Source organism: Leuresthes tenuis, unplaced genomic scaffold, assembly GCF_036924035.1.
Source record: "Leuresthes tenuis unplaced genomic scaffold, fLeuTen1.0.hap1 SCAF_20, whole genome shotgun sequence".
NCBI classification, from domain to species: domain Eukaryota; kingdom Metazoa; phylum Chordata; class Actinopteri; order Atheriniformes; family Atherinopsidae; genus Leuresthes; species Leuresthes tenuis.
In genome coordinates, this window is record NW_027325374.1 from 16,700,390 (window position 1) to 16,944,182 (window position 243,793).

At 41.9% G+C, this 243,793-nt stretch overlaps 17 protein-coding genes, 1 non-coding gene and 1 pseudogene across 26 annotated transcripts; 9 read left to right on the forward strand and 10 right to left on the reverse strand.

The window, feature by feature from the left end:
• Nucleotides 1-20,907: 20,907 nt before the first annotated feature.
• Nucleotides 20,908-23,561, reverse strand: LOC140278865 (putative nuclease HARBI1; annotated as a pseudogene).
• A 15,910-nt stretch (nucleotides 23,562-39,471) lies between these two features.
• LOC140278286 (palmitoyltransferase ZDHHC4-like) lies at nucleotides 39,472-40,206 on the reverse strand. Its single transcript, XM_072373263.1, has 2 exons — nucleotides 39,960-40,206; nucleotides 39,472-39,853 (listed from the first exon to the last, which is right to left on the reverse strand). Exons 1-2 carry the CDS (start codon nucleotides 40,089-40,091, stop codon nucleotides 39,554-39,556), a joined length of 432 nt encoding a protein of 143 aa, XP_072229364.1. The 5' UTR covers nucleotides 40,092-40,206; the 3' UTR covers nucleotides 39,472-39,553.
• An 8,256-nt stretch (nucleotides 40,207-48,462) lies between these two features.
• Nucleotides 48,463-76,327, reverse strand: ep300a (E1A binding protein p300 a). Of its 2 annotated transcripts, none has more exons than XM_072373884.1 (31): nucleotides 75,823-76,327; nucleotides 73,164-73,846; nucleotides 69,700-69,879; nucleotides 69,150-69,480; nucleotides 68,705-68,818; nucleotides 67,247-67,477; nucleotides 66,933-67,038; nucleotides 66,664-66,789; nucleotides 66,222-66,339; nucleotides 65,864-66,005; nucleotides 64,187-64,261; nucleotides 63,869-63,954; nucleotides 63,453-63,608; nucleotides 61,642-62,184; nucleotides 59,882-60,302; nucleotides 59,555-59,673; nucleotides 59,354-59,417; nucleotides 58,909-59,084; nucleotides 57,559-57,647; nucleotides 56,065-56,145; nucleotides 55,648-55,704; nucleotides 55,469-55,546; nucleotides 55,290-55,357; nucleotides 54,976-55,126; nucleotides 54,549-54,695; nucleotides 54,324-54,437; nucleotides 54,043-54,208; nucleotides 53,705-53,872; nucleotides 53,432-53,593; nucleotides 52,350-52,631; nucleotides 48,463-52,211 (listed from the first exon to the last, which is right to left on the reverse strand). In XM_072373884.1, the coding sequence occupies exons 1-31, from the start codon at nucleotides 75,914-75,916 to the stop codon at nucleotides 49,020-49,022; spliced, it is 8,520 nt and encodes a 2,839-aa protein (XP_072229985.1). In that variant the 5' UTR covers nucleotides 75,917-76,327; the 3' UTR covers nucleotides 48,463-49,019. The 2 variants fall into 2 exon arrangements, with proteins under 2 accessions (XP_072229985.1, XP_072229984.1); XM_072373883.1 differs by having other exon boundaries at nucleotides 68,699-68,818.
• Nucleotides 76,328-84,487: 8,160 nt separating this feature from the next.
• l3mbtl2 (L3MBTL histone methyl-lysine binding protein 2) lies at nucleotides 84,488-92,774 on the forward strand. The gene is made up of 18 exons (XM_072373468.1): nucleotides 84,488-84,591; nucleotides 85,027-85,460; nucleotides 85,592-85,688; nucleotides 85,868-86,001; nucleotides 87,586-87,661; nucleotides 87,921-87,997; nucleotides 88,241-88,358; nucleotides 88,631-88,765; nucleotides 88,907-88,992; nucleotides 89,125-89,371; nucleotides 89,790-89,854; nucleotides 90,134-90,235; nucleotides 90,409-90,556; nucleotides 90,710-90,792; nucleotides 90,902-91,136; nucleotides 91,234-91,299; nucleotides 91,390-91,533; nucleotides 91,862-92,774. The coding sequence occupies exons 2-18, from the start codon at nucleotides 85,110-85,112 to the stop codon at nucleotides 92,248-92,250; spliced, it is 2,553 nt and encodes an 850-aa protein (XP_072229569.1). The 5' UTR covers nucleotides 84,488-84,591; nucleotides 85,027-85,109; the 3' UTR covers nucleotides 92,251-92,774.
• A 393-nt stretch (nucleotides 92,775-93,167) lies between these two features.
• chadlb (chondroadherin-like b) lies at nucleotides 93,168-99,124 on the reverse strand. Its single transcript, XM_072373280.1, has 10 exons — nucleotides 98,945-99,124; nucleotides 98,586-98,780; nucleotides 98,252-98,407; nucleotides 98,014-98,159; nucleotides 95,957-96,238; nucleotides 95,650-95,869; nucleotides 94,648-94,921; nucleotides 94,143-94,555; nucleotides 93,885-94,051; nucleotides 93,168-93,643 (listed from the first exon to the last, which is right to left on the reverse strand). Exons 1-10 carry the CDS (start codon nucleotides 99,122-99,124, stop codon nucleotides 93,376-93,378), a joined length of 2,301 nt encoding a protein of 766 aa, XP_072229381.1. The 3' UTR covers nucleotides 93,168-93,375.
• Nucleotides 99,125-101,924: 2,800 nt separating this feature from the next.
• Nucleotides 101,925-107,633, reverse strand: rangap1b (Ran GTPase activating protein 1b). Its single transcript, XM_072373612.1, has 16 exons — nucleotides 107,566-107,633; nucleotides 107,082-107,214; nucleotides 106,861-106,988; nucleotides 106,372-106,431; nucleotides 106,020-106,199; nucleotides 105,803-105,937; nucleotides 105,090-105,248; nucleotides 104,891-105,004; nucleotides 104,698-104,797; nucleotides 104,463-104,547; nucleotides 104,218-104,374; nucleotides 103,916-103,999; nucleotides 103,733-103,835; nucleotides 103,496-103,584; nucleotides 102,926-103,047; nucleotides 101,925-102,722 (listed from the first exon to the last, which is right to left on the reverse strand). Exons 2-16 carry the CDS (start codon nucleotides 107,191-107,193, stop codon nucleotides 102,638-102,640), a joined length of 1,713 nt encoding a protein of 570 aa, XP_072229713.1. The 5' UTR covers nucleotides 107,194-107,214; nucleotides 107,566-107,633; the 3' UTR covers nucleotides 101,925-102,637.
• Nucleotides 107,634-109,720: 2,087 nt separating this feature from the next.
• Nucleotides 109,721-125,032, forward strand: zc3h7bb (zinc finger CCCH-type containing 7Bb). Of its 2 annotated transcripts, none has more exons than XM_072373013.1 (21): nucleotides 109,721-109,953; nucleotides 110,748-110,809; nucleotides 110,904-110,940; nucleotides 111,228-111,425; nucleotides 113,848-114,006; nucleotides 114,150-114,290; nucleotides 114,381-114,423; nucleotides 114,503-114,744; nucleotides 114,862-115,147; nucleotides 116,595-116,653; nucleotides 116,792-116,891; nucleotides 117,144-117,305; nucleotides 117,452-117,657; nucleotides 117,751-117,851; nucleotides 118,078-118,259; nucleotides 118,427-118,506; nucleotides 119,037-119,293; nucleotides 119,422-119,527; nucleotides 119,791-119,899; nucleotides 120,278-120,411; nucleotides 120,723-125,032. In XM_072373013.1, the coding sequence occupies exons 2-21, from the start codon at nucleotides 110,751-110,753 to the stop codon at nucleotides 120,756-120,758; spliced, it is 2,697 nt and encodes an 898-aa protein (XP_072229114.1). In that variant the 5' UTR covers nucleotides 109,721-109,953; nucleotides 110,748-110,750; the 3' UTR covers nucleotides 120,759-125,032. The 2 variants fall into 2 exon arrangements, with proteins under 2 accessions (XP_072229114.1, XP_072229115.1); XM_072373014.1 differs by having other exon boundaries at nucleotides 114,503-114,735.
• Nucleotides 125,033-125,923: 891 nt separating this feature from the next.
• On the forward strand, nucleotides 125,924-136,282 carry tefa (TEF transcription factor, PAR bZIP family member a). 2 transcript variants are annotated; one of them, XM_072372740.1, is made up of 5 exons: nucleotides 125,924-126,163; nucleotides 132,335-132,727; nucleotides 133,295-133,509; nucleotides 134,181-134,392; nucleotides 135,655-136,282. In XM_072372740.1, the coding sequence occupies exons 1-5, from the start codon at nucleotides 126,091-126,093 to the stop codon at nucleotides 135,674-135,676; spliced, it is 915 nt and encodes a 304-aa protein (XP_072228841.1). In that variant the 5' UTR covers nucleotides 125,924-126,090; the 3' UTR covers nucleotides 135,677-136,282. The 2 variants fall into 2 exon arrangements, with proteins under 2 accessions (XP_072228841.1, XP_072228840.1); XM_072372739.1 differs by lacking the exon at nucleotides 125,924-126,163 and adding an exon at nucleotides 130,972-131,316.
• Nucleotides 136,283-138,129: 1,847 nt separating this feature from the next.
• phf5a (PHD finger protein 5A) lies at nucleotides 138,130-140,116 on the reverse strand. The gene is made up of 4 exons (XM_072373101.1): nucleotides 140,002-140,116; nucleotides 139,681-139,704; nucleotides 138,518-138,684; nucleotides 138,130-138,321 (listed from the first exon to the last, which is right to left on the reverse strand). Exons 1-4 carry the CDS (start codon nucleotides 140,051-140,053, stop codon nucleotides 138,232-138,234), a joined length of 333 nt encoding a protein of 110 aa, XP_072229202.1. The 5' UTR covers nucleotides 140,054-140,116; the 3' UTR covers nucleotides 138,130-138,231.
• Nucleotides 140,117-140,573: 457 nt separating this feature from the next.
• Nucleotides 140,574-148,580, forward strand: aco2 (aconitase 2, mitochondrial). The gene is made up of 17 exons (XM_072372715.1): nucleotides 140,574-140,678; nucleotides 142,091-142,233; nucleotides 142,553-142,811; nucleotides 142,905-142,997; nucleotides 143,095-143,253; nucleotides 143,393-143,543; nucleotides 143,648-143,752; nucleotides 143,941-144,032; nucleotides 144,657-144,762; nucleotides 144,857-145,014; nucleotides 145,111-145,184; nucleotides 145,294-145,405; nucleotides 145,503-145,781; nucleotides 145,877-146,068; nucleotides 146,170-146,302; nucleotides 146,523-146,644; nucleotides 146,741-148,580. The coding sequence occupies exons 1-17, from the start codon at nucleotides 140,643-140,645 to the stop codon at nucleotides 146,870-146,872; spliced, it is 2,346 nt and encodes a 781-aa protein (XP_072228816.1). The 5' UTR covers nucleotides 140,574-140,642; the 3' UTR covers nucleotides 146,873-148,580.
• A 963-nt stretch (nucleotides 148,581-149,543) lies between these two features.
• On the forward strand, nucleotides 149,544-160,419 carry csdc2a (cold shock domain containing C2, RNA binding a). Its single transcript, XM_072373909.1, has 4 exons — nucleotides 149,544-149,925; nucleotides 155,461-155,828; nucleotides 155,945-156,067; nucleotides 156,855-160,419. Exons 2-4 carry the CDS (start codon nucleotides 155,641-155,643, stop codon nucleotides 157,015-157,017), a joined length of 474 nt encoding a protein of 157 aa, XP_072230010.1. The 5' UTR covers nucleotides 149,544-149,925; nucleotides 155,461-155,640; the 3' UTR covers nucleotides 157,018-160,419.
• Nucleotides 160,420-165,036: 4,617 nt separating this feature from the next.
• Nucleotides 165,037-182,171, forward strand: gucy2cb (guanylate cyclase 2Cb). Its single transcript, XM_072373126.1, has 27 exons — nucleotides 165,037-165,452; nucleotides 166,176-166,288; nucleotides 166,702-166,769; nucleotides 166,931-167,146; nucleotides 167,362-167,480; nucleotides 169,071-169,173; nucleotides 170,099-170,207; nucleotides 171,465-171,606; nucleotides 172,232-172,314; nucleotides 173,134-173,242; nucleotides 174,378-174,459; nucleotides 175,718-175,820; nucleotides 176,042-176,098; nucleotides 176,193-176,264; nucleotides 176,421-176,525; nucleotides 176,645-176,731; nucleotides 177,962-178,094; nucleotides 178,182-178,319; nucleotides 178,510-178,586; nucleotides 178,677-178,768; nucleotides 178,900-179,058; nucleotides 179,459-179,651; nucleotides 179,741-179,915; nucleotides 180,015-180,113; nucleotides 180,321-180,415; nucleotides 180,546-180,622; nucleotides 181,345-182,171. The coding sequence occupies exons 1-27, from the start codon at nucleotides 165,140-165,142 to the stop codon at nucleotides 181,556-181,558; spliced, it is 3,333 nt and encodes a 1,110-aa protein (XP_072229227.1). The 5' UTR covers nucleotides 165,037-165,139; the 3' UTR covers nucleotides 181,559-182,171.
• Nucleotides 182,172-184,293: 2,122 nt separating this feature from the next.
• Nucleotides 184,294-199,128, reverse strand: kctd17 (potassium channel tetramerization domain containing 17). Of its 5 annotated transcripts, none has more exons than XM_072373229.1 (7): nucleotides 198,684-199,128; nucleotides 190,141-190,249; nucleotides 189,809-189,900; nucleotides 189,121-189,216; nucleotides 187,519-187,644; nucleotides 186,883-187,018; nucleotides 184,294-185,662 (listed from the first exon to the last, which is right to left on the reverse strand). In XM_072373229.1, exons 1-6 carry the CDS (start codon nucleotides 199,038-199,040, stop codon nucleotides 186,923-186,925), a joined length of 876 nt encoding a protein of 291 aa, XP_072229330.1. In that variant the 5' UTR covers nucleotides 199,041-199,128; the 3' UTR covers nucleotides 184,294-185,662; nucleotides 186,883-186,922. The 5 variants fall into 5 exon arrangements, with proteins under 5 accessions (XP_072229330.1, XP_072229328.1, XP_072229329.1 ...); XM_072373227.1 differs by having other exon boundaries at nucleotides 189,073-189,216; XM_072373228.1 differs by having other exon boundaries at nucleotides 189,121-189,219.
• A 1,453-nt stretch (nucleotides 199,129-200,581) lies between these two features.
• Nucleotides 200,582-207,701, reverse strand: plbd1b (phospholipase B domain containing 1b). The gene is made up of 11 exons (XM_072373355.1): nucleotides 207,490-207,701; nucleotides 206,662-206,884; nucleotides 206,359-206,442; nucleotides 206,066-206,207; nucleotides 205,837-205,974; nucleotides 205,367-205,511; nucleotides 204,120-204,320; nucleotides 202,389-202,529; nucleotides 202,056-202,241; nucleotides 201,805-201,911; nucleotides 200,582-201,336 (listed from the first exon to the last, which is right to left on the reverse strand). Exons 1-11 carry the CDS (start codon nucleotides 207,620-207,622, stop codon nucleotides 201,160-201,162), a joined length of 1,677 nt encoding a protein of 558 aa, XP_072229456.1. The 5' UTR covers nucleotides 207,623-207,701; the 3' UTR covers nucleotides 200,582-201,159.
• Nucleotides 207,702-207,805: 104 nt separating this feature from the next.
• trnar-ccu (transfer RNA arginine (anticodon CCU)) lies at nucleotides 207,806-207,878 on the reverse strand. The gene has a single exon. It is a non-coding gene; the product is annotated as a tRNA-Arg (tRNA).
• Nucleotides 207,879-208,310: 432 nt separating this feature from the next.
• cby1 (chibby 1, beta catenin antagonist) lies at nucleotides 208,311-210,097 on the forward strand. Of its 2 annotated transcripts, none has more exons than XM_072373119.1 (5): nucleotides 208,311-208,471; nucleotides 208,613-208,711; nucleotides 208,950-209,055; nucleotides 209,170-209,282; nucleotides 209,619-210,097. In XM_072373119.1, the coding sequence occupies exons 2-5, from the start codon at nucleotides 208,634-208,636 to the stop codon at nucleotides 209,697-209,699; spliced, it is 378 nt and encodes a 125-aa protein (XP_072229220.1). In that variant the 5' UTR covers nucleotides 208,311-208,471; nucleotides 208,613-208,633; the 3' UTR covers nucleotides 209,700-210,097. The 2 variants fall into 2 exon arrangements, with proteins under 2 accessions (XP_072229220.1, XP_072229219.1); XM_072373118.1 differs by having other exon boundaries at nucleotides 208,311-208,386.
• Nucleotides 210,098-210,673: 576 nt separating this feature from the next.
• pdap1a (pdgfa associated protein 1a) lies at nucleotides 210,674-214,055 on the forward strand. The gene is made up of 6 exons (XM_072372891.1): nucleotides 210,674-210,857; nucleotides 211,635-211,717; nucleotides 211,795-211,869; nucleotides 212,907-213,031; nucleotides 213,167-213,318; nucleotides 213,509-214,055. Exons 1-6 carry the CDS (start codon nucleotides 210,845-210,847, stop codon nucleotides 213,541-213,543), a joined length of 483 nt encoding a protein of 160 aa, XP_072228992.1. The 5' UTR covers nucleotides 210,674-210,844; the 3' UTR covers nucleotides 213,544-214,055.
• Nucleotides 214,056-216,094: 2,039 nt separating this feature from the next.
• On the forward strand, nucleotides 216,095-229,973 carry sh3bp1 (SH3-domain binding protein 1). The gene is made up of 18 exons (XM_072372888.1): nucleotides 216,095-216,348; nucleotides 219,065-219,107; nucleotides 219,545-219,649; nucleotides 219,743-219,819; nucleotides 220,166-220,277; nucleotides 220,729-220,805; nucleotides 221,491-221,578; nucleotides 221,709-221,777; nucleotides 221,880-221,970; nucleotides 222,062-222,198; nucleotides 222,308-222,419; nucleotides 222,740-222,821; nucleotides 222,905-222,985; nucleotides 225,112-225,225; nucleotides 225,809-225,906; nucleotides 226,651-226,825; nucleotides 227,617-227,969; nucleotides 229,017-229,973. Exons 1-18 carry the CDS (start codon nucleotides 216,299-216,301, stop codon nucleotides 229,289-229,291), a joined length of 2,139 nt encoding a protein of 712 aa, XP_072228989.1. The 5' UTR covers nucleotides 216,095-216,298; the 3' UTR covers nucleotides 229,292-229,973.
• cdc42ep1a (CDC42 effector protein (Rho GTPase binding) 1a) lies at nucleotides 229,783-243,023 on the reverse strand. The gene is made up of 3 exons (XM_072372890.1): nucleotides 242,778-243,023; nucleotides 233,658-234,617; nucleotides 229,783-231,533 (listed from the first exon to the last, which is right to left on the reverse strand). The coding sequence occupies exons 2-3, from the start codon at nucleotides 234,127-234,129 to the stop codon at nucleotides 230,821-230,823; spliced, it is 1,185 nt and encodes a 394-aa protein (XP_072228991.1). The 5' UTR covers nucleotides 234,130-234,617; nucleotides 242,778-243,023; the 3' UTR covers nucleotides 229,783-230,820.
• Between the last annotated feature and the right edge of the window lie 770 nt (nucleotides 243,024-243,793).

Below are 243,793 nucleotides of genomic sequence, written 5' to 3' on the forward strand. Positions count from 1 at the left end.
AATTGAAAAACCCCACGCCCCCTTTTGATAACAACAGGATGATCACACAATCTCCGACATTCTGATGATATCATCTTCATTTGTATCAGGATCGGGAGGGTTCAGCAGTGACATTACCAAAGGGGAGGGAGCCTTCCCCTCTATAGTGGTAGTTATAAGTCTAATGGCAAGTGAACGGATACATGGGATACAGCAGCAACCACAAGTCACCAAAATAGCGACGAATGTAGCAAGAGATACAAAAAGTGACATTATCAGAGTCTTCCATTTCCCAAACACCTTGGTCAGCCATTCATCCAGCGGATTGTCAATCCCAGAGTGTTCATGCATTGTTTTAGAGACTGGGTTCACATAACCAGAAGATCAGGGGTACAACCACGCACGTGATGGCTGCACAACATGTGAGAATTTTCCAACTCCCAAACAATAACATTCTAATATGTTTCACTGTGTCTCAAGTATGATAAAAATAGCAAGCAAAACTTTCTTGGTAAGTCAGACCTTATCTATCAGGGTGCTCTAGGCGGGGTTACCCCTAGAGGAGCTTAAAACCTTATAGTTTGTCAACATTACCCAACTCCTTAGCAAATAGCAAACCTTAACATGATTATAATTTGGTATGACCTGTAAGAGCAAGTTTAAGCAAAGCCCAAGCAAACACGATTATGATTAAAACAAATCCAAAAATAACACAATTCAACTGAGATGCCGTCATCTGGAGTCGTTCTTCGGAGGAGATTTCACTTTCTCCCGATGAGGGTTGAGTTGGAGCCCGGGTCTGACACCCGTCCTGCTCGTCAATGATGTCGTTGCAAGGAGGCAGAAGTGTACTACTTCTGCCTGCAAAATGCCACCAGGGGATTATTCTGCCCCTTGTTGGTTGGTGGTCTTTTCCTCTGTACCAGCCGGTACAGTGTGCAAATCTTTCAGCGCCTGGTGAGTCGCTGCTAGGGAGCGTTGAGGTTCCTCGGCTGCCGCACACTGGCTCCAATGGAACCACGTATCACCTTTCCCTTTGACTCGGACTGCGTGGGAGGTCCTCTCGGTCACCTGATAGGGCCCTGTCCACCTTGGCTCCGACCACTTTCTTTTGATGACCCTCAGCAATACCCACTCAGCCTCTGGAGCCGGCGCTGGTTGGCCCTCTCCTCTGCTACTCGCCACCTGCTTTGAAAATTCTGCAACGAGACTTTGGAGTTCATGGAAATACATTTTGTGGGTTAGGTGTTGTTCAATATGTCCTGTTCCTGGCAACTTAGATTGAGGTCCAGGAAAAGCTCTCCCTGTCTGGAGCTCATGTGGTGTAAACCTTGTGGACTGATTAACAGAGCTCCTGATGGACATTAAGGCTAAGGGCAACGCATCTAGCCAATTCATTTTGGTCTGTGCACAGATTTTAGCTTTACTTCCTGCCCTTCCCCTAGCCTCAGTGCTGCTATTACTGCCAATACTTCTGCTCTTTGTGCTGACTGCTGTCCTTCCAGTCTCTCTGTTTGTCGTGTGATCAGTTCCCCTTGGACGTCCTCTACAACTGCATATGCTGCTTTCAGTCCTTCTCGTTCATCCCTGAAGCAACAGCCGTCTGTGTACAGTTCTCTGGCCCCTGGTATCGGTTCTGTTTGTAGGTCCAGTCGTACTTTCTCCTCTTTCTGCACTCTGTCCGTACACTCATGTGGCTCACCTGTTCCTAGCTGATCTGCCATGTTTATGCCTTCATGAGTGAAAGTCAGGTTTGGTGCCTCGAGAATTTTGCTCAGTCGTCTTTGTCTCAGAGCAGTCAGCGTAAAAGTCTGTGAGTTCACATAGGCCACAACGCTATGTGTGGTCAGAATGTGCAGTTGATGTCCCATGACAATGTGTGCAGTTTTTTGAATGAGCTTTGCTATCCCTGCTGCCTGTTGTGTACACATAGGATGGCGCTTTTCCATATTGTCTAGCATCACACTGATATACATTAGTACTACTCTCTCACCCCCTTTTCTCTGGAACAGGACGCCATTAGTGCAAAGTTCTGTTCCAGAGACATCCAAGTAGAATGGTAAGCTATAATCGGGTATAGCTAGGTCTGCTGCTGTGGAGAGGGCCTGTTTTAGTGCAATAAAGGCTTCCTCCGCCTCCTGAGTCCAATTCAGGGTCGCTGACAGGTTGCGCATGCCTTGTTCTTTCACTAGGGCCCGCAGAGGTCTAGTTAAGCCGGTGTAATTGGCTATGTAAGTCCTACTATAGCCCGTCAACCCTAAGAAAGACAACATGTCCTTTACCTTCACTGGCTTAGAGTGATGGAGAATAGTAGACCTGTGCTGAGGGGAGAGCCCTGCTCCTTTTTGGGAAATTTGCCTGCCCAAAAACGCTACCTGCTGCCGTGCAACCTGAAGTTTGGCTTTGCTGACCTTGAACCCTGTTCTTGCAAGATGTAAAAGGACATTTTTAGTTGCTTCCAAACACAGAGCCGCAGTGGGCGCTGCCAACAACAAATCATCTACATACTGAACGAGAGTCACCTGCTCTGGTAGTGGGCAATCACTCAGGATATCTTTTAGAACCTGGTTAAAAATCCCTGGGGACAAAGCGAACCCTTGTGGCAGCCTGGTGTACTGTAGCTGCTTGTGCTGATACGAAAACGAGAAAATGTGCCTGCAGTCTTCCGCCAAGGGAAGACAAAAGAATGCATTAGCCAAGTCAATGCAGGTAAACCACTAAATTTTCCTGATACCAATCTGTCTGTAACCCATCATAAAATAGAGTAACATGGGGGGAATCTGGAGGTGAGACATAGGGTTCGAGTTGGGAAATCCAGGGTTTCCACTGGAGGTAAGCCGAGAGGATACCACGCCGCTCAGATGTTTCCGGCTGTAATAGACCCCAGTATATGTCCGCGTATTGTTCATTCACTGGCTGCACAAGATATTGACCAGTGATGTTCTCCATCGGTCCAGAGCACGGCAAATGAGATCCATCAGGCATGACAACAACCAGGCCATCGGCGCTGCAGAGTATCGTGGCCCCCAGTTTTATCAGGAGATCTCTTCCCAGCAAGTTCATCGGTACAGAAGGTGAATGTACAAATGGATGTGTCACAGTCTGTTTTCCCACCTGGGTGAGTAGCGGCTTAGTGAACGGCAGTGTCTTTTTCTCCCCAGAGAAGCCCATAAGCGTGATGGTATGCGATGACAGGGAACCAGCTGGTACAACTTTCAATGTGGAACATGTGGCTCCAGTGTCAACCAAGAAAGGCAGATCTTTTTTCTCAATCTGAACTGACAGCATCGGTTCTGCCGTAGTGATGCTGTCTGAGAGTCTCTGTGGGGTGTGTCAATATTGACCGGACTGGTCAGAGTTCTCCCCATTGTCCCACAATGGGAACTGACCAGCAGCAGCTGCTCCCCAAGGCTGCTGAGGATACATAGGTGCAGTAACAGGAGGTCCGGAGCCGCGACCCCTGCCTCTCCCAGGAGGACCACTATCCACACCTTTCTGTGCTCTTGGATTATGTGGGCAGTTTCTTATCCAGTGATTAGGATCTCCGCAGAGATAACAACAACGAGTCTCCCCCGACTGTCCTCTTCCTGTACCGCCCCTTAGTCCCCGACCTCTTCCCCCAAAGCCTCCACCCCGCATTGGTCTTCCCCCATGTCTTCTCCCGCCTGATGGGGGCTGCGGTACCCATGGTGGGACCGGAAATAAATCAGGAACCTGTGGTGGCTCGGCAGCTAACATGACCTTCGCAGCTTCCCCTTTTTGTTTTTTATTTTTATCATTACATTTCTGTCTAGCTTCCGTTAACTGTAATTTTAACAGCTGAACCTGCAATTCTTTTAAGTCATCCTGTTCCTTCTGCGTATTATCTTGAGCACGGGTGAGATGGTGAATTAAGTGTTTCTCCCAGACATGTGATTCAGCACCGAGCATGTCCGGGTTATTAACCATGGCTATTTTGACATTCTCCGGCACTCCATCCAGTATAGCCTGTCTAAACCACTCTCTCTGAGCTCCAGCTTTCCCTGGGTGGCATCCTGTGTGTTTCAACCATAAATCCTTGCTCTGATCCACATACTCCCTTGGATTCTGTTTGGGGTCCCATCTCATCTTTGGCATTACGGTGGCGTTAGGTAGTGGATATTTTTCTCTCATTGCTTTCCCTATTTCAGTGCTATGATGCGTGAAGGGGGTGCCATCTGTCACCCTGTCTGTATGAGCGATAGTCTCAATTTCTCTCATGTCCCCACCCGTCATGCATCGTCCTGCAATAGCTCTAAAGTCCCCTAATGCCAATTTCTGTCCTGCCGTCAGAGAATCCAATTTGCTGAGCCACAAATTTCCACCCTCGGCTACAGGTGGTAATTTCTCCACTATGGCCTGTATGTCCCCTATAGTAAATGGTCGGTACTGGTCACCTTGTCCTGGTACTGCTGTTAGTGGGTACATTGTGACCGGAAGGATTGTCCCACCACGTCGGCGCTGGCTAACTCTTCTGCCTATCGTATCTGTCAGTTCCTCTGCCACCTTCATTCCTTTCTCTACACTTCTCACCAGTCCGTCCCTTTTTTGACAGAGCTCTTCTATCTCTCTCCGACATAACTCATCTAGCTCTCTCTTTCCTGACGGCTGAATCTTCCTCCTCTTCCCTCCATGATCCTGCCAAGCTAAAACTTACTGGTACTTCTTGTCTTTCACCTTCCCACTGTCCCTTTCCTTGAAAAGAAGCTGTCCCTGCTGCTTCTGCTTCCTCCTCACAATCTGAAATCTCACTTCCCCTCATGACCTGCCTCCGTGGCTGTGGTGTGACTTTTCGTTTTACCGTGTGCTGTGGAGCCTGTTCTCTTGCCTGTCTCTGCGAGAATGGGTCTGGGGGCGCCGAAAGGTTATCACCTGTGAAGGGGTTATATGAGGATTTGGACGTCGTCCCTGTCCTTACGGACGTCTCAGAGATTGATGCTGTAGGAGTGGCTGCACCTGCTTCAGTCACACTGTCACTTACAAGTGTCTCTTCTGAGGATCCAACCTGAAGTGTACCACTAGTCACATATAGTGTGGGATATAACCCTGGTGTCGGTGCGGCAGGAGGTGCATATGGAGGTGGGCATGTAGGAGTGTCAGGTGCAGTTACCATTTGTTTGCCTCCTGGTTTTCCTGCGTTCTCATGGAGATGTCTCACACTTTGCCAGAAGACCGCCAGCTCAGACCAGCCCCGTCGTCGCTCCTCCTGCTCTTTCGCCTCCTTTTTTAATTTCGAACGTTGCAGCACACCTGCCTTTTGTCCCTGCTCTGCCAGCTCTTCTTTCCTCCCCTTTCATTCTTTCTCCTTTTCCCACAACCAGGCCCCTAACGGACCGGGGTCTGACATTTTCTTGCCCTTATATCTCACCAATTGTTCCACTTGTCCCTTCATGTCGGCTAATTTCCTGTCCCTACCCTTTTTAGGTAACACTGCCCCTGCTGCTTTTAACGTATTCTCTAACTGCAGCTCGAGGGGCCTCCAGGCACCCGTACCTGGGCCCCATCCCCCATCATCTATTTCCCTGTCAAACTCTCCCTCCATTTTACTTCTCTTTTTCTAAATTCTGAGGCCAGCCGGTTTGTATGACGTACGTCCGAGCAACAGGCCTTGTAAGGTGATGATTTATTAACGGCCAGTCAGTTTGTATGGCATAACACCTGAGCAACTGACCCTTTTGACAAACCAAGCCACTTGTGTTAACACCGCTAGGTTTCAATGGCTCAGACAGATTACGTTATCACCGTTAGGTTTCCTCTGTCTGATTGTCGAGTTTGTCAAGACACCGTTTTATGTACCCATTCACCTTTAGACACCTCAGAATTTTATTCTTCCCACAGCCCGCTTCTCCTTATTTCTCTCAAACAAATACAAAACACACAAAGCACGTTAAAATCTTCACAAACTTTTTCAAAATGCACTTATAGAAAAATACCTCAGGAACCCTGTTCCTGTACTCTAGTATAGGGGACTCTAGCCCCAAACAGACTTCAAGAATTTATGAGGAGTATAACCTCAAGGGACTCTAACCCAACTCCGTAGAGTATACTACTTTAGGGGACTCTAACCCCAAACAGACTTCAAGAATTTATGAGGAGTATAACCTCAAGGGACTCTAACCCAACTCCGTAGAGTATACTACTTTAGGGGACTCTAACCCCAGGGACTCAAACCCAGTAGAATTCGGGGTGTCTTCACCTCCCCGGGACTCTAACCCAGCAGCCTCTCAGGCTTCCGGTTCCTCGTCAGGCAACCGGTGGGGTCCGCCACGACCAAAGACAGTCTGTTTTATCCTCTTTTATATTCACTTTTCTCTTATAATTTCACGCAGTTATCAACATTAACTCTTATCGTCTTTTGCTGATTCAATCACCAGTTTCAGGACAGGACACGTTGTTTTAAAATATTCAATGTGCAGAGTTTGATAAAACAGGTTCTGCTTACCTCTGTGTTAACGTGCCGGCTCGTGTCCCGTCTCTGTCACCGTGAAGGAATCTTTTATCCGAATGAACTCCGTCCTCTCCTCACCACATCCCGAACGAGCCCCCAAAATTGTTGAGGTAAACCTGTGCCTCTTTCCGAGTCCGTTGATGCAGTGAAGGAGGAAGACAGATGCGACGATATAAAAATCAACAAAGTTTTATTTGCGCAGTTTGCAAAGTGCGGAGAGCAGTTCAGTACACCACATGCGAACAGCACAAAGTACGGAAAAGCTCTGTCTTTGTCTAGGAGTGTGATGTTATATACACTTGTATTCAGTCTCCTCCTTATGAGATGTGTGTGCGTCAATATCTTGTCTCTTCCTCTATGTGTGTGCGTGTGTGTGCCTGTATAAGGCGTTACTTTCAGAAGACCGTTGTGTGTGCGGTCCTAGTTTCAGCACATGTCTTTCTCAGAGATATCTCCTTATAAAGCTGCTGTTCAAGCACAGAAATGAGCAAGCCGGTTATACATGATATCACCTTATACAGCTATCCTCACTCACACTCTGCAAGTAACTATCATTATATAAATAAAATCTGGTTATTGATTCTACCCTGCATCTGCGTCCAGTGCTTCACGGTTTGTGACAATCTCAATAAACTGATCCTCCTCAGCAGACCTAAAATCAGCAGGTGCTGCAGGTAGAATATAAATAAATGAGCTTACTTGTCATTGCATAATAAACACAAAGAAATCTGTTTGACAACAATCCATTCCAGTTAGTTGGTAGCAAACATCATAAATAAAATGTCAAAATACCAACCTGCTGCATTGAATGGATCCATAACCCAGGCATACTGAGCACTGTTGTTTGGGAAGTATTTTTGAAACAATCCTCTCAGGGAAGAGATGTGCCGCTTAATACATGGGATCACTGTGGTGGCTCCAGAATCAGTGGTTTCAGCAACTTCACTCAGGTTCTCAAAGACATCTATGTTTTGCTGATCTAGGCGCCTGCCCCATACCTCGAGCTTTCGGGAGAATGCAGTGATCTTGTCTGCCAGGTGAAGTAGGTGCTCATCTTTGCCTTGAAGCTGGAGATTTAATTCATTCAGCTTGCCAAACACATCGCTGAGGTAGGCCAGTTTAAACAGAAATTGTTCATCACTGAACTTGCTTGCAGCCTCATACATGTGCTCCTCCTCCAAGAACATCCGAATCTCTACCCTGAGCTCAAAGACGCGCGACTTTGCCCCGGGAGAGCCACCTTGCTTCACTGTGAAACAACACAGATGTGTGATCAGCTCCCATTTCCTCACAAAGTGCGGAGAACAGTCGCACTTTTGATAAAATTCACCATGCTCACAACTTCTGTCAAAACCTCATTTAGTTCAGGGCTGAGCTGTCTTGACGCAAGCGCCTCCCTGTGAATAACACAGTGCGTCCAGTGCGCATCTGGCGCAACCCTCTTTATTAGCGCCTGCAGCCCGTTTCTTGACCCTGCCATGGTCTGTGCGCCATCAGAGCAAAAGCCCACACAGTTTTCCCATTTAAGATGGTGTTCTTTGAGGTAACTGTCCATGATCTTAAACAGCTCATCAGCTGTGGCTTTATTTTTTATGTATTTGCAAAAGAGCAACTCCTCGCACAGTGACTCGCAATTCACAAAGCGCACGTACGAGATGAACAGGCAGTCTTTATTGCTGTCAGTAGCTTCGTCCACTTGTAATGCAAAACGACTTTCTTTTAATTTTTCTATGAGTTGTTCCTCAAGATCACTTGAAATGTCCCCTATACGTCTCGTAATTGTGTCGTTTGACAGTGGGACAGCTTTTAATTTTGCTGCGCTTGTCTCGTCAAGCATAACTGACACCATGTCTAAAGCAGCAGGGAGAATGAGCTGCTCAGCAATTATGTGTGGTTTTTTGTATTGTGCAATTCTGTATGCAACTCTATATGAAGCCATCTGTGCTTTACCGTTTACTGATGCAGCTTTTACCATGCGATTCTCCTGTTGACGGTATTCTGCCAGTTTTCTTTTAAATAAATCAATGGGCTTATTGACGTGACTGGGGTGTGTGGTCTCCAGGTGTCTTCTTAATTTGGTGGGTCTCATGCTGTCTGCTGCTAGCGGTTTAAGACACAGAACACACATGGGTCTCTCCTCTGCCCCCACCGCCGTTGCCGTGAATCCAAGAGCAAGATGCCCTTCATCATATTTCCTTTTCAGTTGACTTTTTGGTTGATGAGGCCCGTCTGGTTTGTGTCTCTCTGCTGGCGCTGGTTCGACAACTTTTGTGGTCTGTGTCACAAATTTATCCATGTTGTTATTGCCTCCGCTCGTCTGCTACCCATCGGCGAGAAAGTTTCCCTCCCACAAACGCCTTCTGTCCAATCCTACGTTAGCAACCGTAACTATGCACAAGAGTCCAGTCAAGCTTTTGGCAAATTTTGAGTTCCTCTTCGTTTGAACTTCGCCAACATTTAATCTGGTGAATGTATCTTTCAAAAAGCTTATTGGAGACCTTTTTTCTGCTTCTATGTGACACCTCTGAAGAATTTTTCCAGAAAATTTCTGAGGATATATGACTTAATGGTACCGGTAAAAACTCCATGTTTCTTGCCTTATGAAGGAAAGCTTGACTGGCCTGGCAACAGTAACCAAGGGGGGCGGGGCTTAGTGAAGGGTAAAATTGACGACTGTGGGGCGGGGTGGGGGGCATCTATCATCACACAAACACACTCTGCGAGCGTCGGGGAGTCGCTATCAATATGCGGGAGAGTTGGAGTGTCTGGATAAAGATAGGCATAAAAGGGAAATATTTCCTCCCGTTTGGTGCGCCCCACCTGTCACGTCTCTATTCCCCACCAGCGACTTTGAGAACCGTGGGTTTAACCGCTCCAGCAGTTTCCTTCATGAAGTCTGGAGAATTAGAAAGTCTGGCTGCTTGGAAGTAAAATATGAAGTTGGATTGGATTTGGACTAATTCCATATCTTTTACTTTTTTCAATTTTAATATATTTATTTTAATTTTTTAAAATTGAATTTTTTGATGAACTAAAATCAAAACTTTTCAAATATTTATTCAGGGAAACAAAGTAGTCATGGTCAAAACCTGTTGTCACAAATACAAAAGTACATTCCAATGAAGTTGAGAAAAGCACAAGTCTTGTCAAAACTACCATTCATCAACCATTGTCTTGCAGTGAAGCTCTGAAGAATAGATGAAAAGGAAGAAGTGCCATGAGGCTTATTTAAATCTGAACTAACACAGGGTTCCTACAGGTTTCTTCAAATCAAATTCAAGTCTTTTTAAAACCTTTTTAAGACCATTCATATAAAAATTTAGTACCTATTTCACAGACCTACCGGCAAAGAATTCTTTTTTTAATTTGTTTATTTATTTCTCAAACAAATGTTAAAATGTGGACAAAAAAAAGTTTCAGCGGGCCACACAAAAGTTTGACTAACACAGTTCAGTTCTTTTTTTAACATTGGTTACATCAGCTAGCTACTTATTCCATGCTGGCAATATGGGGAGTAGAGAGAGTCTTGAACAATTGAATTGAAACCCAAAAGCTGCGCACAGATCCACTCTAGTTGCGGTCATAGCTGGGGGGACTGTAGCGCTAGCAGCTAGCTGGTTTACGTTAGCTGCTTCAGGCACATGAACAGCTAGCTGGCTAACGTTAGCGGGTTGAAATACTCTGGTGATGAAAGGAGTTTGATACTTCACTTTGGTTGACTTGATGTGCTTGGACGACTTGGCATGAGACTCTAAAGCCTTCATGCCCATGGAACCAAGCTGAATGTTTTTTTTTGCATACAGTGTTAAAAGCCTGGAATACATTGTTGTCCACCGGTTTTAACCAGTGACAAAATGCTTGCATTTCTCACTAAGCGTCATTAAAGGTACATTTCCCCACAAAACATGAAATGGGTAAACTAACGTTAAAAACAAACTTCTTGAGTTGCGCTTCTGCTTGGCTTGTTGTCCGTGTCTGCGTGGTGGCCCGTGCTGTCACAAAGTGACGTGTTCAGACCCGGAGCAGTTGCATTCTCAACTAGAAAATTTCTGAAGAAATTTTGATGGGTGCCAAGCTGCTGCCCGTCCAGACAGAGAGACAGAGAGGCTGCTAGTGGACAGTCAGGCATTATATGATCATAATCCAGTCTGAAATATGAGATTCTGGCTTGTTCTGGTGAAATCTACCTGCTTTAGACACATAAGGCCCGGTTGATGTGTTCAGAATAATGGAAACATATGAGTGAGTGCGCGCTATTGTGCGCATTTGTCTCATGAGCAGCTGGCATGAAGCTGTTATAACACTTTAACCATGTTGGCTGCCCTGCTGCTGCCCTGCTGCTGCGTTTACTCTGCCTTCATCAGCCATCTTGCCTCTGCCCTCATCCGCCATCTTGGCTCTGGCTTCATCAGCTGTGATAGAACAGGGCAGCCATCTTGAGTGAGGTCATCATTAGTTGCTATGGGCAACAGCTGTGACTGCCAACTGTCAACTGTCAAATCTGCACCTCACTTTGTCCCCTTAAAATCATGGGGTTTTCATATTGAGGCACAAGTCTGGAACAAACGGTCGCTGTTCGAAAAGTAGAAGTCGTATCCGAATAATTCTTTCACTGTGAGCGCCAGAAGGGATGGGGGAAGACAGTGGTGTAATTTTTATTATTCTACTGTCTGTGGCTCCTTTATTATGGCAGTTTTAAAATGAGTTCTCTGACTGATTTCACGGCGTTTTATAATGGGACAGAATGTTCCCTCTCTGCGCTCAGAGGTGATTTGTGAGAAATCTGTGAAGCCAAGCTCAATGACAGTCACATTGGGTGAAAGAGAACTAAAATACCTACGTTTTGATGTAAAATTTGTCCAGATCAGGCAGATATTTTGGACGTGAGAGGCATTTGTTCGAGAAATTTATTTTTAAGATTTTTAGAGTGGGAGTGTGAGAGGCATGAGATGACCTCCTCTGGCCACCTAAAACGTAAACTGCCATTGTGTCAAAGCTGTATAAGCTATTAACAAGCACATTACCACAGTTAAAGCTGAGTCTGTCACATACAAACTTTGAATGATGTGTGTGTGACGCTGTATGGCTGAGTTAGGAGGCCTCCAAGGGGCCTTCTCAATGCATTTTCCCATTGACAATTTGGCCGCTTTTTCCCAATTTTCCGCTATTCCGGTCGAGTAATGAGAAAGAAAAGTCATAGCACACTTCTGCCCATCGGCGCGCACGCAGCCATGTGTTTTTTATTCCGGTCGGACCTTCGCTGCGGGAGGAGTAGCGCGCCGAAAAACGGGCGGGAGAATAATAATAGTCCAACACAATAGCAATATGTGTGCCTTGCCTTTGGAATTGGCACCCATAATAAGCGTCCAACACAATAGTAATATGTGTGCCTTGCCTTTGGCATTGGCACCCATAATTACTGGTTCCACCACTCTTTATTAAGGCTACATTATTTAATCAAAAATAATAGTGGTTGACAAATGAAACTTTTGAGGAGAATGTGATACGGAGAAGTACATATTGCACAGGTTTTAAGACGCATATATATAAATTCGATGCTTTTTAGACTTTTTAAGACCCCGCGGGAACCCTGCTAACATAAAAACGCAATACATGGCAAAATAGCAAGCCCAAAAAAGCACAAATGCTGAAAACAGTTTTGTTTCAAATACAACAATACAACAAATATCGTTAGATAAATTCAACAATTTTATGAAGCAGCCATCTCTACAGTATGTGAGAACTCGGTGGTTGCTGCTGCATGGGAACTGGAGTCGAAAAAACACCCATTTCCGCTGTGTCATATCTGAACGACATACACAAATAAAGCATGGGTAAACAAATTTCTGACAACAAATCTCTCATTATCTGCTGGTTACAAATAACCTAAAGACAAAAGGATTTAAATCCGTCTCTGGCGGATCCTCCATCATCCATCAGAGCAAGTTCCTCTTGTGACAGATGGCCAACGAGTGCCACACCAATGCAGTCTCTGAGGACGTTAACAACAGAATTAAAGCAGTCTCTGTCCGAAACACAAAACACTCTTTCTCATAATGTGTTGTTCCATATCAGGTGTAGTAACTTGGGCTACACTCACAGCAGCCATTCTACAGCCAACAAAAAGGAGGCGTCCTTCACAGGAATCCCACAGATTGTCAACATGAACAGAGTGCTGACTGTTCCTGTGATTGGGATTCCTGCTTCTCCCACAGCACACACAGCCACAGTCACACTGCAAAGCAACAATAAAGCTGTGTTGAAGACACATTCAGTATAGATAAATACTCACAAGGATAAATAACACTTTTAAGTTGGATTAAAAAAGGTTCCAGTGTCCAAAATTTGGACTAAATCCATATATTTACAAACCCTTTCGATGAACTCAAATCAAAATTTTTATAAAATGTATTTAGGGAAACAAAATAGTCATATACATTAGATCCATTTGACCATTTTCTACAGCAGCCATCTGTAGCGTGACTCGGCTGCATGGGGAACACCCATTTCTACTGCCTCATATCTGAACGGCATACCACAAAGCACGGGTAAACATGGGTTCTTGACTTTAACATTGTCCTGACATCTCTATAACAAATGTCAAACAAATGACGCTTTAACTGGGCCTGGTTTTACGTAGGGTTCCATAACTTCTTCAACGAAACTGTCAATGAACCAGCGCTCTACTCTTACGTAGTGTAAATGCATTAAATACAACACATGTTCCTCTGGTGCTCCAGCTGTCCAGGCAAAGTGTGTGAAAATGCTTTTATGGAGTCTAATAATTTTTTCTGGGGTCTTGTCAAAATCCTTTCCCTCAATGAGAGGCCAGATTTGATCAAATAGACTATTAATGCTGTCGAATAATTGAGGAAGTATATTCTGTTCTCCTTTTAAACCCGCTCGATTTATCGCTGCTTTCAGTATTTCCTCAATAATTGTTTTATTATCTTCTGGCAGCTGTTCATCGGATAAGATATCTTCCTCAGGTGTAGCCTCAGAGGGGGGCAGGTGTGGGCTGATTAAATATAGTCACACTTTACCTCCTCAGGGGAATGTTGTTGTTTTCTTATAAAAGCATCAACAGCTTCTTGTTGGGAGAAGAAGCGGTTGAAGTGCTTGGGTCCTTCAAAATGACTTCCAGATGATATCTTTCTTGGAAGTCCAAAATAAGTGAGAATAAATTGCATGGCACTAAACACTGGTTTGTGACAGCTTTCAAATTAAACATTACAAGGGATGTTCCAATACATTTTCCTGAGTATTGAATATCTCATTCAAGATTTCTCATATTACATATAACTCAGCACCACAAATACACTGAAGTCAGTAAAACAAATCCAGTTCAGCCGCAGTAGGATACTGTATGCCTCATAATTGAACAGCTGCCTGAAAGTTTTTTGTTCATTGTAAATGCTATGTTATGTAATTTCTTTAATCCAAACCAGGCTCCACTGATCTTTCACATATTTGTATAGTGGTGTTTGTTGTTTGTTTAATGTATTACTATGAATTATGTTGACCAAGAAAATACGTCCATGTGCACGCCCAGGAATTTGAAGCTGAGAAATGAGATTCAGTTCTCTATAAATGCAAAGAACCTGGCAGCTGATGATGAATTTAAGTATTATTTTCTGGTGGCTCTCATGAATGGAGTCATTTTTAGTGCTGTACACACAAAAAAATCCTGGGTTATTTCATCTACCCAACCGCTGAGTTATGAAATGTTCTACCCATTATGGATTATTTATAGGGGATTTGGGTTATTTTTGTGCAACTCATACGCTGAGTCAGACTCCATCAACCCAACATATAGCTGGGTTGTTTCGAACTCCATCCACCCAACACATATTGCTTGACCCAGCAACTGGGTTGTGTCGAACTCTATAAGTCTGTGTTCGAACTCCTGCCATCATTTCAATGCTCCTTCACACACCAGGCCCAGTGCACCCAGCCAACATCTGACTGATCATCCTTGAGTGAGCATCAAATCAATAATAAAAGGTTTGTGGACACTACATGTCTAATTTATATTGTCTGTGTTGCATTACCTATTAACGTAACTGTGTCTTTATAGTTGAGGCTAGTTGGTTGGTTTGGCTAACGATGTAACATTAGTTAGCCATTTAGCTGTTACAATGGAAGCATACACAGATACAGCTTTTCTGTTTAGTTTCAGCCATTTACCGAATTAATTAATGAATTAGTTGAAAACGTAAATGGGTGAGTGATCATGTTTATTTTCAGTTAGCTGGTTAACACCACTAAACTTTAACGGTTTACAACTAAGGGCACGAAACAAAGTGTCGCGCAAGAAGAAGCGCGAAACAAAGTCTCGAAACAAAATCTCTCCTATTTGGGACAGAATCACGTAAACAAACACGAGATTAGACATGATGTCACACGCGAGATCAGGACAACGTTTGTTGACGGAAGAGACTGCCTGTAATGTTATGCAGCCTGTTGTAAAGTACACATCACAGAAGAGACAACACGGCTGAATTTATGCAGTTTCATAAAAAAGACGACTGGTTTAGTTTCGATGGGCGCCTCTATCAGTTTGAGACCCATGCATTGGGTTAAACACGGTTGGGTTATATACAGTCAATGGTTAAAATACATTAGCCCAACAAAAATCAGTTGACCCAGCACCTTGGTTGTTTTTGAAAATCAACACATCAGTACCCGTCCTCCTATCCATCACGAAGCTCGGGGCGGCAACCAGAGCAGATCATCATCGTCGCGGCACGCGCTATGGTTTGTGCAAACTACATATGAACTTTGGCTTGATGGCTAAAAACGTGCAATTACCACGGCAAAAGTTATGAGCATATTTTATGCGATGGAAATGATGAGTATAGCACAGGGCTTTTTATCCTTTAACGTTTGATACTTGCTCGTTAAATGTGTTTGATGTCTGAGGTTTATATTCACAAATCTATACAGATTATGTTCTTGGGTGTGTTTGTTGCAAAGCTGGATATGGTGCAGGTGCTTCACTTGCTGTTAAATTTACAATAGTAATCTGGCATTGAAATAATTTATTGACAGAATCATAAAGTTATGTTGTTTAGCTCATTAATACAAGAGTCTTGTTAAGTCTTGAACCTTTTGATGAGTGCTGAGAGAAAAGCACTGGATTGTTGGCTTATAGTTTTGTGTTAATGGTGGTTAAATATAAATTTGATTTGAATTTGAAATAGTTTAACACAATTGAATAGGCCCCTTAGATGTCTTACGGCGCTTTTCCACTAGTACCTACTCGGCTTTATTAATCTTAAAATTGGCCTTGTTTATTTACCATTACAATCCAGTACCCAGAGCAAAAGTGGGCGGGGTTGGAGCGAAGCTGCTGTGACGTACTTGATTGTGTGACACAAACGGAGAAGAAGAAAACGACACTAAAGATGTGTGTCCCGGCCCTAACATGTTTGTTAAAAATTCATTATAATTTATTTTAAAGCTTGGTTTTGTCTTTTATTTAAGTTATTCATCTGTTATTTTTGCAGCTCAATGGACAGCTTTGTTATAGACAAACTGACCGAGTGGCCGCTGACAGATCTTATAGATAGTTTTAAAGGTAAGAGCATGATTGTTCATATTCACAGCCAGCAGATGGCCTGCATAGCTAGGTAAAGATATTATTTGAAAAGTCATGTAATTGACTGCCTTGTATTTTAGTGTTCACTTAGTGTTTCTTGTATTGTAAATTAATGATTCCTACTGAAAATGTATTTTTAATCTAATAGTTTCATATAATTAGTCCCATAATCCTTGTGTTTTACTTTTGTCTTAAGATGAGGGGATCGACGAGGGGACCATCAAAGAGTTGATTCCCAGAACGTTGGTAACTTACTTTCAATGTAGTGAAACTGGTTGTGGCAGAACATTTTCTTTCTTACGGTCTTATAGAAGACACCTCGTAAAGGAGCATGAAAACCAAAGAGAACATGCTCTTGATGATCCCCTTGAAGTACCAGTCCCTCATGTTGACAATTTGAAGACACAGAGCCAGTGCAGGGAGATGAAGTTGAGGACGAATGGGATGAACTTGGACAAGAGGACATGATCAACCGGGTGGCCCTATTTTTAGCTCATGTAAGGTCTAAATCCAACTTGACATACTCCGACTTAAACTTTATGGTTAAGCACACCTCTAGTTCAATTGGGATTATTGTGAGCAACCTTCAATCAAAGACTATGACTGTATTTTGTCATTTTGGTCTTGATCAGAGCCCAGAGGTAGAAGAGCTTGGGCTGGAGTTCTTGGAGTTAGCCGAGTCTTTCAAAAGACTAGATACAGATTACAAACAGGTGCAGTATTTTGCTAAATCAGGAAACTTCATTAAGCCAGGGCCTCTGCTACTGGTACTGTCCGGCAAGTCTTGGTTTCTGATTCATATAAGCGTATTCTGCTCAAGCTTCTCCTAACCAAGATACTGGAAATTCCTGGGGTTTTACAGGCTATTGTAATGGAAATTGAATTCTTATATGCATTGTATTGAGTGTTACTGTGTATGACCTGCAAATGACCGAGCTGCAAGGTGCCACCCGGCCCTGTTTTCTTCAATTCCTCTTTACAATGGTGGGCTTGTTATAATGAGATAGCTGCACTTTAAGGGGGACAGGGTTAGGCTGGTATTTACGACTGTGTCTGGGTAACCTCAACTGATGGTTGGGGAGGAAAGTTAGAAGAACAATCAACTATACCCAAAGACAGATGACGTGATGAGCGGGCAATAATGTGTTTTTGCTTCAGTGGTCAGAGCAACTCTGTATTCTGTACTGTGTTGTTCTCTCTTGCAAGATATTATTATTAAAGCCTCTTATCTCCTCAGAAGAAAATAACTGACTCTGTGCGTTACTATATTTCCACCACACTATGCAAGAATGGCAGCAGAGAGAGATTCACTTAAGGATGTTTTTGATGGTGAGTTTTGTAAAACACACCCACTGTTTTTAAAAGACGTTTCGATCCCTCTTGTGCTTTACCAAGATGACAGTGAGACAGTCAATCCACTTGGGTCTAACACTGAGGTGCACAGGTTGCGATTTATATATTTCAGCTTAAAAAGCTTGCCACCAGACTTGCTATCCAGTTTGCAGTCGCATTTCCTTTTGTCAGTGTATAAATTGGATAATGTTAAGACCTATGGCCTTGATGCAGTGCTGCGCCCAATTGTTGGAGAGATCAGATGTCTTGAGAGGGATGGCATCACTGTAGCTACCCCAAACTTTCAAGGTGTTGTGAAGTTTACTGTTGTCCAGGTTGTGGGAGATCATTTGGACTTGAATGCCATGCTTGGCTATATTGAAGGCTTCTCTGGAAACTATGTTTGTCGTTTTTGCAGAGCAGATAAGGAGGTCCTGAGGTCTCTGACTCTGGCAGACCCTGCTTTATTGCATGATGTCCAAAGTCATGAGGCAGATATGAGTACAGCCAACCCCTCCCAGACAGGCTTGAAAAGAGACAGTGGCTGTGTCCGAAATCACTCCCTAACCACTATATAGTGACCATGCCATTTTGTAGTGGTGTCCGAATGTTTCCCACAATGTATCCCACAATTCACTGCGAAATGTAGTGAGCATCCGATGGTCACTAACCGGAGCAAGATATCCCATAATGCATTGCCAACAATTCTCTGGGCTGTAAGGGATGGCGGACGAACGGAGAGAAAATTTAATGCACAAATGTAAGTATTTTTCCATTTAACGTTTTATTCCGTAGTTCAAAAGAGGTTGTTAATATGAAATACTATTTAAAAACTTACCGGGGGGTACGCATTAATCCATTACAACACCAACCATGCTATTTTTCATGTTAAGCTAGAGTAAAAATGTACTACAGTCTATAATGAATAAGTAACGTTAGCGAAATTGCATTCAAGTGTCAAAAAAGCACGGGAGAAGCTTGTTCATCATTTATTTTAATCTCGCAGTGACCGACGACGATGTGGCAGCTTTGATACGGCTGAGAAAGGACAATGATCGCCTTTTTTCAGGCAACCGTTATACTGCCTATGACCATTTTCTTTTATGCACAGCAGGTGACACTGACGGCATTTGTTTTTTTCCACCGTGCAGGTGTAAGCTCTCCGGGTTAGTGGAGGTGAGGGCAGGGAACCAGATGGTACAATCTGTTTGTTTCCATTTGGAATGACAAACACAACTGGCCCAATGAAGGGGCTGGAGTTTAAAAGTACAGGAGATGGAGATGGAGGAAGAGACAGAGGAGAAACGATCTGCAGAAACTTCTTGGGACTGCAGCCAGGTGGTGATACTTTTCTTTTGGTGGGGCTTGTGATAAGGTTGGATAATTCAGAGGTCTGAGAGAATAAAGGCGCAGTTCACAATATAGGATAACCATAGATGATAATGAATTAATCTATCTATCATTATGGGTATAGCAGTCAATAAAACCAGATCATTTCAACATGAAATGCATGAAAGTGCCACTATAGTTACTGCTACATGAAAACGATAACAATGTACATTTTTTAAAATCAAAGTCAATCTATGTATCATTTTCTTTACGTTACCTTAGATGAATGCTTATCAGCCAAACTTAAGTTTGTCTTCAGCATGGCACCATGACAGCCACCAAACCATGGCTTTGTAAACTGACAAAAAGAAAAACATAACCTTAACTGGGGCTTTGTACATTTTATACAGTTGAGTATATTAATAATATTAATATAAATATCAGCATAAGTAAATCCTCATTAGTTACTGATGCCAAAGTCACAATGGGTCTTCTCGGTTCACAGCCAGCTAAGGAGGCGTCCTTTGGTGGTGGTGAATCTGCAGGTGAGGGCCCTGGCTGCTCTGCAGTGGCATGAGGGTCCTGAATGCACTGAGACAGGGAACAAACTGGGAGGCTACAGGTTCACAGACGAGATGAAAAAATTGTAATACTACAGAATTCAGCACCAGCACGTCATAATTGTATGAGAGCCTTCTGATACCTTCTCTGCATGGAAACCACAGTTACAGCTCTGTGCACCTCCAAAAAGTGACATTTGTTCCCTCATCTGCATTGGGCATTTCTCAATCTGTATTAATGTTTGACAGCAAATAAGAAGGTGTTCCCTTTAAATATGTCCCAGCTTTACATTTAATATGATACACATATCACTCTGTGCAGGTTTACCTTCAGATATAGATCATGCCACTTTTTCTGCCGAGGTGCTGGTCTGTGGGGGTTGGGGGTACAATAGCATTAGCATGTTTGAGAAAAAAATCGCCACGTAGAAAAAACGATATATTTACCTTCTGTTGTTAAAGTCACCTGAAGTCCTGCGGGCAGAATTCTGGAGAAGTGCCATCTGATAAGCTAGCACCGCATATGGAAATGGGGCAACGTGATTGGCTGTTGGGCTGAATTCTGGAGAAGTGCCATCGTGATTGGCTATCACCACATATGGAAATGGGGCAACGTGATTGGCTGTTGGGCTGAATTCTGGAGAAGTGCCATCGTGATTGGCTATCACCACATATGGAAATGGGGCAACGTGATTGGAGGAGAATTATACAGACGCTTGGTCCCCCGCTACAATCTGCAGCCACTCGGCCCTCTGTGGAATAGATTGGACATGCCCGACATAGATGAAAGTACAGTGCCTTTTACCATTGTATATTTTCTTTGCTGTGTTTAGCATTATAAACGAACACTACATTAATCGCACACATGTGTGTATTGCAATGTGTGCAGGAACTGAGGAAGCCACCAACTGGGAGTGGCACTGAATCAGGGGAGTCCACTTCCGGAAATTGGAAGTGGTTCTCCTTCATGGATGAGGCGATAGGTGGGAGGCCTTCTATTCAGCCTCCTTGCCTTATTGCCTCAGCCTGGGGGGAGAAACCACCAGTCTCAGTATCAGCCTCCCCTGATGCCACCAGAGGGTCAGAGTGCAGAGCAGGACTCGGAGTCTGAGGAGCTAGCTCCACTGAAGCAACAGCGGCGTGACCCAGTTTTAGAACTGTTGGAGAGGCAGGAGAAGAGGGCATAGGAGAGGGAGAAAAGAGAGGAGGACAGGGAGGAGAGGCTTTTGAACCTCCTCTAAAAAATAGCTGATAAAATGTGAATTAAATGAATACATTAAAAAAATTAAATACATGTCTCACTTTGATTTCAATTGAAATACAGTTTTTTATTGAACAATAATTAGAATTACATGTAAATTATAACATATGAACATTTCTTTCCACGGGGTTAAACAAAATTACAGAAAGCATATAAAACAGAGAACATATAAAACAGAGTATACAAAACAGTTTAAAGGCTACGTTGTTAACTAATAGCTACTGAAACTATTTACATTAATTGAAACTTGAACCAATAGAAGGTAAGAGGGCAGAGGAGAGTGACAGGTGAATTTAGGTTAGAGAGAAGACAATTAAATTTGTGAGAAGAGAGAACATCTAAAATTTTCTAAGCTTAATAATTAATAATAATAATCTCTTTAACAATCATGATCCTGCAGAGCTGGAGGATTCTGAATTGGCGCAGAAACTGCAGCAGCAATGCGACCACATAGGCGTTCTCCACATTCCAAATCTTGGTGGACCTGATCGCCGCCTTCATCTGGCCCCAGTGCCTCCTCCACAGGCTCCTGAACATCACCATCATGATGGCAGAGATTATGGAGGATGGCACAACAAGCAATGGTCTTCACAGCAAACTGGGGCTTAACTTCCAAGGCCTTGAAAAAAACTGAGCGCCACCTGGCCTTCATGATATCAAATGCCCTCTGAATCGTGGAACGGGTCTTAGCGTGGTGCCTGTTAAATCTGACCTCAACAGAGTTTCTGACAGGCTCCCTGTAAGGGGTGATGAGGGCAATGGGTTGGGAGGTGCAGGGATACCCACCGTCCCCGAGAATCTGGAAGCCTTCAGGTGGGTATGACTGCTCAACAAAAAGGGGGCTATTTTTGGAAACTCTGGCGTCATGGACAGAGCCAGGGTAGCCAACAAATATGTCCAGAAACTGGCACTGGTGGTCACACACAGCTTGAAGCTGAATGGAATAAAATAATTTTCTATTAAAATAACACTGGACATTAACACTTGGTGGCTAAATGTGGATGTGGCAGCAGTCAATACTGCCCACAACCCTATTAAACGCTGCAGATCCAGCCAACCGTTCAAAGCCGGCACCGATTGTTGGAAGCTGATCAGCTGAGGGGAAAAAGATAACCCTTTTCTTCAGCCTGAGAACTTGTTCAGTGACCCTGTGAATTATGTCATGGACCGTGGATCACGGGATGGCAAATGCTCTTGATATGACATGGTAAGATGTTGCACTTGCCATCCAGAAGAGGAAGACCAAAACCTCAAGGTCATGACCCCAGCCATGGTCTAGTGGAGAGCGAAGGAGCTGGATAAGGTGGGCAACAGTTTGTCGGAAGTCTGGGCAAAGGTCACGCTCACCATCAAAGTAGATGATCAAGACAGGGACGTGGCGGTTCAGTTGACAATACTGAGATGGGTGACCACGCTGTAAAGAGTAATTAAAACTGATAACATGGTGTCATGAAACTAAGTGTATTAAAGCTATATGACAAAACAATCACTCTGTTGGGTAACTGTTTATAATAACCATTAAAAATTATATTGATAAAAGTGATGACAAAAGGCTTTCTTGTTTATCAATGATAATTATTTTGAAAATCATCTATAAACATTATTTGGCTGTAGAAAGATGCATCTATCGATGATAAATGGTAAATTAATATTTAAACTTTAGTAAAAGAGATGGTTGCAGCTTTATCTAAAAATGTACATGGATCATTTAAAAAGTAAAGCTTAATTCGCCATTTATTAATGATGGCTAGTACAGTGTGTGACTAAAAGCTGAGTGAATCTGACCATTGTGACTACTCAGACACAACTGGATTAATCAGTTTGTCCAATATTGTGAGACAGGAAATGAAGGAGCTGCCTAAGGCTTAGGAAGTTTCGCCAGTCGGGGTTGTAGTTTGACGGTGGGTAGTTTATTGTTCAGAGAATTAAAAAAACTGATATTACTCTAATTAAAAAGGCAGTAAAAGATAGGCTAACACTCACAATTTGACGACGTCTTGCTAGTCTTATAAGAGCAGCACGTCTTCTCCTTTCACTCTCTCTTGCAATTCGAATTCTCCTCGAATTAATCATCAATTGTTAGAAGAAACACGGCCAGAATAACAGAAGACGGCATTTCGATGGAGCTACGGGAGTTTCTAGATATCGGCAAGTTCTTGGGCTTTTTTACCGGTAAATTTCCGTTGGGCGCGAGTTGTGGAGCAGTACAATAGTCACGAAGCCAGTTTATTTCAGTGTTTATTTTATTAAAGCAATTTTTTTTAAAAGGCAATTTAAATGGCTTCCTATATTCATTGAAAAAAAGTGTAAAACGAACATAATTAAACATTCCAGTAGGGTACACTTGTGACTTGCTGTTACTAAAGAGCCAAGAGAACAAAATATGAAAATATGCTTAAATAGAAAACAAAATACGTAAACAAAAATTACAGGACAGTAATCAAAAGCCTCTAATTTAATAAAAATGCAGTAGTAAACAGACAAGATTGTGTGAGACAACATTAATGTCATACGTTTTAATTGTGCGACAGCGATGACGTAATTACTAGCGCCGAGAGTAGTGTCGGAAAGATTTTTCAATTGAGCTCACTATATAGTGCACTACATTCATTTCCCTTTATTGGGAGTAGGGAATTAGTGAGTGATTTCGGACACAGCCAGTGTCTTAAATGACCTCTCTTTCTATCATATTACTGACAATGTAACACCTGACATCATGCATGATGTTCTGGAAGATGTAGTGCCATTTGAAGTCAAGCTTGTGTTGAATTCGCTAATTGAGCAAAAACACCAGTTTTGACTATGGCTTTTGTGACAAGGGTAACAAACCCTCTGTAATCAATAAAACCGATCTAAAAAACGTGGAAGGTGCCATGCGACAGTCAGCAGCTCAAATGTGGTGCCTACTTAGGTTGTCGCCAGCAATGGTTGGTGACCTGATCCCCATGCGTTACAGTTGAAGTAACACTGTACTAAGCCAAAATCATTGAAGAGCCTCACTCTCTGTTCCTGCAAGTCTATCCTCACCGACATTTGCGGCCAAAACACCACTTCATGCTTCATTACCCAAGAGCCATTCAAAAACTCGGACCCTTGGTTCAGTTCTGGGCAAAGAGATTTGAAGCCAAACACAATTTCTTTAAAAGGGTTAGCCATGTAACTTGTAACTTCCGAAACATTTGCAAAACCATGGCCTTTTGCCATCAGATAGCACAGTGCTACAATTTACTGTGTGGAACGGTGTTGAGCCACAATACAGATGTTGGTCCAGGGCACACTACCTTTCTTGCAAACATTGATGGGTTCAAAGACATCCAAAGTGGTCTAGCAGGCATTCCCCTTTTTAGCGAATTGTATGAACCGGCCTCAGTTACCTTCAAGGGAACTACATATATAGCAGGCATGACTGTATTCCTGTCTCATGACCCAGAAGGGGAGCCCCAGTTTGGTATCATAAAGTCCATTTTAGTACTAGACCAAACATCACGCACACCAACAATGAAACTTGTTTTACGGAAGTGGGAAACAAAATGGTTTGATAGGCATTTCTTTGCATACAATGTGATTCCTACTCATGTTTTGGCAGCTGTTGATGTGAGAGAGCTGCTTGACCACCATCCCCTAAATGCAGTCAAGTCGTACACTGAGCACGATGACAGTTTATACATTTCACTGCACTATAGACTTTTTTAGAAAATCAGCTTACTGACATCAGGTGTGTGTACAGTAGGTATAACATTTTGTGAATAGAATTTCATATCACTCTTAAGTCCCGACAAGTCACTTTTCCCCTTCCCATTTGCTTAGCTATAAATGCTGCCTAAAAGCTGCCTCTGCCTTGAGGATGATTTATAAATGATCGGTATGGGATGAGCCTCTGGACAACGGGGATGCAATGGGAAAACTTGGATGTTTCTGTAAATAACTGCTGGGATGTGATAAATTGTACAGTAAGTTTTTTTTGTTTATTCTACATTCTACATATCATTACTGTTGGGCAGTAAATACTGTGATTTTCCATATTTGTTTGTGAATTAAGACTTTTACAGTGTTGTTCAAAATTGGGTTCCTCGAAGATAGACTTCGGAACAGCGGAAAGAGGCTGAGATCACAGAAGAGATCACAGGGAGCGCAGCAGAGACTGCCACAAGGCGATGAAGAAGGCGCCCATAGGACGCACATACCAGGTAATTGTTGGAACTGAATAATTAGTTAAAGCAATATTTGTATAATTTAGTGATTGGTAATATGCTTATGTGTACTTTTTATAGACTCTACCATATTAGAAGAAAAAGCCATCCAGTTCAAAGAATGGCTGAGACTCATTTCCCAGCCCCTCAGCAAGGTGGAGCAATACATGCTAGATACAGCAGTTTACAGGTCAGCAGGAACACGCAGAGGACTATAGCTGCAGCACTCATTCCCATTTTTCCTATGCACGAGACTCATGGTACTCTAGCACCTCAAAGTCTTTAAAATACAAACTTCAGTCAAACTTATTGGACTACTCCTAGAACTCACACCTATGACCCTAAGACCTGCTCATCATGCTAGGGTGGGCTGGCCCAGGGTAAAGGGCAGAGCACAGTAACTTGCCATTGGCCTGCTTTTCAAGATACTCAAGGGACTATGTAACTGTCAAACTACTTCAGAAGACAAAAACAGATGGTGGGGGGGGTCTACACAAACAAAATAATTTAAAAATCAGCACAAACTTGTAAATTTTATATTTATATCCCTTTAACATTCTAGTACAATTGTACTACTGTTCTTTCTGCAACCGCAAATAAAGTATTCAATCAAACAGGTCCCAGACGATCAGGGGAAACAAGTGGTACATCCAGGATACCTGCCAAGAGTTTCCTCATCTACTCACTCCAGCCATGGTAAGTTAGAAAGGAGTATATGTTGAGGATTCATTCTTAATTACAATCTTTTATTTGCATGTTAGCTACCACATTTTATTTGTTTACCTCAATTTGTATCAGATTGCACAAGACTTTGAAGTCTTACATGGAGAGGCTGCACCAAAACCTTTTGAAACCTGGCTGCCATTGTATGCCGAAAAGATTCTGCACCTTGCAAGACGGGAAGACAGATTAACACCCGGTGATACAATATTATATTGTACAGGAGACGAAGCAAATGTCAATTTCAGCAGGTGTTTTATTTTGCTAATAAATGGCCAAATCCCAGATATGCCATTCTACGTATTGATACTTATAAAATTGTCTTCCTACAGATTGTTTGGGGGAACTGGCCCTGGCCCAGCTACCTACACTCCTTCCACCAACCTTATACAAAGTTGTAATCATTGAGGAGTCCAAATTGGCATTTATCGAGCATAAGCCTGTAAGTCCCTCTGCATATCTAATGAGAAATGTTTTTCCTTTTAACCACTTGAACCCAGCATCCACAGTTTTGATGAGGTGTTAGCCAAAATGGCAGATCAGCAGGCTCCCAAAGCTTTGCAATTTGACACGCGAGCTGGCAGATTGGTGATTTTTGGGAAAGACATTTTGTGTAAATGGAAAACAGTGGTCCAAGTACAGAGCCAGACCCAGGTCCAGTTTAATTGGTTAAGAATGTGCCTGACTGCTTGTGGAATAATTCAGAAATGTATTTCTGAACAGCCACTGTAAACACCATTATCTTTCTTACTCTCTGCTTTTGGAGAAGATTTCACTCCTGTAGTGTTTCTCAAACTTTTCATTTTTAAGGTCTCCCTTTCACTGACAGTAAACAAATGGTCAATTTGTATATTGTTTGAATTACAGACTTGTATGGGGGTTTAGATCCCCCTCAATGAAACTACAGCGTTCACGGAAGTGGAATTCACTTGGAGAACAGGTGTGTGGTATTAGTCTTTATTACTTTCTCAGGTTGGAACAAACTTGGTGGAATATCTGGATGACGCGAAGGCATCGCGAGCATACCCATATGTCCTGTCGCTGGGGAACAACATATGCCGCTCATATCAGGCCTTTGTCATCGTCGCTGGGGAGGCTTTGGAGCAAAAGACACTGCTTCAGGCAGTCGATGTCTGCTTTAAGGTATTTTATATCTTTGACATCGAGTACCCAAAGCAGTGTGCACCAGTTTGGCAGTTCCTCCAAAAATGGAGTGTACAGGATGGAAATAGATGAATCAAAGCTTGTTAAGTTTTTGCGTGCAGCAATACTTGCTTGCAAGTAAACTGTGGATGTGTTTTTTTATTTGTTTATTCTGTTTTTCTCCTGCTGAGAGTCGAGATGTATGTTTTTAAATCATAAGTTTTAAGTGTGTTAATGTTCAAAATAGAATGTTACATGAGATGTACATTGTTAGTTCATGCTTAGGAGTTATTTATGACCAAGTTGTATGCTTATTGAGGCAAAGGCCATGTTTAAAGATTTGTCCATGGAAAATTGTTTTGCACTTTAATGCTCTGTGGTAAAAATAGAATAAAAAATGTCCAAGATTCTAACATTGTTTAAAAGTGTTTATTGTCCTTTAATGTAACTGTTTAGGAGACATGGGTATTCTCTTAATGGAAAATGCATCACGATAATCACTATTTTTGAGGTAGAGTTATCCAATTGCAGTTTATATGAGTCACCATTTGAGTTGAATACAAAGTATAATTTGCATGATATTTTATTCATATGTTAAAATGCACCCTGCGTTTTAATTAATTTGACCGATTATCTGAGTATAATATTTAACTAATTCATAGGTTAGAATTTACCCAGGGTTGAAATTAATTTGACCCATTATTTGAATTAAATATGTAACCCATGTAGTTGGGTTGAAATACACAACCCATGTAGTTGGGTCAAATGAACTACTGTTGGGTTGGTCCAATAGTTACCCAGGCGTTAAAAACAACCCAAGTTCAGTTGTTTTTAACCCAGGATTTTTTTAGTGTGCAAAAGCCACAAACACGGAAGCTTAGACATCATAGCTATACTAAATGATTTCAGAAACAGTGCTTCAGAGAAATATACAGTAGGTTAAAGACAGCACACAATACATAAAACACGATTCATTGAGGTGACATTTAATGTTTGCTCCTTCTTTTTACAAAACATTGCATTCTTAATATACGGTCATTCTTGATGTTTAACGTGAAGTTTTACCATTTGCAAGTGGATTTACAGTAAAAAACAAAACACATTTCTTACAAGTCCTGTCTGTGTTGTGTGAAGAGGTTTTTATTTGTGACCCAGGAACTAAATATTGAACTTCATATTCTATCATCCACGAATGCTGCTGTATTTTATTGTTTTTGTTTGATTTTAAAAGTGTTTTTAATTGCTTTTGTTTTTTGTTTTCACCTTTTAATATTGATTTTTTAATTCTGTTTGAGAGTGAACTGCTCATCTTCCACCGTAGATGTCAGTCTGAACTCATTTTACCAACATATGGGAACATATTCATTCCATTGTTATTTGTTCATCTGCAGTGGTTGCTTTCTCTTTTTGATCTTTTTTTAATTTTTAGACAAGTTTAAGTATATATAATGAAGTGTATTACACAAAGAGCCTTTTTTTCTACTAAAACATCAAACCTAATATTATTCATTTTTTTTACCCAGTGTTTATTGATGTGATTGATGTACAAAACATCTGCAACTAGTTTGAACCAAAGTAACAGCAGATAACAGCTGCATGGAGACATGGTGCCCTCAGAAGTTGGAGGACACTTAAGATGTTTCAAAGGGAATTGAGTTTTTCACAAACATTCATAAGAAGACCAGAAACACAACTCATTAGTTTTTATGGATTTGAGTTTTTGTTTATTTACTCATTTATGGTTATTTACTTTGAATATTCTTTTTTATATTTTGTATTCTGAAGTTGAATAGAAAATCTTCCTCAGGTGCGGGCTGTCGATCAGGTGCAAAGTCTTCCTCAGTTATAACTTGCTTCACATCTTCTCTGTGCTCAGGGTTTTAATCCAGGACGGGAGTGGCAGTGTTTTCCTTGGTAGCTTAGAGCGATATCATGCTTGAAGACAATTATGTACTACAGAACTTTTAAATTCTGTAGTACATAACTTATAGATGATGACTTTTATATTCTCAAGCAATATATTTGCGATCTTTCTTATAAATCGTCAATAAACTTGCTGACTGAAACTACGATAGACCTGAAAAACGCTTTTACTGGGCCTGGTTTTACGTAGGGTTCCATTACTTCTTTAATGAAACTGTCGATGAACCAGCGGTCTACTCTTACATAGTTTAAATGTATCAAATACAAAACATGCTCCTCTGGTGCTCCAGCTGTCCAGGCAAAGCGTGTGAAAATGCTTTTATGGAGTCTAATACTTTTTTCTGGGGTCATGTCGAAATCCTTTCCTTCAATGAGGGGCCAGATTTGATCAAAATAATGACTATAAATGTTGTCGAATAATTGAGGAGGTATATTCATTTCTGCTTTTAAACCCGCTCGATTTATCACTGCTTTCAGTGTTTCCTCAATAATCTTTTTATTATCTTTTGGCAGCTGTTCAATGGATAAAGCATCTTTCTCAGGTGTGGCCTGTCCATCGGGTACAAAATCTTCCACGGGTGTTGCCTCTGAGGGCTGCTCATTGGGTTCAAAGTCTTCTTCAGCTGTGGGCTGCTCATCGGGTACAAAATCTTCCACAGGTGTTTCCTCTGAGGGCTGCTCATCGGGTACAAAATCTTCCACAGGTGTTTCCTCTGAGGGCTGCTCATCGGGTAGAAAATCTTCCACAGGTGTTTCCTCTGAGGGCTGCTCATCGGGTAGAAAATCTTCCACAGGTGTTTCCTCTGAGGGCTGCTCATCGGGTACAAAATCTTCCACAGGTGTTTCCTCATAGGGCTGCTCATCGGGTACAAAATCTTCCACAGGTGTTTCCTCATAGGGCTGCTCATCGGGTAGAAAGTCTTCCACAGACGTTGCCACTGAAAGCTTGTTACTGGATACAAATTCTATTTTAAGTTTCACCTCTGGTGTCTGGTTGCAATTTTTTCTTTTTCTTTTCATTTTCAGAACCACAGCTTCTTCTGAAGCTGTATCTTGGGACACCAGACAGGTAGGTTTTATTAAACGGCAAAAAGCGTTTGAAAAGAAACCTTTCAAATCGTTAGGCGTCCTTGGCAATTTCAAAAGGTTTCTTTTAAGACAGGAGATAAGCAGGTAGTCTAGTTCTCCATGTTCTGAATATATTAATTTCAGAACATCTCTTTTTTTACAGCCCTTTTTGGAGCAAAACTTCTCGAAAGTTTTTATGCCAAGTTGTAGCATCCTTTCACGGGACGTATCAAAATCATGCTCCTTCACTTCAGCCAAAACGCTTTGCACCAAAAGTTTCTGGATATAGTGAACTTCTTCCACAGGTGTTTCCTTATTTGATTTTGCGTAGGCTTGCATAAGAAAAAAATCAACAACTTGGTTCACAGCTAGTCTGTGCTTGGGGTTTTCATCCAGGACGGGAGTGGTAGTGTTTTCCATGGTTGCTTAGTGATATTCTCTTGAAGACAATTTTCCAAAATCCTCTTGTAATAGATCTCTTCTGAAATGTGAATAATTTCGTTCTGCTGCAATGTAAAAAATTTGGAGCATCCAAAAAGACCTAAACCATGAAGTTATGTAAGCTACACGTTAGTTTGTCTGTGTGACGTTAATTCTCTGATCTTTGTGACGCAGATTTGACGTCACACAAAACGTAACCCGTTGATGGAATGGTTCACACGTTTATCGAATTCACGTCCTTTACGTGTTACGTCACTGGAAGTTGACCGGACTTATTTTTTGTGGCTCCTGTCGCTTTAACCCGGTGCGGAGGTGGTCTGGGGAAGGTCAGGTTTGCTCAGAGAGTTTCAACACCACCCATACCCTCCCCAAAGTGTTGTCTGAGCAGGTCGTCTCTTCGCAGTACGCTAACCGTAACATTTGGGCGCTGAAAGCAGCGCCGTAACGACAGCTAACGGTGCATTATTGGGTTTGTTTTTAACTCAAACAGCGCTCAACATTGCTTTTGTAACTCCCCGAAGCCCGGGTCAAAATGCACAAGGCTGAGCGGGGCGCTGGTGAAACAGCTGCTGGAGTCGGTGGACAGAAACCTGTTTGACTGCGCCGGAGTCATCTGGGGTCATGTGTTCTTTGCCACCAACAACAGCAGTAAGACGAGGAAGATGTATGCGGATGAAATGTCCGCGTTGGGGAAAAAGGAACACATTTTTACGCCACATGACGCAGTCAAACAGGATGCTGTCCACTGAGTCCAGCAGCTGTTTCACCAGCAACCACTGCAGATGAACAAATAACAATGGAATGAATGTTATGTTGGTAAAATGAGTTCAGACTGACATCTACGGTGGAAGGTGAGCAGTTCACTCTCAAACAGAATTAAAAATTCAATATTAAAAGGTGAAAACAAAAAAAACAAAACACAAAAGCAATTAAAACACTTTTAAAATGACACAAAAACAATAAAATACAGCAGCATCCGTGGATGAAATATAATAATAACACATAACAAATAAAAAACTCCTACCTGACTTTAGCATGACGTCCTCTGCAGATCTCAGGATTGATCTGTTCACGTTGTGCGTTGAGATGCTCTGGCGTTACAGTAATGTTATTGAAATGAACCGATTTAACATCCTTTAGTGTACCGAATTGTTCTGCCACAAGATGGACTCAAAAGCCATCAACAGGCGCCAACTGTGAGAAGAGGAGAGCCAGCGGTGATGCTCCAACAGCGTAGGAATGAGTTTAACATGGGGGGGGGGGGGCATATTGGAAACCTGACATATGTCAGAAATGAATGGGCCTGTCTCCAATAATGGGGGGGACACATCCCCCCTCAGTTCCTACACCTATGGTGAACTCACAGGAAAAAGCCTTTGTGCTGGAATAGAGAAGCCTTTTAAAACTAGATGCTTGACTTTTGCAGCAAACATTAGATGCAATAAATCAAAAAGATATAGGTTTTAAGCAGTAGCTTGATTCACCACTTTTGCTAAACAGCTGACACATGCTGAGAGACAGAATGCTGCAGCAGTTCAACTGCATCGTTTAGTTTTCTGACCGTTTTTGTACATGTGAGACATTTTGAGGAGCCCTGAACCTGACGCAGTCATTCAGAAACACACTGAAAACAGACGCGGACGTTTCATAATCTCTCCTTCCAGCCCGTCTCCTCTGCGTGACTGTTCTGTCAGATCAGCTCGCTCAATATACTGTACATACTGTCAGGGGCCACTTTTTTAAGCTACTCCTGTGAAAACTGGTGCAAACGAGCTACGCATGTGGCATTCAGGATTCAGATGGTGTCAGAGAGTTGTTTGGTTTTAGCTGGTGAGGGCTACAGGAACCCCCTCCATGTTGAGAAAACCTCAGTAGAAATAGTTCCATGTTGTTATTGATATGTTGAAGAAATTTCAGGTAAAAATCCTGCTCTCCAAGGCATTTAGCTGTCAGCTACCAGATGATTTAAAAATAAACTGGATGGAGTGGGTTAAGCTTGCAGCTCCAAGTCGGTGACCAGAAACTAAGTGGACCCTTGAATGGAAAGTAACAGTAGGAGGAGATGTGACACTAAAAGCAGTGGGGGCACGTACAATAACGGTGTGATCAAGCTTCTGAGCAGTACTCACTGCAGTGCTTGGAGCGAGCTGGTTTGACAAGCTGGCAGGTTGGACAGGAGACCCCAGGGTGAAACAGTCTCCTGTCGTACGGATAGATGTGCAGCTGCCCAGAGACTTTATTCTTTGTCACGGTACCTGACAAGTTAACGAGTCAAAGAGAGAAAGTTGAGAAAATATGACAGCACAAACTATGACTACATGTAATTAGTTTTTTTTCTTGTTCGGAATCAACTTAAAAGGGACTTTCTCCTGCTATTCGTGTTAAAATCAGTTCAACTATCTGCTGCATATTACTTAAAAATCTATACAACTTAGCCCTAAAAAACAATGCAATGGTAGAGTATTCAGTTATTGTTAATACCACTGGCAATAGAATGAACTGTGTATGATCCTTGGGAAAATAATAAGGTAATAAGGTCATAAGGTATACTGTAAAACAATCAGTCCCACAAACAGCGTAAACTAAACAAAAAACACAATAATTGGACAAAACGGCTCAATTTCTGGTTAAAGAAGTCCTAATTACTGTATCTCCCATCTCACCGATTCACTTCTTAATGTGTTAATGATACGCTAAACCAGAGTCAAATTAATCTGGATCTGTCTTTATGCAGAGGTAGAAGAAGGTCTTGATCACCAGCAGGTAGATGAACACGTTGTTCCTGCAATGAAAACGATTCAGGTTGAATAACACAACGGGACTGCTAAATTCCCAGGACCGGGAATTCTGGGAGGTTTTTAAATTACAAACCTTTGATGAAACAGCCTGTGCATAACCCAGTGTGAAAACTTTTGGAGCCACTGTGGCGTAAACGGTGCGACCACCTGAGAAGAGAAAAACTCGACTTGTCGTGCCTCTGCTGATTTTTTTATTGTGAAAAAGCGGCGCAATAGCGACACTCGGTGTTGCTTTGAGGAAGTGCAGTCAATCTTACCTTTGTGACATGGCTGAGCAGTACATTGAAGGGGCTTTGCTGCTGGCCTGAGTATTTACAGACTAGGAATATGCAGGTTAGCACCACAGCGAACAACCTTTGGAGCAAAGATAGGCCGAATCTCCAACGCTCGAAGGAAAATGGATCTCCAGCGTGTTTCAGCATCTCAAACATATCCAAAAAAATGTTTTGATTTTTTTTGTTGAAATCACGGGCATCGAGCAGTGTTGCTGCAATGAAGAAAAAAATAAAAAATAAACAATCGTAAACGTTTTTTTTTAGTTTTGGGTCCAACGTCTTTTGAAGAAATCAAGTATGCTTCTGTTCCAAATGCACATGAGCGTATGCCAAGTACGTACTTCCGACAACTACATACTAGTAAGTACACAAGTACATACTTAGCGTACTTGGTATTGAGAAGCCATAGACATATAAAGAATGTCTTCATAATAATACTCTTTATAAAGTCTATGTCGAGAAAAGGCCAGTATGCGCCATGTTGTGTGCAGGTGAGCCCAACCAACCCAGAAGAAGAGCGGCCACTGACGTCACTCTCCTGCACCGTTTGGGATTACGAATTGAAATTGAATTATGATAAATTTTTCGGGGTGGGCATGAAAAAACGAACAGGCAATATCCTTTTCTTTATCATTTTCTGGACTCATCCTAGCCTTTGCAACTGGAAGCAGCAAAGTTCTCGGAGTTGGATTTATTCCTAGTTCAAGACACTTTTTTTCATGATGACACAAAACCCCTTCCCATCGCTCACATTCTCAAATTATTTAAGATTTAAGATACTTTATTGTCATTGCACAGTTGTATAGTGTACACAAACACAACGAAATCGGGGCACAGTTCTCCCCCGGTGCAAACATGTCAGATAAACAATAAAATAAACACTATATAAGAGTCGACAGACAGGGCTATAAACAGAAACGTGTGGCATATTCAGGGCTCTCAAGTCTTTCGCATTGAGTGTGACAGTCACGCTTTTCGGTATTTTGTCACGCTAAAAACAAATTATAATGTAATTTCTCTGCCGTTTGCACACCGCTATCGCTTTTCAAACGGCAGGAAACAGGCACGTCTCCCATGACTCTGAGCAGAGCAGTTATTAATAACAACAACACTAATAATAATTGTATTATTAATGAAAGATCCCCATTCCTGCGACCCGCCAATCAGACTGCCCAACGGGGGTGGGGGGAGATGTCACTCTTGCCCGCATTCAAAACTTGAGAGCCCTGTATATTATAAATGTGAGCACTGCTCGTATATACAATGTGAGAAATTAGAAGTATTGCACATATGTTTATTGCACCTGGCCCGTGGCTAGGGTTGCCAACCGTCCCTATGGCCCTGTTGTAAAAACTGTCCCTCAGTCTATTGGTTCGTGTTTTAAGCACCGACTTCTGCCAGAGTGCAGCAGCCGAAACACCCGGTGTCCTGTGTGTCTGCTGTCTCTCAGAATGCTGCGTCTCTTCCATGACAGCGGGTGCTGCAGCGGTCTTTGAGGGACGGGAGAGGACGGCCAATGATATTTTGGGCGGTGTTAATAACCCTCTGTAGTGCCTTTTTGTGTGCTATGGTGCAGCTGGAGAACCACACACAGATGCAGTACGTCAGTACGCTCTAAATGGAGCAGCGGTAGAAGACGGTCAGCAGCTCCCTCTTCAGGGTGATCCTCCTGAGGATCCTCAGAAAGTGGAGCCGCTGTCGGGCCCTCTTCACAACCGCCGAGGTGTTGGAGCTCCATTGGAGGTCTGCGTCCGTGTGCACGCCCAGGAACTTGAAGTTGATAAATGAGATTCAGATCTTTGTAAATGCAAAGAACCTGGCAGATGATGGTGGATTTAAGTATTTTTTTCTGGTGGCTGTCATGAATGGAGCCATTTTTAGTGCCGTATAAGCCACAAACACGGAAGCTTAGACACCATAGCTATACTAAATGATTTCAGATACAGTGCTTCAGAGAAATATACAGTGGGTTAAAGACAGCACACAATACAAAGAACATGCTTCATTGAAGTGACATTTAATGTTTGCTCCTTCTTTTTACAAAACATTGCATTCTTAATATACGGTCATTCTTGATGTTTAACGTGAAGTTTTACCATTTGCAAGTGGATTTACAGTAAAAAAAAATTTAAAAAAGACGGTTTTTACAAGTCCTGTCTGTGTTGTGTGAAGAGGTTTTTATTTGTGACCCAGGAACTAAATATTGAACTTCATATTCTATCATCCACGAATGCTGCTGTATTTTATTGTTTTTGTGTGATTTTAAAAGTGTTTTTGATTGCTTTTGTTTTTTTGTTTTCACCTTTTAATATTGATTTTTTAATTCTGTTTGAGAGTGAACTGCTCACCTTCCACCGTAGATGTCAGTCTGAACTCATTTTACCAACATATGGGAACATATTCATTCCATTGTTATTTGTTCATCTGCAGTGGTTGCTTTCTCTTTTTGATCTTTTTTATTTTTACACAAGTTTAAGTATATATAATGAAGTGTATTACACAAAGAGCCTTTTTTTCTACTAAAACATCAAAACTAATATTATTCATTTTTTTTACCCAGTGTTTATTGATGTGATTGATGTACAAAACATCTGCAACTAGTTTGAACCAAAATAACAGCAGATAACAGCTGCATAGAGACATGGTGCCCTCAGAAGTTGGAGGACACTTAAGATGTTTCAAAGGGAATTGAGTTTTTCACAAACATTCATAAGAAGACCAGAAACACAACTCATTAGTTTTTATGGATTTGAGTTTTTGTTTATTTATTCATTTATGGTTATTTACTTTGAATATTCTTTTGTATATTTTGTATTCTGAAGTTGAATAGAAAATCTTCCTCAGGAGCGGGCTGTCGATCAGGTGCAAAGTCTTCCTCAGTTATAACTTGGTTCACATCTTCTCTGTGCTCAGGGTTTTAATCCAGGACGGGAGTGGCAGTGTTTTCCTTGGTAGCTTAGAGCGATATCATGCTTGAAGACAATTATGTACTACAGAACTTTTAAATTATGTAGTACATAACTTATAGATGATGACTTTTATATTCTCAAGCAATGTATTTGCGATCTTTCTTATAAATCGTCAATAAACTTGCTGACTGAAACTACGATAGACCTGAAAAACGCTCTAACTGGGCCTGGTTTTACGTAGGGTTCCATAACTTCTTTAATGAAACTGTCGATGAACCAGCGGTCTACTCTTACATAGTTTAAATGTATCAAATACAACACATGTTCCTCTGGTGCTCCAGCTGTCCAGGCAAAGCGTGTGAAAATGCTTTTATGGAGTCTAATACTTTTTTCTGGGGTCATGTCGAAATCCTTTCCTTCAATGAGGGGCCAGATTTGATCAAAATAATGATTATAAATGTTGTCGAATAATTGAGGAGGTATATTCATTTCTGCTTTTAAACCCGCTCGATTTATCACTGCTTTCAGTGTTTCCTCAATAATCTTTTTATTATCTTTTGGCAGCTGTTCAATGGATAAAGCATCTTTCTCAGGTGTGGCCTGTCCATCGGGTACAAAATCTTCCACGGGTGTTTCCTCATAGGGCTGCTCATTGGGTTCAAAGTCTTCTTCAGCTGTGGGCTGAACATCTGGTACAAAATCTTCCACAGGTGTTTCCTCTGAGGGCTGCTCATCGGGTAGAAAATCTTCCACAGGTGTTTCCTCTGAGGGCTGCTCATCGGGTACAAAATCTTCCACAGGTGTTTCCTCTGAGGGCTGCTCATCGGGTACAAAATCTTCCACAGGTGTTTCCTCTGAGGGCTGCTCATCGGGTACAAAATCTTCCACAGGTGTTACCTCATAGGGCTGCTCATCGGGTAGAAAGTCTTCCACAGACGTTGCCACTGAAAGCTTGTTACTGGATACAAATTCTATTTCAAGTTTCACCTCTGGTGTCTGGTTGCAATTTTTTCTTTTTCTTTTCATTTTCAGAACCACAGCTTCTTCTGAAGCTGTATCTTCGGACACCAGACAGGTAGGTTTTTTTAAACAGCAAAAAGCGTTTGAAAAGAAACCTTTCAAATCGTTAGGCGTCCTTGGCAATTTCAAAAGGTTTCTTTTAAGACAGGAGATAAGCAGGTAGTCTAGTTCTCCATGTTCTGAATATATTAATTTCAGAACATCTTTTTTTTTACAGCCCTTTTTGGAGCAAAACTTCTCGAAAGTTTTTATGCCAAGTTGTAGCATCCTTTCACGGGACGTATCAAAATCATGATCCTTCACTTCAGCCAAAACGCTTTGCACCAAAAGTTTCTGGATATAGCGAACTTCTTTCACAGGTGTTTCCTTATTTGATTTTGCGTAGGCTTGCATAAGAAAAAAATCAACAACTTGGTTCACAGCTAGTCTGTGCTCTGGGTTTTCATCCAGGACGGGAGTGGTAGTGTTTTCCATGGTTGCTTAGTGATATTCTCTTGAAGACAATTTTCCAAAATCCTCTTGTAATAGATCTCTTCTTAAATGTGAATAATTTCGTGCTGCTGCAATGTAAAAATTTGGAGCATCCAAAAAGACCTAAACCATGAAGTTATGTAAGCTACACGTTAGTTTGTCTGTGTGACGTTAATTCTCTGATCTTTGTGACGCAGATTTGACGTCACACAAAACGTAACCCGTTGATGGAATGGTTCACACGTTTATCGAATTCACGTCCTTTACGTGTTACGTCACTGGAAGTTGACCGGACTTATTTTTTTGTGGCTCCTGTCGCTTTAACCCGGTACGGAGGTGGTCTGGGGAAGGTCAGGTTTGCTCTCCAGAGAGTTTCAACACCACCCATACCCACCCCAAAGTGTTGTCTGAGCAGGTCGTCTCTTCGCAGTACGCTAACCGTAACATTTGGGCGCTGAAAGCAGCGCCGTAACGACAGCTAACGGTGCATTATTGGGTTTGTTTTTAACTCAAACAGCGCTCAACATTGCTTTTGTAACTCCCCGAAGCCCGGGTCAAAATGCACAAGGCTGAGCGGGGCGCTGGTGAAACAGCTGCTGGAGTCGGTGGACAGCAACCTGTTTGACTGCGCCGGGGTCATCTGGGGTCATGTGTTCTTTGCCACCAACAACAGCAGTAAGACGAGGAAGATGTATGCGGATGAAATGTCCGCGTTGGGGAAAAAGGAACACATTTTTACGCCACATGACGCAGTCAAACAGGATGCTGTCCACTGAGTCCAGCAGCTGTTTCACCAGCAACCACTGCAGATGAACAAATAACAATGGAATGAATGTTATGTTGGTAAAATGAGTTCACACTGACATCTACGGTGGAAGGTGAGCAGTTCACTCTCAAACAGAATTAAAAATTCAATATTAAAAGGTGAAAACAAAAAAACCCAAAAGCAATTAAAAACACTTTTAAAATGACACAAAAACAATAAAATACAGCAGCATTCGTGGATGAAATATAATAATAACACATAACAAATAAAAAAACTCCTACCTGACTTTAGCATGACGTCCTCTGCAGATCTCAGGATTGATCTGTTCACGTTGTGCGTTGAGATGCTCTGGCGTTACAATAATGTTATTGAAATTAACCGATTTAACATCCTTTAGTGTACCGAATTGTTCTGCCACAAGATGGACTCAAAAGCCATCAACAGGCGCCAACTGTGAGAAGAGGAGAGCCAGCGGTGATGCTCTCCGGTGGTGAACTCAACGGCGTAGGAAAACGACGGAGAAGCATTTTAAAACTAGATGCTTGACTTTTGCAGCAAACATTAGATGCAATAAATCAAAAAGATATAGGTTTTAAGCAGTAGCTTGATTCACCACTTTTGCTAAACAGCTGACACATGCTGAGAGACAGAATGCTGCAGCAGTTCAATTGCATCGTTTAGTTTTCTGACCGTTTTTGTACATGTGAGACATTTTGAGGAGTCCTGAACCTGACGCAGTCATTCAGAAACACACTGAAAACAGACGCGGACGTTTCATAATCTCTCCTTCCAGCCCGTCTCCTCTGCGTGACTGTTCTGTCAGATCAGCTCACTCAATATACATTACATACTGTCAGGGGCCACTTTTTTAAGCTACTCCTGTGAAAACTGGTGCAAACGAGCTACGCATGTGGCATTCAGGATTCAGATGGTGTCAGAGAGTTGTTTGGTTTTAGCTGGTGAGGGCTACAGGAACCCCCTCCATGTTGAGAAAACCTCAATAGAAATAGTTCCATGTTGTTATTGATATGTTGAAGAAATTTCAGGTAAAAATCCTGCTCTCCAAGGCATTTAGCTGTCAGCTACCAGATGATTTAAAAATAAACTGGATGGAGTGGGTTAAGCTTGCAGCTCCAAGTCGGTGACCAGAAACTAAGTGGACAGCTTGAACAGCCTTTGGACGTCACGTTTCCTTACAAGATACAATAACAACACCCCATAAAGAAATCACAAGCCTTTATTTTCCCAGTAGTGGTGTATGGATGAATGTAACGGGTTGATAAAGAAAGTGGCAGCTGTTTTCAGTTGTCCTTCTTCCGAACAGTCCGTGGAGGGAAGAAAATCTCTCCCAGGTTTGGGAGTAGCCCTCGGCTGTAGTAGTGTCTTTTTGAGTGATCTGGGACGGGGCTGCAAAGGTGATCAGCCGTAGCAGTTGGGTGGCAGTGCTGACAAAAATAACCTCGACTTTTGTACCACTTGTTGGAAGTCTGGTTGACGAGTGCCAAGTAGGAATGAAACAGGGCGTAACCCGCCAGGAGGAAGAAGACGAAGATCAGGAAGCCCAGCATGAAGACAATTCGGGGAAATGTCAGAAACAGATGCTGGAGAGACATGGAGAGCGGAGAGAAAAAAGATTTAAAATTATATCAATTTGGAAGGCATTACAGATGTACAATATATATATGAGATATGGTATGTCAAGAGTACCTGTACAACAAAAAGAGGCCCCGCTGTCTGCTGCTGGCCGTACTCATCTATATAACTGGCTCTTAAGAGGCCCGAGCGCAGCACAGCATGAAGCAGCATGTCCCCTGTCAGCAGGGCCATGTCGCCTGCCATGGAGCACACGCTGAAGAGGTACAGCAGGAAGTAACGCGTGTTCTGAGCGCCGATGCAGTTGTTCACCCAGACGCAGTGGTGGTCGAAACGCTGGACGCACCTGTTGCAGACCCCTGAAGTGAGAGACGGTGTTTACAATGAGAACACAGATATTTCTCATCCGTTTTGTGTGTAAATTGTCCACGAAAAAAGAGCGCAGTTATTTTTCAAATCTCAAAAAACAATATTTCATTCAATTCAATTCAATTCAATTTTATTTATATAGCGCCAGATTACAACAATTGTCATCTCAAGACACTTAAGTAATATAGTCCAATTCAAGCCAATTGGAATTCAATTCATTGTAATCATAATCCAATTAATTCATATAGAGCCAATTAAAAAAAATAATATCCTAGCTAAGGAAACCAACAGATTGCACCGAAACGTGTCTTCAGTCCAATCTCCCGTCCTGAGCGTGCCTGTGGCGACTGTGGAAAGGAACGACTCCCTTTTAACAGGAAGAAACCTCTGGCAGAACCAGACTCAGGAAGGGTGGCCATCCGCCTCGACCATCTGGGGTTTGAGAAGACAGAAAAGAGGGAAAAGAGGGGGGAAAAACACCATAACGCCATTCAAAGGATATCTGTTGGAACAGGGAAACATAGGTTAATAATCACAATAATGTCACATGTACATAAAATCAATTGTGAAATTAAACAGGGGGAAAAAGCAGCTTAACTATGGGATGTTTCAGGATCACTTGAGCCATCCCTAACTATAAGCTTTATCGAAAAGGAAAGTTTTAAGCCTAATCTTAAAAGTGGAAAGGGTGTCTGCTTCCCGGACATTTACTGGCAGCTTATTCCACAAGAGAGGGGCCTAATAACTGAAGGCTCTACCTCCCATTCTACTTTTAGAAACTCTGGGAACAACAAGTAAACCTGCAGTTTGGGAGCGAAGTGCTCTGTTAGGAAAATATCTTACAATTAAATCTTTAAGATATGATGGAGCTCGGTCATTAAGAACTTTATATGTGAGAAGAAGAATCTTAAATTCTATTCTGAATTTAACAGGGAGCCAATGAAGAGAAGCTAAAACTGGAGAAACATGATCTCTCCTGTTAGTTCTCATCAGAACTCTGGCTGCAGCATTTTGGATCAGCTGGAGGCTTTTCAGAGAATATGTGGGACAGCCCAATAATAAGGAATTACAGTAGTCCAATCTTGAAGTAACAAATGCATGGACTAGTTTCTCTGCATCACCCTGAAACAGGATGTTCCTGATTTTAGCAATATTAAAAGGTGAAAGAAGGCAGTCCTAGAAACCAGTTTTATATGTGTGTCAAATGATAAATTCTGGTCAAAAATAACTCCAAGGTTCCTCACTGTAGAACTAGAAGCCAAGGAAATACCATCTAGAGTAACTATATAACTAGACAATTTCTCCCTGAAGCGCTCAGGTCCAAAGAGAACAACTTCAGTTTTGTCTGAATTTAAAAGCAGACAGTTCTGAGTCATCCAGGTCTTTATGTCTTTAAGACAGGCTTGTAGCCTGACCAACCTGTAGGTTTCATCTGGTTTCATAGATAAGTACAGCTGAGTATCATCAGCATAACAATGGAAATTTATGCCATGCTGTCTGATAATGTTACCTAATGGAAGCATGTATAAAGTAAAAAGAATCGGTCCAAGCACAGAACCCTGAGGAACTCCATGACTTACTCCAACGTGTGAGGAAGATTCCTCATTTACAAGAACAAACTGGAATCTATCAGATAAATATGACTTAAACCAGCCTAATGCAGTTCCTTTAATCCCAATAACATGTTCAAGTCTCTGTAACAGAATGCTGTGATCGATCGTATCAAATGCAGCACTGAGATCCAACAGGACAAGCACAGAAACAAGTCCGCTATCAGAAGCTAACAGGAGATAATTGGTAACTTTCACCAGTGCCGTTTCTGTGCTATGATGCACTCTGAATCCTGACTGAAACTCTTCAAACAGATTATTTCTCTCTAATAGAAACAATTTTATTGATGAAGAATCTCATGAAATCATCACTGCTGAGAGTTAAAGGAATAAATGGCTCAACAGAGCTCGGACTCTTTGTCAGCCTGGCAACAGTGCTGAAAAGAGACCTGGGATTATTCTTATTCTCTTCTATCAATGATGAATAATAAGCAGTTCTTGCTTTATGAAGGGCTTTCTTATACGTTATTAAACTATCTTTCCAGACTAATTGAGACTCTTCTAAATTAGAGGAACGCCACTGTCTCTCCAGCTTTCTTGCAGTCTGCTTTAACGCACGCAGCTGTGAATTATACCAAGGAGCCAACCTCTTCTGACTGATTACCTTCCTTTTCAGAGGGGCAACATTGTCCAGTGTTGTACGCATTGAAGCTGTAGTGCTGTCAACAAGAGAGTCAAGTTCTACTGGAGTAAAATGTAGGTAGCCGTCCTCTGTCATATCAGCACATGGCAGTGAAGAAAAGGATGATGAAATCAACTCTTTAAATCTGGTTACAGCAGTCTCTGACTTCTATATGTAGAATTCTTCTCAGAAACCGTGGAGTCAAGTAATGTAAATTCAAAAGTTATTAAAAAATGGTCAGACAAGACAGGGTTATGAGGGAACACTATTAACTGTTCACTCTCAATGCCATAAGTCAGCACAAGGTCAAGGGTATGATTAAGGCAGTGAGTAGGTCTGTGAACACTTTGAGAAAATCCAATAGAGTCTAATATAGAATTGATCTTTTTCAACATCTACATGAATATTAAAGTCACCCACTACAATGACTTTATCTGTACTCAGCACTATCTGGGATAAAAACTCTGAGAATTCAGAGAGAAACTCAGAATAAGGGCCAGGTGGACGATATACACAACAACAAACACAAGAGGTTTTTGTGATTTCCACTTTGGGTGGGAAAAACTGAGAATCAGAGATTCAAAAGAGCTAAAACTAATCTTGGGTCTAGGACTGATTAGTAACCCTGATCTGAAGATAGCTGCCACTCCTCCTCCTCTGCCTGTGGTTCTAGGAAAATGAACATTTAAATAGTCAGAGGGAGTTGATTCATTAATGCTAACATGATCCTCCTGCTGCAGCCAGGACAAAATATATCAAAATGATGATCACAGATCAAATCATTCACTAACAGAGACTTCGAAGGGAGAGATCTAATATTCAGCAAACCACATTTAATAGTTAGATGTTTTTGTTCAGTTAAAGTTTTAGTTTTAAATTTTTGACTAATAAATTCGTCCATATTTCTAGAAATGAGAGCCGCTCCTTCCAAAGTGGGATGGATGCCGTCTCTCCTCATCAGACCAGGTTTTCTCCAGAAAGAAGAATATGTTCCCATATGTTGGTAAAATGAGTTCAGACGGACATCTACGGTGGAAGGTGAGCAGTTCACTCTCAAACAGAATTATAAAGTCAATATTAAAAGGTGAAAACAAAAAAACAAAAACAATTAAAAACACTTTTAAAATGACACAAAAACAATAAAATACAACAGCATTCGTGGATGATAGAATATGAAGTTCAATATTTAGTTCCTGGGTCACAAATAAAAAAACTCCTTCCCTGACATTAGCATGACGTCCTCTGTAGATCTCAGGATTGATCTGTTCACGTTGTGCGTTGAGATGCTCTGGCGCTACAATAATGTTATTGAAATGAACCGATTTAACATTGTCAGAAAAATTCTCTCAAAATTAGGTCCAGAGTCGCTGGATACGATTAACACAAAACATTTATTTCTTGCAAGAAAGAGACAAGTCCGCACAACCTGTCAGGAAGCTGGCTCAGAGTTGTCTGACTAACAAAATGGTACTATTGCTATTTATATTGTTTTTGCTTGCTGGCCACACAATGTTATGGGAAATGGACATTACTAGCCATATAATGTTATGGGAAGACGAGTTCAGACAGTCAAAACACTTTTGCTTGCTACATAGTATTATGAGAACCAAAAGACAGGAGGAGGCCTCCCCCATCACAGAAACTCTTAGAAATTTGAAATTTGGAACTGTTTTGGGAATCATGGACGCCTCGTCATCTGGACTAAAGAGGAGAGGGACCACTGAACTTGTTATCAGCACTCAGTTCAAAAGCCTACATCTCTGATGGTATGGTGGTGCATTAGTGCCTCTGGGACTGGAAACGTCCCCATCTGGAAAGGTTCCATCAGTGCTGAAGGGTATATACAGATTTTAGGTCTTTTTCACGGAAGGCCTTGCACATATCTCAGTAAGACAATGCTAAACTGCATACTGCATCTATTACAACAGCACGGCTTCATGGTAGAAGAGTCCGGGTGCTGGTCTGACCTGCCTGCAGTCCAGCTCTTTCACAAGCTGAAAACATATTACAAAGAGGACCCAAGACTGTCGAGCTGCTGGAGTCCAATATCTGACAAGAATGGGACAACATTCCTCTCCCAAGAGTTTAGCAGCTGGTCTCCTCAGTTCCCAGATATTTAAAAGAAGAGGTGACGCTACACAGTGGGAAACAGGGACCTTTCCCAGCTTTCTTGAAATGCATTGCTGCCATCAAACCCTTTTTATAATCTCTATGGGATGAATATACATATTCTTTTATTCAATTCAATGGAAACAAACATCTCATCGTCTGTAAAAAATCTTCCACAAAAGGATAATAATCCACACCAGCCCACGTTGAAGGTTCCGCCGTGATCTGATGAAAACAAAAATCTGTGAAAAAAAGCGGTGCACGATGGATGGCCCAAGAATCATCCAATTAGAAAGCTGCAGCAGGCAGACAAAAATCTGTAAACTCTCTGAATTTTTTATTTTTTTCCAAATTAAAAAAAAATGTGGGTTGCTACAATTTTGTCATATTTTATTCACTTTGGATGCATCTGCTCATTCAAAGCTAAAACAATTTTTACCCAAATTGTTTTAGAGATGTGAGCAATCCTTAAGATCTTACAATTGGTATGTGTCCTCTAGTGAATAATTGTAATATCGTACTGAATATCAAAAGAAGACGGTCTAAATAGCCTTTCTACTGGTTTGTCGTTTTCATGTTGCAAGTTTTGAACCTTTCATCTGAAAATCCCTCTGATGATGATATCAGCGTCTCCATCAGCCTGGTGGTTCTTTTTTTCAAACCCTTTTCATAATTTTGAAATTGTGACAGTCCTGCATCTCACTGGTAACCAGTGCAGCTCAGCCAGAACTGGAGTGAAGTGATCCCTAACCCACCCAGATAGCTAAATAGTACGGTTAGTGAACTGTCTTCAAATGACTGGGACATAAAGAGTGGCAGGAACACAACAGTGGAAGTAAATACTGTGTTTTTCAAAGACTGAACCAAAGGGCACCGTGCGCAACGACTACCAAAAGTGACCTAAAATGGAGCCTTGTGGGATTCCACATTTAAAGAAACAGTATAAGCTTCTCCCTATTCTGACAGAGACCATTTTATTTGAAAGCAAGGCTGAGAAATGGAAAAAGTAAACCATTTTAATACGTTTAAGCAGAATGTTGTCTGCTGTATCAAAAGCTTGAGATCAAGAACTTAAAACAACAAAGGAGCCAACATCAACAGGTAAGTCATGAACAGTCATTGGAGACCATCAGTAGAGCAAACTGCAGTGGAATGTTCAAAAACCAGACAGGATCTTACCGAGGATATTACGTGAATTCACGAGACGTCAGTAAAAACAACTTTTTCCAAGAGGTTACAGATGGCTGGCAATTTTAAAATGGGCCTGAAATTTGAGGTCATCAAGGTGGCAAAAGATGTAAGCGGTTCCCAGTCAGCTGTGCAAAGAAGTTGGAGCAAGCACCAACAAAACTGGAAGGTTGTAAAGGGGAAACATACAGGTCGATCGAGGAAGACGGTGGAGCGTTGTGACAAAAAACTCACAGCAATATGCCCGAAATAAAATTTAAAAAAAAGAGGAAAAACTTAAGAGAAGTCAAGACAACTTAAGAGAAGGAAATGGGATTTACCGTGGGGTAAACCATCACTAACCCCTAAACAATAGAAAAACAAAGTGGGTCAAAGAGGAGCAGTCATTGACTGTGGATGAAAGTGATATTCAGTAATGATTTACCAGTCACCACTGGACAAAGCGATGATCCAATAAAACGCTGCCGGAAGAAAACGAGCTAACTTACACCATCCTCAATGACTTGTGGCTGATGTCAGAGCAAAGTGCGTCCCAACTTTTCCTCAGGAAACACACGCACACTCAATGACGTGCCCCACAACCAGATCTCAGTCCGACTGTGGATTTATGGTGGAAGTTAAAAATAAAAAAGGGTCTGTGACCATTCTCTACAGGATGTGGCCGATCCGTTAGCCTCTACAGAAGAAAGTTGGAACCTGATTGATGACGAGTAGTTTTTCATTAGAAAAGAAAAGCCAGAGGAGCTGCGAGAGCCAATTGTGTTCATCGTTCTTCAATTTTGAGGAATGTTTTTTGGTTTTTTTTGGACAGGAGTTGTACTTTACTCTCAAAAAAGCTACTGTGTTTGTTTTGTGAAAAAAAAAAGGAAAAAAAATAAACTTTTTTTTTTTTTCCCCAATGGTACAAACATACTTTATTGTACAATTAATTTATTGGCAAAAAAAAACAAAACAATCAGGCCACCAAAATAACTTAAAAAAAAGAAGAAACTAATGAAAATGGAGCAACAGTTATTTTTGCTTTCTCTCAGCAAGCACCGAAAATGTTAACAAGAAAAAGAAAAATAAGTAAAGAAAAATAAGAGTGGTCAGAGATTCCATTTGAACGCTAAACAAATATTTAAATAGTCTTATTTCCAGTCTTTTTAGGAAAAGAAATGAAAAAAAAAAAGGAAATATTTGTTCAGTTTGCCATCAGTTTGTACAGTGATTCAGTATGTTTACAACTATATTCATGTACATAAAACATTTCATCAAAAGGATGGTGTCATGGACTCCACAGCCTCCCCAGGGCAAACCGAATGAATGACTGTCTGCAGTGTCTTTTTGCATCACCATAAAATCTTTAATACAAAACAAAACGTTTTATCTAATAATTCCTGTAGCTTCAAGTTTTATTTCCAAAAAATAAAATTAAATAATATATCTATATATAAAAGACAAGTTTTATCATTTTTTTCTTATAAAATAAGTCTCAAGATATATTGCAACCTGGTTCTGATGTGTTCCCCTCCCCCATTACCCAGCAGGCCCAACCTTTTGAGAAAGGAAAAAAAAAAAGTAGCGAGCACGTGAATGTCGGGTCGTCGGTCCAAACGACCTCGCTTCCGCTCCGTTTCATGCAGGCTTCACGTCCCAAGTTTTCCCAGATTTGTAAGGTGGGTGACATGTTGCAATACCCCCCCCCCCCTCTCTAAAACCTGGTCAAAAATACACGGAAAAAGGCGCATTGGTGCTTGTGACCGACTACACCCCATAACTGTACATATTCGAGAAAAAAAGGAAAAGAAAAACAAAAAAAACCTCAATACTGTACAGTAGCTCAGGAGCACTTCTGTTTTACACATACAAATATCCAATCAAAGCATGGGGGGACAAAAAAGAGCAGAAGATAACCTCCCTGCTCGTGAGGTTCTTAATATGTACACTTTTTCAAGATCTTTAACTTTCCTCAAGAAAACAAACAAAGAAAAAAAAAATAGTATCCAAGTCCACCGTTTCTTAATTTGTACAGTACTAACGTTGAATTAAACCTTGTGGCTGAGAGGCAGTCATGAGGATGAGGAACAAAAGCATTGAATGGAAAACCGTTGATAGGGGGGGGGTAGAGGGTACAGGCAGGATTTTCGTAAACCTCTGCGGCACAAGACAACTTTACCAGTCTTTGCTCCACGTCACAGTTCATAAACACAGCTGCAATATATGTACAACGTTTGTGAAAACAGACCAGCTCAAAAGGGGCTGCATCCCACCCGACAGCTACGCGGCTAAGCGTCAACAATCCCTCCGCATTTTTAAACGTGCTGGAGTGGGGGGGGGGGGGGTTGGGGTACGGAAAGTGTGCTCGTTCACAGGAGGGTGGACAGGTGGGGCGCGAGGATTTCTGTGTTCCGATGACGTGGCCGCCGCGTGCCCCCCCCCCCCAAAAACACTGTTGAGGTTCAATTCAAAACCTATAAGCCCTGACGCACTGACAAAAAAAACGAGGACAGCTGTCGAAATCAAACTGCATTTAACACACCCTTCTCCCCCACCTAATCAAACAAAATATATATATATATATATATATATATATATATATATATATATATATATATATATATATATATATATATATATATATATATATATATGGAAACTGCTGCAGTCACTGTAAAATGTACATTTCTGTGAAAAGTGTTCAGAAGGAAAACTTCTGTAACGGAAGATATGCTGATGCTTGTTTTTTTCTTTTTAACGATCCATAAAGGGAACAAAATATAGAAGTAAAATAAACGTACTCTGCAAAATAGATACAATCATGACAGGGTTTTTGAGGAGGAAGAAAACAATATATATATATATAAAAAAAAAATTAAAAAAAATGTCAACTCACTCTCATTTTTAGCCACATTTGAAGTCTTAAAAATCTTCATAAAAAGGCAAAAATCTGCAGTCCCCAAAAATATTGTGTCATATACTTAAGGAAGAAATATCTTCACCTGAAACACTGCCTTTCTGCCTTTTTTTGTACACAATTGGCAAAAAATATAGATATATATATTAACAGCAATAACTTACCATTGTTTTAATTTATTCATTTATTGACTTCTAAGATTAATGTCGCATCTCCCATAGGAAGGAAGCTTCAGTTCATATTTATACATCACAAAAATATTTAAATAAAAAATAAAAACTTCTAAAACCCCAAAGAGTCCCGTCTCGCTGTCCGTTCCTGGCAGTTTTTCATTTGGGGCGACAGATCAGAGCATCCAGACAGACAGTATGGAACCAAGGCTACATAAGGTTGTGGTTAATGTTCGTCCCCAGCTCCTGATTGTTGTTGTTGTTGTTGCTGCTGTTATTATTCCCTCCCAACATGTCCGACTGCCCGCCCTGTCCTCCGTGCATTCCCGTCATCCCACTCAGTTGAGACATGATAGAGTTCTGTTCTGAGCTGAACTGACTGGGATCTACAGAACTGCCCGGCTGCTGCTGGGGCAACCCTTGCTGTTGGGCTTGCGGAGGTTGGGGTGGTGCCATACTTGGGTGATGTTGACTTAAGTGGGCCGGGTGCGGTGACCCAGTCTGGGTATGTGGGGAAATTCGATGAGGTGACGGCTGCGGTTGGGAGGAGGGCTGCATGCGTGGGGATGGGCTGGAGTGTGGAGGCTGCGACTGCGGCCGAGGTGAGGGCTGGGGTGACCTGACCTGACTGCCAAGTGATCCAGCTGGACCATGTCCTCCTTGTCCTTGAAGATGGGGGTGGGGTGACTGGGCCATCTGCTGTTGGGGACTCATAGGGCTGCTATGATGGGCAGGAGAGCCCCCTCCGAGATGCTGCTGCTGCTGCTGCAGAAGTCTCTGGTGAATGTTCTGGTGAAGCATTCCTTGGGACGCCTGTGGCAGCACAGGCCCACCACCGACACCTCCAACTCCGCTTTGTTGTTGCCCCGGCCCTGATCCACCTTGTCCAGGCTGGTGCGGTGGTCCTCCAGCAGCCCCGCTGGGCCCCACATCTTGTCCTTGATGACCACCCATTGAATTCTGCTTCTGCTGCTGCTGCATCTGCATCTGATGCTGGAGCCTTTGGTGAAGTGCAGCTTGCGCTTGTGTCATGGAGTTAGAGTATCCTTGCTGCTGGCTAAGCTGTCCTGGCCCAGTCTGTGGTCCTCCTTGCTGCTGCTGCTGCTGGGGAACCCCTCCACCTGCAGGCTGAGGCTGAGATGAAGGCTGTCCCTGGCCAGGCTGCATGAAACTTTGCTGGCCTTGCTGCTGCTGCTGGAACTGCCCGTGGTTTCCCATTTGTTGTTGTTGCTGCTGCTGCTGCTGCTGTTGCTGCAGCTGTTGCTGCTGCTGTTGCTGCTGCTGTTGCTGCAGCTGTTGCTGCTGCAGTATGTGTCTTCTCATCAACTCTCTGTACTGGGGATTCATATTTGTCATGTTTCCTTGTTGCCCTGCTTGCATTGCTCCCTGCTGCTGTAATGCAGCCATTTGCTGTTGCTGTAGATTCCCTGGCAACATTGGGCGCTGCTGCTGCTGTTGTTGTTGTTGTTGCTGTTGTTGCTGTTGTAACTGCTGGAGCTGAGCCATAGTGGGCATATTTCCTCCCCCTGCTCCACCTTGAGCGATATTCATCCCTGGCTGGCCTGTCTGGTTTACATTAACCTGCTGTGGTCCATCCAAATTAGCAAGCTGGTTGGCTCCAGGCCCACCTACACCAGGCAACCCTCCAGCAGATCCTGGGAACCTCACACCTGCTGGACCTCCTTGTGTGGGTCCTCCTGCTCCTCCAGGACCTCCCTGACCTTGATACCTGGCTGCTCTCTGCCGAATAAAAGCAGCCATAAGGGTTGGGTTGGAACGGAGGATGTTGAGGACTTGTTGTTGTTGCAAGGGTGAGCTTGGGGAGCGCAGTGTTCGCAGGAGCTCTTGTAATGCTGCCTGGGGTAAGTTTCCTGATGCAGCTGCCCCTGCTATTGAAGCAGATGCTCCCGTTGCTGCTCCCGATACACCGATCACTTGCATCAACCCACGGTTTCCTGGTTGAGGCTGTTGCTGATTCATTTGTTGCTGCTGTTGTTGAGGAAGTCCTGGCTGCTGCTGTGGTGTCATGTGACCCATCATGCCTTGCCTTTGTTGTGGGTTCATAGGTGGTCCCCCACCAACCCACTGCTGGTTTGTGGGCTGAAGCTGTCCACCACTTATCTGCTGGGCCTGCTGCAGCTGCTGCTGAACTTGAGGTGGCAACTGGGACTGAGGGCTACCATGCTGCATTCCAGCGAGCATTCCCTGTTGCTGTGGGTCCAAAATAGTTCTTCCAACAACACCCTGAGCCTGGGGAGGCATGCCTTGGGCCCCAATGTGGGGCATTCCCATCTGGCCCTGGCTGTTCTGGGGGTGAGGATGCGAGGGAATCATGCCCCCCTGTCCCAAGCCCCGGATCTGTGCTTGGGCTTGCTGTCTTTGGGTCTCTGCAAGGCGCTGGATTTTTAGAGCCGTCTCTACAGCGGCCAGAGGGGGACGGACATGGACCGGCATGGACCCTTGTCCCTGGTTTGCTTGTTGCTGCTGCTGCTGAGGTGGAGTGGCTGGACCCAGTCCAGGTTTTCCCAGCGACTGGTGGAGAGGAGATGCTCCGGCTGGTCTGGGGTTGTATGAAGGCAACCCTCCAGAATGTTGTTGCTGGAGCTGCTGGACATTGGGCGCTTGCTGCTGCAGCTGAGGCACCATCTGCTGTTGAGGAGAACTCATCATCCCACCTGCACCCACTGTCTGAAACTGATGGAGATGGTGTTGAGGAGGAATGGCACCACTTTGCTGCTGAACCTGCAGTTGTTGGCCTGGAGTTCCCATCCCACTCATCCCAACTCCCTGCGGCTGAGGAAGTGCAGGCATGTTACCCTGGGTGGGTGTCTGTGGAGTTGGAGGCTGCGTGCCAACTGATGTAGGGGTAGCAGGACCAGTTGCTCCATTATTGCCTCCTGGAGAGGGCAGGCCATTTCCCCCAGGTGCACCTCCTGCCGTGGGCTGGCCTACCCTCTGCATGCTGGCCATTCTCCTTCTTAGCATCTGGGCTTGCTGCAGCCTGTGTTGCAGCTGCTGCTGGCGAAGCTTGTGCTTGATATTTAGACAGAATGGAACAGGACACTTGTTCTCCTGACAGTGCTTAGCATGGTAGCAACACAATGCAATAAGCTGCTTGCAGATGGGACAGCCACCGTTGGTTTTTCTCTTGCACCCTTTTGTGTGCTGAACGACGCGTTTCATCTTCTGGCAGGACGGCAGTGAACAGTTTGCGTTTCGACACTGGCATGCATGGACGAGGGACTGGATGCAACGCTGGATGCTGAGACGACGCGAGTCTCCGGGGCTCTGTGTGGTTGCAGCAGCCTGGTTGCTGTTCTCATCATCCAAGCCGAGGCCAAGCTTCTCCATCTTGTGCTCGTGGCCCTTAGTGTTGTAACACGTGATGCAGAGGTCATAATCCTGGAACAAATGGCAAAACATGGCAGTTAAGCATGTAAGACAATGCAGGTTTTACTGTAGCAAAACAAACTATAAAACCTGAATATATTAATTGCAACTCATCAGTCCCACTCAAACAACTTCAATTCCCAAACTTACCTCACAAACAGTACAGTGGAAGCGAGTCTCCACGTGGTGCTTGCACTCATTGCACGTGTAAACAAAGCGGTCCTGGCTTTGGTTATGCAACTCCACCAGCATGCACATGGAGCTCCACATGGACCTCCTGAGTGAGCTGAACTCAAGGTGTTTGTCCCGTGCTAGCGTCAGGAAAGCATCACGGCCATCCATGAGGTCGCATGCCATGAGGGGATCTGGATCTACGATGGGGGGCAAGGCATTCGCCATGGGGGCCGCAATCAGCCGGATCACAAAGAACACCTGGGACAGGAGAAAGAACGGACAGCAGATGAGAGAGAAGAAAAATGCAATGATTTCTGATCTGTGCCAAGAGAAGAAAATCCAGTAAATAGTTGAACCATTTTCACATTTTCTAATTCATTCCACTCCTTCACCAAGTCTCCCAAACATATTCAGCATGAGCAAGTAGCCCAGAATCATCTACTTTTGCCATCTCTGCAGGTTTCAACAAGTCAAATTTAAGACTTTTTTAAGACCATAATGAATACAATTTTAGACCAATTTCAAAACCATACGGGCAAAAAAGTACAAAAGGCATGAAGGAAACTCAGAGGCCCAGAATTACTTGCAAAGTATAGGTTGTTTTTTTTTTATTTACAGCTCTTTCACATTGGAATACAAAATGCTTAAGCTAACTAAAAACACCAGAAGCCTCTACATTTTAAGACCTTTCAAAGTCGTATTTAAGACATTTTATGAAATTTTAAGAAAATTTTAAACATTTTAAGGCCTTAAGTTCAAATTATTGGATTTTAGATGTTTTAAGACTTTTTAATACCCCACGGACTAGTTCATTTAACAGGGAAAGAACAGAAGAAATAACATTTCTTTAAAAGCACTAAAATTAACCAAAAGGCTGGTGTTGACACACACAAGCACTACAGCTTCACATGTGGGGTAATTGTAGTCCTCGGAAACATGACTGACCACAACTGGGTTTAGGAAATACTGCTTCAAATTAATGGCAATGGTGAACTGCTGTGACAATTCAATTAAAAGTAAATGCAGAGAGTGTCTGCCATGTTTTTTCCTCCTCATACCTCCTTGTGTTTTTCCATAGTGGCATAGAGTTTCTGTGAAAGGTCATTGGAGACATTTGGCATCCCTGGCTTCTTCTTATTGGCTCGGCTCAAGCTGCTCTTGTTCTTACTCGTCTTTTTGTTGTTCTTCTTCTTTGCGTTTTTGCTGTCACTTTTTGTGTCCTGTGCACAACAACAACAACAACAAAAGGTCAATTAAAAAACAAATCGATTCTTGTGCCGACCCACAAAGCAGAATATTTGTAGGTTCAGTAAAGAGGGATTCGCTCTTACATCAATACTCTCATTGGAAGTGCTGTTCTCCTCCCTTTTCCTCTCCTCCTCCTCCTGCTCCAGCTCTTTGATGCTCTCCTCCAGCACATTGGGCCAAAAGTCACCCTCAAAATAAGGCAGTTCCTTGGCACTTGTTAAGCGATCCTCTGTCGCCTGCTTGAAGATATCCTTTAGAGGTTAAAGCACAAAAGAAATTTAGGCATTTGCTCAAATATACAATGTGTCATTGCAAACATTGTACATGAGCACTAACACGAGGCAAGAGAAGCACACTTGTCGCAATCCTAAAAAACAGAACTACATCTTCAAAATATAATATCTTTTATAATTATGTGTACCTTGTAGTCGTGTACTATTCGCTCTGCCACAGCTTTGTCTAGCATTTTCTTGTACCACTCCTGAAGCCGTTTGGGTTTCGGGATCTTCTGATCGACAGGGTGGCAGTGGAAGATATAGTCATCACCTTCACTGGGTGGGCAAGCCCAGATGTGGCCAGTGGTGTAGCTAAGGAGGACACAGAAGAGAAAAGAGACAATGACCACAAAGCATGAATGAAAAGAGCAATCATTCATTTACCGCGATGAAAATACAACTTCCCACTTTGTGCAGCAGAACTCACCCCAACCTCTTGACATACTCCAAGTAGCCAATGAGGACTTCGTGGTAAACTGCTGTTCTAAGACTGCGCGGTCGAAAAAAGTGTACGCTGTCCAGGTAGGAAATGTACACTCGCCTGAGAGAGTAACAAAAAAAAAAGAAAACATTAGTTTTGTGTTAACAACTTTTAAAACAAACGTCACAAAAACAAATAAGGTTAACAAAGTGCTTATTTTAGAATCCTTACCTCTGGTTGGGCTGAGGGCAGTCGGACCCATACTCCTGGACATGCATGCCAAAGAAGCAGACGTCTGCACCGTCAATGTCCTCAAACGCAAAAAGGGCTTTTGTCCTGTATGGGAAAGACTCCGACATCTCGCCGCTGTCCACAAATCTGGAGACAAAATACGGAATAATCGTACAGACCGTTAAACATTAATCTGCAGCAACAAAATATGAGCAAACAGAGAGACAAACTCAACTAAATTAAAGTCAAAAAGGCTAATCAATTCAACACAATGCTTTCACTTTTAAACAGAAACTTCAATAATTCAGACAAAACTATATCATTTGAGCCTAGAGACCAAAATTTTGCTCTTTTACCCGTACATTAAGCTCCTACAGGAATCTCTTCCTCTACTTGGTACTGGTGTTCACGTGGCTTGTTATTTTACCTGGACTTCATGCCTGGTTTGACCTCCACCACTTTGTCAGAGACGTGGACGACGCGAATGAAAACCTCTCCAGCCTCGATTTGGGACTGACGCTTCAAGAAGTCATTCACCCTCGACTCCAGAAAGCATCCCAACTTAGTCTGGGGCAACCCTGTTTGTGCGAGAGTTAGTGAACAATTGAAAAAAAAAAAAAAAAAAAAAAACAGCTAAGAGGAACATACAGCGATACCAATGAAGAAAATCCTAAAGTATTCCAAACATAAATGGGTCAAAAGTGGGATAAATTACATTGGGATCAAAGCATTGTCACTTACTTTTGGCAGAGTACTTGTTCTCTTTCCTTGTCTTATTTGTCTTTTTTAAGCAGCCATCACATACAAAACTGGTAAAGCAGACAGAAAAAAGAACAGCGGAATTGAGTTTAAAAGAAAAACCAAAACAGCATTTGGCTAATAGGCAGAAAACCCACACAAACCTTAAGAAAGTTACTCACCCCGATGGCCAGATTGTGTCATTGTGCAAAACACAGATCTGATGCATCCTGCGCCCGCAGTCCATACATTCAACAAGCCTAAAACCAGGGACACACATGAGGACACAAACGACACTGAAAGCCCCTGAGACTAATTTCTCTCCAATTCTATGATATGACATGGCCAGCAGTAGACTCACAGTTCAGGGTCCAGTGTGTCATTCTTCTTCTTCTCAAACTGATCCTTGTTAATTGACCTGAAATCATAACAGACGTAGTAAAAAAAAATTAATTCAAACATGTTGGCAGGGAAAAAAGACAATGGTCAGGCTACAGTAAGCAATATATATCGTAAAGCTAAAAAACAGGTGATGGCACCAATTTATTTTATTCATACATAAAGTGACTGAAATAATCATTTTGCAACGCAACCTTTTACAAAGATGTAATGTTTGTTCCATCATCATTTAGTTTAATGTACTTTGCTACAGCGACACTTGACAGGACTTATAATAGGACAGGACAACAAAACCAAAAATCATGTGGTATATGCTTGCTGTGTAGCTGATACGGTTAAGAATGAAGAAGAGGTGATCATCATATAGACTAACACTCACGTCTGTGGCTGAGTAGGGTCATCACCCAGGGATACGCTTTCCCCCTGGATCTCGTAGAAGCACTTCTCACAGTAGTGGTACCTGTTAGCAATAAGCCCAAATTTTGGTGAACTACACCGTTCCCCCACAGCACAGTCAATCACAGACAGCGCATGGAAGGGCAGTCACCAAATGGTACGGGACATGGGCAAGGCAGGGTGCCACAAGCGAAGCAAGCAGGGAGTGCAGGAAGTAGGAGCGCAGGACAGCAGGGAGTCGTCATCGCAACAGCCAGTCATGATTTTGAGAGGTGAGGAAATGGGGGATGGGTTTGCAGGTGAAGGCAAAAGCAAGCCAAAGTTGACATCACAACAAGTGGAAGGGAGGACAAACGGGTCACACAGAACAAGACAAACATCCAAGACAACAAGCAGCAGAGAGCCGAGGCAAAGGTACAGATTAGCAATTTGAACATGAGAGGGCGAGCAACAGCGACCAGCATCAGAGCAGAGTCGACAGAAGCTAAACAGGAGAACTTGAGCAGGGAGTTGGAGCACAGGACGTCATACATGTAACACTGGACAAATATGAAGCACAGACAACTGCTCAGCTGTTCGTACAAGCAGCTCATTTTAAAGTCGGTCCTTTTAGATTGCGGTAAGGTTTTCATGGGTGTACAAAAAGTCTAAAGACAGGCAGGGTGAAGAAAGATGGAGGCCATCATGCTGAAAGAGCACTGATAAAAACCTAAGTCTTATTCATGTTTACTGTACCAAGTTCACATGGTGTTATGTAAACTCCTCTAACACCAGGAAAAAAAAGATTTCCTCCACTTTGCCTGTTCAGCCTTTTCAGTAAACACTGGCCCTGTTCACAGGCAGCATCAACATCTTGGGTGAACCTATCACAGGAAGACAGCTCAAAGTACAGAGCATGTCATAGATGCCATGACATCCGGTCCCTCATACCACATTAGGGACCAACGTGGGCTTAAGGCCAAATGTGGTCTAGTCGAACTGAAATGTTCTACACATTTATTTGAGCAAGGGCGTGAGATCCATTCTTGAGTAGCCAATCCAAACGCATGCAGACAGAGCGGTCCATCTGCGATCAGATGACCTCAGATGAACATGAATGCCTGGCGCTGGGAGGGAACCGGCCCACTGACGGACACTATTTCGCAAACTCAGTACCGAGCTGATTCAAGTTAAATTGTGTGAAAAGAGGACTGACTGTTAAAATGTCTGTATTAAGCATCACACTGAGGTTTAAAAAAAAAAAAAAAAAAAAAAAACCAACAATGTGGGGAACATGAAGTGAAGGGAATCGTTTAGGGAAACAATATTAATCACATCAATATGTTGATAAAACACTTGGTATCTTCCAAATACACTCTAAATATTGTTTAAATAAGCCTTTACATATTTAAATAATCCATCCCACAATCTCTTCCTCCTTTAACGCATCTAGACTTTTCCCCTTCATTACTGGACTTTGCGTCCCCTCCATCCGTACCTGTTCTGGTAGCTGAAGTAAACAGCATCTCTGGGAATAGTGCAGAGCTGCTTCCCATAGCAGCACAGTGTCTGAGGAGAGAACTCCAGCTGATGGACAGAAGCAAAAACAGGACACAGAACATATGAATGTCATGACTATCAAGAACGGTATACAGCTCTTCAGACTTCTGCTGGTCAAACAAAACACACATTTGACGGAAAAATCCCAGGGCTGCGGTACCCCAATTCAGAAAAACATACAAAGTCGAGGTGGCTTTTGAGTGAAGCAGCTAGCTCAAACGCTAATCGTGGGATTGTATCAAAATGATACAAATTGGGCTGCTTTTTATGGTCTTTGAGAACAATTTAAGTGGTCACTAATAGTGACTTGCATACTGTAACGTGTGGGGAAAAGGAAAAAGAAAAAGAAACATACGGCCACCACAGGAGTTGGCCCATGGCGATTTGTTTGCTTAGTTGTACATTTTTTTCTTTAACAAAACGAAGGTCAAGTGCTACTTTGCCTTAAGTCAAGCCTTTATCCAGGCTTTCGTATCACAAGCCAATCAGTTTTGTTATTTGTCTGCAAATACAAAAATAGCACTCTAATGAGAGCTGAAATGTGATATGTTGATGCCCTGGACAAATTTAGCCATTAACCCAATTCTCCGCTTCCATTTTCAGACACAAATAAGCAAAGTTAGAGTCTGCATCTGAAACACGATTAAAACTTTCAGCAACACCAGCTCTTTTAGACAGAATCTTGATACAGGCACATTGCCAGCATAAACATTTGGAAATGGGAGGAGTTTACAGTGCTGTGTAAGACAGATGGGTTCAACGGTTTTTTCTTGTTAGCAGTAAGAAGAAAATCCAGTAATTCTCCCAGACTTTCAGGAATGCATGATGGTTGTTGCTAAATGATGAGCTTGTTGAGGCACGGCTAGCTCATCGCAGCTGGCACCGCTACTGTAAAGTTGAAGTTTATTTGAGTTTATGGCTGACTGCATTAATCTGGATACTCTGCCCAGAAAATGAAGAACATCCTAAACACATACTACATATCATCTCACTCGTGTCCAGTTCTTTTACTGTTGCCTGTATCTTCATGCAGAATCAATTTTGAGTTTCTTTCATATTTCTTACATTTATTCACTTATTATTTTGACATACACAGCTAAAAATCTTTTCTTTTTTTTTTTTTTACTCCTTTCTGACAAGTTCTGTCAAAATGACATCATCAGGACCAACATCTCCTTCTAAGTTAATCTTTTCTACAGTTAAGGAACCATTACTAAATCATGACCAATTCTTGTCAATCATCCAAAAAAAAGAGCCCTTGTGTCACTCATGCAGCACTTTGTCTCACCTTCCTTCCACAACAGTAGCCGAGGCTTTGCATCACAGGGTCAATCTCCTGCTCGAAAACTTCGGCCAGCTTGGAGCAGTACTTGTAGACTCGCGATGTTTTGCGATTGTACAGCCAGGCATTATTGAACATCAGCCAGATGTCATCCACATACTGCCAGGGATCCTGGTACTGGCCTTAAATCAAACCACAAAAAGCAGTGATGAAGTAAAGAGACAGTGGTCACAGTACGATATCTCCTAAGAGAAATAAAAACAGTAGGAAGCACTGTTTATAAAAAAAAACTAAAAAAAAATTAAATCTGCACAACATATTAAATAAAAGAACTGAAGAAGGAATTATACATAACAAAACTATACAAATCTGATTTATTTACCGTTTAACATAGTTCACCAAGTTTCTTAGCAATGAACATACACTGGATTACAGAGCAACCAACACATACCTGTGTCTAACTTTCGTTTGATAGTTGATAGGTCCATGGGGTTCTTTACAATGTCAAAGTAGTCCTGGAACAACACAATTTGTTTGTTAATTAATTAATAACACACAGTAAGTCCAGAAAAGCTGATTAAGTCAAGAGATGGAAACTTTCTCATTGCGCTCATAAAGCATGCAAGACTTCAACATCAGGAGTGATACATACAGGTATGCATAGCAGTTGTGGGTCAACGGGCATTCTGAAGGGCAGAGACTCTGGGTCCTGTCTGTAGAGGGATTCTAGTGTGGGCATCAGCGCCTGACGGAGCTCCTCCGGCTTAAAGACTAAGAAAAAGATGGAGATCAGAGACGAGAATGAGGTGACTGAAGCTAAAATGAGCCGTACTGAATCAGCAAATAAATTCTCACACCTTTGTTTAGTCTTTGGGATTTCATAACAAATTCTCTAATTTGGACCAACATCAATTGTTTGAAATGTCAAAAAACAAACAACAACAAAATAAAACGTTGCAAAAACTAAAGCTCGTCATACTCTTCTTTTTCACTGGGGTCTGTGGCGCAACTGCCTCCGAGGTATCCTCTTCCGCCTTCACCTCTTTCTTCACCTCTTTCTTCACCTCCGGTTTCCTGTCTTCCATCTTTATTCCTGTTGTCTGTGATGTTGTGGACGTATCCATAGGAACTCCTTTACCTCCCTCTCCAGAACAGTCCTCCTTCTTCAGTTCTGATTTCATAGGCTTTTCCTCCGTTTTGTGATTGCTGAGTTTGCCTCCTTTGGAACAGTTGCCCCCGTCACCCTCTTCCTCCTCATCCTGATGCTTGACTTCCGTCTTGGGTTCGAGGTTGGTGGCTGAAGTGTTTGACTGTGGCTGCTGGGACGAAGTGTCCAGACTGTTGACAGAGGCTGGAGTCAGGGCCTGACTGTCTGCTGGGAACGAGCCCTTCTGGGACAACTACAGATGAAACAAAGAAAAACAAAGTCAGGTGCAAGAAAATGATCGATGTGACACAGTGAAGCACACTGGAGAACAAAGGGACTAAATAAATAGGATGTAAAACAGAAGGACAAAGAAATAAATCAACAGGTAATCATAACTGAGGGAACGGTAAGAATGTTTAGTCTTATTATTATCAAGTAAACTACAGTACTGCTACACACAGCAACGTGTGTCGGTTGGATCCAACTTTGTGGAATCAAGTACTTAAGGTTGAAGAGGCGACAGCATTAAATTTAAACACTGAAGCACATCAGAACAACACAAGATGGTCATAATACATCAGCAAGGTTCCTGAAAGGGGGACATTTAGCACAAATGGATCTCCAGGTGTCTTGTGCGAGCTTTTCGAAGGAAACAAAGAACAGGCCGGTTTGACAACAGGAAGTCCAGCCTTGGAAACCCAAAAGACTTTCGAAAAGGACTTCTCCATCAAAACTGTACTAGCTTAAGCAAAGCCGTCTCAACACACTCAGCATCCAGTGGGATGCTTGTACACTAGTAAACATGCTCATTTTTAGGTTAAACTAAAATGAGAATAAACTAAAACACTGACTTTAAAAATTCGATTAGGTCGTCCAGAACTGAGAAATGATTTGAGATGTTTCCCCCCCCCCCACATTTTTAAACCATCTTTGGATAGTAACACCGCTTGAGTTGAATCTTCTCTTAAAATGAAAAACATCGAATACGCGATATGGTTTATGTGTTGCAGGCTAATATACCCGACAATCTTATCGGCCCACTGATACATCGTTCGGGCTCCTGTGCTCACAGCAGATAGCTCGCTGCAGGGTAATGGCAGCAGCTGTGGAGCTACATTTCTGCAAATGGAACTTGAAAATTTGTTACAACTGCTCATAGAAATGTTGTGAACTGTAGTCAGATTCTAAACAATTACACTGCACCATTTCATTCTGTAGCGTGACAAAGACCAAAAACGTACAGTCGGAGAAAAAAAGACATGCCCCCATATCATAGAGCCAGTATGGGGTTAGCTGCTCTGAGGAGAAAATCTGAGACACAGAAGCCACAGAAAAGCTATTTCTTCAAGATGCTTCACAATCTGCTCATCAAGAGTATTTATAAACTGCACAAATGTACCTAGGAGGATTGGTGTCAATTTTTAGAGCAAGGTGGCCATACCCAATGCTAATTTGGTTGAAAGGTTTATAGTATTAATTAAACAGTATTGCATATATTATAAATAAAGGGATAAAACATGATCAGCTTGCTACAGAATTAATATAAATTGTTCTTAATGAAAATTAAGCCTTCAAGTCGATGCAATACTGACCGGAGTGCGTGGTAACTGTCCACTATGTGGTGTTGTGCTGGAAGCCAGTCCAGGGTGAGATGGAGTGGTCGAACCAGTGGGCCCTATGTGCTGCTGCTGCTGCTGCTGCTGTTGCTGCTGTTGTTGTTGTTGTTGCTGCTGCTGCTGCTGCTGCTGCTGGAGTGGCTTGTTGGAGCCAGGGCCCTGACCGTGCTGATTCTGTTGAAGGGCTGAAGGCGGTGCCAACTGCGGTGCACTAGGGGTGTGTGGTTGTGGAGTCTGGGATCCAGCTAGTCTGGGAGGTGTTTGGTGGGGTGTAGGTGATCGACTGTGTGCAGGAGAGGGAGAGCTGCCACGCATTGCTCCCAAATGGGGGATGGAGTTGGGTTGCTGGTTTGTGTTAGATGGAGTCCCAGAGGAAGCAGGACCTCCTACAGATGAGTTGGGACCTCCACCACCCACGCTCTGGGGACCCATTGGCCCCACTGTGGAGACTCCACCGACTGAGCCTGGCTGCGCTAGAGGACTAGGAACTGAGAGAGAGGGAGGAGTTCCCATCTGTGTCTGAGAATAGAAAAGACAAGACAGTAGTTTAAAAACAGCAGGCACACAAAAGGGGTGCACAGAGGTGAGAAGCGTAAAAAGGTACAGTTAAAGAACACTAAACATGTATGAAAATCTTTAAAATGACAGTGTTTCATAGCCATTGTCTCACATGCATCAGAAGTAGCAAAACAGCTTCTACATTAATCAGTCAGTTTGTCCACAGCACCCAGGTTTGTGGTGTGCTAGCTTTAAATGAATATTTCCATGTTTTGTTTTTTTTAAGGTCTGGTTGTCTCAAGTATTTGTTGCATAGTCAGTGTCTTAGCTGCAGACAACAATCAGAGTTCTCTTGATGAAAAGTATGACACACAACCCCATCGCCACAACAAAAGTAAATATTTAGCCCTTAACCAGAGCAATCGTTTTAGTCAATTTTTCTCAAATTTAAGCCCACTAGTACAATCATTAGCAACATTTATTAAGCTGGTGATTGAGTTTGTGTCAAAGCTAATAGCTTTTCCACACTTACTTCCAGGGCTCAGGCAGGACTTGATTTGGCCCCTTTGGGGCTAAGAGTCAGGGCTTTTGGCCTGGGAAATACCCTTGGGCCAGACAGGGCTATTGCGGTATTAGATGGTGTCAAAGGCAGCGTTTACAGGGAAATCTGGGGCTTTAAAATAAGAAAGTTTGGTAGCTCAGCAACTTGCCTTTACTTTCACTTACAACACATCTCTCGGTGAAGTGTAATGCTGTCTGATGATAATGTACAAAAAAAACAAAACAGATCTAGGTACGATAACTGTACAGCTTTGTGTACATCTTAGAACTACAATAAGTTACAAAGTTATAAGGCTATAAAAGGAAGGCATTTTGTATCTTATTCAGCAGCACGTCTTCATATTGGCTATGTGGCAGGGTTATTTTAGCACACCTTTACATTCCTCTACCTAAAGGCAACTGTATTTAAACAGCTTGTGATGGGAATTTATATGGACATTTGACTTGAGTACTTTCTTTTTCTACATATGTGCACTTTCTGCAGTGATGCAATCATTTACTACTGCTGTGCATTGTTGAGGTGACCAACACTGTACCTGACCACCACCTGTGCGGCTGGGCAGAACTAGTTGCAGCTGCTCATGCAACTTTTTTCTGTTTAGACCCGTTGTAAGACCAAATGAATACTCGGGATCAACTCTGCTCTTGGTAAAGACTATTGTAAATGGTCACAGATCTACAATTAAAATATCCAAGACAAGGGGGGGAAGAATTGTGGGTCTGCTTACCTGTGTCATGTTTCCCTGCGCTCCAGGCTGGGCCATCCCAGACTGAGCTGCTCCGACTCCAGGTCCTGAACCAGGAAACTGTCCCTGGGACAGATACTGGTTCTGCAGCTGGTTGACATTGGGCTGCCCCACTCTGGGTCCAACCATTCCGATCATCTAGAAGTATAAAAAGGAACATTTGCTGAAGTCTTCAACGCAGCTTTAAAGAACACTTTGTTGTAAGCTGCTAACAACCAAATGTGCATTTCTTTACCAAAAAGTATTTGAAAAATACTGTAATAGCCCATGCACAAGGATTCTCTTCAGTGAACCCGATTTGTGTGGATTAAAAAACAATGTATTACATGATTTTGAATTTCCCAACACTGGGGGATGATTTTTTCTATTCTATTCTACATTGTGTGTTCCAGACTGACCTGGTTGCCAGATGGTCCAATGGGGAGAGGGGGTGTGGACCTCTGGGTCATAGACTGCATCCCTATCTGGTTGAACTGAGTCATACCTGACAAAACAAAAAGGGAGTTACCATTTACCAGAGATATTTTATGTGGAATCTACACAAGCCTCGTATACATGTGCTGAAATGAAGGCCTAATATCACACAAGAAGGGTTTAACACAATGCAGCGTCTACAGCATCTTCGATCTGTGATCAAATATTTGGGCTTTGAAATTTCCCTATTACACATCAAAATGTTGAAGTAAAATAATGTCTCCTGGTTTGGAGTTCCCTACCTGGGCCTTGCATTCTGTTAACCATCTGATTTGGTCCAGGTGGTCGCACCATTGAAGGGTCAGGGAGTGGACCATCTGTAAAAATGAGATGGAGACCGTCAATAACTGATGAATGTAGTTATGGTGAGGTTTGCTTTATTGATGCAAATGCTGCCAAGTCCACAATTTCCTTCGGTATTTATCCATCTATCCATCCATCCATCCATCTATGTTAAAAAAGAAAGTTCCTCCTATTTGAATTCTAAGGTTCAAAGAAAAAAAAAGATCACGTGGTTTGGCATTGAAATTAGGAGTACAGAACATCAGATGAACCGCACCACATGACAAATTAAACTGTCATTTATTTAACAAGAACTCATTCAGAATGCCGAAGCAGTGTGCAATGCTCAGTCCACCCTTACTGCTTCCATAGGCATTAGCGCTGCTAATCAGTCCACTCAATCAAGTGATCATCAGCCAGTGTGAGCGCCTCTATAATTGCAGGAGTTTTGGTAGTTTGCCGGTGCGGAGCGTTCAGGTGTGTGTTAACACAACGCCAAGGAGGAAAGACATCAGTCAAAAGTAAAAAACATTGAAGACCGGTTGTCAATCTTCCCAGGAGAGGATGTCCCAGCAAGTTCACCGCAAGGTCAGACTCAGAGAAACTGTAGTTGTTTTCTGTATGACATTATCAAGTATGTCTTTCGCTGGGGAGGAATTTTGGCTCACTCTTCTTTACAATGTGGCTCAAGCTAATAAAAATTTGCAGCATTCGTTGATACACAACTCTTCTAAGGTCCTGCCACAGCATGTCAATTGCTTTACGGTCTGGACTTTGACTGGATCATTGCAACACCTTCTTCTTCAGACATTCAGTTTGATTTGCGGCTGTGCTTGGGATCACTGTCCTGTTGCATGACTCCGTATCAGCGAAGCTTAAAAACTGTCGGGCTGATGGCCTCTTCAGAATTTTGGTACACAATGAATTTGTGGTCAGCTTAATGAATGCCAAGATGTCCAGCGATCCTCTGGCTGCTTGACAGTTGGTATGAGGTATTGATGCTCATAAACTGAGTTAGGTTCTTAACCAAAGCTGGTGCTGTGCATTATCACATCAGATCTCCATTTAGGTCTCGTCTGTCAAAGGAACAATGTTTCTGGTTTTGTGGTTCATTCAATGCAACTTTACAAGCCTAAGCGCTGTTTCTTTTTAGAGATAAGAGCCGTGTGTCTTTTTGAATTGTACTGACATGAACTTTTACATGTAGATTGCAACCTGTAGAGTCTGAGATGTAGCTCTTGAGTATTCCGTAGTTTTTCTAGGCCTGAGCTGGTAGGAGCTTAAGTTGAACTTGCTGGGAACTCTACTCTGGGGCAGATTGACGACTGTCTGTTTTCTACTTGAGAATAATCTTTCTTACTGCACTGTTCATTATCTTAGGCTGTATTTACCTAATTATAAGACTGGATAAGGACCACATGATTTTCTTTAATACTAGAACTGAACATGTTCTTTTTTTTACATAACTAAATGTGCATTCACAAACTGAAACCAATGTTAAAGGTTAACATGAAAGGTGCAAGATACAAAACAGTTCTCTCAGCATGTCATAATATACCAGATAAATTCTCACTCGCACATGCAACCCAGTTTGACATCGGTTGATACCAGTCTACGTATGCTACATATCTACTCACTTGGAGGGAGCCCAGTTTGGGGCTGACCCATGCCAGCAGGCCCCAGGCCCAGACCCTGCTTCTGCAGCCGGGTCCTCCTCTTCTCCTCCAGTTCTTTCTGAATCTTATAGATCTTCTCTGCCAGCAAGTGGTAATACTCAGCCTGCAAAAAAAAAAAAAAAAGAGGGTAAGACAATAAGGGAACACAAAGCATTAATAGTATCATCATCAGCATTTCATAAATCTTATGTTCTAGGTTTTCAGTCTCATTCTGCAATAGCAAACGGACTCATTTTCTTAAACTAATGATTCAAAATTACTTGAAGTTTTCTCATAGTTTGTTGAGAAATTTGGTGAACTAAAGAAGAGAGAAACTTACTCTGCTGTTGGCTGACTCGTACATGTCACCCTCAACTTTTCGAGCATAGGCCACAAGGTTCTCCATTCGACGGTCCTTGAGGGCAGCAGGATCTGGAGTTGGAAAGATGGCCTGGACACTGTGGGTTGGCAAGCAAACAGAGGGGAAGCAATGGGATGAGGGACAGGTTGAAACAAAGTCCTTATAGTGCTGGGCAAGTAGCTCTGTTAGGAAAAGCTTTCGCATTGTGTGTGCATGTGTCTTTGAGAAGTGCCTAAACAAATACATGCTTATTGTAGTAAACATTTAGTTTTGTCTTGTTCATAAAAGACAAATTCTGCATCAGTGCGTGTGTAGGCTACAAGCTGCTGTATGCATCAGGCACAAACTGGGGCTGCATTAAACCACCATACAGCTACAAAACAAAACTTAATTCAGCATGGAGTTTCGAATTAATACTCACAGCTTGTGCACCAAGTGGTTTCGAAGGTCCTGCGTGATGTCCTCATGCCAGCCTTTCCTTATGCCTGTGGCAGAGGGGGGGGCTGCTGTGGGCATGGAACCTACCCCACCAGCATCATTCAGCAGACTGTCAGAGACAGGGAGGACAACACTTAAACAACTTCTTTAAAAAAAAGAAAAGAAAAAGAAAAAAGGAAGCACTTGCCAGTGATAGATGGAATTCATGGAATTGGCCATGTGTGTGTTTTGTGGCGTTTACTTCCTTCTTACCTTTGGCTGTTCACATTGAGATGCATCATGGTATCCTGCAGCAGACTTGCTTGTTGGCTCTGAGTGGAGGCACCAACACCTCCATTGACACCCATAGGATTGACGCCTATGCATGGAAATGATAAAAAAATAAAAAAATTAATATTTAAACATTATCCACAGTGAACAAGGTTTCCTCCTCAACATGTACACTTACATGTCATCAGTCTCCAAAGTAGGAGACATTTACTTTTCAGATGCTCTAAACTTTCTAGCGCTTTCAACAGAGCTCACCACAAGAGGCAAGCAAGGAACCTAATTCCAGTTTGACTTACCCATTGGATTCAGAGGCCTCATGCCAGCCTGTCCCTGGTTGGGCATGTTGGGCTGAGCAGTCTGAACCTGAATCTGGTTCCCCTGGTAGGTGAGGCCCAGGGCAGCATAGGCTCTTTCTATAGAGCTTGGGTCAATCTGGCTGGGTGGGTTGAGGTTGGGATTACTTGGTTGGTTACCAGGAACTGCCCCAAGAGAGGTGCCCAGTCCTGCAGCAGCCGCGCCAAGTAGAGCTGCAAAGGCAAGAGAGGAGTTGGTCAATAAATCATCCAACATATGCATCAGGTTCTAAAAAAAATAAACACTTGTTCTTAAGAATAGAATATTAATACTTGTGCAAATGTTTGCAAAATTGTACAATGACGCTTCACACTGCAAATCAGATCACAAAAAGTTGTTGGTTCCAATCCAGCCCAAAGTAAAGCTGGACAAGACTGTTTTTGTGCAAATTGACAAAGGTGCAGCAACTAAGGTGCAGAAAGCAGAACTCAACCCTGTTTGTTTGGCTAAACAGAGAAGACAAGGCAATAAACTCAAAATTGCAAGGAAATCACAGCCCTTTGCCACAAGAAGAAGGAGGATCCGTGCTAGTTAAAGAGCTGACTCAGATCCCGCGAGTCCCAAAACCAGCAAAGTCTCTTTAGATCTCAAAATGCAGAACTTTTATCCCTCGAATCATCTTAAAAAACTACACAGAGAACATAATTCTGAGCAGGATTTGTCGGCACGCAGATTTTCCTCAGCAAAAAAAAAAAAAAAAAAAAAAAAAACGCTCGATGACATTCTCGATAATGTGCATCAATCCGTGCTATTACTCATTTAGAAATATGACAGCTAACTTAGTCTGGGACAGCGGCTAGAAATGATTAAATCGTTAGCTTAGAACACGTCATTTATATAAATAAATCTGTCATTGCTGACTGCTTCAAAATTTCACTGCACTTAGTCTACCGACGGAAAATTGAGATCGCAACACTATTTCTGACAAAGGATCGGATTGAGGTGTCTTGTATTGCGAGTGTCATTTCTGTTAAATGTGGAAGATTGCAAAGTAAAAACTTGTTGTGAAGCTGTGAACCCAGAGAAACTAACCTTAGTACCATGCTGCTGTCGGCAGTAAATCAACCAACACCATTCAGATATATCGTCTATACAGAAACTCTGAACAGTGAAATGGTGCTTTATGATTGAGTTTTTCCAACTTATGAGTCAAAAAGAATTAATAAATGATCCCAAATGCACATACAGAAAAGTTTATTACAATCTTATGACTGCCAGTCATGGTTTTTGCCCCCCAGATTCGCATGCATCCATTAACATTTGTAAGCATAGTTTACACCCATTTATACCCACCCATATATTTGCAAAATAACCTAAAAAACACAATCAGATAACACTGTATACTTTAAACCAAAAAAATATGTGTAGGTACAACGTTTTGGTCAGATACAGACACTCACACTGCGGATTCCTCTTGTCTCCAGCATTCTTCAGTGGCAGGCAGACAGGACAGTCGTGCCGCGTGCAGTTCTTCCAATGAGAGATGATCTGCCTTGAGGATGCACAGTGAGCCACTGAGAATGAAAGAGAGCAAAGTGTCAGGGAAAGTTGGAAAACACAACGTAAATGCATAACAAAAGATTACAGAGTGAGACCAAAGGAGGAAAAATAAACTGAAATCAGAAGTGCCAGACTTTAACTAAAAAGATCTGCTGAATCAACAAACGGTTGCAATGCGCTGTCTGCACAACCAAAACATGGAGTTTAATCCTTATGTGTCCAAGAACCTTACAGTTCCAGTGTGGTCCAATGTCATTTTTCATTGGAAGATAAGGCCTGTATAATAAAAACTAGGCTGTTTTGCAGATACAACAATGAGTTGAGGATCATGCATCACTCACTCACCTTGACAGGATTTGCCAGCTTGGCAGTGAGTCATGTGGTTAAGCACATTCTTCATGGTGCGACAGTGGGGCAGGTTGCACTGTCGGACTTCTCCGTTGGCTTGCTCCCGCCGCTGGCACTTGTGTGCGTGAAGAAGGAGCACCAGTTGCTGCTGGATTAGCTTTCGCTTCTCGGGGTCAGCTGTTGGTGGTGCTCCAGCCGCAGCAGACGCTGCAGAGGTCGGACCACCGGGCCCTACCAGACCTGCCTGAGTGCCAGGCAAAATCCCCTGGGCTCCTCCTACGGGTCCACCTGATGGACCACCCACTCCTGCCTGTGACTGCTGGGTGCCCTGGAAGCAAAGTGGGAGGGAATTACCAAAAACTGCAATGTATGTGACAAGTTAAGAAGAAGATGACAGGATTGTTGAAAAAAAAAGAAAAAAAGGTTTAATATGATTAAATTAAGTTAAATACTGTCTCTTTGGTAATCAACTGAAATCTGCCAACTCATAACAAGAATGACAAAACAACACCAGCTGCACTATCAGTGTCAAACTGTATGAACTTACCATGGCACCCATTCCTTGCATGGGCTGGCTTTTCTTGTCCACACCAAACTGGGCCAGGCTGTTGGCCATGGGACCTTTGGTCTGGAGTTGAGGGCCCAGCCCCGCAGCTCCCACACCTTGATTTCCTTGACTTCCATACGGACCTCCAAAAGGGCCCCCTGCATTCCCCATCATCCCCATCTGGCAAAACGCAATAAAAACAAGGAAAGACACACAAAAAAGTCTTAATGAAGGCGCAAAATAAAGTCATACTGTATGAAAAAGGAAAAGCGGACCTAAAATTACAGTCTTCTTACAAAGAACACCTTTCGTGTAAAGCATTCAAGTAAAACATGGACCTACATTTTATAATATAGCACCATAATCTTGCAATTTGTACCAGAGATTAGAAATCTAAGCAGAACACCTTGTAACCATATTTGTTAGACATAACAAAACAGAGATGAGACTTATTTCAGCAAGTCCAAAAATGATTTTACTGCATTCCGATAAAGCACAGCGGGGAAATCTTAAGATGCAGTCTGAAGAGGTCAGAAAATGTAGCCATTTCTCAAAGTCTGAAAAAAACCCCGGCAGCTGTGGTGAGCCATACAGGCACATTATTGACACATTTGGTATTACCGGCCCAGGGAGGTACTGTTGAATCATAACAGCGACTCAACAACATTTATCCAAAAAGGTGTCACTAATGTACATTTCCACATGGATAGAAATTTATTGAAGATTCCTACCCCTGGTAAACACAAACTAAATACGAAGTTTTAGCTGATGATCAAGTGTTTGACAAACAATTGCATTAATGATTCAATTGCCTCATTGTTTATCTTTAAAGCAGTAATAGCTTAATAATAAACATAAACCTTTGTCTCCACTAAATTGCTGTTTACCTTTTAGGCATTCGAAACAGAAATTGAATAAGGCAGATAAAAAACAAGTCCACAACAGAGGACATGAGCGACATCATTAAAAGAGTGTAAACAGGCTGTCAGTTAGCTATATCAAATGGTGAAAAACAATGTAGAAATAACACATTTCTGTTAGTTTCACCCAGTTGTTTTCATACAGGTCTTTGAGATCTTGATTATCTTAAACATTTGCATTCATCGATTTTTTTTTTTACTTTAAACATAATTTGTCCTTCTTTTTAGCGTGTGCCGTTGTCTGTAAATAATCTGGGATCTTGTGAACTCTTGTGGTTTCACTTTAAGGACCGCATTAAACGGCCGTTTCTCTGATTGTGCTCGTCATCAGTTTGCTCCCTTCTCTCTTTCACGCCATCAAATCAAGTCTGCCACTAACGAAAGCCTCCGGCGTATTTTCTCAGTTGTCACCAATGACGACAGTGAACACAACCGCGACGAAAGGGGCTGCATTCGGCGTCTGATTCAAAGCACTCCGCCTTTTTTTGAGCGACCCCTTTAAGAGCTTTCTGATGAATGTTTCGGAACTTTTCAGAAAGGCGCTGATGATGACGCTTTTTGTCAGCAGAGCTCACGCAGACTCTGTGGGGCTCATCGTCTCCCTGAATGTTGAGGGATACGAATGATGTCAGACAGTAGCTTTCTTTGGAGAAATGGAAAAGAAAAACAAACCTGACCATTTTCACTGGAGTAATGAAGCATGATCTGCTGCGTTTGCAATACAAAACACCTAATGTGTGAACAAACATTGGGGCTCCTAAGGAGAGGACATGTTGGACTGTACGTCCAGTATGACTGTAGGCAACTGAAACATTCAAAGCGCTGCAATGCCAAATGCCATTTTCCCTTTAAAGAGGTAAAGTTTTGTATCAGTAATGTATAAAAGCATGCTATCGTTCGCATTGGAAACATGGGCAGAACATTTTTGTGTAGATTAATTGAAGCATGGAAGCAAAAAATTTGCATCGAGGATTTTTTGCAATCAAGTTACTCGAGGAATCGTGTATTTCTTGCGGTTTACCAGAATATTCACCCTTTTCCTCTACTCATAGTATAGTTTCAAACCCTTTTGCCATGGTAAATTTAAATCAGAACATTCAATGCTATGGTTCGTAAGTCGTGAAGCTGTGCGGCTCTCCTGTGACATATTCAGATAATCTAATATGTGCTTCTCTGTGGTCTCAGAAAATCTGGACACGTTAGCTCCTCATAGGGCACGAGTTTGTCATTTTTATACAGATTCTATTGTGAATGCCACTATGAACAAAACACATACATTTTCCCCAATATAAATGCATTTTTGCACCTACAGTGCGTAATGGTCCATATTTCCCTCGAGTGAAAAAGACTTGGATTGATGGGATGTCTTGCAGAGACAAGATATCACCCCCATTGGGATTAAATGATGAGAACAACTTCATTCCATCATTTACTCAGCCTGTGGTGTCTTCGGTCAATTTGTAATGTTTTGGAAATTTAGACATTTCAAATGACAAAACCATAAAAAGTTTGCTCTGGTATATGTAGACAGCATTTGAGTCGGGTGAATTAGATCCTGGCTGTTTCACATAGAAGCTGTTCCATAGAACTCTTGCGTCTGTACTTGTGGCAGCAGCATCGCCACCACTTAAGTGAATTACAAGGCTAGCATCATTTTCAGGATTTTATTTTTTCTAACCCCCAGTCAATATTTTAACCGCTTTTTGTGATGCTGGGTTAAAAATCTTTTTTTTTTTTTTTTTTTAAAGGGCGACTGAGTCCTAATCAAAGCCTCGGTGAATACAGTGTTTTCACCTCCAAAAGGCATAACATTGTATTATGCTAGCTGTTATCACTCAAACTTTTAATTTGCTTAGGACCAATGAACCCCCCCCCCCCCCCCCCCCCCCCCACAAGTGACAATTTTCTCTCCTTAAAACCGATGATCTATTCCTCCTGCCGTCTCCTTCTTCACCCCCTTGTCATCATCACCATTGCTCCACTGCATAATTCTCTTTTTCCTGATCTGGTAACCTTCTCACTGCTCATCTCGGACTAAATCAAACATTAGTGTCTCTACCACATTCAGTCAGCAGCGGCCTACCACGTCAACATTTTGCTGTGACTTCCATGGAACTGTCAGTCACGCAAAAAGTCTTTTTCTGCCACTTCAACAAGAAACTAACAAACAGGTGTTATGCTCATGCCTTTAACAGTTTAGTCATACACCCAAAGTAATCATTTTGTGGCGCTATATAACAGAAAGCTAAAAAGCCTCTCGCTTTAAAGTGTATTAGTATTAGTATAAGTTTGAAGGAGGAAACTAACTGCACATGAAAGAAACATGAGTACAAACACCTTTTGTAATAATTACACATTTACCTATTGTCTAAATAAGTTATTTTTCGTTGTTGTTTGGCCAGTTTTAAAGAATGAACTTGATAATCTTGAGGCAAACGTCAATGAGCATATAAAGGATAAATCAATAAAGTTAATCAAATTAATCAGCGGGAATGTTACATAGTTTCTGCGATTAATGAACCAGATCTTTTAAGGAGTCCCTACCTTGCTCATTGCTCCAGGTGGCTGGCCTCTCATCCCGGCTTGCCCAGCTCCTTGCTGCTGTAGGGTCTCAGCCAACAGGTTGCTGCTGCCAGCCATTCCCTGATTACCAAAGCCCATCCTGGGGGAGCCATTCATCACCTGGTTCCCAATCATGCCTGGCTGCTGCTGTCCATTATTGGCTTTCTGCTGCGCTCCAATCATGGCCCTGTTCATGCCACTCATCATTCCAGCAGCGGCATTCTGTTGCTGCTGCATCATGCTGGCCTGTTGCTGAGGGGAAAGGTGCTGCTGCTGCTGCCCCATCATCTGCTGAGGCCCTTGACCCGGGGATGCCTTTATGTTCGCCAAGTGTTGCCCCATGGCTGTGGAGCCTCCCGGGCTTCCCATTGCTCCTTGATGCCCTTGCTGATTTGAGGCAGTTGCCCCTGCACGCAAAAGCTCTGACAATTGTTTGTGCTTGGCCACTGCATCCTGGCCTCCACCCACACCCCCAGGAACTCCAGAGCCAAGCCCGAGACCCATTCCTCCTGCCCCTCCATTTCCCCCTGTAGGACCCAACCCTGCAGGTCCTCCCAGACTGGTGTGCAGCTGGCTAAGGTCCCCACCATTGATCAACCCTTGTTCATTAGAGCTGATAAGCTCATCTGGGAGGTCATGCTCCAAGTCAAACGGTGAACCAAAATCTGAAACGAAGAAATGCAAAGTTTAGGAGGGAGGAGTATGAGACGGGAGACAAAGCTTGGAAAGGGCGAGGAGAGGACAAAGAGCCACAGCCATGTTAAGCTGGTATAATCCTTCATTTTTCAGCATGATTGGGTGAAAATGCAATTGCGTGCTTGACATAAAAGCTGTTAAGCACTCTATGACCAATTGTCTCATCAGAAATGAATAAAATGCCACCAAGCATACCACAACAAAGCACAAAAGTGGAGGTGAATTTCAAAACTCAAATGTACGTTTTGTATGAAAGTATATGCATAGACACATATGCAAATACGCACACAAATGTGGCCTGCTGAGAGAGTTTCTAATAAAGAAAATGCAACATGTTGCAAAGACCATTTTGTGCAGTCGGGGCGACAAGTGGGGCATTTCATAGAAGTAACCTAAAGCCACAAAACAAAGTTGATAAAGACGCACTCACTGTGTCAGTTTCTCTCCAGTGAGTTCAACTGTACACAACTTAGGCATCATAAGAAGGCATCACAATGGAGAACAACCCCTCGTATCGCTCACATAGCTGTTGGGTCCACTCAACATTTAGAAATAAATGAGTTGTAAAAGTAAATTCTTGACTTGACATAAACTGAATACTCTGTGGTGGCAGGTACTTCTGTTGGGTGATGATTGGCAGAAAAACCCAAAAAATAAATCTTAAAGCCATATTTAGAGCAGCAGGTTCAGTGTCATCACATAACAAAACTGTGGCTTTCGTTTGATCTGATTATTTACCCCCCCATTCAAAGACTTCATTGAACCAATTAAACATTAGGATTTTCACAATTTCCTGATGTTTAAAAAATAATTATACTGTAAATCACATGACCGACCTGCCATAAAAATAATCACGTAGCTGCACTACTCACCTTTTATGAATTTATAACGAGAGATTGTGTGAAAATTAATTGTTCTAGATCACCGTTGTATGCTTTTATTTTTTTCCAAATCAACTCTGGCACTGAACATGCAGCACAACAATAACCTCTGAGAACAATAAAGCTGGGAGCAATAAATTGCATCCTCGCACGCTAGTGATTCTCTTGACAGCACTGCAGTGATCCTCAAAACATGTAATGCAACGTAACAAAAATGTGCAACGACTGGATGATTTCGCCGTCAACCTAATGGCAGCCCAGTGCTTAACAGACAGCCTAACGCGCAGCTGATCGTCGCAGAAAGGTTGATTTTTAAAAAAATGACGAAGTGATGAAGAAGTATTTGCACGTTAACTTGACTCCCTGGTTTGCATCTCAGTGGTTAGGCATGTCGCTATCCACGCTCCAGTTTTCCTCCTAGGCCATAATTCCAGCTGCTGCCATACGCCGTCAATCGAAAGAAAAACTACCAACAATGCTAATTTAAGCTTTACAATCACTCGGACCCTTGGGCCTTAATTTCTCTCCCAAACGGTTAGCAACACCACTATCAGCAGCCTCTGCTGTCGGTAACGTTAACGATATCAACGACAACTCACTTTAGTTCGGTCAGGGGCCAAAACATGGTGCTTAAAGACGTTGGTAGCATTAAAAACTAATAGACATGATTTCAGTATCTGTAGGTGGTTGTCATTTTTGTGAAGCTATAAGACAACAGAAACTTTATACTAAGTTGTCTTGGGATTGAGTTTATAATCAACCCGGCTGAAGTAGCCATTAAGCACGGGACCGTCAGTTGTGGACTCGCAGACAGTCGGCTAGCCTACCGTTAGCCCCGTGGGTAACAGCTACCTCCGGCTAAAATGGCTGTTAGCATGTGAGCTAGCTGGTGAGCCCTTCGTCACGTCCGACACACACACTCCTAGCATGCTAACGTTAGCAAGCTACGACAAAAACAGAAGATTAATCCAGCGTCTTCGCCCCCTTACAAGCAAACAAGCCGCCGAAAATGGCAAAGTTAACGTATAACATCGTAACAAATTCTATCATAACACAAAACTTACCATTTCCATCGCTGGCGGAGGCGGAAAGTGCCGGAGAGGAGAGTTTAGGCCTTTTGGCTGAAGGCGGGCCAGAGTCCAGAACGTTCTCGGCCATATTTTTTCGAAATAAAAATATATAAAGTATCCACAATTGCAGACGTTTTCACGCCCTCAGAAGCTCATTCCTCTTCGTTTCCAATACTGCGACTTTTCCCCCTCCTTTTGGGGTACTAAGAGGGGGAAAGTCCCGAGTACAAATTACTCCTCTTTCCCTGGGTTCGCCTCTCGATTTCAGCCTCGGCGTATATCAACCCCCCTCCTCCCTCCCTCGTCGGATTTTTTGTTCTTTATAAATTTCTGCCAGCGGAGGAGGAGGGGGTCGGTAAAAGTGAAGAGGGAGACACTCGCATCGGCTTCCCTCTAAACTTAAAGTGCCGCTTCGGATGTAAATAAACTGTTCCCGGGTATCACCTCCATGGTTGCATCCGTCGTTTCAGCCTCCTTTCCAGCGGAGTCCGGGTGAATATAATGTCGGCAGAAAAGGCTTGTTTGCCTGCGAAGTGACGGTGGTGGTGCTGCGGGTGGCAGCGGGTGAGGATGAGGGGATGCAAATAAAAAAAATACAACTGACAAATGTGCAGCCGCAATGGTGGACAAAGTATGTTTATTGACTTGGATATGCGTATTACAGGGAGAAAAAAAAACATTTTATGAAGATTATTTTATGCAAAAAATCCAAAGTTGTATCTCCTCCAGTTTCTGAAGTTCAGCTTCAAGAACTGAATTTGTGATATATTCAACAGTTACCTTTGATGCTAGCTGGCTGTTTTATTTTTATTTTTCAATCAGTTTAGCAGCTGGAGTTCTTAAGAAAAGCAAAAAATAAAAAAAATTGTCACTTCTCTCAAAAAGATTACTGGTTGCTCTCTTTTTTTTTTTAAGTGAATCAATCCTTACATTAAATTGGGTTTTAACAGGCTCAGAATGGTGTGTCTTTGAGGAAAGACAAAAAGCTGTCTGAGAAGTCAGTGTTTTTCTTCCAAATCTAACTTTGAGAACATACTGTTCAACAGCCAATCATTATATCTTATCTTTTTTTAATATTACTGAACCATTGCATTATTTGGCTATAATGCACAGCACCATGTTTGGTGAAAACCAAATACAGCACATCGGCACACGGCTCGTCAATAGGCACCACCAAGCTAATGACTCCATGAAGACCAAGGAGCTCAGTTGTGGAGAGGTCTAAATCAGGTTTGGGCAATAGAAAATATCAGAAACTTTTAAAATCCTGTGGAGCACCATTGAGGGATGGTGATGCTGCATGGTGGTTACCGTCTCCTCATACTAAGAGGGTTCGAATCAGGGCTGGAGGCCTTTCTGTGGCCCCCTTCCTCCCACCGTCCAAAAACATGCATGTCAGTTTAATTGGTGACTCTAAATTGTCCCTAGGAGTGAGTGTAAGTGTGGATTGTTGTTTTTCTCGTTCGTCTCTGTGTAACCTGCCTCTCACTCAATGACAGCTGGGATAGGCTCCAGCCCCCCGAACCTGAGTTGGATTAAGTGGGAATAGAAAATGGACGGATGGAGCACTGTAGAATCCATCAACAAAGGTGCCTAATAAGGATCATCCACTAAAACTCACGTACTGTCAAGGAGGGCATTAATCAGAGAGGCAACAAAGAGACCAAAGGTAACCCTGAAGAAGCTGGAAAGCTTTACAGTGGAGACTGGTGTATCTGTCCATAGGACCACTATAGTTGTACACTCCACAGAGCTGGGTTGAGTGACAGAGTGGCCAGAAAAAGTCATTGCTTACAGAAAGGTTCACCAAAAGGCATGTGGGAGAGTCAGCAAGCATATGGAATCTAACTGAGAATCTGTGATGTTACTTAAATAGTACACCAGCAGAACCCATCCAACTTGAAGTTGGTGGAGCAATTTTGCTTTGAAGAATGGGCAAAAAACTTAAATAAATAAAGGTTATATTGACATACCTTTGGAGAATTGCTGCTATAATTGCTGCACAATGAGGCTTTAGAAAATAATGGTTTTGGAAGAGGGAATAGATATCCCCACACTACTTTAGATTAACCTTTTTTTTATATTCATTGCTTTTTCTTTCATTTTACCTCACTATTTTTTGTAGATTTTTACACAAGTCCCCTAATTCTTATTGCATCTTAGTACATAAATTCTTAGAAATAAGGAGGATGTACTTTTTTCTTTTCACATTTCAGTTTCACTGTATTTAGGGGTGGCAATCGTGTACATTGCACTCAGTTTGATGATATGATTCCACACTAATACTAACTGTTAATTTATGTTTTAATTCCATGTATGATCAGAAGAAATGCACAATATGTTGTGAAAATACTTGCACAAAATAGTTGCTGTTTTACAGAGCAAGTATGTTTTAGAACTGAGTACTGAGGCCTCTTGGGATGTTAGTGATGTGAAAAGAGTATGGCACCACATAAAGAGAGCAAAACCACAGGGGCTATGCAAGAAGGGAATTGATCACAGAGGCCAAAAGTTAACTTAAGGTGCCGCAAAGCTCCACAGCAGACTGGAGAACCCCATAGGGAAGCGTGTTGGTGGCAGCATCATGCTGTGGCTAAATTTGTCCACAGTATCACCTTCTTGGGGAAAATCTGTTGCAGTCTTCCAAATAATTCAGATTGGGACAGTGGTTTGCCTTTCAGCATGATAAAACCCTTAGCAAACTACTAAAAGCAACACTCAAGTGGTTTTTGGGAACACATTTGAATGTATTGGAATGGTCTGGTAACAGCACAGATGCCAGTCCCATTGAGAATGTGTGATGGGAATTACCCAACAACCCTCAGAACATTTGATCACTTTTGTCATGTGTTTATAACATGAGTATAGGACTAATATATCGCATTGAGTTTTTCTCAATTTCAGTAAATAACACCATTTGTTTTATCATCACCACTCTGGTGGATGCCATGTTGTGGTGGTTAAATGTAAATTCAACATGTTACAATTAAATTGTGTTGATCCCTGACTGGTTGTAATGACTAATTTCACTTGGTTAGGTCTAGAAATCCAAACTACTTGTTAAAAATGATAATGGTTTGGAGTAAATGCATTCTGTTTTACCATGCAGCCATCACCTTCATGGAAGCAATATTTACAATTTACATGCAGTCGCTTCATGACCAAGTAGCATATTCTACAAATGCAATTATCGGTATTTCAGTCTGCATGCATAAATTCCCCATGGGGCCTAATTTGGGAAAAGGTCAGTCTCGTGATGATATAAATGCTGCAAAATTCATTTTAATTCCAGGGCAGAGGAGAAAAAAGGGGATGAATACTTTTACAAGGAACTGTATGCTGAGCACTTGTTGGCTACCTTTCATTCACTCTACTGTCGAACCCATCCTAAACCATCTCAAGTGTGTTTAGGCTGGCTGACGGCAGAAGCTAGGTCAAATGATGCACCGCTTCGTCACTCAGCCTCATGGTCAAATAGCGCCACCTTTTTCTACTGCAAATGGTCCTGATAGGTGCAAGTAAGATGGGATTCTGCTGCTGCAAAATGCTGCAGTAGCCATGTTGGTTATATGCTGGTTTGACTTTTAAAACTGCACACACAGTTTGACCCTGAAGGCCAGGTTCACAAAGTCTCCTCTGATGTCACCATGTGTCTACAACCCACCAAGGGGTTGACTTGTGAGGCTGGTGACTCCAGGAAACTTATCTTCAGTTACTGAGATAATTACTTGATTGATCTTTAATTGCGCGAGTCTTCCTCATAAGTGCTGGCTTCATCAAATAAGTGGGATGGTTTTTGCCATTATATCTGAAGAATTTCTCAAAGTTCCTGAAAATTTCCAGCCGAACCGCCGACCTTCTTGTCTTACAGTAATGATCAACTGTTTCTTGTAACAATAACAATAAGAGGAATCCAGGCAGATAACAAGCCTTTGTTGACCTTAAGAAACACTTAAGAAACGTGACTTCACATGACTATACTTCTGTGAAGCTGGTGTTGGCCACCAGATGATTTGAATACTGGACTTTTGGTTCCCTGAAACAGTGACCCACTGACCGCACCACAGGAGAAACATTGCTTAACTTACACATCATTGTCATTGAATGCAATGGTGTCACTCATCGTCTGAGCATGATTCATAACATCCTCATAATTTGTATCCTTTTTTTAAGTGTTTAAGCCAACACTACGCTGGTAGATATGAGAGGGGTTTATGACTTAAGAACTGACAGTAGACTGTTACTGAGGTAAACTGTTGTCACCAGTCATCAGTGGATGTGCTGAAAAACCCTCTGTTCTGCTGGGTGTAAAGGTCATTGCTCTGCAGTGCGGATGGTAATGAGAAAAAGAGAATCGGTCTCGAATGAGTTAGTATACGAGTTGTGTCGTGGCTGTTCCCCGCCTCCTTCTCCCAGTTTGAGTGCATCTTCTTCCAGTGCTCCACTTCCCTCGTTGTTAGATGGTTTTCACCTGTGGTAAATCTCTCTTCCTCGGCCAAAACTGTTTGTCCCGTCTTTCTGAATTTACTCATTTCGTTTCCAATGAACTCAACCATCTTTATTGTCCTTGGATAAATTATTTGCCTTCATCTGCCATCAAGATGCTTTCCACCTTTCTGAAGACACTTACCTTCAGTTCTGTTCATAAATCTCAGCATCAGCTTATCCAGTCACTGTCTTTACATTTGGATCCATCCATTGGTCTCAACAATATCTACTCTTTTAAGTGGATATGCTCTTACACAACAGGAACCAAGGGGCTAAACATATAGGACATAGAAAATATAGCAGAGGTTGAGAATGATACGTTTTACTGTTTTATGAAAAATGTTAGCTCATTTTAAAAAATATGATGACAGTGACACATCCCAAAAAAAGTTTGGACAGGGCTATGTTTAGCACCTCTTCAACCTCAGCATTAATCAGGACAACGGAAGACAAAGTGGAAGACATCCTGCCCTGTTCCAGTACTAAAAAAAAATAAAAAAAATAAAAAAATATATATATATATATATATATATATATATATATATATAATGCATCTGCCATCAGTGACTACAGACCGGTTGTTCCAACATCCCACATTATGAAAGTCCAGGAGAGACCATTATTAGCTCACCCGAATAAACAAGTGAAAACATTTCAGGATCCACTACAGTTTGCTTTTTGCCCCGGGTGGGTGTTTAAAATGTCGTCATCAACCTGTGTCAGTGAGCCCACTCTCATGTGGACAATGGTCAACGGTCAATCAATGAGCAGTGGGGATCCTATTCTGTGATTTCTCAGGGGTTTTCAATACAATTTAGCCTGCGATGTTGTGTAAAAAGCTGCAAATAATACAGGTTGATGCCTCCACAACCACCTGGATTATTGACTACCTGACAAACAGAACACAAATTGTGAAACTGAAAGGTTGGTGTGTCTGAGAAGGTGGTCAGCAGCGCCACAGAGGACTGTACGCTCAGTCCGCCTCAGACTTCCGGTACAATTCAGAGTCCTGTCATCTCCAGAAATACTCAGATGGCTCTACAGTTGTTGGGTGTATCAGTAATGGACGAGAGGCTGAGTACAGGGAACTGGTCAATCCCTTTGCGGCCTGGTGTGATTGACCATTGTGATGAATACAAACAAAACAAAAGAAGATGATTTTAGGAGGATCAGGAATAAGGCAAACACTGTCCATCCAAAGAGAAGAAGTTAAATGGACTTGTATAGTGCTTTTCTAGTCTAACTGACAACTCAAAGTGCTTCACTACGTGCCACATTCATACAGCACGTCTTAGGATACATAACTACATGCTTTTCTAATCATTCATACACACATTCATTCCCCAATGATACACTGGGAGGCAACGTGGGGTTCAGGGTCTTGCCCAAGGACGCTTCGACATGTGGCCTGGGGAAGCCAGAGTCGAGCCACTGACCTTCCGATTGGTGGGCGACTGCTCTTCCTCCTGAGCTACAGCCGCTACAGCTGCCCTGAGTTGAAGAGTGCAGTTACCTGGGAGTTTACCTGGACACCAGACCAGACTGGAAAGGCAACACTGAGGCTGTCTACAAGAAAGGACATAACAGACTGTACTTCTTCAGGAAGCTTAGGCCCTTCGATGTCTGCACCAAGATGTTAAATAAATTCTACAAGTCTGTGGTGGAGAGTGCAATCTGCTCGGCAGTTGTCATAATGATGCAGCATGGTTGTGTGAAGAGAGGACCCGGATGCAGATATTCCAAATAATAATAGATTTATTTAAAACAATCCAAACAAAAGGCACGGCTGAGCCGGAATACAAAAAAACGTAACTATGACATAAACCTGACATGGACAACACGGACAAACCTGATAACATGAGTGACAATGGCATGGATGAGGGTGAGTGAAGGCAGCTGAGGGGAAAAACAAAGCATGCGGGTGAAGCTGATGACCAGGGCAAGAGTGACTGAGGAAAACATGGCGAAACTAAAAACTAACCAGGAGAAGCAGGATTAGAGCCAGTGACTCAAAGAAACTGAACATACTGAAAAAGAAGACTGGCCTTGAGCTGGGGACGGCTGTGCATCCCCTGGACATAAAAAGATGAATGCTGCACAAGTTAATGGAGCTAAAGAACAACACTAGATACTGGATTGACATAAATGGTTTGTCATAAAATCATGATGGTATTACTGATGATTACAAATTGAAAAAGGTTTAACAGGATACATTCCATTGGGAGAGGTGGACAAGAATGAAGAAGCAGGCAAGATGAAGAGGGTCTGTTTGCAAGTCAAAGCAGTAAAAGGAGCTTGAATGAGAGGTTGTCAGGGTGGAATTAAAAGATCTCCATTCAAAAAAGGACGATAAACATGTAAATATAAGCTTGAGAGCATAGGGCCTAAGGAACTAGAAAATCTGCAATAGGAGGTGGTCATGGCTTAAATTTGAGAGAGGGAGACTTGTTAAAGAACTTGGCAAACTAAGTCTTGGCATTCTGAAGTTTAACTATTCAAAAGAAAATGGTGAGTATGAGGATTCTTGGTGACAATGGAGTTAGCAAATTTAATAGAAAATAAGAGTTTAAAGGATTCATTTAACATCTCAAAATGAAATGATGAATAATGTATGCCAGAGTTAGACTTTCTAATGAAAGCTGTGATGGCGCTCAAAGTGCGAGGTAGGAAGGCAGCATGGGTAATCTTTTTAAAACCATGTATAGGAAATAGAGTTTGGGGACAAAGGAGCAGAGTTGTGGAAATGTGTACAAGAGAAGGAGATGTCTTAGTTGTTAAGTTTAACAATGCCTGGAAGAGGCTGTGCATACTGCATGAATTAGCAGTGCAGCTAGGAGAGAAAGTGATATGGAGTGGAAACCCTAATGCCTTCTGTATATGACGGGGTAACAATGATGGCGAAAAGGTGATTGAAGAGTTCTTGTGTGTTAGAGATTTATTGTGTGCAAATGATAGAGCTGGCACAAGAGTACATATGAGATCAGAGGCAGAATTATCTATTGCTCTTACAGCGGTGAGCTATATTGTTTGTGGTTTGTTCATGTAAAGGAGTTATAGTAGCAGGAAATTATCATCAACTTAAAGCAGCTGAAATAGGTTAGAGTTGGGAGGAAATTTTGAGAGGAATTCCTGATTCACTGGGATACAGATCTGGTTGCTTCATCATACTCACTGAGAATTATATTAACTTATTAGTCAATTTTCTATATAATTTTATTCTAAACCCAGCAAATCAGTGTATTCAGAGGACAATAGTGAAGGACAAAAAGAAGATTGTACCATGGTGGGAAAAAGAAGGTAATGAAATCAGATCTGCAAATAAACTTTGAAAATGTTTAAAATGTTTTTTTTTAAAGGGATCACAGTTTTCAGAATATTTTCAATATGAAAAATATTATGGTAAAAAGTTACGGTTGAGACAATGTTATTGAAGATGAGAAAAGAAGAAGAGAAACTCACAATGAAGACAGAAAAGCCAAGTGAACATGCCACATACAAAAAAAATGTCAGCAGTACAACAAGGTCAGATTAGCTAGATCAACAAACAAATATTGATCCATTCAAGTTTGGGAAGGTGGTAAATCCCCCTGCCGTCCCAAACCAGGAAACTAGACAGACAAAGAAGCAACACAATGTTTGCCACATCCAACTTCTGTAAAGTAATTGAGAAAAATGTTAAACCAAAGGACTAAACTAAAGGTTCACTACAATACTGAAAACAAAAAATTGAGGTGAGATGTACAGAACAGAATGAGGCCATTATGCTGGGAACATAAGTAAGTCAATACAAAGAGAGAAATGCTAGATGCTATCTTTTTCATATTGAAAATTCATCATATAATGTGGAATGAGGTAATTTGGATTCATCCCAACAACAGTGTAGTGCAGTGCATTGAGGTTCATTGAAGGCAATTGTTTCAGATTTTAGCTCATATTGATATTAGCCAGTTTATAAAAAAAATCATTCAGACAGCAGGTGTGGTTCTTGTGGTCATACCACAAGAATTATCTTCAGCATGAGAAAAATCAAGATTACTGTTGAGCCGCAACTGAAAGAAATGTGGTAAAAGGCTATTTGAGGTGAAATGGGAGTGACGGAATTCGAAGGTATTCAATGGAAATTACCGCCACCTACCGGTTTGGAAACATGGATTCAATTAGTAGAAGAAGAATGTTTATGACGTCAAAATGAGGCGACCAAACAACACTTTACAGTACGGGTGCTACGAAAATGTTGGCTCTTCTCTTCGAAGTGCCTTGACATTATTGCATTCGGTAAGTTGGCATTTACACTAATAATTAGCAAATTTCTGCTTTGTAATTGGACAAGTGGACTTTAAGCACTCAGCAATTACCCTGCATGTACAGTAGCTTCTGGTTAGACACCCTCGTTTGTGTTTTTGGTTGGGTTGCTCTCGAAAAATAAACTGGATTTATTAGTGTCTACTAATTCTGTTATCTCAGGTTCGCTAACGACTTTTATTCTGTGTTTACTCGGTTAACAAATGCTTTTTTCCTCGGTAGCCCTTGTTTGTCTTCAGGAGATGTTATATTGTTGACAAATACAATTTCAACAATTGCAGCTAATGTTAGCGAGCAAAGAAGCAGTAAACGTGAATCAGTAATGTCACCAGAAATAGATGTTGAAAATGTTGTGATAGAGAATAGTGTGCTAATTTTAACATGAAATTCTCCTTTTCCTTTGTTGAGCTCCCTGAGAGACACCTTTCAACTCAAGGCATAAAGGACCTACTGCAAGTAGACTTTGAGGAATTAACAGTCCTTTTGTCAGAATGCCATACCACTGTGTGGCCTACGGATGTGGCAAAACTACTGAAGATGGTGTAACGCTGTTTAAATTCCCAAAGGAACCAGATGAATTTCGCAAGTGGGAGAAGCAGGTCCAGCGGAGCCGTGCCCAGTGGGTCGCCACACCATACTCTCACCTTTGTAGTGACCATTTTGGCAAGGAGTACTTCGAGGCTAGGTCGCCTACAGGGGGTCTGAAGCTGAGGACAGGGGCTGCTCCCACAGTGTTTGTCCGTCCTCACTGCTCCTCCTGCAGTGGAGTGGGCTGTAAAAACTGCCTGCCCGTCATCCAACGCCGGAGATTTTCAGCTGAAACAACAGAGCAGATTATCAATGTGAGTAGCCAAAGATGTCAGTTGATGCAGGGAGAAAGGAAGAGCTTCTTTTAACCTCTTAGTTGTGTACAGTTGTGACTTTAAGAAAAGAAAAAAAAGGTAGGTTTACTTGAGATTTTCTTTCTTGACAGGGAGGAAAACATAAAATGGCACCCACAGAGTCTGATGAAGAACATCTGACACGAAGAGGACTGAAACCTGGAGGAAAAGGCAAAGGTGAGCGACCAGGTGGGGAACAAATAGTGAGAACACAACATATACACAAGTTACTGTTATTTTTATACTAAAGTCAGTCAAAAACAGCTTTTACTATAAAGAAAAAGATATACGATACACGTCTTACTAACAGAGTTTGTTGACACCTGAAAGTATAACTGTTCGGATTACGTTCTACATTTTGCTTACAGCGGTTTGTGAGATGTGTGGAACGACTGGCAATTTTAACACCTTCTTTTCAAAGACGAAGCGTTTCTGCAGCATATCCTGCTCACGCTCCTATTCATCAAATTCCAAGAGGACTTCCATACTGGCACGCCTGCAGGTTAGAAAAACAGATCTCCTCAGTTCACTTGATTGCCCCCCTGCTGTCTGAAAGTGCTTAGCAGTGTTACTAAACTACCGTGAGGTGTCCTGAACGTATTCTTTACCTATGTTAGGGTATGATGCAGAGGAGGAGCAGCTCTACTCTGAGCCAAATCTCCATCAGTGTTCACCTCGCCCCAGAAAACGTTCGTTTGACAGCAATACCCTGATAGACCTTTTAAATATAATTATTAAAAACCTTTTTATTAGCTTGTGTTTTTTCTGTATTGTTAGTAATAGCGAATAGACGGTGGCAGTATACGGGGAAATATAACGAGGGACCACCACTGCAGAAATTTGGGGGCGGTGGGCAATGAAAAAAAGTAGTAGAAGAAGAAGAAGATGCCCGCGCTCGGCTTGAAATCTCGACTTGAAATATCGCCAGAGGCTGCCTGTGGACTTATCTGACCCTTGCCTTAACTTCAGCTCAGCCTCCTGTTTATGATAAACGTCCCAAATGGTTCACACGTGTTGCGTCGACACGTGCCACAGCGCGAAGCGGCCGAACATAGTCTTTCATCGATTTCCCCTCGGCGACACTGAGCGCTTGAGGCAGTGGCTGCGCACTTTAAATATGGACATAAATACCCCACTCCACGTTCTCAACAAGCTATTCGTCTGCCAGAAGCATTTCCAGCCTGAAGACTACAAGGAGGCGCAGCATCAGCTCAGCCGCCGCGCGCGGCTCCTCAAAGCCACCGCCCTCCCGACCAAGTCGGTCCACAAGCGCGTTTATCTGGGTCAGCCAGTAAGTTGGTGAGGTCAAGACAGAATGGCGAAACATTTCTTGTCCTGTGAGGCCTCTATTCTTGACCTGCAAAGCGATTAAAGGCATTGAATTTAAAGAATCCTGTTGCAGTAAACACTGTTGTAAAGCAACAATATGGTACTTACATTTCTTCGAAATGTTTTTTTTTTTATATGTTTTTTATGTTTATTGTTACTTGGATAAGGTTATTGGACAGTGGACATTTTTTTAAAAACAATTTTGAACAATAATAACTCGGTTTTCTGCCCACAATGATTGTAAGTAGGAACATGGCCACAAGAAGCACTTTGACAAGATCAGCTTTTCATCTGTTTTCTGACATGTCAGTAATGGAAAGATTATCTGCTCAGGTAAATCGGTCCTCAGTTTGTTGTGATTCTATGCGACTGTAGTTTTTCCCCGTGTGCACACTGTTGAGGTGATTCAAAGAATTAAAACCAATCAGCAAAGTTACCTTCTCAAAATGCCACGTGTGCATCATGGACATTCTCTGTACTAGCTAAAGGAGTCCATTTTCAAAGTGATGGGCTAATAACTGTTTTGTGTACGTTAATACAGGATAACATGAGATTTTGTGTAATAGAATTTCTGGTTTAAAACCGAACGTTGCAATAAAGGCTAAAGATCTCTGTGTGAGCTTTAGCAGGAACATGGGCCGCCAGGCAAGGAAAGCAAACCCAGAGATTTTGAGTTTTGATACGTTTTAAATCAGTTTTGGGTTGATGAATTTTCATGTGCAGAGGATAGGATCTGATCACCATCTCCTCTTTTCAGGGAAAGCCTCCCTCAAAAAAAGCTACTGTGCTGACTAAGGTGAACAAAGCCTCCGCAGGCCCAGCAGGAGTGGATGGTAAAGGCTTTTACCACACACACACACGCACACACAAACACACACATATGCTCCTTCCTCGAGCAGAAGTCAAAATGACCTGCAGTATACAAATCAGTCCACAGTGAAATACAAAATGAATATCTTATTCATAGGTTTGCTCCTCTTGCAAGAACCTCACATTAAAACAAATACATAGGAAACTGGATAAATGTGCATTATCTCTGATAATGAGCTCCTGTTGACATGTAAGATTCCTCTGATGCGTCCCATTTTGCAGCATCCTCTGGTTTCGACTGGGGCACCTACTTGGAAAAGGAAGCCTCTCTGGCTGCGTCCGTCTCCTGCTTCTCACATGTGAGTCCCACATGTGCAATCAGCAAATTGTGTTCTCGCACCTTTCAAACAGCAGGAGCATCAGCTGTTTATTCCAGCTTATGAATGTTTAAATATTAACAGAAAATGCTGGAAAAAATTAACAAAGGTGTGAAAGTGCTGTCTTATGTAGCTATATCAGGATAAATAAAATGGTTAGAAATACGCCTTGAGCCTTGCTCAGAATTCCATGTCATGATGATGAAAACCTGTGTCCTTCTGCAGGCTCCACTCTACACCTATTGGGATGACATCACAGTAGGGATGAAGGTGGAGGTCCTGAACACAAATGCAGTCCTTCCCAGTAAAGTCTACTGGATTGCCACAGTCATCCAGATTGCTGGTGTGTACATTTTATTAGTTTTCTAATGTTTTTGTCTGTCTTGTTGGTTACAATGCTAAATTACGGAAAACTGTCATTATTAAGCAAGCGACACTGTCACCCAAAGGCCAGGCTGCAGGCAATAATGAGAGTGTCACAGCTGGACTTAAACGAAAAATACATAACACAACATTGATAGTTGATACTGTTTATGATGCTGAAGATTTAGAAAGCACAGCTGGTTGTTAACCCAACCCAACTCTTCTCCCTTCACCTTCTTGTCTGGTTTGCAGGATACAAAGCTCTGCTGAGATACGAGGGCTTTGAGCACGACAGCAGCCACGATTTCTGGGGCAGCCTCGTTTCAGGAGAGCTGAACCCCATCGGGTGGTGCGCCATGACAAGCAAGCTGCTGGTGCCACCGCAAGGTGAGGTACACCACTGAAAGCCTAACTCTACTAAAGCCTGGAGCAGAGTGGACTTTATTCAGGGTTAATACAATAGACAGGGATTGATTTAAATGGGTGTGATTTGCTATATTCTGATGTTTTAGTATTGTGTGTCCGTAGATGTGCAGAACATCCCAGACTGGAAAGATTACCTGATGAAAAAGCTGGTGGGGGCCACCACTCGACCTGTTGACTTCTACCTGAAGGTAACTTTTGTGTTGATTGACAGCACCCTCTGTCATGTGAAACGACTACCAAATTAAACTAAATGAGCTGATAACATGCTGTATAACCACTATCTCTGTCACTTTGCCACCCTCCCTGTTTCCTCTTCCCAGCTGGCAGATAGCATGAAGATCCCTTTCAGAGTCGGCATGCGTGTGGAGGTGGTAGATCCCAAACACGTGAGCCGGACCCGCGTGGCCATCATAGACTCCATTATTGGCGGCCGTCTACGGCTGGTGTACACGGACCAAAGCGATGCCCCAGAGAACGTAGTCGCTGACTTCTGGTGCCACATGTGGAGTCCCCTTCTACACCCCATAGGCTGGTCTGACAAAGTGGGTCATGCCATCAAAGCATGTGGTAAGTTTAAAAACAGGGTCTGGGTTGTTGAATGGAGAAAATGAAAGAGGACAGTCTGGGCTTGATTTTTAAAATTTTAATTAAATGAATTATATTTTTTCGTTCCCCACTTGTATGGCCTCTTAAGTCTATTTGCAGTGTTTTATGGAAGAACTGCCGGAATCTGGAAAACATACTGATTCACTTTGTCAGTTTTTACAAAGTCTGTATGTTTCCACATCCTCATGGTTTGGTGTCATGTATATAAAGTTGGCACAAAAAAAACAAAAAAAAAAAATTGCAGCTACTGTTATGAAATGATTAGAATCTGCTCTTGCTGGTCGATAATAATCCCGTCAGTAGTGGAATATTGTGCTTTTTCGCTGTTAGATGTGTTGTGTACAGCAATTAAAACAAAGGTTTTGCTTATTTTCCACAGCAAACGTGGAAGCCTACAGTTGTTTTAGGGGCAACTCTGACAGCACAGTCATGCTCTTTAAAAAGGTAAGAAGCGATCGTACTAAATACGATTTATCACCTGAAAAAGGAATGGATGCACCAAACAACTCTTTTTTTTTTTGTTGTTGTTGCTGAGGTGTTAGCATACTTTCAATGCCACAATGGACAGCGGTGCATTCATTCTAATAAAGGAATTACTGATGTTCTTGATTGTAGCATCACTACTCATGGACCCTTGTCTGATTTAAACTTATTTTCAAAGTATTGGAAAGACTGTAATCCATGATATTGAATGTTAAAGCATTTATCTTGTGCCACCCACAGCCCAGGATCACCTATATGGGGAGTTTCTTTGAAGAAGGAATGAAGCTGGAGGCCATTGATCCCCTCAACCTGGGAAATATCTGTGTGGCCACGGTACACAAGGTAAGGCAACTATTTTTGTATTTTTGGTTTTGTGTGTTTGTTTAATCTGCCTTCATCTGACACTGAGGTGGTCCTCTGCTTTAAGTAGCCATCGTTTCTGGATTACACATCATATTACACAACCTCCTGACCCCTGCAGAGCGGTGATTTTATCCCTGTTCTTCTATCTCAAGGTGCTGTTAGATGGCTACCTAATGGTGGGTATTGATGGTACCATATCGAACAATGGCTCCGACTGGTTTTGTTACCATGCTTCCTCTCATGCCATTCTACCAGTTCATTTCTGCAAAAAGAACAACATCCTTCTCACTGTCCCTCAAGGTAAATATCAACCTTCCTGATTTGTTTGCTTTTCTTTAATTCGGATCACAGTTGGTGATGATTTGCTTCATCATATTTGTGCTTGATTGATACTTCACTTGATCCAGAGAAAAACAACACAATGAGCTTTGTATGACATCTGTGTCCTGGCAGGTTACGATCCTCAGACCTTCACCTGGGAGAAATACTTGAAGGAATCCAAAGCCAAAGCGGCACCTGCAAGACTGTTTAACGCTGTAAGTCCAAACCTAGTATGAAGTCTTGCTGTGTGAGGCAGTGGCTTTGAATGGTGTGACCACACTCTGTTAGAGATTCTCAGTAAATAATATAGCTCTTTTTTTTCAGGATTACCGCGGTCACAGCTTCTCCCCAAACATGAAGCTAGAGGCTGTGGACCTGATGGAGCCACGACTGGTGTGCGTGGCCACTGTTAAACGCTGCGTCGGCCGCCTGCTGCTTATCCACTTTGACGGATGGGATGACGAGTTTGACCAGTGGATCGACCACCAGTCTCCAGACATCTACCCCGTTGGCTGGTGTGAACTCGTGGGCTACCAGCTCCAGCCACCTCCTGGACTCGGTAAAGCACGTGATAGAAATACTCAAAGTGCTGTGAGCGTCATTAACTCCATGTGAATGCAATAATAAAATGTCATGTGTTTGATTTGATTCTCCAGTTGATTTAAATGAAAACCAGCTGGCGCGAAACAAGAAACCCAAGCCCTTTACGTACGGAAGAAAGAGTACGTTTTGATTCAGCAATCTGCGTTGAGTCTTGTCACAACACATTAAGGTGTTTTTTGTGTAAAATTGTCTTGTTTTGCTTTCTGTAGAAAAGAGGGGCGCCAAGAGGGGGCTGTCCATGAGCCAAGCAAGAGGCGATGCTGATCATCAGGCTGAGGTTATTAACACTTCGCAAAGTCGTCCCCCAGATGTGCCACTCATCCAGCCCAAAACCGAGCCACAGGAGGAGGAGAGTAAGTGAACGATTCTCGCACTCTCAATGAAGGCAAGATGCAGGCAAAAAACGCCGTTTAGCACATTTAGATAGAGGACATGCTGTGTTTTCAACCTTTCAGCTTTGATGCGTTTTAGATGCTCCTCATTGTTGTTTCTATCAATCGGACCAGATAAGATTGTTGTAAATGGGGCTTTAACAAAAAGGTGTCGAATTATTTTTACAGTCCATATCTTTAGAGGCTGTTTTTTCAAAATGAGTTGTTGTCAAACAGTCTCCACTTGGCAACGGTCTTAATATAATGTATAAACTGTGAATTGTTGGTTGACTGAATTGTGTGTCTGTAGTCTTTGCAGTGCAGGTGAAAGTAGAGGAGATGGAGACCCCCATCGAGCCCCCAGAAACGCTGCAAAAAGTCTGTGTGAGCACAGTCAAACAGGAGGAGGCAGGGCACCAGATCAAACCGGGACCACACCAGGTACCAGAGGAGAGCGGCTTGAATGACGTAACGCATAAAAAGACAACGGAAGGTAAAGCAGCAGAGGATGGAGGCGAAGCGCGAGGCTCTCAGGAGGACAGCTTCCCTGGGGAAAGCGACATGGAGCAGAGTGAAAGTGAAACACAAAACCTGGACCTAGAGGAGGGGAGCCAAGACCACGACGGTACCATGGATGAGACGTGGGAGAGCAACACAGAGCAAGACACTACAGGGGAAGCTGAAGAACTGGTGATGTGAGACGAGTTCATCTGCTTCAAGATTATTGTGGAAATAAGAAAAAGTAAAGACGTGGTTCAGAGTTAAAGGCAGTATATTACAGTTGAATCAGCCATGGTTGGTATCTAAAACAGTTTAATCTAAAAGAAATCCATTTAAAGCCCATTTTTCTATGCCTAAAAGCTGATTGTATGCGTTTCATAAGGACCAGCCTTGAGAGTTTACTACCTCACTGTCTCCATGTTAGAAATGTCACTGTGTAGTGGAACCTAACACCAGACAAGTTCTTTTTTTTCTAAAGTTTTATTTTCTGGTCCGTTTCATATTTGGAGGTTTCCTTTTTGTAAAAATCCAGTCAATAATAAATGATTTCCTACATTTACTGACTTGCTGGTGTTTTCTTTACGACCAGGACATTGGGTACGAGTGAAGGATAACGACCACGAGGCCCAACACTGACTTAATTTTTTTAATAATGCCACATCTTCAACGAGAGCTGCCTCTAGCTAAAAGTCTATGCTCTTAACAGCATGATGTACAATAAAGTCTAGAAATATCAGGAAACTGAAAGTTTATTTCAGCTGTAGACCAACACAAGTTGTATAAATATAATGATGGACTTACGGTGAAGACTCAACTTTAATTTAAGGTTATTCACATCAAACACAAAGAGAGCACTGAGGGTTCATCTCAAGGTGCAAATCCCTTAAAAAAAAAAACAACTCAAAAACAAACTTTACCAAAGACACCTTTAAAAAGTCAGAAAACAGGAACATCCTCTACCAGAATGATGGGAATGGCTGAATATCCAAAGAGTACATATAAACAGATGATTGTATTTTAAATTGTTGCGCTGCTTAAAGGTGTCACTTAAATATTTCCATACTTAGCTGTCGCTGGGAATGTAATTTAAGGTTTGTTTCCTAATCTTTGCCAGTACTGTGTCGATGTGACAGCGAGAGGAAAGTTTCAGCAAATAACAATCTGATAAATGGGGCGAATTAAAAACTGCCAGGCAGGAGGTTCTATGAGGTGCGTTTACGACCGGAGAATTCAGCTGAATGTTTATCCTAAACACATTTTTGTCTGAGCCACTTTACTAGATTTCAATACGTCAGTGCAGATGACACAACGAAGGCAACGCATTTAAGCCATGCTGCGTTTCTTTGTGGTTTTGATGGCTTTCTTTGTGGCGCCCTGTTTTGTGTTCAGACTCTTGCGAACTTTGGATTTGGGTTTGGGTTTGGTGGCCCTAGGTTCCTTGGCTGGCTTCGGGGTGCCTGTGGGTGGGGCAGGGAGACTCTCTCCGCCAGGGCAGGCCTTGAAGACGTGTACATCCTTGACCCTTCGACCCCTCACTTCAGGAGGATTGGCACAGGTGGCTCGTACCTTAAGGTTAACTTTCTCAATCCACCTAGATGAAGAGGAAGGATCCAATTATTTTATTAAATGCCTATTTATTAACTAAACTTATTATTTGTGAGTGTTTTATCAAAATCTGAGCCTTAAAACTAACGGTCACAGATAAAAGAATATCTATGTAAACTGTTTTTATCTTTGTGAAGATGTCCATACTTGGCCTAAAGAACATTTCCCAGCTTTAGAAACTGGTCAAAGCAGGTAAGGTGTCATTGCATTAAATGTAGCAGTCTTACAGGCGTAGAGGCAGTAGAGGGCAGTCACACATGAGAGGGTTGTCAGCCAGATTGATGACCTCCAGAGAAGTGAACGGGTGGAAGTCAGGTACCTCCTCCAGCTGGTTACCCTCTAAGAACAGACTCCTCAACCCTGGACCCAGACCTGCCAGGGAGTTCTGTGACATCTGGAGAGTGACACATTACAGTGGTAAAAGGATAGGATTTAAAAAAAAAAAAAAAAGTTGATTATAAAAGGTATGTAGCTACTCTACTCACCTTCTCCAGTCCCACGTTATCCAGATATAACTCCTTTAGTGACCTTTCTAGAGAATGAAAAGCATTTGGCCCCACCCAGCGAATGGTATTACCAGACAGCCTGAGATCCCTGATGTTCCTTGCCTTGCTCAGCGCTTCTGTGGGCACCTCTTTCAGCTTGTTTCCCCCCAAGTGGAGCGTATCAAGATCATTCGCTTGATCCAGAGCTTTGGATGAAATGTGGTCGATGGCATTCCCTGTTAGGTAAAGGGCTCTGAGACCCTTGGCCTCGGTCATGATACCGGGTTCCAGCTTGGTGATTGTGTTGTTCTCCAAGTGAAGTGCCAACAGACTGGGCACAAGTTTGAAGGCTTCTTTGGGGAAATCGACAAAGCGGTTCTTCTCCAGGTGGAGATAAGTCAACTGAGGGAGACCTGCAGGTTTAGATGACAGAAATGAACATATGAGAGCATAGAAAAGTAAGAGATGAAGAAACATTCCTTATAAAGCTTTAATTATAAAAGACCTTTAAAGGCATCAGGGCTCAGGGAAGTGAGCTCATTCTCAGACAGGTACAGGTATATCAGTCCCTTCATCCCACTGAAAGCACCTCCTTCCACCTCCACAATCTTGCAGCGCTGCAGGTGCAGGGACACAACTTGGGCGACACCGGGGAAGCTGTTGCTAGGGATGTAATGGAAGTGGTTGCCACGCAGGTCAAGGAGACGGGTGTCTGGAGAGAAACCTCGAGGCACTTTTGTGTGGCCACGGTTTTCACAGGATGAGTGGTGCGTGTCTGCCTGTGGACAAAGAACAGGGCACACGAGTATATTTTAAACTCGTCTGTATTCAGACTCTCACCCTTCCCATAACTGTGAAATTGATTACTTTTCTGTGACACATTTTCCTACTACAGACAAAAGTATGACACACCACTGGTTTCCATCTGTGTTGAACCCACATCTCAACACATGATGTCTAAGGGTTGTTTTTATAAACCGTTAGGAAGACCTACAAATGCAGCAATAGGTAGCTCGATTGATTAAGCAGGCACCTCATGCATAGGCTGAAAATCCAAGTGTAAACCACTAAATAAAGTAAAACCAGACATCCATCCATCCATTTTCTATACCGACAGTCCGTTAATCGGGTAGCGGGTGGGCTGGAGCCTATCCCAGCAGTCATCGGGCGAAAGGCGGGGTACACCCTGGACAGGTCGCCAGTCCATCACAGGGCCACATAGAGACAAACGAGACAAACAACCATGCACGCTCACATTCACTCCTACGGACAATTTGGAGTCACCAATTAACCTGACATGCACGTTTTTGGATGGTGGGAGGAAGCCGGAGTACCCGGAGAGAACCCACGCATACACAGGGAGAACATGCAAACTCCACACAGAAAGGCCCCAGGCAGGGATTAAAACCAGACATATGAAAATAAATAAATAAATGTGAATACACTTAAAAAAAAACTAAAAAAAAACTTTTTACTCTAACAAGTCCATTTCGTACAACCCGCGCACCTCACAGACACAGTTGGCAGGACACTTGATCTTGTTCTGTGGCTCTTCGGTGGGCGGTGGCACGATCCTGGTGGCTTCCTCATACTCTGCCTCCAGCATGGCCTGCTGGCTCTGGCAGCGCAGCTCTGCAGGGTAAACAGCCTCCAGAGTTTCTCCCGAGAGATGGGCCGGTCCTCCACATGTCCCTATCAGCTTCACCTTTCGACGGATCGTCCACTCTCTGTAGCGCAGCAGAAAAAAAAGGGGTAAAAAATGTGAAGATGACAGAAAGCCAGTCATAGAGTATTTCATAAATGTCTGCTGGAACCTGAGCGGACGCAGGTAGCAGTTGCAGTAAATGGGGTTCCCAGCCAGGTTGAGGCGAGCCAGCTTGGGTGAGCCTTCAGAGAAGGGCTGAATGACACGCAGCTGGTTATGGCTGATGTCCAGGTGGATCAGGTTGGGGCATTTAGATACAGATGTCTTAGACAGATCCTGCAGGGACATGTGGTCCAAGAACAGGTGGGTCAGTTTGGCCATGGACACTACCTCTTCTCCCAGGAATGTCATGGGGTTGTAGCTCAGATCGAGACGAATCACTTCTGGCAGTCTGAATACAGCAATGGAGACGTGTGGAGTAAAAAGGATTCATCACTCGTGTATTACTATAAGGAAAGTTGTTAATTAACAAATAAAATTAAATCGGTACACAAAGTTTCAGACTAAATTACCTAATGTTTGGAACCCACCTTTAGAATTGATCTGAGGCTTTTTATTCACCACAAGGGCAAAAGCAAATTTCAGAGAAATTTATCAGAAGAAATGAAACAAAAACTCAAATCATCCAATTTACAAATATTTTCAGAGCCTTTGGTCAGTATGTGGTTAAAACACATCAAGCAGCAATGACAGCTGCAAGGCCTCTTGGGTGGGATCCTACAAGCTTAGCACATATTTACTTCCCAAGTTTCCTCTTGGTAGAAATGTTCAAGCTCAACCAGGTTGGATTGGAAGGAGTGCACAGCCATATTCAGTTCTATTAAGAGATTCTCCACTGAGCTTCAGTCCAGAATTTCTCTTAATCGCTCCAGGAATTACACAGAGTTTTCCTAAATGGTGCCACTTGACTTCTCTTCTTTTTTTTTTCTGGCAATATCTTTTGGGTGGATATATTGTTGAAATGGAAAGCACTGCCCCAGCCAAGAGATTTCAAGCACTCAAAGGATTGCTCTATAGTTTTGCATTAATTATTCCCTTTATCCTTACCCCTGGTCATTGTCACAGGAAAGAAAAACATCCCACAGAATGCTGCCACCATAGTGTTTCACTGCAGGGATGGAGGAAGGATTAATGAGCTTATGCTAAGCACCTGCTTTCCTCAACATCTGATGTTGGGAACTGACATCAAATGGTTAAATCACAGTTTCATCAAAAAAAGGGGATCTTACTTTAATGGTCTGAGACTTGTTCAGGAGCCTTTTGGCAAAAACTCTCCACAGGGCATCATGTGCCTTTTAGCAAGGAATGACTTCTCTCTTGCAACTCTACCACTAAAGCCTGGTTACTGGATAGCTGCGATGATGGTTGTCAAAAAAAGAAGAAGACATGAGTCTGGGTCTCATTTTATGGTGGCTACTGGCTCGACAGTTATGTCTGTCCAAGGCCCTTCGTCGCCTTTTACTCCTGATCAAGATTGTTTGGGGCTCCAAACTTCTTCAATGTAAGAATGATCGAGGCTATTGCATTTTAATCAAGTCTCACAAGTCAGCTAAATATTTTCTAGACCTCATGCTTGGTTCTCATTCTGATATAAGCCATCAAATATAATCCTGCCAAGTTGTAAAAGCCTTGAATGACTGCTGTTATTAGTAGGATAAACCAGAGCTCAAAATCCATAAAGGGTCTGATATCTTTCTATGTACAGTATACATGTACTGAAGATTATTTTGATCAGAGACCAAAGGGATCTGAATTTGACTAATTACTTGATTTTTGATAATGATTTCGATTTTTTTTTACTTGACTTGTTTTAAAATCAAACCCCTTTAAAGTTATTTTTCCATTTGTTCTTTGGACAGCCTGATATCACACACAGCTTGTTAAATTATCAACAACTGGAAGAGATGAAGTTATATTCAAAGTTAAAGCAAATATGAGAAAATGATGTTTTTCTCTCCAGTCATTCTCTTTTTGAGACTTACGAGACATTGTTAGCTGTTCGAGATAACGGTTAATGACCAGTACAGGGGAAAAAAAACAAACAAAAAAAGTTGTTCCAGAAGTTAGATGACTGATAGAAAACAACATGTAAAGTCTTTTTAAATTTGATTTTTTTTTTTGAAAATGCAGCTTTAACATCAGTTACATTTTGCCAAGCAGCCTCACCTTGTCATAGTTTCAGTGGGGAAGAACTGCAACTCATTGTGGTCCAGACTGAGTCTGGTGAGCGTAAACAGCCCGGCAAAGGACTCGATGTCCAGGTAGTTGAGAGAGTTGTGACTGAGTCGAAGCCACTTGATGTTCTGCAAGCCCTGAAAGGAGGAAAGTTTACCCATTTCATGGACAACAGAATTTCGCTGAGCTGTCTTCTGGCGTTTTCGTTCAGGTTGTTGAGTTTGTTTACCTGGAAGGCCATGTTGGGGATGTAGACCAGCTGGTTGTGTGTGATAGAGAGGAGGTTGAGGAAGCCCAGCTGAGAGAACGCCCCAGGTTGGATCTCTTCCACACGGTTGCGGTCAATAATAAGCTGCTTCAGCGAGGACAGGCCATCGAATGACTCCTGGGTTTACAAAACGCAAAAGAAAAAACAAGTTTTTACTCTGCCACATTGAAAATGTGGACATGGGTAGCTGCAGATTTTGCTATAAGACGGAATGGAAGCTATGCAGAGGTGACAGGAAGATCTATGGGGAGATCTTTAATTGTTGCGGTAACTGGATCTGCAAGTTTGTGATCACCTGGTAGAGGATGTCAATGTTGTTGTTGGCCAAGTTGAGGAAGACCAGGCGACCAAGGGCGCGGAAAGCCCCCTCCTTCACTCTGCGGATGTTAGACCTCTGCAGCGACAGGTGAGTCAGGTAGGGAGTGTGTCTGAAAGCCCCGGTGGGAAGTTCTTGAATGTCATTACCTCGAAGATCCAACTTCACTGTGATCTATAAAGTAAGAAGATTAAATATTAGACTGAATACAATGACTAATATCAATAGGGAAGTTAGCCAAGAGCTTGTAATTGTATATATCAATGAAATAATCACTAAAGCTTGCATTTAGTGGAGAGGATAGTACTGAAATGCTGGTATGTGTGTGAACAAGACACCTCATCAACAGTAGGAGGAACCTGAGTCAGGTTCTTGTTGATACAGGCCACTGTAAGCTGGATCTGGTCGCAGACGCACTGCTGTGGACACTTTGCTGTGTGAGCTGCAGGCACACAGAGGAGCAGCATGCTGAGCAGTAGAGGCCAGTAAGGTGTGTAAGGAAGGAGCTGGGAGCACATCTGAAGTGGAAAAAATAACAACATTTACGTCATTCAGTAGTCAACATTTAACTTAAAAACTCCAAAAATGGCTGCCATTTGGATGTTTTGGGGATAAAAAGCACCAAAAGAGATTCTTTGCACACTGCTTCAGATCTATGATGCTGTGTGCTTTTTTTTAAAAAGTGGACTGATTTAGATGTTATTGCTCTTTTCTAATTTCCCTCACAATTTTTTTCCATAACAAACTCTTGTAAACCCTTTAAATCTAAAGCCTGTCGTATAAGACTACAGTCCATAGCTAATAAATATCATCTGCAAATTAAGTGCAAATTCTCAACTTAAAAGCATTCTCATTCAAATTGGAGGAAAAGTTTCAGCTTGTTTCTGCAGTGATATCTTCATCAGTTCAACAGGCTAGAGGTCTGAAAAGAAAAGTGTGTCAACTGCATTTAGAATCTGGTGATGTACACCTACAACATGCGGAACTCTAAAGGGAAGCCCAACAGGCCTGTTTTAGACGACAAAACCAAACAAATCCATAAGACGGATCTCATGGATAGGAGAGGGAAATTGCAACAGCTTGCTACATTCTGAAGAAAAAAAGGACACACTGGTGAAGAAGAGGCAGATTAAACTCTGCAAAAAAAACATCTTAAAAAGAGAGCAGCTATGGAACAGCACTCTTTGGAAACATAAAACAAAGACCAACCTGCATCAAAATTACCCGGAGGACCAAAAAGGTAGAATAAAATAAAAGTGTGGGTCAGTCTTAGAACAGCTCATGATCAGAAGTAGGCAGCATTACCCTAAAACCCATTGAGAACATGTGATCGTGTGGGAGTGGGTGGCTTCGAATGTCATTGGGTCAAAACTGTTCACTGATGAAGGGAGAACAGAAGCAGCAAGAACAATTCAAAGTGTTGATGAATATTCTATCTGTTCTGATTCAACCAGAGCTGACTGGATGGTGTTTCACAGCACACGCATTATGCCACTCACCTGATCTCAACCTGACTGAGCTGCCTTTCATTAGCTGACTTACAAACGTCGGCGCAAGACAGCAAAGCACCATAACAGAGAAAGTCCATTCAGGAAAGGACTCACTGCCTTCTGAACAAATTACAGAATGAATGTTATATTTCGGATCATATTAATTGGGCCTGCTACCACAAACAAATGTCACTAACGCACTAATGGATTAGTGCTAAGAATCTATTCATTTCAGGATAATATTTCACTTACAGGGTCTGTTTCCTGCACTTGTACTTGAGCTATTTTAGTCACATAAAACTGATATGACGTTAATACTTTTTCCTCAGCACACCGTTAAATGAATTTGTAATGCAACACTTTTACAGGTCACTCTTGTACTTAATTGTTTACTAAATAAAAAGATGCAAGTGCTTATTATGTTTCTGCAAATAATTCCTACTAGTTTTAAGGGAAAATAGTAGTCCATCACATCGAGAATCCAATCAAATCCCGTTTTTAGATAGGGCCTTCGTTTGCAAAACCATACAGGCCCTGCAATGTTCGGTGAATATGTGGAGAGGCAAACGGGATGCTTTATATTCTGTACAATCAACGCTGAGGTCTAACTCATGTATGTCAGATTCACTTAATTTTCAAGAGCTTAATTTGACAATAAAAAGTCATCAAGCCCTCATTCAGAAATTAATGTCATTTGGTCAGACTGGTCTGCACTAGTCTTCACTGGAATCCCTTAAAACCACATTCCCATGTTGGATCAACAGTCTTGATCCTCAGGAATGGACGTGAAAAGCTCAGCAGCTCAACACTTTGAAATTTGGGGTCTCAAAGTGTTGCTTTGTGCTGCTATGCCATGCCTGAACCTTTCTGTTGAATGTGCCACTTCGAATCCTGTCACAGCTGGACCTTAAAGAAGCCCAGACTGAAATTAAAATTTCAGTTTGTTGATTTAAAGGACCGAGGTAACGAATGCACTGATCCTGACCAGCATAAAATGTCTAGGACCCCTTGTTAAAAGAAACCAAGAAACTAGAGACCGAGGAATTTCCTCCATCCAGACTGTTTGTGTGAGTCCTCTTGAGGATCAACTATCCAAACCGCAGAGGAGCAGCCGCGCACAAAGACGCACAGTGTCTTTCCCTGCCGGTGTCGTGCCAAAATGCGTTCCCTCTGAAAGTGTGCCCTCACGGCAGGGAAGGTGCAAAAGCTGTATTCGGCTTGAACGCAGTAATAATTTCACAAAAATCAAAGTTTATGTCGCACTTTCACCATTGGGCAAATCCCGTTGCGTAAGCAGAGATGACCTGTACATACCGGCAACATATTAGCTGGGGGAGCGCAAAATACGATAAAGGACGCGCCGCAACTGGATAGCTGAGCACCAGTGTGACATGATCATTTCCGATGAGTAAACGCATTAGGTTGAAATCCAAACACTCGGTTGTTTCTTTGATGGAACTGATTTTACGCGCAGACTCACCGTGGTTCAGCTGTGGTTCCGTCCAGCTGCAGGCCGTTACTGGTGCTCTTCCCCCGACCGTCCCCCATCCAAAACAAACTGCGTCTCCAGAACTGCTCCCCCACCCCGAGGCACTCACCTCCACCTCCTACCTCCTCAGCCTGCGCTCTGCCCGTTAAAGGAATACCTCTCACCCCGAGGTGAAAACTCATTTCCACCTCACCGCCATGCTTGTGAACTTGTCGACTTTCTTTTTCTGTTCTAAACTCCTTCAAACAACAAGTAGAGACCCCATTACTGGCAGTTTTTCTTCATCAGGTAGTTATGCATGGACAGTCAGTGACTGTAGTAATACACGCAGACTGTGTGTGTTATATTGGTTATATTTAAGACAAAACATTCAGTCCAAACGAACATGATCCTGACTGAATAAGTGCAGCTTTTGAAAAATATATTCCATTTTCACCTTTAAAATGCTCCATCACATAAAAAATATGAGGTAATATAAGGTAATTGCAGCACAAAGTCATAACAGAGCATAGTTTGATTGTGGATCGAATAAATGCATGAATACAAGTGAACCTCATAAGCAGCAGTATGGTGACCGTGTCTTTTCATAAGACTTTCGGTCCCTCTTCTGTATCAGCACTACTAAACCAAAGATTTAGAGCAATAAAAGTTGCCACTTCCTGTATGTGTTGTTTATGTGATTGTATGCTTCCAAAGCAGCCTGATTGACATCATCTAAAGTTAGTTTTTTTATTTATTTTTTTTAAAAACACATAAAACTTTTGGCTAAATTGGATTTGTAGCTCTACAACTTTATCAATTGCATCTATTCTTGATAAAAAAATATAAGTCACAAGCAAAAGTAGAAAAATAAAAATTAAGAAATTCTCTGATAGAAAAGAAAAAAAATAAAAAATTAGAAGAAGACACAGTGGCAGTAACATGTCCTTTGTTTAAGTGGGAAGCATCCCTGTTGGTTTCAGTGGTGAAAAAGAAAGTCAGTCCAGTGAGTGTCTGTGTCCTTGCGTTGGTACTGGCAGTGATTGGTTGGTTGGTTGGTTGGTTGTTGGGGGTCAGTGCTGTTTGTGGCATCTCTTTTCCAGAGCAAAGCTCAGCCTCTCTGTGGCACTACCGCAGGACTTCAGAGTTTCGCCGTTCCTGAAGTATCCATTCCACAAATGCACAGACAACATGTTCAACACCACGTGTGTTTACTTTAATTTTCAACAGAGCAGCTCAGATCTGAATTCAATTGACAAAAATAAACTGAAAGATGAAAATATTTTGTTACTGTGTTTAGCTGGTTTAGCCTAGTTAAAAGGTTTATTCAAGTGTCTGATGGAGAAGACAGACTGGCCTACCTGGACAGGAAGATGTAAAGCAGCGAGGCGTGGTGCTGAGGGAAGTATTCCTGTTGGACGGCATGTTCCAAACATAGCAGCTGACCTGGCACCAGCGAGACCTTTTTCACTTTCCCCTCCCCCTGAAAAAAAAGAAACAACGGATACATCAGCACTAAATCAAACAGCGAGAGCAACGAGCAAAAAAACCGACAAACTGAAAACTATGGTTTCACATCTGCATTTCCCCCCTTTCTGTCACTCCAAAGAAAGACTTTACACAAACAACAACAACAACAAAAAAGTGGTATAAAAATGTCATTATCAATATCATTGTGGAGCAAAAAGAAAAAGAAAAAAAAAAACATGACATGGACGTGAGGTGGTGCATCATGAACTAAGGAGGGAAATGATTCAATTTGAAAGCCGATCTGCTTTAAAAGAGGCTGGGAATAATAGAATCTGTGCTCAGCTTTCCTGTGATTTGCACTTCTCCTCTAAGACGACCCACAAACAAACTGGTGCAGGTTATATGCTGTCTTAGTCAGTAGGCTCTGTGCAATATCAGGGGGTTCTGTAGCATGGCCGTACCTTAAGGAGTCCCATCATAACCAGCAGTGAAGTAAGCAAGCCGTATGACTGGAGGGCAGAACCGGAGAGGAGCTTCTCCAAAACGGCATCTGTGGATCACAGGGACACAGGCAAAGACGTGACTCTGACGAAAAGAGGAGCGTGGTCCTCACTCTGCTGTTGTTCCTCACAGTGTATGCTGCCTTCTCAGACATACTGAGTTAATTGGCTGACAACTTCAAAGCTCATTTTATTCACCGAATGCTTCTAAAACAGCCGTCTTGGCCTCTGGGTTGTCGTTGTACAGGGAGCTGATCTTCAAAAGGACATCAGCCGCCTCGTTTGGCTCGGATGCATCAACCTAGTGAGAACAGAGAGGAATCTTAGCAGCAGGTTGTATCCATTTCAGTAAAACACTTTTTTTTTTTTTAAAAAACTCACCTGTTGCTGAAGGTTTGTCCTCATCTCTCTCAGCTGAAGAAGCTTTTCTACTGAGGGGCATCGAAGGAAAGTCATGATCTCTGCCTGAGGGTGGAAACAAAGACAATCTGAACCGCTTAGAAACCTGTTTTTTCTGGCTTGTGCAAAAAGAATCAAGTGTGGGTTTTATACTGAGCCATTTCTTATTAAAAATATAGCTTTGGCAGGTACTTAGTGCCAAAGCAATGATCTACAGTAACCTAAAATGGAGTTGTTTGAAGATGAAAAAATGGAATTGCCATGCAGATTTTGTGTCATCTTACAGGGGTTTGAGGTTTTTCAGGACTGTCCTCTCTTGTCATTCCATTTCCCTTCACAGTTTCGCAGTACTCCTCCTCGTTGTCTTCATCACATTCGTCACTGGCATCGTCATCATTTTCACTGTCATTTTCCTCGTCATCAGGTTCTCCCTCATCATCACTGCAGTGAAGTCAAATAAACTAAGTTTTAGGTCTCCTGTTCGCATGTTTGAGTAATTAAAGCTGGAGTGGAACTTTGATGCCTGTACCTGAGCGATGCCAGAATGTCTCCTTTGTCCATGTTCTCCAGAACCTCTCTCAAAGCATCACAGCCCTCCTCACCCAGACAATTACCTGTCAGAGTCGCCCACAACAGCACTTTCAACTATCGCTCACATTTCTTTCTATATAAAAAATGTCACATTTATTTATTCTATGACTCAAGCAGGACTTTAGCAATTTTAACAATAAAGAAACACCAGTTTCTACAGTGTGTAAGTGTACCGTTCAGATCCACTTTCTCCATGTGAGGTTTGTCCGTGACAGCCTGAGCCACCACCAGTGCTGCTGCCTCTGTGATCTCACCGAATGACAGGTTGATCTCCTGAAGAGGTGACCCATAAGAGAGCAAAGTAAAACACTGTTAACTGGAGCAGAGAGAGAGGCCCAACTACCTGAGCTTTAAAGGGAAACTGACCTTAAGGATCGGGAGCCCTTCTCTCAGGACTGCGGCGAGAGCGATGGCTCCCTCAGACCGGACCAGACAATCCCCAAAGTTGATCACCTGGACGTTCCTGAGGTGCCTTAGAGCCTGCAAAACCAAAAAGATGAGTAAAACATACAGAATACAGATGCTCTCTGATTGGAGGGAATTTCGGAAAATGAAAGGGCCTCACCTGTGCCATGGCCAGCGTTCCTCTCTTGGTGAATGTGTTGTCATTGAAGTTGAGGATTCGTAGCTCTGGGTTTTGTCGCATGGCTGAAGCCAACGCCACCACACCTACATAGTTTATTCCATTCTGGGGCATGTGAACCTCCTCCAGGCTTCCAATCAGCTTGAACAGAAAAGAAAAGACGGAACTTTGATGGTTTCCTAAATGAGGGGTCAGCTTATATAAAAGCAAAACAAAAAAAGCCCTGGATTCTGAAGGTAGAAGACGATTGAATTCAGTCACACTAAACTCTGCGATGAGATAAGGAGGCAGATTAATTCAACACTGGAGATGAAACATTTCAGATTCACTGCTTATATCTTCTTCACACATTTTCATTGTTATATCTTATTTATGACGTGTTTTTTTTCCAGAGTTGGGGTCATTTAATGTTGAATTAAGTCAGCAGGGTAAATGAGCAGAACACAGTATCCGATAGAAAACCCACAACTTTTATATCAAAGAAAAGGGAAAGAGCAGCCTCTTAGAGGTGAGAACGTGCTAAAAGAGCAAGCTGAACAATTTTGAGGTGTGGGTGCAGGAGTTGTGGTTTCCACGTCAAACCAGTTTCGCACAACAAAATTATTAAAATCTTCAAAAGAACAACTTGGGAAGAGCCAGAAAACTCAAAGATATCATCAGAAAAAAAAAATCCTTTTGGCTTGACTGTTTTCTACCTGAAAGGCCTTAGCTAGGGCACTTGCTCCTTCATTTTCCAGGCGATTCCTCCCTGCGATGAACACTCTCAGTCTCAGTGGAGCTCCGACGTCTGCTGACTGTCTGTGGCACTCCATCAGAGCTTCAGCCAGGATCTGTTCACATCGGACAAGTTAAAAATGTTTAAGTTTGGGATTAATCGGCAGATTGAGGGAGCGCGGCTGTGCGTGAGCTCACCTTTCCCCCACCAATTCCCATGCCGCAATTATTCAGCCGAAGTTCCCTCAAAGTGTGGCAGGAGGGGCTCTTCAACAGCTGTTCGATTCCCTTGACGCCATCCGGCCCAAAGGCATTATCGCTCAGGTCCAGCTCAGTCAGCCTGGCACCTGCGCTCATCAACGCTCTGCCCAGGGACCTCTGATGAAAGCACAGAACAAGGACACGTAAAGCATGAAATTATGCATGTATGAGGACATTAAAGACATATGAAAACTCTATCACAAATCTCATCTTTCAAAACATCTAATGGGCTGATCCTAATATCTAAGGTTGGATCCTTTTCTGCAGTGACTGTGGGTGCTGTTCTCACCAGAGCTGTGGGGATTTCAGAGCGAAGCCTCCCGGTGAACATGTCACTCCAATAACACCTCTGGAACACAGAAATATATTAATTGTCTGTCCTGGTAAAACAGATGATATTAAAATGGAGTTAAGCCCTTGTGCTTTACGCACACTCAGCTGCTGTCAGATTAATGGAAAGCGGTGCATGTCTGAGAGGGGCTTGAGGAAATGTATGAGTGAGAAATGGTCCATAAACTATGATGTGAAATTTCATCAAAGAAAACCTTGTGTTGCCGTTTATTAACACTCGAAACAGATCAATTAGAGAGATTAGTTAAATAAGACAAGAAAGCATACATGTGAAATGGGTCTTTTAAGGAAAACATGACTACATTATAACTAATACTGAAGTCTCAGTGCTAGCAAAACATTTCCTGGTTTTATACCAACTAGCAGATCAAAGACAAGCTTAACCCATCTCGTTTCTGTTTCACTGTAACCATAACCTGAGCAGCACCTGAAGCAGGTCTTTGCTCTCGAGAGCTTTCGCGATGGCTTGGGCTGCCTCCACTCCCACGGTGTTTCCCTCCAGGCGCAGAGCTCTCAGACCCTGGTACTGCTCTATGTCACGGACCAGCTCCTCCACTGAAAGCACAGAATTTAGGTTATCAGATCCGACGAAAATACAGTGGTCAGAGCACGAATAAACAGACGAAACGAGGTCTAACCCTCTCTGACCTGATTCTGCGCCGTCAAGCTTTAGACCCAAGCCTTTATAGCTTAATTCTCCATCTCCAACATGGGTTTTGGAGAGAGCATCAGCCAGCTGGGCGATGTCATCTGAGGCCATGTTGACAATGTGGTAACAAGCCTGACAATAGAAAGAAGGGGCGCCTATTAGTCACCCATCAAGCAGAATATGCACAGGGTTACAATGGTATTTACGAAAACTGGAAATAACATTCAGTGACAGCTCATATGTTAAATACATATTTTGTAGCATCACAAAGGAACGAGATGTAAAACTATCGACTCAAGTTAGCTGTGTAGCTTTAACGGTGCTAATTATTCATAGTGCGCAACAATAAAAACTGCTGAAATCACTTAATAAAAGTCTAAGTGAGACCGACTTGTTGAGTCAAATCATCGGGTTTCTCAACTTTTCGTAAACAACACAACTTTAAATAGAAGACAGATGACCATTAACAGTGGTCAGGTTTACCTTAAAGAAAAGTTCCGGCCAAGCGAACACTCCGTTTCTTCCGCGCGGCGCGCCGGTTGCTAAATTCAGTGACGTCACGGAGTCAGGGCTTCTAATTCGTCGATTCTAGAAACTCATCATCAGGAGCGTTATCGCCATCTAACGTTGCGCTCTTTTAAAATCGATCATCCTGTGAAACGGCTGAATGTTTTCCTTTTTTTGCCTTTTTTTTTATGAAAGGCCCGTTTAGTTAAAGAATAAAGCGGATGACCCACTGACAAATTAAATCGGTCTTGACGACTGGGGCAAGCAACCGGAAACACGTAGGTCACTGGTCAATGAGCATTTCCGTAGAACAGAAAGGACCACCACGAGGTTTTTGGAGAGAATTATTTTTACTCCTTATTCAGCATGGACACTCAGCTAGTTATTTTTAATGCGCTTTCAAAGTGTCGGTTGCTACTTAAATTCACATTTGCCAGCCTAGTTGTTTTCTTTTCTGGAAAGATGTGGCTTAAGTATAAAAATCCTCCTCAAAAGAGTTCCCCAAAGGAGGCCAACACACATGACAAGATTCACCATTCATTTAGCCCCTCTTCGGAAACAATTGTTTCTGATTCCCAGGAATCAGACTGCAGTATTGCAGACCCCATAGGTCCACCCATGAAGAGGGAGACAGATCTAATAAGTCCACCTGTGAAGATGAGGACAGTAAGGTGCCACTCCGACCAAGATAACAGTGAATGTGACCTACACTTTTGTGTTAAATCATGTGAGAAGTTGGAGCCCAGGACTTACCCCAATCTCTGGGCAAACCTAAAGGTGATGTCTGCAGACACAAACAAGACCCTCCTGCTGAACCATCCAGCTGAGAGAGGAGCACAGAGACCTTTACTTGAGGCATGGCTTTTTATTTGTTTATTACATACACTAAACACTCATGTCTATTAATATGGAGGTATTTAGTTATTATTAGTTATTTGGATGCACACTAATTTGACTGCCTGGTCAAGATCTGGTCTCCTTCGTGTGATCTTAGTGTAAGCATCCTGTATCACAAACTACTTACGTGCTCATTATCATTGAATTTGCTCTTTGACTACAATATGTGATCATTAGAAAAAAAAAAAACTACACATATATTCAACTCTACTTTCGATGTCTGACATAACACCTGCTGGAATGAACATTTCCAGTAACAACAAGGACAAGGAATTTTGCTCATTTATCGATTCAAAACAGCTCATTCTCTGGGATTTTGGTGGGTTTCCACTTGAGAGCTCCTCACATCAGAGCCTTTCATAAAAGGTCTATTAGATTAACGTGAGGCGATGCCAAAACATTAATTAACTATATTCTTCTTTCACCACAATTTGTATGCTTAGGGTCAATGTCGTGCTGCATGACCCACCCTGTCTTCAGTTAACAAACCTTTTTTTCTGTAGAATTTGCTAATTTCAGTCATTCATAGTTCCATCAATGATAACAAGCCATCTTGGCCCACATGCAGCAAAACAGGCCCAAACTGTGATACTATGATAGAAGAGAATGATAGAGGATGGTTTTGGGGGAAACTGGAAAGTCATTCTGAATGGTTCATGCAATATTTGACGAACTGCAGATTCACAGAGATGTCCTTTTTGGTTTGAAAGAGGTGGCTTTCTCCTTGCAAAGCTGCACAAGGTCTTGACTGTCAAACACCTTGCTCTTAGAGTGAACTTTGCTTGTTGTCATGTTGTGAATTGTGGGGTTTTGTACTCTTTTCCATTTCAGTAAAACTTAACTCAGAGGCCTTTGCAAATCACCTTTGCTCATGCGTAAGCGCTTCTCACAAACTAATGTTGTGATGACCTATGTTCTTTAAACAAAACTGAGCGTCTGCTTATACCAAAGTCTCACCACACATATCGAAAACGCCCAACTCTAATTTGGCAATTAGACAGACCACCAATCTTAGAGGTTTACGTTGGTTTTGCCATTAACAGTAATACTTGATCATTTTGGTCAATGCTGTGGGGACCAGGTGTAACATTTTGAGTTGTATGAAATTCTGACATTAAAATATTAGAAATATGACGAATATGAAGATGGTATTTAGTGTAGGACTAATTTAAAAAACTTTGACAGAGTCTTTGCTGCCATCTAGTGGCCGCACTTGTCTTAGAAACTTGTTGCAGTACAGTGCTGGCTGAAATAGCTAGCAGAAAGCTACGTTAGCTTTAGCCAGTCAGTAGTATATCTGTAGCAGAGAATCTCGTGCTCCGTCCATTCACCAATGACACGGACACTTAACATACAAACATGCACCTGGTTATTCACTGATATTTGGCTGGCTATTTTTTCTATTATTTATCACCAACGCTCCGTGAAGCTTTCCCTGATCTGAATCGCGCAGTAACTTAAGTCTGGGTGAGTTGCAGTGCTAAGTGAGGGTTTGGCTATTAGCTAGGCTTGCACTTGTGAATTGAGTCAACTAACTTGTCAAGTACCAAGTGTAATTTGGCTTCACATGCAAAATAGCTCGATATCTCAGCTCATCTAGTTAACCGAGAATATTAAGGGGGAGTGATTTTAATAAGAATGCCAGCTGAACGCTATAATTGCCTTTATTGTTTTCTGCAGTAAAGCGGAGTTAGAGTTATTAGCATTTAGCCCGAGTTAGCAAGTAGCGGTAGCTGACTAACCTCTTGCAGGTAAACTCAGGTAGCGTTCTTTATATTAACGCGATTAGCAGCTTACCCGGCGCATGAACTCTCTTTTATTTTCGAGTCTGTAAGTGTTTTTAGTTTGGGATAACAGTATTTACCTGTCCACAGCACATGCTAACATTAGCTAATGTTGCCAACACTTCAACGTTATAGTTTGGGTACCATTTGAAATATAAAGGCATAACCTCATTTCTCGCCATTCAGTGTCGTTATCTGCTTTGCCAAAGTGTTACGTAGCTGAAATTCATCCTTCATTAGTTTGTCGCCGCTGTTGATCTTAAACAAGTCGGAAGAATGCTAAGCTTGTGTTTTTTGTGGCAGGCCTTAGCTTGTCTGAAACTAGTGCAACTAGTTTTTACCCAGGAGAAAACAATTGTAGAGCATTTTATTTTTCAAGCAGAATGTTTTATAGTAAGCGCGTAAAAACCGACAATAGTGACTGTGCAGTCGGCAGAGTTTTCAGCTATTGCATGTCGGGTTTGTCTCCATCTTCAGGCTATGGATCCTGAACGACAGAAACGAAGAGAGGAGATTCAGAAGGCAATGGGCTTTATTCAGTAAGAGAAATAATTGATCCAGAACACCACGCCTGAAGCTCATACCAGTTGTATAAATAGAATCCCTAAATTGTTCCAATTTCCTGTTCGCCAGGTCATCATTGCCTTTCCCGGAACCAGAAAGTTATGAGGTTTGTTTTAATCCTAAACCACCTTTAGATATATGTATTTATCCCTTATTAACAGTATGCTTGTATATCATATATTTCCCCAAAACCACACTCACATTTTCTTCTACTGTAGCCAAGCAACAAATTAAACAAGACATAATTTTATCTGGACTTTTTGTTCCTTTACATTTCTTTCTGTTTCTCTGTCTGTCTGATATTACCCGCCCATTATTTGTTTATGCCACCCTCTCTCATTCTAACCTATTCACTCCTTTTCCTTTATTTTTTCTTCTTCCTGTACCTTTCAGGCATTTCTGACTCAGTTGGTGTGTAACCTGCTGGACGAGGGGAATTCGTGTTTTCGAGATGGAGACTGGCGTCAAGCGACTCACCAGTACGGAGAGGGGATCAGCGTTGCTCGCTATGCGCAGGCCGAAGCCCTCATCATCCCCCACGAGCTGCTGGAGAGCCTCTACGTTAACAGGGCTGCTGCCTACTACCAGATGGTGAGAGAGACGTCAATTCTGTGGGGAAAAAAAAGAAAACTGTAGGGAAAGGATGTCTGACTTTTAAAGCTCGGATGGAGGCAAAGTGGTGTGAGAACAATGTTAGATTGCTGATGCCAGAAAACCTGCATATTGGCAGAATTATGACTAAATTATTTTGACCGCCACTCCACCATGATTAATTCTCTCTTGTTTTGGTGTTGGGAGTTCCCTGATGAGTTGCTCCCTTCTACATCTGTGCACACATTAAATGTCTCCCCTACAGAAAAAATATAGAGAATTTTTAATCATAGCCAAATGCTCCCCGCTGCAGTGCAATAAAATGAAATAAAATAATTAAACAAAGCAAAGAAAGTGCTCGCAAGGCCAAATAACAAGCTCAGACGATGGTAAAATGTTTGACCGCATCATGGAGCGGATCTCTACTGAAGTCTTGTTGAAGAAAAAGACTCGAGGCGGTACAGAAAGGGTCATGTGTGAACACGAATGACAGCAGGGGCAGCAGCCCTGGAAATAAATGTGTGTAACGTCACACATTTGGAGTGTGAGGGACAAAAAACAAACGGCGGCTTGTGTGTTTGCGTTTTTTTTTCCAAATTGTGATTGTGAAACACTGGGACACGCCGAAGTTCTAGCTAGTTATGTTGCCAATGAGTTGCTCTCCTTCTCCTTGCACTGCTCCCTGTTTGCAGTTGCCATTTGAATGGGAGAAAATTGCAGTTCCAATAGCTGAGGCACTTCATGGTTACTTTATCATCTACGGTTCTCCCTCTTTAGCATGTTTAGCACTCATGTTTTCTTCAGTTTCTAGATTCCGTACTTCTGTAGGAATAAGTAGGGATGACTCATCAACTCAAAATTCCTCACCCAGATAGTTGAAAACGGGTTAAATATTTGGCCTGGTGACTGGAAATATATGGATGCTCGCAGTTGTACACTGAGGCTGTTGCTATAATAAGTTGTGATTGAAAACCAGTGTGAGTTTTTTCTTTGTAAACACGATAAGCCACATTTGAAAAATACCAACATCTGTCTTTTATCTAAAAACAGCATTTAGTCCCTCAACTATTTATTGGCTTATCCTCTGATGGGCTGTGATGTAAACAAAACTCCTGGGTGGGCATGTTACTTTGTGCTAACCGCTGTGCTCAGAGCGACAAGAGTGAACGAGTTGACCTTCTGTTTTAAAGCACAATTTACTGATTAAGTGGCCCTGAAAGTCACCAGACGGCAACCTTTGCACATAAAGGGATGCAAAGCATATATTTTGCCAGTCGTCATGGTCAGCTGCAAGTTCAAACTCGCACCCTGGTTACAACAAGGTTGTGTTCAGTAGCTCAGAGTTTATTGTCCGCTCAATTCTAAATGTTGCGTTTAATCAAGAATACCTACTTTTGTCGCAATTAATGCGGTTGTTACTCTTATAGCTTTTCTTTCTAACCCCAAAATGTCAGCAGTTAATTTCAAGACCTTGTCCTTCCTGGTGTTATTTATAAAAGAAAAAAGTTTACTTGAGGTTTCCTGTGGATGGCTTTCTGGGTTGAGTCACCACAGATGTGCATTTGTTTGGCAGAGCCAAGTTCTTAGCCTGCAAAATCTCTGCAGTGCTCACTTTTAGCCTCAAAGTGCTAAACTCTCATGTGTCATGATGCTCATATCTTGCATGATTATATGCATCAAAGGATTTGTTTGCATGTAGATTTTCCTGCGCTTCTCATAGTGTTAATGTGGCCATTCGGTTACTCTCTAAGAGATGTGGAAGTATTTCTCGTCTGGAATACGGTCGAGATCTCTCAGGAGATTTGATAACAAAGTTATTGAGATGCCTGACACTTTGATCACCTCCAGCCACTGTCTCAGGCAGGAAGGTTTAGATTACTCAAAAGTGTCATCATTTTACATGCTCCACATTTTTTTACACTGCAGTTTTGAGATGAATAATCAGAATATTTGACCTGTCAGAGCACTGAGGATAACCATGCTGCTGATGGAGTCAGTTGCCTTTATTTAGTGGTTGCACCCACAATCATTTGGGTCTATGTAGAATATTGTAACGGCTCTCTGATCCTGTCACTTGCATTTGGAGACGCGTACAGCTGGCCGTACACGACCACCGACTGTTATTACATTTTAGTTGGTTGCTGGTCCTGCTTAGCAGGGGTCTGACTGCAGAGATGCTTTTGTGCCTATTTATAACTTATTATAGATGGAAAGATGGATAAATAGATCAATACTATTTATCTTTACCCACTGTATAAAGGGAAATGGAGCCCAGCTAGCTTAAAAGAATTTGATTTTTCTTTGCATAGCCTACATTTATTTGGTAATTATATTTTTTTATATATACTGTATATATTAGAAATGTGAAAAATGACATTCATAACATGGGTTTCTATTACCTGTAACCCTCTATTTTTTTCAGAGAGAGTATGAGCGTGGTGTTCAGGACTGTGACAGTGCACTGTGTGTGTCAGAGGGCAGCCGCAGGGCTCTGTACCGCAAAGCACTCTGTCTCAGGGAGTTGGGACGACTCCGAGAGGCTTACGAGTGTGGAACCAAATGTCTCCTCACAGCACCACATGTATGTGATCACCAGTTATGAGTTTGTTAACATTGATTTGATTTTGTTTGACTTTCTAAACTGTGCTGAGTGCGTTGTGGTCACCTCATAAGAAATGAGACTTCTCCTGAGATATGGTGTGTTGTGTGTCGTTGATCTTGCAGGACAGGCAGGTCAGTGACCTGGCCCAAGATCTTGCGAACAAACTGGGTTTGAAGGGGCGAAAGGCCTACGTCAGCCCACAGACTGAGTCAACGTCCACAGAAGGGGAGAGTCACGGCGAGACTTCCCCTCCCACCGGAGAAGTAGGTGCTAAAGTCTCAGAAAACACATGTAATGGAATGTGGCGTCTGTGCTAAAGAGAGCTAATGTTCCTTTTTTTTTTTTTCCTTTAGATGTCTTCCAATGGGCTGGAGTCTCTGGGTGACATTGGTCCAGGTATCCCATACTTGCAAACCTTGTCGCCGTCTGCTTCCACCCACATTTCTCGCCTAATTATCTCATTCTCCCACATCAGCTGACCTGTCCAACGCACAGTGCATCCCTGCTCCTCTGGCCACGCCCATCCCAGTCAGCGACGACCCAGCAACCACTGTGGTGACCTCATGCTCTGACCTGTCAGAGAGCCCCAGCAGCCAGGCCCTGCCTCCCATGCCGTACTCTGTTCCTGTGTCGGAGCACATGGACGAATGCAAAAGTAGTGTTATTAAGGACGAGCTGGACAGCATTTTGGAATGCATCCCAAAGAAAGTCAGTGAGGTGAAAGAGGGACAAGTATATGAATAAATCAGCTGCTTAGCCCACCTTACTGAGTGACCTTTTCACCAGTAAAGGTGATGTTGAGTACGTATTTAAATGTCTGTCTCCTCCCAACAGAGTCCAGTTCAGGGTGCTATCCCAACTAACCTTCCCAACACAGCTGTTGGTCTCCGGCCTCCTTATTCGCCCAACCTTCCAGCTCCATCACCTCAGCTTCCCCCAGCTTTCTTCAGCTCCTCCATCAGTGACATGCCCCCTCTGGAGCCTTACTCGCCGCTGCGTGACCAGGGCTCCACCCAGGCGCAGGACGCACTGGGAAGTTTTTCTACAGGGGACGCAGATGGAGAGGGGAAAGGAGTCGCTGCTGGCGGGCTTGACTCATTATCTGAGTACACTCTCCCTGGTGAGCACAGGGTGCCATGTTGTTGTTTTTTTTCTTTACCTGATTGAAAGATTACATTAACTGATTTGAGAAAAGTTTGTTCAAGGAGAGACCATGTCAGACATTTTAATCATCTGCACTTAGAAATATTAGGAAAGCGATGAGTAAACTCTTAAGTGGCATCATAACCTGTCATATCTGACCTTTCTGATGGTCAGATACAGCAGCCAGAAGTATAAAAGCAGAAGATAAACTTACCTTACTTCTCAGATTACTTGGTGCACTGTATGCATCTGTTTACAATATGTGCAGTGCACTGTTCGCACATGTAGGGCAGATTCACGGGGCAAAGTTGGTGTCGACTTCACCCCACGCAGATTTAGGAATTTTTGGTATTCCGTCAATGCAGACGGTCTAAAGGCACATAGCACAAAGCGCTACAGTTGAATGTTGGTTGAAATAGGCTTGAATCAAAAGAGGGACCTTCACAACAGATTTCAACACAAAGAGAATAAAATCCCCCCCTCCCAACAAAAAGGGGAGAGTTGGATAGTTTTTAACCTTTCTTTGTAAAAGGAACGGATATAATTCCTTTCCACAGGGAGATCATTTCTTTTCTCAATTCCTTGTGGCTGCAACATTTGAAGCAATGCTCTTTTTTATTTTCTTTAAGCATTGTGACCTTCCTGTGCCATTTGTCTTTGTTTGATTATCCACCTTGATGAAGAAGCGATCAATCTTATGTCATTATACTACTATAATAGATCTAATTTGGACTCATGGAAACAGTTGGAAGTATACAACGTACCCTATGTCCTTTTTGTGTGATATTTTATCGAACAGCTGTAGCTTTACTGCTGCAGTTCCACATCACTCCACAGTGTAGGTGTGGTCAGAATGTTGTTGCAGTGCAGCTGTCTTTATCTGAGTTCTTACACATTTTTTTCCTCCATCTTTTTGTAATCTCATGACATTTTTTTTCTAGGTCAAGGACAAGTGCTTTGGAATCTGCATAAGAAGGGTTTCTTTTGGACTATTTGAGTTCTGTCTATAGGAGCTTTTGATTGTTTCACAAATTTTCAAGATATTTTAGAACAGATGTGTGTGTGTGTGTGTGTGTGTGTGTTGTTGTGTAAAGCACTGAGTACATATGGACGCTTGCTGGAGCCACGAGTCAGAAGACTGTAACAGAAATTCTAGTATTTCATGCATGTTTTTGGCATGCACGTCACCCTAGATCTAAAAGACTCATGTTGTTGAATAGATATTACAGTATAGAAATTGTAATCCTGTTTCTTATGCCAAGTCATTCTGACCTATTGCAATGTCTTTGAAAGCTTAGCTATCAGAGCACAGCTCTTAGGGAGTTGGGTGTAATCTTAGATGTGTATCAGCAGAAAGACTGACTGTGACTCAGCACCGTTTCAACATGGTGTCTGACATCAGTGTCCTTGTCTGTTGTGTTTAGGGGGACGAGTGTGTCACAGCTTCATCCCTGGAATGCGTAACCACAGTAATGCACATGCAGTGAGTAGCACAGCCATTACGTGCTTTCTGTACCTAATCTGTTGCTGGCAAAATTGTTTCTTATTTTTTGTTAACTGCTTTGAGACATTTGTGTTGGTAAATCTAAGCATCCATTATTCTTTGTCATCTCTTCTTCAGAATGGACCAGCAGGAACCAACCTCTCTCTGCTCTCCAGAAATCCTCTGGCAGCCACACACGAGTTTCGACAGGCTTGTCATGCCTGTTACAGCAGAATAGGTTGGATAAAGTCACATTGAGCTATTATTTTAAATCCCCACTGAAATGTTGGAGTGTTGCTGTACCTCTCAGCTTACCTTTTAAGGGGTTTATGTGAAATATCCTGACTTAATTTAGACATTGGCATTTATCAGCCTTAGCTGCTAACGAGTAGAACTTGTAGCATTACTGTCAGATGTGCTCTTGCAAAAGTTAAAAAGGAGGAAGTCATTTCTGATTTTGAATAATTGGTGATCCTCTTCTTGCTTTCAGGTCCACGAGTGATGGACTACAAGTATCAGCCAGAGGCAGCTCACCGCTGTAAGAGAGATGTGCTGCTGTGTCGTCTCAAAAACACAGATGACCCCACCTGGAAGAGGATTCGTCCCAGGCCTGCGCGGAATAACTTCCTCGGGGCATTTGTACTCTGTAAAGGTGCGTTGGCTTTTTTAAATGAACTCGAATGTTTGTTTTAGGTGTTTAAAAAAAAAAAAAAATATCAAGAAATTGCAACAGCCAGATTTCTAAACTGTCCTGTATTGTGTTTATATGCTAACATTCTGCCCCTCTTTATCCCACAGAGGTACAGGAGCGTCAGGAGTGCCAGTACGGGGAGAACTGTACGTTTGCGTACTGCCAGGAGGAGATTGATGTGTGGACGCAGGAGAGAAAGGGCGCGCTGAGCCGAGAGCTGCTGTTTGATCCTCTGGGCAGCACGGAGAGACGGGCGCTCAGCGTCACCAGACTGCTGCAGCTCCACATGGGCATGTTCATGTTCCTCTGTGAGGTGGGACCACAGTCTAACAGACACGTCCACGTTGAACCTTCTATTTGGAATTTGACCCAAACCTGTGTCTGCATCCCCTTGGTTTTTCCGTAGGAATGTTTTGACAGTAAGCCTCGCATCATCAGCAAACGCAGCAAAGAAAATTTAGCAGTCTGCTCAAACCTCACAGCGCGACATCCATTCGATGATAACAAGTGAGTGTAGTAGGGTTTCTGTGTCTTTGTTCTGCTTATGAAGTCTTATGTGGGGTTCACAAACATTGTCATAAAACAGAATGGAAAGAGGGGGTCAAATAGATCTATATTTTGAGCATTGGGCCATAAAAGGCTGCCCTATTGCCCTATTGCCCTGTGCAGATTAGATAGTTGGTGATTAGATAAGTATGGCATTGTGCACCTTAACCCCAACTCTCACCTGCAGGTGCCTGGTTCATGTGGTGAGGTCAGCCAATGTGCGTTACAGTAAGATACGCCCCCTGCACCCCCTCTGCCAGTTCGACGTTTGTCGCCATGAGGTTCGGTACGGCTGCCAGAGGGAGGACAGCTGCTCCTTCGCTCACTCTGTCATAGAGCTCAAATGTTGGGTTCTGCAGCAGGACACTGGTGGGTAGAGCACAAATGTATAGTGTATTATTGCATTACAGCCGTCAGCAGTGTCGGTTATGGTGAAACGCGCGTTATGGAAGTGATGATAAACTGTTAACTCAGTATCTCAAACGGAGAGTAAAAAGAAGTGTTTTTCATTGCAGTGCGTCTCATTTTTCTTTCAGGCATCACTCATGAAGAGATGGTCCAGGAGTCCAAGAGACACTGGCAAAGGCTGGAGCAGAATTCCCAGAAGCAGCAGAAGGTGAGCCTGCAAAGTAGGTCTGGTACTTGGAGCCTGCTTGAATCTAGTAGACCTGCGATTCCATCAGTTTGGTGTGCAGCCGATGGAAAATCAAGGTCATCAAAAGGAGGGTGCCTTCTTTCGTTTTCTTCTGAGTTCAGAACAAAGGTGTCTTAATGTTATGGAAGCTTCAAAGATTAGGTGCGTAAAGCTGAATGGAACTCATTCCATGTGAAACAATAAGAGATCTTTTAAATGGCATCAGTGAGCTTCTGTTACAGCATCATGAGGCTCAGAAGTACAAGCTGTCCCAGCAAACGCATAGCACTTGTTGTACTGTTAGATTTGATGTCCCGTGCACTAACAATGGCACAGTATTGGTTTTCAGCCAAACTTAGACTATTGCCATTGTAGTAAAAATCCATAAAAATACTGAACATCTTCTCTTTCATAGTAATTGATGGCATTCTGGTTAAAAAATAAAAAATACATATATATATATTTGTTCCTCAGTTGTATTTTAATCCACGATTGATAATTTCTTATTTCAGCCTATCCACATACCCCATCCGAGCAGCAGCATACCTGCCGTGGGGCTCGGGGGAATCGGGGGTATGGTTGGTGGAGCAGGTGGAGATGGCGTAGGAGCAGGTGGTGTGAGTCCTGTGGGAGGGTTTGGAGGGGGGGCGGGAAGGGGGCGCCCCCTCAACCTGAAAATGAAGTTTGTCTGCGGCCAGTGCTGGAGAGAAGGTCAGGTCAACGAGCCCGATAAAAACCTCAAATACTGCACCGCCAAGGCACGGCATAGGTAGGGCCTGACTCATCTGTGTTCATCTTATTTTCGCTCTTAGTTAAGCAGCTAAACGAATGTAATCTTTTTGGCTTGTCCACCATTTGTGTGTCATTGACTGGAATTCGTCTTTTTGTGTTCCTCAGTTGGACAAAGGAGCGCAGGGTCCTGCTAGTGAAATCATTTGAAAAGAAGAAGTGGGTTGTTGTCCGGCCTCTTCCCTTCTCCCGCTCCTATCCGCAGCAATATGATGCGAGTACTTCTCTTTTATTCTAATTTGTTTAGGTTTTTTTGTCTGTTTTCTCCCTATGGAACAAGTGATGTTGGAACAATTGTAGGATTTTCATATTCTAGTGAAAGGTGTATTCATTTTGAATATTTTTGAGCAACTTTAATGACAGACATGTTGATAATGCAAAGGAATAGGCTTTATGATTTCATCAGAGATATTTATCAAAGAAATCCCCATCACTTTGTAGTTGCTGTTAAAGTAAAACCGTACGTGTCTCTGGCAGATGTGTGTGCATGTGATGAAGCAGAAGAAGTGCCACTATATTGGGAACTGCTCCTTCGCCCACAGTCTTGAGGAGCGGGACGTCTGGACGTACATGAAGAACAATAACTGTAAGCTCCTGGTTCTTATGGAAAGCATGAGATGGTGCATGATGTGTGCTCAAGTGTTGAAGTCGATTAGATCATTAACATTGCTGCTCAAATTTAGGAGCTGGGTTTTAGTTTGTCGCTTTTACTGCCTTTACTGAATAAAGGCTGAGAAACAGAAGAGGGACCCTTATTGCATTGTTGTTATGTATTTTTTGTGCACAAAAATGTTAAACACATGAGTACCGCTGGGTATGAGTTACTCAAAAGCTTAAAGTTTTTCTTTTAACATGTTTTAAGATGTTTTATTAACATCACTTTGCTGCTCTGCATGCCTTCTTCAGGGTTACTGATGTTGTGCCCCTTTTCTATGTAAATGTTTTTTTCTTCTTCTCTCCTTAGTGAGAGACATGCAACAGATGTACGAACTCTGGCTGCAGCTGACCAATCAGAGCAGACGGACGGATAACTCCGCTGTAACCCCGCCCCCAGACGATAAGCAGGTCACCATAACGGCAGATTACACAGAAGGCCTGGTAAGTGGTAAATACCACTGACATTAGAGGTCATACACTGGCCTGAAGGTCAATGTTTCCCATTAGATATTCTACACCGATGCTACCTGCTAAGTATGATGAATGCAATTGATTTTTTTTTTCTTTATTAATATCACAGATGAGGTCATAGCTACAGGCTGATAACTGATCAGAAAAATCATTTTAGGAAAAAACTAGGGTTGGAGACTTCTGATATGTGATATGTTTTATCCAACTGCATCTCTCTTTACTCGTGTTGCCCGGGTTGTTGGTTTGTGAGTCATCAAATGTGCTGATGTCATTCATTCCAGGGAGGCCGGCATTTGTCAGACGGGGACGACCTCTGAGCGTAGCCGCGTTGACTGAAAAGCAGCCGATGGCTGCAGACGGAGACGGGCCTGAAAAACCAGCTACAACTGAAGTCTGTCGTCCTGCAAGTCCGACGACCTCTAGCATCTAGCCAGTGAGAGAGCAGATGGACACAAAAGATGTTCGATCCCACCCTCACATGTGTATGCACACATACATTTACACACAACACCCAAACCGCAGGCACCAGTTATCACTAAGACAAAACCCAACACTTTGGCTTTAGCATTTTGTTTGCTTTGTTTTTCTCATGCTACATGTGGCACCTTTTAGGTTGACCTTCGGCAGATTTTGCCAGAATAGTTCTATCTCTGAATTAAACAGTCTACTTGTGTTCCCTAATTTTGAGAACGTGTGCCCACCAGGAACTTTTTTTTTCCCCCTTTCTCTTCCTACAAAAAACCCCAACTCAATTTCACACGGACACTGTTCTTGGGAGGGCGCGCTGGTCGCAGCCCACAGATTTGCTGAGCGATAGTTAAACACAAAGGATGCCAAGCTCTCAGTGCTTTTTACAGCCGTCAGAACTGAAGAAACTATGACGCAGAAGAGGTTCTTGGTGGATACACCTCACTGAGCTCACAACCAAATCCTACTCTCTTTCCTTTGCAGGAATATAGTAAGAGGGTTGATATAACTTTATGGAGATTGATTTTGAGCATATTTTCATTTTTCCAAGGGGAGTTGCGCTTCCTTGTGATATTGTCTGCCATATTGGTAGAACGTTATGAATGTAACGCCTGCACGGGCCTTCACAACAAGGAATTTTGTCATTTCAAATGTTGCTGTTGTGGAATGTATGTAAGTATACTTACATGTCCCCCAAAAAACTGCGTGACATTTCTGTTCCTCCTCTTCGGTTATTTAGTCATAGCGACTGTACCTGCACACACACACACACACACACACACACACGCATACTAATTTAACAGTTGCAGCCAGTCACAAATGGACACTTTCTTTAACGTCAGTTGACAGAAAGAGGGGGCTTACAATGATTAAAGACCGGGGGCTAACTTGCACAAGGCTATTTGCTTAGAGCTGTTGTTGCTAAAGCAATCAAGGAGATATTTGCAATAAAACTTTAAACTGTACTGGTATGCAGCCGGCAGAAAATTTGATTTAGGAGAGCTCCAGGAATTCATGCAGGCTCCAGACAATATGATAAGTTCAGACTGATGGTACCCTCTAAAAGAAATAAAATAAATAATTCTGACCTTGCTTGACTCGAAGCTCACACTTTGCAGAAAGAGAGATTATTTCTAATAATTTAAAAAGAAAAGATGTCCACCTGAAAGATAATTTAAAAGCTGGTGATAGAAGCGTTAAAAGATTGATAAAGAAGATTAAGTATCTGTTTTCCTAGTTTAATGAGTGGAAAATTTAGAATTGAAGGCTTAAGTTGACACGTCTTCAGTCAAACGGAGGTCAGTACTTCAGAAAAACAAACCCCATTAATCTCTGGCAGCCTTCAGAAGGACACTTGGTTCCTCGTGCAGCCAGATGTTTTGTTCCCGACGGGAGAAGGCGGCCCCAACACGACCAACCTTTACGTGATGGGCAACCTGCAAGCACGAGAGCGCCGAAAGGATTCGCACCGTATATTGTGCCTATAAAAACCACATCGTCATTTGACGTAAATGCCCATTTAAAAAAAATAAATAAATACGCACGTGCACACACGCAAAAACAGGCAGGATTTGTGGCCATTTTATTCCTGCCTTTAATGTGGACAGATGTGATAAAAGTATGTCTATGTTCAAATACACACATATTATTCATACATACGTACATGCATATAATATACATACAACTAATGATAAATGATAACTTAGCAGTTAAGCTTAATAAATATATAACCTGAAAACCTGTATTGATTACATAGAAGAACTTCTTGTTATTGAGGTATTGCTATATGACATGTATCGCTGAACTAGATGACTATAGTGAATTTTTTATTTTATTTTTTCCTTCTCAAAAGTTTCTCTTTATTTTGAAATCTTGCTTCTGTGTGGGTTGTTCCAGACGGGGCTGTTTGCCAGGATTTCTGCAGATGATGTAACGAGCGTCAGGTCGGGGGTTAATGGTTCCCACTGTGGGCGCAGAGCCCGAGGTGTTTTTTCTTTTTTCGTTTTTTTATGTATAAATATATACAGCAGCAGCAGCTAAACTGACTGTACAGATTATAATAGATTTCCCTGCTCTGTTGAACGAAATCAAACTGGAAAGAAGCTGCAATTTATGTTGAAGGAAAAGAGCATCGGGCGGCAGGATACACTCCCATCATCTGCACTCCCTCTGAACCCAACAGCCTAAGCTGTTTTAAGACAGACTACCTGGCTAAGATGAGCCTAAAATGCAGATTGCAAGTCTGCTTTGTTAGTCACGTGCAACTGATTGGCTGTTTCGCCCCTTGTCTGGAACAGCCCAGGTATTAGCTTCTTTGAGGGATTGTATTACTACTACTCCTAGTATTATGATGAATATGATGACTATAATGATTGCTATCTATTGACTATTCCTATTTCTCTTCTATATGCTATTGATATATGTATGTTAATTGCAATGTATAACTCTCTCTTTATATATGTATCCATGTACGAATATGATAATTGACAGTAAATATGCGTCTATGTATGCAGCAGTGCGCAGCTCCGCCTGTACACTGTCTTTCAATTAATTCACCAGGCAAGGACAGATCTGGAAATGAGGGCATACGTAGAGGCCTATATACTCCCGTATAGCGCCTTATTCGATACTTATACTACACCTATAAGATGATACATACCCTCATTGTATAATCCTGCTTACTATATACAGTATATGATATTGATACCTATTATAATACTTAGACATCCTTATAAGATTAATTAGATAAGAGATGGTGGCCTGTCTTCTTTTTTTTTTCTTTCTTTTTTTTTCCTGTGGCTGTGGGAAAGTGTGCTGTGGTCAGAAATGTTTGTTTTGGGGTTAAATAGAACAAGCTAATAGGAGCGACTCAAACGCAAATGCTCTTTGTCATTTGTTCCAGTTTAAATACAGGAGCAAATGGATAGCCGCGGCTGGATAAGTTTGACCAGATAAATCGCAGATTATGGCGAGTGTTTTGGATGCATTATCAGTGCAACAAGTGCACAAAAAAATGATGTGGCTGCTTGCCAAGCCCCTGAGTACATGCTGAGGCAAGTTGCTAAAGAAAAGAAAAGGCATTTGAGGTGACTTTTCGTTTCGGTGTTGAAGAAAGGCCAGAAGTAATTATGTAATGGCCACACACAAGAGCGGGAAAAAGGCAAAAAAAAACCAACAACAGAAACTGGATGCCTGTGCTGGGTGTGTTGTTGAAGGCTTGTGAATCATGACAAAACCTATTGGGGAGGCATGTGGCTGCAACGGCGTCCTACAGAAAACCGACTGAAACACACTTTGGATGCAGTAACATGCATACTTTGTCAGCCCGCTTCATTAAGTGTGATTGAAGCCTTGCTGAGAAGGTGGTGGGGTGGGGGGGGGACCTTTTAAGGAAACCTGAAGTCTGCTGAGCGAAAAAAACCCAACCTAGTACAAAAATAACTGTAGGACTCTTACAATGATAAAAACAACTGTCATTGATGTCTTAATTGTCTGTTACTATCATCCTCAATGTGAGTATTCTATGCTGCACGCCTTGAAACATGCTCAGCAGATGTATTTACATTACGAGAAGCATTGAACTTTCAGGTTGCTCGTTGTCTGTGATATTGCGGTAACGGCACATGCGAGCAGCTGTTTATTTCTCCCTTCTTTTTTCTCAAATGTACAATACGGACTGTGGGTTATTTATTTATTTTCTTTCCCATAGTAGACGTAGACGCCCAAGTTTGTGATTCAGTTCTGGTTCAGTTCTCATCCCACTGCGGTTAAATTAAACCACATAGTTGAGTTTGCCGCCCTTGATTCACAGCACCAACGCACACCCACAGGGCAAGTTCTGAACGAGTCGGTTATCAATGAGTTAAAAAGGAATTATTGATCATTTCAGTTTATAATAACTTCATTAAAGAAACCAGGGTTGTTAGAAGTGGAAAAAACAAGGCCTCTTTTTGTACTGTTTTTTTTTTTTTTTTTTTTTTTTACATTTTGTTGTTTTAGGTTTTTGTTTTTTCCTCTTGACTTTGTTTTTCTCTTTTCTCCTCCCTGGTTTGGAAGTTCATGATCACACAAGTGGACCAAATCTCTTGAAAGCATTTAATAAACTGTTTTAGAAAAAAGAAAAGTGTGTGTTTTCCATTAATTTAAGCACACAGTTAATGTATGAGGGCCTGTGCAGTAGTTAATAAAGAATAAAAAGCGGTTGTTGCATGACTAGATCAACACAAACCAGTTTGACTGTCTGATGTCTGACTGTCTGGTATTTATTTATTTATTTTTTCTCACGGGTCTACCTTAATCTTGTGATTATTGCAAGTGTCAGCATTGACCTCCAGAGCGAGGTCAGAGGGGTATAGGTGTACTTTGGACCCATAGGCGTCCACTCACACCTTTTCGTGGCATGTTTTTTTCCCTTCAGTCTATATAATCATTCTGACCTCATATACACAGATTAATTAATTTTTTTTTTTCCCATTTTCCGACTCTCTCTGTTAACAGCTTTCACCTGTGTTCCCCTTGAGACAACGAGCTGTCCTCTTTATACACATGCACTGTCTCTACCTGGAAAAAATAATTATTTATTGTGTGTCAAGATTATTTTTTGACAAATGACTTCCCATGGGATTAAACATTAAAGTTGACATCTGAAAGCCTAGGTTGAGGGTTTTATATATCTTGGCGTCACTTAGTAAATGTAGTTTTTGATGATTTATATACCTATTTTGAAACCTATCGAGCTTCTTTTAGTGTATTTTGAACAGGCATGCGATTCGGAATGTGCTACAGGTGTTGTATCCTATTTTGTGGTTTGGGTCTAATGGGCTGCCTCGTTATATCACAGTTAGCCCCATTTGGCGTTCACGCTTCTTGTTTTTTTTAACCTTAGGTAATGCAAACGCGCCTTGGGATTGGTCGTCAACGGTTTGATAGACACATGAACAACCAATGAGCGCTCTTTCCGTCGACTTCAGGCTCTCGATTGGCTGCGAGGATCTGTCGAGGGGTTGGGCTGCGTTGAGTAACTTGAGCAAAGTCTACATTGAAACAACCGTCGAAGTTTCAGTACTTCAATCATTTCATGGTTCCTGCAAAGCCCGTGTAACCACGGTGCATTGAGCGGTTGTTTTACGTATTTTTTGCGTTAAAACATTTGTTTTCCAATTAGGACTTTTAAGGGGAAAAATGACTTCAGAAATCCCGGAGATTTTCAGGACTCTCCTTGAGCACCCATTCACTCTTCCTAACTTTGATAATGGTAAGTCACCACCAGAATCGGCTTAAGTTTTTATGGAAGTGAACTGTAGCACAGTTAGTGTTAGTTCTTAATGCAGAATTGACATAACAATTTCGAACAAATCCCAACATTTCTGTAAACAGCTGCGCCCCTGTTGTGTAATTCCTGTCAGCTGAGAAGCACGTGAGCTTACCGCTGGATGTCGGGGATCTGCCCCCCTGGTCTCAGAATGAGTCCAAAGGTTTACAGGTTTCAGCTTAAACCCTGCTGCACCATCAGCAAATACCGTAGAACAAACGAAGGTGGTACTGATATCCTTAAACACCCCAGAGGGAGTGGGTTGTGGCATATAAACTGGTGACAGTCTTGCCCTCTATAAACGTGAAGAACCCCTGGTCTCAGTGTTGTTTTCTGATGATGAGGACCATGATGGTGCCTGATAAATGTGTGCCTATCTGTCGTAGTGTGTATGGATCTGTGCTTTTAACCTGCTGGGACTTGACACCATTAAGTGGATGTGTGTGGGTGAGGTGGACAGGGGGTGGGAGGTCACTATTCAGTAGATAATCAATAGACTCTTTTAATGTCTACATTATCCTATCTGTGTTAATCCAGAGTGTTTGTCATCGTTATTTTTGAGCTGTGTGCTGTTACTGGTGTCTCCATTTAACTGGATTTCATACAGACTCTCAGTCTGGTGGGTTTTCCCATTATTTTTGCAAAACTATGCGAAATCACCTCTCTTAGGCTTATCTAATGACATGTCAATCATAATATATTACCCTTCAAATTGCTGAGATGTCTTTCAGTTATTTTCCGCTTGCCAGTTTTTGACAGATTGTACAACTGATGAAATGATAAGAATCCAATCTGATTCGTTGTAGAGGGTTTATTTTTCTTTTATTTAGATGATCTCAGTTGTGGTGTTGGGACTAAATATAGTTCTAGATGTGTGGGAGGAGTCAGAGACAGAGTGATGGGGGCTATCATAAAGTGCTTTTGACAGTCACACAAACATGCAAGGTAAGCAAAATTAGAGTGAGCTGCTCCTTTGTTCAGTTTGTCCAATTATACACTTTACTGGCCACGATTAAAGGCGTCAAGGCCTGCACAGACCATGTACCAGAAAACAGCGAGTCCAGGCCTGCATACTGACTGTTAACAGAGCTCAGTTGTGGAAGTGGACACACTGACACACATACACATAAAATGATAGAGTGGATGCCTTTTTCACATCTGTGTTTGTCCTGCTGCTAGACACACTAATTTGAACCTTCTTTCTTTGCTTCCTGGTTGTTGCCTCTACGTCTTTGACAGAGGTATGTGTGGAAAAGTAAGGGGAGAGAATCTACTTGAAACACATGATTTGAAGACTAACTCGAGGCTGAAAATGCACTTGCTGTTTCAGCTCGCGTTCACCTAAGCAACCGTGTCCGTTCTCAACGTAATTGCCTGTGTTGTACGCTCGTTACTGGAAAATTCCACAAGAAGGCACACCTGGTCACTCGGACCAGAAGGTGCCGCTGGAATTACGGGTTGTAAAACGGAAACGCTGATAAACTCTAAACCTGGTGTCAATGAGCATTTTGTTGATTTTTCACAAGAACACGACAGAAAAAGACACAGCGGTGGCATCGTAGATGGTATGTGAGGGGCCCCAAACAAGCACAGCGTAAAAGAAATGATGATTTAAAAACATCTAAAGTAAGCCTTACACACTACCGAACCTACTGGTCACCCACATATTGCAGTTTGCATAGGTGCAACTTTAATTTCTGACGATGCGCACAACCGGCACAACAAACGAATGCAGGATACACGAGGCAGCCATGATAAACACGCATAGTAAACTGCAAATGCATTTTCATATGTCATATGTACTGTGACGAACTGGCCTCTGGCTCAATGACGGCAGGGATAGCGCAGCAACCCACCCCCCCACACCTCTGACCTTGAGTTGGTTTAGAAAATGGATGGATGAAGTAAAGTGTAGGATTTGGGGACATCTGCTGGCTAAAATGTGGATTTACAAATGAACACCTCCCACTCTAAGCATGAAGGAGAAACAATAGTGATGATTCACTAAGTTTTCAAATTCAAATCACTGATTGACTCTCGTGGTTTATGGATCTGGACATACTGGAGCTGATCACTTCCATCAAGACAGAAATATTCCATCACAAGGTAAAGGTGACCATTAACAACTACCGTTTGTTGATTTGAAATGACCTTGACAAGTAAGCCCAACCCATGTCAGCAAAATGTGCTCGCCTGCAATAGTCAGGCTTTTCCAGCCCTATTTAGGTATATTTGAACTGCATATATGGAAACAGGACTTAATGTGCTGTCCTTATTGAAATAATAGTCAGTCAAACAGTCGTAGCCCTTTCAAAACAGGGTCTACATCATTTAAACACCTTCACCTTCACGTGTGCTGTAGTTGTGATATCACTTTTTCTACATGTGACTTTTTTAAAAAGGTGACATGATGAAAGTATTCTGAATGGCTTCTTACTTGGAAGCTGTTATTGCACTCACAGTAACAAGTTGACGACTCTAGAAAAATGTTATCATTAATTTCATTCTCATGCACTATCGAAACAAATCTAAATCAGTGTTTTGCAAAGCTGCCAGAAAGTGAGAATCAAATGTTTCCATTGGCCGGTTTGAATTAACTAAACTAAGCTGCATAGGGCTGTCGGAGAATGACAGCAAAGTAGCCTATGCAAAAGTAGCATGTGCCACGGTGGCCACAGTTGTCCCAGTGGGGGAAGGAACCACTGTTAAGAAAATACAACAAATACTGCAGTCGATATCAGCTAGGAAAATAGAGAGAACTCTTCTTAAGGAATTTCTTTTAATCTTTCTCCAATTATCTGGGATGATAGCTGAGGAGGGCCAGGTCAGTCACGAGTTTGTTGTTTGCCGTTCAGACCAAAAACAGCAAAGTTTGCAAATTATTGCCATTCTCCCTAATGCGCATCAAGTTGGGTTTTAAATCATCTTTTTTGCGTTGTTTTTTTTCCACTCTAATTTAAACCAGTCACATTTTTTTTTTTTTTTAAAGAAAGAAAAAAATCATTATTTTATTTGTTTGTGCAGATGTTGTGAATAAATGAGTGGGATAAGATGGTTAGGACAATGCTGTTATTTATTCACTGACTTAATAAAGCCATCTGTTGGAGACTTATGAAAAGCAGCTCATTAGCAGAATCAATATAGTCCAGCCCTACACGTGAGCCTCTTGATGCATATGTAAGTATCAAACTCAGCAAGATTGCTGCTGCAACCCTTATACAGTGACCAGATGTTCATCAACATATATTTGGAAATGGTTGATAGCCTGTTAAATTAATGTAAAGAGTGTAATGCCAAGTGTTTTTGTAGCTTAAGCCTTTGCCATCGGTGCCCTTCTTTCAGAGTCTCTTAAGGTATTTGTTCTCCAGCTATTCTCATCACAATAAAGTGAGCCCCGCTACATGCCAGAGCTGGAGAGAAAACTTAGATTTGAGTCACATTTCAGGAATGTTCAGGGGGATAATCTTAGGCGAGCTGTGCACGCCATAGTCCCTGACATTGAAGGTTTGACTTTACACATGGTGTTGTGCCTACAACATGTGACACGTGATTTCTGAGACATGAGAGGAAAGGACCCCTCCCCCCACTACCACCATAACATACTACGTTGTAGCAGGTGGATGCATGCCCTTTGCAATTCATCATACAGTTGTTAATGTATGAACATGGGAACAACTTGTGCTTACACATGACAAAGGTGTCCTAAATTGAACAGAATGTGCATCATGGCCAAGATCAAATGTTACATCCTTTTTTGTGCACATCTTTGCGTTTATTCGTTATAATAAACTAATGTGGGACGTTTTTGGATGTAATTTACCTCACGTTAGTTTAAAGGTGGGGATTACAGCATCTAGATGATTCACTCGTATTAGTTGAAATCTTATTTTCTGGCTCAGAAAAAGATGAAGTTCACTCTAACTCGCAAGTGATGTGGCACAGATATCACCCACCATGATCAACATCAAAGCGTTGTGTGATGATGGATATTGTGCCAGAGGTGTTGTGCTGTTGTGGCAGCTTCACATTGGGACATACAGATCTTTGCCCTTGCGATGCCTGTTCGGCTGCAGGAACGTGTCAAAAAGTAACTGAAACCCGGATGACCAATTACACTTTGACACTGCAGCGCCGCCCTTCTTGCACATCCCTGAATGTGAGCAGCACAGACATCGAGCTTCGTCATTGGATGGTGTCCGGAGATATGTAAGCGCGGCTGCCGCACATGTTTGTGCATGTGAGCCGAGCATTCGTTGGTGCAGCAGGAATAAAATACAGAGGTTCATGTGCTGCACATACATCCAGATTGGTGTTTTTGTCGAAACACAAAATAAGCCAGTCACTTTTGTTATGGATTGATTTCTGCTGACGATGCAAAAGCGCTGGCATTAATCCATAGACGCCCATCATACCTCAACAAAAGTTGAACCGAATCGTCTATCGGTGCTTACTTGCTCAAATAACAAAAGCTTAGAGCTAAGTTAAAAAAATACAGTGTCAAATAACGAAGACAACCACTAGCGTATGCGTAAGATGTCCTGTTTTGCCTCGTGACACGTTTTTCTCTAATGTAGTCTGTGAAACATATAACTCGGTCAACCAATGAGAGCACAGCTAGTTGCGCTAAGCCCCGCCCTCCTCCCCGAAAATATTCATATTTATGAGTTGAGGCCAAAAACGCCTATCAAAACAGAGCACAGTTGCCATTTTTTATCAGGGGGTGCGGTTTGTTCTGAACACCAAAACCTCTCGACTACCCACTTTTGCGAGGAAGTGGGTCAACGAAGCGAGCTGCTCCAGAAACGCCGATAGTTTAAGTGGTATTCCACAGCGTATTTTTCTGACATTTCATCAGTGTGTGACGGTGGTGAAATAGAGCGGACAGCTGACGTTATCGAGCGAACAGGACATCCACTGAGTTTGCTTCTTTAGCCGTTTCTTCTAGGCTTGGTGTTAACAACAAGGGGGGAAAAACATGTCGGTCGAGCCAATTGTCATCACGCTGGAAACGGCCGCGGGGGCTCCGAGCTCTTTCCCGGTGGTTTTAAAGAAAATAATGGAAATGCCTCCGCCGAATATACTGGACGGCGATGACGGTAAGAGGAGTAAATTTATGGAGTACAAGTATTTAAAATTGTGGGTTTAATCGTGAAAATGTGAAAACTTGTGGAGAGATTCAACTTTAACTACGTCTCTGTCGAGGGTGGTCGTTTTACCATATATGCAAAGACATTGTTGGCCATCTCCGGCGATGATGGGGCCCCATGGCTCTAAGCCTTTTTTCTCCGGACTCGATGTACAAACTCGCAGTCTAGACTTTTCTAGACACGCCCCGGGTTTTAAATGCATTGTTGCTGAACAAAACACCGGTGCTGAAACTGCTAAGAACTAATATTTCGACGAGGCACTTTTTATGTGTATATTTTAAAACGTGCACAAAGGGTACACGTCGTCAATGGCCCCTTATGTCAATGTTTTTACTTTTGCTGGTTGTGTTTTCTAAGAGGCAAATTACAGTAACGACGAATTAATAAACTTCCCTTTTGTTTTTCTTAAAATGCTGCAATGGTGGAGTCGGAGGCAACCCATCTAATATTCGCTGTTGCTGCTAAACCAATTTAGACTGCGCAGTACATCCCAGTCAACCACAACATCAAACCGCCTGTCGGCCCGGCTCGGCTCGGCTCGGCCCGGCTTGGCAGCGGTGACATTTGGGTCCCGGTGGTTGCCGGGTGTGGCCTCCGCTCGATCTGTGTTTTTGGGGTCTTTTTTTCGCATCGTGTCAGCTCTTCTGACTCGGTTCCTTGCAGTTTTTCAGTTGGAGCGGCACGCGCAGACTCAACGTTCTCTCAACCTGAGTTTATAGGATGCAAACTTTCCCCGAGTTGGTTTGCGACGACATTATCGATGTTATTTACTGCACCTGTTTACTTGCTTCTGTAAAGTTTAGGTTTTTGTTAGTTGTGGTTCTTGGGTTTGCGTTGAGAGAGTGATGTGTGGCAAACAGACATCCTTCCTCTTTTGCTTAGTTTTAACGACAGATAAGAGACAATTGTCTTTTCAGCCTACCTATGTGAACACTTTTTGTATACTGGTATATCTTTCTCATTTCAGACACAGAGAAGGAGAAGCTGGGTCTTGGAGATAATGTTGACCTTGGCGGAGGGGGTAGTGACATGGGCCCTTCAGCCGCCCTGACCCCTGCTATCTGGGAAAAAACCATTCCCTATGATGGCGAGAGCTTCCACTTGGAGTATATGGACTTGGAAGAGTTCCTTATGGAGAACGGCATCCCCACCTCACCCGATGAGGACGCCCTAAAGGAAAACGCAGAAAATGCCGACAAACCAGAAAAAGTGAAGGCCACTCCCTCAGCGACCAAGGTTAGCAGGGCAGCAAATGTGTCTCCAGTGGCCCTAATGCCCATCCAGGAATTGGACACGTGTGAGGAGGAAGTGGTGATCCTCTCCAAGGGTGACTGTGACGTTACCTGTGATGTTACTACAGGTGAGTGGGCAGCACCGAACTGCATCAGCACTTCATAAAAAGCAGGAAATCTGTTGTTCCAGTTCAGCCAGGCCTCGAATTTTTAAGTATGTTTTTTTTTTTAATTTTTTTTTTTTATGCAGACCAATAATTTGAGAGAAAGTAAAAAAAAAAAAAAAAGCCAAAGATCTACATCGGTACAGATGTTTATCTTCCTACTTTCTGGCTTTTACTTGCTTTTTTTTTTTTTTTTTTTATATCTCCGCAGCTTTCATGAAAGCAGACATTCTTATCTAGTCTAAGATTAAAATTGCCAGCAGCTTCCCTAAGTCTACTTGATATTCATCTGGGCTGGTCACAGATGTCAGTCAAACATGATATGCGTGGTAAGAGATGGCAGAAATAGAAGTGGTTGCTGCTTCCTTATGGAGATTTTTGACAACAGGGCTGTAAGCAGGCTGTATACGATGCTGTTTGGAAGCATTTAACATGACTTGTTTAAGCTAGTTTGTGCTGATTGTTGCAGAGTTTTTCCATCTGCAAGCTCCCCAATTTTTAAATTTGTGTGTTGCTTGCCTGTCTGCTCAGAGGTGACCACCGGCAAAGTGACGCCCGAGCCCATCGACCCCGATGAGATAGAGGTCGACATGAACTACGAGCCAGATCCCACAGACTTGGTCCTGTCGAGCGTGCCCGGAGGCAAACTGTTCGACCCACGCAAACACAAGTTCAGTGAGGAGGAGCTCAAGCCGCAGCCTATGATTAAAAAGGCCAAGAAGGTGTTCGTGCCTGATGAACAGAAGGTAAGCTGGAAGGGGAGTGACGAGAGAGAGAAAAAGCACAGTTTGTCCTGTCACATGTTTTTGAGGCGTCACTAAAACACAACGGCATGCGTGAGCGTAAATCTGAGCTTCTGCCGTCTGAGTTTTGAACCCTCACTTCCTGTTGTGGTTTTTCAGTTTGATGCAGCAGGAGTTACTTTTTAGACTGCTGTAAAGCAGCATGATGGAAGAAATGAGGACATATCAAAGTATATGTAGTTGAGTAAATGAACAAAAAGCTCTTTATTAACCGGATGCTGCAAATGTTACAAAGTTTCTTTGGTGAAAAGGGTTTTGTTATGAGTGACGTGTTCATAGATGGGGTTTACGACCAAAGCATATTGAAATAAAGCTTTGAAATCTAAATTTGATCACAGATAATGCTTCCTTAAACAAATGCTTCTTTGAAGCTTTTTAATCTCATCAGCTCAGTGTCTGATGCAACAGAGCCTCTGGCAGCACACAGTGACTCTGCAGTCTAATCTGAAAAGTGACTTTGCTTCCAGTCTAACAGATGACTGCTTTTTGTTTACATCCACAAAGGAGCCTGGCTGTCCGCCGTGCCACTTAGCAGACATCTGATTTGGGCTGATTTGTATCGATCAAAATTCTTTGGATTCACTCCAACGTCTTTCTTTCCTGTCTGTCTCCAGGACGACAAATACTGGCAGAGGAGGAAGAAGAACAACCTGGCAGCCAAACGCTCACGAGACGCCCGCAGATTAAAGGAGAACCAGATCACGGTCCGAGCGGCTTTCCTTGAGCGCGAGAACGCAGCGTTGCGGTCCGAGGTCGCGGATCTACGGAAGGAGTGCGGCCGATACAATAACGTCGTGGGTCGCTACGAGGCCAAATTTGGACCACTGTAAGGGACCCAAAAAAAAAAGTTGTGAAGTGTAAATGGGCATTCACGTAGTAGAGAAAGCAGTAAAGTCATTTGTCCCTAAGACTCCTGACTGTCAGTCATGTTGGCAGACTCCAGATCAACTATACCGCAGAAAAGATGTTGTCAGAGTGTTTAGACAGAGGGGGAGAAGGGATGGTCATAGTACTGTGGGATGAACAGTGACAGGCCCCAGCAGAACATATTTGTCATGACTAACACAGATTTAAACGACCTGTGGCAATATTATAATGCTTAAAGTCTTCAAAAAGCACCCGGCTCATCCAGTATGTTTTAGGAGTCACTGCAACCCAGTCGAGTCTCTAAATTAAAGCTGTTTTCACACACTAACACTGCCTCCAGCTGCCCTTTAGGAGAGTGAGCTACAGACAATGGCTTTTTTTTTTGTTTGTTTTTACTGACATCAATACGTCCATTTGGACTTATCCATAATGTATAACAGAGACTGAAAAGCTGTATGTAGCTGAGCAGAAAAGAGTAAAAAGCAGCAAACGTGGTGAGCATTCCAGCTCATTCCAGACTTTTTTTAAAATTCTGCGCAGTCCAGTCATGTTCAGACGTTGCTGTTCTCGCATCCAGACCCTCTGGAATTCAAAGATAATTTTGAGTTAATAGGTGAGAGTACGTGTGAAAACAGCTTTAATATATGGGCTGGAAAATGTTAAACTAGCGCCATGACGGTGATATGAACTATCAAAAAGTAAAGACGGAACAGCTGAAACCGTGCAAATAGAGACAGTATATGTACAGCTCTGCCTTATTCCACAACTCAACTGATACATACTCGTACAAATCCTGCTTTCAGAATGTTTGACCAGCAGAGAACCGTAGCAGGAACATTGACCTTTACAAACTAAGAGCAGAGAGGGGCTCAGAATCTAGAGTTGTACTTCCTTTGGGAGAATTCAGTACGATTTGAATCTGAACAACTGGGTGAAATGGTGAAGAGATGCTTGCTGTTTGTTTGAAGAACTTTGAAGTTGGCTCAGTGTCGCCACCCGCGGGACGAGGGGTGTGAACTGCTGCGGCGGTTCAAACGTAGCGACTCGCTCGAGGTCGGTAGGCGCTGTGGTTGTCTCACGGAAATGTTCCACGAGTCGAACCAGTTCTCTGTTGGTCGAACTGAAGCATGTTCCATAAACAGTCTTCCCTCAGCTTAACTTTGCCCCCTCCCCACCGTCCTCGTCCCATTCTCATTGATCCTTGTTCTCTTCTTTTTCAAGTGCGGTGCCAGATGACGAATAGACACCATTTGATTTATTCATTTGTTTCATCCGATGAATAAATAAATCAAACTCTCGGTTGGTACATGGGAACGCTTGAGTCGATCAGACGACCACAAGGATGAAGAGAAGAGCATGTACGGAGGGCATGACTGACATTACCATGGAGATGTAATGGCACGTTGTTTTTTTTTTGTTTTTTTTCTTATTTTTCTTCCATGTACTTACCATCTATGTGAATAAGATGAATGTGAGAGGATATTCAAGTTCTTCTTTAAAACGCCTCGTTTATGAGGCATACTTTTATCATGTTTTGTACACTTTTGGCCGAAAGAGATCATTTGTGATGTTTATCTGGATAGACTCGGGTTTTAAGTTTTTAAACTACTATAAGCAAATATATTAGTAGTAGATGCAATATTTTAGACTAGTTTAATAACAAGGTTTGCAGTCTTTCGGATTTGATTGAATTCTGAAAACTCTGTGTCCGTTTTTTTTTTTTAAGCATTCAGATGTACTTAATAACCGATTGTGTTTAGAGCTGGGCTTATCTTTGCCCTCTAAAACTTCTGACTGTGACTTAAGCTTCTTCAGGGGAATACGGTGATGCAGCAAACCAAAACAAAAATTTAAAACGAAAAAAAAAAAAATCCCAGCTGTGTTCACTTATCTTTATGTAAAAGCATTCATTACCTGTGCTGAGTTGACGCTCTGTTTTAATGTCGCGTTTCTCTGTCACTCTTGGTTCTCGTACCGACTGGAGCAGACTGGACGCCTGCCTTTCTTTCTGCAGGACGTCCATTTTGACCCAGAATTTCAAGAGTAGAGTTCAATGCATGTCCTGTAAATAGTTGTTTGCAAAAATGAAGCCTTTAAAAGAGAAGAAAAACATCCAACGTACACGGCACTAGTCAGGTTTTTGAAGAATCGACGTACTTCTGGATCATCGAGCAATGGCGTTAACTCTTTGGACGTCCCCTCTAACACTTGCCTCCATAACTCTTGTGCCTCGGTTATTTTCATAATCCCGAAAGTCTCAATAATACATACTGTGGTGGGGCGTCTCTTTCATATACAAGGAACCTCTAAATCTTAAGTGTCTTCTACGTTTAAAGCCATTTCAATGCAGCTTGCAGTCTACCAGTTTACAGGGGAGCATCTTGTACAACATTACACCTGAAAATTTACAGTTGTGGCTTATCTTCAGGTTATTTTCCTGTCCAGCTCTGACAAAAAAGGGAAAGCCGTTTTCTTTGTTTTTCTTAATTTAGCTGATGTGCTTCCATCCATAGATGGCTTGACTTTTTACTAAAATGAGTGGAATATTGTGATCTTTCTCCGGAAAGGCTTTCCAAGCGCAAACAGATGTTCCAGCTACACGCGGTGTTGTGAAGCCAACCTACAAGTCGGGATTTTTGTGGAAATATTCCAGACCTGAACTCCACAGATAATTTCACTCCAAGCCTGATTCATATTCAGGTCCATTATGCATTAAAAAGTTTGTTTTTTACTTTAAACTACTTTTTGGGGTTAACTACAAACGATGAGCTTTCAGTCTCCTTTGAATACTTTTTAATACTTTCTGCTGTAATGGAGGCTGCATTTACCTTCTCTCTGGAACAGGTCAATTTGTTATCTTCCTGGTTATGTCTTTGTATTTCTTTGTAAGAAACATTTTGGCATTTTAAGTGTGGCTGTCTTGTATATATAGTATGTAAAATTAAAGCCTTGTTGACACAATTAAAAGTGTTTGGGTTTTTTCTTAAAACGAGAGCTGTCTTTACATTCTGATATTAAACACATCGGACGTTACAGCACTTGGTATCAACTTCTTTGGCATTTTTCGATGGTGTGCCAGGACTCCAAATCAAACCACTGACCTTAGATGGACGTGAGTTTTGGGAAACAGAGGTGGGAACCACCAAAATCCCCCCCCAAATGTATATTATATCGAAGCATTTTCAGAAACCACCTCAGTATTCATACACTTGGTCCCCTGACTGAGTATAGACGCCAAAATGCTTCACATTGAGATCTTCACGTTTACAGATCCGTTTAACATCATCTTAAACCTCAACAGATAGTTTGGTTATCGCCAGTCTCACCAGCATTCCAGAAACAGTGAAGCTCGAGTATAATGTCATTAATTTTAACAGTTTCACTCAGTGTGAACAAAGAGTTTAGGTGTGAAACACTGCCAGCTGGTAGAGGAAGCGTGAGAAAAAAGTTGGACCAACTAATTAAATAACCAACCAGGATAAATGCCACCTACATTTCAATCTTGGAGAAAAAGACCAAACACTTCAGCGTTGCCTCCAAGCTAAAGAATGAACTTTAAAACTCGAGTCTTTAAAGCTGCTGGACGATATGATGCAATGCTGGCATAACACTCATCTGTGCCACATTTAGTTAGCAAGAACACTTACTGCTGAGAAATGTATTTCTCACACACTTGAACATTAAAGGAGTCATAAATGAATATAAAAGCAAGCTTTATTGACAAGTCAAAAAAAAAGTTCCTTGGCAGTTTTAAAGAAAATCTGAAAAACTAAAACAAAGGCTGGGGCTGCAGGGTCTTCACCTCTTCTTAAAGCCGTACTTCTTCCTTTCATAAAACAGATCCGTTTTGGAGCTGCCCAGGTTCACGATCTTGGGACATCCATCTCGCTGCAGAGAGCACAAAAAGAAGGAGGACCGTTCAGAAAATGGTTTTACAGCCGGATGCAAATTGAATTCTAAGCACTGTTTATTTTCAATGACGACACATAAAAACCACACAAACACAGCCTCATAAAATACTCTATTAGTCTTATTATTATTTGTTGTCATTTGGTTAGTTAAAGAAACAAAGAAGAGCACATACATCTTTCTCCTGGATGGTGCACTCTTTACAGTAGTAGGCATCGGATACACCGGGCCCTCCGCAGATGACGCAGCGTCCCTGATAAGACCCATAGTTGCACTCGTCACAAATTCGCACCAGCGTGCATGGCCTCACATAAGAGTCACAGATGACGCACTTTCCATCGCCTGAAAAAAGAGGGGAAACACACAGAATGATGGACTGACGGTCAGGTGCGAGACAAATGGTGAAACATACACAGATTGTTTTCAAAGTGGTTGGCATGCCATGAGTTTCAGAGCTGTCGACGTGGTTACCTTTACTTTTGTGCACCGGCCAAATACGTAAATCAATAATCATTTCCAGATCTAGTTATAACAAAAATTAAAACAAGGCCTTTATCGCGACTGAAAAACAACAAATTCAACTCCGATTGCATTTGTGATTGTCTAACAACCTCTGACCTCTAACATTTTCACATGTCAGGATGTTTAAAACCTTTTTGGTAACATTTTGCTCTTTGGCTCCCACTCCAGTTGTCGGATGAAACACACCTCCGTCTTAAAAACAAATCCTCTGAACCCTGCACATACACAGCTATACAGATGATTTTGTTTGTCGCCTTTTAAAGGCTGACAGAGGACACCCCAGACGCCACCAAAAAAACCATTAAGAGATGAGATGGGGTAATGTTACAGGACCTAAGAAGAAAAAGGACAGCGGACCTTGAACAATGAATTTCCATGTCTAAAACAGGACAAAGGTGACTAACTGAGACGTTGTTTTGCTTTCTGATAAATGACATAACGGGGATGAACACGGGTGCTCCAACAAATGTTGGTCTACTTCCAAGAACGGGTCCAGAGAACATAGCTTTGGAGGTTCACAATATTTTCTCCAGTGTTGCTTTAAAGCCAGTTAAAAATGTGTATTGAATGAATGGAATATGGATAGATTCTCGCTCAAAAACCGTTTCAGTTCATAATATTTCCGGATCGTTTTAAATCTAACATTACTACAGCGCCACACGTTATGTGAAAATTGAAGTAAAAATCTTATCAAACCAGGCGTAGTGTTTAGAGGTGGTTACTGAAACAGTAATACAGTATTAACATTTACTTTAAAACACAAGACGGCTGAAACACTGTCTACTGTCGGTGTTAACTGAAGATAGCAACACTTACATTTCTCGCACAGTCTTCCGATAGCTGCGGGAAGAAAACAACGCATTCAGTTATGGTTCATATGCAGAATTATTATTTATGTTCCATGTTCAGTACGCCCTTAAACACCCTTTAATAACACACTGTAAAGTTGCAAGTATTGTTTCCGAAACTTGACATTTTTTCCAGGTCTAGCTAACAGCAATGCTAACATATTCTCGCTGAGATCCGTGCTGTTACCGTTAGCGTAGCAGCTAACGATATTAAAGCAAAAAGAAACACATTTGCACTCGGCGAAATTATACAGTAGGCTACTGAAAAGTGTAATGACTCAAAACATACCGACACCGGCTTGTTTTCGGCAAAAAATCAAATCTGGGTGATGTTTAGCCATTGTCAACTAACGTATGGCAAGCGCTGCTGGCTTGGTTCAATAGTAACCTTTGACACGTGAACTGTGCTCGAGTAATTGCATTACTGCCACCTAGCGTTTCCAACGAGAAGCTACACCCACAGTTTTAAAAAGTATCAGTATTCAGACCATATTGTGACTCTTTAAATTGTTGCTTTCTTCAAACCAGTTGTCCAAATATCAAATCTATTGAAAAACAGATCAAATCATTTATAAGAAAAGCCTATTTAAATTGTATTCGTCCTTCAATATTTGCACCATTTACTGGCTGTAATCAGAGCACTAAACTGGAGTACTAGTGCTCTATGTTACACCTCTGTAACCTTCTTGTTCTGTTTTTCACTGGCGTCATCAACGACTTATTTAGAAATGAACCAAGCACTCGCTGTGCTGTAATCTAATTGTACTAGAATAAAACAACGTTTTCTCCAGGAAAGAGGCTGATAACGATCGGCCAGTAGCTGGCAGCAACATGAAAGGTGCGAGCTGCTGAGAACCGAAGAAGAAGAAAAAGGGGGCTGACAATTGCGTGACGTCACCACCGTCCCTCACATCTTTGTCAGTGAACAAAATGGCAACCTACTGTCTCACCGTCGCCCGGCTCCAGGTGAGAGACCAAAAATATATTTAAAGCTTGTTGTTTATACCAGAGGCGGGTGTCAACTGCTAATTCAGAATGCATTTAGTTAATATAGTGCTCCTCCGGCTCAATAAGAGGTCTGAGGTTTGTGACTGTGGATAAATAAGCTGTGAAACCGTCTCCCAGCTAGCTGGTCAGGTCATCGTGTCCCGACTGCACTGAACGCATCCAGTAGGCGAGAACTACTCCGACTTTGCCTTAACAAATCAGTGTTTGTCTGATTGTATATTATATTAGCATATATTTCCACCGGCTTTAAATATCTGTAGCTTGTTTAGTCACAGGGGAGGAGTTTGGTTCAGAATAACAAGGTTAACCACAAGGTTAGAGCTTCCAACAGGCGCACACGCGAGCAGGGGGGCAAGAGACACAAATATATATAGTGAAAATGAGGCAACTCACACAGTTATATCCGTTACTTCTGAAGGGGAGTGGTCAAAGCAAAAGTCTACCAGCTTTAAATGTAGCAATATGTGCGTCATACGTCCAGTAACACCATAAGCTTTTCACAATTGACCTAATGTTAAGACGGCTAGGTCCCAAGACTACAGATCTGAAGAAAGTAGTCTGCTCGACATTTCTTCGAAGTCACATTCACTCTTACCTCCATCAGAGGTAAATGGACGAAAAGGACAAGAAAATCAGGGCATCCCTTTCTGATGTTGACATGCTCAACAGTGTTTATAGGCCTGGAAAGTCGCATGTTGACTTGCTCATAACCTTGGACTGAATAACGGCAGGTATTAGGAAGGATATCAGTCATCTTGCTGTGGGTTTCTTTAAAAAAAATTTTTTTAAAATCAGTCCATTTAAAAACCCCACATTATGTTTATGCAGGAGTTGTGGCTTGGATGGGAGGAGGGGTCACATGACTTAGACTAAGTTAACTCACAAATTTGATGACTTTGCTTGGTCCAGAGCCAAAAATTCCTCCATGCAGATAAAGCCTTTTTCAACTAACATGCATCAGGAGAAGCTCAGTAATCTCTTGGCTGTTAGCAACTTCATTGCAGTCATTTGTTTTTGCCAAATACCCTCCTCAAGGGCACATGAACACAACACTATTCTAGATGGCAGGTCAGTGTCGGGCCAGTCTCTGGACAGAAGCAAACATGTATCCCAAGCTTCCGCCCCTCCTCCTCCTCTTGTTAGTTCACATTTTACACAGTGAATTCTGTCCCCATTTGACATGAGAAATGAGGGGGGGAGACACTCTTTGACGCATGACGATGTATTGTTTCCGTGGTGATAGGTTTTAGCATCAACATGTGCCCAACCCTAACCCTGCTCTGTCAGGCATTTATTTAAGAGAGACTTTTGCCGAATAAATGTTCTCTTCTGTGCTCGTAATTGTATGTTTATGATGTTTGTGTCACTAGTTGGCCCTGGGCCATGGTGTGCGGCGCCTGCATGTGTCAGCAGCCTACAGAGCCAAGGCCAAAGTGGCTATGAGCCGCTTTGAGCCCACTTCCTTTGTCGGTTACGAGAAGCTCCAGTCCAACGTTGATATTGTGCAAAAAAGGTCAGTTTTCATCTAATCTACTCTATATTTACTCTCTCTCACATTTCTGTTTACTACAGCTCACCCTTATCTGTGAATGTTTGATCTCTGCTGTTTATTCGCCCTTTACCACAGTTTTCCATCACAGTCATAGTGTCATCTCAACCTACTCTCACCAGTCCATCTGACTCGTAGAGCGCAATCCTTTTTCCAGTTTTTCTTTTTTTTTTTTTAAATTGTACCTCTTCACCTTTTTTTTTTTTTTTTCTTACTTTAGCTGCACTGAGACATATTCTGTATTATCCTATCTTTAGTGAAACATAGTTTGTTTTCTCTCCAGGCTCAACAGGCCACTCACCCTGTCGGAAAAGATCGTGTACGGCCATCTCGATGATCCCCACAACCAAGAGATCGATCGCGGCCGCACCTACTTACGGTTGCGTCCCGACCGTGTGGCGATGCAGGACGCCACAGCTCAGATGGCGATGCTGCAGTTCATCAGCAGCGGCCTGCCGAAGGTGGCTGTGCCCTCCACCATCCACTGCGATCACCTGATCGAGGCCCAGACTGGAGGAGAGCAGGATTTAGCCAAAGCAAAGGTGAGGAGGCTTTGTTTTCGTTAGTTACTGTGGCGATTTATTCTCATTAAAATGCGACACACATGTGAGCTTCAGGCGTGGTTCTCCTCCTAGGAAGTGAACCATGAGGTCTACAACTTCCTGGCCAGCGCTGGGGCAAAATATGGAGTTGGCTTCTGGAAACCTGGCTCTGGAATCATCCATCAGGTATTATTACTTCAATTATTTTAATGGAATTTGGCACAACCTTCTGTAATTATAGTGCTATATTTATACTGAAAATGCCACTTTTTTATCTGAACAGATCATCCTGGAGAACTATGCCTACCCAGGAGTGATGCTCATTGGCACAGATTCCCACACACCAAACGGTGGTGGGCTTGGTTCTATTTGCATTGGAGTTGGTGGAGCTGATGCAGTCGATGTCATGGCAGGAATTCCCTGGGAGCTCAAGTGTCCCAAGGTTAGCAGAAAACAGCACTCCTCAGTATTTATTCTGCTGTTTCTCTTCTCCTTTATCTCTTACTTTTTACACCTTTTTTTTGTATTTTGTATCTCTTCACCTAATAAACACGATACACTCTCCAATCTTATTCTTTAAGGTGATTGGTGTGAGGCTGACCGGCACCCTGTCTGGCTGGACATCTCCTAAGGATATCATCTTGAAAGTGGCAGGCATTCTGACGGTAAAGGGAGGAACTGGAGCCATTGTGGAGTACCATGGACCTGGAGTCGACTCCATCTCCTGCACTGGTCAGTATTAAAACACCTTAGTTAATGTGACATTTTCAGCTACCAAATGTATAGAAACAACATCGCTGTAATGCATGCATTCTATTATGTGTCTGTGACTGCAGGAATGGCCACCATATGCAACATGGGAGCAGAGATCGGAGCCACAACCTCAGTGTTTCCTTATAACCACCGCATGAGGACCTACCTGGAGAAGACTGGCCGTGGAGGTATGTTTTGGCCTGGCACTTTTTAAAGTATTCATAGTGATGCAGAATAAGTAGATAAGTATGTTATTGCCTCTTAAATTAAGATCTATGTGACAAAGTTTTTCCTGGAAGACTTTTCATGTTGTAAATGGAATGTTTGGTATGTATTATCACCTCCTCCTCCTCCCCCGCCCCGCGTTTCTCCTCAGAGATCGCCGAACTGGCTGATGAATACAAACACCTGTTGGTACCAGATGAAGGCTGCGAGTATGACCAGGTTATTGAGCTCAATCTGGACGAGGTATGTCCTAAATTGATCGTTTGGTGTTTTTCAGCAATCCTTTCAGTCGGTATCTTGTCCTGCGGTTGGATTGGTCTTCCAGCTCACAGCAGATTTCCCTTTCGCAGGATACACATTTGCTAACAAGGCTCCAGGCATTTTCACCACCTCTCCCAAATAAGTTATAAAGTTGTCCCAGTAGAGTGCCTGTGTAGAAATCCCTCCGTTAGCTCTCCTATAGCCGCAAGTAGCCACATAACAGCACCAGTGAGCTAACAGAGCTATAGTACACATTCTTTCATTCATTCTTCTTAAAGTATTGGTGAAATAAAGACAGATAATGCCGTATTTAGAGGCTGCATCGTCCCTGCCCCATTAACTCCGTTATATGGATATACGTTGATCGCGGGTTTTCTAAATAGCTTCCGAAGGACGCCGACTTTCGCCAAACTGTTCTCGGTGAGTCGATAAACGTATTTAATGCCAGAAATAAGGTCTAGGTTTAAAAATACCGGAGTTCCCCTTTAATTGCACCACTTGCCAGTCATGACTGTAATAAATCGCAGCAATGCCACTCAGGTCACAGAGTTAGGTTTATTCCTGTTTTTGTATGCCTCTTTACTAGTGTCCTGTTTCTTTTTACAGCTGAAGCCCCACATTAATGGACCATTCACCCCTGACCTGGCTCACCCGGTGTCTGAAGTTGGTGCTGTGGCTCAAAAGAACGGCTGGCCACTGGAGGTCAAAGTTGGTAAGAACTGATGGAACGGCTATATTGTTTTTATTCACAATGATGCTTTTAAAAGAGCCTAGTTTTATGCTCTCTGGTTCCTCTCCTCCCGTAGGTCTGATCGGCAGCTGCACCAACTCCAGCTATGAGGACATGGGCCGTGCTGCCTCCTTGGCTAAACAGGCTCTGGACAAAGGCCTGAAGTGCAAAGCTCAGTTCACCGTCACACCCGGCTCGGAGCAGATTCGCGCCACCATTGAAAGAGATGGATACGTGAGTGTTGGCCCATGCGTGAAGCGTGGAGTTGCACTTCCCTTGAAGTAATGTCATGAACAGAATGAAAGCTTAAGATGTTTTGTTTTCCTGCAGTCAAACATCCTCAGGGCTGTTGGAGGTGTGGTCCTCGCAAACGCATGTGGACCCTGCATTGGACAGTGGGACAGGTAGCTACGGCAGTAACCTTCGAAGTGATTGTGAAACAACTTCTTGCTCATAGGTCAACCTGACCTGAGTGCTTTTGTGTAAATTGATGTGCTGTGTGTTTGCATTTAGGCGTGATGTGAAAAAGGGAGAGAAGAACACAATCGTCACGTCCTTCAACAGAAACTTCACTGCCAGGAATGATGCTAACCCTGCAACACATGCCTTTGTTACATCTCCTGAGGTAAAGCTGCACCAAAGCCATTAACACCCACTCTGCCTCGGACACACAGGTTTTACATTTCATAGCTAAATCCCTTCCCTCTCCTCGTCTTCTCCAGATTGTTACTGCCCTCGCTATTGCTGGCTCTTTAAGCTTCAACCCTGAGACAGATTACCTTACAGCCCCCAACGGAGAGAAGTTCAAGCTGGAGCCTCCCAACGGGGATGAACTACCAGCCAGAGACTTCGACCCAGGCCAGGACACCTACCAGCACCCGCCCACTGACGGCGGCAGCGTCAAGGTGGACGTCAGTCCTCAGAGCAACCGGCTGCAGCTGCTGGAGCCCTTTGACAAATGGAGCGGAAGTGATCTGGAAGACATGCGGGTCCTCATCAAGGTGAGCTCAGTGAATGACATCAAGCTGCTGGAGTCTGTCTTTAGATGCTTTCACTGCTGCAGGTCTTGAGGTGGGATCATCTTCTTTCTAAATAGGTGAAGGGAAAATGCACCACAGACCACATCAGCGCTGCAGGACCCTGGCTGAAGTTCCGCGGTCACCTCGACAACATCTCCAACAACATGCTGATCGGCGCGGTCAACAGTGAGAACGATGCAGTCAATAAGATCAAGAACCATCTTACAGGAGGGTACGGAGGAGTCCCAGATGTGGCCCGTCACTATAAGGTGAGGATCCCAGAGGGGGAGCCTCTCAAGATATTCAATTTATTACTTAGCACTGGTTAGGGTCCCTGAACACATCCTCTCACTCGTCGACTTGTCCGTAGGCCAACAATGTTTCGTGGGTCGTGGTTGGAGATGACAACTACGGTGAGGGGTCCAGCAGAGAGCACGCAGCTCTGGAGCCCAGGCATCTAGGTGGAAGAGCCATAATTGTCAAGAGCTTCGCCAGAATTCACGGTACTGTATGAGCATTTCACTTGAAGAGGGGAGACTCTCGCAAATTTTCAAAGCTCTTTTTTTTTTTCTTTACACAGGAAACATCCAGTGATTTGTTATTGAACTAATTATTTATGAGTCGTCCTGTAACGAGCTCTCCATCACGGTGAAGCTTTGATCTGCACTGAGGAATGAATGAAATCTTATTCTAAATGGACAAAACTCTTTGTCATGTCCTTAGAAACGAACCTGAAGAAGCAGGGTGTGCTGCCCCTGACATTCAGCAACCCATCAGACTACGACAAGATCCGCCCAGATGACAAGATCTCCATAAGAGGACTTAAAACATTCGCACCGGGAAAGGTAAGAGCACCAAGCTGTAGGGAAATTGGCCTGCTTGCAGTTAAATGTTAACGGAAATCTGCAATGAGGGGAACCTTCTCTTTTTGTCGACCACAGCCACTGACTGCAGTCGTGAAGCACGGTGACGGCAGCGAGGAGACCCTGGAGCTCAACCACAGCTTCAACGAGACACAGATCGAGTGGTTCAAGGCAGGCTCCGCCCTCAACAGGATGAAGGAGCTGCAGTAGTGAGGATGGAGAGAAAGTAGAAGAGGAGGAGGAGTGTCAGGGTGAAAGGAGGGTGGTGAGGGTTGTGGGGAAGAAGGTGGTTGCAGAATGTTAATGGCTGTTTCATCAGCTGGATTAGCTTGCCGTTTTGACTGAAGTAATGTGCCGGTATACCTCTGAAAATGAAGTGTCGAGTACTTCTAATTGACAAGCTAATGTTGTTGATGGAGCAATAGCACCTGGTCTGTGGTCAGATTTTTGTTAAAACCTCGTTCATCATCGCGTAGCATCTGTGAAAGTTATTTTGCGCTGCTATGTTTCAGTCGAGCAGCCCTCATCTGTTGTAGACTTGGCTGTAAAAACAAAGGGTACACACACACACACACACACACACACACATACACTTTGACACATTAAGCTGTAACCCAAGCGGTTACATAGTACGCTGCCAGCTGGCGTTCTGCTGGTGTTTAGTTTTGTTTTGTTTTGTCCCCCCCCCCCCCCCCCCCCCCCCCACACTGCTGTTGAAACACCTCAGTGCAGAGGCCACCTCCCACTGCAGCTTGGCCTTGTTGCTTTAAGATTGCATTAACCACTGCATGGCATAAAACTCAGCTTCAGTAAGACTCTCTTTCATGTTGCCCTTGTGTCATTCACAGATAAATGCTGCCTTTTTCATCTCTGGGTCCATTAAGTGAAGCTGCATTAGCAAGGATCTAAAAATAAAACTTGGCTTTTGTTCATTAACTCGGACTCCATAGGTTAGGCTGCTCCCTGGTGTCCATTAGGAGATACAGTTGTCAAAGCCGTGGCAGCCCAACAGTGTCTAAATCAAATGTTGAAGGATTGTCAAAATGGTTGAGCCAGCTAACTTTTGGGATTAACTAAACATTACATTACTGTATATTTTACAGTGTGAAACCATTCAGGGTCACTTTTGTGTCCATGTCTTGTATTAAAGTATGTTTTCATCTCTATGGTGCGCGGCGTCCGTGTTACAATGGTGGCAGACATTTCCTAATATACAAATAGACACATGTGCTTTGATACTGTGTTATGAGCACAGTAACTCTTCTTCTCCTCTTCCCTGCCGCTTTCGCTCCCACCATTCTTAAACCGCTCTCCTAATTAATCCTGACCTCTTAACAAGATCAAGCACATCATCCAGTATGTTTTTTTTCTTTTTCTCCTTGTTATTTATTTATATTCTTCTTTTTTTTCAGCAGCAGGTCCAAACCCTGCATATGTTTCAATGCAAGGCTCTTCCACTTCAGCCACAGGGTAAACTTCCATCCTGTATAGTCGGCACCCTTTTTTTGTAGGGTATTGTGCCACATTTTGTGTGATTTTTAATCCCTAAAGAAATCAAACAGTCTATTTTGAAGGAGAGTGTCTGTGTAATATAGGGGAGAGAAGCAGAAAAATGTAAGTTGAAATGCACCTCTTGCTTTTACCTAAGCAATTAGGACTTTCATAAGAAACCCATATTACTGTGTCTGCTGGTTATTGTCCTGTTGGTACCATCAACTAAATTTCCCTGAAATCGGATGAAAGCTGAAACCATCTGCTTCCTGTAAACCACTCCATGTAAAGAGTCTGGTTCTATGTGCATTTAAGTGTTTGTTTTCTCCCAGATTATCTTTTCTGTATTACAGAACTACCAATGGGTTGTAAAATAAATTCACAGATCTCATGTATTTACACTTTGCTGTGGTTGTTCATAAAGAAAGAGGGAGAAAAAAAAAGGACCATGGCTCTGTCCATCCCTGCGACAAATTCTGTATATATTGCTGGTTTCCACTGCGAGCAAACTGCTGCTGTTTATTCAGGTTTAGAGATGGCTGCCTACATACTTAAAGAGGTTAACTGGCTAAAAATAAACTCCACAAGAGACAGAAATGTAACTAGGTAAACTGAGAAAGAAAAGTACCCCTTTTCCCAAATGGATGCATGTAAAGTAATCTAATATTCAAACCTCCAAACAACCATTTAAAGTTGCAATTAGAAACTTTAAAGCACACCTTGCACTTTTTAGGGCAAAACTCTGAATTTAGAAGAATCAAATTAAACGTATATAAGGACCAACGAGAAGCTTTACAGACAAAAATTACAGGTCATGTTGAGCAGGATAGTTGCCAGATGATCTCTGCAGAATCCCTCAGCTGTCCTTCAAGAGGCAGCTTCTTTTACACCTCAGACATATCAACAGAATTCACGCATCTTTTTTTGCCACAGAAGAAGGAATCGGGCTCTGACACATTCTGATATAGTGTGTAACATAAACATCACTGAGAAGCCACCAGTGGTCGTGCCCCAGAATTTGCACCCACGTGTCAAAAGTCAGATTTAAAGCGACCACAAGCAAACTTCTGGAGGTTTAATGCTTAAACTGAAATAAAATCCGACTTTGTGGAAAGTTCACATTCAGGTTATTAGAGGAAGGTTTGTGTTTTAAATGGAAATGCCTATCGCAGACATGAATGTCTGCTGGTAAATATGTTTTTTTTTTAATTCAGAAGTGCAGCTGGTGTGTCATAAGAAACGTCCCGGAAGGAAGTCATAGGATGAATGAAAATCTGGAGAAAAAAATAATAGTTAAGGTCCGTCACAGCAGCCAAAGCTTAAGTTTAAATGTTAAAAAGTAGCATGATAAGAAATGCCCACGATCACATCACATTTAAAGACGCGTTTTTACTTCTTTATAATTAGGCTGAACACACATACATGGTACGGATGAAGCAGACGAAAAGAATCTCCTGTTCATTCAACATGCAATTAAAGCTCCCCGCGCTGATAAACTAAAATGTTTCCATCCATGCAGAGAACAAAGAATTGACTGTACTATAGTGAAGCCTGCTGTTGTTTTGAGCACCCCCTCCCTGCCCCATCTCTGCTGCCTCCTTTTCATTTGCTGCTTTTTCATCCCGCCTGTGTGCGCCGCTTCCATACCAAGATCCTCTGACTTATTCAGCACATGTCCCCGCAGCTTTCGCCGGATCTAATCACACGATTGCCTTATATTGCCTCAAAAGTCGGAACCATCTCCAGGCCAACAGCTGATCGCTGCTTTAACGGTAAGAAACCCTTTGATTTATCGGGTTTGGGAGTGATTTGGCAGCCTGGCTTTTACGCATCCGAGCCCCCCTTTTTTTTTTTTTTTTACTATTATTATTATTCTCTTCACCGGCGACTCGGTGTCGGTTCATTGTCAGATGATTAAATGTGAAAGTGTTTGAGTTATTGCTCAGCTTTACCACCGCAGTAGTCGTGCTTCATCATGTAAATCTTTTAACGCCGAGACGAGATTTTGGGCTGTTTTTTTTTTTTTTTTTTTGGCATCAGCAGAGCATCCTCTCGCCTTGTTGTCTCACGCCGCCACAGTGTGAGAATATTCTGGAAACAACCCGCCTGAAGGGCCCCGAGTCTACCATGAATTATTTAGGCTTCTCAAACCCCACATTCAGACAAATCCCACCATAAAACACGTGTTTCTTCTTTTTTTCACCTTAAATGACTCATTTAAAGACGGCTCAGTGTGTAGGGGACTTGACGTGTCTCTCATGCTGATAGGTGGCTACAGTGTCCTGGTTTCACAGAGAGGTGCTTTTGGCCTTTTGTCTGTCTACTCAAAGCTCCACCAGCTCTTTTCCTTCGTCCCGTCCAGGGCTGACACCCTCCTGACTGAATGTTTCTACAACTCATCTGAGGCATTCAACTGCACACTCATTATAGTAATTTGCTGCCCCACTCTCTGTCTTTATAAGTGGACTAATGAAAGAGGAGCTCAGCCTGTCAAGGCTTTGAATTATTCAAGCTTCATGTTTATCCATCAGTTCTGTTCCCGGTGGCACCCTGATGACGGATGTTCCTGTTCACTGTCCCTGCATCAGCACCAGCCTACATACAGGATGCCCAGAGGTTAAAAGCCTCACTTGTCAGCCATTTGCAAAGTGTTCTCCGTCAAGGCCTGACACATCACATTGAAGCCAACAAACTGAAATGACTATTTAGAATCATCAAGGTTTCATTTTCAAATTGATACCTTTTTCAATTTGTACTTACGCAGGGACTGTATCCTCAAATTACCCACAAACACTTTCCATATTTGAACATTTGTGAGAGCATTTAAACCTGATTAACACTCCTGTATTGTTCAGTCCAAAATATGCCCATAGTACTTGGTTGTTAGTTTGGCACACACAAGATGAGCAGGTATGAACGGAACACTGCCAGTTGTTGCACATTGCCAATCAGATGTTTGTCCAACTTGATCCTTGGCCTATTCCAATGTCAGCTACTGTAGCTGTAGTCCATATGAGGCAGAAAAAGTGGATCATTCAGTGATCGTTTTATGGGGGTGACTTGGCAGTTTGTCAGAACTGACGAGCATTTCTAATTTACCTTTTTACAGTAACATTTTCTAAAGCACAAGTCCTAAAATTAATGTAGAAACAAATACTGGTGGAACCCGAATAATTTCTATTTTTATTAGAAACTTATTTTTGCTGAATTGGAGAGTTTTGACTTCGTTTGTCCAATTTTAAAGGTTCTTTCTATTCCAAAATGTTAATAAAACCCTGATGAGACACTCAATGCCTACATTTTGCAGATCATAAACTCTGTAAACTTTATCATTGCTTTTGTCTATTGTAAATATTGGACTGATTTTATCATTGAAGTAGGCTATTTAACATGCAAAAAAAGTTCAACTCTGTTTAGCTTCTTGTCTGAATATCTGACATGTTTCAATGTATATTTTCCTCTACATATGACCTGTTATTTATTGGTTCAGTCTGGCTATGTAGTTTGAGCACGACTGCTCAGGTCAAATGCGTTTACTACATACATACATAGAAATGAATATAAAGTGGAGGTTGAACTAGGCACAGATCGATCTCAGATGAGAATTTTAGAAGCTTATCATCCATCCATCCATCCATTTTCTATACCGACAGTCCGTTAATCGGGTAGCAGGTGGGCTGGAGCCTATCCCAACAGTCATCGGGCGAAAGGCGGGGTACACCCTGGACAGGTCGCCAGTCCATCACTGGGCCACATAGAGACAAACGAGACAAACAACCATGGAAGCTTATCATATCATAAATAAAAGAACTGAAGAATGTGCAAACACAGGTGCTCATGCCTGAGACTATTTCACTGAATCAGAATGAGAACGGGATGAGGTGTTTTGTAACAAAGCAGCTCACAAGGGAGGAACACATTGCTCCCAATATGGGGTTCTGTGTCTTGGGGATTGATCCAGTAATCTTCCAGCTGCAGGATGAACACACTATGTCCTGAGTAACAGCCACCTCAAAATCAGACATTGCTCCAGGTGAGGCTTGAACTCACAGCCTCAGCAGTGAGCATTTGTGTCACTGAAGCCTGTTCAGACTGACTGAGGGCCCGCTACAGATTGTTTGTACTACAGGCTCTTGATTAGCTCTACCATTTTTGACCAATCAGAGAAGACTGAGCCATAAAGAGACAGGAACTAGAGTGAAACATTTCTTTTAAACATTTAGCTCAAAGAACTGCTAAATAAATTGTTAAATAGCAGCGAGCATGACTCATAAAACCTAAAGGAGCTAGAGTTCGTGTCATAGCAATAGCTATTATTTCACTTGTATGTGATTTTATTAAGTTTTGATAACAAAAAAAAATTCTGACAATGTTTGGATTCTCCATTTTCCTCAGGAACTGCCAGAAAAAAGTCTGTCGATGAGTAAAAATTAATTTCTAAATATCAAGTCTCTAACATATTGTTAACCCTCGAGCTTTTCTTTCAAAGATACTGTAATAGGCTATTACTCTTGTAATGTACGATTACTTATTGATATATGCCCATTTCCAAGAATATTGCTGACTTCTTTATGTAAGTTGTGGACAGACAGTCTATAGTTAGATAATTAGAACACAATGGTACACACACACAGGCCTCTCAGCTTGAAGCGTGGAGCTTCCATATTTAGTTACTCATCTTATATATGTTTGTGCACTTAAACTTCATTCTGCTTTTACGATAAGTGGCTCGTATGCATACTCATACACACTGAAAGTAATCCTCTGGCTCAGAAAGGCGCCTGCCTGGGCCCTGTGGTCCACTTCAGAGGTAACATCTATCCAGCCCCAGAAGACTATATTTAGACCGACAGTAAGCGACACAGAGTATGATATTGGATGGAGCCTGTGGGATTCATGCTGACACACACTTGTCTCATTAGTCTTTGTCAGACATTCAGCCTGCATGCATGCAAGATTCACCAGGAGGTGGCTGCTCATTAACCCAATAGCACGCCACCCCGCAGCTGTGTTTTCATTTTAAACCAGGTTTTAATGTGGGTGCTGAACCTCGGCATAACAAAGCCTCATAGCCTTTTGTGTTTGTCGATATTGCTGGAATGGTGATCCGGCTAAATGATACATACATCAAAACTCGTTGTTACGAGATGATAATTGAGTTTGTGTCAAGTGGGTGACTGAGCTCTGGAATGGCTGAATGAAATGGTTCAGACAGCAACTTATGGTTTTAATAAACCATTGTGAACGCAACAATCGTTATTTGATCATGTCGGATGAGCTGCGCCAGGAGGGCATTGTTATTTACATCACACTTTGACCTTTTCAAAGCTTTTTTATTTCCTTTGTTCTTTCAATTTTCTCACAGCAGCTTCCAGCTGTTACACATAACTCTGTTTGGGTGATCTGAGGAGAGATCCACTCTAGACGGACCTTTTCAGTACCATTTTCCGAATCTGTCACGATGACGTTCAGCATTAATGATGTTAATTATACTCCTACGCATTTGACCCAATCAGGTTGGCACCTGTTGAACATGCGCATGCACAGGGTCACACACTCATGGAAACAGATAGCATCCACTGGAGGGGAGGGTGGCCAATCACAGCGCCCGGGGAGCATGGGGCTGCCACTTCACATATTTATTCTTTCAGATTTATATCAAGGCTTAACTGTATGAAACGTGGTGGACACGTCCAGTACAGTATCGGCCCAGTATGGGAAAAGAGTAAACACATTAAATGTGCAGATCTTGAGCTCTTTCTCTAAAATGACCACTGAGTCTGGGAAATAAGGCATTGGCTTTGGTAAATAATACGCTCCCTGAATGCTCCTTGGGTTAGTTTCAGGTTTCTTTCAGCTGAAATGGCAGCACTTAAAGAATCCTTTTGTTTATCGACAATTTTTATAACAGTCACAGTTTGAGATGGAAGCTTTCGTCAACATGTCTTCACTAAACTCTTGTTTTGCTGCACCTTAAATGCTTACTTATGTGGTACCTAGACATATGATGATATTGCAGTGAAATGAAAAATAAAACAGCTGTATTAAAGCAGCACTAGAGAAGTTTGATCACTTTAAAACTATGTGCTTCTGACTTGTTTTGAAGTACATTGACCTATTTTATGCACATTCCTGGGCCTGAAACTGCATTAGAACGCCCAGGGAGCAAGAAAACACAGTTCATGATTTTGGTTAGCAGCCCCACGCCATACTTTTGCTTTATAGTCCCTTTTTACATTTTAGTGGCTGATGATGGTGTCTTTGTGGTTTCTTATAAATCAGTTAGAACAGCTTGTTGTTATTTACAAAACCCATTTCCAAAAAATCTGGGACATTTAAATCTGCATTTGAATCTTTGTTTAAGAGAACACACATACAAAATCGTTTTTTTTTTTCCACACAGAGCAAACTAAATTGTATCTACAGAACAGAAGCACATTTCACATTTGTTGCCAGAAACCTACCATTTGGGATGGAAGTATGTTTGCCACTCTGCCGCACTTTCCTGCCTGAATAACCACTTATCTCCTGGGAAAAGGTGTCTCCTTGATGGCAGCGTATGTCCACTGCTGTCCATTGATGTTTCAGGTTACGTTTCAGGACTCAGTAGAAGACTGTATTGAGTGAAAATGGTTTTCCAAGGTAATCCCAACCCCTTGTATATATTGGTCACTGTTGCAGAAAAGTTTCTCTTGGACCTTCTGATCCTTTTCTAAATTGGAAGACCAAAGTTATTTGTAATCTTGCGTTGAGAATGATTTTTTTTAGAACTCATTGCTGATTCTCTAAAGGAGTTTGGCACAGAGGGGTGAGGTCCAATCCATCCTTGCTTGGAAGAACTAATCCTTTGGTGGGTCCTCCTTTAAATCCATTTCTGGGACCCTCACCTGTCGCCACTTGACCTGCTGATTGTAGAATCTTCCAGAATGTTACTTGTATGTTTTATTTAGGAAAAAATAGCTGTCTTTCTGTCGCTTCAATTTTTTATTTTTTTTGCGTGTGTTGCTGGGAATTTTAATCTTGTATATATTTTCTAAATACAATGAAGTTGGTCTTCAGAGACACTAAAAATCATTTCTCCACGATTCTGTCTTTTAGATAAAGTTTCAAACTAATAAACACTTCACAACTTTTATCGTTGCTTTCTGGTATAAATGCAAGTAATGTCTGACTGAAAAGGAATACAAGGCAGGTTAGTAGGAAAAGCGTGTTCAACCATGACAACCAATGCACACAGTTGGGAATCTTGTTAAAGGTTTCTTTTTCTCTCTGGCATCCCTCCCTACCTTTCCCACTCTTTATTGCAGGGTGCTGTTGCTGCGCTTCTCTGTAAGGAAGAGTTTCAATCTGAACTTCTCCTCTCCCTTACAAGCACTTGTGCCATGCAGGAGGTGTAATCCTCCGCCCTCTTACTCTTTTTGTGCCAGTGGAGGAAACCCAAGAGAGGAAAAAAAAAAAGAAAAAAACCTAACTTGTTTTTAGCCAAGATGTCCGATCCCGACTCCTCCTTGCCGGCAGATCCCCCGCTGCCTCTGACCTCCCCACGCACTCCTCTTCAGCTCTCCTTTCCCTTTCTGAGGGAAGGCAGCCGCATTTGGGAGCGGGAGAGGAAACCTCCACAGCCTGGAGAGCTGCCCAGCCCACTGCCTACCAAACGCACCCGCACATACTCAGCGTGAGTAGACACAGAGGATAGAGCTGTTCCACCTTACCTTTTATAAAGAGTATTATCTTAAAATAAAAGTTGTAATGATGTGTCGTGCTTCTATCTATGTCTCTCTTTCCCTGCAGGACAGTGCGAGCCAGATCAGGTCCTGTATATAAAGGAGTGTGTAAAAACTTCTCCAGGTCTCAGGGTCATGGATTCATACGTCCTTCTCGTGGAGGAGAGGACATCTTTGTTCACATCTCTGAGTGAGTGGCCGCACTGAACAGTGCGCCCTTTTGTCCACCCTGTCAGAAATTCGGTGATCTCAGTTCTGCAATTACATACAGAACGGAAACTGTAACAAGCGATCAGATGTAAGTTCAGAGCAAAGGACCGTGCAGAGATAAAAAGGAGCAGTCGGATAATACATCAGCTGCCAACACTTGCGCCAGCTCGCACATCGCAACTCCTGTTTTATCTGCAGCAGATGAACACTCAGCCTGTACTCAGCCTTGGTTTGATGAGTGGTGAAAACCGTCACCACGCCGGTGTCAGAAGCACATTCGCAATTATGTGAAATTCCTTCAATAAGCTATTTCTTCCATAGTGGTTAATATTAGCTGTTGAGAACAATCAATTTACTTACTTATTCATTTATCAATACTAATGGCTTTTAAGTAGATCAACTTTACACGTAGCCACACATAGCCGAATACCATTTGCACGTCGTAAATGGTATCGTTTGCAGGCTGTGGGGGTCAGTGATGGAAAACTGCTAAAGATTTGGTAATCATATTTCCATATCTTCATCTCTTATTTTACCAGATTTTATTTTAAAACTCTCATTGTCATTGGCCATTTATTTTAACAGCTTTATGACTGATGTGAAAGTAAAATGCTTGGAGATGTACTCAGGATAATTCTGAGACTGAAAAACCATACACACACGAATATATTATGTAATTATTATGTATTACTCTGTAATATGAGCAAGCAAAACTTTAGAAATACTTTCATGTCTTATCTTTAAAGCTACATCTGTTTCTTTGACAGCATTGACGGGGAATATGTGCCTGTGGAAGGAGATGAGGTCACATACAAGGTGTGTCCGATCCCTCCCAAGAACCAGAAGATCCAGGCTGTCGAGGTGGTGATCACACACCTGAATCCAGGCACCAAGCACGAGACCTGGTCAGGTCAGATCATCAGCTCCTAGACTAGCTTCAGGGGGCACGGCTGCAAAGGCAAAAAGGAAATTGGATTTTATTTTAGGTTTTATGTTTTTGGGGCACCACGAATGGGACCAGATCTGGGGCAGAGGGGGATTCTGAGCTTTGCGTGCGGTGAAAGGCGGTCTGGTTTGCTTTGGTGTTGAAAGCAAACTATTAAATAAAAGAGTTAGGGTTGAAATTAAGCATTGAATGTATGTGTTTGAATGTTTTCCTGTGAGGGTCATGGTTTTGTCATTTGGTTTTAAAAGGTTTAGGAGTAAAAAGTTGGGTTTGGAAAGTTTGGGTTCTGGGTTTGGTGCTTGTTTCAGGATTCTTACTTTGACCTAGAGAAGATATGCATTAGTTGGGAGGTCAGTGTTCGTTAGGATGGGTCATGTCATATCTTTGTTGCCTTGGGGTATCAAAGATGAACAGATGAACTCAAGGCCCAAATGCATTTAGAGCAAACTTGAAACAATCTTACCATATTGACTCTCAATGTCCTTAAATGAGTCTTAGTTTCAAAGGACCAGCTTCAGGGAGTTTTCTTGTTTAATCACACTCTCAACTGATGCAAACTGCATGCTGTCGCTGCCAAAAGTCATTGAAAATGTAGATTTAGCCATGTTTTGTCTGTGTTTACACGCTGACAGATGGCGATGCACTCTGGAGAAGAACCTTTTTAAACTCTAAATTGTTTACAGTAGGCTTTGTAGGCTCAAGGTTTTTTTGATATGTCAGTAAACGCTACTCCCAGAAGCAGAAGCAAGTCAGTTTTACACATGTTAAGTTTGTTCTATATGTGTTTCGGCCTCAAGAGCTGTGACAAGCTCTGTAATTTTAGGAATCATGTTCCTACTTAATATTGTAGCACTTAAGTATTTTGCCTACTTGGCAAGTGTAGAAATCCAGTATTACTGTAGCCAGCTCCTATGACGGTCTTAAATTTCGGTGGTAGAAACAGTACAAGGATGTTGTGTGGGCCTGCCGCTGAGAAACCAGGCCAGAGGGTTTGGGATCGGGAGGACAAACACGTAGAGGGGAGGAAAAGCAGAGAAGGGGCAGAGGATGGAGTGATAATCTGTAAATGTGTGCACAGATGCAGCTAGATCTGAAATGATGTAAAAGAGGATGAGTTTAAAATCAGCAGTTTCCAAACTGGGGGTCATCAGACTTTAACAGGGTATGCCTTTTATTGTAATGGGGCTGTGTGAAGTACTTGAGTATCAAGTGTCTTACTTGGTGTAGACAGAGGTCAGAGAGCTCTCAGTTTGCAGTAATGGAGGAATTTAACAGCAAAGCTAAACTAACAGTTACTAAGAGAAGGGCCACCAGAAGAGATTTTTTTTAAAAGCAACTCAGACCTCAAACTTTTAAGGGAAGTTTGAGTGAATGCTGTGTTATGGATTTCGACAGCGTGTAAATTTTGCATCAGAGAGTTGTTTACTTTGTCACATTTTCTTAACTGCGAAACGTTGCAATATGATCTGTGGTCAGTTTTAACCTGGTTTGTGTCGCAACACACCGTGTTACCCAGACTCAGTCCGTGTAACTGTGTGATGCAAAAGTGATGTGGTGTAAAAATCCACAATATAGCGTTCGCTTGAACTGCTATGTCCATTGTCTACTGCAGGTACAACACTTGACTACTCATGAGTACCTTACAAAAACACAAAAAAATGAAGGAATAGTTTGACATTTTTGAGAAAAAAAATGATTTGCCATATTGCGAGAAGTTAGATAAGTTGGTTCATAGCACTGTATATATCTGAGTGGTAAAAAAAAAACTAGCTATGGCTTATTAGCATAGCTTAGCATAAAGACTTTTGTCTCTGTCATTAATTTGACAGAAGAAAAGTGATAGCTTGGCATGTATTTATGAGAACAGGTGTTTTTTTTTTTTTTTTTACCACTCTTTTATTTTTAATGTCAGATAGTTTTGTTTAAAAAAGTCCCCAGAGTTAAAAAGCCCAAAGTCTACACCAAAGGGAGTGATTCTCTCTCCCGGACGATACCACTCCTGACCTGTCTGAAATGCCTCCTTGGCAGCAATTTGTCAACATCAGCATGTCATATATCTGCCCATATTCTGCCTAGTGGCTAGTTTGACATGACTGAACGAGATACAATTATCAGCTGTCCCACGCACAAAACAAATATCTGGTCATTCAGTCCAGACCCATAAATACACAGAAGCTAAATGCTAAAACAGTGCATTTCAGACAGAGTTCTACAGCAATGTTCACTGTTTTTTTAAATTTTTTTAACTTTCAATGTGTTTGAACATATTCTAATAGACTCCCATAAACCTAACCCATTGATTAGTGTAATATGGGCTCTTTAACACAAAAACAATAGCTACGGTAAGCTAATCGAAGTTAACCAGCTGCTAGCTTTAGCATATATTGATTATAAAGGCATGAGCAGTTCTTTTGATTTATCTCTCACCATGTAAGCAGGAAAGCATATTTGATAAAATGTTGAACTATTTATTCAAATGCTTTATGGAACTAAGAAGGATATGCTGTTTCTGTCTTTGTGAGAAATGATTCCCTCCTTCAAAATACACAATTGACAGTATTTTTTTTGTAAATTTCAATCAGTTAAGACAAACTGAAAAACTCCCCGCAACAAATTAAAGAGGCAAGTCTGTTGGTGCAGGTGGATCTGCTGAATTTCAGGTGGAAGACTTAACACTTTGGGGTTTTGGAAAGTTCTTTAGGTCAAATGAAGGCTGCGAAGAATTGAAGAAAAAGATTAAACTATACAGCAAAAGCTTCCAGATGTAAGTTTTTGAAAAAGTATTTATTTATTGACTTATTTATTTTCATTTGTAACTATAAAAACATCAGGTGTTTGGTAATTAAACGCTGCATTTCTAAGTATTTGTGCAAAGCCTGTTAGAAAACACTGTACACCTCACTCTGATGATACTACCCTGTTAAAATCCCTTTGCTACTGTCTTGTCATCATAAACATGCAAAAACTAAAAAGAAATAAAAAGAGAAAAAATTCAAACTCAAGTTTCTAATTTCTAAATCATTTTTGTCTAGTTTTTAATAAGTAAATGATGTTCAAAATAACAGTTTTGTTGTTTTGGAATTTGGCATGTTCTGAACTGTTTGTCGTAACTTTTGTGTAGAATATGTTGATTCTGTTTCATCATGCAGTAACACAGCCAGAGCCTTCGGTGGAGAGCTATCTTTACGTCTCCTATGCATTTTTGATTTCTTGCCACGAGTGTGACTTAATATCATAGTAGCACACTGTATCCTTTGATTTTCTTTACTGTGAGAGAAATAAGTTTGATTGTGTTCGCGAGCACTTTTATTTCTGTCAAATCACTGTGACACTCGTCTTTGTCGTAAAGAAAAAGTTTGAATAAAACTCAAAGTTGTATTCGCAAACCTGTGTGGAAGTTTTTTTTTGTTGTTGTTGTTCATGACGAAGACTGTCTTTTTAAATCAAATTTTCTCTTGGTTTCTGTCAGCGTAAAACAGAAAGATACATGAGGCTGTATTCATAGCATAGCAGCAATGGGTTAGGTGTTCAAAGTAAAGTAAAGCATCCCGAAAATAAGATAATTTACTGTGTAACATGATAATCATTGTAGAGTCTCATAAATGCTTTTTTTTTTTAACATTTTGTATGAAATGTTTCCATATTCTGGCATCATAAAGTGAAGAAGAAAATATTATCAGTAACGATAATATTGATGTAGGTTTTAATGCATGTCCAGATTTCCTAAATTGAGGCTTTCAGCATGGATTTCACAATAATATCACTTTATTTTAAAATGTAACTCAAAATATGTGATTGTTAAGTTAGCTGACAACAAACTAATATATATATATATATAAAAATAGTTTTCAAATAGCGTTTGATTGATATTGAGGGGCACCTTCTGTGATTAAATATGTCACATAAATGTTCACAAAACAAGCAAACTAACAGACAAAAATGTTTCTTAAATATATACGGAATGAGCTTATTCTACACAAACCTTATCAATATGATCACCGCTGTAAAAAATGTCGATCAGATTGGAGCCATGGAAAAAAGAAATGTACAAAGAATGTCTGAAATCTTAACAAAATTGTCTGGTTCCAGATGTTAGAATCAGCCCACTTCATATAGCATAAACAGAGTGTAACAGGCTTAGAATTATGTTTTTTTAATCACCATACCATAAATCCAGATTTTCCCTGCTTGTTGTGAGTGTCTTGTTTTTTTTTCAGTGAGGCTAATGAAGGACCCTGACCAGCAGATGTCAGTAATGCCTTGGGATTTGAAATAGCATCAGGAGAAGCTTGGACAAATTAGCTGTCCCATCTATTTTTTTCTTTTAGAACCCTGTTCAGGAAGCCTAAAATCTCCTTTACAGCACAGTAAAAGACAAACAGACATCAGGAAGAGACTCTGTAATTGATTTATTTTGTGTTACCAGAATGTACGGAGGTTACTTATTTATTATTATTCTTTTTTTGTGTGTGAAATATGAAGCCAAATCAAATTCAGACTGTACTGTGTGGGAGCTCAACTCATGTATAATGGCTAACAAACATGCAGCTCAGATAATGAGGTAAAAATCAGTAAACCAAACATATTTCTCTGCCAGGTACAGTCTAGTTTAAACAAGTCAGTTCCCTCAATTAGACCCCTCCCCCCCCCACCCAATTAAAAAAAAACTGATTTTATGAGCCATCTTTATGAGCATTATCAGTCTTGGTAAACATTCCCATTTTTCTTGATTTGACTTTGTTTGGTTTGTCATTATGGATAATTCTATGACTTGTCATTTCAATCCTTCAAGTTCATGTCAGAAGTTGTGTTAAAAATGAATTCAGACAAAAATAAAAAGAGAGAAAGACCAACGGCAACGCTTATAAACAGGACAACCACCCAACCTACCAGAGAGTCAATGGATTGTAAAAAAAAAACAAAAAAAAAAAACAGACAAAGTCATCACGGAAAGTGCAATGTCACTGATGACCACAAGGTGCAGGCTCACATGTCTGCCTCCAATGAACTGATTAAAAAGAAAGAAAAAACAACAAAACAGACATTTCTCTCATGAAATCTTATCACTGGTTTCAGTTGTTGCTGATGGATTACTCTCCATCCCAATGACTTGGAATAGAGTGAGCTTTATATCGTTTTGTCTCTCACAAATTTGAGCCTGTGATATAGCATCTATTGCCAAGTTCAAGTTGGTCCCCTCAGTGTTACAGTGACGCATGAGCAACATAACATTTGTGCGGTGAAGAGGAAGCGTAGAAAATGCAGTCACATATTTACAGTTTTTTATAGTGTGTGCTTGCCTGCAGCTGCTCACACCACTGAGTTAACTGACTGTGAACTAAACCTTTAAGTGGCGTAATCAAAGTGAAGAGATTGTACAACAGAGTGAGGGCACTCTCTGCTGACACAATTACATTAATAATCACTTATTTCTCACTTATTACTGGATTTATTGCAGCGTGTGTATGTCCAGTTCAGACGTTGTACTGATAAGCTGTACGAAAACCTTTAGAGCTGAGTCATAGATGTACATGCAGTTTAACAGCACAGCAACATTATCTGTGATGAGTTTAACAGTCCGATGAACCTTTGTTCTTCTGTCTCCCTTTTCAGGTGTCACTGAGAAATTTATAAGCTGTGGGTCTGTTTGCTATCTGCCACCCTGTATCTGATGTGTGGAAAAAAAAAATGCACAAGAATGCCTTCTGTCCTTTACGGATCTCTTTTTACAGCCCAGCTATCTGTTCTCGTAGGTGTCACATTTTAGTCTGGTTTAACTCAACTCATTGTCAAGAATTCTTCTTTTTTTCATTAATTCTTTAGACGTAGAAGACAGAATTAGATATACAATTTACTGTTGATATACTATTTTCCAGTTCGGCAAAGAGGGCAAAGAGGGCAAATGGCTCATGTCTCCTTGATGTGAAGCTACGTTTTTTGGCAGCTGCAGGTCAGGCTGCAGAAAATAAAAGGTAAGCTCTGCATCGATTCAATGTTCAGGCACAAATAAACTTAAAGACAAGTCTGTGGTTTTCTCAAGAAAACCATAAACTACACATTTGAAGTGGATGTAGCTGCTGTGACATCACCCACAAGTTTGTCAACTGCAGTTTTTAATCCTTGATTTCGATTTCCTTGATTAAATGGCACACATGATCTGGGTCCTTTTGGAGCCAAAAGTGATCACATTTGGGCAGGAGAATGGATATTTGCAAGTTGTACACTTGTAAATAAATTTGTAATAGTACAGTCAATGGAAAAGCTTCTCTGTTGTTGAAATTAAGCTTGTGGGATGCGTGTTGACTGTGATACATTTGACACAATATAAATGAGGGTAATGAAAATGTGAGTGACCTGAAATATGGAGTATGGAATATGATAGATAATGTAAAGCGATTTGATTAAAACAGACATCTGTATTAGTTAATCATGCACTGCAAAAGAAAAATTGCCACTTGTCGTCTCCAGAAAGCGCCATCAAGGTTGTGTGTATAAAAAGAATTTACCTGAACAAAGGAAGCAATGAAATGCGATTATATGCAAATTGAAAGAAGAGTTGTAAAGATTATCTGAAAAGATGGTAGGAGCTCCAGGTAGGAGCTAATGAGACTAATATCGCTTGTATTGCTGTGTGTTATGTAGGCCAATTGATAAAGGACATCCTGGCTTAACCCAAATAAATGACACAGGGAGAAAACATCAAGCAAACTTTTCAAATTAAATCAAGTTGACCTGTATATTTTTTATCTAAAGTATTCACCAATACTAACTCCTAAGTTTTATTCAAAATGACAAAAATGTTTGAAGTGGTTACCTGAAGGTTACCTTAGGAGCACTAAAGGAGAACTTCTAAAACACTGACATAACCCTGCTAGCTGTAGAAGGTCAAGTTAGCATGTTTGATAGTTCAGTTCAGTTCTAACAGAGTTACTCATTACAGTTTCTACTGTTATGCTAATAAGCAGTGAGAATGACAGAAGAATAAACCAAAAATATCTTAATTTTTTTGTATTTACATATGACAATTACACTCATACAAACCATTTAAATTGTAAAGTTGTAGGAGGCATGTATGTTGGACAGAAACAAAGTTGCTTCCTGTGACTACTCTAAATACACCTCACTATCACAGTCATTTCATGTTATGTACGGTGAGAGAATGACAACCTTCCCTGTACTTTTACCCTAATCCTAACCCCCTTCTAATGGCGTAAAATTACACACTAATAGTCTAAATCTCACATCAATGACACAGAGTGCCCAAAGTAGCTCTCTTTTTATTTCAGTTACCATGAGTCCATGTTGCACTGTGGCCTGGGGATGAATATATGAATGTTTTTTGTTTTTCAAAACTCTCTAATGTGTCTCTTATCCAAAGAGAGAGGTAGTTGCTCATTTAGTTGCCTACAGACTGAATTTGAGTCTGTTGTGTTGACAATGTGAGATTTTAAGCCCCCAAATAATGCAACTTTAATAATGTAGCTTTACACCAGCTAATTTTTCTACCATAGTTTCTTTTTAAGCAGTAAGTATTATAGATTCTGTTAGATGTATATTATTACAACTGGACAGAGCCCGTCTTTATGCTGTATTGGAAATCCCTCATTGTACCTTACATTATTCTTCTAAGGTATCTTTCAGCTATTTCATTTAGGTCAGCGTTAGTACACATGACAACTAACAAATTGGCGTCCGGTTAATTAGATTGTTTCAGTGTAAACCTGGCTGAAGTGTAAAATCATTATAAGCAGAATGCCTTTATAAAATAATTCTTCAAACTATTGCCACCAAAGTCAAGATCAGCTAAAAGTCCTACTTGTGTTTGCCAGTTTGGAGCCTATAATTCATGCAGACCTTTGCACAATAACATTGAGAAGGTTATATGGCCTGCCTCTATGTCTTTAAAGGTTGTATATTAACACGGTTATGAGGAGAGGACGGTTCACAGGAACAGAGGAAGCGGGAATCTGTGAAGCAAAGACAGGAAAACCTGTGTCCTGGATTTGGTTTGTTGAATCTACCTTTCAGTAGTGTGCCTGACAAACTTTTACTTCTGGAAATCAAAGTGCATAAGAGGAAGCATCTGGGGATTTTACTGCGCTGTAGATGCACTGGACTCTCTCAGTGGATCACGTGAAAGAAGCCCTGAAAGCCTTCACCATACCATGGATTTTCTTTAACAGCTTAGAAATAACCATACCGGCATCAGAGCTGAAAATGAATCCAGGCAGCTGGTGGCTGTGTTTGTGCACCTTTGGGATTCTTGGCGCCGCCTGTCAAGGCTATGGACAGTGTGTGGATGGCATAACAATCAACGTGATCCTACTGGAGGATGAGGAGTCTCCCTGGAGCCTAAAGCATGTGAAAGGAGAAATACTAGATGCTTTAGAGAAAGATTCAGCCATCAATTTTGCAGAAGGTAATTAAAAAGGGAAAAACAACAACAAATCTGCACCCAGAAAAATGTATATTGTGTATAAAGCTTATTGTTTTGATTCTTGGTGTGTGTGCTATGATAATTTTTTTTTGTGTGATAATTATCGCTCAAAAGGCTTTATGTTTGCCCTGTATGTCTTTCGTAGTAAACCATACGAAACAGGACCTGTTATCTTCTCAGGAAAACAGATATTATTTGATCTGGATAAAGGTCATTGTGTAATGAACCAGATACTGTAAGGGTTTTATCTGAGCTTATCCTGACCTTTGCTCTCCACGATGATGCTAACTTTTGTCATATGTGTTGGGTCACCTCATCAGTCTTCTATATATTCCATATTATATAGAGATATTATATATATTATATATATATTCCAAATGTTTTTAAAACAAATTAATTTTTTTTTTCTTCGTTCTGCGTCTGGTCAGCTTTATTTCTGTTGGCAACTAAATGGCCAAGCAATAAGCCCTGTGGTTTTTCAAATTGGAACATAAACTTCTATAAGTCCAGCAATGTTCTCAATAGTCTTATATAGTAGCAGTACTTACAGGACATACTCACAGCCTGTCTATTCCTCACACTTTTGCATCTTCAAATATTTACTTTCAAACAAAACAGCCACATACACACTGGGATTCGGTATACAAAGAAAATTAAAGCTAAAACCTGAATATTCTTTTCTTTCCACACGTCACAACCATAAAGGTATGGAGTTTAATCTCACAGTCAACTTTGAAGGGTTTAACACGACTGTTTATCGCCAAAGAGGGTGCCGGAGCAGTCCATGTGAGGGAGTGGAGAAGCTAAAGAAGCTAATGGTAAGTCGCTCCAGTTTCATGTCCATCTTAGATACATTGTTTGCTTTTTACCAACATGTAGTCTAAGTATTCACATTCCTGCATAGCTGCTTTGTGCCTTAAAGCCTAAATATGCTCTGTTTATTATGGGACTTAACTTGGAAAGCTTCTCATGATTCACATATAAAAAATGTTTTAAATGGTATTTCAAACAGCACTTATGTTCATCTGGTCTCTGTAAGACCTAGCTACCTAAAAGTCCACTTTTGTACAATTATCCTACTTGCAGAAGCCCACCAGAGGCACCACCCAGTGCTTGTAAGCTGAGGGGTGTGATGCAATGCAAGCCTTGATATGTTAAGCCTTAAGACAGACCCAAAATGCACCCTAACTGCATTGTTCCTACCTTCCTACTCCGCTGCTGTCTTTTGCAGTTATCAGGCACGCTGGGATGTGCAGTGCTCGGACCAACCTGCACATATGCTACTTTCCCAATAGTTGAGTAAGTTATGGCTCTTCAAAGACCCCATCCACAATTGTGCAGATAAGTTGGGAAAACGCTGCTCACATTTCCAAACAGGTTTTGAAGAAATTATTTTGTTCCACTGCCTGTTTCTGCCTCTCACTCACACCATTATTCTTTTTTTCATTCTCTCCCGTCAGTGGAGAAAGAGGCTTTAACCTCAGCACACCCATCATTTCAGCGGGAAGCTTTGGGCCCTCCTGTGACTACACACTCAACTTGCAGCGGCTTCTGCCACCGGCACGCAAGATCTCTGACTTTTTCATCCACTTCTGGCTCAACAAAAACAAGATCAAACCAGACTGGGAGACAGCCTACGTTTACAAAAAACTAAGCAACACAGAAGATTGCTTTTGGTCAGTGAAAAAAATCATGCAAGCCTACCCACAGTTAGTTTCTGCTAACCGACAGACAGACAAATTAATGAAGTAGTAAGAAAAATCAGCTTTTTTCCATAAAGGAAGACTTGTGGAATGAACAGAATGTTTCAACTAACGCTACAAGTGAAACTTTTTTTTAGTTCAATGAGGAATTTTTTCAGTTCAATGAGAATCTGGGTCTCCTTTCCCAGGTATATAAATGCACTGGAAGCAGACGGCAAGTTTGCCAGAAATGTCTCTCGGACGATGCTGCGCAGTCACAAAGAGCTGGTGGACACCCTCAACTCAGAGCAAAACAGGACGAGCAATGGTATGTTGTTGAATGTAGGAAAAATGCCAATAAAAAAAAGGATAATAGATAACAAGTTAAGTTGTGAGTACAGGTATTATTGTACGGTTAAGTGATATTGCACATAAAGCTATTGCGGCTTATTGCATGTGATATAATACTGCAGAATAATGCACGTATTGATAAGATATTGATCGAAACATTAATTGCACATAATTCTGAGCAGTAAGAGACACAAGTTATCTTCAGTTAACTCTTGCATAGCATAGGTCCTTCATGATGCAGGAGGTTCTTTTCCTGCTCCTGCTGCTGTAGATGTCACACAATGTTGGCAGGCAGCTGCTTCTGTGCAGACTTCACAACTTGAGTAGTTGCCATACCACACAGTAATACAGGAGGAGAGGGCACTTTCCACCGCACATCTGTACAGTCCTGCTTTCTTCAGGTAGAAGGCTGTCAGGACTGATCGTTCAGTACGGCTTTCTTCAGCCTTTGAAAACGGAAGCGGTGGGCCTTCTTTAACAGACAGGAAGGGTTCTTGCTTCAGGTGAGGCAGTCAGTGACGTCCCAGATATTGTAGCTGGAGACCACCTCGGCAGCCACTCCACCGATTGAGAGGGGGCAGAGTTGGGTGGTTCTGATTGTTCTTTAGTCCACAATTATCTCCTTTGTGTTGTTCTCATACCAGCTCTCCAGATGTTTCACCGCCTGTTTGTACTCAGACTCGTCATTGTGGGAGATTACTCCCACCTCAGTGGTTTTGTCCACAAACTTAACAATATGGCAGCGTGGCAGAGCAGTCATAGGTTAGCAGTGAAAACAGAAGGGGGCTTAAAACGCTTCCCTGTGGGCAGCTGGCGTTAAGGGTGACTGGGGCCTGTTGGTCAGAAAGTCAGTTGCAGATGAATGGGCTCAGACCCAGTGTGAGCAGTTTGTTGGTGAGAGTCTATGGAATCATTGTGTTGAATGCTAAGGAAAAATTAAATTCGGGCCTGAAACTGCTGGGGACTTTGGGTTGGGATTGATAGTGGCTGTCCTGAAGCACGTCAGCACCTTCACTTGGGAGAGGGATGTCTTGAAGATATTCATCATCACCTCTGAGAGCTGGTTCGCTCATTCACTCAGGACCCGGTGTGGGATGTTGTCAGGTAACATGATGACAAAAACTGGGCAAGCTGTCTGTCAGGTTGACGTTGTTAAAGTCACCTGCAACCGTGCCTGGCATAGTGTCTTTCAGCCAGGTTTCCGTCAACAGAAGCTCACAGCGGTTTCTCAGCTTTTGCTGAGAGTTGAGCCAAAGTATGTTTTTGTGCGCGCATATGCTTTTAAAATGAGTCTAATCTTTAATCTTAGAGGTCAGTGATGAGAATGTTTCACCTTCAAAGTTTGACAATAATTCAACAAACTATGTCCCTGCAACTGTTGGCACCTGCCACCCCTTTTGTTTCATGTTGATTCAGGCATTAAAGATCATGCTCTGGCTTTGGTATTAACTTTGGTTTCAAGGTTGAACAAAGAATTTAAATGGAAATCAGGGTTTGATTCCCTACGTGGCACTTTAGTCACCCATTATTGGACTGTGCTGTTACATGCAATCCTCTCTGTCTGCAGTGTTCATCATGTGCGGCTCCCCGATGGATTTGGTGGATTTGAAAAATACCACTGACGCAGCAGACAGTAGTGATATTGTCATCGTCCTCATTGATCTTTACAAGTCAGTGCTGTGTATTCATTTAATTCACTTCCTCATCTCTAAATTTCATTTGTTTTCTTTACTTGTTGTTTTTGTTTTGTGAGGTGGTTCCATTTATCTATTTATTAAAGCAGCCTTACTTTACTTGGTTTATCATGTAGAACCTTGTTTCCCAGAAAGATGGAACACTTTGAAAATGTAAATAAAAACAGAATGAAATGATTTGTAAGCCATTTAAACCTTTTTTTTTATATAATGATACAAACATTGGAATCAGGATAGGAACAGCCAAAAACTGGATAAGTAAAACTAAAACAAAAATTTACTATAGTACTTGCCAATATGTCAATTAAAAGAGACGAGTTATACATATGTGTTGACACAATTTCTTAGAGTGTCAATTAAATGTCTGTGATATGCTTTTGTTAAATTAGTGCAGAAAAATGGCTCCACTGCACCGTTTTCAGGCATGAATTCAAACCTCTACACAGAGCAAGCAGAGTCTTTGAGGTCGGTAGTACTCAATAACCCTACATTATCACTGTATAACATGGCATACAATAAATAGCCCTTGAGCTCAGACTACCACACACCAAACTGGGGAAAAAAATAATCGACTATAATTGAAATAATTTACTTAATGCTTTACAGAATGTTTTTAAAGAGGCGATGCAACACAGTGGAAAAAGATGTCCACTTTCCCACCTTTTAAGAAGAATTTATTTTTGATATCAAATTCACGCTTCGCATATTATTTTGCACGAAAAAAGAAAATATTTCATTCTGTTTTTATTTGATGTCACCCAGATTCCAAACCTTTATGGAAACGGAGTCAAAAGTGACATAGTTAAAGTTTTATGAGAGATTATGTTATCATGAGCAGGACGTATTTCTGAGTAGGATGCATCACTTACTGAATTACACCTCTCTTGCCTCCCCGGCACAGTGATATATACCACACCAACACATCTTCCATACCAGAGATGAAGAATGTGTTGGTGCTGACCATGCCCAACACCAGAAAGTACACAATCAACCTTTCAGACAACAACACGGTGAGAACGTGAGATGTAAAAAGTACTCAGTTTCCCTTTCTTTCAACTCACTCTGTAACGAAAAAGGGAAAAATCGTTATTTTACTGTTCTTTTCTTTTTGGTGACTCACTTTGTGGATTTACAAGTGTTGAACAACTGCTTTATATGTCAGTAAATACCAAGAATTGCAAAATTTGAGACAGCAAGCATCTGCTATATACTATACTGCTATGTGCCACTTACTCTGTGAGAGTAGCTTGTCTCGTTAAAGCGTCACATTACAAAAACATAACAGAGGTATTTAGTCATACAGATGGCATTAGTTTTATTTGGCCTGTTTTCAGGTTACTGTTTTTGATGTTTCTGCAGCAGTGTTCAAACACCTCCTCCCAGCTACGAGGTTCCATTTGTGCCAACAATGTGTTCACATGCACACTGTTTATGTCCACTGAACCATAGTCCATATTTATGTAACTTTGAGGAGTGCTTCAGCTGTGGCAAAGCTACAGACATAGACTGCTAACGTCAATGTAGTCGATCCTTTTGCAATCTTCTTGGATCGGTTGTTAATGATCGCCATCCTGTTGTGTCGTTTGACCTTGACGTCTGATAGTGTCGTTATAAAAGTTGTCTTGTTGCGTTTTGCATGCAGGAGCCAGACTGACAAAATATAAGATGAATACACACTGGCATAAAAGGCTCAATGAATAAATGAATATGCTTATAAATAATACAAAAATGGCATCAAAGATGTATTTGGACAACAATGAATATATGAAATGTATATTTATTCATTAATATTCTCACTTTAGTTTTCAACCATAGTCATTTAATGTAGTGTTGATACCCTTATTTACACATTTATATTGAATATTTTGTCAAACAATTTGCAATTTCATCCATAATTTGCATAATGAAGCAAAACCACATACATACATTTATAAAATAAACAATACACATGGGAAAAATACTCAAGGTATTTCATTCAGAAAACAATTTTGAAAATTATACATCTATTAATCACAAAGAAGTCACCATGATTTAGTTAGCAAATTGTAGAATGGACAGTGTAGTTTTGCCACAGTTGAATTACTCTTCAAAGTTACAAATACATGGACAAATGTTTTGTCACATGTTTGGTGGACATAAGCAGTGCACAGGTGAACATGCTGTCTGTCACAAACAGAGCCTCATAGCCAGCTTCCGCTGCCCCACGATATGCAGAAAAGTAGAAAACACTTGCATCATATCAAACTGAGACTGTTCTTTCTCTGCAGATGAACGACTACATGGCTGCATACCATGACTCAGTGCTGAAATTAGGCCATGTGATGAGACAAATCGCAAGAAAAAATCAATCGGAGATCCAACAGATGGAGTATGTGAATGTGAATTACTTCAGGAACATCTCCTTTAATGGTAAGGATGGAGGAAGATATTAGAAAACTGTGAACCAATGTACCTGCTAAAGCATCAACATGTTAGCATTAGCCTGTCCACATGCTGATAAATGGATCAGTTTGAACTGAGTTGAAAAAAGGAAACATCACTGGAATGGATTCATGAAATACTCTTAAGGTGCAAAAGAGGCTGATGAGGTCGATGTCAAAGTTTTCCAAATTCCTCCCCAAAATCCTGATAGTCTCACACAAGCTGCCCTGAAAGCAGCTCTGAGAGATAACGGAAGCTACTGTGACGTCGGACAGATGGTAGCAGTCATCTGTTGTCACTTAATTGTATTTCTCATGCGCATCTTGAAAAAAAATCAGTGTTATTGCCTGCAGAGTGCAGCAGCTTGCGTGTAACTGTGATTGAGAGGTGCTCTGTAGAAGCTGTTCATGCCTGATGTCTTTTCTGCCAATCAGGCTCTTTTAGACTTTTCCCCCGCAACTAATGATGAAAAAAGCATCTCATAATTAAATCCTATCAACACAGCACAGGAAGTATGTCACAGCAGCTACAACAGTTAAATGAGAATTAGAACTAGCAGAGCAGATGTTGCAGGGAACAAAGGTTTGTAAAGATGCTTTTATGATCTTCTTAGGACTTGGAGGATATTACAAGCTGGATGCTCATGGAGACAGAGATGTGAATCTCACCGTCATTTATACCAATAATGACAATGAGGTACTTTGTTCTTATGTTCTTATTCCTTTGTCATTTATCAGCGATCTTATTGTTGGATTTTTTTCTGTAACACGAGTGAATGAATTGATTTTGATTTGCAGACATCTTTACAAACAGCAATCTCTTAGACTAAGTTAGAGCAAAAATGCACATGACTATATGATATTCTACCACAAAACTATTTATACATAATAAATTCCTTCAATTTTTTAAAAATGTCTTTGTTTTTTGTTTGTAAGTAAACGGTGAGCTACCGCATTTGATCTCATCTAAGTGACCATTCAAAAAGATCTGTATTTCACATTTAGTTCTTACTTTCCACTTATCAAACACACACACACCGAAAGTGTGTGTGAAAGTGTTCAGTTGTAATTTCCTTCTCTTAATGTCAATGAACTGGATACAGACAGGAAGGTAATTATTCACAACACAAAACACAACTTCCATAATTTGATCATATCGATTTCTAAGGATCTATTATGTATCTGTTATGTATCTGTAATGCATCATTATCACAGGCTTCATATATTATTCTAACAGAATGGTCACAATTTAATTCCTGTTTCTCAACAAAGTTGATATATTTTTTCAAGTACTTTTGAAAACTGAGGTAGCTAAGACACAGGTCTATATTATAACATTCTGAGCGTACCACCGTCTTTATAGACTGGAACCACTTTTGCTACATTACAAGTAAATGATTATAGGACACAGTCAATATTGGACAAAGATCTTTGAAAGTAAAATCCTCCTCTGTTGAATCACTGCATGTTGGTTTTCTATGCCACAGTTGAAATAATGCCATCATTTTATCCTCAGTACAAGGTTTTATTCATCTTCGACACAGAACACAATGAAACTAAAGTGGAGGACACGGTTCCTTCCTTCATCTGGGGAAAAAGACTTCCTGAAGCCAAACCCAACAGAGGTACAGCTATAACACACACACGCACACACAGTGACTGCATCATAAGCTCCAATTATTCTTGCGCACAGACAGACAGACACACAGTAAACCCGTTTAAGGTCATGAATGAACATCAGCTTTAAATGGCTGCCAATAAGATATACTATCATGTGACACTGGAGTGATAAGAAAACTATTTTTTTATAGAAAGCTTTTACAGTCAGTATGTCTGTGGGAAATGATCCAGTGATTTCTGTTTTTATCATAAATGCTTAAGTATATGACTGGAACGCTTGCCATAAAATGTTATTTCAACCCTTCTATGACATCCTAGCACAAACTGAAAAATATAAAAGTGAAAGTGTAAAAATCAGATGAATTTCATCATCTTAGCTGCTTCGAACCACTTGCAGACAAAACACTAGTTTAACAGGCTGTTTGGTCATCAGTAAAAGCCACAGTTCTGTGATTGTTTTGGGTTAGCAGTAGCGTTAGCATATGAGCATGTCATATTTATCCCTCTCGCTCATGCAGACAAGAGAAGATCTCATCCCGATGCTCCTCCAGGGTAAACGATGACAGACAAAGGCCCAATTCCAATTCCTGCTCTTGGCCCTATCCCTCTGTTTCGCAGAGAGAGGGGTGCCCCTTTTCTATTCGGGAGCAATGAGTATTGCTCATCTGAAGGCCTTGTTGAAGAGCTAGATGAGCGCTAATTGGCACTGGGCAAAAGACTATAAGCAGCAGTCTGAATTATAACATTTTTGCACAAAATGTGGGCTTTTGTTTCTCAGCACTCAATTCTTCATTCTGGTCTCTACAAACAAAGGTTACAGCAAACATATCCTGTAATCTCCAACATAACCCGAAAAGCAGTGTAGTGTTTGTGGCTATAAAGCAGACAATAAGCCTGGAATACAAGTGTGAAATGCCTGTCAGACACTGAAGGGCGATCTAAGTCCTCTGGTTGCTTCTTATCTTGAGAATTTACTCTGCACCAACTCTCAGTAGCTTTGTCTTGTGCATTTTGCATAGTGGCTTTAACACTGAGTAAATAAAGTTTCTTATCCTACAGATGACATGACATTCTTTAAAGAAATGCCCATTTCTTATTATCTGCCTAATGCTTTAACTATGTACCTTTTTCCTACTATAGGCCTCGAACTTGGTCACATCAGTGTCGTGGTGTTGGCTGTCACGGTGGTTGTAGTGGCCATCATTGCCTTTATCTTCTACAGGTATGCCTTAGGAAACATGTGTCTTTAAGTGAAGAGGCACTGAGGTCAATAGTAAATTGTTAAATGCTAAAGTTGACCAACCCAGAGTTTTGTCATCATATATTAATAGAAGATATAGAAGTATATATTAATAGAAGAATATTGATAATTGTTTGACCCTAACTCCAAAAAGGTTTGGACACTAAATAAAAACATAATGTGCAAATCTCATAAACAGCCATTTCATACACAGTAGAACATAGAAAACACATCAAAAACACATCACGAACCCTTCTAGAAATCATTGTGAACACATTCCACCACACTATTCCACACTATCATGTGGAATAAAGTCATACCTGAACATGATCCAGAAACACCACCATTAAAGCTTATTTGAAACAGACGGAGGCGAACTGGAAACCCAAACCGAAATTTTAACATCTTTTTGGGAATCATGGATGCTGCGTCCTTTGGACTAAAGAGGAGAAGGACCATCCGGCAAGTAATTCGTGCTCTGTTCAAAGGCCTGCAGCTCTGATGGTATGGGGCTGCATTAGTGCCAATGGAACTGGAAACCTGCACATCTGGAAAGGCACTATTAATAAAGGTATATACAGCTTTTAGAGCATCATAGATGATGCCTTTTTCAGGAAAAGCCTTGCATATATCAGCAAGACAATACCAAACCACATACTGCATCTATTGCAACAGCACGGCTTCGTGGTAGAAGAGTCCGGGTGCTGGACTGGTCTCCCTGCAGTCCAGCACTTTTTGTAGATTTGACACATTTGATGCATCGTGAGGTGCAAATGAAGACCCTGGACTGTTGAGAAGCTGGAATACTATATCAGACAAGTATGGGACAACATTTCTCTCCTAAAGGTCCAGCAATTGGTCTCCTCAGTTCCCGGATGTGTTACAAACTTGTCAAAAGAAGAGGGACCGTTACACTGTGCTAAACATGGACCTGTCCAAACCTTTTTTTGAGCTATGTTGCTGACATCAATCCCAAGATGACCAGTTGAACAGCTGGGTTGAAACAGGCTGAAAATGCCTCACTTTTAACCTTTGATAACCTTTCCATGTTCTAATGCAGATTAAATACTGGTTTATGAGATTTTTGGTTTTACAATGATTAAAATGGTTTTCTTTCCTCTTAAAATGTCTACATGTTGCTTAGTGAAAAATGTACTTTTTTGTCTTATATACCAGTGGGGTCCCTTGTGGCTCAGTTTTTGGTATGGTGCAATCTGATGGTATTTCTTTTCATGTGTAGACAGAACAGGAAGGGTCGACTGCTCAGGAAGCGCTGGACCTTCATTAACAGTGATCTCATCACTCCGCTGGAGTACAACGAACACAATGTCGTCTCCCTCAAGGTAAATGAGCCGCTCAGTCAGTCTAAGTAAAAAAACCAGTGCCTTCCAGTTGTTGCATCATTCGGATAGTAAACCTGGTCATTGAAAGGAAATCTCTGATCACAGAGAATACATTTTCTCATCCTTTTTTTCCTCTTCACACGGCTTGAGTACGTCATATTCTTGATCATGAATTTTGTTACTGATATGCTCTTACGCTGACCTTCAACTGTTTTTATCAGATAGAAGATGAGAGGAAGAAAAAATTCAAGATCCGCCGTGCACTGTACGATAAGAAGGTAGCCAGATAATACAGCCTGCAGTCATTTTCAAATACACAGTCTTTTCCACTGAGCACAACGTGCAGATTTCATTTTCGTCTTTATTTTTCAGATTGTGATTCTGAAGGAGCTAAAGCACTCAGATGGGAACTTCAACAAAGCCCAGAGCATAGACCTGAATGCGGTAAGATGCACACGCAGCCGGCGGTTTGTGTGTCTGTGTTGCTCTTTTATTGATTTCACGTTTCAACATGCTTTGTGGTCTTAGATTTTTATTGCCTCCTTGTTAATATTTGTCCAAGCTTACCAACATGCCTTGTGTCATTGCCTTTCCCCACAGCTTCTGCGCATCGACTATTACAGCCTCACAAAGTTTTATGGCACGGTGAAGTTTGATAAGGGTTTGTTCGGTGTGTTTGAGTACGGAGAGCGGGGGTCGCTCAGGGTATGTAAAGCAGGGTCACATTCAGTTCGTCCACCTTGAGGGTCTTGATGAAAGCACATTATTTACTGCTTGACATGCCAAGATGCACAGAAATAGCCTCTATCCCCATCTTTTTCCAGTATGTGCTGAATGACAAGGTGTCGTACCCAGAGGGGACCTTCATGGACTGGGAGTTCAAGATCTCCATCATGTATGACATTGCCAAGGTGAGACCCTGTTCTGCTGATTATCAACACCATTGTGCACCTCACAGGATGTACTGTATGCAGTTCATGTTATCACATTAAGCTCTTCGCTGGAGATGAGTAACAATCACATCTATCAGTCATAAAGTGGAAAAATGCCAGACTTACTCAAGTCTGACGGACAATCAATAGCAGTGTCATGGAATTTATGTTCCTCTGTAATGAATTACGTGTGTGGGTGTGTGGAAAAAAACTGTCCTAATGTTGATTGTTGTGTCATCTAGCTGTTACTTTGTCAAATCTTTTTTTCATGGTTGTATGAACAATCCTGACTTTGTTATAAAAACAATAGACCTCAGCCAAATAGATGACGAAAGTAAGTATTACTCAATATTAGTCGTCTTTGGTGCATTAAGGGTAACAAAAGAGTTCCCCACTGCTGTGAATATGACGCACCTACTTAGAAACAGTAAGCATGGTAACATGACAGTAGGAAAAATGTAATTGTTGAGTCAGTTTGATGTTTAAAATGCATGTAAACATGTTAGTCTGACTACGAAATCGAGGTACTCAAAACCGGACTAACACACCAGGATAATGCAGCTGGAGATCAAGTCTCTGCTCAATTAGTTGCAAATGGGCCAGGTGCCCCATACACGCTCCAAAATGCATTAAGTGCATAATAAAACAGACAAGTTCCCAATAAAGCTGCTCTCATTCACATATTTTTTCGTTTCCTTTCTGAGGCACTTCTTAAAGCATTATCGGACCGTCGCTCTGGCTTAATAAAATCCTGATATTAATAACAGATTTAAACCTGATTTTCTGATCAAATAAATTACTTGTTTCCTCGTCATTTTGAAGTGAACTTTAAATTACAAATCCGTATAAAAGAAAACGAGTCTCGTGAAAATAATAAGCACTCCTAAAGCTGTGTTACGTAAAGCATTGAGACTGGAAAAACTGGGATTAACATGAGGATTTCCTACTAAAGCTCACAAACCAAGGATGATATGACCTCCATATTAACATAATAGGGATGTTGTTATAAGTTCCACGCCAGCAGAAGATGACATGAATAACACTTGTTTAAAAAGGTGAACAGCTTGTTGCAGTTCCCTCCAGCTGCTACAAGATGTTATCATACATCACAGATGACGTGCAGGGTTTCTGATTCACTGAAAACATCCTCAGTGCCTCTAAGCTTCAGTCTGACGCTGCTTCACTCTGGTGCGTGCCTCCTCTGTGCAGGGCATGTCTTATCTCCATGCCAGTGACATCCAGGTCCACGGTCGCCTCAAGTCCACCAACTGTGTGGTAGACAATCGCATGGTGGTGAAAATCACAGACTTTGGCTGCAATGCCTTTCTCAGCCGCGGCAAAGGTAAAGCCACAAGATGTCAGCTACTAATCGCTCACTCCCGATTCACGTCTTCACCTACTTTAATTTCTCTATACTTTATTGTCTCAGATTTGTGGACAGCTCCGGAGCACCTAAGGAAGCAGGGCACCTCCCAGAAAGGAGACGTGTACAGCTTTGCTATCATCTGCCAGGAGATTGTTCTCAGAAAGAGCACCTTCTACACAGAGTCCTGCTCCGACCGATCAGGTGTCAAACAGCCAACCACTGACCATTTTCAGGGGAGCTCAAATACAATACACAATAATTACAGTCACTTGGAAGCCAGCTTCAACAGCTTCTGAAGGGCCTGGTTGACCCAGAGCCCTGTTTCTCTAAGGGACACACACATATTCAGTCAGTTTCGTTGTGATGAACGAATGTCTGTGTTTCCTAACAGAAAAACTGTCCAGGGTGATCTCATCTTATTTCAGACCCGATCTTGACTTTGAAGGCGCTTCAGAGAAACAATTAGAGGTGATGGTAATTTCTGTACCATCCTAGTTGTTCTTTGCTTCCACATTGTGACGGATATGTGTCTAAAGCTTGGTGTCCTCTGTCCTTTAGGTGTACATGTTGATAAAAAGCTGTTGGGATGAGGACCCAGAAAAGAGACCTGACTATAAGAAGGTAGAAAGCTGCCTGGGAAAAATCATCAGGTAACTCCTCACTGTTCGTGCACGTGTGGCTGTTAGAAATGTGATAGAAGCTCTGAAAAGAAATGGATCTCACAGTGTATTGCTAGTTGATTTTAATGGAAACACGTTTTCCCTTTCACTTTCCGTCATAGTAAAATTCATAACCAGGACAACGAAAGCTACATGGACAACATGATCCGAAGGCTGCAGATGTATTCCAGAAACCTGGAGCACCTGGTGGAGGAGAGAACAGCCCTGTACAAAGCAGAGAGGGATCGGGCCGACTGCCTCAACTTCATGCTGCTTCCTGGGTGTGTTTACATTTAAAGGAGAGCTCCTCAACTTTTAGACACCCACAACAGAGATTGCACCCTCAGTAAACTGAACACACAGAAGCATATAGAAGCAGTATGAGGGAAAACCAGGCCGAAAATGTGGTGTAAGCACCGTGACTCCCAAACTACCAGAGAGGCACAGCACCTCTGGGGTGCTTCTGCTGTCAAACACAAAAGAAAAGAGAGGGGAATTGAATGATGAGCCTAAATAACAGGTAGCTAAAAAGAAAGGGTCAGTAATGGTTAACATGTAAATGATCAGATAATACAGTTCAGTTTTCTGATCCAGGTCCAGCATAACGGCAAGTTACAGACAATGCTTGTAAGGACTGGATGCTTTTTTCACCTGTCTTTGTAAATGTCTTTCTGTATAAAGGCCAGTGGTAAAGAGCCTAAAGGAGACCGGTGTGGTGGAGCCAGAGCTGTACGATGAAGTGACGATATATTTCAGTGATATAGTGGGCTTCACCACTCTGTGCCAGTACAGCACACCGATGGAAGTTGTGGACATGCTTAATGACATTTACAAAGGCTTCGACAGCATTGTCGACCATCACGATGTATACAAGGTATTGGCAGGGCTGAAATATAACGCAGTCAAATGGATGAAGTGACAGCATGGTCCACAAACACTGTACTTTCTTTAATTCATCTTCAGGTGGAGACGATAGGCGATGCCTACATGGTTGCCTCCGGCCTGCCAAGGAGAAATGGAAACAGACATGCGGTGGATATCTGCCGCATGGCGTTGGACATCCTGGCCTTCATGGGCACCTTCCAGCTCCGGCATCTGCCTGGTATACCTGTGTGGATACGCATCGGCGTGCACTCAGGTAGAGCCTTGTCTGTCTCTACGGCTGTAAGCAGAGATGGAAAGTGACTGAATATTTATGTGTGTGTGTGTGTGTGTGCGTGTGTGTGTGTGTGTCCAGGTCCCTGTGCAGCAGGTGTTGTGGGGATAAAGATGCCCAGATATTGTTTATTTGGAGACACAGTAAACACAGCATCTCGTATGGAGTCTACAGGACACCGTGAGTGGAAAAGAGACGTGTGCATTCAGAGAAAAGCTCATAAGAAAAACTGATTTCCACTGACATTTCCTGTAGCTGGCTCCTCAGTTCTAGTTATTTCATATGAGCAGCTTACTACAAATTACGCTGGTGTAATTATAGAGGCTACCCGTAAACCTGATTTAGTCATTTACCCCAGCTGATCTCTGTTGTGTTTATATCCTCCAGCTTTGCGGATCCACGTCAGTGAGCCGACTATAGATATCCTGCAGAGAACATACTGCAAGTTCGAGTATGAGATCAGAGGAGAAACATACCTGAAGGTATAGACTGTCTTAACAAAATTTACAGAATCAAAACTAATTTAAAAAAACACTGAATGTTTAAGTCTGCAGACTTCACATGATCAAATGATCACATCATAATTATGTATGCATTTGTGTGTTTTCTCAGGGTAAAGGCACAGAGACAACTTACTGGTTGACAGGAGAAACTGGGGAAGACTACGACCTTCCAACTCCACCCACAACGTAAGCAGACACACAGGCCAAAGAGCCGAGACTTACTAAAACAAAATTAGAAGCACTTGTGGTTTCCAATCAGCCCTAACTGCATGAACTTGATTATCAATTCATCTGTGTAGACTAGGACTTTTGTTTTCTCATTACTATGAAAAGAAGATGGAGAGGATACTTTGAGATCAGTGACCAACTAAAAATCAGTTTAAAACAATGGAGGCGTAGAATGAGCACCAGTGGGGGTCTGTTTTCCCAGACTGACGCCATGAGTTAGCTCTGAAAATCAGAGGGACGAGTACCGCAGACTTGGGACTGCGGACTGCCATCACTTCTATAGATGGCACCAAAGAAAAGAACTTTACGGCACAAAACTGCCTGATTGAACTCTGTAAAGTACATTAGAAGAAGCCTGATAAATGCTGGAAGCTCCTCACGAGGTCAGACGGAGTTGTTCAGTGAATATATTTCAGTAAAAATGGGATCCAGCATGTTTAGTGTGATCTGATCAATATTTCTGAGACAGTGCTCCACTGGAAGGTCAATAAATATGCAGCTACAGCCAGCACCCCATTGTTTTTTGTAGAAGGCAGACGAGAAAAAAATGACTTCATATTTGAAATGTCTGAACATCCGAGAGGCTGTGTTGGTTCTGCTGCACATTTAGCGAGAGGCCATAGCACGCTTGATCTAACCCGCTTGTCTGTCGCTGTACTGGTTTCGTCTCCTTTTTGAAGGGAGAACTTCCAGCGTCTGCAGCAGGATCTCGCCCGCATGACCCTGGAATGTCTGGAGCGCCGCACCCGGGGCTCCGTGCGGAAGACCAAGTCGGGCACGAGCGAGAGTAAGGAGGACCACGAAGACCAGGGATCGGAGGTGGAGTCTGAGAGCAGCCAGCCTGAGTACCTGCATCTGGCCACGGTGGACAACACTCTGAGCACCTTCCTGTAGGGAGGAGTGCATCACTGTCCCGGTCTGTCATGCTATTACACCATTTCTAAAGAGCTGGAAGTCAGCTGTTAGGTGCGGATAAGGGAGTCGGATGACGAAACTAAGAGGACAAATTTCTTTACATTGTTCAAATACCAAGCGGCCACAAGAAATTATAATATATTTGTTGTTAGTCCCACTCATTTTTGTTTGTTTTTGTTTCTTAAACAAGTTTTTTTCCTTCCACCTCAGGATATATAGCTGAAATGCAGCTGATATCACTTCTTGTTACAATGTAGTCCTCCATCCCTTGCTGTTGCTGCTCTTCATTGAAACCATGACTCCAAACCAAGCTAACGAAAGCAGAGACTGTGAAGCTGAAAGACAACCAAATAGGGGCACGACCCATTTATTTAGTTAGAAATGGATCGTTTCCATCCTTCTGAGGCCAAACTGAAGCATCAATGCCATTAAAAGTGTATCAAAGTAAAGTACTCGCACAGTAACGCATCCTATTATACAGTCATGCGATTTATGGAGTTTTTAAATAACTGCCTTCTTTAGATGTATGTCTATTGTGTTCAACTTGTGTTTCTCATGTTTGGAAGGATGAGTGCATCTGTGTCCAGCTAGAGGACAGTAAGGGGAAAAAAAAAAAAAAAACATAAATAAACACACACAGCTCCTACCAAGCTTATGATTTACTTTGGCTCATTCTGGAACTAATGATGACATTAGTGTTTGTTTGGTTTTGCAAAGGGAGCTTTCTATGCAATTATGACTACAAGCAAACACATCTCAGACTGTCTTGTTTTTGTCCCATCGCTGCAGCAGACGCCTCTCACTGGAGGCTCAACTGAGGAAGTTCGGGATGAAACAGTGCAGTGTCTGTGCTGAAATGCACTAGATACCAGAATGGAGTAACACGTGGGCTCATTAACAGGTCAAAAAAAGAAAAAAAGACACTTGTATCTTAAATCAAAGGACACATTTTTATTTTTGTTTTCCAACAATTGACAATCATCTACAGTAAATAAAAAAAAAAAAAAGAAGAGAAGAATTCACCTCCTGTCACTTTGTTGAAGATGTGTGTTGCACAGATCCTGATGAAACAGTTCAATGAACTAAAAAACACAGAGCACGGCATGTACAGTTCGTCCGAGGCGTAACAATTCGTGTGTCACATTGTTTTGTATCATGTTTACAGACAAAGTACATTGAGGCTCTGTGGAGAGCAGAAGAAGGAAAGCTCCAGCATCAGAGACAAATGTTTTCGACCCACATGACCCGGACGAATCTAATGTTTTTGCAAAGAACACTGAAGGTGCACTGCTTGGTGGACCTTTCCTGCATCGAATTGTACAGCATAACCCACAAAACAAAGATTAAAAAACAAATGAACTGTGGATCCAGCCAAGCAAACATGATCAGCTGACATGAAAATTGAGATTTACAAACTTATTTTTCATCTTAAGAAAAAAAACTAAACAAAAAAAACTGTGGACTGTGCTTAAGAGCATCAACATGGAACCCGACTCTAAAAACCTGCATGTTCCATAAACCTGACAATTCATTCTATTTAATATCGTAGAAAAAAGTAGAACTTACCCGACCCCCCCCCCCCCTTTACTTAATAATAAAAAAAAAAAGTCAAAGCAAAAAATGTCTCTAAAACAAACCTTGTGAATAAATATAATGTTAAAAAAAAGGTTTAATTTAAGACAGTTTACACCTTCTACAAGCATGAGGCGCTCCACAGACACACACACACACATTTCAGCTCTACTGGAACACCTCAGAGCAACAACAGAGGAAGTCATTTACACACGTAACAAAAATCTGGACTCTCACTGAGACGGTAAACTCTCCATTCTTTGATGAAAACATAAAAAAACAAATGCACGTAATAACACCCGAGATCATTTTAACATGTTGGTCAGTTTTGCTGCTTGAACTCAAGGCACTGAATGATCCAAGTTAAAAAGAGCTGAATAATAACACTAAATACGATATGATAATCACACGTATGATTATCATATGCGCGTTCAGTAACTGTGGCTCAACTGATCAAACTTCATTGTGTTCAGCTAATCCTGCCAATAATTCGTGGCGAGAATGCAAAAGGTCCAGGATATCCGTTTCTTCTAACTGCGATAAACAGACAAGACGGTTTAGGTACAGCCAGAATCATCAAAATTTTGAAGCCTCGATTGTCTGTCATTGTTTCTGTAATTGCCTGGCTGTTTCTGCGCCACCTCGCTGCGTGTTGCCGGACAGTCGGGGGTTACAGAGGGGTGTGACGGCAGGAGGTTCGAACAGAATCTGCAAACAGCGAGCTTAACACCGCTGCAGTTGTCTCAGGGGCAGCAGGCATCTCATGGGGTTGGGCTAAACCTCAGAGGATTTAGACAAAGGACTGTAGCTTTAAGAAAAAAAAAGAAAGAAAAAAAACCCAACCCATAATAAGAAATGTGTCCTATTTAACTTTTTTAAACTCAGGATAATAAACCTAATGTCAACATTTTCACTCCATTTTTGTAGTTCTGTGCAAAAGAGCCAAAGTCTGTCCCCATTTCCACGTTAGCGTCACTTCTACTATCGGCTACTTGTGCTCTGATGAGTTACAGCATGTTGTAGACATAATCTAGTCTAAATGCCTATTTACACATTTTATTACATGCTGATATAAACCAAACGCCTTGTTATTTAAGGCTAGTCCTTTAGTTTCCAGCATTCAACACGTACACTTCCAGAGCTTTTTCCTCCCCTGGAGAGGTGGATGTCTTTAATTCACTGAATAACATCGAAAAATAAATACATTTCATAGCAAACGTCAATGAATGTGCCGGGTTTGGAATTTGATCAGTGGTGCAATTCTTATATGTTAACCATGTCTTTTTTTTTCATATATTTTGCACTGTGGCAAATCTCTCATCCTGTGAATTCGGAGAGAGGACAATCAACATTTCTTCTCCCCTTTCTTTTGATTTTCCATGCTCCCTCTGCCCTCCTCCTTCAGCCTTTCCTGACTCAACGATCAGCGCCTCTGGATCCCAAACATGACCACGAGGTCACACCGCTGCACGAGGTGATGCAGTATTGTATCAGCGAGTGTCTTTCGCCAGTGCTGTGCGCCTGCTGACTGCTCTCTACTCCGATCTTTACTAGTCACTTCTGTAAGGTCACGTTGCCGAGCTCAAACAAATCCTTTCTCCTCCTTGAGTTACACTTTCTGTAAATTTAAGGTCGATCAACCCAGAGGACGCCTGAGTAGACATACGCTGCATGCAGTTATCGGGCAAAGGAGCACTTTCATACTTATTTCCCAGCTTTAAACCACACACATTTGAATGTTTCTTATAGTCAGTAATTCCATTTCCAGGTGGTATTTGTGTAATGAGGGAGGGTGTGGCCAAAAATAATCAACATCATTGCTAGGAGACTTCATTACATTTTTTCAAACATTTTTTGTATCCTTTTTTTCCCCTCAACTGTTTTAATATGTACCTAATAACTGCTTGCAATGTACAGTGCCACCAGCTCACCTGTGTACACGCTGAAGGCAACAGAGAAGTGGAACTACAGGCATGCATGGCAACTCAGAGCCGACTGGTATACGAGGCTACACGCAAGTACAAGGTTTGGGCGCCAACTGCATCCGTCTCTGGGACGAGGAAGATGATCGATAATTGATAAATGCCACTCAAGGAAAGGATCCTTTCACACCAACTGTCAAATCATAGCAACACGGCAACAGCTGGGTCTGAGGGCAGATTTCATGTTCTCTGTCACATTATGGTTCAGCACCTTGGTTCAGCCAGCTGCAATAATAATAATAATAATAATAATAACAATCTTTGGTTATGACTTACTAAGCTCCACGATTGCCCTTGGCCATACACGTAAAATTAGTTTGACAGAGTAATATTTTGAATGATATCGCTGCAACTGACCATGATATAAAGTGTTTTTTAGCTGTTTTTTTTTTTAGGGGGGGGTGGTGGATTCGGTAACTAGTAGTTTGGTTCACACTACGCAGATGTACACCATCTACAGAATGTCACAAGCCTAGAAGAAAATGAAGTCTCGCCATTTCTACATCCGGGACCCATGGATCTGGAAAAGCTGTGAAAAGAAGAAATACAGCACACATGAGGGACTGCAGTTCAGTTACAGTGCAATCTATAATCCTTTCAGACAGCCTAAGCCACAGTTTGACTGCGATGATTGTGAGGATAATGATGAACATGGTGACAAAATGACAGTAAATTATAGTAAATAACTGACATGTGCAATGATTGGAACATACACAGCTCTGTTCAACATTAAAGTGCGTCTGTGTGTGTCCCTTTGACTTCATCTTTACATTGTCACTGTGTGTTTCTGCACAGACTGGGAGGGACATCTAACGCTACAGCTGCACCGAAAGGTCAGAGATATTCCATGTCACAGTGCTGGAAATGAGAGCCCACAGAGATGCAGCGCTCAATCAATATCTGTAAGGGCGGCTGCAGTCGCTGTTGGACCTGCAGCAGAGGGACATGTTCATCTGCTGGCTGATCAATGACGTGGCAGTGGCAGCACGAGGCCGTCTTATATAGCCTGCGTGCCAGCTAGCATACTTTCAGAAATAAGAAAAGCAGCGGCTGCTTTTTTGAGGAAATGCTCGCCTTTCTTTTGTGATGCAGAGATTGTCGGCAGACGGCACCCTGGCTGAAGATTTGCTAATGAAATAATCAATGTTGTTTTCTCTTCCGTAATCAATGCCATCTGCGGGACATTACAGACTACATCTATTTAGCAGTTTCCAGGCAGTGCGTATTTTCATAATAACCTTTTTCATGTACTTGAGACAAGCTAATAACAAGCTAAACGTATATTCTGATTTTGTCGGAACAGAAAACATGTTCACACATTAAACCTCTAGAATCTCTAATTTTGAAAAACTAAAAAAGGTTTAGGAATACTTTTGAGTTTGAAGAAACAAAACTCAGTCTTTCATACTGAAAGATTATTATACCCTAACCCATAGGTGCTGAAAATCCCATGTGGATGGTTTGCACTATTTGTATCTACTCGATGCCTGCATTTCTATTCTTAATTTTCACAGTGTTACTTTTTATGTCTCCAGCGGAGCACTGTGGAAAAAGAATCTCTCCATGGAGATTGAAGTTTATCTGAATCGGAATCTTTTGTGTATGGTTTCCAGTAAGCGCTGGTTTCACTGTAACAGTCGGGCAGCTTAAAGGTCATCCTGAATGCCGTGCTATGAAACACAACCACACATAAACACACTAAAATCTACATCATCTACCCACTAAAACATCTTTTGCACAGTTCCTCACCCATTCCCGCATTTCTTTGGAACAAAGAAATATCACTCCCTCATTCTCTAAGCCACTCATTTGGTGTGGTTTCTCTCCCTCCCTCCTCCTCCTCCTCCTCCTCCTTCGCTGCTCCCTCGTCTTGCATCTCTGCCGGCTTCACTCAGCATGAGGGAGGGAGGGGGAAACACAAAGGAAAGGAAAAAACAAAACAAAACAAGACAGAAAACAACAAAAATGAACACGCTGATGAGCGTCAGTGAGATGCTGAGGGGCAAACAGACAGATATACATCAATATATCCATGTGACAGAGAAAGTGAGCCGACTGAGGGAGAGAAAGAGAGGAGGATGATCGATAATTGCAGGAAACAGATGCAGAGCTGTGTGAATGGTGGAGTGGATGTGTTTGTGAATGACATTTCAAGGCAAATGACATTTGGAGCTTTTGGTGGAGGGCACCAGATCAAAGCACACTTGCATCTACTTGAGTGAGAGGAGGTGGCTCACCGCTCTCTCACACACCCGACCACAGAACATCAATACGCACATACAAAGCCAGTTAAGACCCGCACACAATCACACAGCTTCGACGTGCATTGGCTGTTTTAAAACGCATCGATATGTGTGTTTTTAATAATAAAACTAAATGTTTCACCTTGGTTTTGTGGCTCTGCTCCGTACCCAGGCCAGATCCAGGTGTGTGAAGCTCCTTGGATACCACGCACAGAAACTCAGCCTGGTCCTCTGTTCCGTAGCTGTACGACGAGCCGATGTTCACCATCTACACGAGGAGTGAGATACAGACCCAAAAGGTGCACAGACGACGGAGGGATGGAGACAAAGGGACAGAGAAGGTGTCAGGTAGGAGTATACAACACAGCAGAGAAAATGGAGACAGAGAGATCCTGTACGAAAGCAAAGAAAGACTTCTGCACTCATGCAAAGGTGAGGAGGGCAGGGGTTCAGAGCATACAGCTTTCTATTATCGTCGCTGTATGGGGGTGAACTCCGTGAGAAGCGCTGTTTACTTCTAGTAATTGTGAAACAGCTGCGAGTCAGCTTCTGCAAATAAAAGAGCGGCGCAGCATGCAGTGGAGCGAGGTGCCAAAGCAGAGGCGTGAGGGAGGGAGAGGGATCTGAATGTGATTTTAGGCTAAAGTTTGGATGGGCTGGGTGAGTTAACAGACTAAACTCAGCAGGTCTGGACTTTTTATGATGTAATGTTAGCGCTGACACACTTGGAGCGATCACTGACACTCCAGTGACTCAAAAGATCAATATAGGAGCTGGTGCTGGCTCAACTTACATAAGTCTTGTTATTTAATATCTCCGCTTCCCACATTGATATATTTTTCCTAAGCATGTACAGATTTAGTGGATAAGCAATGCCTAAGGCAGTCCAAAGTGTTGCATTCGATTCTGGACTGCAGCTGCGAACTTTTAGTCATTTGTTTCACACTTAGGTGGCGGCTAACCATTTTTAATCATCAGCAATATTGAAAGAAGTGAAAAAGGCTTCTAATTAAACGTCTTCAATTTACTCTGCTGGATAAAATCTTAAGATATTCAATTTGCAGAATAAGACTAAATAATTTGAGAGTATGGAACCAACGACGGCACCTGGTGTTGCTGCTGGTCAGTCAGCTTCCTGCTACCAAGAACTATAAGTGACCGATTCATTGTTGGCCTGTTGAATGTGTTTCTCACACTGTGAACAAAGAATTTCTGTGTTAATACTTTATAGATTTATTGGATGTTTTTCATTGTCTAAAATGAAGATTCTCGCAGAGTTCTCGAACTTCTAACCAGCACAAAACCGTAGTGAACGGCTGAAACTTGCAACCTGTGTTCCTATTGTGCTAGTTTTTAGCACTGCGCCCCTGTAGGTTAATCGGAGTTTGGGAGTTTTATCGTGTCACTGTTAATCTAATTTAATAATATTCCACAAGAAGCAGCTGGAACTATTTTTGTAATCAGAAGTTAGGACCTTCGCAGTTAGACTAACAGGAATTAACCGTGATTAAAGCTTACGTGGGATCACAATTTCAAAGTGCTACTTAAGGTAAAAGGTGTGGGCACGGTCTATAATTTGTTTTGTTTATAACTAAAGTCAGTTTTGGGAGTGAAGACAGTAGGGCTGAAGTCAGGGTCAGGGGGTCAGACCAAGGGTCAAAACTGAAGGGTCAGCAGCAGCGTGAGTCCAACCCACAGTCCAGAGCAGTCCGGTGCGGGGCTTTCTGCAGGTGCGCACGCTGACCTGCTCAAACTTCCAGCCGTCTGACATCGTGGAGACCATCTGGGTTAACTCCTCCTCCTGACACTGCAACACTCGGTAGACGTGCTTGGGGGGCACCTGCTGGGGAATGAGAAAAGAGGAAGTTGAGGACACAGGGGATGTGGACGGAGAGGAAGGTATTTCATCTTGTAAATCTTTAAAGGGGATATATTTTGAGTTTTCTTTACTATTAACAGATTTACATAGTTCACTTAACAAACTAAGTAGTTATCAAAGCGCTACCAAAAAATGTGTCCAATGGTTTATCAGATCAAGTCAAACCGGCGAAATACATAAGGTGAACTTCAAAGTTGGCCAATCTTTCCCCCAGTTTCACGACTACGTCCATTTTCTTACTTTCGATTTTTCTATAAACTGGATATTCTGAGTTCCTTTTTCTGTAACTGAATGCAGCATCAAAGGCTAGAACCACAAAGGGAGTTTTGCATGCAAGCTGCTCAGTTGCCGGCTTTACAGAGCAACACCCACTGACCCCAGCCTCAGGGAATATAAATAAAACCGTGGCTGTACTGTATTTCTGAGGCTAATAACTACAATAGTCTTATTAGAAATTCTATACAGTGGATAATGAGATCAGTGTTGGACTCCAGAGTGCAGTTACACGTTAAACTTGACACTTGAAAAACACTTGAAAGGGGTTTTGTGTTACCTGTGTGGCTTTTGAGTCCCTCTCAATGATCCTCTCCTTGATCAGTTTGATCAGGGGTGTTATGTTGTAAAACTCTGCCTCTTCAAGGACACCTTGAAACAAGAAAAAAATAAGTAAGTACAACACAATTAGCCATGGTTTGACATTATCTTGCCCTCTATGGTGACCTCTTAATCACAACTCGTGGTGTAAGACAGTCGCTGACCTAATATCTGGATGTATAACACATGTGCTGCATTCTTTCCAATGAACAGCCAAACTGGACCAATACAGTCCCAACAAAACAAACCCTTCACCCCAAACCCGTCAGAGAAAAGTCAAAAACATGAGACCTTCCTCAGCGAGCTCCTTGTTGTAGACCAATTTGCCATGCCGCAGGTAGTTGAGGATGGGGCCGAAGTAGGTGGGGTCTCTGTCAATCACGTAGGCTCCAGTCTCATCCTGTTACAGAAGCACAGAAAGACGGGAAGAACACAGTCCTTTATGACGTCATCACACCAAAAACCCAGCTTCTAATGTTATGCTATGCACAGCTTGCTCTGCGGTTAAAACAAATATATTCCACAAATTAATTACAAGAGTTGTACGCGAGCGCAGCAGAAAAGAAACATTAAAGCGACTTTTCCTATTCAGCGTTTCCTTTCAGCGCTACCCGCAAACAAAAAAGCATTTTAGCGGTTGGACAAAGCAGATGCTAGTTAGTGCCACTGAGACGGGGCTGATATTGACTTTTGTGCTCACACGTGTATCGACAGCCTGCCTGTTTCACCTTCAGGCTGTTCCTGCCAAGTCTGCCTGGCTGTTATGTCATGGTTCTGCTCTTCCAACACACACACACACACACACACACACATCCTCCCACCGTTCTCTCCTCGTGACGAAGCTCAGCCCCTCCTTTTGAAGATAACTTTACAAAAGAGCCACTGCAGGAGAAATGTACGTGTTGCTGAAAAACTTTAAATGGGGGAAAAGAACGTGAGCAAATCTACTTTGGTTCCTCAGCTGATCCGACGCTCTGTGACACATGTTGGAAAATGTACTTGCCTTAAGGTACTGGTAAACGACAGCTGAAACAGTGAGCTGGAGGCGATCAAGTCCTCATATCTTAAACTATCATTCACACTCTGGCAGCCCAGCGTAATGTCAGCTGGTTGGTGGAATGTACATCAATATTTTGGGTCTCCTTATTTAGACCAGAGAAAGCAAGGCGCTCAGCTCGATAAAGAAAATTCATTCTGATCATGTGACCGGTTCTTTTGGGCTGCTTACTGAAGCAGCAAGATAAAACCTTGGCCTCCAGCGGCATCTCGCACGGACGCACATGGCCTTTATATGAGGGCCCTGCCCGCACACAAGAAGCCACATCATAATTGTAATTTCAATAACCTTCTTATATTTGATTATTACATAACCCAGAAGATTGAATCCATTTTTATTTCACCATTATTAGCAATAAAAAAAAAGAATAAATAAAAAAAAGCCTTGATGAGAAAAAATTCAAGGAATTACAGATGGAAGTGGAAACTTTGTTAGATCTCTCTTTGCTTTTTATACTGATGCGCATTTGCAAAAGTGAAAACACTGCACAAGTCTTTCCTGTTGTATTGTGCACTTTTATACTAAAAGGCTCTAAAATCTGTGCAACTCTGCACCACTTCGTCTATTGTAGTCAATAGAGAAAAATTGGAATCGGCAGGTAAAAGAAAACTAAAAATCTAATAAAAAGTGGAATTTAAATTTTAGGGAACCAACGAACAACATTGAAACCCGACTTTGTTTGTTTGGAACTGCGATGTAACCAACATCACGCTTGATGTGAGAGTTCCCGTCTTCTTCCTGCAGCAGAACACAAAGCAAATGAGCTGGCAGAGTGCCAGTGTGGGCCGACCGGTGACTTCCTTTAACCACAGCCCTCAGATGTCTGTTAGGAGAATTCTAAAATAAAAGGCCTTTGTGCTTTGAATGGTGGCAAAAATCTGGTAGACGAAGTGTAATCTGAATCATTTCAACGGGCTGGTATCAGTGATTTTCGGGCTCTCCCCATCATCGGCGACGGGGTCACAATCGTTACTGCGATACTGAGGAAATCTGGTTATTGCAAAATTTCCAACCTCAGTCTTTCCTTTCATTCCATGCAACTGAAACTGGAGAAAAGCGTCCAAAGCTCATCAAAGTTTCTTAAACAACTTCTGGAGTGGCACCACAGTAGATCGCTGTAGATTGGCAACCTTTCAGTTAAAGGATAACCAATCTTTACAGTCTACATGTCGTGATATCCTTGGGCAAGACACTGAAACCCACAATCAAGAATACAATCTGGTTTTGTAAAACATATTTGAAAGAAATGTAATGATTGGCTCAACGATTGGCAGGAAACACGGGGCCAACGAGGGAGCCGTCAGTGGAAACAAAGGAAGGGATTGTAAACCTCCTTAAAGAAGGTATTTCAACGCAGCAATAGAAACTGGTTGTTATGAAAAAGCTATGAATTTTTTCCCCAGTGTAAAACTGCATAAATGTTTCCTTCTTCCCATAGGCAGCATGAATACTACCAACTAAGGTATGTACGTAGTGCGTTTTCCTTTTTATTCCTTGAAAATTGGGAATAAAGGAGGCATATGTGGAGAAATAGCTGGTTAACCCACCCTACAGGACGAGACTGGTTGCAGTGATCACATCAGTGCGCCAGACAACGGGGAGAGAATTAATCCCAAAATACAGACAGAAGAACCCGAATGTTCATATGGAAATGATGGATGGTGTGCCGTCTGCCCAATTTTCATGGAGAAAATGACTTTGTCCGTGGCAATCATGTCTTCAGTTCCAGCCAATCCCGATGAGCTTTTCCCAATATGAGACGTGAAATAAATTCAAAGTGCAGCAGGGACTGCTACAAACACAATTGTACATATTCAGACTGAACAGCAGTCTGTTAGTTGGCAACGAAGCTAGGCGAGGAATATTTTTAGAGGAAGCAAAAAGACGAATGAGGCAGGGGGGCAAGAGAGAAAAATGTCAGGAGAAACGTTGTAACAAATGATCTTCTATGAGAAATAAAGAGTAAAAATGATGAAATCAGACGATCTACAAAGAAACACGGGGACTCTGTCAGACGGATAGAAGATGAAGACTGACTGAGAGACAGAGAAAAAAAAAGAAACAAGATGGAAGGATGCGTTACTAAGACCAAGAGGCATTGTGTGCAAACACAGTGTGTTTTTACTGGAGATCAAAAGGATACGAGTGGAGGGGATGTTACTGGAGCACAGAGCATATGCAAAGGCAAATGCATGCACGCTCACTCTCCTGAATGAGCTGAGCTGCAGTGGAAGACAGGCTGCCGCCTCAAAAGCGTGACTTGACTTGACAGTGTGGGCATGACCAAACGGGGATGGTGATTGGGGAGGGGGGGCTTTCTGGAGGTGTCAGAGGCACGCTTTTGCTCTCTCAGACAAACGCCATTTGCATTCGTTCATTTTGGCAGGTCCATTTGGAGCTGCAGCATATCATTTGATGGTACCAATTATGCATCTTCGACATGTTATGTAAGGGCTCTTTCTTGTCCTCCTCTTTCTTTTCTCTTCTCTGCATTAGAGATGGTCGAGTGAATCAAAAATAATGTCCCACAATGCCAAGAGGGGTTGTGTTGAAATACATCTAGTATTGGCCTGGCTGACATTCCATCGCACAAGCAGTGCATAACATTGCATGCCCACACTGGTTCCCAGAACTAATACAAACAGTTGCTCCCAAAAAATGCTCCACGCAAGTCCTATTGTTTTAAGATAATACTGTATTGTTGTGTTACTTTCTCCACTATCATAGATTACTGCTAAGAAACACTTCATCAAACACTAATAATCTTAGTGTAAGTTACCTGAAAGCTTATCTTTCTTAACATTCTTATGCTGAGTTCCTAAGGTAATCATAATCATGGCAGTGAAAATCTGACACTGCGACAGGCCTAAATGAAAAAAAAGAAAGAAGGATCTTGAGAAGCTCGAAGAAGCACTGGATGAATAATGCTTCATTTCATCGCTTCGCTGCTTAAGTGCGGCCTGGATTCCAAATGAAAACCAATGCAAATTTGAAAGCGCCGGTGTGCAATAGAGATTGTGCAAAGTCATGACTACTTTCAGTCACATGATTACAACTTGCAAAGCTGATTGCTCAACCACTGCGAGGTATTATCTGCAACGACATCACTGATCACTACTGGGCCGGTAGCGATGCTCACGCTTATTTAGCACTTCAAATATTTGAATCAAGAATCTGGCTGAAGAGTTACCAGCTCACAAAGCATTTGTTCAGGGAAATACGATGCGACTCCACAGCATCTGCCCGTAGATCTAAGTAAATCTCACTGGCAACAGCCAAACAAAAGCCCCATTCGGTTCTCAAAACACACCATTCTGTCTGCAGTTTTGTGCTTTCGTGAGCTTTTGTTAACACCGGGACTGACTGATATGGGGAAAGTGCATTGGTTTTGTTCGGTTTTCTTGTTTTGTTTGAGCTTGTTGGGTATTCACTTTGACCAATAATAGTACTTACAGCTTATTTGAGGTGTTGTCATTCAGAAATATTTGCTCTACAGGCAAGACAGACTAGGGAAAGACTTTAAATTTCTGCTTTATTCAACACGATACTCATGGTCCCATTTTTTTCAGGCATTTATTCTACATCCACTTGCAGCCATGTCTTCAAACTTTGTCTATTGTAACTATTCTTTTCTTAACTCTGTGCTGTACAAGTTCCTAGTCTAAGTGAGGATGTAAAATGCACATTTATATTGGACTTGCCCGTGTAATTGTGATCAAACGGAGGCGAGGAGCTCCGAGAACACGCCACACATGAGTGTAATTTCTAATTTAGCCTAATTTATCACTCGTGGGATCACAGGTAGCCTGTCTGAGCCACCGACTACTCGGTGATAGTGGTAACGTTTTCAATAAAGGAGGCATCACAGCAGCTCCTCACAGGTGAGATTTCTGTGTCCTCCTGAAACATTTATGCAATTCAGTTAAAGAACACGGCCACATAATGAAGTAAAACATCAAATAATACGTACATATTGCAACTTTTCCCCCCAACTTTCTTACTAAAAACCCTCACTTCAACATAAACACCAAGCGAGCTGTTATTTCATGACCCAAAGTCTAAATATGTATCCTGCTGATAACAAAATGACAAGTTCACACAGCTCTAAGATAAAAACCTTGGCTCTCTTTCCCCCTCAGATTAGCGCTGCCAGCCAGCACCTCATATCAAACATCTGAACACAAATAGGGTAATAACATGAGTCTAGGCAAGTGATGGAATCCATAGTTGAATGGTGAAATGTCTCACACAGACGTCCGGTTACAAAAAATTGATCTAAGAAGAAAATAATTAAATTAGTTGGTACACACAACCCAAATGACAGCACTAGGCTGTTCTAAACTGATTTGCATGACCCACGTGGTATTTAATGGGTCAAATCACTGACCACGCCACATCTGTATTAAAACAACTATGTGGCTGCAGTTAGCGATCACCTACGTGGTATCTGTTCAGCTCACATAGGTCGATACCATAGCTGAATCTGGCCACATAATGCAATTGGATGGGATGGCATGGGGTCAGCTTGGGCCGCATTAAACCCCGGGTTTGGTTCAGCAGGGGGGCATGGTCGCAGAAGGTGCCTGTAATCTCATTAAAACAGTCGCACAGAGACGGATAAACTGTCTGCGTCTACGCAGGGATTTAGTGAGCGAAGTCAGGAACCCCTGAGCAGAGACAAACTCACATCAGCCCATCAGAGGGGGAAAGAAGACGTAAACGCACAGGTTGAACTGTGTGATTTAGCTTCCCTGAGCAGAGGCTCGTTTAAAGTCGATGTCTGCTTGTTTACACAGAATTCTGACACAATGCACCCACTTAAAGACACTCAAATAAAAATGTAACAGCTCTTTTACCCACAGGGGTCAATGTTTTCGTTCTTTTTTTGTAGCCGAGCTTTTTTCACCTTGAGTGAAGTGGCCCATCAGTGAGGGAAAGCCTGTGTAGCTACTCTCTTTAGAGGTGTGATGTTTGTAGTCAGCTGATGATACGATATGACCCATTTAGCTAGAAGCGTGTTCTGGCACTGTGCTCTTCTTGGTCTCTAATATTAACTTCCATGTGTTGACACGACAGTGCTAGTTTGACAAGCTGGGAGGAAAAACGCTGCACTGCTGGTCCATGTTTCTTAAGGGAATACAGCTCAAGATGCATCTTGTTTTCAGGATAAGATTCTACATTTCCGAACAAGACTAATGTCTTTCTGTCCAACCATCCAGCCAATCTGAAACATTATTTTTTAGTCATCTTAGCATTCGCAGCGGCTAAAATCGGTGTGTTCACTGTGACATTAATAAATGTACTACAACAGAACTAAAAAGAGACACGACTACCCCGACCCAGCTACAATTTTTCTTTCTAGGCTACTGGAGTTCAGCTCCAAATCTTCCTGGGCTCAGAGTCTCTCTCTGTGTATACACACAGGAATGTTTCTTGGATCAATAAAACTGGGGCATTAACAACTTACACAATAAGGAAACACAGGCCAATATTACACAGGGACAACAGCACCTGAGGACAGACAACAATGACGCATCTCCAGGACTGCTGAAGTCCTCATGACAACACGAAACATGCTCTTTTCTGAGAGGTCTATCTATAGCACAGTATCTCTGTATAAACAATAAGTACTAACTCGGACCTCTGTGCAACCATGTTGCTCTTCAGTTATAACTCATGGAAGAGTCAAAGCTATGTCGACAGCCCAGTTCCTGTTGTCAAGATGACAGCCGTCTGGTGGAGCCAAAAAAGTTAAATATAGTCTATTTTTGTGTCTACTGAGATTGGGGATTTGTGATCAAGAGACAACAAATAAAAAAAACATGGACGGAAAAAAAGAATTGAATACACGTTTAGAGTGCGTCAGCTACTCAGGCTGAGGATGAACAGAGGACAGGAGTACGAGACAGGAAAGGCAACGATGAACAAAGAAGTTTGCCTGTATGTTTGCGCAAGACGGAGAGATTTGTGTGTGACTTTGTGTATTTGAGGCAATGCAGAGGGAGCTCCTCTCAGCTCGCTGCTGAAGGTCACAGGAGAGTTTTCTTTCCACACTGCCCGGCGGTGCAGCAGGGGAACAGTCACCACCGCTGTGCAGCAGAAAACCTCACTCGAATCTAGCTGCCGGTGAAGAAATACCTGCTATGCTGCTGAGGTTCAAATCATTCTGCAAACACATGACACAGTAAAGATATTCTCTTATCCGCTGCAGATCCAAAACGGTCTAGATGTATTTTTTTTTCTAGCATCCTTGATGGCCTCTCTTTCGTCTCCCATTTGACCAATAAAAATGTACCGGTACCCACGCCGGTGCTGGGGCATCCGTCTCTGCAATTCAACCGGTGGCATTAATAATAATAAATTCCACTCAAAATGCAGCTGGTGAAACACCAGTGAAGAATAAGCAAAATACCTCGAGCTAAACAGTTGCTGCACTTAAATAACTGCAGAAGAAGGATAAAAAGTCAAGAAATCAATATGAAAGAAGTGCTGATGTTTAGGTAAGGAGACTATAATAATTCAGTAAAATAACTGTTACTCAAATCACTGTGAACAGGCAAAACGTGAGAATCATCAGGTCCAGCTGTCAAATGATCAATCAAATTAATAAATGTATGGCTGCATATCTTACAGGTTCGCGTTTGGCCAGGAGTCTTTATGGAGGGTCGCCTCATCTCTCTCAGCTCTCCGCTGAGCTACAGAACACGAGCATACTGTAAGACGGCTGAAACAACACACACCGTGACCCGAGATATTCATTCTCCTTACATTTTCTGAATGATCTGACATTATATAGATGCGGAGTTTCCACCCGACGACGACAGAATGTCAAGTTACAGTTGGCTGCGAGCCATGTGGGACGACCTACCCCCTTCTTTCTCTGTCACACACACACATATCAAAGGCCTAATAGAAAGCTGCATCATTCATGAGTCTCTCCAGGCCTTACAGTGTGTTCGGTCTACATGTGACTGGCAGACGCATAATACATCTTCCTCTCTCTGTTCCCATAAGATGCCAGCTGTACAGCAACCTACTGTGCAGATCCCTGCAGAAGAGGCTGCACGTGTCCATCCATCTGAGGCAGGCTAATTTCACACCACGAACTGATGGACACGCACACAAACACACAGAAGAAAAGGGGGAGAGAAAGCGCTTCATACTGCACATGCGGCATAGATGATGGTCATTAAGCAACTACATGCATCCTCTGAAGCAGCAGCAAAGCATTTCCTAGACAAAGTGGCATTTTAGTTAAAGGTGATACAAAATCTAGATGTCCTTGCAAGGCTACAGTCACAGGCTTCACCTCATCCCAAAGATCCTTCAATTATATAGAAGTAAATAACATCTAGACAAAACCCAACTTTCCTACTAAAGCAATGCAGGTGATTACAGTGTTGCAAATAAATGAAAAACATGGTTAAAGTCAGAACAGAGAGCAACTTCAGTCACTACAGTAACAGGAGGACATAGGGGTTTTTTTTCACCAGATTTGACGCAATAAGGGAAATAATTCGTGCAGTCGGTCGAATATTACAAGGAAATATCAGAATTATTCAATGTAAGCCAACAGAGACGGCTAAAACATGTTATTACAAATCTGTACATGCCTAAGTGAGGTGAAATAATCACATTACTCAGATAATGTCAGTGTGAGCTCTTTCTTAAGCATCACAGAGACGCGCGGAGCCCGTCTTATGACATGGTATCGGTTATTTTTCGCTTGTTGAAAAGTATCGTTCACCAGGGATTAAAATGTTCCGACCGTACTCACCGTGTCTGAGTGCAGGTCCTGCTGCTGGCACAGCCGGTAAAGGAACGAAGTTTGCTCCTTCAGGAGGGTGTGCCGCGTCGTGAGGAACACCGTTCCGCCAACGTTCAACCGGACCCACTTCCCATTATTCCCTCCGTTGGGATTGATGACCGAGCCGTTACCGATACTCTGCGACGCCGTGCCGCCGGGTTCAGTGGCTGAGGCGGTTGTGGAGCTCGCGCTCTCTCCCGCCTCGCTGTCTTTGTTGTTGTTGTTGTTATTGTTGTTGCTGTTGCTGTTGTGCTGCTGGCAGCCGTGGTGCGTCGAAGGCGCAGCAACGTCGGCCGGTTCCCGCTGGTCGTCTACGGTCGTTGCCATTTGGGAAAAGCCGCGACACGAGGTGAAGCCGAACGAGCCCGTCCGTTCCCGTCCGTTGGCTTGTCTTCTTCTTGCTGTTTGAACACGCTCCGCCTACAAGCTGCACGAGCTCAAAGATCAGCTGCGTCGAGTTTCAGGAAGTTAGATTTATTACATCCGTGAAACCCTTTCAAATTAAGACTCATATTTTACAGCTTGTTCCTGACTCTCTGGATACATTCGTTTTGTGGCACAGTTATGAAATTTGGTTTAAATGACTGCAATAATCCTCTTGAGCATCCAAAGGCATTGAAAAGTTATGGGCCTTCATGGGTGTCAAGTTCTCCTAATTCTCTATGTATTCCGTGTACAGTTATTTTGAAACTCTAGCAGAGAATCGACATAGTAAAGCCTTTAAAACCAGATTGAAGGATCGCAAATAGAACGTTGCATATACTTTTAACCAGTAAACCAGCAGTTTATCAGATCAATACAATAATTACTGTCTTGGAGGGAATCTTGGTGGTCAGCTCAATTAGCATTGTTTTAAAACCAGTTATGGTACATGTCAGAACAATTGAAGATCAGAATTAATACAAATTAACCAATTTTGTTTGATACAATGTCCAAGGTCTGGTTACTGTTGCCTGATGTTGCAACAACTGGAACCTCAAACCATAAAGTTGCCATATATAAGCTTCTTTATTATCATTTGCTGTACTTCGTGTAATTCATGATTACAACTCTCTTTAAGGATTTTCAGTGGAATTTAGTTTATCACTCATTGCCAGACAGTTTCAAACAGTCCATCTTTTCTCTCACACCAATTCTATTATGTCACTGAATGTGTGCTTCTGGTTACAATCATTTTGAAAGACCAAAGAGCTTTGCCTCTAACCTAGTCTACTGATAATGAGCAGCATATTCAGCTCTAAAATGCCTTGGTAATCTTGGGATTTCATCATTCATCCACTTTGATACTTAGTGCGTCCAATATTTGAGCAAAGCTCAACACCATGATAAAACTTCTGCCATGCATGTCTTCACGGTCACTTTTCCTTATGATCCCTATTTCATCACCTATAAACATTCATTGACTACATTCCTTAAGAGTTCTGCTTTGGTTTCTTCTATGAGTGGAACATAATCTTAGGAGGACTGTGGCTGTATATCAGCAATATATGCAAACAACTGCCTTGATCTTTTGTGCCTCTCCTTCAGAAGTACTGGTCTCTTCCGTCTTCCCTCATGGAGACTTGTCTGTATTCTTTATTCCATTTAATAACTATTTTTCTGTTGCACAATGACTTTGGTCATTTTATTCAAAGATAGTATGTAGTCGTCTTTTTAATTATTTCTGACAGTTCACGGGTAGAATTAGTTGGTAAGACTGATCCTTTTTTATGTGTATCCTCTGTGCAGCAAATCAAATCTTCATCTTGTGTTCTTTGCAAAACTAGAATGAACACTTGTCAGGTCAAATAAACAACAATTTATTCAATAAACTTTATTGTTAAAATTTGTATAACGTAAGTCAAACTAAGTACGTTTTTTTCCTCATTGTGTGAAACAGAATAAGCATTGCATAGAACTTCAAACAATAAACCATAGGAGAAACTTTTGCAGTCTGTGAAAACACTGTTGATGAGTCCATAATCCATATGTGAATTAATTGTCATAATGCTGCCACTCATGAATCAACACTGTGCCATAAGACATTTACCAATCACTAACATCTCATAGAGTCAAGTGGCTGGTTTTCAGTTCAAAAAGCAAACTGCTCTTTTAATCGATTTAGGATGATGTTCTTGTTGATTAGTAACAAGTTTAATGACTAACAACTTCATATTTCATCCCATTAGCTGATTAACTGTGAAATAAAGGTGTGTAATGACACCAAAATCTTATAGATAACACACTTCACAATGGGATATGAAATAAGAATAATTACAGTAATAATCACTTTTTTTAACAGTGAAGTGAGACATTTGTATCACAGATTGGCCTTCTTTCACACTGTGTTCAGGAATTACATGTGCACTTACAGGATTTTCAGTGTTGTGACAGAACACTTCACGATTCCTTTCCAAAAAGGAAAGTGTGTAAGCACCACCTGGCTGGACGGCATCTTTCTAAGCTCTCAGGGCTGACATATTGTGGGTCTCATGATGACAAAGTCAAATTTGTAAGTGTGTGGGAGACCCTGGTGAGCCGTGAGGTTGAAGGATTGCCATGAGAATGGACGCAGGCCCCCCTGAGTTGTGGGGCCATTAATTGCCTCTGCAGCCAGCTGGAGAGCCATCTGGTAGTCCGTCACCTGTGGCGTGATATAGAAATGAGGGAGGGCATAAAGAGAGTGGAGCCATTTAATAAAGTTTATGGAACACACCAATAATGTACATGTAGATGTAGATTTTTGTTGCCATTTATGGAATGAGCTTCTGCCATACCCACACCCCTTTTGGATCAGTCATATGACCAATCACTGCAGGCTGGAAGGCAACTGATAATAATATATATGCTTAATGATTAAACAAATTCACAAAAATGTGAAAATAAAAACAAACACCATTGTGGCTTTATTAGTTTCAGAAGTTGGGAACATGGCAGAATGTGATATTGGCAGGTTAATGCCAAACGGTTGTTTTTACTTAAAGAGAACCTGAGAAACATTCATGTTGTATTACAAACAAAAAGAAAGAGAATTAAAAAAAAAATCTTTCCACAGAAATACAACATGTTTTTTTATTTTTTTATTTTTGGCTCCAGACTTATGCACTCTAACCTTTGTGTCATAGCAGCCTCCTGGGCGTGGTCTCCTTGGCCTCAGGTCGTTACGGCAACAGATGGTTTTACACGGATGGCCTTTAGAGTAAGGATCTCTCTTGTAGTCTAAAACAGAACCGATTAAGCTTTTATTCATATTGGTTACAATCTAAAAGGAACTACTTTATAGATAGTGTTTTCTTTTAAACTTCTAAAGTCACTTGAGCCCAGGAAAGGATACTGAAATATTAGAAATGTTGTTACACTTACTGTTGTATCTCATTATGTGTTTGAGGGAGTTAATGTCGGACACCTTGGCCTGGTCCCTGCGGAGGATTTTAGCTCGGGGACAGAGATCGTAGGAAAAGTCTTCTCCGTATCTCTTCCACATCACACTGTACCCGCTGAGGTTGTAGATCTCAACATGAAATGGTATGTTGTATGATGGCCAATAACCTGCCAAATGTAGCACACTGAAGGTAGAGGATGCCAAGACATATTATTTCCATAAAACAGACATTCTGGATTTGATTACAAAATAAATAAATCGATAAAAGAAGAAACTATACAGGCAATCAAACGCAGAGTAAGGTGGTTTCTTACCACTGCGTAAAGCTTGCGTCTGATCAGAATGCACCACCTTTCCTGGGATCTGCTCGACAACTGTCAGAGCTCCATTCCTGATGCTGTGACGCAGAGAAACCTTGTTCAGGTCCACCACCATATACTGGCTGTTATATGTACCTGAAAGACAAAAGACTCAGTGATATCTGACGAAATGTGTCAAACTGACCAAAGTTGGTCAACATTGCATTGTTACGCTATTGGCTCTATATATCTGTGGAACCTGAGAAAACTACAGGATTGCCTGGATGACCTGAGTTTCACTAGCTAACCATGTGCATGTGTTTCATTAGCTTCCAGTACCACCACTAAGAATGTGGGAGTATTTAAAGCATGTTTGAACAGGGCATGATTTGTTCTTAAATTCACACATCAAACGAGTCTATGGAGCAACTTCTCTTCATCCTTGTAACTTCCAAATTTGGGAGCATCCCATCACAAAGAGAAGAAGAAAAACTGTTCCAGGCATTAATCACATCTAAGCTGGATTATCACATCTACTGTATTATCATTTTAGCTTCATGGCTAAATAACATCCCAAAAATCCGAAATACTTGCTTATTTATTGCTGTAATGCTCGTTCATGGCCTATGTTGCATTTAGACTTTTTGCTTATATAGTTATTCCTGTTATTATCGTTTGGCTGGTATTTAAGATTTGCTTTCGTAAGTACTTTTTATCTTTGAATCTTTTATATTTCAGTTTTGTTGTCATTTGTGCCTTTTCAAAGTGACACTAGAGAAGTTTGTGAACCTTAAAACTGTGTGTTGACCTTTGTTTGCACATCCCTGGGCCTGAAACTGCTTTGCTTTACGCTCGCTTGGCATAAAAAAGTGAATGTGCGTTGCTGTACATTTGCAGAGCTCGCGCTGAGGTTTGTTTTTATAACGGTGGTGTTAGAACTGTAGGGGGAGTCCAAGAGCAAAAGAAAACGCCTGTCACATTCTCGAGTGTCACTGTAAGTTTTGCTTCTGCTCTGTAAAGGCCTTCCAGTGCATTTTTATTTGAACTCTTCTATATGTAGTTCTAATCAAATCTGGGTTTAGTTAATATTTGCAGTTTTTCAAATCTACAAGATGAAGTATTGAGTAAAAGACTAACACAAGTATTAACATGATCAGTCTAAGTCTTCTTGTTTATGGCGTTTAACTGGCACAGGAAAGGTAACAAGCACAGTCTTGCATGTGCCTGAGGGATTTGGGTTTACTGGAAGATATTCTGTGAAGTTGCTTGCTCACACCGATGATAACCTGAAAGTCAGGAGTGGTGCACAAGGAGTGGTAAAGACCCTCGTGTTAACTGCCGAAAGGCGACCACAGCAGTTTGGTTTAACGGTGAATGTAAGAGTGGAGTCTGCTGGGTGATGGGAGGACCGCAACTCTCAAGAACACGCTGTACTGCTCTCCTCCTGCCCTCCCGTAGCAACATGACGTGAAAGATCAAAGACGCCTCCCAATTAACACACACACTGCTGTGTAATGAGAACAATGCTCTGTTTGGGACTCTGCTACATCTCTATGGAAATTTGTTCTGAGAATTTTTAAACAGCAGCAAGCCACCTTCATTCAACTAAGATGTAATACATTGACTTTTCCTTGTCAATTATCCAGTCCTCATTATTCTCCTAAAATCTACTGTTGCTTGGTTTTGAATAAAACCAAAGCACACACCAAAGCACACGTATTGTTGCTCAGAACATCATGATCTCACCTGAGGTGTATTTGGAGAAAACTTGTGCCCACTCCTCTCCATTGTGAGCCAGACTGTTGGCCAGGCGGACTCTTTGCCAGGCCAGTAAGCAGTGTGGACTAAGCTGGGAGAACAGAGACGCATTGAAAACACCTATGGAGGTCTGAGTCATCAGCAGGCCGCTCCCGAGGAGGTAGAAGTCATCGAGAGACATCAGAAAGCCTGGAGGAGGAAGGAGAGTGGGAGGAAAGTATGGTCTTCCCAACACGAAAGGTAAAAAGTGATTTGTGCTTTCTTAAAGCACTCTTATGTTCGTTTACATTTCTCATGAACGTCATTTCACAAGAAATGATGGCATTTTGTTATGTACTCCAGGATTTAAAAGCACATGACTCCAACACTTTTAGGTAAATACATTTCTCAGCCGAACACTGTTGGCTATAATGAATGGATCAGTCACTGCTGCCGAAGCTGGTATTGTGTCTCCAGCGGGCTTAGATATTGTCATGTGCTGTTTCGTTAATCCGCATGTGCATTATCTCATCAAATATCTTATTAAATTGAACATTATACGTAAATACATAGCAGTCAAAATGTGCACAACCCTAAACAGGTACGTAACTAAATTGCAGAAGAAGACATGTTTGCAGTTTTAACTGCATTACAAGTTTATATTGGTAATTGTATAACTAACAATGCTCTCGGTGCTGTTAACAGTAACAAACAGAAGCAAAATAGATCTTCCGTCACAATCTGCTGCGTACTATTGTTGTCAGCGCAAGAAGGCCACAAGAGTCCACATAAGCTCCACGGGCACCAGTGTGTTTTCATTGCTTCAGTTTAATATAGTGAAGTGATATCCGTGGCTTGCAGATCTCTAAAAATAGTCCCTTAAAACCACTTGTGTTCTGATAGCAACACAGGCCATAAGAGGATTTTTCAAGGCCTGGATCACTTGACAATTCTTTGGCCACATAATTACTCAGCCTCCTGTGACTCAGCAGCGAGGGAACACTTTCATCATTCTTTGGATTTCTTTTGTACATTCGCTGAGCTGAGCGTTACCTTCGATCTTCCTAAGCTGAGTGCTTGGTACGAGAATCGTGGTGAATGGAAGTTTTTTGTTGAGGATCAAGGCTCAGTCCTGGATGTCTGTGGTCACTATTTTGCCAACTTTACTAATGCTAGATACTTCATCGTGATATCTGTAAAGAGAAGTATTCCTTTACAGCTCAAATATGTGATGTACTGCGACTGATTGCGTGTACCAGGGTAGCTGCTGAACGACATCCTTCCAGTAGCAGTGTGTGTGTCAGATACCCTGAAGTCCCAGAATTTATAGATTCTCATAGTGGCTGCATAAGTATACCAGCTGGAGTGGCCAAACAGCAGATTCTCAAAGCCTGGCAGCACCTTAGACAGAGAAGGAAAAAAAATAGGTTGTGGTCAGGTTTTAATACATTTTTTCTCCGTAACAGTTTCACATTCTGTGCAATTTAAAATGAATCCCAAAATCCAGTAGCAATTTCAAACGATATATATTTAATAATGCACTTCTTCCAATTTAACTGCATCACCAAGTTTCCTCACCTCCATTTGAACAGTCTTTTCTCCATGAATGAGTGTAAGCAGAAGAAGAAATGTCCCCTCACCATGGCCTTTTCTCTCATATAAAAGCAATTAGATCTATGTTGTGCTTTCCCTCACAGCTTGAGCCAAATTAGGCAAATAGCCTAACCTTTATTAGGGCAGTGCAGTGGCCCATTCCTGGCATCCTGAAAGCTCCGGTCCCTGCGGGGCGAGGTGTCAGAGCTGGGATGAGGTCCAGGAGGTCACCAACACCATTCAGGAACTGGACTGCAAACACTGACAGAGGCTGGGCAGGAAGGAGAGAGAAAAAGACAGAGATTAATGAACTGATCAGTTGTGACAGCTCTTTAACCGCCTCTACCAACACACAAACACACCTCTTTATGTTTGTTTTTGGCCCACTGTGCAGCTCCAGCATGGAGTCCATCCAGCTGGGCCAAGATCAGTCCCAGATGTTTCCACAGGGGGTCGCTGTTTCTCCTCAGTTTCACTTGCTCTCGGGCCCACTGGTCCTGTTTGCTGTGAATCATTCAGACAACAAAGTGGAAGCAAATCAGCTTCTCCAATGCGGGGCCTGATTTCACCAGGCGAATACAAAGTTTTGAAGAGTGTCTCTCTTTAGCTGAACAGGTGAAACACTAGAATATAGAGGGAAAACACAACGCTATACCTCAAAAAGTTTTTCAAGGGAGTTAAAACCTTCTCATCCTTTATCAGCTGAGGATACATGTTGGAGTAATGACTGAACATCTGTCTACAACAGAGAAAGAAAAAGATTACTGGAGATTAAAACACATCCTTTCTCCTCCTCCCATGTGTGGCATTTACGGTTAGCAGCTCCAACAATACAGAAATATGAAGTGTTAGTGAACAACTAAGAATTTAATTTAATAAATTATCAGTTGTTGTGAAACGTCACAGAATGTTGGCCGATTTGCATTTTGTGCTTTTGCTCAAGAGCCATACCACTCACCCAGCAGTGAGGAAACCCTCCAGGTAGCCAGCCAGGAAGAAAGTCGTCTCATCTTCCAGTGCAATTCCCCCATAACCTGCACTGATCTCCAAGATGCCCCATCCAGAAAGGAGCAGAGTGTCATTGAAGTAACCATAGGCTCCCCCCTCTGTCTCTATCACCCCTTCCTTCAGGATCACGCTTTTCTGGGCAGCATCCCAGTGCACAGTGGCCTCTTGGAGCTCTACCATTGTAGGAGGATCGACAGGGTTATAGGGTTGAGGTTAGATAACGCACATTATGTAAGATAATGTCATGACCCTAATAGAATATTCTATAAGAAAAATGCAGCCATTTTTAAAATCATACATTTTCTTATGTGTTGCTGGACTCGCTGTCAAGAGAATATTAACTTTCATATACTATCATAATTATGCACACTGACTAGAATGGTTCCTGTTAGAATTTTCCTTTTTTTTTTTTTTTTAGAAGTGAACCTAATTTACTTGATGGTTAAGAATACAAGAGTATTCATACAATGCTGCTGGTAAACACTAGTTGATGTGAAACAACATCAAAATAACACTAAATTAATTTGATCAACATGTAAACTGCTGAAATCTAAACACTGGTGTGGATACTGTAATGCTAAAAACTAGCAAACAAGTGAAAAATATTTTAGATAAAAATGTCTATATGATCTCTGGAGAAAAAAATCTAATGATTTCCAACATGTCCTCTATCTGCATCTGCCCTCAAGAGATATTTCATCGTAGCGTCGAGGGGAATATCTGGATGGATCAAAAAGCAGATAAAGTCTTACACAGATACCACAGCAAAATTACTCACGGTAAGTTTGCATCTTATTGGACGTTGTTTTGAAGACATCCATGTGTTGCACCGATACAGCCAAAGTGCTCAGCAGTACCAATAAACTGATGGTCCGTGTCTCCATGTCAGTTGATAGTGTGTCGTCCGTCATGTATTTCAGTGAAGAGACAATATTGCTGCTTTGAGAGTTGCCGCGACGGAGTGTGAGTACTTGGGACCATGAACGGCTGCAATTTTTCCATTATTTTTCAAACAAAAGAAAAACTAAGAGAGAATTTTTTTTAAAAAAATGAAATGAAAACGATACACTTATTCAGAACTGTGAAAAAGTTAACACCCCAGATGGGACTCGAACCCACAATCCCTGGCTTAGGAGGCCAGTGCCTTATCCATTAGGCCACTGGGGCGCGGCATTCGTATATGTTAGATAGTTACTTTTTATTTTGTAGAAACGATATCTATATATCTATTTTTTTTATTGTTTAATTGTCCAATGTTTGTACGTTAATTGACCAAATTGATCAGTTTTGCTTTTCAAGAACGCATACGATTGAATAATCAGATCATGATAAGGCTTGAACAGATCACCATGGTGACGCTGTTTGGTTTAAGGGACGATTCCATTGTCATCCTACAATGAGGTACCATTGTCATCCTAAAATTAATTTGTATTGAAATGTTTAAACGCTGTCTTTAATAAAGCATTGCATCGTTGAATGAAATTTTATATTTTTACATCTTGGCCATGTTGGATTAATTTTCAGGGCAAATTTGCATTTCGGGTTGGCAACGCTTCACCGAGTTATTTACTTAGGATGGAATGGAATTTTCGCACTTGCGCAGTAGCAAGCATGTTTGGGGAGAAGGACATTTCAACCACAGCGTTAAGACTTTAAATAGATAGTCTGTATGGAGGTAAATATATTAGCTACATATTTTTAGAGACACAACAGCTACTAACACATCTGATGGGCAGAGGAGAGTTTCAGTTACATGTCAGGTATGAGTTATTCATACAGCTAGCTTGTGTTAGCCACCTAGGATTAGCTCGGTAGTGTACCGTTAGCAGCGATAAACACAGGTAGCTTGACAGCGCTATTAAACCTTACTAATTGCTATTGGTGTATCGTGTCTTACATAGGACCTGAAAAAATCACTGAAGATGCCGCTCTTTGGAAACACTTTCAGTCCGAAGAAAACTCCACCTCGTAAATCTGCATCTCTGTCCAGCCTTCACACGGTGAGTGAGTGGAGCAAGTCAGTTATCTATGGCAGCATCAGTTAACGAAATGTGTGATACTTTTGTAACGAAGCACTTTGACTTATGGTCCCAGTGGTAGATCAAACAATGTTTCAACCTTTGCTTAATATAACATATTCAGTAAATTCACAAATCAAACAAGCCAATTAATCATTCAGTTTTAATACGTCTGTACAATCAGAGTATTCTGATGATTTTACCCTTTCCTCTCCTAAAGTTGGATCGTTCAACAAGAGAAATAGAACTTGGTCTCGAGTATGGACCACCTGCGATGAACATTGGAGGCCAGAGCTGGAAATTTGAAGATGGACAATGGATATCAGGTTAACAGACTAATACAGTTGGATGTCATGTCCTCTCCTGTGTTTTTTTTTTTTTTCAGTATCTGAATGGCCAACACAGCGCAAATTAAGTTTATTTTTTGTTCTTAAAACCAGAATCTCTTGGAAATACGTCCGGTAGAGAATTGCAGCGGCTTAAGAAGAGAAATGTGCAACTGGAAGAGGAAAATAACCTCCTAAAATTGAAGATTGAACTGCTCTTGGACATGGTGAGACCTGAACAGCTGCCATTATTATGTTCCCACGTTCTCAGTAATGATAAAGATGCTCTATGAGACTCTTTGGAAGGAAAGTTTAATACAATGTTCATTCTCAGCAGACAACTTTCAGACCCACAGAAAGAAGAAATTGTATTTTGCCATTTCTGAAAAGTACAACAGACACGATCACCTTCAAGGTGTATATCTATGCATTGAATAAGGCTGGCCAAAGACTAAGACCAGGACTGGTTCTGCAAGGGGTTGCTTAATATGTTTGAAACACATGTCATTTAGTTTCGTTCACCAAAGCACTTGAATAATAATATTTGATCTCTTTTCTTCAAGCTGACTGAAACTACAGTCGACTACCACCTGATGGAGAAGGAAATTGAAGATATAAAGACTCAACATCGAAGAAAAAAATAACAAATCTAATCTAGTCCCTCCGTGATAAGTATTGTTTTAAAGCAGAATTGGGTACCTTTGCCTCGTATTGACACATAATTAGAAGTTCATTGACTTAACAAGAACAAGAAAGAAAACTCCCTGGATAAATTAAGGGGCTTACATTTATTTTCACAACGAGGACACATTCATCCCCTTAAAACCTGTTGCAAGAAAAAGGGATTCAGAGGCTCCCTGTCTTTTTTCTTTCCTGCATTTGATTCAATCTGAATCCAGTAAGAGCATCCATTTTTCAGCACACACATTTTTTTAGACATTGCACATGGGTATGATATTTAAAAACTGAAATGGTCTTTTATTATTTTTGTACTTGCTCTGTTCCTTTGTCTGTAAACTGAAAATTAAATTGCTGGAAAACAGGTGTTTTTTTCCTTTTCTATCATTCAGTTGTTGCTTTTGATCTTTCCTCCTTTTTATTAGGGTCATTGTTTTCTTTTCTTTCATGTACTGTATAATTATTTTATTTGAGTTATTCTTGGCCTTGGAAACAGAAGTTTGACCATAAAGAAAAAATCTCAGTTGCAGACTTGCAACCTTTTTGAGAGCATTTACACCCAGCTCAGTCAGTCGATCACGGCCTTGTGCTGCATTTTATCCCTTTGAAATTTAGTCAGGAAATCCACATTTGAATTTAACTGGATTGGATGTAATTGGACTTGAATAACAGCTTGCTTGCTTTCTCAATAAGGTATCTTCAAACGATGCTTTTGTAAGACTATAAGCCCATAAAACTGTACTTTCCCCGTGTTAGAACTGTGGATAATTATGATCTTGTATTAAAGTCATCAAAACTAATCCCATTAAGCAAAGTAGGATATTTTATGAATGAGTGTTGAGAGCGCGAGTCTTTTCATTTAATTGGTAGATGCACATTTCAGGCAAACGCTCTGTAAAGCGATTGGTCTGATGCTCCCTACTGCGCATGCGAAGGCGGCCTTGAATGACAGAAGGCGTCCATCGACGTTGTTGCTGCTACTAGCGGGAGAGACGAAGTAGTTTCTAGCCTCTCTTTTAAAGCACTTTAAACCACCGGCTTTGCCTCTTAACTGTTGTATCGTACGGCGATATTGTGGTGTACTCTTTCTTCAATATTTTCATTTTTAACAATGCCGCGCGGTGGTAAGTATTGTTGTTATCTGACTGACCGTAATATTCCTTCTACAGTGAGCTAAATCTAGGCAGCGAGCTGCTAGCTTATGTAGCATTAATTCCCGTCGAATTCTCACGTTAGCTGTTAGCATGTTAAATGGTTAGCAGACTGCTATTTGTTGAGTATGAGCCGGTCAGTAAGACGCCGCATGTAATGGGCAGTGGTTTAAAAATGTGCAGTTGTATATAGGTACCAGATTGCCATTTAATTGGACACGTGAAAGAACTTGAATGGTTACATTTCTTGATGTTAGAGAAGAATATCCAGTACCATGTGCACACGAGACCGCGTTGGTAGGCTTTGACATTTTACCCTTTAAATGAATTCCCGGTCGACGAACCTTGTTAGTATCACTTGTTACAGACATAAATGTTTACACAAAGTATTCACTAGTAGTTACTGGGGTTATTTTGGCCCAGTATTCACCAGTACCTCTTGCCGGCCATGACGTTTGCTAGTGAATGGAACATCCCCCCCGCCCCGTGAACGTCACACCACATATAACTCGCAAGGGTTATTTGCTTTTTACCATAAATGCTTCTTTGGGACCATGTATTCCCAAGCACTACTGGGTCAAATAATATTCTACAGTTATTTTTTGTTTTTAAGTCCTACCAGCTAAATAGCCTGAACCAAAGTGTCTCCAACTGCACTGAAAGGAATGCTGTAACCCCCCCGTTTGATATGACACATCTAAACCTGTTTAGCGTTTACATGACATGACAATTTAGATAATTGTGTTGTAGGTAAAAAGGGTCACAAGGGCCGAGGGAAACAGTTCAGCAACCCAGAGGAGATTGATCGGCAGATGAGAGCCCAGAGAGAGAAGGTGAGTAGAGGATTTGCAGCAAATTCAAAGTCGCCTTCGAACAAGGTCTAATGTAATTGTATATGTGTTTTTAACAGGAAGCAAATGCTGGTGCAGAGAAGGAAAGTTCTGAGGAGTCTGAGGAGGAGAGCAGCAGTGATGAGGAATCTGATGTAAGTAAGGCCAAAGGCCTTGTGAAATTGTCAGTCAGTGCAGTTTGACCAGAATTTCATGGTTAGTTGATGTAGCTTTTAATTGATCATTTGTGTTTATGATTAAATCCGGCTGTTTACTACTTGAAGCTTTCTTTTTTTCGTTCTCTTAAATTTTCTAAATTTCCCTAAATGTACAGTTTAGGAGCAACAGCATAAAATTTCTCCTTTCTTCGCAGTGTTTCAACCTCATAAACTGTCAGGAGAATAGGTCTTCCTCTTTTCCGATCTGAGATTGTCTGCTGATTGTACATCTTATGGTCGTCGTGAATGTGGGAGTTTAGTGTGAGTGGAAGGTCTAAATGGTCTTTTTGTTTTGGAAAATCAGCCAACAGTTCAAATGGCCTCAGAGCTAAACTGGGATGTTGATTGACCTGACACGACAGAAAACAGCTCGCGTAGCTTTGACCCAACCCAGCAGGCTTGTGTTTGCTCTGATATGAAATTACAATAACGAATCGGGACGGGTTTCGCACGGATGAACCTAGTTGCAACGATTTTGTCACACTGCCCCAAAGAACGGTTGCCAAATGCAAACAAATAGTTGCTGGAGTCCTACTCTAAGCCATCTGTTTGTCGCAAAAAAATACATAACATCTTACTCTGATATCTCTGAGCAGCTTCAGCAGCCTACAGTCAACAACGGCGACTCCGATTCTGCTTGTGGCGCTTTGTTGATTTTAATTGATGTTTGTTCATGTAACAAATCATCTGGCAGGTCAGGGTAATGTTCTGTGCCTGAAATTTTAAAAACTACAGAGGTTTTACTTCGATGATGTTTCTGGCGACTTAAAAACATTCAGCGTTTGTATCGTTTCTCACTTGTTCAATGTTTTTTGAACAAGTGTGAGATGGAATAAAGGCACGAAAACGACAGGCAGCCTTGAAATTAGGACAAAACTAGACCTTACAGAAGCAAGAGGATCACATTTGTTGCAAGTTCCTGCTGCTCTTTTTGGGCTTTTGGCCAATGCTCTAACTGTTCTTTTTACACACAGTCAAAGAAGAGGAGTGGAGTCGAGGGGCTCATAGAGATCGAGAATCCCAACCGCGTGTCTCAGAAGAGCAAGAAGGTGACTGAAATCGATGTCAGTGCTCCCAAAGAGCTATCGCGCAGAGAGAGGTGTGTCTGCAGTCATTTATTGTTTAGCTTTTTTGTGATTGTCATGTCCTAAACTCCAATTTGCCCCTCGAGGTTTATTTCAAAGTATGGCAGTTAAGTTCTACTCTTGGTATAGCTCGCTTTTCTGTTTTTCAGAGAGGAAATAGAGAAGCAGAAATCAAAGGAACGTTACATGAAGCTTCATCTTGAGGGTAAAACTGAGCAGGCCAGGGCTGACCTGGCCAGACTGGCGATCATCAAGAAACAGAGGGAAGATGCTGCCAAGAAGCGAGACGAACTCAGGAAAGGTAAGAGAGAAAAAAAAAAAAAAACACACAGCGATTAACCGTGTGGAAGGGCAGAAGAAAGAAATTATTTGAATAGCTGCAGTTAAAAACAAAATGCATCTCATCTTTAATGGAGTAAGTTTATGGATAGATTTGATTTAAGAGCAACTAGTAGGATCTTCTTAATGTCAATGTTGTTGTTTTTTCTTAGAAAAAGAAGCTGAAGAGGCCAAAGCAAAGCGCTAGTGCTCCACCTGAAAGCTTCGACACACACTTCAGTCTCAGAGGGATGGGAGGAGGAGGAGAACTGGAGAACTGGGAGGGGACCAATATGGGTGACATAAGATCAGGGCCGCCGCTGAACTCCTGTCCCTCACTTCAAATCAGAGGGACGTGGATCTTCCATGACTGTAAGGTCAGAACAGGTGAAGCGAAGCAAGGTGAAGAGGAATGCAACATTTGGAATGCCTTTAATTTTCTTTGAAATTATTTTGAGGTTTAAGAGGAGACATTAGCAGGTTTTCCATGTGCCTTGCAGCCTTTTCACTCCTCTCTTACCAGGATTTTAATTCTAAAGCTGCTAAAAAAGTCCCATTCCTTATGATTCATATGTTTTTACAAGGTTATGTAATAGACGTTTTCCGAGCGGGTATTACAGTGAGGATTTCTTTGGTGCTTTACTCATCCTTTGATTTGTTCTGTAAGACGGGAAGCCGGGTGATGGAGGAGCGAATTAAACTGTTCTGAGGAAAATCTGATGCATACGGATTCAGTTTTCAAGTTCACTGGTTTGTTCTGGGTTTACAATTGCATGCTGTACCGCAGCTTTTAATTTAATCAACAGCTAAGTGGATGTGTTGCATTAAATGTATTTTTCCCTTCTCTTCAAAAAAAAAAAAAAAGAAATTAAATAAATTCACAATCTGCAGTGTTTTTCCCCCCTTTTTGTTCCAGTTTAGGTCTAGCTTTATGAACATTTTTCATTTGACACTTTACCCATGGATCTTCTCCCACATTTTACTCCCTTCAATCAATTCATTGCTCCTCATTCAAAAATGTGTCCTGTGTGTTTTGCTTAAAGCTTCTCAGTATGCTTAAGTTGTAGAACATTAGTGCTGGCACAGACCGCCTCAGTAACTGTGGTCTCGCCCTGTTTCTAATGGGATCGCTTGTAGAAGACATTGTCTTTTGTTGCTTTTTTTATTAAGTTGAAGCACGGCCAGCTCACAGTCTTTCTCTTTTAATTAAAGTGCTATAGAGATAATGATACATGGAGTTAGTTTACAGCTAACACATTAAATTCAACACTACCACCAACTTCTCTCCAAATGATCACATGCTCTCACTGCAAAAAAAGCTGAGAAAGAGGTTCCACTGCTGGTCTTTTGTATTGTTTATGCTTCACAGGTGTGCATGACATCTCAGTATGTTGCTGATTTGGAATTGTCTTGAACAGGAAAACGGTTTTCCTTTGAACATTTAAGTTTGCTAAAAATTGTTGAACCCACAAAATGTAAGAAATGTAGCCACAGCATGAAAATTCCTCATTTTCCATCCTGGATTTGGGGGCTTTTTAAAGAATAAAATCCTCAAAAGGTGTGACTGTGTTAATATTTGTCTCTGTGGTTGAAAGCAGCCGGGATTTGTACTTTGGATCAGTTGGATTGATGTTTTTCACACATGCAAATTGTCAATAAAAGGGAGGCTTAGCCATCAGGTTGTAGAAATGCTGGGCCCAGAGCTTTTTTTTTTTTGTTTGTTTGTTTCTTATCCTACACTTACATTAATTTTGTCAGTACAGTCGACCACTAGACTGCAGCATCTGTCAGGGAGCAAAGTTGTTGCAGTGTCTCTAGCAGGAAATTCATCAGTGCAACGGAATGATGGTTAGATGTCATTTGGCTAATATCTAAATAAAGAGAACAATGGTTTTTAAAAAAACGGTTGTGCTTCTTAAATCTACAGGATCATAAATCACGCAGTGCTGTAAGCTGAAATGTTGAGGGGTGCTATTAGATAAGTTTCTCCCATTAAATAGACCCACATTTGGTCAGATGTGTGCGTTTAGCTGCAGTTGCGTCTTTATTCTTCATCTTTTCATTTCACAGAAGTAGGTTGGTGTGAGGTTCTTTTTCAATCAGTTTTTTTTTTTTTTTTTTTTTTGGTTGTGGGTGTCCTGTATCCCGTGGTTTTGTCACACAACAAGGTTTCATATCTGAGACGAGGTGATTGGCCTTTAGAAAAAGACAATTAATAACGATGACTATTTCGTATACGTCCATTGTCGTTGTCTGGTGCCAACGTGCGAGGACACGTTTCTCCAAAGGCAGACAGGTGACGAGAAACAAAACCGCTTCCATCTAGGCCTAAAAAAGATTTGCTTAATGGACATTTTTTTTTATTCTTTATTTTTTTGAAGCCGACTGGGAACGAATGTTGCAAGACACGACAGTGAGAGTTTCCTCTTTTTAGCCATTTCACATCCCGTCAACTTCAGCGCATTCTGTTAAAGCTTTTACAGAAGTGCACACCGACCACAGCCTGCCAGGAGAATCATTCAGATCTGTCCTGTGGCACGACTCTGTGAAGCTCCTCGTGCTTTACACGTCTGTCCTCAGGTGTTTGCCACCTCCTCTACTTCTAAAACAGAAAGCTGAGGCTCTGCTGTTGCAGCCACGTGTTTTACGACCCCAGTCATCCTCTGCTGATCTAACTGTCAAATCATAGTGTGACAATCGAACTCCCCAAAAAAGAATCTCTTCCCTCTCAGAACTGACGTTACATCTGTGTAACTTCCTCATTCGCTGTCGTTATGCGATCGATCGACACACTCGAAACAGCCAAAACAAGCGCCACAGGCAGAGCGACACACGCCTTCGAAGTTAAGGCGGCTGCGAGCCTGGGTAAAGGGTTTTTTTTCTCCTTCGGAGCACGATCCCTCGTGGGGCTTAACGGGACTGAGACGGACAGGTAGAAAAGCTGGTTGGACTCCACCGCCGGCATGCTCCGACAGTCTCTGAGCATCCTGAAGCAGCTTGGCTCCGCACCTAAGTAAGCCCGTCTTCTTATTGTTGTGGAATATGTTGGCTTTAAACTCTTATGTACTCAGGACTCTCACTGAAATCATGTGTGTTATCTGTTAGCGACCGCATTTTACTTCCAAACCACAACTGTCACTTCCTAAAAGTGCAATTTTTGGTGTGACTCGTAGTTTTGAATTGATATTACAAAAATTGCCAGGTTGTTGGTAAATCCATCTCTATGTGTGCCATGATTTAAGCTTAAAGCTGCCGCTCTGAAAACTCCCTCGCTGATTTTTATTTTTTTTAGTCGATGATCTTGCTTGGAGTCAATTTGAGTTATTAGCATCGATGGGATGGACTCATCGCCTGTCAGAGGATTTAATTTGTGCTACTCTGCTGTGGTTTCTATGATCTCCTTTTCGACTGCGATCAACACGGTGCATCAAGCCGCGATAGTGTGCTACAGTTGCAGGTTCCTCTTGAAAGTGGGGTAAACCTCTGGGGTTTTTTTTAGGCTTGAAAGACAAACCGATACCTGCTCGCGGTTTGCGTTGGCATCGGACACCGTGAAACGCGGCATCTTTAAATGGAAACAAAACTTTGAAACTATTAGGGGAAAAAAAAGGAAAAACTTGAAACACTTTGGACAATCAAACCCAAATGACTGTCAGAGATGCTGACAGCTTGGTATATTCAGCCTATACCGGGGTTTGCGTGCCTAAACAGCCTCAATGCCACAGAGTGACTCACATTTGCAAATGTGTAGGTGACCAAATTTGCCACCCTCCCTCTGTCTGGTTTTCTTGACACCAATGCGTGTGCAGCAGCATTGAGAGGAATGAACTTGCAGGCTGTGCTGCCTCCTCCTTTGACACACGCAGGTTTTAATAATAAAACCCACTCATCTGCAGCAGAGCAGCGACGGCTCCAACTCCAGAGCTTCACCCACTTCTCGGTTTCTATCGTGACCTTTGAAGAGACAACTGCTTACTGTACACCACCTTCACACACACACACACACACACACACTAACGCGCGTTTCCTATTGCAATGAAAGCATTCATGCTCAGAAAGAGCTTTACTCAACGTGCAGTCAGATGTTTGCTCGGCCAGAGAGAAACAAAGGTGCAAAAAAAAGGAACCACCGCCTGTTTCGTTCAAGTTGGGATTTTCTCCTCTTTGTGCTTTGAAACCTCAGATGTCACATTCACCAGAGGAAATGCATTGCACATCAGAGGTGCTGAAGCTTATCAGACCCCTTCGCGAACTGGGGCTGGGCTTCCTTTGGGTGTGACGCCAAGCTGCAGAAAAGTTGGTCATCACCTCTTGATTGATAATTTTCACTCACGTTCTGTGCAGCTGCGTGTTTAAGCACAGCTCGAGATTAAGTGTTTTTTGTTTTTTTTTGTTGTTGTCGTTTGTTTTTATCTTTCAGACCTTCAGCACTGAAATAAACCGCAGCAGCAACCGACATAGTCAGATTTAGATTGCTAACTTTGGTTAGTTGGTAGGTGTAAAAGGCCTTTGCTTCAATCACCAGACATATATTTTTAATGCTGTTTAAGAACAGAGAAATCGTCACACTGGAGGCACCTGAGCTGGGTTTTTTATACATTTTTTTTTTCTTTACTGATATTCAGTTGTCCTTAAAGTTTGGCTCTCACACCAGAGCAGGCTGTCATTGCAATGCTTGCAACCAGATGACTCAGCTCATGCACAGGCTCCACAGCTACTGTCTTTGACCCTGGAAGGAACAGAGGAAGCCATTAAGAATAACCAGAGTATAGCTTGCATCTCTTTTGTAGAATGAGTAAACAAACAAAGAATTACTGCATGAAGAAATTTAACAGATCTGTAAAGCTAATTTGCCACCAGCTACATTTCCATTTGTTTCGGCCCGTGGTGCAATAAGTCAGCCGAAAGACTGCAGTTTGGAAAATAAATCATTTTAAGTACAGCAGCTAACATGAAGAATCTCAGTGAGACAACGGAGCATGGGGAAAAGAAGGGCCCATTAAACTTTGGCACAGATGCCGATCACTTCATTAAAAATAGCCAAATAGGGCATTGAGTTCTCCAAGTTTGAAATGCAAACCATCTTAATGTGAATATGTTAAACAAACACCTGGGATGTACCTGCTTGTACTTTGTGTTCACAGCTATTTAGCAAACATTAGCATTCGAGCAAGCTAAATTTAGATGGTGTTGAACATGACATCTGCTTTACACCATCATGGTGTAATCATTCTGATTCTGTCAATATCTCGTGTCAAAATCTGAAATGTCCTATTAAATTACTTGACACAGATCTGTCCTTTTTACGCTGGAAGAGATTCTAAACACATTTGACATGATGCAAATTTCATGCCAAAAATATGTAGGTTCACAGCTAGAATGCTAATCTTTGTTCAGCTGACTATTTCTATTTTTCATCGATTATTGATTATTGATAATGGCATGAGTAGCCAAGCTATGGCTTATACTATAACATGTCATTTAAAAAAGTTTGGTAGAAGATCACAGTCCAAATAGGCATCCTCACAAAAGTTAGCAGGGATACAAAGCAGAGCAAACAATCACATCGTCATTTACAAAGCTGGAGCCACCGACGGTTTGGCAGTTTTTGATAAACGACGTGTGTATAATTACAACCAAACCATTATAGGCTGAATTTCAGCGGCGGACACTTGTTTAAACCTGTATACTCTGTAACCAATAAATTAATAAATTGTGCACCTCTGTAGGTCACAAGATGCCACTGAACTTCTACACGAGGACCTGGTTATGGTGAGAAAGGTTTTTATTACCATAGCTGTGACATGATTAATTTTCTAACCACAACTGTCGTTGTTAACTGACGTTAATACAACCTACATTTAGTCATCACTTGTTATTTTGCACCATTTGTTGTACCTGTAGTTTGTTGATCTCTTGCACATTTATTCAACGGATATAAGTCAAAAAGAAGTGCTCAAAAGTTATGTTCATCTAACAGTGGTTTCTGGTGTCCAATGACCCATGGAATATCCTTGTTTGGTGGATGCCTCTTTTATACCCAATCCTGACACCCCCACCTGTCAACAATCAATCTGCTGACTGTAGAATCCTCCCAAACACTGTTACTTGTATATCCCATACACTCTTCTGTCTTTCTTTGCCTCTTTCCCAACATTTTCTGAGTGTGTTGCCATCAAATTCAAGTTTGTGTTTGTGACTGAACGAAGGTGGAGCAGCGGGTGGAGCCAGCCAGGAAAGCGGCCCAGGTCCTCCATAAGAAGCTGCTGGGCTGCATGCAGAGTCAAGCGGGGCTGGAGGCTGAAAAACGAATGGTAGCGTGACGGCTGCATGCACGAGATGCCCCAAAATATATGACTGTTTACGGAGTTAAGAAGAAAAAAGTCATGTGTGCTTTCTCTCTGCAGAAAAAGCTTCCACTGATGTTGCTGTCGATTAGCATGGCAGAAAGCCTCAAAGACTTAGACGAAAACTCCTCAATCAGGTGACGGGTTTGATCCATCCACTCCTGCTCTTTACTTAGCTCTCTTCTATTGGTAACGTTTACAATGGTCTCACGAAAAGCTCGTGACCAGTATGGAGACTTTCAGGTTTTCACTTCTGGATGAAAGAGGATGTTGTCTTCAGCTTGGGATTAGTTTGAGTGTGAGTTATAGTTTTAGGCTGTTCTAAGCTCGCTGGATGAGTTGCATTTGACATCATCAGTGTACAGAAATGTATTGTGTTTACTCATTCCTCTACGATCCGTATCTTTCGTTTGATCTTATCATAAATGTGTTTTTTTTTTAAATAGTTTTGAGTTCTGACATCCGTCTGTCTGCACATCACAGAAAGGTCCTGGAGATGTGCTGCTTCATGGAGAAGAATCTGGCCAACATGCTGGCAGACTTTGAGGTGAAAGTGGAGAAAGAGGTTCTGGAACCACTTAATAAACTCAGCGAGGTGAGTATAGCGTGTTGTTGAACGGAAGCTGAAGTAAACATTGTCGTATGAGTTCTGACTTTTTGTTCAGTTTCTCTAGTTTGTAAATTTTGTTTCATGACAAAAAAAAAAAAAAAAAAAAAGAACGCATGAGGACACAGAAAGATGTGAAAAGAACTTGAGGAAAAAGGTGATGAGGTGGTTTTGGGTCTCCTTGTTCCTTTCTGGAAAATACGAATGAAAATAATATATATGAAAGTAAGCAGGGCTATGACTACATTAAGATGTTATCACAGTACCAACAGAAAACTTTAAATAAGTTCCAGTGATGCACTTTTGTCCCTTTTTCTATTCTTTATATCATTTTCTTTTCATCATTCGAATTATGCTCAAAACCTCAAACCTTATGGGGTTGGTTTCTGTCTCCGTGTATTGCCCAACTAAATGCATAAACAGTGAATTTTCCCTTCAGGATGATTTACCAGAGATCCTGAAGAACAAGAAGCAGTTTGCAAAACTCACTACGGATTGGAACAATGCAAGAATCAGGTGAGTGACGCTGTCACAGTCAAGATTGGATGTTAAAGGGGAACTCCGGTATTTTTAAACCTAGACCTTATTTCTGTCATGAAATACGTTCATCTACTCACCGAGAACATTTTGGTATAAGTTGGCGTCCTTCGGAAGATATTTAGATGCCTTGAGATCCATATAACGGAGTGAACGGGGCCATAGACGATGCAGCCTCTAAATAAGGCATTATCTGTCTTTATTTCACCAATACTTTAAGACGAATGAATGAACACGTACTATTGCACTGTTAGTTCATAGCTGCTGTGTTGTTGTTATTGGCGGCTATCGGGGGGCTTATAGAGGGCTTTCTACACACTCGTCGACTGGGATGACGTCATCGACGCCCGCCGCTGCTGCACAGCTCATTCTAACAGTGCAATAGTATGCGTTCATTCATTCGTCTTAAAGTATTGGTGAAATAAAGACAGATAATGCCTTATTTAGAGGCTGTATCATCCCTGCCCTGTTCACTCCGTTATATGGATATAAGCGGATCTCGAGTTTTCTAAATATCTTCCGAAGGATGCCGACTTTCACCAAACTGCTCTCGGTGAGTAGATAAACGTATTTCATGCCAGAAATAAGGTCTAGGTTTTAAATACCGGAGTTCCCCTTTAATTTAGCCGTGGGCAACGATTTAAAAATCTGCGTGCGTCCACAGGAGCCAGGCCAGCAATGGCCCGCAGGCAAAGCAGGATGGCCTCAGGGAGGAAGTGGAAGAGGCTTGGAGGAAGTTGGAGAACATCAAGGTATCAGTGTCCGTTTTCAACCCCCTGAGCTGCTCCAGTGCTGATAAGCGATGCTCTGAAACTCTGCCACCTCTGTTCAAATCTACAATGTCATCCTGATGTCCGACGTCCCGGTTTTCTGTCTCTGTAGGACCAGTACTCAGCAGACCTGTATCACTTTGCAACTAAGGAAGATGACTATGCTAATTATTTCATCCGTGTGAGTTGCAGTTCCAGTGACAATGTTATATCTGCACAGAGCTTCATTGTAACCTCAGGCTGCTTTTTGCGTCCGTAACGTTTCTTATATTTTCAACGACAGCTTCTTGAGCTGCAAGCAGAATACCACAAAAGTTCACACGCGTTTCTGGACAAAAATATCAGCGAGCTCAAAGAGAATCACAATCAAAAAGGTAAACTTGCTCAATTTGCCTCGATGATGAAGTATTTGTACGTGTGCGATTACATGTCTTATTTCCTCTGCATGCGTATCTGATCCTGCAGGGCCGGCGCTCAACTTGTCTGACAAGAAGGTCTACGGAGAGCCGCTGCTCACACATCTGTCTCAAAGCAGCAGAGAAATCGCAGTACCTATTCAGGAGTGTATTCACATGCTGCTGAGAACAGGCATGAAGGAGGAGGTAGGTTTAATGAGACCTCAGTTATTCTAGGTTCACTTGTTTAGTGAAGGAACAGCAACAAGCTGCTTTGTTTCTCCTCCATTTTTGATTAAAATGTGCCTCTCCACAGGGTCTGTTTCGTCTGGCCGCTGCAGCTTCAGTGGTGAAAAGGCTGAAAACTTGTCTGGATCAGGAAACGGTCGACCACAGCGAGTTCAGCATGGACCCTCACGCCGTGGCTGGTCAGTTGTGTCTGCTTGTGTTTCACTTAAATCTGGGGAGTCGCTGTCTGAGTTCCTCATGACTTTCACAGCTCATTTGAACTACTCAGTTCCTCTTACTCTAAGCACATCCACCTGTTGCAGCTTCCAGTAATGTTCAATACACTGTTTGGTTTGACTGGGGTCCTTTTTGCAACAGTAATGCTGACATTAGCAGGATATTGCCAAAATCACACCTTATCAAGCCATTAGCGAGGACAGCAGATCTTAATGCACATTATAATGTCCATCATTACGCATTTTCTGTCATTGTGCAAATGTATCTCTGAATGTGTTGATAGGAGCATTGAAGTGTTACCTTCGAGAACTTCCTGAGCCTCTAATGACCTTTGAGCTCTACAGCGATTGGTTTAAAGCAGCAGGGTGTGTATGCTTTAAGCCTTAATTCCTACATTCCATGTTGCTATTGTGGGGCTGTTTTTAGAGTTTGCTTTCTGTTCTCACAGGGAAAAAGACCCGACAGAGAAGCTGGAGCAGTTCAGGTTACTGCTGAAGAAACTGCCACCTGAAAATTACAACAACCTCAGGTGTGGGGCCATTTTAAACATGTTTGCTGTAGATTTGAACTGGTTTGTTTTGAGCACAAATAGAACATTTCAAAGTACGTTCCAATTGAAGCATATATTCCTTGGACTGAATTCCCTTTTAGCCATGCTAACTGTGACGCTTTATGGCACTCTCTGGCACTGAATATCTCATTCAGTGAGTTGTTATATCCACTCAGCTTCAAGTTCAAGTTCTTTGCTATAACAGCAGATTCTCATTTATGTTAACAGAAGAAAAAAAAAAATGTTGATGCATAGGATGGTAAAACATAAAGGAATAGACTGACAGCGAAGCCCAGAATTCATAGAGGAATTGCAGCAGGATTTTTGACTGAAGTGTACACTCCTGGCTTTTGTTTTGTGTTGAAGGGTTTTAACAGTCTTGTGCCAGTTTGCTGTAAGACTGACAGTCAAATATTCTTCTATCAGTTTGATGTGTGCTAGTCTGAGCTCAGTTTGCTGCGTGTGCATGTGATAGCTTTTGCTTTACCTACTGTATCCTGTCATCTGGTAAAAATACGCCTTCAGCGCCACTCAGCTTAAAAGAGGCAGACTCTGCAGAGCAGAGGGGTGGAGTAGAAGGTGTATATCCTCTTTGAAAGAGGTCAGTGTGAGTGGAGGTGTATATTCATGGTGAATAAAGGAGCTGTAGTGTCTTTATGTGGTATTTTAACCAAAGCATGTCACAAACACTTCATTTGGACCTCAGAAAATTGTATCAATAGGTGAAAAAGAGAGTACCAAATATTCCTTTTAAGTACCTGAATAGTAAAGAGTCTTTGTTAATGTCATTAGTTCAACTAAGGTCAAGTGTTTAGCTACTATTTTATATTAAAGTGTGAAGGACATCAAGCCTTTCTTTCCCTTTGTCAGTTACCAGAGAGGGATTCAGGACGCAGATGCAGGGTCGTGGTTTCAAGAGGGTTTTATTTAAGAACACAAGACAAGATCTCAGCGGCACTGCAGGGCGATCTCCCGCAGCGCAAACGAAAAGGGCTTTAAAACGCCTAAGCGCTCTCCTCTGTAACTAAAGGGGAGGAGGAGCGCGGCTATGAAAGTTAACAAACTGAAAATCTCTCCACAACGGGAGGAAAACCAAAAGCTATGAACTCTTAACCAAAACAAAGACTCGCTCTCAAAATGAGGCGGATAAAACAAAGGCGCACTCGTTACAATAACAGAGGCTCTATGAAACTTTAACGTTAACTTAAAGCTCTCCTTTAACGGAGGCGACTGTAACAAGAAAGAACGAAAAAATCACTCCGTAAAAATGGAGGAAAAACAAAGGCTATGAAACTTACCGTTCACTAAATAGACTAAGACTATGGACGTAGAATAAATTACACAAGGCAAGGTGAGCTGCAGGAGAGTCGCTCACTGCAGGCTCGTGGGATCATGGAGACAAGACAAGGCGGCTGGTAATGACGCTCACGCTGAGACAACATACTGGCACAAGACAAGGGAAACGCAGACTATTTGAGCACACGAGGGACCAAGGGGAACAGGTGAAAACACTTGGAATCAGGGAAGACAATCAGACTCTTGACACGGGAGGAAGGGGGGCAAGTCACCTGAAACGAGAGGACAAGATTAGTGATCTTTCAAAATAAAACCGGAAATGACGAGACAAGACGTAAAATGGAAAATAAACCGTGACACCTTTAAACTGTGAAAAAGGTCTGTTGGAGACCATGAGGTTTTACACTTGTGTTTTTTGGTGAACGTTTAGTGACTGTAATTAGCAGATGTTTGCAGGTAACATAACAGAATATTTGCCATACATCAGCATGACAGCACAGGGTATTGTGAGCGTCTTTCCATCCTGATGTTAAAAGTAAAAATTTTTATGAACAAACTAAAAATTAAAAAAAAAAGAAAAAAAAACTTGAATGATGAGTTTTAAATCCTGAGGCTGATATCATCTCTATGTCGTCTCACGGATGCTTTCATTCTTTGGACCATAAAGCAGCATAACTGATTCTTCTCCCACTGTTAGACCCACCGTAAGACATCCCCACTCAAATCCAATGTCTTTGTCTTCTCTGACTTCCTGTGCCTCCTTCTCTTCCCCACTGAACTCTACCCCTTTTTTTTTTTTAACTTGGCAGGTACCTGGTTCAGTTCTTGTCTCTGCTGTCTGAGCACCAGGCTGTAAATAAGATGACACCCAGTAATATTGCCATCGTGCTGGGACCAAACCTGCTCTGGCCACGAGCGGAAGGGTGTGTAATGAGCTCATCTTTCTGTTGTGAATCTGTATGTTCAGTTATCTTCACCATCACTCATCTTGTCTAGGCTGCTCTTACTCTTAAAAAGTTACTAACTATACATTAAATGTGAGGCAGTTTACATGTAATAATAGCTTTTATGACAACAGTGTTAAGGGATTGTGAAATAACTTAAAACAAAGCAGCTTCCAAACTTCCCCAGTTGCTTACAATAAATCTATGGACTGCTATAAGCAGTGGAAAAGGATAAGACATTATTTCTGACCCTGAAGTGCTTTTCCTGAATGCGACCCATAGTAATGGTGGAATTTTAGTGCCACCATGCAGGTTTGTCATCCACTCTGTCACGTTTATCAAATCACTGTTAGCTGGCACTCACGATGCTCACTTGCACCGACCTACGGAGTGCGAGCACTCATTTGGGGAAAAGCAAGCTGACCACACTGCACTCAGCAGCCCAGCGTAATGAATAACATCGGTTTCCTGAAAGTGACTTATTTTTTACTTTACTTATATATCTGTGTGAGGAGCTAACGTTGCCGTCATGCATGTCCTCTGTATCTCTACGCCTCTGTAGGGAAGCTGCTCTGTTTGACATGGCATCAGCTTCTTCGGTCCAGGTGGTGACGGTCATTGAGCCTCTAATTCAGTACAGCTCCGATCTGTTTCCAGAAGGTATGCAAGCACCAGATACTCTTGTTGCATCAGTGTCCACTTTTAACGGGCAACTCTGGTTTATATCTGCAGCTTGTGGAATTTTATTTTGGGATCATGTCATGAAGTTTCATGTTTACCCGTTTACATTGATAAGAAGAATCAGAGCAATAACTGCAGTAGCTTTGCTGCTGGAGACTGTACCTCCAATCCAAATTTCAAATGTGATATTAATCCCACACAACTTTACAGGACTGCTTTTTTTTTAATATAGATGCTGCTGTGCTAATGGAAAACAAGTGTGTGCAGAGGGTTTTTAATCTTTTCTTCTGTTGTGATATGTTACTAGATTTAATATGAAATATAGTGAATGTGATTACCGTTTGACTGCCCTTTATTTAGTTAAACTTGATTCAAATGGACAGTGGAATCTGAAAATGAATGTAATCTGTTGCTGCTGCTACACCCACTCTGTAATTCTTTAAATCCACTCTGCACATCTTGCACCGTTTGCGCCGGAAACTGAAACCGCAGCATCTCTGCAGGTCAAAGTTGAACCACTAAAAAAGCTTGTACAGCTTTTTCAAATATATTTAGCTATATCGTGTTGGTTTGGGACCTTTTGCTAGCAATGCCGTTGCAATAAACTACACGACTTCAGTGATGTTATCAGCAGTGTGAATGGAGCCCAAAGCTACACACCTGAGGTGTCATGTTTGATTAAACATTCATAAACTCATTCTTTATTTGTTCTGTTGCGGTCAGCTGAATCCTTCGAGATCCCGGAGTTACCTGAGTTACCTGAGGTCCCAGAGATGCCTGCTTCTGCTGCCCAGTCTCTCTTCTCAGAGAAGGAGAAACTGAGCAGAACAGTTTCCTCCTCTTCATCCACGGTCTCATCCTGCTCCTCCTATCATCGCTCTGTCTCCAAAACAAACAGGTACCATCATATGCAGTCATGTAAAAAAAACAAGTAAGCCCTCTTCATCAATCAGGAAGGGTTACAAGGTCATTTTCAAACTATTTGGAGTGCATCATTCCTTAGTGAGAAAGATTATTCACAAGTGGAAAACATTCAAGACAATTCTGCTAGGAGTGGAAGTCCCAGCAATTTTACACAAAGGTCAGACGGTGCGATGCTACATCTCGGACTCTATAGGCCTCAGTTGGCATGTTAGATGTTAAAGTTCATGAAAGCACACGTAGAAAAAGACTGAACAAGGGTGGCTTGTTGCAGGAGAAAGCTCCTTGGACATGGCAGCATGGCTCAGGTTTGTGAAGTTACATCTGGAACGATGTTTTTTGGCCATCTGTCCGACTGATAACATCAAACTAAAAAAGGATTACTTCAAATTATAGTGAGCTAAAGGTGGTTCCATAAGCTACTGAAAAATAGGGTTTACTTAGTTTTTCACACACTGCTTCAGCATTTTGGCTTAGTTTTTGTTCGGTGGATGTTGATACGGTGTAATAAGTCATGTGTTGATTATCTAAGGTTTTATTTACCTCATTTTAAGCTCTGGTAAGGACCCGATGAGTTGTATTTATTATGTCCTGATGCAAAAATCTTTGAATTGAAGGAGAACAAACGTTTTTTTGACATGACTGAAAGAACAATGAAAACGCAATTACTATTCATTTAGGGTTAGAACTACTCAAAAGGTTCATGTATTAATAGCTCCAGAAGACAGCAATGTGTGACTGTAATGTTTGTGTATTTGCTTCCATCAGCACAGCCTCTCAGGACAGCAGTGGCTTCTTCCTGGTAAAATCTGGCTCCGTGGGTAGTCGCAGTGGCACCACCACGTGGGCCAGCCCTGCAGCTGAGGCGCCAGCATCATCCCATCAAGACACAGCAACCAGCAGCTCATCCTCCCTCAGTCCAGGCTCTGTTCCGGCCCCCAGTGCTCCCGCTGGGTGCAGCTCAACACCGAACCAGAAGCCATGCCCGGCTCCTAGACTATCTGTATCAGTGCCAAACCCAGGTCAGAAGCAGAGCGCAGATCAGGGCCAGCTGGAGCCAATTTTGGAGGCACCACCTGATTCTCCCCGGGCATTTGTGAAAATGTCATCCCCGTATAAACGTAAGTCAAAGCTGCATCTGACAAGCTTAGATGGAAAGCGAATGGCGACAAGCAACATTAAATAAGCTCAATTACTCCTTTTTAAATTTGTTTGAAGTACAGACAGCACATACGTTTGAAAATAAATTTTACCAGAAGTCTTGTCTCTAGACCGTCTCATCTACATGTAAAGCGTTGTGGAATGTCCCTTTAAGTTGCCTGAAACAGAATTTTACTACAGAAACAGAATCCTCTTTATTTACTGTTCCTTTTAGGGCAGATCTCATTACTTCCATGTCTCTTTTGTACTTAGCAATTCCCTGTATCGATTCTTTGATTTTGCCCTCTTCTTCTCAGAGTCAAAGTGTCGGCTTGTTTGTACGAAGGGAAAAAAATAAACCTGCCGCTCTTGTTGTAACAACCAGGATGTACACAGGAAACAGGAAGTATCACTACTGACCAAAATATCCCCATTGAGGTTAATGCGTCATCTCCTAAGCCCTTGTAATGGCCTCTCTGGCGGACTTTTTCTTATAAGTCATGTCACAAACATAATTCGTGTCGCCCAGCGAAGCTTCTTCTCGCATTAACTTGAACTGAAACCACTTTTTCCTTTTCTTTTCTTTTTTGTGTGTGTACATTGATTTGTAATTATGCATTCTGAGCTTTATTCAAAGTGGCCGTGTTTAGTATTTTCACATTTTGTCATCAAAATCTACTGACTTACTGCTGTGCCTCATGTGACATATTTGACATAATCCAGACACAGTAATAGTAGTCTCAGTAAAATTAAAACATGGAGAAGTTTGTATTGTATTGCTGCAATTGTGGTGAAACCCTGTATTTCCGATATTAACTTGGCAAAAAATAATTTGTTATGTTGGAAACAATCTAGAAGGCAACGGAAACTTGGAAATATTTCAAACTGAAGCACTGCATTAGCAATGTTGATCTTAGGTTTTAACTGGTGCTGTCGTGCCTTCATTACAATCACAGAGATTGTTTTACATAAAAAAATCTGATTGCTTCTTTATTTTCCTTTTGGTTTTCCTTTCATGGCCAACGCAGCAAAGAGAATTTTCAACACGACCAAAGCTACCGAGCAGATCACAGTCCAGTACTCCAAACCGAAAGCTCCGGCACCTCCCAAAATCCCGGCTCCTGCACCTCCGACCCCAGTGACAGCAGCTGCGGACACGAGGCCCGAGCCGAAACCTGCGCCCTTCGCGCCAACTGTTAGCATCAGAAGGCCAATGAAAAAGCCAGGAGTCAAAGCCCCAAAATGCCCGCCACCACTTCCTCCACCATCACAGCCAAAAGAGGTTCCTTCCATAGCACAGTGAGAGAGATCTTCAGAAAGTGAACGTCTGGTTACGTTTCCATTGTCCAGTATTGTATTCTGTTTTGTATCTTGTTTTAAAGTGTTGTCCATGGATTAATGTCTTTTTTAGGGGTCTGCCCATATGTTTGTAACCAACATCATTTATTTATTCTATTGCCCCTCATTTCCCATATCTTTACTGTATGATGAAAGTAATGCGACCGACAATGAATTAATGCACATCTATAGAACCGGATGTCCAGTGTTTAAATTTGGAACTTTCCATCACTCTAGAAAACCTGTATATCAATGTAATTCAAGTATTGTGAAATTATTTCATGAACTTTGGGCTTGATTCTCAGTTGATGAATTAAATTTTCACAGTGGACTTCCAGCAGTGACTGTCAACAAAAAACTTTCCATCCACCTTAATGTCTCTGTTTGACAACTTTTGGTGGAATACTCCTTTAACCTCTAAGGCTAAATCTAGAAAGCAATTTAAATGAATACGCAGAAAATTAAAACATCTTTATTGTAAGTTCATATCATCGCTGTATATCACTGGTGCTTACTGCAGCATATGGATGTGAATTGCACTAAGTACTGCAGGTGTTCATACTGTAAGTACATATTTATAGGAGGTCAGTTAATATCTTCATGTACAGTTATGTAAAAGAAAATATAAATTCTTCCATAAAAGGCAATACAGGAGTCGGTCTTCATCATAGAAAAAAAAGGTGCACATGTTATCTATATAGGTCTGCAGCATAAAATGAACAGTTATATGATTCAGGCTTTAATCGCATCTAGCAAATACCAATAACACTTCTCATATTCCCTCATGTAGTGTTCATGTAGTGTATTAACTGTCATGTTTTTTTTTTCTAATGAAGCTGTTGCTTCACAAACTCAGAGATTCCTGATCTCTCATTTATTACTTTTTTTCCCCCTTTTTCTCCCCCCTGGTCAAATATTCCTGAGTCAAATGTTGACAATAGATGGCAGCGATGCCGAAAGGCGTTATTACAGTTAAAATGAATTTTTCAAACCCCCACTTCCTCTTTGTGTTTCTCATTAGTGATGCAGACTCGTGCTCAGATTCTGTCCCCTTTGTATAAGAGGAAGTATGTAAAGCATAAAGCGAATCGCAGGCTTTGTAACTTCCACATTGAGAAACGTCTGCGTCCCCCTTCAGGCGACCTTTCTCTTTCTCTGGCACGGCCTCGCTTTCGATGCCCCCCTCTTCGTTTCAGCTTAAAAGTTCTTCCTGTGCAGGGCAGCAGGACATCAAGTCTTTCTTTCCTTTTGGCTACATTCAGAAACAGGTCTGTGTCCAAACTGTACATCCTCGGAGCGCAATTGCATAGAAGTAAGTAGTCCAGTATTAAAGACTGGGTTCATGCTGGAGTTTTCATGGCCGTCCTGTCAACAGAACCAGCCTTGTCAACCATGGAAATATTTTCTTATTGATTTGACTGGAATTACAGAGGAATGATACATCAGAAAAATACTTTTCTTGCAAATTTTTGCCATTTCTTCAACCCGCTCCAATCAGACTTTGATTTCGTCCTCATCCTCCATAAAGTTGTAGGACATTTTCTTCTTTGACTGGCCCGTGATCACAAACTCCGAATCTCCAGCCTCCGTCCCGCTCTGTCCCTTCAACAGGCTGACGCCGTAGTGGCGTGCAAGCACATCCGTGGCACTCTGGAACCGCTCGCTCTCCATCCTCATCCCGACCCGCTCAGGAGACCCCAGTAACACATCGGGTACTTTACTAGAGAGCCTGACTCTGTTTACCTCCATTGACTCCCCCTCCTCATAATCGGGTGCATGTGGACTCCTCCCGCCCCCGCAGTCCTCCCTCAGCAAAGAATCCACATATGAGATCGTAACCGAGCCTTTCTCCGATCCTTCGCTGGTCAGCCCGCACGCTGACCCTGCCTCCTCTCCCTCCCACGCTGGGATGTGCTCCTCAGGGTGTCCGTCGATCAAGCTGAACACCTCGCTCATGAGAGAAGGGCCAAGGTCAAAGGTGAAGGTGTCCAGGGAGGTGAGGGAGGGGAGGGAGTCGGAGAAGGCGGTGCTGCGATTGGGTTCCGAGGTCACAACCGAGGTGGAGCAGGTGGATAAGATGGCATCAGCGGGGTCGGTCAGAGAGCCACGGTGAATATTAGTGGAGCAGGAGGTGGGGATGGAGATGGATGGCTGCTGGCGCTCTGTGCGTGAGAGACGAGGCAGAGTGACGAATCCAGACTCCAGACCTGAAGGACAAAGATATCCACACGTGAAAAAAAACCGATGGTTTCAAATAAAACCATTCTCATATCTGAACATCGAGAATTTTCTCAGCATAGAGAACTCCAACAGGGTGAACCTGAAACCAGAAGTTACTAATTGGGCCAACAAACACCTCTGAAGGTGTGAAAAAAAAAGAAAAGTTTTTTTCTTTCTATGGATGTCCCAGGTTTACACTACTTGGAGATAGTCTAGCACCCGAAACACTAATCACAGAAAAATCACAGAAGCTCATAGCTAACAAAGTAGGTGGCTGAATTTTGAGTTGTATACAGTTTTATGTTTATCTAAACCTCAATAACAGAGATATTATTTAGGACGTTATTTTCCACAATGTGAAGCCACAAACAAACCTATTTTCAGGCGATTTGCAAAGTGAGCGTATAGTTTACCTGAGACCTATGAACTGGGTCAAACTCAAAAACACAAAGCATTTCATTTATTTTTCTCGTGCCCTACTTCTAAAACTTTCCATGCTCAATAAAAGTCCTATTCTCATGCAGGCACACCCTAAGCTTGACTTAAGACACTTTTCCAGCAGGGGGCGATGTAAACCCATCGAATTAAATGATGGGACAGAGCAAAATGCCCAACATGCAATGTGCTGAGTTTTTCTGCTCCGTGAACAGCAGGATAATCATCTGCTTGACCCTGCCAGGGCATAATGTCAGATACTGACAGATACGGGAGTGTGAAGTCGCTTCCAAAAGTGAGCTAAAAAAGGTATAACACGGTATCTTTGCCATTTTTTGGGAAATACATACATCTTCACTGGTAACGACAATGACGTCAGAAGATAGCACTCTGAATATGATCCCAGGTGGACAGCTGAAATATGCCGACCGAGGGCAAGTGTCAGCGTTCTATCAACAGCTCACTTCTGCTGAGCCAACTCACGCCCAGTAATAGCTGACAGATTTTGCCTGGACTTACTTGTGTGGACGTGTGCCAGTTTGAGCTGAGAATTGGCACAGTTAGCCGCATTTTGATGCGCTGTGTTGTTGTGACATGATTTCTGCCAAGATTAAGGCCTGGTTCAGTTTAAGCGTCCCCGAGTCAGGGCCTGTTCTGGGGCAGCAGTCATGCCATAATTGGATAGAGAATCTCTTCTGACCATTTTGCATTTTGGGCCATTATTAGGCCAAACTACAATCAGGAGATGGTTTGCTAAACCTGGCATAAAGTCTGTAAACAGGAGGAAACTACCAGTGTTCTGGTCTCCAAGGTTTACTAAATCTAGAAACCAGTAATTGGAAAAGTTTTTTTCTATCTTATTTGTTATGTTAACCACTGTAAACCTGTTTTTCTAGTCTTTTCTCTAAAATAATGTCACAATAAGCACATTACAGTCAGTCTTTGTATGCTCAGAGCAGAGCTGTTAGGCAAAGAAGTTAATAATTTAAAGGAAAATTGACAAAGTTAAGAAAAAAAACTTCTAGTGTGCTGCATTTACATTCTCTGAATCCTTCAGACACACACACACACACACACACACACACACACACACACACACACACACACACACCACAGCCTTGGCTGCATGAGCAATGAGTGTGGTGTTAACATGGGTCACCGAAACAGCCTCCCAGACAGCTTGTTCACAGCACTGTCTGGATCTCTGTGTGTTATCATTACGGACGCTGCTGATTATGAGCAAAGGTGATTCACAAGGACATCTGAGGCAAACCTGTCTCCAGATTACTGGGTAGACCTGATGGCTGAGTGTCACTGCAGCGCCGCAGAGGGTTGCTACTTCTCTGTAGTTTTCGGTTAAAACCGGTTCACTCATTTGACCTTTGCCCGCATCTTTAACTCTGTGTGGCAACGCTGTTGTTTAATTTAAGGGAAAACATCTACAGTTAAGCTTCGGAACAATTTGGGGATTTGATGGAGCCCTAACTTAATCCTGAAATAGCTGAGTGAAAACAGATGACGTCATGTTGAGGAATTTCCAGTGAGGATAGTTTGGAGAGATCCCAAACTATCATTTCAACTTTTCATTTCAGCTTTTGTTTTTCGCTCCAAGTTTCATATTGCACACGATCATTTGATTCACTTTTTATGTAACAAAAAGGTATCTCTCTACTCACCGTAGGAGCTCTTCTTGTCTTCTGGTGTGCTCTGAGAAGAAGGGAAGAGCACTTTGGTGGTGGGACTCCCATTAGGCATATCCACATCCAGCCGGGGGAGAGAGATGGCATTCTTGATGATGGGAGAAACGACAGGAGGCGGTGGGGACAGTTCCTTCGATCCCTCTCTGGGTCGATGGTCAGAACCCCTCCTGATTTGCCGAAGCGTCTTGGAGAAGAACGCTCCAATCTTGTTGTCAGGAGAGGAAACAGAATCTGTCTCCCCACTGTTCCCGTTTGCCGTCCCACCGTGGTTGCTCAGGAATGAGGTGTCCCCAAACACATCGCCACCTCGGCCGACGTGCATGGTGTGGCGGAAGTCGCCCAGAGGAGGGCTGATCATGTCCACCGTGAGGTCGCCTTTATGGCGGCGCTTGCTGTGGGAGTGTGAGACCAGGCCTTTAAGGCCTGACAGCTTTTCCTGAAGATTCATGACCGCAAAAGATGAATTGCTAAATATTTCTTTGAAATCACTTGAATCACTTCCTGCAATTGCCTGTAATTCCACTAAAAGCCAGTACTGAATGCCAAATTTCAACAATGCTGCAATCCAAAGTTTGGACCTCGAAAACGGCCAGCAAAGGTTATCCCAGGATCGTGAAAATATGTAGGCTCTTTGGATGAAAAGCTGAACTGCGGGTCTGCAGCGGCAAATAATTCACTGGAATATCATGTTCGTTTATCATGTGCAGGCCAGATTCAGTCCCCTTCTTTGTAGCTTGCTGTTATGCATAGTTAGTTGAATTAAACGGGCACAAACTGAGGAGAACACTATGCAGTTGTGTTCCCGGATGCAGTCGATCCTGTTGGGAGTGCGGTCAGGCTGCCTGACTTGCTTTAGGCTTTGGCTTTGTCAACATCAGCTCAGAAATAGGTCCATGTCCAGCTGCAAACGGTTCTGTGGTCGAACTATGGAACCATCTATTGAGAGAAAAAACAGGGAAAAACATCTGTCTTTAAATTGGAGACAAGGGTGTACTTCATTTTGAGGCACAGTGAAAAAAAAAACGGTTATATTTGCAGTAAAATCACGTGGAAGATGATATTCAGAGAAAGACCACTCTGCTTCCATCTTTTGGATATTGTATGTGCTTGTGAGACTACCTAAGTTTTTTCACAAAGCTGTCTTCTGCATGTTTTTAGGATTCCGCGTTCCAGGTGTCTGGAACCAGCTAAATATAGATCACAGTCACTCCTCTGAGCAATAAGCCAAAATCTGCTTCTTTTCTGTGACACTGGTGAATTTTCAGGGAATTCCAGCTTCAATTTTATCCTGTTGTGTCTGGGTTGAAGGTTGCACAAAGTTCACTGTACTTTCCAACGAAAAGACTTGGGGCCGACCTCATTCAGCACACTGAGGTTTGTTTATAAACAAGCAAAGTATGCTTGAAGAGATATGCAGAGGTAATGAAAATGTCCTGATAAGACAAATCCAGCTGCTGCTTGTCTTTATTGCCACATTGCTGGAGTATGGATCACAAAAGACTGCGCGATTTCAAAACCCAAGAACGTTAGCGGACTAAAGTGAGAGTTCTTAGTTGCATTACATCGGTCACACATGCAAAACTGTCCTTCTTCTATAACTGAGCACGTAGTTGGGGTGTTTCTCTGTGCATAACACTGTGTAATGCGTTAATAGAACCTAACATGGTCAGTGAGCAGAGCAAACCCCCGCAGGTTTGTTCAACTAGCTTCTGCGGGAGCGCAGTCAGTTTGGCAGGTATCAGATTGGTAATTCCTACTATCTATCTACTAACTAAACCTACTATCAATCTAAACTTACTATTCTATCTATAGCCTTTTGCAAAATTGTCCTGATGCAGCATTCACCTCTGTGTTTTCATTGTCTGATGCGAGGATGTGTTCAATGGACACTAACGTTTCAAGCTAACTAACTGATTAGACTAATTAGACTAATATTAACTCACGTTTAGTTAGAGTTTTTACTGCCTTTTTTTTTTTTAAGTTTTGGATTACCACACCTTGTTAAGTCTGTAATGAAGGACAAATTGGCTTTTTGTCATATGTTTTTCTTTGCCAAGCAGAGCTATTGATATCCAGTTCAAAAATATTTTGATAGTATAAAGGAGCTCTAACATGGGCCTCTGGTTCTCTTTAAATTTTTTTCACTGCAGCAGCTGAATGTCTGCAGGCCCCCCACTCATACATGGCCCTGTCTGGCTTCATTAATGACCTGCTACGGCTCATGAGATGGGGATTGCGTCAGGTCCGAGGCAGCCATTCTAATTTGTTGCTGACCGCAGCCCGGGGCCCAACGCTCCACTTCCCCTGGCTGCCGTTTTAAGAGGGGCATCTGGGAGCAGAGAGGGAGGAAACATGCCAAATACCAGCACTGAGCAGAGCCATATTGAGGCTCACTATAAGGACACTAGGGACCAGTGTACTGAGGTGTGAGCTTGAATTTGTGACGGCATGAGCCTGCAGGGAACTTGTGCATGTTCCCATGGACTGTGTTGAAGCAACAGGCAACTTCTATGATTGAAACCGCTCTCCACTGACGGTGGTCACAGACACAATGATATTTAGAGTATGCTATTCCCAATTAGGGAAAAACTTTGTTTTGGTTTTTCAAGGTCTGACTGGAAAACCTCAGTCTAATTGACAGCATACAGCATTACCAGAATACACATGGAGGCATTAATTACTGTGTGCTTACAGAAAGCTCTAGTCTTTTGCATCTGCATGTAATCCTGCTAAAAAGACCTTTGACCACAGCTTAGCAGGGGTTGCTCCCTCCCAACTCCTCTTATGTATTAAAACTTCCAGACAAAACTAATTCAATCCAAAGATTGAAGTACAATACACTACCTCCCTGTAGAACTTCTTCGCATTTGCTCTGTTTCCTGAGTTACACGGGTGTCAGATAAAATGGCCTGAAATCCTCTACAAGAAATGAAAAATATGTTGAATGCTTATAAGCTAATGGGTTTAATGCTATAATCCCAGATGCAGCCTGCCTGTCTTTGTCTTAGATAACAGAAAAGTAGGGGACCACTTGACAGCAGGGACTTGGACATACCCTGGATTATCCCCTAATCCTTCGTCTCCCCTATTATAGCTGGTGGGGTGCCAATTTCTGGTCCGCTTGGTCACTGAATCAAATTACTGTCAGAGAGGAAATAAAACAGAAAATGAGGTTGAGGGAGGGAGAGCGTCAGGTTACAAAAGGGAGTCAAGGGGAAAGATGGCAAATGGGGAAGAAACGGGGATGAAAAATAGGTACTGGGAGTCGTGAAATGGATGAGAAAAAGTGAGATTGGGAGAAGAAACAAAGGGGACAAGATGTAATGGGAGGAGAGCACACTGAGGCAAAGGCCTAAGGGAGGAAATGATGTGGAAGAAATGTGAAAACTTTGATATCAAAGAAGAAATAGTCACACGTTGTGAACAGCTTCCTTGATATTAGTTAGCACTGACAGTGGCGAACACCTAGTGTAGATGTTTTAAGTTATTGTGGGTTTTCAGTAATTAGTAGTTTGTGAATTGAGTGATGCTGACAGTTCCAAACTCCCGGTTACAGAATACAATTGAGTGCAGCTGCAGTTAACTCTCTCCATGATCATAAAAGGGTTTGTTTGACAGCCCTTACTGGACTGACTAACACACAGTATTATGGGAAAGTCCAGAGAGCTCAGTGCACATCTGACGAAGGGGATTGTACTGTCTCTTAGAGCAATTTCCAAACAACTTCAGATTCCAAGATCAACTCGTTAAAACAACTGTACGTGGGCACAAGTTTTTAGCCAGGGTTGGGAAGAAGAAGACCCAAACTCTAACCCTCAGTGTAGAGAAAATTGACCCAGACTGTACAAACCAGTAACCACCAAGTTACAAGCCTGGAAAGAATCCAAGGCTGCTGTAACACCAGTGTCCCTGTCTACGGTCAGAGGAGTTTTACATTACCATCCATTGAGGGGCTGTTGCTCAAGCAAGAGGCTTCAAGTTCCCCTACAGTTCGCAGAAGGTGACAAAAACAAAGAAAAACCCTCAGAAGGAAAGTTTTATGGTCACATAAGACAAAGACCGAGTTGTTTGGCCACAATGAGAAGCGGTCTGTTTGGAATAAGGGCGAGGTGTTTCTCCTCAACTGCAACCTGTTATGCATGGGGGTGGTAGCATCATGCCCTGTTTTGCGGTCAGACTGTACAAAGTGGATGGATTGATGAAGCAGGCGGTCTACCTTAGAACACTTCAGAGTAACCAGAAACCATCAGTCAAACACTTGAAAGTAGGATATAATCGATGACACATTAGGACGACAAACTAACTTCAAACACATGTCAAAGCTGGTTGTTGAATGTTTAAAGCATGTTTACGATAAGCTTTTGAAATGGCCTTACTGAGGTCTTGAACTCAACTCCACTGAAAATATGTGGACTGTACGCCGAAGTTAAAGGTGCAACATGCTCAGGACATTCAACCAAAAAGCAAGTGTGCTGTATGCAAATTTTAACTCCCTCTATAGAATTATAAGCCTTTATGTATAATTGTACACATGTGGTATATATATATATATATACATATGTATCAGTAACAGTGTGAGATTTGGCTGGATGAAAACTGATCCTGTCAAAATTCTCATTGTAGGTCATTCCAGGTAAAATACATTTCGATTCAGTTTCACTGATTTATTTTCACAGACTTCTCCTGGATTCATACTTCACAGACTCAGTACAATGTTCCCATGTCCTATGTGCAGTATTTTCTTGAGGTGGCTTTGCTGGATATAAACCAGAGCAACCACAGTCTAATGGGAGCCGTGTGTGTTGTGTTGAGTGTGTACGAACACATTCCTGAGCAGAGCATCAGTCGTTGAAGTCTCCCTCCCGATTACGACCATCAAACATCAACCTCTGCACTGATTAAAACCACGTTTGGGACCGAATCTCTTTCTTCTGACTGTTCATTTAGTCTTACGCTCTCATTTTATTACCATCCTAGCTTTGTAGGATTACTTCTCTCCAGTCTCGCTCTCTTTCTTTGTCTTTTCTTTTTCCATTACTTTACACTTCCCTTTGCTCCTCCTCTTTCTATTTTTTCCTTCCCTTTTTCTTCAGTTGCTCCCCTTCTTTCCTTCTCTTCTCTTTGAGCATCTCGACTGACTTATGACATTAAAACAGCTTGACAAAAGAAAACGCTTTAGGACCACACATACACAAACATAATCCTTACCTTTGATGACTATAACTCAAAATGTTTACAAAGCTATAATTTTTCATGAGTCAAAAGTCAACGGTGGACTTGTTTCATCACAGGCCTTCCCCTCCCTTTTCCCTCCCTCTCTTCTGATGTCTTCTACTCACTAACCCCACTAACCAGGTGAACAAACATACAAGATAAGGCCACATTTTTCAGGGTCACTCTTTGACTTTCAATTACGTTCCTATTTTCACTGTATACACTCAAACTGAATCCAAGCAAAACACTACTACACTTCCTCCTCGGCCAAGAAAACATTTTCATGCTTCAGAAAGTATCCATACTCTCCACGCCTCTCTGCTTCCTGCATCTGCTGGAACTGGCAGCCGCAATTTTCCGTCTTTGTTGCCTCTCTCCGTTTGTACCTTTTTCATCCATACACATAAACTCTTTTCTATTCCACTCAAGCACAGTCTCTCATTCTTCATGTGACATCTCATATGTTACAGAGTTTCGAAGTCGGTTAACCTTCTGAGTGAGAGAATATATGAACAGCCTATTGGGCTTATCGTAAAAATTACTGTTCGCTCACCCAGACAGCAGTGAAAGTATGGCATTTGTACAATAGTTTTGCCATTTTCTCATTTTACATACTATATGATTTGATCACTTTGTACATCTTTTTTTAGGACTGTAAAATATAGACCTTACTTTATGCATCTCCAATCAGATCATGTCCATCCGGTCTTGCTTGAACCTATACCATTTATTATAGAAGTGTGTTTTTAGTATGTTTTTATTTTAGTTTATTTTGTCTACATATGTCTACAGTGCGTAGACAGCGATAAACACTTACATTTAACATTATTTGGTCTCTTGGTTATCAATTTCCTAAAAGAATAATAAAACATTTGACATCGCTGATATGATTATATTTCTAACTGGGGGAAAAAATGTAGTAAATTAAAAATAGATAAATGGAAATAACAGAGGCATAGCTTTCAGTAATGGAGAGGCAACCAAAAACAGAGACAGTTCCCGTAAAATGGGAACATCCTGTCACCCGATTACAAACTGGAAAAATTTGATCGACATAAATGTCTTGATATCCATTATCCAGATATTTCCTGACTGTACAGGAAGCCAGACGCTTTGGCCATTGCCCCCAGGGGATGAATCAGAAGAGGATAACAAAACAAAAAAAACATCTCCAGCCTCAAAAGTTATTTACAACACAAAAACAACCCTCGTGTGTCAATAAAATAGTCAAATGAATTTGAAGCAAACTTTTGAAGTGTCACAAAAAAAGAAAATGTGGATCAGGCAAATTTATATTGATTATTTTGCAGCAAATAAACTAGGTTTAATCGTGTCATCAGAAGGGATGGAGGCCTTACTGTCAAATGCTTGTACATATGGTTGTACTGAGTAGTTACTGCTAACCAGCAGCAAAACCGTGTCTCTTCTCGTGAAGAAGAGCAGCTCTTTGCTCAATTGTTAGTCATTTGAGTTGAACTTCTACTTAATCAGAAATGATCAACAACAACTTTTTCAGATTTAGCCATTTCTTTCAATACTCTCAAATGCAGAAATAAAAAAGCTACAGTTGCTTTGGAAGGAAAATACAGCTGAAAAAAACTAAAGGTAGTCTGTTCGACAGCTGGTTGACGAGCTGGTGACGAATGGTTTTAGCTAGCCTTTAGCTTGACAATTAAGCTAACTAATTAAGTTAACTCCAGAAGCTGGTTGAAAACTTGGCATTTTTTTAAAAATGGAAATCTTCTAAAAATAAGTCTTATATTGGGGCTTGATGGCTTAGACGATGCTGATAATGTAAACTTGTAAACTTGCATCAACCTAACTGCTAAAGTTAGGTCATGAGCTAGTTAGCCATGCATGCTAACGTTTTTATGTATAGCTTCACTGCCAATTCCATTCCCTCTGCTCCTGCTGTTGTATCTTTAATTTTGAAAGATTAAAAAGAGCCCTTTAATCTCCGAATTTAGAGTAACCTTCCACTCTTGTGCCTGAACATACTGAGATACGATTTGGACAAATCTATAGTTGTGAATTGTCTGTTTTTATTAAAATGATCCATGTTTATCAGGATTGTCTGAAGAAGAAAATGTAATTTACTGATTTACATAAAAAAAATCTGCACTGATATTAAAAACTGAATGACAGTAAGATCTTAAAGAGACCAGTATCCAAAAGTCTGCCTCACTTCAGTATTCAATGATTACAACTGTCTAATTCTCTGCTCTAAGAGATGCTTCTGTTGCCACAGATGCTCTGGGATGCAAATTACCAGTTGACGGCAAGTTGACCAATCTCAAGCTCTTAAAAACTTGTTGCAGTCTTTAACAAGGGGGTTGGAGCTGTTGACGGATGAGTGAATTGTGACCATTTGGTGATGACAGACAGTGATGTTACAGGTTTCCAAACATCGCTCCCTGTGGCCAGAAAAGAACAGGGAGGGGGGAAAAAAATGCTGGGGAGCCCTGTGGTGTGAAAACAAACACAGCAGCCAGATTCTACGTTCACACCTCTGCAACTGACTAACTGACTGCTTCCTTGTAAGCTGCGTCAGTGACACCTAAAGGTCAAAGAGGGTCCCCTTCTGGGGAATGTTAGGACTCAGGTGAAATGAAAACATTTTTTAAAAACGCATACATAGGAAAATCTGTCCATGTTTACTGCGTTGAGTCTTTTGACAAGCGCTGTATCATTGGTATGAATCATGTGCAGGAAACGTTACATACATGTGTTAACCATCTGCTGGGCATACAGGAGACCAAATTGGAAGTATCAAAGCACTCAAGAAAGATATACTGGACAGCTACCCAGGGGAGATTAAGTGGGGGAAATACGGAGCCATTTAAAGATGAAAAAGGCATCCATTGTGCCAATCCACACTGACGTTGGATGTTATTTTGTCACCACTGGAGCAGGCTGGGTTTTTATCGATCACTGCTGTTCATGTTTGTTTACTGGCAGGCTAATGCGCTCTTTTGTGTGTGTGCGTGTGTGCATGCGCTGTTTCACATGGTGGCCTCCCTCTTGGCTCACTGGCAGGTTGAGGGGTCAGAAGGCCACTGGCCCCCCACTTGTAATGAGTCCAACACTGTGCCGCTTGTATGTCTCCATAATAGAATACGTCAAGGCCACCAGCTTCAAGTCAGCAGGGTCAAGTTGTACTGAATCAGACTACATCTTGGTAACGTCACTGACACTCACCGGAGGAAAATTTATAGTTCTGTTACGTAACTCCTGTAATTACAAGGCAGTGTGACAAAAATCAAAGCACTGCCAAATTTTATTTTGACCAGGCTTGCAGTGTGGAAATTGAAATGACATATTGCTTCTGTAGCTTCTGTTGGATATAAATATGCTGCAGAACAGATGGAGTTTCATGTTGGACATATGAGACAGTGGGGCCATTAACACCATGCATGATAACAGCTGAGTTTCAGTCGATATCTTTACTAGTCTTATTGGTATCTGAAACTAACCCTTATGTGTTTCATCCTTTTGGTCTGTGGGAAACTTTTCATTATGTCACACTGTGGTTTACACAGTGATGAAATCAGCAATCAATTGAAAAGTTATTTTCTGACTTAGCTCCTCTTCGCATAGTTTAGAATATAATATCAAAGGGAAATCTCAGACCACCTATATGACCACCGCATGTTCACGTGTGGCACAAATGGCTAATTACAATATCAAAAACTCAGTCATGAAATAATGCACACATAAACTGAAAATCAAATCTAGTGCCAGAAAGTCGCTGAAAAGTCACCGCACATACTTCACACTAGTGCGTTTAATAAAGATCATATAAAGCACACAATTACTTATAACTGAGGATCACAGACAAAGCCGAGGCGTGTAGACTAAACGTCCAGAAGTGCATAAACTCACCCCGGGAAACAGAAACACGAAGAAACAGCGACTGGTTGATTCCAGTTTAAAGATCTTTCCAGCAGATGTACGCTTCAGGTTGGGGTGGTCCGCGCGAGCCGCTGGAGGAGTCGGACTGTCCCGCTGGAGCGCCGGGTGCGCGGAGCGCCACAGCGCGGAGGAAAGGGGCGGGCTGTGGTTCAAATACCAACGAAACCCCGACACAGCCTCACCGCGAGCGTCCACACCGCTTCATGGTCCACCGTTATGCCTGTCTTTAACGTTACTGTTGATTTTCCAACACCATGGGGGAGAAAAAAAATGAAGTAATGACGCAGGACGGCTGAATATCACTCACTGATATCAAATCCCTGCTCGTGAAGCCCCCACGCAGACATGACTGTCGCAGACACAGTTTTGAGGTCGTTCAGCTGTCTTTTGCAGAATCCTTTCAAACAGAGTTGCCTTGTTGCTTTACTCTTGAGGTGCGGATGCAAACTTTTGTCAAGTGCTAATCAGCAGACTAAATCAGATGAGTATCTGCTGACTTTATGTTAGGGGAAATACAAAATTCTGATATTGTGTCATGATGACTCAGTTTGACTTAATATTCAGCAGCCTAACTAACCCCAGGCTAGTGTGAATTAGATGTAAATGTAAAGAAAAAGCTAATAATGCCCTCCACTAAGCATAGACTAATCTAATAAAACTGCAGCTGCAAGTCTTCATGGTAATATGAGTAGCTGTGGCAAAAAGTTGAAGATATAATTGAACATTCTGGGAAATTGGCGCAATCCTACTTTGAACTGATGTCAACAGTGAACATGGAAAGATAAAGTGGCTAATGGTATGCCTCTCCTGCTGTTGTGGCATACTATTCTGTACTGCTTTGGACAGATGAGAGTATTTTCCCAGTAGTGCTAATATTAAAAAGTGGCCAAAGGCAAGTTCTGCTTGATACTGGTTGGTCACTGTTGTCATGATGCAAATTTAATGATGATGGAAAATCTTAAAGAGGAGTACAAAGTTTTCAGTTT

What these genes read in the sequence shown, in the direction of transcription:
- tefa (XM_072372739.1), top strand. Translation starts at nt 131,196, where the DNA reads ATGTCGGTCGAGCCAATTGTCATCACGCTGGAAACGGCCGCGGGGGCT. An exon ending in TCGTGCCTGATGAACAGAAG is followed by an intron (nt 133,510 to 134,180) that starts GTAAGCTGGAAG and finishes GTCTGTCTCCAG; the next exon opens with GACGACAAATACTGGCAGAG. An exon ending in GAGGCCAAATTTGGACCACT is followed by an intron (nt 134,393 to 135,654) that starts GTAAGGGACCCA and finishes TTCTTTTTCAAG; the next exon opens with TGCGGTGCCAGATGACGAAT.
- phf5a (XM_072373101.1), bottom strand. Translation starts at nt 140,053, where the DNA reads ATGGCTAAACATCACCCAGATTTGATTTTTTGCCGAAAACAAGCCGGT. An exon ending in CCGAAAACAAGCCGGTGTCG is followed by an intron (nt 139,705 to 140,001) that starts GTATGTTTTGAG and finishes TTCTTCCCGCAG; the next exon opens with CTATCGGAAGACTGTGCGAG. An exon ending in CGGAAGACTGTGCGAGAAAT is followed by an intron (nt 138,685 to 139,680) that starts GTAAGTGTTGCT and finishes CTCTTTTTTCAG; the next exon opens with GCGATGGAAAGTGCGTCATC.
- l3mbtl2 (XM_072373468.1), top strand. Translation starts at nt 85,110, where the DNA reads ATGCCATACCACTGTGTGGCCTACGGATGTGGCAAAACTACTGAAGAT. An exon ending in GTGTGGCCACGGTACACAAG is followed by an intron (nt 90,236 to 90,408) that starts GTAAGGCAACTA and finishes TTCTATCTCAAG; the next exon opens with GTGCTGTTAGATGGCTACCT. An exon ending in CCTTCTCACTGTCCCTCAAG is followed by an intron (nt 90,557 to 90,709) that starts GTAAATATCAAC and finishes GTGTCCTGGCAG; the next exon opens with GTTACGATCCTCAGACCTTC.
- aco2 (XM_072372715.1), top strand. Translation starts at nt 140,643, where the DNA reads ATGGCAACCTACTGTCTCACCGTCGCCCGGCTCCAG. An exon ending in TGCATTGGACAGTGGGACAG is followed by an intron (nt 145,185 to 145,293) that starts GTAGCTACGGCA and finishes GTTTGCATTTAG; the next exon opens with GCGTGATGTGAAAAAGGGAG. An exon ending in GAGCTTCGCCAGAATTCACG is followed by an intron (nt 146,303 to 146,522) that starts GTACTGTATGAG and finishes TCATGTCCTTAG; the next exon opens with AAACGAACCTGAAGAAGCAG.
- ep300a (XM_072373883.1), bottom strand. Translation starts at nt 75,916, where the DNA reads ATGGCCGAGAACGTTCTGGACTCTGGCCCGCCTTCAGCCAAAAGGCCT. An exon ending in GACACACTGGACCCTGAACT is followed by an intron (nt 55,547 to 55,647) that starts GTGAGTCTACTG and finishes CCCTGGTTTTAG; the next exon opens with GCTTGTTGAATGTATGGACT. An exon ending in GACACAATCTGGCCATCGGG is followed by an intron (nt 55,358 to 55,468) that starts GTGAGTAACTTT and finishes CTGCTTTACCAG; the next exon opens with TTTTGTATGTGATGGCTGCT.
- pdap1a (XM_072372891.1), top strand. An exon ending in GCAGTGATGAGGAATCTGAT is followed by an intron (nt 211,870 to 212,906) that starts GTAAGTAAGGCC and finishes TTTTACACACAG; the next exon opens with TCAAAGAAGAGGAGTGGAGT. An exon ending in GCGAGACGAACTCAGGAAAG is followed by an intron (nt 213,319 to 213,508) that starts GTAAGAGAGAAA and finishes GTTTTTTCTTAG; the next exon opens with AAAAAGAAGCTGAAGAGGCC.
- gucy2cb (XM_072373126.1), top strand. Translation starts at nt 165,140, where the DNA reads ATGCACTGGACTCTCTCAGTGGATCACGTGAAAGAAGCCCTGAAAGCC. An exon ending in TGCCTGGGAAAAATCATCAG is followed by an intron (nt 178,769 to 178,899) that starts GTAACTCCTCAC and finishes TTTCCGTCATAG; the next exon opens with TAAAATTCATAACCAGGACA. An exon ending in GAGGAGAAACATACCTGAAG is followed by an intron (nt 180,416 to 180,545) that starts GTATAGACTGTC and finishes GTGTTTTCTCAG; the next exon opens with GGTAAAGGCACAGAGACAAC.
- cdc42ep1a (XM_072372890.1), bottom strand. Translation starts at nt 234,129, where the DNA reads ATGAATCTTCAGGAAAAGCTGTCAGGCCTTAAAGGCCTGGTCTCACAC. An exon ending in AGACAAGAAGAGCTCCTACG is followed by an intron (nt 231,534 to 233,657) that starts GTGAGTAGAGAG and finishes TTTGTCCTTCAG; the next exon opens with GTCTGGAGTCTGGATTCGTC.
- chadlb (XM_072373280.1), bottom strand. Translation starts at nt 99,124, where the DNA reads ATGTGCTCCCAGCTCCTTCCTTACACACCTTACTGGCCTCTACTGCTC. An exon ending in ATAACGTGGGACTGGAGAAG is followed by an intron (nt 94,052 to 94,142) that starts GTGAGTAGAGTA and finishes GTCACTCTCCAG; the next exon opens with ATGTCACAGAACTCCCTGGC. An exon ending in CCTCTACTGCCTCTACGCCT is followed by an intron (nt 93,644 to 93,884) that starts GTAAGACTGCTA and finishes CTCTTCATCTAG; the next exon opens with GTGGATTGAGAAAGTTAACC.
- LOC140278286 (XM_072373263.1), bottom strand. Translation starts at nt 40,091, where the DNA reads ATGGCAGGCGACATGGCCCTGCTGACAGGGGACATGCTGCTTCATGCT. An exon ending in GGCCTCTTTTTGTTGTACAG is followed by an intron (nt 39,854 to 39,959) that starts GTACTCTTGACA and finishes ATGTCTCTCCAG; the next exon opens with CATCTGTTTCTGACATTTCC.
- cby1 (XM_072373118.1), top strand. An exon ending in CTCTGTCCAGCCTTCACACG is followed by an intron (nt 208,712 to 208,949) that starts GTGAGTGAGTGG and finishes CCTCTCCTAAAG; the next exon opens with TTGGATCGTTCAACAAGAGA. An exon ending in AGATGGACAATGGATATCAG is followed by an intron (nt 209,056 to 209,169) that starts GTTAACAGACTA and finishes TCTTAAAACCAG; the next exon opens with AATCTCTTGGAAATACGTCC.
- plbd1b (XM_072373355.1), bottom strand. Translation starts at nt 207,622, where the DNA reads ATGACGGACGACACACTATCAACTGACATGGAGACACGGACCATCAGT. An exon ending in CCAAAAACAAACATAAAGAG is followed by an intron (nt 205,975 to 206,065) that starts GTGTGTTTGTGT and finishes CTTCCTGCCCAG; the next exon opens with CCTCTGTCAGTGTTTGCAGT. An exon ending in GTCGTTCAGCAGCTACCCTG is followed by an intron (nt 204,321 to 205,366) that starts GTACACGCAATC and finishes TTCCTCCTCCAG; the next exon opens with GCTTTCTGATGTCTCTCGAT.
- csdc2a (XM_072373909.1), top strand. Translation starts at nt 155,641, where the DNA reads ATGTCCGATCCCGACTCCTCCTTGCCGGCAGATCCCCCGCTGCCTCTG. An exon ending in CGCACCCGCACATACTCAGC is followed by an intron (nt 155,829 to 155,944) that starts GTGAGTAGACAC and finishes CTTTCCCTGCAG; the next exon opens with GACAGTGCGAGCCAGATCAG. An exon ending in ATCTTTGTTCACATCTCTGA is followed by an intron (nt 156,068 to 156,854) that starts GTGAGTGGCCGC and finishes TTTCTTTGACAG; the next exon opens with CATTGACGGGGAATATGTGC.
- sh3bp1 (XM_072372888.1), top strand. Translation starts at nt 216,299, where the DNA reads ATGCTCCGACAGTCTCTGAGCATCCTGAAGCAGCTTGGCTCCGCACCT. An exon ending in GGAAGTTGGAGAACATCAAG is followed by an intron (nt 221,579 to 221,708) that starts GTATCAGTGTCC and finishes CTGTCTCTGTAG; the next exon opens with GACCAGTACTCAGCAGACCT. An exon ending in AATGTCATCCCCGTATAAAC is followed by an intron (nt 227,970 to 229,016) that starts GTAAGTCAAAGC and finishes TGGCCAACGCAG; the next exon opens with CAAAGAGAATTTTCAACACG.
- kctd17 (XM_072373226.1), bottom strand. Translation starts at nt 199,040, where the DNA reads ATGGCAACGACCGTAGACGACCAGCGGGAACCGGCCGACGTTGCTGCG. An exon ending in AGGACCTGCACTCAGACACG is followed by an intron (nt 190,250 to 198,683) that starts GTGAGTACGGTC and finishes CTTCTGTAACAG; the next exon opens with GATGAGACTGGAGCCTACGT. An exon ending in GGGACTCAAAAGCCACACAG is followed by an intron (nt 189,220 to 189,808) that starts GTAACACAAAAC and finishes CTCATTCCCCAG; the next exon opens with CAGGTGCCCCCCAAGCACGT.
- rangap1b (XM_072373612.1), bottom strand. Translation starts at nt 107,193, where the DNA reads ATGGCCTCAGATGACATCGCCCAGCTGGCTGATGCTCTCTCCAAAACC. An exon ending in TGGGAATTGGTGGGGGAAAG is followed by an intron (nt 105,938 to 106,019) that starts GTGAGCTCACGC and finishes CGATGTGAACAG; the next exon opens with ATCCTGGCTGAAGCTCTGAT. An exon ending in CTGAAAAACCTCAAACCCCT is followed by an intron (nt 104,000 to 104,217) that starts GTAAGATGACAC and finishes TTCCACCCTCAG; the next exon opens with GCAGAGATCATGACTTTCCT.
- zc3h7bb (XM_072373013.1), top strand. Translation starts at nt 110,751, where the DNA reads ATGGATCCTGAACGACAGAAACGAAGAGAGGAGATTCAGAAGGCAATG. An exon ending in GGCATTTGTACTCTGTAAAG is followed by an intron (nt 117,306 to 117,451) that starts GTGCGTTGGCTT and finishes TTTATCCCACAG; the next exon opens with AGGTACAGGAGCGTCAGGAG. An exon ending in CATCCATTCGATGATAACAA is followed by an intron (nt 117,852 to 118,077) that starts GTGAGTGTAGTA and finishes TCTCACCTGCAG; the next exon opens with GTGCCTGGTTCATGTGGTGA.